The following is a 224,443-nucleotide window of genomic DNA, read 5'->3' as shown; positions in this document are numbered from 1 at the left end:
AAACCAATCCCTTTAGGTAGACTTGTTCGAATTGAAGCCGAAAGGTTGAATTCTCCCCTAATTGACAGATTAGAGGATACCTTAGATCTCCAATCAATCAACTAGAGGATCTGGACCAAAACACGAGAGTTGAGGTTTAGAAACCCTAGAAGGTGAAGAATTGACTCCCAAACCTAGATCTTGAACCAACAAACGAGAGTTGAGGTTTAGGAACCTTAGGTATGGTCAATTGAACCTTTCTCAAGAGTTTAATACAAGGTACCAGCAAGAAATGCATCAACTCGAACTTGTAAGCTCTGTTCTGGTAAATCAGTACGGGTCTTACAAGAGTGGTGCGGTCTACCCGTACCAAGCCCCACACGGCTTGGTCGGGCCAGGTTGGTGCGGCCTAGCCGTACCAACTTGGTAAGACCCGTACCACTAGAGGCAAATCAGAGATGAAGTCTGAAACCCTTGAAACATCTTTTATCCTAAATCAAAACACAGTTTATACCTTTCCTTGCACAGTCACTATTCTATTGCATTGTTTGATTGTTTGAATTGATTCTTTAGGAAGATTAAATACCAAAATTCCTTCTTTCTCACTTCTAGTCTTTAGTCAAGATAAGTAGATTCTAGACAAAGAAACCGTCCCTGTGGATCGATACCCGATTATACTCCTCGATAGGGTTGTGCACTTGCAACCCTAATCGGACGGTGTAACCGCGGTTTTAAAAGGTACGCTCCCAAGCGTACCGAAACTTGCGTTGCGCTTTCACGCGAACAAAGATCACTTATGAGAGTGGTGACAAGGTTGGAGTGAGAGCCCGTAACGATGATGTCATCTACATAAACAAGAATAAATGTGAGAGTGTTCTTGTAAGATCGAATGAACAAAAAAGGATCGGATTGAGAAGCCTTGAACCCAAGTTCAGATAAAGCGGATGCAAGTTTGTGAAACCATGCACATGGAGCTTGTTTGAGACCATAAAATGCTTTCTTCAAAAGGCACACATGAGAGGGATGTAAAGGATCAATGAACCCGAGAGGTTGAGCCATAAAGACTTGTTCTTGGAGATCACCATGGAGAAAAGCATTGTTGACATCAAGTTGCTGCAAGGTCCATTTGTTAGTGACGGCTAGAGAAAGCACAGGGCGAATCGTAGGTGGTTTAACAACAGGACTAAAGGTCTCATTGTAGTCGATACCCTCCTCGTGACTATACCTCTTTGCTATAAGGCGCGTTTTGCAACGTTCAATGGAGCCATCGGAGTTACGTTTGATTTTACAAATCCATTTGCATCCAATGACATGACGGTTGGGATTAGGAGGAACTAGAGTCCACGTGTTGTTTTGAGCAAGCGCATTTAATTCGGTTGCCATGGCATTGCGTCATTCGGGAGATTTTGAAGCATGTGTGAAGGAGGTTGGTTCATCACTAGGCGGAAGCGAAATAGGATGTTTAGTTGTGACATAGGTGGCATGATCCAGGAATTGTTTTGGTCGTCTAAAGTTTGTGCATTGACGTGTCTGCATAGCATGTGTAGATGTGGAAAGCTGCTGTTCAGGATGAGAAATAGTAGGTGTATTCGGAGCTGCACTAGGTGGATCAGCTTCTGTGATTGGAGGTGCAGCTATCTGGGAAGCTAAAGGCCGAGCCCTTGGAGAAATAGCAGCAGCCTAGTGGGAAATTGAAGAGGTGGTGAGGAGTGAAGGAGGGCGGCCTGCTAGGAGATATAGATATGGGTTGATTAATTGAAGAAGAGAGAGTGGGCTGGGAATTAATTAAAGGAAGAGGCATAGGCGCTACATCAACAGAATGGGCCAGAGTTGAATCAGACAGTGGCAACTTTGGTTGTACAATAATAGAAGGCATAGGAAGAGAAAATGCATCTAGTGAAGGAGTTAACTGGAATGGGAGAAGAAGAGGTAGAGAAGGGAAAGATTGTCTCATCGAAACGAACATTTCGGCTCACATAAATCTTGTTAGTCGGGATGTGAAAACATTTATATCCTTTTTTTATTTTGGCAATAACCCAAGAAAACACAAGGCATGGAGCGAAATTGAAGTTTGTGATAGTTGTAAGGCCTTAGAAACGGGTAGCATAAGTATCTAAGAACATGAAGAAACGTGTATTCGGGTTTCTTTTTGAAGAGAATTGTATACGACGGAGTGTGAGGTGAGGTAGTGGGAGGTAGTTGATTTATTAGAAACACCACACTTTGGAAAATATGATCCCAAAAGGTTGACGGAATGGAGGCATGAGACATAATGGCTAGGCTAAGCTCGATGATATAGCGATGCTTTCGTTCCGCTAAGCCGTTTTGTTGCGGCGTGTGAGGGCATGAGATTTTGTGGATGATATGTGAAAAGCGCTTGGTAATTGGTTTATACTCTGTTCCTCCATCGGTTTGAAGTTTTTTTTATTGTGGTGCCAAATAAGTTCTCAACTTAAGACTTAAATAAAATAAAAATATGGACTACCTCATCTTTAGTTCTAAGAAAATAAATCTAAGTAAATCTAGAAAATACGTCAATAAAATGCACATAGTAACGAAATCCACTACATGACATAATGGGAGAAGGACCCCATAGATCCGAATGAATAATTTCTAATGGTGAAGTTACAATAGAAGAAGAAGGTTTAAAAGGCAAAATAGATGCCTTAGTCTTACAACAATCACCACATAATTGCAATTTATTTGAAAAAGAGGGAAGATTATTCGAATTTATTACAAAACGGGTTGTGTTAGGAGAGGGGTGTCCCAACCTAGCATGTCAAACCATGGAAGAGACACACTCTCCTATAAATGCTTGAGGTGAAGCAGTAACATTGTAAAGGCCATTATTGAGCTTGGCTTGAAGAAGAGGAGTCTTGGTACGACGATCCTTCACAATGCAAAAGAAGGGATGACATTCAATTAGTACATCGTTCTCCAAAGTAAATTTTGATATACTAATTAAATTTTTGGTAATAGAGGGCACATGTAGAACATTGGTCAATTTTAAATTACCACCATTACTAGGTATAGAACAATTTCCAAGATGCCTAATGGTTAAGTTAGAACCATTACTGACTTGAAGTGTATCACTACCGGTGTAAGGCATGAAGGAGTTAAGATTAGTTATGTCGGATGTGACATGATTAGTAGCCCCCAAATCAAGGAACCAACCCTCATGAGGTGTAGGAGTGGTGGTATTGACCAAAGCATGCAATTGAGGTGGAGCTTGAGCGGTATAGGAATGGTTGAACCGATGACGGTACTCAAGAGCTTGATGTCCACGTTTGAAGCAAATTTGGCAAGTGAGGCGATCAGCAGGTGCTTGATAGGAAGGTGTGTAGCCTCTGTTTGAAGAATTCGGCTGAAAATACTGAACTGGGCCACCTCTGTTGTTGCCTTGAGGATGAATTCGGCCTACACCATAGGTTGGAGTGGGAAGTATTGCGGCAGAAGTGTTGTTAGCGGGCCCAGAGTTACCCTTACCCGATCTACTACCAGAATTTTATCGCTTCCCACGCTACCTCCTATTGTCAGAACCATGGTTTGATTGAGCAGAATAGAGAGCGGTTGGATCGAGAGAAAAGGTGGAGACGAGTGAGATTGGGTGGAGAGAAGGTTCTCATAAGTGAGAAGGAAGTTGTGGAGCTCAGTCAAAGAGACTGGAGTAGACCTAGTTGTCAAGGTAACTACAAAGGCATTGAATTCAGGACCGAGACCTGTGAGGATGTAGTTTACCAGATCTGAATCTGGGATTGGAGAACCCGCAGCGGCTAATTGATCAGCAATACTCAGTAAGTGCGTGAAGTAGTCAGAGCAAGAGCGGCCGCCTCTAGTGCTAGATTGAAGAGATCGACGCAAGTCCATCACATGAGCGGCAGAGACGGCAGAATAGACCCTATGAAGGGCTGACCAGAGGTGAGCTACAGTCTTGCTGGAGATGTATTGAGACAAAACCGAGGAAGAGATAGTGGAGCGGATCCAGCCGAGCAAGAGCTGATCTTGCTTAGTCCAAGAGAGAAAGTGCGGATTGACTCGAGTAACACCAGCATCGATCAAATTCTGAGGTGGAGGAATGAAAGCTTTGTCGACACAGGGAGAATCGGTTCAATTTGAGACTTCCAAGTCAAGAAATTATCACGATCCAACTTTGTCGACACAGGGAAAGAGATATGAACCACAGGATCAGGTGGAAGAGAGAGATGAGCAGTGGAATCAGTAGTGGTGGAGGAAAGGGCAACCATGGCTGAAATGAAGAATCAAGAAATCAAGAAATCAAGAGAGAAGAGAGAAGAGAGAGGAAAGAACTAGGCTGATACCATATAGAATGTGAAAATGAGATATGAATTGAATGAATTTCATTAGTCTTCAATTGTTACAGAGAGGGTCATTATATATGTCACACCCCAAATCAAAAATTCTGGATTAAGGTGTGATCAACCTCGCCTCATACTTAATTAATCATTAAGCACGCAAGGCTAAGATAACAAAATAATAAAACAACAACAAAAGCATAAAATAAAATATCAAGCATCAGTCACACACAAATAAATAAACATAAACATACACATCATACAGTACGATCCAGCTCGGATCCAAAATAACATCAACTACAGAAGGGGGTACATGATCTATCGAGCCCGTATATATAACACATGAAATATGGGACTCGTAAACCTAATCAAAAGCCTAACCCAAACTAATCAAGTGGCATGGCCATCGGGGACAGCTCCTGACAACTCCTGCTGTGGATCGCCAGACTCTGTACCTAAAACCCACGAAACAACATGTGGGTGAGCGACGAATCGCCCAGTATGTGACCCAGAATTATCCCCTTAGGGATCCTCTACGGTCACAACCACACAGCAAAACAGGTCACAAGGCAAGGCAAATCAGCCATACACAAAACAGATCACAGACCTAAGAATCAAGCAAATTAGATACAAATCACAGCACCAAGCAAGAACAGAACAGGGGAAAGAACCAGAGACACAAGGCACAGCGACACGAGTGTCTTGCCGGGAAAATCAACAACCCTCGTAAGACGAAATCAAGACATTAAACTAAGAGTTGCTCAACTAACCGAGAAGAAAGGATCACAAGAAGAGGATTTTTAGAGGCCGGTACTAAGAGTTCTTCTCGCCTCTGGCTATTTAGCTCGGCCAGCAAGCAATGAGGAGCACCAACAACACCGAATTAACAAAAAAGGAAGCACCACAAGGCACCAAAAAAATACACACAAGTTCACAGAAAACCCCTAAATTTTCTAGGGTTTTTGATTTCTCAAACCAAAGGCAAAAATCAAGAGAGAGAAGAAAGGTTTGTCACAACACATGAGGGAATAGAGAGAGCAACCAACAACAAAAGAAAGAGGGGAGTATATATACCCGGAAAAGGAACAATCACACGCAACAGGGGTCAGCTAGTACGGCCGGCTGACAACGGAAAGACAGCGACGACTTTCACCGTTTCACATTAAATTCGGCGACGGGACAGCGGGAGAGAGAGAGCGAGATAATCAATTCTGAATCCTTCTCCTTGAAGGAACGAGAGAGAGAGAGATAGATTGAGTGGGGCCACGGGTCAGCGAGAGAAGAGAGGAAGAGAGGCTTGAGTGGGGCGCTCCTAGCAGAGACAAAAAAAGAGAAGAGGGGAGAGTCTTCCCTTGCACACACGGGAGAGGAAGAAAGAAGGAGAAAAACCACTGGCGGACTCGAACCTTTTATTAAAAAAATAATTATATCATTCCCCCCATCCCTTTCCCTCCATTTACCCCCCCCCCCCTCCCCACTCTCTCTCTCCAAATTAACTTCCTTAACTGTCTTTTATCCCCCCATTAATTCCGCTAAGAAATTTTATTTATCCCCGCATTAATTACTGTGCTTTAATAACAATCCCTGCTTTAATTATATTGTCATTTTAATAACAATCATCTCATTAATTATATTGTCCTCTAATAACAATCCCCGCATTAATTATATTATCCTTTAATAACAATCCCCACTAACAATTATTTACATGTTTATTGATGTTCAAGAAAGTATTTACATTATGTCTCAGAAGTATTTATCATTGTCCCTGACATGATAAATGATTTGATTAAACATTACTTATTGACAAGTTCAAGAAAGTATTTATTATTGTTCTAACAAGTATTTATCATTATATCTGAGAAGTATTTATCATTGTCTTTGACGTACATATGTTTTACTGAAAATTACAATTATGTCTAAGAAGTATTTATCCATGTAATATAAAGTATTTATCATTATGCTTGAGAAGTATTTATCATTGTCTTTCATATACATATATTTTACTGAAAATTACAATTTAAAGTTGATAAAAATTGATAACAACCAATTATTAAAAAAAATAATGTTATATGGTTTAAATTATTTATATGAAAAATATACATTAAATTTTCGTTGGACCGATTATTATATATGAATTCATATAAAACCATATAAAATACTAACATATTACAATTCGTGCAACATATATATATATATATATATACATAACCTTTTGTACATGCAATCCCATGTGATCCAACACAACATATACTCCTCAAGATCCAATACAATGTTTGTATAAAAGTTATGTCCTTACCACTTAATAGTCATATGATCAAGCTTTGGCCCAAAATTCATAAAGTTGGGCTCATGTTGCCAAAACGCTTGGTTATGATCTAGTTTGGACTGAAATTTCATACATACCTAGTTGTATTAGATCCAACATATCAAAAAATGAGTGTGCATGTGATCCATGACATGATGCCTCTTGGTTAAAGGTCTCCAACAAAATTGCATCTCCAATGAAAAAATACAAGGATCAACATATATGTGCATACATACATAAGAAAATTATAATGTGCATGCATACATACATAATAGAGAATAAAAATTCTCAGTTAAAATTTGCGTCCAAAATTATAAGAAAATATTTATACATAAGAAAATTGCAATTATGTCTGAGAAGTATCTATCCATGTAACATAAAGTATTTATCATTATGCTTGAAAAGTATTTATCATTGATGTTTTACTAAAAGTTGCAATTATGTCTGAGAAGTATTTATCCATGTAACATAAAGTATTTATCCATGTAATATAAAATATTTATCATTATGTCTGAGAAGTATTTATTATTGATGTTTTACTGAAAGTTGCAATTATATTTGAGAAGTATTTATTCATGTAACATAAAGTATTTATCCATGTAACATAAAGTATTTATCATTATGTCTGAGAAGTATTTATCATTGGGTAAGGGGATTATTTATTTAATGGTCCCCAGTTGTGCGGGGACAATAAAAAAAAGGAAATTTTGTGCGGATATAACTGACAAGTATTTATGAGGGGATTGTTTATTTAATGGTCCCCATTTGTGAGGGGACGATTCAAAAAAAAAAAGAAATTTTGTGCGAGGACAATTGATGGATTGATTTATTCTTTCATAAACAGAGATAATTGCATAGTGCATGTTCGGCCGTCCTCCTTAAGAGATGTTGGATTAAGAATTTAATCTTTACTAAGGAAGACATGTTCGGTAAAACACTAGGATTAAGTATGAAGACTTAATATGAATAAATATATGTTATAGTATGCAAATACCAAACTGCCCCTCACATGTAATCATGTAATAAATATAGTCTTTTTTTGTGTGAAGTAATAAATATAGTTATGAAATTTAATTAAGTTAATGTTAATATCTAACTCTTTTATGAAAGAACCAAATTAAGTGCATACTGGTATTCGTGAAAATTAGTGAGTTCTAGTTGGGTTGTACCAAATTAAATGCATATATGCCCTTCTGTTTGAGACTTATAGTATGAACTAGTACAGAGTCAGACTGTACCGGTATGAACTGGGTTGTATCAAATAGTATGAACTGGTACAAACTCAGACTGTACCGTATGAACTTTAGTTCAAGCCCCTCTCGTTTTATTTTAGAAATTAAAAAAAGTAAACAAACTTCAACAAAAACCAAAGTTTATACAATCCATTATTAAAAATGAATTGCGTCAAAAGTAAAACAAAAGTACAAATCAAAATGACGAATTTCCAAAAAATTATCAAACAAAAAGCATTAAGCTACGAGGATGGAATCAAATCCACAGGGCAGAAAATGTCTCAAAAACTTTCATCAACACAAGAAAACGGGAAAATTTCATAACCCTACGCTTGAATTCAAATAAAACAACAAATATATATATATATATATATATAAAAGCTTCGAAAGACGTAGACGAAGAGAGAGGAGAAAGGGATGCCCATCAAAATGGATGTCAAAAGAACGAGCATCTCAAGACGAAGCTTTCTATGGTGTCAGTTTTATGAGTCCGTCCATGAAGCACCGGTGATGAGGGGCGGAGAAGAAAGGATGTTCTTTTCTTCTTACATGGGATTGTGTGTTGGTTTGGAAGAGAGAGGTAATAAAAAAATATTAAAGTAAAGATTCCTTCTTAAGGAGGAGCACTTTAGAGGGTAAAATCGTCTGAAGAAAACCTAAACGGGCTGCTAAGGAGGCTTCTAAGGAGACGAATTCTTAAGGAGGGGGTTCAGGTGACTTAAGAATTGATGCAAAGGAGGTCTTCTAATCCTGACAAAGGACCAGACGTTCGGTGAGATTAAGCAAGATTAAGCAGTAAAGGAGGCTAAAGGAACCTTGCCGAACATGTACATAGGGATTAATACTTTTCAAATTCAAGATAAATACTTTGATGCTTCAAGTTAAATACTAACAGTTTACGAAACACTTATTAATGATTGAGCGGTCCCCTATGATTTTTTTGGCAGTTTGTACGGGGTTTTTTGCAAGGATAAAGCTGCGGAGATTGTTATCAGGATCCTTATTAAAAAGGGTTAAATTTTTCAATTTTCAATTTGAATCAAAAGGAGAGGTTGAGATGGTGCTGAAATTCGTGTTGGATCATAATCAAATGGTTCAAACAATTTCTGAAATTCAATTTGGTTTTCAAAGTAGAACTAGGGTGTTCTTAAGCTCACCAAGGTGTTTGGTGAGCTTAACTCCAAAACCTATTAGATTAGTTTTAAACAATAAATTCAAACCGTTGAAACCAATTTACTTCACGAGTGATGAATTTACACGTAAAGTTTTTAGAATTTCGAATTAATTTTATATAAAGTCAAGTGGTCAAAAAGTGCTAAAAAAATGAATGCACTAAAATTAATTTATAAACCTTCTAATTTTGACCGCTTGACTTTATACTAAAATAATTTGAATACTTAAAATCTTTGCATGTAAATTCATCACTTGTGAAGTAGATGGATTTCAACGGCTTAGATTTGTCATTTGAAACCGATATAATAGGTTTTGGAGTTAAGCTCACCAAACACTTTGGTGAGCTTAAGAACACCCTAGTTTTACTCTGGTTTTCAATTCAATAAAAATTTGTTACGGTTGCAAAGATTCGATCGAACCCTTGTAAGATCTCACGATTAATTTGCATTTTTATTTAAAAATTTTGAACTCAAATTATTTAATATTTATATATATATATATTCAATTTCATCTCTAAAATTCCTAACGTACAAGTGTTATATATTTTATAATTTATCTGTACTTATATCTTCGCATAATTATATTCTTAATAAGACTTTAATTATTTATTTATTTACATGAATCAAGTTAAATCAATTTGTAATATACATAATTTTATAATTCATTTATATTTCAAAAATTTTAGATTTGTTTTAAATTAGTCAAATAAAATCTGAACGCTCGTTAATTTAATTAAAAAATTTATTTAAACGAAATGATCCATTTAGCAAATAATTCCAGTGTTAAAATTTCGGAATATAACAATATAGACCACTGTATTCAATACAAACATAGGCGCCGTATATAACAGTCTAACAGAAAGTGGTTAATCCTAATACATAGTCTAAGTGCAATGTATCTGTCTAATACAATTAGTAAGGAGGAGATCTTGTGTGTTGCCACTTGCCCAAAGAGATGCTCAAAGGTGATTCATCAGATCATTTCCAGAAGAGAGAGTAATTTAATTTGCCAAAGCAAATTCTGTTTCCATAATTTCATTTCATTATCTACAAGAAAATAACGTCTCTTTCAATCCAATGATAACAGAGAGACCAAAAAAAATCTTACATTAACCCTTGAAAAGATAGTTGCAATTCATAGCACTTTTTCTCTCTTCTATAAATAAACAACTCCTAAGCCTCAAAACTCCAACACAAAACAAAATTAGCCCTTACATATATCCTTCAATTTGAAAGCAACCTTATTATACTTGCATCCATTCATTTGGAAATCAAATCCATGGATAGAGTTAGCAAATTAGCGTCTGACCGAGCCGTCGTGATCTTCAGTGTTAGCTCGTGTTGCATGTGTCACACTGTCAAGAGATTGTTTTGTGATCTCGGAGTGAACCCCGCAATCCATGAGCTTGACCATGACCCCAGAGGGAAGGACATAGAGCGGGTCCTAGCGAGAATGATAGGCCGCAACCCACCTGCACCTGTAGTGTTTATCGGTGGTCGGTTGGTGGGCCCAACCGATCAGGTCATGTCGTTGCATCTCAGCGGAAAGCTCGTTCCTCTGCTCAAAGAAGCAGGTGCTATATGGCTTTGATATCATGTTACATATATATATAGTAGATGAGAAATTGTGCTTTAATTTTAGTGCAAGCAATGTGAGGGAAGAAAGAAAGCCCCTCTGATGAGTTTTGCTGCCAGATTATCACATAAGCTCTCCTTTCTGTATTTTCCATTTTTCATAAGGGTGCCATATTTTGAGCTACCTTTATAATGTACATTTTCTTGGCAAAGTATAATTTGAGATGCAAATATAAATACATGTCTTCATGCCAAAGGCGGAACATAGGCTTAGCTGGGGGTGTTAAGCCACTCCAACTTCTCAAAATTTTATTATCAAGTACCTAGATACGGTAGAAGAAATGGAATTTGGAGAAAGTTAATCAATTAGTTTTCTTACTAATTTGTTTCTTTTATATGTATTAGCACCCCTAACTTTACATAGCCCCCTATATTCAAATCCGGGTTCCGCCCATGGAGTGGCATTTGTGTGTGGGTGGTGGGTGGGTGGGTGGGGGGAGGTGTGGGGGTATGCATAACTCTTTAAATAAGAAATTCTAAAATAAGTATTAACTTATTATTCTTCAATTTTTTTAAGCTTTTGCCCGTAGGCTAGTATTAGCTTTTTTTTTTTTTTGAAATCTTGACAGTGGCTGTCAAATATAATTTTCATTAAAGTATTAACTTATCTTAAAGTTCAAAAAGATGGAACTTTTTTTTTCCTTTTTTTGTTATATATAAATGTGTTCCTCAAGGAATATAATTATTATCTGCTTGGGGACACGTCAGCGTTGTTGTTAACTTAAAAAATATTTGCTTTTGCTTTCTAAAAACAAAAGGGGATATTGAACTAAAACCCTACTAATTTACCACTAACCGAAAGAAGATTGAGACCTAGAAATGGAATCTGTTGACAGAGAGATTCTAATCCTTTATCCAGCCACAATATTTTTTTTAGATTATTTCCCTTTGTTTATTTCCTCAAATATTCCAAGAGGTACTTATTATTCCTTCTTCTGTTTTTTCCTTTGTACACTGAATATGTGAAAAGGCATAATTTGGACATATAGTGAAAATATTTTGTCAGAATTTGTTTTCACAAATTCAACATTTCACAGCAAGTTCACAGTGCATTTTGCTTTCTATAATACAGGATATGTAGTTTAGCCGTTTAGGTTTTACAGGCTCTTTAATTACTACATCTCTGGAATTATTAGAGTTTATAATCTGATATATCAATTTCTAATCCAGTTTTAGAGATGTGAGGGAATTTCTTATTTAGAAACTATGCAGTAAATTTCTTATTAAGAAACTGTTTATAAACTCTATGCTGGCTAAATGATTGGCTAATTGTTTTGTTTTTTAATTCGTTGTTGACGTGGCTTAATAAAAACTCTAAAATTTATTTCAGGGATGTGAGAATTATAAACTTTAGAGAACTTAATTTTTAAATAGTAATTAAAAGTTATTTAGAAACTCATTTGAGTTGCTGGGATGTAGATGCTCTTAACTCCTACTTTTTTTTTATAAGAGATTGGATATCAAGTTATTCAACTGTCTAATATTTACAAATAATTTTTCTTTCGAACTATAAAATACAATTTTTTACATAAAAAATATTATCTTTTCTCACTAAATCTAAAGTTGGTTCTCGCTTAATTTCAGTTTTAAACATAAGAGATATTTGACAAGTGACATCAAAATAACCACCACAAACAGGTCAATATGTTATTCCTGTTCCAAACAACATTTTTGTGCACTGATAATGTTTCAAAGTCAAATATTTAGCTGTCAGTTCTATTGGGCTCCAACCCAATCTAGTTAAAAGAATAAAAACATTAACATTGATATTGGGCTCCAGTCCAGTCTAATAATAAAACATAGACAAAGTCTAGGCCCATTTGTATTGGGCTCAAATGAACTCAGAATTAATTGCACATTGGCAGTCATATTGAATTCATTAAATGAAGTCCAAATCACATCCCAAATAAACCAAGATTTAAATTATGTAGCGTAAAGTTATGCATACAGCATATTAGGTTTCTCCGCAGAGAAAAAAAATTGATCGAAGACGAAGACAGAGCTGGTTTGAGAGTCGTTTCGTGACCGGCTGCTCCATCCCGCCTCTCCACCTGTCCCCCCTCATCAGTCCGGTCTATCTTGCTTCGTCTCAATTGAACGGATGGCTTCGTTTAATGGTTTCGTCGCTTGGTATCTTTTCCGTTCGTCTCGACTCTTCGGGTTTGACTGAGGGTTTGTGAATTCATTCCACCCGTAGTATCTACTATATCTATATATGAATAAGGTATGTGTTTTTTATTGTTGCCGATGACGAGAACACAAATAGTTGTCTCCTTCTTTCTTTCTTCTTCTTTCTCTCTGAGTGAGTGGTGACTGTCCTGGTCCGGTTGATTCAGTTCCCGGTTCCGGTTTGATTCAGTGCCATCTCGGCTGACTGGTGACTATCCTGGTTCGGTTTGATTCAGTGCCCTCTTCTTTCTCCTCTCTGAGCGGTGACTGTCCCGTTCCGGTTTGATTCAGTGCCTCTCGGCTGTGAATCCCTCTAGGCAGCATCGAATTCGAAAAGAAGAAGACGTTTCGGCCTCAAGGAAGGGGTTCGATTATGCAACTCGAAGAAATTACTGCTGTGTCTACATTATCAGAGAAGAAAATCAGAAGGCCCACCTACTTGTTATTCGGGCGCGAATATACCAATCCGCATTCTCTGACTTCACGTATCTTTTATTTCTAGACATAGCAAATTAGATAATTGTACAAGTAGCTCAATGTATAGGTTTTAATGCTTTTCAATTTAAACAAAAGAATCATATGTAATAGCTACTTTGTAAATCATCGGATCAATGCAATTGCCTACGGGCTTTCAAACCAAAAAAAAAAAGCATATTAGGTTAAGAGCAAAGTTTTAATACCCAAAATTTTTATTTATAATTTGAAAAAAAAAAACCAAAAAATTATGTTTTGGAAGGATTTCAAAAAATATCAAGACCTTCAAGCTAATATATGGACTCATTCTTCGAGGGTCGCAGGTTGGCTTAAAGGCCTTGGTATTTTCGAAATCCCCATAATTTGGAGTTTTTTTTTTTATATATATAGTATAAATATAAATTTCAGTTCTAAGACTGTTGGTTACCAAAAGATCGAGAGTTTGATTCTTCCTCACAACTTCGCAACCGCTGCAAAGATTTTCAATAAAAAAAAAAAAAAGATTAAAGATAACAAGGGAAAACCAATGAAACCAATGTGTGTGCTCATTTTTACCTGTGGCATAACTTGCAATGAAATTATTTTTTATTTTTTATCTTTTGACTTGGGAGAGAAAAGTAGATATCCTTTAGAATATCTCCAGGGTCCCAACTCGAGAATTCAATGGCATGAAAATTCGGGATCCTCTAAAGTAACACAATTTTTCACTTGGACACAGACCGTCTGATCAGAAATCGGATCCCTTTAATATTCATGTGAGAGCGGATCGAACGGTCCAAATTGAAACTGTAAATTTGAGTTACTTTAGGAGGGGTGGTTTCAACGAAATAAAAAGGTAAGAGAGAAGTGGAGAGTATATCATAGTGACACTTGAAAATTGAAATAGACCTTATAAAAAGCGAAAAGAATTGTTTTGTTTAGAACTTGAGCTGTTAAGCACTATCTCCAGACAGTCATGGCAGCAGTTAGAAAAAGTTAAAAAATCTAAGATTATAGTTGCAACAGTAAATATCATGTAATTTTATTTTATGATGGTAGTATTATTTTTTTAATTTAATTTTTTTAGAGATAAAAATAAAAACATCAACTTATAGGAGTACTTAGCCTCTTTGTTTAGAATTTGTATCCTCCTCTGCATTAACTCAAAAAGGAATCTTTTGAGTTAATATATTTGGAACGTCTAATAAGCTTTACAATTCGTGCGAATTAGATCCACACTAATATTAAAGGCACCCTATGTTATAAACGAAGGTTGGATGAGCTCTGTTTAAAATTAGACTGTCAAGATGTATTAACTCAAAAGATTATCTTTTGAGTTAATGCAGACGATGCGGACTCCTTTGTTTATACATGGCTATGTGCTTCAAACATCTATATCTCATCAATTTAAGTGAGTTTCTAAATAACTATTAACAACTTTTTCGAAACTAAAGGTCTCTAAAGTTTTAAAATTCTCACATTTCTGAAATTAATTTTAGAGTTTTTATTAAGCCATGCCAGCAATAAAGAAAGGATAATTCATTTGAGTTGATTATTTGATCAGCGTAAAGTTAATAAACAGTTTCTTAATATGAAAGTTTCATACATAGTTTCTAAATAATAAACTCTTTTACATCTCTGAAACTGAATGAGAAATGCTACATCATATTAGAAATTTTAATAATACCAGATATGTAAACTACTAGTTTACAAATAAGATAACAACAAAAAGAGACAAGAATGGAGCTATGCTTTTCTTTACATCTGTGTGCGGCAAAAATAGTAATCATATATCATCAGATAAAAATTAGACCAAAGATGTAGTCCAACAAATTTTAAGTAATTTTGTTTTTTTTTCTTATTTGAGGAATGAAATGGCTCAAGAGTAAAGTCTCCTTTTGTGAAATGGGAGAAGTTCATGTATACCCCTTAAAAATCTCGAAATTACTTAGTTCTCTCTTTAAAATTCATAATATCATATTTACCCCTCTAAATTTTAAAAGCTAACAGATTTAACTAATTTGTTACCTTATCTAATAAACCTCATTTATATTTAAATTTATAATGTCTCAATTTACCATTTTTTAAATAAAAATATTTAGAAAAAAATGTCTTCTAATTAGTTGGCTCTGAGGGTTCATGCACAATAACATTTATGCATATGGTTCTATGCAAGTCACAAGTGAAGTAAGTAAATGTATCATTTTCCATCTCAACTGACCAATTAAGATTGGGCATTTCTTTTAAACATATATGCTACATGATTTTTTTTTTTAGTCAAATTTAAAATTGATACTTTATAAATTTAAAATGAATTTTAATAGAAAAATAATAAATTGGGTAATTTGTGTGTTTTTTAAATTTAGAAGGTTAAATATGATATTATGAATTTTAGAGGAAAAATACATAATTTCGAGATTTCTAGGGACATACATGAAATTCCCCCTTGTAAAATCTAGTGGGCCAATTTTTAATTTACATACAAAAAAACAATGCCCTAATTCAAAAGCAAGATGAAATGTCCTCTATGAATATTATATTTTGAAGAGGTAGACTTTCATTTTTCACTCTAAAAAACAAATAAATAGCTCACTTTTTAACTTTTAGTTGGGCAAATGACATAAAAAAAAAATCACTTGACATACAATTTGTACATATTAGGTAAATAAATACAAAAAATGAGTTATGTGTGCATTTTTTTTCATGTGTGTGTGGCAGATTTTTTTTATTTTTTTTTGAAGATTAGTGGTTTTGTGGCAGAAATTGAATAAAATATTTGTATGAGATTTTTTTTGAAGTAGTAACTATTTTTAAAAATTTAAGATATTAAAGTTCTTCAACTCATCTCTTAAATAATCATGATGTCAATAAAAATAATCAAGCAAATTATTAACCAAGATATTGACATCATGTATTGTATTTCTTTACTGGTCGGCACCCATCACAGTAACGTAGGTCGTTGACTGTACCATTTTTAATTCATATGATCTACCAGTATCATTACCATAGCCTAAGTAAGATATTGACATGCTAAAGGGGGCCTAGAGAATCTGCTTCTGGTACCAATCTTTCCACATAATGCCAAACAAATACACAGCCGAGGAACCGACGACGCAAACTTCACTTTCACATCGGATTTAAGACACATTTGGGATGAGATTTAATAATAGACAAAAAAAAAACAACGGTTGTAATTGCCACAAATTTGCTGGACTTCGTACAATAAAAATAATGTGATACCATCATATAATAAAAAAAGAAAAAAAGAAATTTCATGTATACCCCACTAAATTTGGAAATTATGTATTTTTCGCTCTAAAATTCATGATATCTTATTTACTCTCTAAAGTTCAAAAACTCACAAATTTACTCATTTTGATATGTGAGGAGGGATCCGATTACACCCTTTTTTGGTGACACCGAATTACACTCTCCATTTTCAAAGTTTACAAAGTCCAAATAGTCGATCCAAACCGTTCAACTTGTTGGATATGTTAAAATGTGCTTGCAGATCAAATTTTACATTTTTTGGAATTTTTTTACTATTTATTAAGTATTTAAGAAAATCACTATATTTAGACCGTTGAATTTTTGTACCCATCTTAATAAATAGTAAAAAAATTTCAGAAAAATGTAAATTTTGATCTGCAAGCACATTTTAACATATCCAACAAGTTGAACGGTTTGGATCGACTGTTTGGACTTTGTAAATATAAGATGTAATCCGGTGTCACAAAAAAAGGGTGTAATTGGATCCCTCCTCTTGATATGTTTTCTATTACAACTCATTTCAAATTTATGAAGTATCTATTTTATACTTCTTAAAAAAAATAACATTGGTCATTTCTTTACTTATGCCGCTTACACATTAACATTTAGGCATATACTTGTATAAGCGTCAAAAGTAGAGGAATGACTCATTTATTCTCAGAAACTGACCAATTAGAAGATTGACAAATAGGTATTTCGTAAATTTAAGTTGAGTTTTAATAGAAAAGATCAAAATGTAAATTTTGATCTGCAAGCACATTTTAACATATCCAACAAGTTGAACGGTTTGAATCGACTGTTTGAACTTTGTAAACATAAGGTGTAATCCGGTGTCACCAAAAAAGGGTGTGATTGGATCCCTCTTGATATGTTTTCTATTACAACTATTTCAAATTTATGAAATATCTATTTTATACTTCTTAAAAAAAATAACATTGGTCATTTCTTTACTCATGCCGCTTACACATGCATTAACATTTAGGCATATGCTTGTATAAGCGTCAAAAGTAGAGGAATGACTCATTTATTCTCAGAAACTAACCAATTAGAAGATTGACAAATGGGTATTTCGTAAATTTAAGTTGAGTTTTAATAGAAAAGATCATAAAATGAGTAAAATTGTGAGTTCATTAAATTTAAAAGATTAAATATGATATTATGTATTTTAGAAGAGGAAATACTAATTTTGAAAATTTTAAGAGATATACATGAAATACCCCCTAAAAAAAGTTGCACGAATAATTTTATGTATGTCTTTAAACTCAATATAACATATTTTCGATTCTAAAATTTATATATCATATTTACTCTTCTAAATTTTAAAATCTCACAAATATATTCAATTTTCTATTATAATTCATCTTAAATTTATATTTTTTTTCATTTATACTTTATTAAAAAAAAAAAAGTACGTACAATAAAAAAAAATCATACCACCAGATAAAATAATAATTCGGTACCCCTTAACTTCTCCATTAATTCAGGAGCTGCATCGATCAATTCTCTACTACATGCGTTTTGTAACCACAAAAAAAATGCATTTGTGGATTTACGCAATCCTAAAAGAGAATGGACACCTCCAATTTAAATGAACTGGCGATGAATTTAAAAAAAGGGCAGACAGAGAAACGCACGAATTGACTTGATTTGGTTCCCATTCAGTCATACGAGTTACATCGGACCATCTTAGTTCATCACTACCGTCCATTTCAGATTAGATGGCGAGGATCAACACTACCTGTTCTTTTCCGGGGAAACTAGATTCAATAGATACCGTCCGATAAGTAATTGACCTTCTTGATCTTATATAGTACGGTGTACTGTATACATCCTATTGGAGAGGATCAAGACCATGAAGCGAGTAGAGAACGGTCCAAGCAATCGAGTGCATCTCCTCTGAGACATCTCATATTTTGCATGACCGACGTGTCCGGTGCCTATTTGGGATGACGTAGGGGGCCAGTATTATTCAAGTTTTGAGATTCGCGCTGAACGTATTACAACGGTTAAGATTTTCCAAAAAGTCACGCAAAATATTAGATATCTCAGAGGATGCGAATTGGGAAACAGGTCAAGCAATCAGTGTGAGTGGTCCCACAAGAAAGCACTTGATATTAAATGCTAGCAATATACGGAAGAGGGGGCTGTCCGATGGCCATCGGACCACTTTTGTGTTCGATGAGTTTTCTCACCGTCAGATCTGCTTTAGGATTCGTGTATACGGATTTTAAAGCAGACGCGAAATTGCCGGAGCGAATCCTAAAGCAGATCCAACGGTGAATAGAACCTATCGAACACAAAAGTGGTCCGATGGGCGTCGGACGCCCCCCTCTCCTGCAATATACATCCTAGTCACAGTGTTAACCCACGTGACTATGTGAGTGAGTTTCTCTTTGCTTTTAATTAATTTGAAAGCGTATTTACCAAAAAAAAAAAAAAATTATAATATTAATAATTTGAAGCACACAAAGGATGAGAGAAACAAACAAACAAAGGAAGCAAATTTGGGGACAGAGAGAAGGTTTTGCTTCTCGCCGCAGAAAAGAAAAACTTTCTGCTTTCTGGGAAGAAAGAACGAAAAAAATAATTTCCCAAGGTATTTATTTAAAACGTTTCCTCTTCAGGACTGTTTCAGAAAAACGTTTCCTTTTTTAGAAAAAGTTGCTTTGCTTTAATTTAATCCGTGATTTCTCTTCTCTGCTGCTGCGCTGTCTCGCACCTCTGGCAATCACATCTTAGTTTCTTCTGGAAGAGAAGCGCTTGCTTTTCTCTTCCTTTTTGTGTGAGCTAATTTTTCAATTTTTTTTTGAATTAAATGATATTTTTTTAGTTATTTTTTTTCTGATTCTAGTGTAGCTCAAAACCAGGTGTGATCTTCAATTTGTGTTTTTTTGTCTTCGTTTTTTTTATACAAATTAATTCTAGAATTCAGAATTACGCAAATATTTGCATGCAAGCATTGTTTCCTCTTTCCCTTTTGTTTTTCATTCAAGCGGCGATTAATTCTGCATTGGAAAAACCAGGGATTTGAGCTTGAGTGGTTTCTGGTTTACAATTAATAGTACACAGATTCACAAAAGATTTCTTTCCTAGAATAAAGATACACTCAATAAGTGAAATAGATGTACTCTCTACTAAATAAAAATTAAATTGCAGATGTGTTGGGAGTTCAAGAGAAACCACTTACACCATCGGGTAGTAATTTGACAACTACCTATAAATCTGAAGCAAAATTCTCTCCTGTCTCACCCGACAAATGAGTGATAATGAGCTTTCTGGTAAATTCTGATAAAAATGGAAGCCTCAGATGCGAAAAACCACTTCCCAGACTTATTTGACATAGTCAAATCATGGATTCCACCTAGGAGAAGCATGTCGGATGCGGGTCCCACCGATTCCAAGCCCAACCCCAAGCCCAACCCCAACCTCAACCCTACCATTAACCCTAGTAACAACCTCCCACGTGACTTTTGGATGCCCGATCAGAGCTGCCGTGTCTGCTATGATTGTGAGTCCCAATTCAACTTGATCAACCGACGGCACCACTGCCGCTTATGTGGCCGTGTCTTCTGCTCCAAGTGCACCACTTTTGTGCCACGTAAGTCTCGTTCTGACCAGGCTGAAGGGGAAAAGATGATACGGGTTTGTAATTTTTGCCTCAAGCAGAGGGAGGAGGCGTCAACTGGTGCAGGTAGAAATGGGATGCTCAGTCCGAGTCTCTCATCTGTTAGCATGGAGAGTAGCAAAACAAGCTCCACCGGACAAACCTTGAGCACTGTGACAGGTGGGTCTGCCGTGTCTGGTTCAAATAATGATCAGAATTACGATTGTGCTGCTGGGGAGTATGTGCGGTATGGTCAAGCAATCGCTGCTGATACTTGTCCTGAGATGGAGGAGTTTTTTGAGCCGGGAAAGGCTGAGAATGATACAGACACGGTATGCGAGCACTATGAGTGTAGCTTGAACAGGTACGTGTAATATTTTCTTGGTTTTATTCCATTCGTTATTTATTTTTTTTTTTTCATCTTGTACTTCTTTGTTTAGATTTTTGTGAGCAGTTCACACTATATTAGTAAATGTAATATTGTGCTGCTGTTGATACAAAACTCTATAATGAACTAAGGTTTTCTCTTGTGGTAAAACTGTTAATTACATTTACTAATATAGTGTGAACTGCTTACCTAGGCACCTTTTCTTTTAAGCATAAAATATGTACTGTAGCAGATGGTTGGTAAACTTGTACTAGTTGTGACACTTCATCTTTCTGGAAAGTTAGAAAAGAGACCATAAATGAGGAAACAAGCACCAATATTTTTCTATATTTATAGTAATAGAAACAGAGCAATGGTTGAGATTTTATTTTCACTTAAATTTTTACAATGGTAGACATTGTCAACAATTGTCTCGCAGACAAAATTTGCGATCCTTCAGAAAATAATTTGTGTTCCGTTCTTAGAATTTCTGGAATCAGGGTTTCTAAATGAAAGAACAGTGAATAATAGTTAGTACTACATTTCAGTCACAAGACAATTTTTAACTGTTTTGCCTAGTCCTTGATATCTTTTAATGCTATTTTTAGCCATTTCTTATCATACCAAATGGCTTTTCCCTAATTTGAATTCCAAGCACTTTTGGCTGAACAAATCCTTCCAAATTTTCAATACTTGGCTAACTTTTTTTTTTATTTATTTACTTTTTATTTTTGCCCCTTTATGTAATAGGAGTGATGACGAAGATGATGAATACAGTGGTTTTCACTCTGACTCAGAAACAGTCCATGGCCAGAATTCAGATGGCTATTATACCCTTGTTGATTACCATAATGCCCATGAGCCCTATCAAGCAGATCAAGTACAGGTCGATGAGGGTTCCGACCAGAAACTTCCTTTTTCTCCAGTTCATGCTGAAAACACAGTCTTCACCTCTTCCTTTAACTCTGACCAGACTGGAGAAACCCAAGGCTATAGTGTCGATGAATGTCCCACCTCCCATTCAGCCTTATATGGTATAGAACCTATAGAAGAGAACACTGTTGACATTGAAAATAATCGGTTGCTGTGGGTCCCGCCTGAACCTGATGACAGAGAGGAGGGAGAGGTGGGAGAGGTGGGAGAAGTCTCTTTAGATGACGAAGATGATGCAGGCTCTGCTGGGGAGGAGTGGCGGTACCTACGTACCAACAGTTTTGGCGGCTTATTTCCAAGCAGGTATTGTACTTCACATTTTTGCATGGTTACAAAATTTTTGTCTGGCTCTTCAAACTTATGTTGAACAAACATCAAATTGCATATACTCCAAGGATTGCAGCATTAGTCTAAAATGAAATATTTATATATATATAGATATTAAATAAATTAAAAAAGAAGAAGAAGAAGATGAAATGCCAGTGCGTAGGGGGGTAACTTGGGGCTAAGGTGAACTAAGGTCACTAACTTGGGAGTTAAAATTTGAAGTTTTTGGCTTTATGCTGTGCCTATTGTGGATTAGTGTACCATAACAACACTATGAAGTAACTAGAGGTATTTTTTGCAGAATTGCATTTTGAAACTTTCTCAAACACTGAATACCAGCATTTAACTCTTTAAACGCGTGCCATAACTGAATTTCTACAAGATAATCTTTGATGCCTAGCAAGCACATCTTATTTGCAGAGAGAGATCGGCAGAGGAGCACAAGAGAGCAATGAAGACTGTCGTGGATGGGCATTTCAGGGCGTTGATTTGTCAGCTGCTAAAGGCAGAAAACGTGCCAACAGGGGAAGGAGAGGAGGGAAATAATGATGGGTGGTTGGATATAATCACACGCTTGGCGTGGGATGCTGCATCGCTTTTAAAACCGGATATGAGCAAGGGAGAAGGGATGGACCCGGGTGGATATGTGAAGATCAAGTGCATTGCATGTGGACGCCCAAGTGATAGGTATGACCTATGCATTTAATTTCAACTTTTTGTTGTACGTGATAAATCCGTTAGATGATTATTACTTACTGGATCAGGTGCAATAGCAGTAGGTATGACTTACTATAATTTCTATATTTGAGTGCATATAAGCCTCATTTATGTTATTGAAGCATTTAAACCAAATATATCTTGATTAAAATATGTCTTATCAGTGCTGCCTCAATTTGATATGAAGCGTGTTATTTTGTCTCATTTTCCAAATGCTGTAGCCTTTAATTTACACTCAGCTTTGCTATTAAAACATGAAGTAAAGAAAATTTAAAAATAAGAACCTCAAAGTGGTAATATTAGTTATATCGCATATGAGTGAACAACCTGATTTGGCAAAATATAATAATTTTACCTTGATGGCATAATGTATGCCACTCTGCATTACACCACTATTAAGCAAAATATCATTTGTGCAATGAGTTAATATTCATTACATCTAATGAATTATTTACTTCACCTTTTTTAGTAATATGTAAATGAGAAGCGATTGCAAGCAAGACCTGAATTTACAAATTTTGATTCCTGGGAAAATCACCTACAATATTTGTGAAATTGTTTTTGGTTCGCAGACAAAATCTGCGATCTTGCTTCTTGTTTTGAGAAAAAAAGAAGAAGTTTGATTCTATAACCTATGTCAAGATGCCTTGCTACTTTTGAATCTTCATTTTTAAAAATGCTTTATTGAACAGTATTGTTTGTAACTCTTGTTAGGTATCTGTGTTGCATCTTTTTTGTTTTGTGTCAATTTATATTTGTGTCATTTTTCCTTGTTCTAAACTTCTGTAATTAAGCACTGTTAGCTTACTCTCCTCTTGGCATCCTGTAGTGTGGTTGTAAAAGGGGTTGTTTGCAAGAAAAACGTCGCCCACCGGCGGATGGCTACAAAAATTGTGAAGCCTCGTATTCTCATTCTTGGAGGAGCCCTCGAATATCAGCGTGTTTCAAACTTGCTTTCGAGTTTTGATACCTTGTTACAGCAGGTGCATATTTCCCTTATTGCTTCTTAATTGCAAATTGAAATGGAATTACAACTTTAATATTTCTCTCTATTTATGATTTTTATAGGAGGTGGAGTACTTGAGAATGGCGGTTGCAAAGATACAGGTGCACCGGCCAGATGTCTTATTGGTGGAGAAGGCTGTTTCCCGTAGCGCGCAAGACTTGTTTCTCAATCGGAACATCTCACTTGTTCTCAACATCAAGCGGCCGCTCCTGGAGCGCATAGCACGCTGCACTGGGGCTCAGATTGTGCCTTCAATTGACCATCTCTCAAAACCTCAGTTAGGGCAGTGTGAACTGTTCCGTGTTGAGAAGTTTCTGGAAGAGCATGGTAGTGCCGGTGAAGGGAAGAAATTGTTAAAGAACCTTATGTTTTTCGAAGACTGTGCCAGGCCCTTTGGTTGCACGGTTAGTGGGTGTTCTTCAAATTATTATTTCATTCTTCTAATTAGGGACCAGCTTTGACCAGTAACTTCCTGGTGCTGTCCACTGCAAAATGAATACCACCTCCCGAAAAAATTTGGAGAAGGAAAATTAGCAAAGAAGGCAAAAACGAATACTAAAATTTGGTCCATGAGTATTCTTTTATTATTTTCATTTATTCATGGATTACATCGATAAAAGGAACAATCTTTTGAATATACAAACTTGAGTTCATTTTGGTAAAGTCATTGGCTTATATATATCTTTGTTTTCCTAGTTCTCGTAAAAGAGTTGTTCTTCCTTAAGTTTGGTTATTATTCATGGGTGTCATCAAACTTTTTATTTGCATTTTTGGTCATTTTTTCATAGATTCTACTGAGGGGAGCCTGTGGCAACGAGCTGAAAAAGGTGAAACATGTGATCCAATATGCAATCTTTGCCGCCTATCACCTTGCACTCGAAACATCATTTCTTGCAGATGAAGGGGCCACTCTTCCGGAACTAACCCAGACCCCTTTACTCGTCGGTTTACCTGAAAAATCATCTGTTGTTGAACGATCTATAGCTGTAGTGAAGCCAAATCCACCATTGCCACAATCCCAAAATGAGGAGGATGGCACTATATTGCCACCTTGTTTAGAGAGTAGAAGCAACAGCCTTTTTGGTTTTCTCTCAGAGAGCTTTTTACCATCCCAAAATGAGGCTATTGAGAAGCAACAGGATTCTTCGCTGAGTGTTGATGTTTCTAGACCTACAAAGAATGATAACATGCCAATGAAGGGGGATTATCTCCCTTCGCCGTCAGATAACCAGAGCATACTTGTTTCTCTCTCTTCAAGGTGTGACTGGAAAAAGACGGCATGTGAGGGGGCCCATCTATTGCGGATAAAGTACTATGGGAGCTGTGATAAGCCTCTAGGACGATTCTTGCGAGAACAATTATTTGATCAGGTTAGTATTTGATGTAGTTGTTAACCCAACAGTTTCCAGTTAAGCCAATAGTAGACCTAATTGGTATGGTATCAGTCTATTAGAATATGACAAGCTACTCTAAGAGAAAGATATGGACTGATATTACTACTAATATATATTGGTACCAAATTAGACTGACATGGTATCTTATCTGGGTCAAATTGAGTCTTATTCGTATCAACAGCTGTCTTTGGCGTTGAGGCAAAATTGGGGTATATTAACTCTTGTTTTGCAAGCTGGGTCAACTCAATATTATGGGAATTTAATCAGTGCTTAGGTGCTAATTTATAAACTGGTAACAGTAGTTCCATCTATTAAATTACTTTGATTCTGTAGTATAACCAACTTTCAATTTCCTATACAGAACTGATTGTTAGAATTTCTTATAGAGTTACCGGTGTCATTTTTGCGAAATGCCACCAGAGGCTCATGTCTATTGCTACACCCACCGGCAGGGAAGTCTGACGATATCAGTCAGGAAGCTTCCAGACTTCCACCTGCCCGGAGAGTCAGAGGGCAAAATATGGATGTGGCACAGATGCCTAAAATGCCCTCAGGTCAACAAGCTTCCTCCTGCAAATAAGAGGGTAGTTATGTCTGATGCTGCCTGGCGTCTCTCCTTTGGCAAATTTCTGGAGCTCAGCTTTTCAAACCATGCTTCTGCTAGTAGAGTCGCAAGCTGCGGCCATTCTCTCCACCGGGATTGCCTTCGTTTCTATGGGTAAGTTGTGAAGGATAATGCATTTGCAAGGATAGGAATCTCAGATCTTTGTATTATATATGAGTTGGTGGTAACTAGATATCTAATCCCCCTTGTTTACTTCTCTCTTTTTTATACTTGTTTAACTACCAAAGGAGGAACTCTTATTTATTCCTTGGAACCTCAAATATAATGGATGACCCCATGCACTATTCTGCAAGATGCTGTTTTTTGCGATCTAAGCAAGATATCACAAATTACCCTTCTTCTCATGAACTCTGCCAATCTTGTGGAAAAGATGTATGTTTGTTTATTTTTCCATTGAGTACACCCCTTCACTAATGCTGAATATTGCAACTGTAAAACAGTTTTGTGGGTGCATCTTTCATATATGTCGTTTATGGGGGGCATATGTGATATTTGGATATTTAGGAAGGACACTTGAAACAGTAGTGCACTTGCTTCCTTAAAAGTTGCTAGCTTGCTATATATATTAAATTCACCGTCATTTGATATTGTAACTGGCAACAAGGATTAAATTAGTTGAAAATAAAGTTTTTTTTCTATGTATTCTACATAAGCAGTTTTGGACGAATGGTTGCTTGTTTCCGATATGCACCCACCAAAGTTCATGATGTTTATCTGCCACCTCCAAAGCTAGATTTTGGGTTCCTCCATCAAGACTGGGTTGACAAGGAAGCAGCTGAGGTTAGTTCTTCGACCACTCTCTTGAAAAAAGGGCCAATTCCTCTATTCCACCATCCCCATGGAATAGAGAATTGACTCATAGAGTTCAAACCCAATTTCACTTTATTCTTTTATTGTTCGGTGGGAATTTAACCTCTATTCACTCTATTCCCCTTTTCCACACTTGCCGAACAGGCTTTAAGAATAGAAAACCTTTACCCCTGCACTTCTAGTGCAAACATATGTGGCACAAGTAAAAACAGAAGAAGCCCGTAAAGTTATAAAGTAATTAAATGTAAAGAAAAAAAAGAAAAAAAAAAGATGAAACATTGTTGGTGTTCCTAAAAGGTATTGATCCTGCATATCCAGTAAAGTCACATTTGGTTATTGCTGATGCTTGAAAAGCAGGTTGCTCACTCTGTAGAGCTAGTATTTTTGGAGATAGCCAATGCATTACAAAGCATAAAGGATAGATGGTCAATGACGACTGGGTCCCTTGATGGTAATGTGAAACTTCTCGAGTCATGGAGAAATATAACTGACCTTCAGACACGACTACAATCTGAGAAGGCTGAATTTGAGGTGCAGTTTCTTCTCTTTATTTTCTATTTTCATTGCCGATACCAAGTAGATTTTTTTTTTAATATTTAGTACCTGATGTTTCGCTGTCCCTTCAATTTTGCAATTGAGTAGCATTTGACCTAATAATAATCAATCAAAACTGGTTAACTCTGTTTAAAACAACTTCAGTAAAAAAATGCCTTTTAGATTGGGTCCTTCACATGCTCCATACTCTGAGCAAGGTGCATTAGACTCTTCTAATTAAGTTCCTGATTTCTTTCAGGAAATGGTGCTTAAATTAACCAAGAAGGAAACGAAAAAGGGTCAACCTGTCATTGACATTCTAGAAGTTAATAGACTAAAGAGGCACATACTTTTCCTATCATATCTTTGGGACCAACGGTTAATTATAGCTGCTGGTTCAACCAAGGACAAGCTAGAACCTGTCTCAAATTTATCCGCCAGGTCAGTGGAACATGGATCTGACGAGTCCCCATCTGACAACCTTGAGCAAGTGAGTGTAAATGAAAAAAGATCCAAGGGCCATCATGGGAATAGTGCAAGCTTACATGTGGACTCAAATTCGGGTTCGTTGGAACCCGGATCCATTTTCAGAAGAGTCCTATCTGATAGCAAGTTCCCCTTAACTACAGATATCTCAGACACACTAGATGCCAAATGGAGGGGCGAAGGTGGAAAAGTTTTATTACCGGGTCTAACAGATGACAAGAACAAAAGCTTGGTTAAGATTCCATTTTCATTGTTTTACGATTCTCTGAACAAAAATTCTAGTGGGTTGACCCGGTTGAATACTTTAGGGGAATACAACCCAATTTGTGTCCCGTCATTTCGGGATTTGTCACGGAGGCTAGGTGGTGGTAGACTGTTCCTTCCACTTGGGGTTAATGGTACAGTTATTCCTGTTTTTGATGATGAACCGACTAGCATGATTTCATACGCTCTTGTTTCCCGTGACTACCGTTCGCAATTATCTGACGAGGTGGTAAAAGCAAAAGAGGTTGTAACAATCGACCCTTCACCCGTGTATGATTCGGGAAACTTCAACCCCCTCCAGTTGATGGATGACCTCTCGTCAGATGGTTTTAATATTGCTTCTTCAATGGACGACCCCTTTAATTCCACTAAAACTAACCATATTAAGGTTTCGTTCGAGGAAAATGGGCCCCTCGGGAAGGCTAAGTTTACTGTGCTGTGCTACTATGCGAAGTGCTTTGAGGCATTAAGAAAGAAATGCTGTCCTTCTGAAGTTGACTTTGTTAGGTCACTTAGCAGGTGCAAGAACTGGGGAGCTCAAGGGGGAAAGAGTAATGTGTTTTTCGCGAAATCATTGGATGATAGGTTTATTATAAAGCAAGTCACCAAGACAGAGCTTGAATCATTTATCAAATTTGCACCTGAATATTTCAAGTATCTGTCTGTGTCTATAAGCACTGGGAGCCCCACTTGCCTTGCAAAAATTCTTGGAATCTACCAGGTACTACTCTTTTCAGATTTCTCTCTCTAATGTTTAGATGAATTTATGCAAAAACTTCTCCAATGAGCACATTAAAAACATGCAACCACAATTAATGGTTCTGGTGTACTGTTTGGTAAAAAAAAAGATAGTTGTTCTATGGTTTTCTATATTATCCTGAAAGGGATAATGTACAGTCTGGCTGATAATTAAAAAAAAACCAAAGAGAGAGAGAGAGAGAGAGAGATTTGTGAAAAGATGCATTATTTAATAAATTTCAAAACCCTCCATGTTCTTAAAATTGCAAAAGAGTCCTTTAAAAAACTACCTACTATTTTACTAAGAGTTGTAATGACATATCTATAATTGCTGTCAATATTTTACAATGGCAAGTGTTGGATTTTTCAATAAAAATTTAGCAACTGGTTTGAAACTAAGCTTACTGTTGATCATGCAATTTAAGTGCAAATAATAGCAGCTTTAAAAGTAATCGAATTCAATTGCTCACTGTAATTAGGTGACAACAAAGAATGTCAAGGGAGGAAAAGAGTCTAAAATGGATTTGCTCGTGATGGAGAACCTCTTATTTGGTCGAAATGTAACAAGGCTCTATGACCTAAAAGGGTCATGTAGATCAAGATACAATCATGATCTGAGTGGCAACAATAAGGTGCTTCTTGATGAAAATTTGTTAGAGATGATGCCGACTTCTCCGATTTTTGTGGGGAACAAGGCCAAGCGGATACTGGAGAGGGCCATTTGGAATGACACTTCTTTTCTTGCAGTTAGTTGAACATTACATTATTATATTTTTTTGGCATGATTTTCTAATTATTTCCAATGTGTGAGGCTATGGTACTATACATAGCATATATTGGTCTGTACTACGGATCAATATCTTCATTTTTATAATCCAAACAACCAATCTGAACCATCGAACATGACTCCATATGAAAAAGTACTTGTAGATCAAATTTTACATTTTTTTAAGAATTTTTTATTACTTTTTGAGATAGGTTTAGTGATTTTTCTACCCATCTCAAAAAATAGTAAAAAAAAAAAAATCTAAATGAATGTAAGATTTGATATACAAGTACATTTTCATATGGAGTTCATGATGAACAGTTTGGATCGATTATTTTGACTTTGAAAATGAAGATATCGATCCATAGTACGAATCAATATGTGCTATGCATAGTACCGGAGCCTAACTCTTTACAATTCTCTTTGCTCTCCATATGACATTATCTTTAACACCATTTTAACTTGTTACAGTCGATTGATGTAATGGACTATTCATTACTGGTTGGAGTTGATGAAGAGAGGCACGAGCTGGTCCTCGGCATAATCGATTTTATGAGGCAGTACACTTGGGACAAGCACCTTGAAACTTGGGCCAAGTCTTCTGGAATCCTAGGTGGGCCCAAAAATGCTTTGCCAACTGTTGTTTCTCCCATGCAGTACAAAAAGCGCTTTCGCAAGGCCATGGCTGCGTACTTTATTGTGGTACCAGATCAATGGCCACCAGCTGTCGGTGCACCGAACAAGCTGTACACCGATCTCAGCCAGATTGAGCCCCAAAACTCCTCTCAGGACCCAGAGAAGTCTTAATTATAATTTTTTGTTTCGTTTTTATATTATAATATAGTACCCATTTTGAATCTTGTTCTGCAAGAGATTCTTTTGCTCGAGGAAGGATTCGAGTAATCATAAATAGTTTGAGTTTGTTTATGTAATTTATATAGTTATAAACTATTAGTCTTATAAGTTATAATAGATCCTTGGAACAAATTAGGTCTGCTACTCAGTAGTCATTGTACTTTGGTGTACATGGGGGAATAGAGCAGCCTTGGTTGAATACATTTTGGGGTCGAAAGGAATGTTTTGATTTTTTTCGAATTTTTTTTTCTTTCTTTTTTGAGGTAATAAGTGATAAATTTCGCCTCAGTACCTGGTTACCTCCTATTATAAGTAAATGTGTGCTATTTCAAGATCGAACTGATGAAATTTCAAATGGACGAATTGGATAGACCAATTTATGTCACATAAGATGGTTTTTCATGTGAATTTCGTCTGTTTTAAATTAGACAGTTCAATGAAAAGTGTTTTATTTATTTATTTTTATTTTTTTTCTAGGTTAGAATAACAGCGGAAAACAAATTGTTCAATTTGTATCTTCATTTGAGTTTTGATATTACCGAGAGACTTATTTTTCGGAATAACAAGAATTCATATTGAAATTGCAAATTCGGTTTTAAGGGCACGGTCTAAATTAAATTTATTTTGAGTACATTTTCTTAAATTAATAAATGTATAATATATTCTTATTTAATTATAGAAGATCTTCATGATTTCTTCCTCCGATTTTTTTATTCATAGCATTAAAAAATAATAAATTAAATTAATAGAATCACTTGTTTAAAAATTTCAAAAGTAGATTACGGTTCAGATTTGTTTTTATGTTTCAGTCACTCTATCTCTCAGTGTTGTTGAACAAATAAACAAACTTGAGAAGCATTGGTCCCTGTTTATTTTTTTAAATGTTTAGAAAAATAATAATACCTAACTTATCAGTTTTTTAATGGTATGAATATGATTTTCTTGAAAAAAACAATAAATAAACATTGGTGCACAATATCACTTTCAGCGGCTCAGCCATTCGCTCCGCGAATTCAATTCACCTAAGGTAACAGAATATTTCTGTTTAGATCCTGGTCTGATCATAATCTGCACGAATATTAAAGAAATGTGTGCATTTTATTTTGGAATGGATTGATCTGAATTTTAATCCGACGGTCCTGGTCTAAACAGAAATATTCTGTTACCTCGTAGGATATGAACTCTCGCTCCGCATAAGAATTGAATCGCAACTCAAGTAATCTAATTTAGCTTTGCAATTGAAATACTTTTGCTTTAAAGTTTTCTTTTTCTTTTTTTCGGGTCTTGTGCCCCTATCAACCTTGTATTTTTATTTTTTTTTATAAAGAGAATTATTTATACATAACATGCAAGCTCTTTATATATATTTCTCTGGCTAAACTTCAAAAGTTCACATATTTATCCATTTTATTGTCTTTTATATTATAATATATTCTAAATTTATAAAATACCTATTTTATCTTTTTTATTAAAAAGCATGAAATGCCCATCTAATTCCAATTTGAATATGAATGTTTCTCTACTGTTCGAATTGCTTTAAGATCTATGCACGTTAGATCAACACAAAACTTGAAGCAAAAACACACGAATATTAAAGCAATATGCACAGATCTTAATGTGATGCATGCGGATCAAAATTGATTTGAGATCCGTGCGGGCTAGATTAACACGAATTTTGAAGCAAATATGCAATTATCTTATTGTGATGCGCGCAAATCGTACGGTAGAGGAACCCTTAAGATTCAAATTTGAGTTTGATGGGACATTTTATACTTTTACTGAAGAATAAAATAAGTATTTTATAAATTTAGAATGAGTTTTTATATAAAAGACAATAAAATGAGTAAATATGTGAGTTTTCGAAGTTTAGAGGAGAAGTAAATAATTTTCAAAATTTAGAGGAAAAATACGTAATTTTGAAGTTTTTAAGGGGTATACATGAAATTCCCCCTTGATTTTGACTTTTGAGTCGGTAAAATTCCTTAATTCGACGGATTTTTTTTTTTTTTTGTAGTGTTATGAATAAAAAGCCTAATTGAAAGGAACCTCTGAATATTAATCCTCAATACCGCTGTTTATAATGCACGGGTACCCAGTTGAGATATTCTTTTAAAAATAAATAAACTATGGTGGAGAATAACAACTTCAGCGATTCGATCCGTATATAGGAATTGAATCGCAAGGAACCTTCAGTGGGGGTATTCAAATGGTTCGGTTTATTTGGTTTTGAACCGAACCGGTAAGATTCGGTTTAAATGGTTCGGTTGATTTTGTGACTTAGTTCGGTTTAAATGGTTCGGTTCGGTTTTGATTTCTCAAAACCGATTAAACCGAACCGACCGATTTTATTGATAGGGTCAAGACTTCTAGTATTATTTTGGTTCATTAATCAAAACCAAAGTTTAAATTGAGTATTATAGATGTATTGAGTTTTGATTTTTGAGAAAGTTCAAAACCAAAGTTCAACCGAACAAACCGAAGTTTAAATCGGTTTAAATGGTTCGGTTTTAATCCGGTTTGCTATTTTAGTTCGGTCGGTTCGGTTGGATTTTCAAACTTCGGTTTGATTATTTTAGTTTGGTTTAAACCGAACCGACCGTTTGAACACCCCTAACCTTCAGGATTTGTGACACAGTCCATTTTTTTTTTTCTAGAATATTGTATAGGTTTGAAATTGAATTGGTCTTGCATGTGCCCCCCTCACCTTGTAATTTTTTTTTAACGAGAGGAATTATTTATACATAATATGCAACCTTTTTATATAGAAACTCACAAGTATTTACATTTATTACGTGTTCCTCATTTTTTTAAATGATTATAACAGAGTTTAATTATTTACATATTTTTTTAAATGATTATTTAATTTACGTTGTTATCAATGTTTGTCTCTAAAAAAAGAAAAAAAAGAATTGGTGGATATCTAAGAGTCATGTTTTTATTTTTTATTTTATTTTTATATGAAATTTTAATGACAACAGAGAGATAATTACATTTTGATTTTGTGATACCATGCACATAACATGCATTTTTCTTTTTCTTTTTTATTACTTGAATAGCATATGGTGTATATTTTGACAAATAAAATTTTCAAGCAAATAATTTTTAAACATAAGGTTATCTAGTATACAAATATCATTGTAATTTATTATATTTGCAATCTTAATATTGTGGATGAATAGCCAAACAAATGAATGGTTGTCATTTGAATCGACCATTGTATACTATTCCTTCAATTAATTACTAATGGGAACTCAATAAATTTGTAAATCTCTATCATTAAATGCATTCAACACTAAAAAAATCATGAATCATTAACCATTAATGGTGAGTTGTTTGGTATGACCGGTCAAGATAGCAAATTTATTGCATGGCCATGTCAATATAATATCTTATTTACAAGGAAGATTTTGTCAAAAAAATTTTCATAAAATAACAAAAAAGTGCAAATAGGTGACGAGTCAATTGAAGAAAATAACTAAATGTATATTTTTAGGCACCAAGAAATCTTCTCTTTTTTTTTCCTTCGTAAAAAAAAAAAATAATAAATAATAAAATATATTTCTTCATTTTCATGTGGCATGCATGTCACAATGTGTAGGTAGCTTGTCTCGATTTACGTGTCAAAATCATAAAGAGTTTCTTATGGCAAACTTTCTCTATTTTAGTTGAAAAATGACATCATTCTACTTGTTGCAATTTTTTATAATTCTTGAGACAAGACCAGGACAATAGAACACTTTAGGCTCTTGTGGCGTCTAGAGCCTCAAATCAACTTAGAAAATAATATTAATTTGACTTGGCGAAACCAATTAGAAAAAAAATAAAAAGAAAGGAACTTAAACTAATCATACTCGTTGAAAATAATCATCAGGCTTTGAAATTAATTTACTCCTTGCTTGGACTCGGTGTAGAAACTCTCAATGGACTAACAGGACCCACGTGTCAGTTTAGCGACCCCGCTACCCTGATAAACCTGGTTCATCCGACCGTTCTCCATAGTATCATGGATTTATTCAAAAATCAGATTAGGTGAGCAATTAACACATTTAATGGCGCCATTAAAGCTTCAAACCCAATATTTGGGTAAATATATTAACAGAGTAGTTTTCACTTCATGCAGCGCACTAACCATCCCGGTGCTGTTTTGATTCTCTAGTCTGTGCGCTGTCATAAGCTAAATTTGCTCTGTTAAATTCATTACCCAACTCATATTTACGAATTCACATCCTCTGAGATATCTCATATTTTGCGTGTATTTTGGAAAATCATAACCGTTCAAATATGTTTTACACCCATCTCAAAGTACTAAAAATACTGGCCCCCAGCGCTATCCCCGAATAGGTATCGGACACGTCGGTCACGCAAAACATGAGATATCTCAGAGATTACGCACTCAATATTTACTGTGCAAAAATAAAAGTGTTCTCTCTCTCTCTCTCTACACAGAGCTGACTTTTGCCTTATTTGTTAGTTGTTAGTTGTTTCTCTTTCCATTGATTTTTTATTTTATTTTTTTTCTACTCTTTGCTTTTTTGCACCTCTCAACTCTACGCTCGGCGCTCCTACCCAAATTGCCCCCAATTTCTTTCTCCATTTGAGCTATTTTCTTTCTATTTTGGCCTTTTTTTTTATATTCTTTGTTTCTCCTCGCCCCTCCCCCCTCCCCATTGGAACTTCAGCTCGTGTTTGCTTCGCTTTCAAATTCTCCGATCGGTTAGTCAGATCTGGCGCGGGTCCGGTTTGTTTTTGAATTCGATCGATTGTGGTGTCTGATTTTTCCATTGAAGGAAAAAACCGGTAGAATTCGTGTATTTTACTCGATCTTCTTCGATCGGATAGATCCATTTGGGGCTGCGCCGAGGTTACCAGATGGGTTGCTTCATGTGCTTTGGATCAGCAGCAAAAGAGGAAGAAGACGAAAAGGAGAGTAGAAAGGGAGCTAAAGGAGGTGTAGATTTCAAAAGCGGATCAGGTTAGATCAAATGTTGGCTACTGTTCTTCCTTTGTTCTAATTTATCGTAATATTTTTTTTTGTTATTTATATTTGAGCGTGTATGTATCACATTTTGTGTCACAGTTAGTGACCCACTTACTAGAATCTTCAGCATTTGAATTTTACTGCAGCTGTTTGCTATGTTAGTAGTTTGTTATCTATTTTTAGGGGTTTTGTTTAGCTTGAAAGCCAGTTTAGTTATGGTTATTTTGGTAATATCTTACTAATTGCGTCAAGGGTTTGCAAAACATGCAAAAAAAAAAATAGTTACAAAAATGTAGGGGGGAACTGGATCTTTTTAGTTCCTTTGGCATGCAAAATGAGACTGTTCAGTTATGTTTCTATGCATATTTTGTAATCGAAAAGACTAGCTGTTTGTCCATTGTGGTGTGTATTTTGGCCAAAGAATAAAAATATGGATTTTTTTAAAAAATTATGGATACATTGTTGTTACCCAAAAAGTGTGTGAGGAGGATGTTTAATGTGGTTTTTAGAGAATATTGTTGTTAGGGTTTGTTAAAATATTGGTTTCTACACCCATTGGTACTAACTACAGCAAATTGGTAATAATAATGCAAAATCTTTTAATCATCTCTCTCTCTCCCTGTACCTCTCTCCCTATATGTGGGTGCGTGTGTCCCTCCTTTTTACTAAACTTGTAGTTGCCTACTTTGATCCTGTCATAAGAGACTCATGTAATAAAACAGGCTTGTTTATCGCAGATATATAACGATGGCGTATTAGTTATTAGAATTTGTGATCGGAGCCATTTCTTTGGTAAGTTCAGTTAATTTTGTTTGAGGATAATAAATTGCAGATTGGAAGTTCTAACTGGAAAAGCAAGTCGAAGTGTTGAAAAGAAGAAATTGAAGATTTCAAATAGAAATTCCTACTCTATTATACAGTTATTTTACAAACTTTGCCACTCTCTTTATTTCAAACCATATCTCTAACCATGGACCTTTCTCATTGCTCTTCATTTCTCTCTAGAAATTTTAGAGAGAAAGGAGAGAATAAATTGTATTTCATACATGGAAAATTGTTTGTCCTCAAATCCGACCTGAACACGTGTAAATTTGGATGATCTCTTTTTGTCCTCCAAATCCTGGAAATTGAATTGGGCACTTCAAAGAATTTGCCTGATGTGAAGATTCCATCTCTTATTTTTGGTAACGTGTTAGTTTGAGTGCTTAACTGATGCTTTTGTGGGTTATATTGTGGTCAATTTTGGAGTTATTGTTGTTTAATTATGAAAGTTTCATTTGTACAGAAAAATTGAAGCAACAGACTGGTACAGACTCGAGAAAGGATCTGCAGGTACAAAAAGATGGCAGCACACATATAGCCGCACAGACATTTACATTTCGGGAGCTTGCTGCTGCCACAAAGAACTTCAGACAAGACTGTCTTCTTGGTGAGGGTGGTTTTGGGCGTGTATACCGAGGCCGTCTTGAGAATGGACAGGTCCAGTTCATTCCTCTTGTAATAAATTTTGTCTGATTGGTTAAAATATTTTACAAAAGAAATGATTCCTATACCAACAAAAAGCTGTTACAAATCATACCATCCACCTTGCTTCGCAATACTTCAAAATATTAGCATAAAATCTTCCACAACTGTATTCTTTGTTGGGTCTTGGGGGCGTTCTTTTAAGAACTTTGATAACGGATGTGCATGTGATATTTAATATGTGCTATATACGTAGGAGATATAATTCTCACTGTATTTTAATGTGATATTTAATATGTTGGCGCGGACATGAAATAAATTAAATTGTTACTTAGTGTTGTTGGTATTTCGAGGTTTGTTACCTAGGATTCAGTATATGTCACTGTAATGTTGGCATGTCCATGTTGGATTTATATGGTCACCATAAAAGTAAATTAAAATAAAACAGTAAAGACCCAACATACAAACAGATACAACTAACAAGAAAAATATGTTTGTGTGCTATAATTCCAGGTAGTAGCGGTGAAACAACTGGATAGGAATGGTCTCCAAGGGAACAGAGAGTTTCTGGTCGAGGTGCTGATGCTCAGCCTCCTACACCACCCGAATCTGGTAAATCTGATCGGTTACTGTGCCGATGGTGACCAGCGCCTCCTTGTCTACGAGTTCATGCCTTTGGGTTCGCTTGAAGATCATTTGCATGGTTTGTTATTCTCTTATTCTTTTCTCATCTTATAATATCATCTTAGGTTTTGGATCAAATACCAGGCTCATGTAGAAATGGATCATTTGCATGGTTTGTTGGAATCTGATTATTTACTGCATAGTAGTATTTATATAATTTATTTTTTTCTCTTTTTTCACATGTAGAGATGGATTTTTTTTTCTTAAATGAGGGGCCGGGACGTTAATTCTTGTGGGTACTTTTGACCATTGCTTCTGGCCCCACTGACAGATGTTTTACAGTAAAGCATAGGATCTCTGTTTTCTTTTCTAGAAATTAATGGCTAGAGCTCACATAACCATTTCCACACAGTTTAGAAGAAAAAAAACGATAAATGTTATTAAAAATGACCCCCAACCAGGATGTAACAGTTACTGCATTATAGGTGGCAGTCTATACATGCCATGGATGCTGCCTGTACGTCACAGTGGCATCGCTTCAGTTGAGCAACCCTTACCACCAAATTCATTATTCATCCTTCTTTTTTCATATATTTCTTTTACAGATATTCCTCCTGATAAGGAACCTCTCGACTGGAATACTCGCATGAAAATTGCTGCTGGTGCAGCGAAGGGTCTTGAATACCTTCATGACAAGGCCAATCCGCCGGTCATTTATCGCGATTTTAAATCCTCTAACATCCTATTGGGTGAGGGTTTCCACCCGAAATTATCGGATTTCGGACTCGCAAAATTGGGACCTGTTGGGGATAAAACACATGTGTCAACTCGTGTCATGGGAACTTATGGGTACTGTGCACCTGAGTATGCCATGACTGGACAACTCACGGTCAAGTCAGATGTGTACAGTTTTGGCGTGGTTTTTCTTGAGTTAATTACGGGTCGCAAGGCTATTGATAATACCCGACCCGCTGGAGAGCAGAATCTTGTTGCTTGGGTAAGTCGCTTCTTTTTCTTTCTTCTTTTTTCCTTTTCTTCTTCCTTTGCTTGGGACATAGGGGACCTACCAGTTAGGCATATGGCCATAGGATGTGAACTAAAGAGCAAAGGGAAATTGAAAAGTAAACTGTACAAGTAATATCATTCTACGGATTTTATTTTTATGAACTTTAAATGTTAAATATTAAAAGGATTGTGAACGTAAATAAAAGAATAAGCAAGTGCATGAGAAGTTTTGAACCATTAGGAGTTTTACTTTTGCCTGAGTTATACCTCTCTGCTGTTGATTATACTTTTTCTACTGTTGCTTCCTCTGAAAGTATATCTCACACATTGAATTTCTGAAATAAGATTTAAATAAAATTTCATGGTGATATGGTGTGTAATTGTATGGTCACGTAGACTATATTTTTTGATGTCCCTCTAGTTACACAATTTTTACTTTTGACCCAGATGCTTGAAAACATTCAGGTCCTTAAATTAGTACCGTGCACTATCTTGTCAATGAAATTAGCTTAAGATGAAAAAAATACTGCATAAATGAAAGAATGTTGGCACATTCCAATTGGTGTACCAATCCTGATACAAGCTATATATAGTGTGATATTACTGGGTTATAATAGGCCATAACGCATGCAAAAAGTTCTTCCTTGTTCTGTAATGTTTTAGAGGGCAGTTAGGTCAGGGTTTTATAGAGGGTAATAGGAAAGAGACGTATATTAAACCCCAAACGTGTATAGTACTTGAAGAAAACTTTGGCATAGTGATTTCCCCAAAGTGAAACACTCAAATCATTTTATTCATAATTATTAGTTAGAAATAATATTACAGCCTTAAATAGACTTGACAAAAGTGGTAACCAAGAAGCTACCTAAAATAAAGTTTTGAAGTAAACAAAATTAAATAAGATCGAAATGAGAAAGATAACTGTTTGTAAGAAACTTCCACTAACTTCACCCTTGATCAAGTACCTAAGTGATCGTGCTTATTTGGTAACAAATAGTCCTAAAATCCTGCTCAAATTATTATTATTCCTACTAATAATAGGTCTGACTGACTTTAGGCAAGTTCAGACACAATTTTACCCTATTAATTAACTGACTTGACTAAACCTCTACTAAACCATCTTGGATTTAGACTCAACCGTGCAATTTATATTACATGACCTCTTGTAATGCTAGATGATCCTTAATAAATGATATGTTATGGTAAAGGTACAGTTATGAATTGGATCTATAAGGGGCACTTCTGAACTCGTTCATACTGTCATAAGTTCGAATTGGAGCGATCTAGGCACAATCTTAGAAACGTTTCATGCATGTCTATTACCAGGTTTAACAGCCTTGTTTGGTAAGAATAAAGTTTCCCTAAGGTATTGGTCAAGTAGACCCGACACATTTATTTTTAGAAGAAACTTTGAACCTTGGTTAAACTTTCCCTCTTTGGAATTAACTTCTCTTGATTGATTTACAGGCACGCCCATTATTCAAAGATCGTCGAAAGTTTCCGAAAATGGCGGACCCTATGCTCCAAAACCGATTTCCCATGCGGGGCCTATACCAAGCATTAGCTGTTGCTGCCATGTGTCTTCAGGAGCAAGCTGCCACACGACCTCTTATAGGAGATGTGGTCACGGCATTATCGTACCTTGCATCCCAGACCTATGACCCCAATGCACCTCCTTCACACAGTAGCCGAAGCATCCCTAACACTCCCCGTTCAAGCCACACCGGCCTGACTCCTGGGGTCCGCGTGCAGTCCCCCAACCCCAATTCCCCTGATTTGCGGAGGAGGGATTCTAGGGTTAGGAGGGAGTCAGAGGCAGATACAGCGTCAGGATGTGGGTCCGGCAGGAAATGGGGATTTGATGATGTGGAATCACAGGATTCGCAGTGGGGAAGCCCTGCACATAATATGTTAGCAAGAGGCGGGTCCCGCAATGCTGACAGGCAGCGTGCGGTTGCTGAGGCACGGGTTTGGGGTGAGAATTGGAGGGAGAGGAGGCACAATGGTGCCAGGGGCACTAGCTTTGATAGCACAAATGAGTAGCAAAAGTGAATATCAATGGCGCTGGTTTGGTTTGATGAGCTATGTTGAGGTTGTTTGTTCGAGAATTCTTGAATGAGGTTCGATGGTTGCTCGTTGGGTTGTGAGGAGAGATTGGGGGGGTGGGGGGTCAAAGCAATTGTATTAATAGAGTTTATCTATGAAACATATGTGAGGGAAGGGATGTGCAACTAGGTGTGTTGCACCATGCATGTAGAGTTTTGTATGGTCGATGCCTTTGGTACAAAGGACATGTTAAATTTTTGTCATTTTAGAGTTTTTTCTTTATATAGTAAATTAACAGCTCTCTATGCAGGTGCAGCTATGAAATTAAGTAATATCATTTCCTAGAAAAAATATATATATATATATAGAGAGAGAGAGATAGGCTAATGTGCTTCCATAAGCACTTGGCCCGAAGTGCTGCCATCCCATTTTCGATTTTTCAAAATCCAAACAGTCGATCCGAACCGTTCATCTTGTTCTCCATATTAATATCTGCTTGGAGACCAAATTTTACATTTTTTGAAATTTTTTTGCTATTCATTAAGCCACTTTGAAAATCGCTGATTCAACGGTGAACCCCTGATTTTACTGTTTGGCAAGCCACCGTTGGATCAGTGATTTTCAAAGTGGCTTAATAAATAGCAAAAAAATTCCAAAAAATGTAAAATTTGGTCTCCAAGCAGATATTAATATGGAGAACAAGATGAACGGTTCGGATCGACTGTTTGGATTTTGAAAAATCGAAAATGGGGTGGCAGCACTTCGGGCCAAGTGCTTATGGAAGCACATTAGTCTATATATATATATATATATATATATATATATATATATATATATATATATATATATATATATATATATATATATATATCAGACGACTTTTCCTGCAGTGGCTTCACCTATTTAGTATACATTTTTGCTAGTGAAATATTTATTTCTGGAAAAAAAAATTATATTCCTTACCAATTAAATATGATGAACTATGCGCTAGCCAATTGCTCCTAGAGGCAAATAACATAAACCTCTGTTCTTAAACTATGTGCTAGCTAATTTGCTCCTAGAGGCAATTTAATATATACATTATCTTCTCAAGTTTATTAGGATTTGTGTTGGTGCATATCAGTAAAATGTTTTGGCAGACTTGATAGAAACAGTAACTTGAATTCAGGAACAACTTGCATATATATATTTAAATTAGTCGGTCTACCTATCCACAGGCTTTCTTGACATCAGTTGTCAATTGTCTCTTTGCGTACACATTAATGTTGGTCAATTTGTAAATAACACATGTGGCCTGATTAAATTATTGGTCCGATTAGAATTTTAATTTCAGCAAATGTTAAGATGTTATGGAAAGATTAAAATTATGTGAATTGCTGATAACTGAGAAGCAATTTTGCACCTTGGCAACAGCGGTTTCTGGCAACCTATTATCACTGTTTAACACATGAAATACCAATTAAACTCTAATATATGTGATCCAGCTTTCAAAAATCATGGGGTACCCCCTTACGTACTACATTCGCCCATGCAATCATTGTGTGTTGACAAGTTTTGTATTAATTTCTGAGTAAATTCAAGCAAGCATCCAATTAGATACACATGAATGGCACTAGATTTTTAATAATAAAAATACCAACAACAGTAGGAGCAACAGAAAAGCTCAAAACACAAAACAACATAATGAAGAAGTTTTGTTTTTTTTACTCCCAAGATACATGCCCCATCAGTCTAGCGACAGAGAATAGCATGACGAGGTAGATTGCAGTGAGTTTCCCCATTCAGTTGGCAGATAACTTGCGCTTAAGCTGGTTTCTATTTAATTTTTTTTTAAAAGAAAACAATCAGATGGTTATATAATAACAGAAACAGGTACAATTTCCTCAAATAGATTAAAAAAAAGCTCCATAAGCACCCAAATGTAAAACAAGAATATATATATATATGAATGGTTGGTACCTATTGAGATTTAATGTATGTTTATTGCATTAATAGAAGTTATAGGGTCCTTCTGATAAGAAAGAAGTTATAACATAGAATAGGGTTACGGATGTAATTCGTGATGCCTATAGAGACCCAAAAGAGCCAAGAAATCAATACAATTCACTTTTATATTAGTCTTTTTGGTATCAGAGCCAGAACAGAAACCCTAGCCATTTTTTACCGGAGGCTGGTACAGGTCAAAAACATAAATATATAAAGCCACCATAATATACTCCTGATGAACCAAAAAAAAATAAGAGACAAAAGGTCAACAAGTTAGCACGAAGAAGCATAATGAAACATCAATAATTAACAAGCTTATTACTGGTACGTGGTAGTGTATTCATACTGAAGATCTCAGCTAACGGATGTACATAAGAGACTTTGCCAGATACTTTACCTGTACTGTGGAGAGGTGAGACTGTAGTCCTGTTTCAAGCACCCAGCATTGTTTGGTCTAAATTGAAAAAATAAACAGACTAACATTATTTGGGTAGATTAGGACGAAAGAAGAACATGGATACAAGTATTTTAGCTTTGTAAATATAGATTACTGGTACCATGGTTCAGAGGTAAGGTGCATGCTTTTGTATGAATTCTGTAAATACTTTTCTTATTTTAATATAATTGTTGAAACTTTCCTTCGACCCCTCAAAAAAAAAAAAAAAAAAATACTAACGGAAACATTGAACAGATCAGGGAAAGGAAATATTAATTAGGGTCTCTGACCTGGTTGGGTTGTATGCACCTGTGATAATGTGAAAAGTAAAATTAAAGTTTAGCTGTATGCACCAGTAATTGGTGGAAACTTGTGGGCATAGAAACGTTGGACTGCAACTTAAGCACGTTGGGCTCGTAGGGCTGTAGCCGGGGCTAGCAGGGCTGCAGCCGGGGCTAGCAGGGCTGTAGCCGGGACTGTTCGGGCTGTAACCTGGACTTGCGGGGCTGTAGCTGGGGCTCGCGGGGCTGTAGACAGGGCTCGCGGGGCTTAGTCGGGGCTCGCAGGCCTGTAACTGGGACTGTTCGGGCTGTAGCTGGGGCTCGTGGGGCTGTAGTCAGGGTTCGCAGAGCTGTAACTGGGACTGTTCGGGCTGTAACCTGGGCTCATGGGGCTGTAACTTGGGCTCACGGGGCTGTAGCCGGAGCTTACGGGGCTCGTGGGGCTGTAGCCGGGGCTCGTGGGGCTGTAGACAGGGCTCGTGGGGCTGTAGTCAGGGCTCGCGGGGCTGTAGTCAGGGCTCGCAGGGCTGTAACTGGGACTGTTCGGGCTGTAGCTGGGGCTCGCGGGGCTGTAGTCAGGGCTCGCAGGGCTATAACTGGGACTGTTCGGGCTGTAACCTGGGCTCGTGGGGCTGTAACTTGGGCTTGCGGGGCTGTAGCCGGAGCTTGCAGGGCTGTAGCCGGAGCTTGCAGGGCTGTAGCCGGGGCTCGCGGGGCTGTAGCCAGGGCTCGCATGACTGTATGTGGGACTAGTCGGTGAATAGCCAGGTGAGCTAGGGCTGTATGTGGGACTAGTCGGTGAATAGGCAGGCGACCTAGGGCTGTATGTGGGACTGTACCCAGTGCCACCAATGTGGTATAGCGTGCCAGTTATGGGGGACCGGACAGGGGTCATGCCATTGTCAGCAAAGCCCGGGAGGTTTAGATCGATTGCAATCTGGAGAATTTACACCAATTAATTAATTATTTAAAATAATCAAACTCTTAATTGCTAATGCAAGTTTAGTAAAGTACAGGTTTTATTACATTGAACAGCTTCAGAAATCAATCAAGAAAGAAGAAAATTAAAACCATTTTTTAAACCTTTTCTTAAACCCCCAACTTTTTCATTGAATAGTTTCCATTGCCATAGCATTTAAAACCAATTAACTATACATATCAAATTCTCAAATCATGGTTTAGGTCGATTGGTTTGTTTTCATCGAACAGCTTCATAAATCAGAAATCAGGAAAAAAGAGAGATAAAAACCTATAATTTAAGTTTCATGGTAATGGAACGGGCATAATATCTAATACGCCTTATTTAAAAAAAAAAAAAAAAACAGAGAAATACAAAACCCTAATCAAAATTATGAAATTGTAATTGAAAATCCTTACGCGCTGTTGTTGCTTGTCTTCGTCCAGTTTCCTCCTCTTTCTGTCACCGGTCGAAGCCATCTGCTAATACAAGGTTCTCGGGAAGAAAGAGAAAGATGGAAGGGTTTAATGTAGAGGGAACGAAAGAGAGAGGAATTTGCGCGAGAGGAAAAAAAGGGTCTGAGACATGCATTTTATAGACTGGGTTTAAAGTAGAACAAAAGAATCCGTTAGAAGGTCGGCAATCAGAGAGCTCTTTTTAGTGTTGGAGCAGGAGCGGCGGAGGCAATTTGAGTCGAGTAAGGCCCGAAGAATTCGTATCCTCTGCATCAACTCAAAAGGGAATCTTTTCAGTTAATGAATCTCAGCCGTCAAATTTGCTTTAATAATCGTGCGAATTGGATCGCACTAACATTAAAGGGCCTTTATATTATAGGCAGGATCCGGATTGGCTCCGTTTAAAATCAAACGGTTGAGATTCCCTTTTGAGTAAACGTCGAGGATACGCATTCAGGGCCGAAGGGGTCACTAGATCCTCCAGTGACTCGACGAATCTATGTCAGGAAACAGTATTGCAGTATTGCTGACAGGTGGGTCTCACCTGTCGGACACATTTTCATTACTCTTTGTTTTATGTCAGGAAACGGACTTTGCCCTTTACGGCCCACGTAAGGTAGTATTGAATTTGCTAATTTGTTTGCAACTATTGAAAATTTTGTTGATTTTGGATTTCAAAACTACAATTTATGCGTCAAAAGATTGCACCAAAATTTTTTAAATTGAATTATGATAATTACTCTGATTGTTTAGCCTCTAGATAGTTTTATATATTTCCACAAATTTAATCAAAATGTTTTTTTTATTTCTGATTAAACAAATACTTAATTTAGTTGGTTAGATTCACAAATGATCCAACAACACATTCTCAAGTAATTTTATCACCATTAATCAGATACATGTTTTTATTATTTTTTTTATCATATCATACATAGAAAAAGTGTTTAATAATTTCATTATCATTGTTCATGTGGGATACATGCTTTTTATCATGTTTTTACTATTTTCTAGATACAAAAAGTGTGAGTAAAAATGAAAACCATAAGTATAAAATATGATCTACCTTGAAAGTATAACTATATAATAACAATTTTGGAGACTTGGACTCATCTTTTCAAACATAAAAAAAAAGAAACTAAAAAACAATTAAAAATCTCTTTATACATAAAATATTATTTATTAATATAATTTTTATTTTTATTTTTAAGAGATTAGAGAAAATCAAAAACTGAAATAAAAAATTAAGAATTATTTTCATAACTATAACGATTATAAAAACCTTTTCAGTGAATAGCTTCATTGCTTTCTGAAATATTTGAAACTAATTAATTAACTATAGATATCAAATTCTAATTAATTCTAGAACAGGCCTAACACCTAATACGTGAATTATGAAAAACAGAGAAATACAAACCATTTTTTATATATATTTTTCTTAAACCCTAACCCTAATCTAAATTACGAAATATGAATTGACAATCCTTATAGGTTGCTGTTGCTTCTCTTCGTCTAGCTTTCTTCTCTTTCCGTTACTAGTATGAGCTATCGCGAATTGAGTTTCGGAAAGAAGAGAGAAAATGGAAGGGTGTACAAGAAACCAAAAAGAATGGTATTTGAGCGAGGTCAAAAAGTGTTGTGAGTGATGCATTGTAGAGATTGGCATCCGTTAGAAAGTTCTAACAGGGGATTGACAATTAGAAACCAATTTTTAGCGAAGGGAGCGAAGGAAGGTTATTTAGGGAAGTGAGCGTAGCGTGAAGTTCTAAATTTTTCGCCTTGAGCCCTCAAGGCAACTTCCTAAGTTTGTCGGTACTTCGGAGGTGCAAACAGATCAAATACAAATTGAAAATCATATCAATATCCACTTTTAGACATCGGATACGGATACAAATAAAGACATATGTATCAGATACTAAACAAAGACATATGTATCAGATACTAAACAAAGACATATACAAATTATTCAGATCCATAATTTGAATATTATAACAAAACTAACATATTATTCAATAAAATATTTTTCTCATTAGAAAAAAAAAAAATCGGATATTCAATCATTATGGTGAACAATATATTTTTTTCTTATATTAAACTTATTATGTACAAAATATATATCTCATGAACCAAAATTAATCACCAACATTACCATATTTTTAATCAATCTTCTAAAATGTATTAGACCTATTTTCAATCTTCATCCAATTATGTTATTTACTATCAAAAATTGAATTTTTAAAAGAGAAGCAATTTCCATAAAAAAATGCAGCAATTTAAAATAAAAAGGGAAAAATTATATGCTAAAATTATGCATAATGAAAAATAACACATTATTCAGGTGCAAATACTGCAGAATGATACAAAATATGTCTATAATTAAAAAAAAATATATTCAACATCTTAGACAGGTTAATATTCCCAGCATATAGAACAGAGTCTATTCTACAATGTGTTTTTGTGGCGGTCGATATGGGATTTCAGAGCTGTTGCTACAAAGTGCAAACAGAACCAAGAAATCTTTAATTTCTGCGTGATACACCCAGAATCACACTTCCATTTCAGCCTTTATTTAATTTTTTTCCTAAAACAGATTGACACAGACGATCGTGTATGCATTTTTTGTTTACCTTCATTGTCAATATCTACTTTGGTTGAAGCAGGATGCTATATTTGGCATCTCATTCTGTTATCTTATTTCATTATAATGGCAATCCTTTTAAACAACACATGCCACATAGATTTAGTAACCAATATTCTAAATCTACTTGGGAGAAATGGAATCACATTGCTTACTAATATTTCTTGCATAATACCATCATAAAGTTTCTTTACACATAGGAACTACAGATTTAGAAAAGAAAAAAAAAAGATGAGGTATATACAACATTTTCATTTTTGCTTAAAATTAATCCCACCTTCTGGGAATCCATAGCTATTAAATGGACCCCACCCGTATATTCCCACATTACAACCTAAATAACACTGGTACTTGATACACCTTTTCCTTGTTTGCTCGGTTGAACAATGTATTTGGATTCTGATTCCTTGGGAATTGCATACTTTGACAAGACCACATTACCGGCTAAGTCCATCTGGTAAGGGAGTACACTATAGTCCATTACAATTCTACATGTGCCCCATGTCTCTGCTTTCAAGTTCACTCCCAGGTACACTAAGTGATCTTTCACACTGTTTCCAGTTACCGACCTGAAAAAAAATATAATATTAATACACTTTTCTGTTTGGAGTGCATGCAAATAAGGGTGTTCAAATGGTTCATTTTATTTGGTTTTCAACCGAACCGGAAACCGAATTATAATGGTTCAAGTATGGTTTATATTTTGTTCGGTTCTATCACTGCTTCCTTTTATTTGATTTGGATATTTTAGAACATCTATATATTTTGTATGGAATTGAACAATGTGTGTAATGTTATCTTGATATTTATTTCTATGAAATTACTAATGTATTGAGTTTTGACTTTTTGAAATTTAATCTCTTATTCAGTTCAACCGGACAAACAGAAATTTAATTCGGTTTAAATGGTTCAGTTGATATTCGGTTGGATTTTTAAAACTGAAAAAAAGTTTGATGGCTATTTTACTTTGGTTTCAACCGAACCGACCGTTTGAACACCCCTAAGTGTGTGTGTGTGTGTTTGAGAGAAAGAGGGACCTGCTACAAGTGGGGTCTTCACCGGATTCGTCACAGACCTGCTCGACCGGGTAAACGAGGCTTCCCAAACCTATGTCGTGGTGCCATACCTGACAAATACAAATTAAGGTCTTCATATTAAATTGAAAATATCTAGGTACTATTGACATGTTAGCAGATTTAAAACTATGCCCGAAAGAATTGACTATTATGATAATTTCTATTTCCCTTTCCTTTCATTTCAAAGTTTCATTTTCTTCATTTCCCTTTTTCCTGATAATTTCTATTGATGTTGTTTTGTTGAGACTCAATCAAAATATTCATGCAATTTTGTTACATTGACTATTCTGATATGACTATTCTATGAAGAGCATGTACCTCACGAGGAAAATGGTGGTACGTCTTTTGTGGGAAGTATTGGTAGTAAGGGGGCAGATGCGGTACAATATCATGTGCATGGGTGACTCGAATTGTATCCGGAACCTGTTCTATGAAGTATGATGCAAAGGCCGCATTGCCAATTCGTGGCTGCCCAAATGTCATTAGCTTCACCTTTTTCAGTCCTTCGTTCACCTTCAATAGGTGAAATAGATACATATATAAATAACAAGAAGTGAAAAGAGTGCTGATAACAATCACAATAATCACATTGCAGTACTTCACATGATCTGACTAGGCAAAGGTACCAAGTGGCACCAAATTTGAAGGGTATGGTGTCTTTTGTGTCTTTTAGGCCAGAACCTAATCTTCACTGGTAGGGGACATCTCAACTATGCAACTAATGAACAAGTGGGAATTTCATGTATACCCCTCAAAAACCTTGAAACTACATATTTCCCCCCTCTAAAATTTATAATATCATATTTACTCTTCTAAATTCTAAAAACTCACAAATTTACCCCTTTAAAGGATGTGAGGCACGATGAAGCATGAAATTCATCAAATTCCCCCAACAATAAAGGGGTAAATTTGTTGCCAAATTATATGAAAGGGTTTGTTACATACTGGAGCAATCCAGAAACTGCTGATATTAAAAATAAAAGGCACTTACAACTAGGTCAAGTGCGCAGAAGGATGCCATGGCCGCACCCATGGAGTGGCCCACAACTATTATAGGAACATCCCCTATCAATTTTCTTGTCTTTTCTACAGCTCTTAACACTGCTGGTCTCAAAGTGGTATTGTGGTAAGCAGAGTAAAAACCATGGTGTACCTTTACAAGAGAAAATTAACAGAGAAAGAGTTTAACACTTTAATTAACAGTACATGCATTTCATTTACTTGATTACTTGAACATGTAGACGAAAAAAGCTTTTAAAATTCTCAAATAGACTGTAAAATGAGTAGAAGTAGCCGTCTTTGATTAGAGAGAAGGGCAATTTGGATATTTTGTTAAAGAATAGGAGCAGCGCAGCATATATTTTGACATTTATGGGTCATTTTGTTTTACATGGTATTACAAGAGAAGTTGGGGATTTGAGGGAATAGAAAGGTCATTAGGCATCTACCATAGCATCTGGCATGCCTGGATAGTTCAAGTCGAGTTGTTTCCAAAAGAGATCCTCGATCCAATTTTGGATGCTGTAAAATATTTAAAAAATGAGGGTCAATAAATTACTATCACAAAATACGATATTATGAATAAAACTTCACTGTGATATGTTCATAGAAATACCATAGACATAGTAAAGTGATGTGCAAGTTGCCAAGAGCAGAGAAAAGAAATAGAATTAGTGAACAGGGGCTAATTGTAGAATACCTATTTTCCTGGGTTCCTCTGAAAACTATTATTATAGCATTTGGATCAGGCGAAACACCGACATAAGCCTGAAAGATGTAATATTTTATAGTCAATTACAAATTTTATTCATATTCCATATTATTCTTTATGTATTTCTTTACTTTCTTTTTTTTTTACCTGTAAGCAATTTTGTACATCAACAATTATTTCAACCACCTCAAATCCCTGCATCAATCAAATATATGAAAATGTATTACTATTTTAGTTAGAACTGGAGGAGAAAAATCATCCTATGGTAAAATTAATCATAAACTATCTGCCAAAATTTGATAAACAATGATTCAGCTTTTCCATGCCTCAATCCAATTAATTAACAACACAAAAAATTAAGTAGGCCTATCATGGATATTGAGGCATCTCTCTATGGAAAGAAAACAAATTCAAACCACCAGAGCCATCTAAAGAAATGGATGTTGGGATAAATGGGGCTCTTATTCCAAAAAAAAAAAAGTTGTATAAACCTCTGTAAAGTCACAGCACCGTGAACAGGTCCATGTAAACAGTTCTGTCAAATCTATTGTATAAACCTGAAATTTTTATTAACACAACAATCAGTTGCCAGTTCTTGATATCATAAAAACTCAGATGCACTACCATAATAATTTAAGCTATCAAGAAGCCCCCAGCAAACAACTAATGTTGTACACAACCCAAAATTGGATACATTATGTACTAAAAGAACAAACAAAGAACCTTTTATGTTATATATTTCATTTACATCTCTTTTCCTTAAAATAACCTTGTTTCGTCACAATTCTCTGTTCATGAAAAAGAGTTGAGAAGAAATGTGGATAGGGGTTGGCAATGATTGAAAATGGTATAGGTGATTCATTTTTTTTTTAAATATTTTAAATAGCTATACCCAGGTTTTTTTTTTTTGGCATGTCATTTTCAGAGTAGTATGACAAATCGAGACAATGTTTATACAAAAAAATATCAATTTTAGAAGAAAGCACATACAGCAGAAGCATATTCTACAAGTATCCGAGCAAGAGTTTTGTTGTAGATATGATCAGAGTCTCCTTTCTTGAACCGAAAATCTGTTACAAGAAAAAAAAAATATAAACTTATTCAACTAATAACAAAAACTTATTTATATACATCCATCAAAGCCTATTTTCACAAATTATCATTAGAACACGGCAAATTTTCACTTTATCCAGTCATTTAGGTCATTGATAATTACACTGCATTTGCATTTTCTCACATATTAAAACAACCAGCTTTGTTTGGGACTAAAGGCTTGGTGGTTGTTGTTGTTGTTAAAACAACCAGCTGCTTCAAAATTTTATCTTTTGTGATTGAAGAATTCTCTCATCTTAAAACAACCAGCTGCTTCATATAATTTTCTTGTCAGAAATAGTTCACTTACGTTTCTAAATTTTATAGATTGCTCAGCTATCAAATCGCAATTTAGCTTCTTAATATCTATTTACTACTTTTAGGTATAATTAAGAGAGAAAAAATACCTCCCAATCCTCTCCCTTGGGAAAGGGGCAACAGACATAAAACAATCAGAGCTATTATCTTCAACCATCTTCTTTGATCCATCAAACCTGAAATTGTAGGGGGAAAAAACCCCAAATGAATACCCATTACTAAGTTCCAACTCAAACATGTGCGAAATTGCAATTGAACAAATTTCGTTTTGCATTGCGAGAACATTGTAAGGAGAAACCAAATCAAGTAATTAGGTCTAAAAAAATAAATATTTAATATCCAATGTGTTTCCCGTTTAAAGATCGGAACTATCTATCACACGTATAAGACCTAGAAATTAGGGGAAAAACATCAAGAAATATCCTACCTTTTGAAGCTTTAAATGCGCTCAAAAGGGGGTAAGTATAGTGTCAAAAAGTAGAAAAAAACCTGAAAATCAAACGAAAAAGTACCAAATCGAGGAACTCTCTCTCGTGAAGCAATGCGCTAGAACAATTTGGGCGTAGCACGGAGATTGGTAGATAGAAAGAAAGAAAGACTTGTTAAAACTTAAAAGTAAAATATTGTGACCAATTCAATTTTTTTCGTATCTTATACGGATTTTGAAGAGGATGGAGAGAGAAGAAAGGGAAAGGAAATGGAGAAAGGAATCAACACAACTGGATAAATGAAAATGACTTTTGCACATTTAACCTCATAATTTTGTTTTTTACTTGATTGGTACTTTCACCTTATTGCCCTTTTCGGAAATTTAAGTTGGCTTTCAAATTTTCAAAATGCAACACCTTACCATATCAAATATATTAACAATATATTTAATTTGATAGATGTGTTTTAGATATCAATATTAATTAATTAGTTATTATTATTATGGACTATATTGCAGGAATATTATTATTAATCTATATATCCAATTTTCATATTTTGTGTTCATCTCAAGAATATTAAATAGAAAGAAAAATGAATTATGATAACCTAAAAGGCTAATTGTGAACCCATACTAGAAGTATAGTTGAGAGAAGTATATTGAATAAATTAAATAATTTGAGGGTTCCAATATTTATGTGCAGTTGCTAATTATGTTGGACTAGTATATAAATATATAAAGTCTCAGTGGTCCTTTAAGAAAATAGCTCATACAAGATTCTGATAGAACCTGCATTCATGAAATTTGTCTATTTACTAGTCTCCATTAATTCGCATTTAGAGGTCCAAATAATATTCAACTAACTTTTTTTAATTTTTCTGGAGCGCGTAGTCGGCTAAATTATTAAATATTCATAGAAAACAATAGTATCAGGATCATATTGATAATCTTTCATCTTAAAAAACCACATAATTGTGGTAAAGATTTTAACAGAGCTGTTTTGGCTTCATGCAGCGCGCTAACTATATGCAACGCTGTTCTGATTCTATAGTCCTGACGCTGCATGAAGCTAAAGCTGCTCTGTTATAACTTTTACCCCATATTGGTTCTCCAGCAAAAGCCTAATAAGGAAAAAGATCATCCTAGAAAGTATTTAATTTATTTATTAAAACTGTCTTACATGCTGCTAACTTAGTTAGGTAATTCATATGTGTTTTGGATCAACGACTTAGAGAAAAAAATTTAAAAATAATACGCCTTTTCTCATTGTATTTTTAATTAATGGTTCTATTATTGAATCTTATTTTTGACATTGAAGTTTTCTCATTATCATCAGTGATTTTGACTTGTACAACAGTACAAGTTCATTTGAGATCTTCTATGACAATTTCTATTAAAATACCTGTGGCACCCAAATTAACTCGTATATATATAATTAATTTCGTTACAATTGCTAAAAATTTACAGTATTTATGCATAATTGACACTTTACATAGTAATAAATCTATGCTTAGCAACTCAAAAGTGAGAAATTAACAAACTAAATATTAATATTTAAACAATTTATAATTTTTACTTAATTAATATATATCAGTTACATGGCAAAATCAAATAAAAAAATACAGCCGACAGAAATGAACGAGTCTAGACAATTATTTCTAGCCAAAATTTTTGACTTTTCATATATTTTATTTCGATTGCATTTTCAGAGATACGCATCATATAAATAATATGGCGTAACTGGATTTCCTTCTTTCTTTTCCTAATTACGAGGGATCCATATCTAACAAAAAAATTCTGTACAAAATCTCTTTGATGTATAGATTTTGATCAAACGGTCCAAATCTAAACAGTAATATTATGTTTAACTTGGGTGATATGAATTCAATTATGAGCGGTTTTTTTTGTTTTTTGTTTTTAATTAAAGTCGAGAGGATAGAATCTGTTGACCAGATCGCTCGAGTTACCAATTTTTTGATGCGTTGGCCAAGACCTTATCCGAAAAAAATAAGCTGACGCGTCTCATAAAAAATTAAAAAAATAAAAGCGATTTAGGGATAGTGAAATTAACGCGGCAATTCGTTATTGGTTGCTAGCATAGGAAATGTTAGCAATTTGTTAAATTAATTACCGAATTCAATTAAATTTAATGTCAGGCGTTAACATTTTGACAAGAAGTGAAGCCCTCTCTCTCGTCTCATTAATCGATGAAACTTGACAGCTTTGACTGAATTCGCATCTCTTGAAATATGTCAAAAAATTTGACCGTTCAAATTTCTATGCACGAATCTTAAAGCAACAATAATGTTATCACTTGCATTAGATGAACTCAAATCTTTAGTTATATATCTCGGAGGATATGGACTTGTTGCGACTGCGGCATTTCAGACTTGTAATTTTGACATATTTAATTAAATATGAAATGGAAAGAATTAATAAATGATTGTTTCGAGCGAATACATGACCTGAGAATCGGTCTAAGCAAGGACAGCATGGACTCCACATCAATTATGATTTTGTTTTGTCGGTAGAGTAAGCAAAAATGTTCAACAAAATATTAAATATTTTTTATAATTTTTCTAGAAAAATATAGGAACATAAAATAACATTTTTAGAACGAGACATAAATTTATAGTTGTTTTGTATTTAGAAGAGGGAATGACATATTTGTAAGTTACAAGATCTTACAATAATTTAGTTTTGTGATTTTAAAAGTTTAAATAGTCGATTCAAACAGTTTAATATGATATCTACATTAAAATATGCTTGGAAATAAAATTTTACATTTTTTTTACATATTTTTTACTATTTATTGAGTATTTTACAAAATTGTTGTTTTTCAGTGATTGAAAAACAACAGTTTTGTAAAATACTCAATAAATAGTTAAAAAATTCAAAAAATATATATAAATTTTTTTATCTCCAAGCACATTATAATATAGATATCTTACTGAACGGTTTGGATCAACTATTTGGACTTTTAAAATCACAAAACCAAATTATCATAAGATGTTGTAACTTACAAATATTGTAAATGGATCCTCCTCTTGTATCTAATTTATATTTTTGTAACTTTTTTGAAAAAAAAAATCAATAAATTTATATTTTTGACAAAATTTTGAGTTATGTGACAAGTGTCCCTCGGATTCTACGTGGCTCAATTACTGAATTTTGTTAGTAGAGTTCACAAATCACAAGTCAGATGAAAGGTGTAAGCAATATTCAAGCATATCTGACTCTTTCGCAACCGAAAGGGCATGGCAGGAGAGGGATAAATAAAGAGCTTCTGGGATTGACTAGTGCCACATAAAATAATTTAAAATTAAACAACAAATGAAGAAGTTATTTTATTATATATTTAATTATTTAGGCGCATTTTCTTATTGCATGCCAACGCCTTAGTTGGATTTCTCAAAATAATAAAATAATTTTATGAAGGGTTTCTTTTTGAACGTTGTCTAAAGATAAAAATCATGGAATTGACTCAAGGTCTACGGAACAGGAAAATCCTTTCAATTTTTTTTTTTTTTTTTTTTTTTTTTTTTGGAAAAACATAGTTTGCTTAGCACTGCTTCTGAGTTCTGACCTTACCACCACTTTTTTCCGAGACCAAATCTCCTGCATCTCTGGGGACAGGAAATTCCTGCCCCCTAAAGTCATTGCCGGATAGATCCGAAGTGGCTTTTAATATTTAAATATTTGATCTCGGGTTTACTCCAGACTCATCTGACAGTGACTCTAGAAGCACGAATTTTCTGCAACCTGGAGATAGGTGATCTGATTTCTTTTACCCTTTTGATATTATCATTTCTGGGAGCATATGTGATGTTTTGGATGCAGCGCATGAAAGTGGCAATCTGTGATGTATTTCCTTAAAAAGTCATTTGCAATGATCCATATTTAAATATCTTCGATTGGACATGAAATTATCTTCATATTTCATAAATTTTGATAAACTAATTGTATAAGGCTAACAATGTGTTAGTTAAATCATGTTGTGGTAGTTGCTCTTGTAAGCTGTTTTGTCAACTTTTTTTGTCCCAAGGAGCAATTTTGTCATAGTTAACATTTATTTAATTTAAAGGAACATGATTCAAATCCCATGCTACTTATAAGTTGTTTTCTCTAGATTTTGGTACTTGTTAAAATCCAGTAAAAGTTTACAACTAGATAACTTGCTATTGGACTTTGAGGATTATATACAAGAAATATCAAAGATGAATAAATGGCCATGGTCTCTAATTGTAGCCCAAAGCCCATGTTAATATCAAACGAAGGCCCTTCTGATAATTGTAGCCCAAACCTCAATGCACACCATGTGTTCGACAAAATTCCCCGGTTTTTTTCTTTTTCTTTTTCTTTTCTGAAGACAGCAAACCGCAAAACTTACCCTCTTATAAACCTCCAAGAAATGACTAACAACATTGAATCATCACGCCCAAATTCATACTGAACTTAGAAGTAATTAACATGATTCAGCATGAACCATACACCTTCTGGTACTCGCCAACTTCAGTTCTCTCAATTCCTCCAAAATTTTCAATCATACCCCTCTCACTTACCAAGCCATGATCAAGAGATTATGTCGATCTTTTGAACTAGATACGGACCAGCACCTGTTAGTGTTACGGAAAATGAGGCTAGAAAAGGTACCATGTAGAGAAGAAATTATGATTACACTTATAATTAAAAGCATATTCTCAAGCAGGTTGTGTGATGTAACCGTACCGTTGGGGTATATAATCACCTTTCTGATCCATTGCTTAAAGAGAACAGATTTAGCATGATAAGCCCACTGTATAGCGACATGAAGAGAGATGGCGTCGAACCGAATGTTTACACTTATAACATCTTGATCAAGGTCTAATGTAAAAACAACTGTATTAAGGCAGCACAGAAGCTTCTGGAAAGTGCAAAGTGCAAACTTATCATAACTAACCCTGATTGTGTTTTGTACTTTGTAGTTCACATCATGGGATTTGTGAATATTGCCAAACAAATAGCCCCAATAGATATATATCATACAATATAGGTAAGAGAAAAAAGGAAAAGAGTACTCAAATTATAAACTACTTTCGAATTATGTACAAAAACACACACGTCAAAAGATGGACTCGAATGCCCGATGAGCCATCTCAATAAATACATTTACATTATGAAAATGAAAATTGAGGCATTCCCTAATTGGAACGGCTAGCTCCTTGCCCTGCATTAGGATCTGATATCTCATGGTGGCCTCAAATGCAGCTGTCATAGCATCACCCTGTAACATACAATTTGAGATAAACCAGTGTTAGCCATTAGATAAACTACTGATCTAAATTAAGTAAGATTGTTTTCAGAATGCCTGATGACTTACACATAGCCCATGTGAAATCCTCTCTTGGTAGTTTGTTTGGCCTGTTTTTTTTATATGATTTTCTTTTAAAATCACAGTATTTTTTAAGGTCCAGAAGCCTTCTGGATCAATAGATTTTTCTATGTATCTAAAAAATTAGTAAACAATTCTAAAAAATGTAAAATATGGTCACCAAGCACATTTTATTAAGGAGATCATGCTGAAGGGTTCCGCTCGACTGTTTGGACTTTGAAAACAGAGATATAGGCTTAAAGTAAAAAATTCCCTTCACAACTCACCATATATAGCCAACCTCTAGTTACAAAAGTTCTGTTTTGGAAAAGAGCTGAGAAACTTACTAGACTAACTGCTTCGTTGGTTGCTAATGCCGGGCTTATAAGAAATGCATGCCTCATATGAATCAACTCCAAAGCCTTGTAGGCTATAGCGGCAGCTGGCATATTCTTTTCTTGTTCACACTGAGAAGCACAATACCTATTTATTTATAAAGAAATAGAAATATATTAGTTTTCATACAAAAGATTTTATGTGCATGCATGCTACAGAATCCTTTCAAAAATGTCCAAAATAAAACTAGCCATCTATATATTCTTCCAATCTAACTGGAGGTACAGATTCACAAGACATTTTTCTTGTTTTGTAGAGTCATAGACTCATAGGTGAAACTTTGTATTGTTAATAAATGAATACACTGGAAAAATGTGAAGGGGGTATTTTTGATGAAGCATGCGCAGGAGGAAGCACCAAAGCACAATATTAGAGATTTTGCAAATTCAAACAATGCACTTACGGCTACACAAAGAAGATCAAAATTCTCTCATATATGTGACAACAATTTAAGCCTATTACAAAAAGGTAAAATGGTCTTACTTGCAGAGCATTGCGGTATCCGAGTAAAGCCGCACAGCAGCCTTATTGTTCTCACCCTGCTCGTTCTCCCAGAGAGAAGCAACCTGTAAGAACTTGAGCACTGCCTCCAAATATAGTAGCGTACTTAGAGGCTTCTCACCTTTCCTCTGCAATCAAGCAAAACCAACTGGTTAACTTCAGTGCAAGAAGTGTGCTATGAATCACCAAAATAACACAAGGCAAGGCAGTGGACATAAATGCAGGGGTTAAGATAGTACTAACTGATAGGTATATAAATAAATTTGCCAAATCAGCAAAAGAGTATCACAGAAAATAAAATGCAACAATAATTAATATGGAACTCCCAATAAGAGAGTTCAAATTAACCTTGAGGCGATCAGCTCTGTGCTTGAAATCGCGGGCCTCGTTCAAGAGTAAGAAAGATTCCTCAGACTCATTCGCCTTGGGGACCTCAGTGGAGTCACCTATCTTCCCTTTCTCCTGTCTCTCAAGAACACAGGAAGAACCTGTACTCGTCGGAATCTGGTGGGTCACTGACATGCTGGACCTCGTCTCCTCCTTAATGGTTTTATTCCCATCGGAGTCTGTGCCTTTCTCCCTCAATGAATCATCTATGAGTTTTCTTCTCTTCTGGTACTGATCTGACGCCAAATCAGAAATTCTTCTTTTGTGAGGGTAATGCATTGGCCTGCTGCCTGCCTGAGACTGAGAGTGGATGTACGGGTTATTGCAACTCTTACATTGCTTATCATGTCTTTTGGGAAAGTAAACAGTGGTTGCTTAAGAAACAATGTAAATGAGGAATGAGGAATGGAACAACAGAGAATTCTTGCGCTGGTTCAATCAATAGAGATTTCTCAATTCTTTTTATTACCAATTTGTTGTTACCTTTAGTTGAGGTCAATACAGGCTATGCTATTTCAATTTTCATAATATAATTCATAATATTTGTAAAAAAAAAATGCATGCTTTAACTCTGTAATTTCCATAATATATAGAAACATGCTATGCTATTTCAATTTTCATCGCGACTGGAAAAGAAAGAACAAAGAAACGATTACAGAGCAAAACAAAAACATTTACATCTAATACTCTAATAGCCTTACCTCCAGATTTTGAGTAGGAGATTCTGCAGGTGCCACTCTGGCAACCTGGGAAGAGCAGCAGGTGCTTTGGTGCAGTTTCATGTCAGGAGATGAATTGGGATGCAGCTCCTCCTTTGTACTTGTTAGAACAGCACCAGCCTCTATCAACTCTGTCTTTTTTTCAGGCTTTTTAATTTTGATCCTAATAATATTCCTCCGAACTGACGACGAGGCCAAGCGTGGTGGTGACATGGTTTGTATTTGTTGTACAGAACTCAGATGTGAAATCAAGATCCTCTCTGCAGTTTACAAAAATGAATGGCAAAATATGATCTATTAGAGAATTGATTTGTAGTTGAGAAAGAAGCATGCAGGAGTGTATTTAAAATCCAACAGAAATGTATTATTGGAAAGTGTCTATTTCAAGTTTTCAACCTCTAAAAATAGAAAATTCAGCCCCGCTCTATGAACCATTTTAGAAATCTTGCCTTTTTTAACTTATAGGCTTAGCCTGGCTAATTCCAATTTAATCAATATTAATAGAAGAATCATCATAAGCACTCTAAAAAAAGATCTAGCGGTTAATAGCTCATATATTTTTAGATAATTACTAACCGAGAGCACCCTGAAAAAGAAAGTAATTAAAAAAGAAATAGTAGAATAAAAAAAGGGCATAGTTTTAATTTCAGAATTAAATTAGTGTAAATAAATGTAGACAGTTCAAATGCACTCTAAATAAATGCGTTCAATTAGTTTAATTTTTTTGTTTAGTTGGTAGTATAGTAGACTCGGTTAATTAAGATTAATCGATAATAAAACATAAAAGTCCTGCAAATATATATAAAAAATAACTTTAGATTATAAATCTTAATATATATATCACCTTGATTGACTGACTGAGAAATTTGATAGAGAACATTAGATGTTCTGTTTTAGAAGTGACGCAGTGAGAGAAACATATTTATTTAGCAATTGCAACGACTCATTAAAATGTAATCAAAATAAATAGGATTAAATAGATACATTTTCTCATTTTCTTTACTTATATAATTAGTGAATTAAATTTAATATAATTCAAGAATCGTTTGGTCACAGACAAATGTTGATAAAATGAATCTTTAATGACTAATAATAGTTTATTTTGATATGAAATAGATTATTCAAAAGTCAATCTAATAAGACTTTAACCCTGCTCTTTTTTGTCCTCTGACAAGATATCTTTTGATGTTTTGGATGCGGCGCATGAAAGTGGCAATATATCTGTGATGTTTTGCATTGGTCGATATTTAAATATCTTCGATTAAACATGAAATGATCTTCATATTTCATAAAATTTGATAAACTAATATATAAGGCTAACAATGTCTTATTTAAATCATATTGTGGTAGTTGATCTTGTAAGTTGCTTTATCTATTTTTTTTTTTTCCCTAGGAGCAATCTTGTCAAAGTCAACATTTATTTAATTTAAAGGAACATGATTCAAATCCCATGTTACTTGTAAGCTGTTTTCTCGATAACTTGGTACTTGTTAATATCCAGTAAAAATTTATAACTAGATAATGTCATCGAGGTTAACATGCTATTGGACTTGGAAGCATTATATATAAGAAACAGAAAATTATCAAAGATGAATAAATGGCCATGATCTATAATTGTAGCCCAAAGTCCATGTTAATATCAAACGAAGGCCCTTCTGATAAAAAAAACCCATAAAAAGAGGTTGATACCAGCTCAATGCACACCATGTGTTCGACAAAATTCCCCCCTTTTTTTTCCTGAAGACAGCAAACTGCAAAACTGACCATCTTATAAACCACCAAGAAATGGCTAACAACATTGAATCATCACGCCCAAATTCATACTGAACTTGAAGTAAGGCAGCACAGAAGCTTCTGGAAAGCGCAAAGTGCAAACTTATCACAACCAACCCTGATTGTATTTTGTACTTTGTAGTTCACTTCTGCGATTTGTGAATATTGCCAAACAAATAGCCCCAATAGATATATATCATACAATATAAGTAAGAGAAAAAAAGAGTACTCAAATTATGTAAATATCAACTACTTTCAAATTATGTACAAAAACATCACACGTCAAAAGATGGACTCGAATGCCCGATGAGCCATCTCAATAAATACATTTACATTATGAAAATGAAAATTGAGGCATTCCCTAATTGGAATGGCTAGTTCCTTGCCCTGCATTATGATCTGATATCTCATTGTGGCCTCCAATGCAGTTGTCATACAATTTCAGATAAAAGCAGTGTTAGCCATTAGATAAACTACTAATCTAAATTAAGTAAGATTGTTTTTAGAATGCCTGTCGCCTTACACATTTCCCTTGTGAAATCCTTTCTTGGTAATTTGTTTGGCTTTTTTATTACAAGTTTATCTTTAAAAATCACAGTTTTCTAAGGTCCACAAGCTTCTCAATCAATGGATTTTTCTACCTATCTAATAAATTAGTAAAAAATTCTAAAAAATGAAATTAAGCAGTAGTTGCTTAAGAAACAATGTAAATAAGGAATGAGGAATGGGACAACACAGAATTCTTGCGCTGGTTCAATCAATAGAGATTTCTCAATTCGTTTTATTACAAATTTGTTGTTGTCTCTAGCTGAGGCCAAACCAGGCTATGTTATTTCAATATCCATAATATAATTCATAGTATTTGTAAGAAAAACAAAATGCATGCTTTAACTCTGTATTTTCCATAATATATAGAAACAGGCTATGCTAGCTATGTCAATTTTCATTGACAGGAAAAGAAAGAACAAAGAAATGATTATAGAGCAAAACAAAACATTTAAATATAAATATAATAGTCTTACCTCCAGATTTCGAGTAGAAGAGCAGCAGGTGCTTTGGTGCGGTTTCCTGTCAGGAGATGAATTGAGATGCAGCTCCTCCTTTGTACTTGTTAGAACAGCACCAGCCTCCATCAACTCCGTCTTTTTTTCAGCCTTTTTAATTTTGATCCTAATAATATTCCTCCGAACTGACGACGAGGCCAAGCGTGGAGGTGACATGGTTTGCATTTATTGTACAGAACTCAGATGTGAAATCAAGATCCTCTCTGCAGTTTACAAAATGAATGGCAAAATATGATCTATTAGAGAATTGATTTGTAGTTGAGAAAGAAGCATGCTGGTGTGTATTTAAAAGCCAACAGACATGTAATATTGTAAAGTGTCTATTTCAAGTTTCCAACCCCTAAAATAGAAATTCAGCCCTGTTCTATGAACCATTTTAGAAATCATGCCTTTTTTAACTTATGGGCTTAGCTTGGCTAATTCCAATTTAATCAATATTAATAGAAGAATCATCATAAGCACTCTAAAAAAGATCTAGGATTTAATAGCTCATATATTTTTAGATAGTTACTAACCGAGAGCGCCCTAAAAAAGAAAGTAAAAAAGAAATAGTAGAATAAACAAAAAAGGCATAGCTTTAATTTCAGAATTAAATTAGTGTAAATAAATGTGTATAAAAACTGAGTGCTGATGATTAAATACCATGGAGCGTTAAATTAGTGTAAATTAATGTAGACAGTTCAAATGCATTCTAAATAAATGCGTTAAATTAGTTTTTTTTTTTTTGTTTAGTTGGTAGTAGTAGACTCGGTTAATTAAGATTAATCGATAATAAAGTATAAAAATCATGAAAATATATATAATAATAACTTTAATTATAAATCTTAATATATATATATATAGAGAGAGAGAGAGAAGTTTGATATTGGACATAAGATGTTCTGTTTTAGGCCAAATCTAACAGTAAGTTAATTTAGGCCAAATTTCTCTGCATAAGTTAATCTAAGCCAAATCTAACAATAGAGCCTCAGTTAAGCACTAATTTGCAAACAATACTCAAACTAAACCATAAGTTTAGGCCAAATCAAACAAAACTATATGCAAGACATGCTTTCCAGACAAACAATATATTTAACAAATAAATATATAATATTCAAGTAAAATTTTGTGTGGCACCATGTTCTATTATTATAGATATTACCTACTGATAAACCATTGACTCAAACAATCTCCTTTGCCATGTCAGCCATTTGAGAGCACTCTATAGGAAAAAAAAAAGATTTAATTAGTCCTGAAAATAAAACATATTGTTACGGAAAAATTGTCTTACTGCATAAACATGCTTTGCTCCAGATTTTGCACAAAAAATAGAGGATACCTGTACCAGCACCTACAGCTGTTGAAGAAGATTAGTGCAGCTCGCTGCTGTCTGTCCTGTAAAGAGATCTTTTGTTCAGCATCAAGCTTCGGGACAAGTTCTTTGATCTTCTCATTGCAGTGGTTACTCGTGTCAACTTTTGAAACCACAAGCCCAAGGAACCCAGTTCGCATTGTCAGCCGGGCACCTTCGGGTTTGCCGGCAGCTTTGGATTCAGCAAAGACAGCCTCTACGTGTGCCAACTTCTTTTTGTAGCCTTCAAGGCTGTTGTATATTTTGTTTGCCCGATTATAAATAGAGGGAGAGATATAATTAGGCAACTCATTCTCTGATATTTCTGTTAGCCTTTTTTTTTGTAGTTCTTCCTTGAATATATTAATCACTCAACCGAACTGGACCAGTATATTCTGTGATACATGCAGGTAAGGTACCAGCTAAAATGAATAAGTAACGAAAATCTGACCTGCTATTGTTGGTAAAAGACTAGTGAATTCAGTAACAGTGCCATAATGGTACAATTTAATAACAGCTTTGGAAGGGTAATTACACATCTTTAAAGCCCTCTTCAAGCTACAAAAATCTGATAGAGTTGTAGTATAACTTGCAGACAACAAAACCCTGGATTCTGAGTTAAAGACACCAACTGACTCGTTTTCTGCACCATACCCAATCCAGTGTAATAAACACTAAAACCCCCAAATCCCCTACATCTTGTGTCCTCAAATCACACTCAAATACTCAACAAGGCATTAACAACACCTTTGTAAACCCAATTGCAGAAGAAACTAACCGAATTGGTATTGAACATGATGAAATCAACATCCCCAAAGCAACAACACCTTTGTTCCTTTTGTCTCGGCTTATCGCCAGCTGCCGACAAGTACACCGACGCGTTTCTCTCGTCAAGGCGATGCCAAAGGTGATTTCCCCGTAGTACGCCGTGGCCGGGAACTCTGGCGCCACCGCGAAGAAGCCGGCCAGTGACGAACCCTAGCCTCCATCATACCCGCACGAGATTTGAACCGATCGCAGGGGGAGGCGGGGGTCTAGGGTTTCGGTCGGGAGGCGGGCGTACCGTACCCTTTGCGCGAGCGCAGGCGGGGTGAGGGGAGACGGAACTCGCGGGCAATTTTTGGGGGGTCTGGTGCGCGTAACCTTTTTATTTTTAACCAATACTTTCTGCCGGTGCTCGTGCAGTGAGATAACATAATCTTGTACTAGAAGTTTTTTTATTTAGAAATTCAATAAAAAGATTATCAAAAATGATAAAGTATTTTTATTTTTCAATTCCATAGAAGGATAAGAAACATTAATTTGCGTTCACTTTAAATAGAGATTTAAAAATTTACTAAAGAAAATATGAAATAAAAAATACACCACCGATTCTATGATCTACTGTCCGATTTACGAACCTCTGTGTTAACTCCACTGATCCTATGATCTATTGATGTTGGATTAATTTTGATATTGTACTGTTTTTAACTTTTAAGAGTTTAAAGTAAAAATTTCATCTTGAATAGATTTAAGAGCCTTCAAGTATCGAGCCTCTACTGAAATTCTTAAGAAAAATAAATACTAGTGGGGTTTGTCACAAAAAAACAGCTCGTCTTTCATTTAATAATATAGCAAACTGATGCCTCAGAGTCAGAGCACGTATTTCATTTAATAATGTAGCGAACTTTACAAAGCACAGACTATATAATCAAATTTTTTAGTTTGCTATTTTTTCAGTTCACAGGCATCTGTACTAGATGGCTTGTTTCTTTGTTTTGAAATTGATTTTTAGAGCATTATTTTTTACAGTAAAACAATGAACGATATGACATTATGACTACTTGACAGCTTTTTCATTTTTTTACTGTTCTTGTTCAAAATTATTATGTAAAATGGAATGGAAAGAAAAGTTCATCGTCTATTTATCTATAACTTAGTTCATTTAAGACGAAAACTAAATTGTTTATTTGAACAACTAATTAATTTGTATAAGATAAAGTATTGCGTGTATTTTGTGTATATAGTAACATCAATTAAATTGTATCTATAAGGTTTAAATATTTCCTAAAAAAATATAAAGTTTAAATAAAAAGTATGTTACTTTCATTTTTATGGTCATTTCTAGTATTTCAGTTTAGCATTTTTGTCAGGTTAAAATAATCTCGACTATTTATTTGTAAATATATTTTTAAGAGACTGAATGCTAGTTATTTTAGTTTTCAAAAATAATATTTAAAAATAAAAGCTCAGGTCTTTATTCTCTATTGTTTCTTATCCTTCTATGAAATCGAAAAATAAAAATACTTTATCATTTTTGATAATCTTTGTATTGAATTTCTAAAAACAAAAATTTCTTGCACAAGATGTCGTATTGCCAATATTTTATGCTGGTAAAATTATGAGGTAATTTCTGCAAGTCTTCTTGGCATGAGCTTAATTCCTTGTAATATCGTTCTAATAAACCAATTCTTGATCATCTAGAACAATGAAATTAAAATGTTGAACTTGATATGTTACAGGTTTTATTAATGTACGATTGTGACAAAACTTATTAAAATATTATTATTAATGAAAATTGAGTTTTAAATATGTATGTAATAAACAGTTACATATTTGTATTACAGTTTGATTAGTTATTTTTATCTTTTATTTTTCCCAATTTTTAATGTGATAAATTTTAAGGTATTTTACCAAAATGTTTGAAGAGGAGTAGCCGAGTAGGTATACCCATGTGTGGATTATTTGACTACAATTCATATCGTATGTAATAAATCAAATTTTAAATTATTTTATGAAGAATTCGAACTGTTTGTTTTAAATTGATATGAATTTTCAAGTTATTCTATAATTTTTTTAATAAAATAAATTGACCCGAATTAATCCGACGATATAAATTCTAAACTAGCTAAATTAATCGGATAAGGGAAATGAAACTGAAGAGACCAAATGCTGTGAATGCAAGATATTTTGGTCTTCTTTGTTTTTTTCCTTTCAATTCAAATTCCAAGCCCTCTGTTATAAATCCACTGGACCAAATGCGGTTATTTAGGACTGAGTAGTGGGTCCCTACAGAAATCAATGGGTTTTGTCCAACTGTAAAAGCACTCGGTTCCTTGCTTCAGAGAACTGTTACGGAATTGGTTTCAGAGAATCTGCAACAGAAGATCCGAACTCTTAAAAAGTGTTGGGGAGAGAGAAAATAAATTAAAACTTAAGACTTGGTTGTGGAGTAAGAAGTGTAGTAAACCCCTTACTCTACGTTTAAGGAGTCAAACGAATAGTAAAATTGATGGAGTGAGGTTTGAATTAAACCGGTGTAACTTACTTCATCTAGAGATGTGATTTAGCTTACTCCACTAAATATGATTAACTTACTCCGGTTTGACTTGAAGTAAGCAATTTACTCCGGCTTAAAGTTACTCCACAATCAAACATGATCTAAAAGTAGGGGTGTCAATGGCACCCTTTTATCCGTTTACCCGACCCGTACCGTATTCGATAAGATGGGTATGGGTAAGATTTTTTTTTCGTAAACTTATCAGGTACGGGTAAAGATTTTTTTTCGTTATCAAAACGGGTAAGGGTACGGGTAGAGCCTATTTCGTACCCGTTACCCGATCGGGTAATTATATAAAAAAATTGTATATATTATATATCTTAATGAGCATTGAATTACTATCCCTCTCCAACAGTCCAACTGGCAACTACTCTTAATCTTAGAAAATAAAATTTATTAAATTTTCTAAGTTGAACAATTGACCATTTATATAACTGTGTTAAACATAATCACCGTTAAAGTACTTGAATAATTGATCATCTTGCTTTTATTTGCATACCTGATTTTTTAATTCAAGAACAGAGATATTTTTTTTTAAAATTTGTGTTTTGATAAAAATCAATATAGTTAGAATTAATTTTCATATTAGTAGTGTGATTATATATGTGACAAATAAATGTGTCTTAGTGTTTTATTTAATAAATAATAAAAATAATTATTATACAAGTATTAACTGTTATTTACCCGCTACCGTTTCGTTATCCGACAACTATAACGGGTAAGGGTAGGGTACGGGTAAGGCAATTTGTAACGGGTAAGGGTAGGGTACGGGTAAGGATAATTTATGACGGGTACGGATATGAAAATGCTTCCACCCGACCCTTACCGTACCCATTGACACCCCTATCTAAAAGGGTATATCTGGAAACAAGATATTGGAATGTATCTTCTCCATTTCGAGCAAAGAAGAGACATCCTTACTAATGCATTCTATTTCTCTCTGGTCTCGAAGCAAAACTACAGGAAATTTAGTATTATTAATCGATTAATTACTTATTTAAGTAAAACCGAGATGTTAAATATCAAGGATCTGGTTAATCTCATCCCAAATCACCCAAAAAAAAAATTTATTTATTTTATGGTATTTAGTTTGGTTAAAAAATGTTAAAAATTTGGCTCAGACTGCTCAATCTTTTGTTTCTTCCAATAATTCAAATCTTTGTATATGAAAGGTCAAACCTTTTTTTTTTCAAATAAAGAAAGGTCAAAATTATTTATATGACTGTCATTGGACCCCTAGACTTTAAATAAAATTGAATTTACGTTCTTTAAAATTTCAGGCTCGGACATAAATTTGTTATAATTTTGAAGATAACAAAATACTTCTACAATTATTCTTTAGGTATGCTTTTAAAAAACTTTGGACATGCCACAAGTTAAATGAAATTTCTCAACAACCAAATCATTATTCAAAATAAAAAATTTAACAATTCCAAAAAAAAAAAAAACACCTTCAATTATTCTTTTATTTGTACAAAGGTTTATCCGCATCATGTATCAATGTACCACCACAACATGATAAAATGATAGTACGGCGGTTTAATTTTTTTACAGGAACTTTTTTGAGGTGCCAACAGTTAAAAAATGGCATTTCCAGGAACTTTTTTATAAACCATAATTAAAAAGAAAAAATTTATCAAACCAACATGATTATTTTTTTTTTTACAAAAGCCATAAGAACCGAAATTCTATTTTGGTCCCGAATTTTTTTTTTGAGACCGAAATGGCATTTCAGTCCCTAATGATTTCACATTTTTTTATGAAAAAATGGTGTAGCCGTTGGTATAATACCTTGGACCGAAATGTCATTTCAGTTCACTGTTTTTCTAGCTGGAACCGAATTGGCATTTCGGTCCCATGTATTTTTTTTTCCCTTTTCTGGGAATCTGTTTCGGCTCAGTTTCGACCTGAAACAATTCCCGTTTAGGTCAGGAACTCTCAGTTTAGGTTTTTCTATTGCCGCGGATCTGGAAAAATGTGAAATCACTAGGGACCGAAATATCATTTCGGTTAAAAAAAAAAAAATTAAGGACCGCAATAGCATTTCTGTTCTTATGATTTTTGAAAAAAAAAATCATTTTGGTTCGATAAAATCTCTTTTTAATTATGGTTTATAAAAAAAAAAATCCCATTTCCAGCTGGCTTCCTTTTAAGGGGAAGATATCTTCTCCTTTTTATCCAGACGCGTCGATCAGGTTGTGTACCGTTAGCACAGAAACATCACATGGACAGATCCGTTTACGGTTACGAGTACGGAAGTAGATATCCTGTACACCTTTTCTCTGCTTTGCTTTTCTTTGTTTTGAATCCAAAATTACGGATAAGAGTATTGAGTATCCCATCATCCCATGCATGATTTGCAATGGACAACGGACGCATCCAAACCGTCTGATTGAATTTGAAGGCTCAAGTAGTCTTTTGAGATGCTGTCCGTACGGTTTCAAGTCCTTTTTATAAGATGTGCTAAGCGGGATGGAATCATAAAATTCAGAATAAGGAGACTTGATGGATAAATTTATGATGCCACGATAAACAGTACCAACTTTTATATAATTTTTATTAGCAATCAACCAATTAACTTTTCATTTATGATGCCACGATAAACAGAAATAGTTAACATGAAATTTTGTAATGATAAACAAAAACAATTAAACTTATAATATAATACATTTGGCTTTTTGAGAAATAAGCAGTTTTATTTATTTACTATGTATTTTAGAACAGATCCATTATTTGCGCTGAAAATATTATTTGTCAGAATATATTTTTTGTGACAATCACCGAATAAAATTGCATATGATAAACAAAATTTAACACATATATAGGGTCATGAAATTTGTGAATATGTGGGGATTGACCTCCAAAGCCTGTTCGTTCAAGGTAAGACCCACATAGGACAAGTTCTTATAATTATTTTTCAGATGGTGATATCCATTCAAACTGTATATTTGAAATGTATACAAGTGCCAACCTTTTTTTTTTTTTTTCAATAAAGAAAGGTCAAAATTATTTATATGACTGTCACTGGAGCCCTATACTTCAAATAAAATTGAATTTACGTTCTTTAAAACCCTGCCCTCAAACAAAAACATAAAAAATTGATCTACCGATTGGATTCGAAACAAAATCCCACTAGCATTCATCAAACATCTACTCCAACTGTTGTGATTTGTGACAAATATTTTTAATAAAAATCCATTATGCTTCTTTAATATAAATGTAAGTATATCACGAAACATAAAATACACTACATGAGTGAAATACGGACCATAGAATCAAAATTTTATAATAATGTAGCGAGCTTTATACAGAGCACGGACCATAGAATCAAAATTTTCCGTTCACAGGCATCTGTACTGGAGTGCGTATCCTCTGAGATATCTCAACTTTTGCATGACCAACGTGTCCAGTGCCTATTCGGGAGTGATGTAGGGGCCAGTATTATGTGCTTTGAGATGCGTGTAGAACGCATTTAAACGGTTGAGATTTTCCAAAAAGTCATGCAAAGTTTGAGATATCTCAGAGGATACGAATTCTCTGTACTGTACTAGATGTCTAGATGAGTCCGCATCGTCTGCATTAACTCAAAAGAGCATCTTTTGAGTTAATAGATATAGGCCGTCTGATTGTAAATGGAGTCCATCCGGCACCCGCCTAAAACATAGGGGTCATCAATATTAGTGCGGATTTAATTTGCACGAATTTTAAAGCTGATCGGACGGTCCATATGTATTAACTCAAAAGATTCCGTTTTGAGTTAACGCAGAGGATACGAATTCTGTCTAGATGGCGTGTTTTTTTGTAAAGTGGAATGGAAAGTGGTAATGGCGTGTTTACTGTACTCGCGAACTTTTATTACTTGGCAGCATTTTCATTTTTTTTTTGTTCTTGTTCAAAATTAGGATGTAAAGTGGAATGGAAGGAAAAGTTTATCGTCTATTTATCTATAGGTTAGTTCATTTAAAACGAAAAATAAATTGTTTATTTGAACAACCAATTAATTTGTATAAGACAAAGTATTGTTTGTATTTTGTTTATATAGTACCATCAATTAAATTGTATCTATAAGATTTAAATATTTTCTAAAAAAAAAAAAATTAAATAAAGAAATAAATTCAAAATGGAATCATATCATTTAATATAAAAAATAAGATATTATTCTTAATTAGCAACACATTAATTTCTCACATAATTTAGTATACAGAAGAAATAGACAAATTAACCGAGATTGGACTATCTGAATCCAATCTCAGAACTAAGCTCGGACTTGAAAATCTGATCTCGGATTTGGGATGGGATGTGTCAAATGTGATCCCTTCTAAAAATAACTTAATTTTTTTTTTTATTTAACACTTGTTATGTTGTTCTAAAATTCGCAATCAAAGTTAAGTGATAAACAATTACTATAAATTTTTAATAATAAGTAACTAATAATTTGATTAGCAATCTCCTATTCTTCATATCCACAAACAAGAGAGAATAAAGACCTGAGTTTTTATATTTAAATATTATCTTTGAAAACTAAAATAACCAGCATTTAGCCTCTTAAAAAAATATTTATAAATAAATAGTCGAGATTATTTTAGCCTGACAAAAATACTAAACTGAAATACTAGAAATTACAAAAAAAAAGAAAGTAACACACTTTTTATTTAAACCTTATATTTATGGAATTGTTCCATAGAAGAATCGGCTGCAACAATTTATGGATAAATATATTGCTTGATTGTAAGATGAAAGATGAAAGATACAAAAATTGCATTCTTAAATTGCGATTCCATAAATATAAACAAGACTAATTATTCTATATGAAACGCATTACATTTTTTCCTGATATGTAAGTAAACAAGCTAACCATTCTAAAAAATAGATCCATTCACGTCTATCTTCTAAATTTACACAATAAGTTCTAGCTAATAAAATGATGTAATTATGCAAAAAGGTTGTCCATTCTAAAAGATAGATCCATTCCAAAAATAGATCCATTCCCGTCTATCTTTATTTCGTTGTCCATTCTCGTCTATCTTCTAAATTTAGATCCATTCTAAAAAATTTAGATCCATTTTTTCCTGATGTAATTATGCAAAAAGGTTGTCCATTCTAAAAAATAGATCCATTCCCGTCTATCTTCTAAATTTATGTGAAGTCACATTGTAACATTTTTTTGGTGTTTGTTATTAACTTTATTTCGTTGCTTGACATGTAAAAGTTGTTGAATACTTACAGATATGATTACTGTGAACTGAGCAAATTAGAAAACGTATCATTCTTTATTTTTTCAAAATTTAGTCTAAAGTTTTGATGTTTTCGTTTTACTATCTAATATTTTTAATTATAATGGATTAGTTTTGCTAGTACCTAGTTATTTATACTTAGTTTTTATGATAATAACGCTAATTCATATAAAATTCAAGTTTAATGTACATATAAAAATACATATCGTGGCATCGCACTAGACTAACAATTACATGAGAATTGAAATACTGAGTCTGATGTCTCGCGTAATTTGATCTGTATAACTAAATATATTATTTTTGGTTTTTTTACAAGATATAAGGTGATCAATGCTATACAAATTAACATCAAATATAAGTTCATATAATTTACTATCTCCAAGTATAAACGGAAACATACAAACTAAAAAATTTAAAGCTGGGGCTAGATTCCAACATTGAGCATGCTCAGAATATATATACAGATTTTTTTTTTGTTTCTGATGCATTGTGAGATCTTTTCTTCAATACAAAACAATAAATTTAAGAATATTTCATATCGAAAAAAATAGAAGGACTTATATACATTATTTTCTAAAGTATTGTTAACAAATATCAAACAACAACTTATAATTTTTGACAGTCTGCATTTAAACAAAAAAGAAAATTTGAAAAATTCATAGAAATTCTATGTATCCAAGAGTTTTAAAAAGTTGCATATAAAATTCATAGAGAGAATACTCAGGCTAGAAGGAGCAGGAGGAAGAGAAGGCGGAGGAGGAGCTCCGGTACAAGTGCCGAGCCCAGAAATACATAATCTTTTTTGTAAGTATATATGCGTGCTTCCAGGGCGGCTAATTGAACAGGACAGCCCGTTCTATGTCCAGTAAAAAGCCCGTTCGATGTCCAGTGAACAGACCATTGGAGCAGCCCGTTTGAGCGCTATTAGGTCACGCGACTCCCGCCTCTTCATCGATCTTTCCCCTACCCCTCTCTCTCTCCTCTCTCTCTGCACATTGCCTCTCTTCACCGTCTCTCTCACACTCTCGATCCGATTTTTGGTTCTAGGAGGTGCCACCTCTCATCATAGAGGCGCGCCTCTCTCCTCTCTCCCAACGACCTTGGCGCCGACCTCTCTTCCTGTCCCTTTCCTTGCTCCTCTCCATTATTGGTAAGCTAAATTGCGAGTGTGTGTTTCCTTTTGAGAAATCCCATAGTTATAAAATTTCTTAGCATTGCTCAGAATAGAAATTGACATGTAGTTCTTCTAATCCATGGTTTCTGGTAAAATATACTGAAGGGTTGTAGTACCAAAAGGGTGTTCTATGCTTCCTCCATATTTTTTCCCCTCTCTGTTATCTGAAATTGGATTTCTGATAAGAAAGGTTGGCATCTGAAATATGATCTCTATTTTTTTTTTTTCTTTATGAATTGCGCATTTGATGATATATTAGTTGTATGTTCAAATGATCAATTAGACACTCGTACCTATTACAGCTTTGGATCCATCTATAGTTGGTTACCTTTTCTATTTAAGTCAAAGTTGTTATAACTTTATAATACTAGACTTCTCAGGTACAATGGACATGAGATAGATGAACTAAACTTGACAACTTGCTCATGTAGGGGCACGTAGATGGCACATGTGAGATTGTAAAATTCTCTCCGGGTCACAATTTGCACGGATCCAGATATTCTTCGTTTGGTTGTGCTAAAATTGAGGTTATCACCAAACCCATTTTCTTATTTGGTCTTTTCAATACAGCACATCTATTAATTTCTTATTTGGAGATTCATATCAAAGTTATAATTTGGTTGATAAATAAATTACTCTGATTACTTTGAGATTCAATTTATTAGTTTCATATCACATTTGTTACTGTAGAACAATCACTAATTAGTTTCCTACATAAGCAAATATGAAATCGTAATGGTCTTTCTAAACACATTTAGGCTGTACATTTGTGTTGCTCTAATTTGTTCAATTTGATTAAAGCCCCAAATTTTCCTGTTATATTTGGTTGAAACCTTTCGTCAGTTTGATATACTCTAAATGTTCTCAAACTGTTATCGATTGATTGTATTTAGTTTCCTTTCTTGTGATTTATTTCTGTGATCTGGTATTTCATTAATTACATTTAAAAATCACGTGCCTTGATTTGATTCAAAGATTACTCTTGTGCTGATCTATTAGTAATAAGCCTTATTGTCCATACGCTAGCTTGATTGGTTGTCCATTGTTCAGCCCGGTTTGATCAAATAGGCCTGTTCCGAATAGAACTCAGTTATGGACCGGACTCAGTTATGAACATTACCGAACGGGCCGATCATGAACATAAACTCTTTTATTTTGGGCCGAACATGAACAGGACCTGTTCTATTTAATTTTTAACTGGACCAAGTATGAACAGGGGGCCCGTCCATTAGCAGGCCTATCATAAATAGGTACTGGTACAATGCTTGTGGTACAACATGAATACTCATTTTTTCTGATTATGGTAACTCAAAATTGTGGTAATCGGATCCCTCCTCTTGATATATATACATATAGAGAGACAAAAATGTCTATAAATTAAACATTTCAAAGTTGTTGTGTTCAAATAATAAAATTATGTGTTAAATTCTCCACCCTGAAGAATCAATCGGCAATTTAATTTTTACTTTTTTTAGTAATAAACTAGTAATAATTTCAAAAATTAGGTAATGTTCAAATTGATTTGGACATATTTTATTTAAAATCGAGTCTAAATCATCTAATATGTATTAAGATTCTTACAAACATATATAAAACTTAATAAATTTAATTGATAATGTAAATTTAAACCGAATTTTGATATGAAGCGGACCATTTACGTCTAACTTTGAATAAGAAATAATATTTAGATTTATATTTTGGTTTTCACTTGCAAGGGACAAATTACAAGTTTAGCGGATACAGTAAGAGTAGTTTCCGGATCCGCTCAAGTAATCACATTCGCACCAAAATTGAACCCTTATTATACCTTCATAGGGTTTATGCTTGAGAGCGGCACGCCTCCACAACTTCGTCCCTCTCTCTCGCTCGCACGCTCTCGCTCTACCCTTCCGTAAGCCGGTGTTTATCTTTTTACCGCGTAGTTCAAGATGACTCGTAGCCTAAAAAACCCCAAGAAGCTTAAGAGGAAAAACAAGGTATTTATCATTCTACTATATTTCCTGTTAGTTTCGTTTTACCGGAAAAACCGCCTTCTTTTACTAATTACTCTGTCCTGTGTTTATTTTGATTTCAGGCTTCAAAAAAAGAGGAAGCTTCAACATCTTCCCCTGTGCCCTCTGCACCTGCCAAGGTTAAGTACCACTTCTCATTTCATCCTTATTGAGATGTATATTCTTATACCAAAAGTGCCCAATAAAAACTAAATGTTTGCCTGAAGTGGACCAAAAGCTACAATAATTATTGCTACATCCATGAACTAACTATTTTTTTCCTTCATAGTTTGGTTATGTGGTTTTGCAATTGGAGAGTACAAATGGGAATTAGAGGTGAAAATAGTACTGAAATAGTTGAAAATAATATAACTGGAGAATAATATATTGACTTTTTTTGAAACATTGGTTAGTGGTTTTTGAGAAATAGCAGATGAAGCTTTAATTTACTACTTCCTTTTCTGATAAAAAAATTGCACATAGTTTTATAACAGGATGGCTAAGGGCAGAAGTTCTACATCAAAGAGTTATTTTGGTGATATTATTCTTTTTTTATTTTAAATTATCTTAATATGTAAAAACTTATCAGTGTATTTATATCGTGAACTTAGGTATGGCAACCTGGTGTAGATGAAATGGAGGAGGGAGAAGAACTTCAATTTGATCCATCAGCATATAATTATCTGCGTGGATTCAATATTGGATGGCCTTGTTTAAGGTAATTCCGTAATTGTTTGCATAAGTTCAATTCTTTTGTTTCCTTTGAAGTGATAAGTTTGTTTTCTTAGTGCTTATTTTTTCTTTTGATTTTTGATAGTTTTGATGTGGTGCAAGATTCTCTTGGACTAGTTCGTACCGAATTCCCCCACACTCTATATGGAGTTGCAGGAACACAGGTCAGGTTTGTTGCACAGTGGAAAACTGAAAATGTGGTCAGCACCGGTATATACCAGTTCATAGCCTGACTGTTGCAGCATGTGCCAGTACCGCCAAGGACAATTCAACTTCAGTTTAACTTAATTTTGCTCCTTCCAATTTAACTCAATCCAATCCCAGTATTGTTTTTAACCTGCTGCTGTTTGATGCACTTAAATGTTAATTAGCATTCAACTGTATTCGGCCTCATGTTAACTCAAGACATCCCAGTTAAAGACATAAAGCCAATCCAGATCCAATTTGTCTTAAAATCTATTTAAAGCATTTCAACTTTGCTTTTTATTTTTTGTTGTATAGGCCGACCAACAATCTGCGAATTACATTGGCATTTTCAAACTTTCCAAGATAACTGGGAGAAAACGTGATTTGCTCCCTTCTTCTAAGAATAATGACGAGGAAATGGAGGATGATGATAGTAGTAGCAGTGATGAAGAGGATGACATAGCTGATGCAGCCGGTGGCAATGCACCTGTTCTACAGGTACCCTGTCCTTTTTCATATATATTTCCCAATACACCCGTCCTTATGACAACTTGGAATATTTAAATTGAATATATATTTATGATTGCTCAAAAGGTTCACTTATTGCATCTAGGATGAGTATTCTAAGTTAATAGCACTTTATATTTACTAGTTTGATTCATGATGAGCATTCTATTATGAAACTAGATCAAGAGGGTAGCTCATCAAGGATGTATGAACCGCATAAGGTCAATGACTCAAAAGCCCCATATTTGCGCCACTTGGGGTGATACAGGCTTTGTACAGGTACTTTCTTTTCCCCTCTGTAATATCCAATTGAACAAGGTCATCCCATTTTGACATGATAGCTCTTTTCCGAGTAGCTTTTCTACTGGGTTGACCGACAGTATCTATAAGGGTCTTCTTGACATTTGTATTTTTTCTGAAATCAACACTTAAATGTTCTGTTCTTGGAGCCTTATAAATGTAATCAGACAATACAAGGCCACAGCTAACACTACCCTAGCAGAGTTGCAGAATCAACCCCTCCCCTTCGCACCCCACACACACACAGAGGAGAGGGAAAAAAGGTGCTACAGGAACAGTTTGATATGTATTGATTCAATCATACAGTTCTATTCGTGATATGCTTTATAATGATGATTAGGTGTGGGATTTTAGCGCACATCTGAATTCCCTAGCTGAATCCGATGCACCAACCGATAGAGATGATACCATACACCAGCAGACACCTATCTTTAAATTTGGGGGGCATAAAGATGAAGGTTATGCAATTGATTGGAGCCCTGTTGTTCCTGGCCGACTTGTTTCTGGTATACTTTACAAAATATTTTGTTATTTCAATAGAAGTTTTATACTTTTACTCTTTTTCATTCATTTGTTATTAATTTTTATTATACTCAAGATTATTGGTGGCTTGAAGTTTTATTTAACTGTGAAACTGTCTTGTATTTTTTATGATGCTTGGAAACTCCTGTTGGATAAAGCCAAAAAAAGATTATAGTGCCAAAAGAAAAGAAATAATCTTTGCAGAACAGACATTGAAAATTGCATGTTATTGTTGTGAGTACTAATGCAGTACGGTCCATTCTGATAGGCGATTGTAACAAATGCATATATCTGTGGGAGCCCACAGGTGATTCGTGGAAAGTGGATTCTACCCCTTTCATTGGTCATGGTGCAAGTGTGGAAGATTTACAGGTACTTTTTGGTAACGTTATGTATTCTTTTAGCTATTTTCATTGTTATTCTACATCCTTGTTTCCTATGTAAGTAGCTGCATATGGCCTTTTAAGGATGCTGGAAAGTAGACTAAAAAAGGAGGCTATAGTTGAAAGAATTGCTGAATTGATTCTTTTTTCCCCAGTGGAGTCCTACAGAAGCGAACATTTTTGCATCATCTTCTGTGGACGGAAAAGTTGCAATATGGGATACAAGGGAAGGCAAAAGGCCAAAATTTATTTTTAAGGCTCATGATGCTGATGTCAATGTTATATCATGGAACAGGTATGTGACCTGCTACACATTTTTGTGTTCTTTACTTGTTGGCTAATTTGCTCATTTGAGATCTAAAATATGTTCTCGCTCATGTTACATATTTGAAATCTAATTTTTTATAACTGTGCATTCATCCTCACAGGCTGGCAAGCTGTATGATTGCCTCTGGCAGTGATGATGGTACTTTCTCCATCCGTGATCTTCGCCAAATCAAGGTACAAAATTTTATGTCTGTTTCTTTGTCGTGTGATTTAGTGAAGACTTGCTAAGTGTACATTTTGATACAGTTAGACATTTTACATTCTGCCTAGATTTGGGTTGCTCAATGGGGTAACTGCATGTCTTGTGCTTTTTTTAGCTGTGAGGGAAGTATACTTCTGGTCAATTGGTGATAGGACATGTTGAATATGTGAATCATCTGCGGACCTAATTGTATTTCATACAAGTTCTGATATGGAATTGGTATTTAATTCAGTCAGCTTAAAGAGTTAAAATACTTAAGAAGCATCTTTGATGTCAGAGTTCATTGATTTAGTTCAAGTTGTCTGATACCATCCTATTCATTGGTTTATCGGTCTTGAAGGATGATTCACTAGTGGCGCATTTTAAGTATCATAAGGAGCCAATCACATCTGTGGAATGGAGCCCACATGAAGCATCTACCTTGGCTGTTTCGTCGGCTGACCATCAACTGACGTAAGCACTCCTATCAATTGCTTTTTTGAAACATGTCACTTGTATGTCTCTTTCATTTTCACACAATTCACACAATTTCATAATCTGTATATGTGTAGGATATGGGACTTGTCGCTAGAAAGGGACGAAGAAGAGGAGGCTGAGTTTAAAGCCAAGGTAAAGGAGCAAGTCAATGCACCTGAAGATTTGCCACCCCAGCTCCTCTTTGTTCACCAGGTACTAATATCGTGTATTTGTCAATGTTGAAGAATTACCAAGTTTGAGTTGTTCCACATAAAAATGTAGTTGAGATATGATACTATTGAGGAGAGTTGTAATGCAACCTGATACATACTCTGTGTGTGTAAACCAAATGTTGTGATTGCCCTATACTGAAAACATGCCTTTATTTCTATGATGGGCCATTGTTGACTGAATCTAATGAATGCGCACATGTTGGGTACATGGGTCAGGCTCTGGTCTGGAATTTTTTTTAATTTTTATAACAGGTGATAACATCTAGCTGGTCATAGACTTTTCTTGGTTGCTTGGTGTTTGCTTTTTATTTGTATTCTTTTCGTAATAAATTGAAGCATTGAACATTTTGAATAGCTTAATACTTCCAATGAAGATACATATGAGAAAGGTTTTTAATCATTCAAGATAAAATGCCCGACTCAATAATTTCCCCACATTACTTTTAGATGGAAAATGCTGATTGCACCTGTGTAATTTCTGCTCTTGATTTTATTGTTCTTTGCTGTATTCAGGGTCAGAAAGATTTGAAAGAACTGCACTGGCATCCACAGATACCAGGAATGATAATATCAACAGCAGCGGATGGATTTAATGTGCTAATGCCTACCAATATTGATGTCACGCTTCCCTCTGCCCCTTCATGAGTATAAATTCTGGGGTTGTTAGAGAAGTAACCAATGCAAATGTACCTATCCATGTTTATGTTTGGTGACGCGGTGTCAGTTTTGTTGTTATGCAACACCTTTTTATTTGGTTAAGTGTTTATTATCAGATATCTGAATGGTGCAGAATTTTTTAGATCAACTGATTTTCTACCTATTTAAAAAAATAGTAAACAATTTCCAAAAAATATAAAATTTGGTCTCCAAACACGTTAATATAGAGAACAAGATGAACGGTTCGGATCGACCGTTTGAATTTTGAAAATTAAAATTTTGAGCCGTAGCACCGTAGTCCTCTATGCAACCCATAGCACCTTAGCCTTACCCTATATATGTCATATTGCCAACATTTTACGGGTAATTTCTGCAAGTCTTCTTGGCATGAGCTTAATTAATTGTAATATCGTTCTAATAAACCAATTCTTGACCATTTAGAACAATGAAATTATAATGTTGAACTTGATATGTTACAGGTTTTATTAATGTACGATCGATATGATTGTGACAAAACTTATTTAAATATTATTATTAATGAAAATTGAGTTTTAAATATATGTATGTAATAAACAGTTACATATTTGTACATATTACAGTTTGATTAGTTATTTTTCTTAATTTTTAATATTATTAATTGTAAGGTATTTTACCAAAATGTTTGGAGAGGAGTAGCCGAGTAGGTATACCCATGTGTGGATTATTTGACTACAATTCATATCAAATCAAATTTTAAGTTATTTTATGAAGAATTCGAACTGTTTGTTTTAAATTGATACGAATTTTCAAGTTATTCTATAAATTTTTTTAATAAAATAAATTGACCCGAATTAATCGGACGATAAAAATTCTAAACTAGCTAAATAAATCGGTAAACTAGCTAAATTAATCGGATAAGGGAAATGAAACTGAAGAGACCAAATGCTGTGAATGCAAGATGTTTTGGTCAAACGCTTGATAATGTAGTAGTCGAATTTCTTTTCTAAACCATAATTAAAAAAAATATTTTTATAAAACCAATATAATAATAATTATTTTTTTTTTTACAAAAATCATAAGAATTGAAATGTCATTTCGGTCCCCCCCTTTTTTTTTTCTTTTTGGAACCAAATTGTCATTTTGGTCCCGGCTATTTTCACAGTTTTCAAGAAAAAAATGCGTTGAAAAATTATAAAAATATCTGAGACCGAATTATCATTTCAGTTCTTATGATTTTTGTAAAAAAAAATAATCATGTTGGTTTCATAAAAATCGTTTTTCAAATTATGGTTTATAAAAAAAATTCGTAGTCGTCTGATAAGGGAACTACTTCCATGGATGCACTCGGTCTCTTCCGTGAATGCAAACATTTCAGTCTTCTTTGCTTTTGTCCTTTCAATTAAAGTTCCAAATTCTCTGTTATTTAGGACTGATTAGTGGGTCCCTAAATAAATCAAGGGTTTTTGTCCAACAGTAAAAGCACTCGGATTCTATCCTCAGAGAACTGTTACGGAATTGGCTCTAGAGAATCTGCATGGAAGATCCGAACTCCTAAAAAGTGTTGGGGAGAGAGAAGAGTTAAAAGGGTATATCTGAAAACGAGATATTGGAATGTATCTTCTCCATTTTGAGCAAAGAGGAGACATCCTTATGCATTCTATTTCTCTCTGGCCTCGAAGCAAAACTACAGAGAATTTAGTATTATTAATTGATTAATTACTTTATTTAAGTAAAACCGAGATGTTAAGTATCAAGGATCTGGTTAATCTCATCCCAAATCACCAAAAAAAAAATTGATTTATTTTATGGTATTTAGTTTGGTTAAAAAAAATTAAAAATTTGGTTCAGACTGTACATTTTTAGGGGGATTTTGAGAATTACAAGCAATAATCTTAAAAATAATTGTTCGTAAAAATAATTGGTCAAGTTAAAAATAACTTTTCATGCCAATTTTGGTATTATATAAAAAAAATCAACACAGGAATTGACTTCATCCGGCTATTGATTTTTCACCGTGTTGATCTTACACTAAATCTAAATATAATTAAATTTGACACATATACATTGTTTCTATATTAAACAAGATTAATTACTCACTTTTATTAATTAAAATTATAAATTAAATTTATTTTTTATGATGTGTCACTAAAACAACGGATATGTACCACGTCTTATATATTTGCATTTTGTTAATTTTTAACTTCTTAGTTTACACTTTTTGTAAGCATGGAAATGCTTTTAACGCTTGCTGAATAACTTGTGTGGGCAAGCACAAATTATGTATGAACCAATTTATATTATAACTTCTTATATACTCATTTTGAGCACCACTTAAAATTTGTAAGTTATGGTTTATAATAAATTTGACACTTCAATAGATTTGACATACTAAACAGTTTTAAGTTTAATTATCCTTAATTAGATTTTAGAGAAAACTAAAATACAAATAATTTTAACATAACTCCATTTTAATTAATTATGTTACAACTTGAAATATAGTTAACGCAAGGCAGTGATCAATTTAAGAAATAATTTTACAGATAAATATGGGAATAATAAATGCGACTATTATATCTACGATATAATCCGTTTTCTAGAATTTATTTCAGAAGTTTATACGCATTATAGCTATTTTAATTTTATAAAACAGGTTTGTTCTTAATTATATCCATGTATATGATTAATTTTTCAGGTTATCTCTGTATTAATTGGTAGCTGAAGAATGTTGATACAAAAGTTCTTTGATTTGATTGGTGACTAAAGATATTAATTAAACTAATTAATGCAACATCTTTACAACATAGTAACTCATTATTTAACAACATTCTTCTCTAAAATAAGCTTTATACAATCTAATATTTTAAAATATATCAAATTAAATACCACTAATAAATGTAATTAACTCCAACATATTTAAAGAGATGACCATGTACCTGAATCCAACTTCGACTATATTCTTACACACCAATCACAAAGAAAAATCGTGAGACCTGCAATCTGAACCCTCTAAATATGCATTAATTGTAAATTACACAATGAAACAAATTATTTTTTTCATGCACAAATAAATTCACGGGTCATAACTCAATTTCAAGCACAAACCATTTTTTAACACATAGGAACTCTAATTCACCAGGCAATTCTCATAATATAAATCATTAACAATTAAACAAATAGCAAATAATCAATAATAACAAACGAGACACAATAAACGGCCAAGCAAAGATGCAAAGATATTATTAATTTAGTTTTGATTGAGCACTCTGTTTTCTTATTTGTTTTGTTGCCTTATTCTCTCTCCTTCGATTTTATACAAATATTTTTTCTTTGTTTTCTCATTTCTCCTTTTTTTTGTTTCTAAAAAGTTCGCCGAGGGAAATCGAGACGAATTAGGAGCTTGATCGAGCATGATTTATGTGAGCTTGAGATTAATTGCTTCAAGTGAGGTGCAATTAGGGTCCAGCACACAATTTATTCCCCCTTTGATCTTGTTAGTCTTTTTGTGCGGGTATTTTGTTATTTTTCTTCTGATCAAGTAATTTGTTGCATTGAATATTCATAATCATTCATTTGAGGTTATGTGGTTGCACTAATAGCCTCCTTGATTGGGATAAATGAAGGATTTGAAACTAAAAATCCACTGCAATCCTTCTTAAATTTGTCCCTCTTAAAAATCCTTCTAAAATACATAAGATTAGCTTGATAATTTGTGTTTAGTTTTAGTTTTATTTTTTATTTTTGAAGTATAACCTGCTATACTAACTGCTATTTTGTATCTGCTTTTGTAATGGATATGCTTCTGTTTGGGCCTCTTCTATAAAAATGAGAAAAAAAAAACTTGATGATCTATGTACTGATGGTAATACTGCCCAATTTTAATTAGTATCAACGGTAAGAAATATTTCTTATTACAATATCAATTGTAAGTTTCAGTCAATAATTTTGAATTGAAGTTATATTTGATGAATTCTCCTTTTTATCTTTGTATTTGATGTTTTGCGTCTTTTTTTAATGTGCAACTTAATCACTACATAACTCACTAGGCACTTCTACATGACAACCAAAGGTGCACTGGATGTTGATTCTGAATCTCATGTGAATGAAGATGTCACTGATAGCAACCTACAATCCAATATTGTAGAGCCATCTGTCACAGTCACTATAGGAGAAGATGAACCGAGCAGGGAAAAAAAATTTACAATAGAAATTAAACTAGAGAAGAAATAAAATGAGAAAGATGAACGGTATACCTCGGAAAGAGCAAGATACCTGCTAGACTCAGAGGGGGAAGACCCAATATCTCGATCAGGAGACACTGACTTTTCAGAATATCTGAGAAATTTGGATGCTGCTCCTACTACTATAATTGCCCTCTTCTCTAATTCTGAGTCTGTTGGTTTTGAGTCATTTAATTCCTTCTTCATTAGATGCTTGTTCTACTTGTAGCCCATAGCTCTTTAATGTTCTTTCTTACTTGTGCTTATTTTGTGCCTTGTTCTTATACTACTTTTCTAGTTTCTTGTTGATTAGATAGCATAAAGATCCTTTAGATCTTTATCGGGTTTAGCTTGTTTTAGCTGTTGTTTTAGTATTTTGTTCTCAATGGCCCTTATGCCATTGCTTTTGTATGAACTATTTGTTTCAATATGAAACAGGTGGGCACTTCCCACTTTCATCAAAAAAAAAGAAAAAAGAAAAAAACAAAATGAACGATATTTTTGCTTTATGAAAGTTCAACTTAAAAAGATTTTGTCATTTATCTTTGCTTATTGTTCATCGTCTTTATTTTGTCATCTATCTTTACTTGTTGTTCATATTCAATTTTTTATTTTGTTTGCTATTTATTTTCACAGATTAAAGAGGAAGATACGAGCCTGCTATTAACCCAAAACAAAAGCGACCTAACCAATTGATTGTCATTCGTTACTGGTGTCAAACAAGAAATTTATCTATTTTTTTTGGAAAATTATATATCTTGGGTCAGTTAATCTCTCCGCCACTGTTATCAACTGTATAATTTTAAACTTGACAAATGAAATGCGATTGATATTTCTTATTTCATAGAATATCCCAGTGTCCTATACAAACTCTCATATTTTTCCGTCCCTTAATTTTTTTTTCCATTTAATTTTATTAGGTGAAAACTATATATTTGTTTGAAAGGCATGTGGTGTTGTTTCCTTCAAATTCCTTATTGATCTGATAATTTTTTTTTAATAAGCTGTTTGTTAAATTAAAGTGTGTTTCATGTACTTGACAGGTAAAACCTATCTATACAAAGCATTACTAGCTAAAGTGTGTTCCATTAATCTTATTGCACTGGCAACTGCTTCATCAGGATCTGTAGCAAATAACATGTCGGGGGGAAGAACCGTACATTCTTGGTTTAAAATTCCCTTGAAAATTGAGAACAACTCTGTTTGCAATATCAAGAAGCAAGTGGAATTACACAATTATTTCGGATGACTACTTTGATTATATGGGATGAAGCATCAATGGCAAAGCGACAAACAATTGAAGCACTTGATAGAACAATGCAATATATAATTGAAGAAATTTTACCTTTTGGGGGGAAGATCATACTTTTCAGAGGTGATTTCAGACAGATAATTAATTAGTTATTTTATATTATTTTCATTTATTGTTCGACTTAATTGCTTTAGGGAAAAAATATATCTCATACACATAATTTATATAATTATTAGGTGCTCCCAGTTGTTAGGCGTGGTACTAGAGCACAAATTGTTCATTCCAGTCTACGGATGTCTCTTCTCTGGCCATCAATAAAACAATAAAATTAACCCAAAACATGAGAGCTTTGTTAGATCCATATTTTTCTGAATATTTGCTCAGAGTTGGTGTTGGAACATAAGAATCATTGGAGTGGGACTTGATCTGTATTCCTGAAGAATTAGTTAGTCCATACACTACAGAAGGGGAATCTAAACAGTAGTTAATAGAATCTATTTTTCCCTCTCTCCATGTCAATGGTGGTTCGTTAGAGTATATCATTTCTAGGGCGATACTATCAACAAGAAATGAGTATGTTGATGAATTGAATCAACAAATGATTGAGATATTTTCAAGTAATGAGATGATCTACTACAGTTTCAACAAAGCAGTAGACGATACTGCAAATCACTATCCAATAGAATTTTTGAACTCCTTGACTCCAAGTGGGCTGCCTCCACATCTCCTCAAACTGAAGTTGAGTTGTCAGATTATTTTATTACGGAACCTTGATCCATCAAATGGCCTATGTAATGGTACAAGGCTTATATGCCGGAATTTTCAAAATAATGCAATAGATGCAGAGATTGTTGTTGGACAACATGCTTGGAAAGGAATTTTTCTATCAAGAATTTCGATGTATCCATCTGATGATGAGATGTTCCCTTTCAAGTTTACATGAAAGCAATTCTCTATTTGTCTGAGTTTTGCCATGACAATCAATAAAACACAAGGACAAACAATTCCTAACGTCGTCATTTATTTACCCAAGAATGTTTTTTTGCGTAGCTAGTTATATGTCGCATTGTCAAGAGTTACGTCATGGTGTACAACAAAAGTCCTACTGAAACTGAAATAGAAAATTAATGCTCCGAGAGTGTATACAAAAAATATAGTTTATCAGGAGGTCTTGAGCGAGGAATAAGGTATGAACCATATTAATTTAATATTTCTAATTTTATTATATGTTTTCAATTTGAGCAATTATATTATATTTTTTTTATATTTTATTTGTTCATTTTCAGAATTGTTGGACTACATCAAAGAAGATCGCATTGGCAATGATACTTCAAAATTTTTGTTCATGTTATATTTAATCTAGCGTTTCATTTGTTATTGTTTTTTTTATTATTATTATTTATTATTTGGATCTTTGTTTTTTTTTCATTTGTGTCTTTTATTTTCATTTAAATGTATTTTTTTTTTCTGAATTTTGTGTTAATGTCAAACAAAAATGTCTCTTCATATGTCCCCGTTGCAACACACAAGCATGATAATTAATTAAAGATGATAAACAAAATCTTTTAGAATTATTATTTAAAAATTGACGGGGAAATTAATTAGAAATTTTAAATACCTAACCGACGTCCGACGATTAGGCTCCAGGCCTCCAGCGTTAGCGTGTACAGCAAGGAAACAAAATAAAATAGAAAAGTCGGGAGTCAGGACCTAGGGTTTGGGAATAACGAAAAGGGGGAGGAAGGGAGGGAGCAGCGCATTAGATCAATCGATCAAGCAAGCAGAGGGAAATATTTTTGTGCGAGTACTCAGGCAATTATAATGTCGAAGAAAGCAAAGAGGGAGGAGGAGGCGTGCTCAGTCGATGAAATCATGTCAGATAGTTTTCCAGAGGAGGAAGCAAGGAACAAAAGGAGGGAAGAGGAAGAGAAGTCGGAGGAGGAGCTCCGGTCCATTTTCCGGGACCTGGAATACAAGCTTTTTTCTGTAAGTATATATGCGCGCCCCTTATAATAATTTTTTTTCTTCTTTGGTACGTAATTGGATAAATCAAATCCAAATATCCAATCCAACTGTTTGTTTATCTATTATTTTGTTAGAGGAGGTGAGCAGTGAGCACCGCACAGAGACGTAAATAATAATAATAATAATAATAACGCAAAATGAAAGTAGTAAACAAAAGTTGGTAACTGTTGCAGCAAGCATACGTGGACTCCGATCGTGCAGATAAAATTTCCTCTGAGGAAGATGCACGCCGTTTGTTCACTGATGAGGAGTGGAAAATGTTTTCCAAAAAGGAATGGCACATTCAGCCAACCCCCGGTAATTTCGACAACTACCAGCGCCTTGCTATCTACACAGATGTGAGTACACAATTTTTAATTTTTTTTTGTTTTATATACCTTGACCCTATCTCTGGTTATAATATTATTAAGCGGCTCTAACTACATGCTTGATTGCTATCTGTTATGCTGCTCATGGGTTTCATCCACTAAAATAGTATGATACTGAAACAATAATTTGGATTTGTACCAATGAAATTTAAAAACCAATATTTCCTTTGTTTGTTCCTTGTATTCTGCTTATTGATTGTGCTCATCTACTTCCCTCTTCATCAATGCAGGTGGACGACGAATTCTATTGGATGTATGCTGGCCTTCATTATCCCTATGCCTTTGACCGTAAATATTTGGAGTTCACACAAGAGCTAAATGAAACAATTAAGGTGAACTCTCATGGTTTTCGACATTTTTCTGTTGTTATTGTTAATATGATGACGGTGATTACTTAAGAAAAAGCAGAAGGGGTTATTATTGACAATTCAAAAGTAAAATGTAATAATTTGGATGTTGACTTGCATCTCTGTTCTTAATTTCTCATGAATAATTTGTTTATTTCCTTGGTTAGTGGGGCACTACTATGTCAGGTGTAAGGGCAACAGCTGAACAAATTTGGAGAAAGCACATTTTAGTTCCATCCCTCGATGGGTAAGAGGGACCTGGTCCTTATCTTCTCCCATACTTGTTAGACTCTTTTGTTTGCAGTTCTGAATCTTTCTATGTTTCTTATTTTTTATCTTTCTCGAATATCTAGGCTCGGCCCCTTTGATACTGATATGATGATTCGAGATGAGAGTAATGTTGTAGGTTCCTTTTTTCTTTATCTTTTTAACTTCAATATTACTGAAATTGTGAGTCTAGTTCATAGTTGTGCAAATAATGAGCTGCTTTTGTACACAGAGGGCTATTTCCCTGAGCACTGCCAAACAATCAGCAAAAGAGATGGCTCCATTGTTTCTCGATCTCTATAAGCGTATGGCGGACGGGGTTTGTTTTTGCCAGCCCTTGACTCAGGATTGTATTTATTTACATATTTATTCTCTTATGCATGTTTCTTTGGTGCAAAGGGCTTTTTAAATTTTAAGTTACTATGCTCCTGTAACACCTTTATGTAGGAGGATTTTGTGCCAGCATTGACGACAATCATCACTGCGAATGGGGTAGAGTCTTACCCCTTTAACAAAGCCAAAATTTTAAATTTCCTTGAGAACCCGGAGAGGTACTCTAACAGACTAACAGCTACGGTAGGTTTCTTTATACCTGTTTTCCAAATTGCTTATTAATTTATTAAGGTTGGTTTACCTACTTAGCCTGACATTATTTTACTGTCTCATATCTAGAATCGTTGCTTCAAGAGATACATGGAGGTGAGTTGCTACTGCACTACTGCAATCGTCCTCCTTTTCAACAGTAATCCAATTCTATGTGGTGCCTGTGATGTGTCAACTTGAACATGTAGATAAATTGTTGGCCTGGTATAACTAATTGTGAAACCCAGGTAACTTAAATCAACAAGCCATTTAATATAGGTAATAAAGTGTCAAACAGGAAAATTGAAGTGTTTTTATCTATTTTTTGCCTGCTTGTTCTCTTATGAACTCACACGTGTAGGGTGGGAGAAATAAGGGTTACAGTGTGAATGAGCACATCCGCAGATATTTTGAGGTAGAAGTGTTTAGAATTTATTTGCTATTTCACATTTGGGCAGTCTGTCTGAGTTGTAACAATCATTTAATTTTTGACAGCCGAATTTTAATTCCGGAAAAGATTATATTGACTACATCAAGGAGAAGATTAGGGTCGCTCGTAAGTTGAAAATAATTTTAACGGATGACTTGGTGCTTGAATGAAAATTTGTTTTGGTACTACTATTCTATGATGGTGGCTTTGAATTACCCATGTAGTTGGGGTGGCATTTTAATTTGTGGTTAATTTATCTGTGTGAGTGACACTTTTTTTGTTTGTTTTTTTTTTGAGAGAAAGACATTTTATTGTTGTTGTTGTTGATGATGTTAGGACAGTACTAGCTAGTTTAATTACACCCTTGTAGTTGGGGGGCTGATGAATTTAGATTAAATTGACTATGATGGAATAAACTGATGTATTAATTGTAGTACCCATTGAACTGAAGCATACATAAAAGAGATGTAAAATATCCCTCTCTTCCATCGATTATGATATTCCTTCCTAATCAGAGAGGTCATTTTAGACAATTGCCTCTATTGCATCAGGTCATTTTACACATTTTAGACAATTCTAATACCTCTCAATCGGACACATGCATAATATTTGCAATCCTAATTTTAATCATTATATGAAGTAACCCCTAATTATATAGGACATCTGAAAACACATTCAATGAACAATCATATAAATTAATAAACAAATCAATATGGTGTAATTGGTGGAAAAAAAAAAAAAATCTGACAATTGCGTCCCTTGACGAATACAGGTAGAAAGGGAAAAAAAAAGTGATTTAGGGATAGTGAAATTAACGAGGCAATTCGTTATTGGCTGATAGAATTATCAGGTCAACAGGCGGATGAAAATGTTATTAGACAATAAATACGCTTTTCTTATATCACGATGGAACGGCAATTTGTTAAATTAATTACCGAATTGAATTAGATGTTAATGCTAGGCGTTAACATTTTGAATAGAAGTGAAGCAACAATAATATTGCTAGGCGTTAACATTTCTTATATCATTAATTTTGACTGTTCAAATTCTTTATGTACAAATCTTGAAGCAACAATAGTACGTATTGCCATTGCATTCTGAATAGACACCACATGTGTTAACAGTTGCGATTTCGAAGAACTTAGTTTGTTTTCAAATTTCTGTACAGTTATTTGACTTTCATCCAGCTATTAATTTTTCAACATGTTGATCCTGCACTAAAACTAAATATAATTAAATTTGACACATATACATTGCTTCTTATATTAAACAAGCTAAATGATTCACTTTTATTAATTGAAATTGTAAAATTAAATTAATTTTAAAATAATATTATTATGATGTATCACTTAAAAACTGGTATCTCACTCATCTTATAAATTTTGCATTTGATTAATTCAACCGTTTTTTTAAAGAGTTGGCAGCAGCTAGCTACCAACTTGGAATTAATTTAACTTCTTAATTAGTTCACATTTTTTGTAAGCATGTAAATGCTTTTAATGCTTGCTGAATAATTTGTGTGGGCAAGCACAAATTATGTATGAACCAAATTATATTCTAACTTTTTAAATACTCATTTGAGGGCCACTTCAAACTTGTTATTTACGGTTTATAGTAAATTTTACACTACAATAGATTTGGGGTACTAAATAATATTAAATTTGCTTATCATTAATTAATTAGATTTTGGAGAAAACCAAAATACTAATAATTTCAACATAACTCTACTTATGTTATTAACTATCCTCTTAAATTAAAAGTATTTGTGATTTTTTTAAAAATTTATCAACTCAACTTTTAAAATATAATTATCCAAATATAATGTTAAAATGTATCTTGGCATATGTTTTTATTATTAATCAACAATACAAAATAATAATAATAAAAGTAAAAATGAAATGAGTAGCACATATAAACTCTTACTCGTGCTTACTATTCCCTCTGACACTCCAAGAATGACTGCTCTCTTCTCCTCCTAATCGAAATGGATCCGCCGAATATGAAAACGTTAAAAGAACTGATCGGTTAATATGTGGAAATTCAACAAAATACAAGTGATTCTAGATAAAATGAAAAAGACAGAGTGAATTTCAGAATTAACTTTTAAAATTATGAAACTTATGTTATATTTTTAATAAGTGTATAACAAGTTGGGGACATCTATACTGGTTTTGCTAGTCATTTTTGGTTAATATATCACTAGTTATACTAGAATGTATTGCAATATGGGGTAGGCGGTACTCATGACCTTAAGTTGTGATAATCACCATATTGGTGCTGTAACAATATGTTGATTAGGTGATCGGGACTTATCTTTGTGAAACTTTTAATATTTAATGCAAATGGGCTTTGGTCTTGTTTTTTAAAAATAAATTTAGTAATATGCTTGTCGATATGATATAATTAATTAGATAGTGGAAATATTTATCAAATTTGTCGAATATCTTGTTTAAAAGTAATGAAATAAGTCAATAATTTTTTTAAAATATTGTTTAAACGATAAAAAGACTAGTTGTTTGTAGCTGGTTTATAACAAGGCAAATGTAAAAAAAAATGAATTTGCTCATTGTAATTTTATTAGTTTAAAAAAATAATAATATGATGTGCAGTTAATAAATTGATGGAATTACATATTTAATACTATAAAATGAATAAATTTAATGTTAGCTGCATTATAGTATTTTTTAAATATACACTAGAATTATTTTATTTGTAAAAAGTATATTATGTTATTGAATTTTTCGATGAGTTAATGCATCAGTAGCAGTTCTTTACGGGAGAATACTTTGTTTTTTTTTTTTTTCTTTCGAAAAAAATACATGTACGAAATATAAATCCTGCACAAGTTGCTTTAGTTCCAATATTTACCAAGAACAAATAACAAATTTGACTCGAAAATAAGTCTTTGATCTAACGAGCACAATCAACATCCTTTATATATAAGAGATTGTAGGTATGAAATTTAATTAAAAAAATCTCTGTATATTATTTAGGATAGAGGTTTGACCCCAAACTTTACTCACAAAATCACCAATCGATCTGATCACTACAACAAAGTAAACACTTTTTGCGAGGAAAAAATACTGTCTAAAAAAGAAAAAGCTAAACAATGAGGGTAGTCCGTCGCAAAAAGTTACTCTTTTATTCTCGCAAAAAGTGTCTCATACTGTGTTGTGGATGTACCCCTAATAATTAATATAGTAGTTTGTATAATAAATTAATGGAACAAGAGTCCATGCTTCCACGAACTTTTAGGGAGATTTTAAGGGCATGCATTTGGCAATACACAAATTTCGATAAATTGGCTGTCATTTTTTGTGTTAGAATTTGTTTATTTTCTTAAAAAGAAGAAAAAATAATTTATTGGCAACTTTAGATTTCATAATAGACCCAAGAATAATCACCGTTCTCTATCTATTTTTCAGAAGAAAAAAAAAATGATAGATTTTTAGTATGAATTATTGGAGAGCAAGGAATTAAGAACACTGTTACTCTGGCTTAGCTAATTCGTTTTATTTCATTTGTATCTAATTTTTTCCGTTTTATTCTTTTTAACAAGTTTCACTTCTTCTTTTTAAAAATAAAATAAAAAATAAAAACAAGATCTTAATTTACTAACATACTGTTTAAATTAAACACAACCAAGCATGCATGCATGTCAGATCATGACAAAGCTGCGGTTAATTTCTTTGAAGTATATTCTTTGATTGAATAAATGTTATTCATGTTTCTCATAATTGTAAAGAGTTACATTATTGTTTTTGTGTAATATATATTCTCTTATAATTTTTAGTTGGAAATAGAGCTATATTCTGACTGGGCCTTCCTCTTGTTATTTATTAGACCCAGTTGTTTCTCTAGGCTTTATTGGGCTACTTTACTTGATTAATTGGCGCCCATAAAGATTAAGACCTTTAAAATTAATTGGAGAAATTCTGTAATTCTTGCTTGGAATTAGACAGTTATTTTTCTAAAAAACAAATTTAACTATTCATTTTATAACAATATAGCAAAAAATTGATGCAAGAAAAACATACAGTCATGCAGATATGAGAACCAATCCGATGCACATGTACAAACAGTGTAAACTTAGGAGATTTAGCCCCAATTAATTAATTGCATCTAAAATATTATTCCTAAATTAATCCTAACTTAGCCTGGAACAACACTATTATACTCCATGAGTGCAATCCACTGTTCCTAAGCGCAACACGCCGCCTTGGCGCAAATCGAACTCGAATTGTGTATTGACTTGCTGGAATGCACCGAGAACACCCGGAGCAAGACCAGTTTCCTCCTCAAACATTGCAAGACAAAACTGTTTTTCTTGCAAATTCACATAAAACACTTGCTCGTAAAAGAGCGCCATGTCAGCACCAGCAAAATTAAAGGTCATGCTAGGCAGTAAATTTGCTGGGTCGGCATTTTCCGGAAGGTCGAAGCACAGGTCGAACTTTTCATTAAAACCCCTTCCCTCTGTCGGCACGATATGGAGCCCTTCAAAGTGATTGACGAGGCCTTCACGAACTATCAGATAAGCAGTCTTAGGTAGATAACTATAATGTGCCCCTGAATCTATCATGAATCCGCGATACCCGGAGGGATCTCGATCGAATGTTCCCGGTGGAAAGTACATGCCTGTTTTATCGATACTAATCCCGGTCAAGTTTACGTAATAAAGTTTAAAACCATTAGAATACCTCAATATCGGTGTCTCTTGTATCTTGGTAACAGGAGGCCAAGTGATATCATTACCGAATCGCAAAGTCATGGGGGTTGTGGAACCCGGTTCAACAAGGCAGTAAGAGAACCTTTTGTCAGTGATCGGGTCATTTGATTATTGGGAAATGAATGACTCCGGTTCAAGGTTCATTCCAAAGATACCAATGGGCCCACCAAGCGGGTAATCAGTATCGGTTTCATGAGTACAACCGAATACAATATTAGGCATGTAATAGTATCCACTCTGACTGCCAGGAAAAGTAAAGGTCTCTGAAGAAAGAGTTCCCTTCGCAGAGGTATCATCAGCATAGCCGATGTTAAATTCACATAGGCCGTTCGGGCCGGGATTATAAAATGGGGCATGACAAAAAGGATGGCTGGTCGTGAGCGCAAGGTAGCTTGGTGAATTCTGGGGATTGAAAAGCTTGGGCTGCTGATGGAAGCATTTTGCGCACAGCTCGCATTGGATCCACGATAAACTGCTTCCGGTGTCTAAGTGAAGATAATAAAATGCACCGCCAGCTCCACTACCAATGCCCGCAGAAATCATGTAGTAGAGATCACTGGAACCCATTCCTGGTCGGATCGTGTCCATACTGTGGAAATTTGTAGAACCGGGATTGTGTAACGAAATGAGATAACCAAGGCGACGTCTATCTGATTGGAGAACTCTGTTAAACCGCTCCGTGTCGGTGAGATTAGGGTTGTAGAAGGGGGAGTTTGGTGAGAGAGGGTCTATTAGTTCTAGACTAAACCCTTGTTTGGTTGGTGAAATATTTCGTGAGGTTGCTAAAATGAGATGAAAAAAGATGAGCAATGAGCAAGTGATGAGGTGGTGGCAAGATAGTTTAGAAGACTCCATGGTATGAAGAGTGTTGAGGAGAGGTTTACAGAAAAATGGGGTGATCTTTTGCAAATGCATTATGGTGCTCTTATATATATTACCATTAAAATAAAATCATGGATTATATAGTGATTAAAACAATGAGAGGGATTTGTTTCTTTGGAAGGAAAATCTTAGAAATTATTCACTATGGCATGAAGAGTGAGTAGAGGTTTAATTACATGAAAGGTGATCTATCAAATTTATTATTTTGCTTTTATATATATTATTATTAACAATAAAATAAATCATGGGTTAATTGTAAGGTCAATTTTAGATTTGATTCACTAATTAATTGTAAGCCATTAACTGGCGAATATAATTAGACGGAGAAGATCAATACATGCATGAACTTTGTTAATCAGTAATGACTACAAAACCTTCAAAAATGACTACAAAATCTGGAATTATTACATGTATGAACTTTTTTTTTGTGCCAAATTGCCCGTAGGCTTTTCATTAATAAATTAAGATTGCACGTATAGTACATATATGTGTTAGATGATAATATGATATTTTCAATAATAATAAAAAATTACATGATCTGAAAAAGAGGAAAGGTAAATCCTTAATATTTAAACATTTTTGTTCACGCAAGATTTGGTAAAATATTTTTGAATATCCTGAAAATTCAGTTTTGTTATTTGATGGGTATGTAGTTGTTTTTCTTAAAATTATATGCTCAAGTTATATTAAAAATATATATTTTCAAAAGAACATGGAAGCATCCATATATCATGTATATTTCTCTTTTTAGCTACTTATGAAATGGTGGCAAAACTAAATCATTTTTTTTTTCAAATGAACAGCAACTTATTATTTGTTCATCCTTGAATAAAAGAAACAATGGACGTTATAATTAGCCTTTGGAAACAAAAATCTTAAATTTTTATTAATACCATTCCCAAAAAAAATATTAACCAAAAGACCTCTGAAAAAAATATTTGCCAGGGCCGCAACGACAAATAACGGCTCTTAAAAACCCAAAAAAACTCAGCATACTACAATGCATTGTTTTATTTTTGAGGGGACACCATTTGTTGTTACAACCCTGATAAATATCAAACTCTTGACTTTTAGATAACCCATAGTCTTAGAATATTTTTCCTAACCAACTAGGATACCTTCCCTTTCTCATCACGTGTATTTTATTGAAGTAACAACACCAAAATACCCAAGCTCATTATCTTTCTTCTAGATTATTCAAGAAATCGCTAAATTAATTAGTTGTTATTGTCAATAATGAGAAAAAAGTTAAAGAGATTACTATACAAATGTATTGTATTTAGATCATCCAAACACTTTTTTTTTTTTTTTGAATAAAAGATGAGAGTCATGCCCACATTTATATTAAAAAGAAAGATTCCATTACACAAGGGTGGTAACCACAAGAGCAAAAATAGAAACACAGCGATCAAAACATTTGAGCCGAAATAAATAAAAGATGAAATATGAGAGAATAGTAAGTTACAACCATCTCTGTTCTTCCAAGAGAGAGAGTTCCTCGATCGGTTTGGTACTTTTTCGTTAAATTTTCCAGGGTTTTATGTTTATTTTTTTACACTACACTTGAAAGGCACCATCATGTCATTGAAGTACCAAAACAAATTTCCATTCAAGCACTCAGTCATGCATTAAAATTAGGAAGAAGAGACTAAAAGCAACATCAGGTGTGCTTAATTAGGTAGCATAAGGGTTTCTCATGAGCATTTTTGTTTCCAATTATATAAACTAGGTGTGCTTAATTAAGAACCATAGATATCAGAGCTATACCAAAATATTAAGGAGAGAAATTGTTCATAAAATTGAAATTTTCAAACGTGTTGTAATCTAAATTCATCAGCCCCCCAACTACAAGGGTGTAATTAAACTAGATAGTCAAAAAAAAAAAAAAAATGTATCACTAAAAGAGATGAACCACAAATTAAAAACCCATCATGTTACGAAAAGAAATTTTCATTCAAGCACTTGATCATCCTTTAAAATTTTCAACTCACGAGCAACACTATTTTTCCTCATGTAGTCAATATAAGCATGTCCAGGAGCTGTGGATGTGACCTTGTAAAAATAACTGCGGATGAGATCCTCCACACGACTGTCATCCTCTGGAGATGTTTTCCCCCTCTACACATGTGTGAGTTCATAAGAAAACAAGCATGAAAAATAAAATAGATATCACTCAAGAAAAACCCCAAAAAAATTCAAATGAAATGATCAAAAGACGTGATGAGAAACAAAATAATAAAAAATAAATAGTTTGTCGGCCTTCGATATTCTCCGGCGAAATCAGCGAGGCAACATTATTGGTGGACTTGATTCCCTGAAGAACAAACAGAGTGGATTAAGCTCACCGTTCCGCATTTTTTAAATCGTCATCGGAGCGTGAATCAGATGAAAATCGAACGGTTCTGACAGTTGAAAACATTTTTGCTGAAATTCTAATGAAAGCCTACTTTTTACTAGATGTTGAAATTTAATGGACTCTACCCAAACTAACAAATATGGCAAGGTCGCCACTAGCTAGCACGCATACTCTAACTCAGCTTCTCTATGGCAGATGCGGTGGGGGTAAACCATGCGTGTCTGAATTCTGACTAATTGGCAATTTGGCAATTCACAGTGACAAATGAATTATTCGGGTTTGATTCGGCGAGATTAAAAATTCGCGATTCGGGAATAATTCGGATTTAATTCGAAAATGATTCGAAATTATCTGGATCAGAGATCTCAGTCATTGAAAAGAGCCAAAAAAAATTGTTCTGGAAAAAATTCGCGAATTATTCAGGTTTAATTCAGTCAAAGTTCGGTCAACTGAATAGTTTGGCATTTAGTTCGGCATCACCAAAAAAATAAATTATTCAGATTTAATTCGCAAAACTTGTGACTATGTTTGGCATCACGGTGTAATGGAAAAATCCACAATGCAGCAATCTGCTACACAATTCGTTGTATTTCTGACAACACAGAGAATTGGATAGCAGAACTCACACGCATACTATTGATGTAAAACCCATAGATATAGATATAGAATTTCTATATGTTTCAATATACTTTGAGTGAGTTTATGGTACTATGCATATCATGGGTTGTTACCGTGTTACGGCTCTATATTTGAGTTTTCAAATCCTAATGGTCAATCCGAACCGTTCATCTTGTTCTCCATATTAATATGTGTTTGGAGACCAAGTTTTACATTTTTTGAAATTTTTTTACTATTTTTTTAGATATTTAGAAAATCACTTGATCAGAAAATTCTGGACCATCCAAAAACAGTGATTTTCAATAAATCTAAAAAAATAGTAAAAAAATTTCAAAAAATGTAAAATTTGGTCTCCAAACACATATTAATATGGAGAACAAGATGAATGGTTCGGATCGACCGTTAGGATTTGAAAACTCGAATATAGAGCCGTAGCACGGTGCCAAATCGTAATATGCATAGTACCATAGACTCACTCATATACTTTTATGTTATGAAAACATGAAACAGGGTGTTTATTGTAAATTGGGAACAGAATTAAATTTCAACTGAAATTAAATGACCGAATTATTTGGTGCTCTGCAAACTATATATTTTCCTCAAGAATTTGCCAATTGTACAACTGGGACTTAAAGATTAGGCTTAAACGTGGAATAACGTAACATAAATTATATATTGTTACAAAATATTTTCTGTGGCACGTACATTCATTGCATATAGATAATTAATAAAGCGGAATGGTTGGAATAATTGAATTTAACGAGTAATTTTACTCCAATGAAAGCAATTTGCCTATTCCAGATACAATTGGAACGCATAATTAGGAAAAAAAAAGAAAAAAACGAAAAACTTTTGAAAATAAAGCTTTAAAAGAGATAAACAGTGTCACGGTCCAATTTCCCTGATCCATTGCTCTTGCCTCTTCTCCATACGGATACATCCCCTTCAATTAAATTAATGAGCTCACACTGACTGTCTCAATTTCCTAGGCAACCTTTCAGCGGGCAATGTTAATTATTCTGTTAATTAACCAAAATGTATATATAACAAGAACACGATTCTAGTGTAGACAGTAGAAAATTATAATATATAATAAATATACACTTCGAGTGAAAGATATACCCAAATGGGTTCTTCCGCTGAAGCTATTGGCAATGAAAACTTCACGACAGCCTCAGCAATTAGAACAGAGACTATAACTGGATCACATCTATTTAAGATTTATGGATATTCCCTGACTAAAGGGATTGGCATAGGAAAAAGTGTTCAGTCTGATGTTTTTACTGTGGGTGGATATAATTGGATAATTAATTTCTATCCTGATGGACAAAGCAAGAATGACAAAGATTTTATATCATTTTCCCTTCAACTTGAAAGTGTAGCTACTGATGTGAAGGCAAAAATTAGTTTCACCGTACTTCAACAAAATGGTGATCCCTCTAACTTGAGAAAGACATCCCAAGTTTGTAGATGGATTATCAAAGGTGACAACAATGGTTATCCACAATTTAAAGATAGAATTGAATTTGAGAAATCAGAGCATCTGAAAGATGATGCTTTCACTATGAAATGTACCCTTGCAGTCATTAAAAGAACTAAGCTTGAAGTAACCAACTCTTATGGCATTATTGTTCCACCATCGAATTTGAGCCAAAATTGGGCTAGCCTGCTAGAGAGTGGAAATGGGGCAGACGTTACATTTGTAGTGAAAGGAGAGAGAATCAAGGCTCACCGTTGCGTGCTTGCAGCAAGGTCGGTTGTCTTCAATGCCGAGCTTTTTGGTTGTATGAAAGAAAAATGGACAGACACCATAACACTTGAAGATATTGAAGTACCTGTTTTCAAATCCTTGCTTTACTTCATATATTCTGATTCACTGCCTGATTTTGAGGGAACTAGTGATGATGAATGTGAAAAAAAAGATCTGAGATTGATGGCTCAACATTTGCTAGTAGCCGCAGATAGGTATGTGTATATATATAATTTTTTTATTTTTGTATTCTCATCTTCTGTTTACCAATTTTAATATGATAATCAAATACTTGAAAAACAGATATCAGTTGGAGAGGCTGAGGTTGATGTGTGAAGATTTACTTTGCAAGAATCTTGGTGTAAGCAACGTTGCAACTACATTAATTTTGGCCGAGCAACACAATTGCAGTCAACTCAAAAAGGAGTGCCTCAAATTTATGAGCATTCCTGAGGTTTTTAAAGCTGTGGCACAGACGGATGAATTTTGCAATATGATAAAGATTTGTCCATCAATTTTGAAGGAAATCTAAGTTCTTTATTTTTAAAAAAATGATCATCCTTGATAATGACTTTTCCATCAATCTTTTCTTTTCTTTTCTTTTCATGTTATTATGGCGTTTAGGTTCTGTTTATGGAATCAAGAGTAGCTGATTTCGTATCCTATGTAGAAATGACAATATAATATTATTAACTTGTTTTTTTCTCTGTGTACTTCGGTACATCTTACTTTTCAACTGTATTATTACGTTTCATAATTCTTTTCAGAAACTAAAGAATACAAAGCCCATCAAAGTTGTTAATTTGTATGTCTGACTCATGTCATAGAGGACTAAATTGTGAAGTACATGGTGAATGTAAATCGTGCCTTCGCATAACTAATACTAGCAATACTTGTAAGCATGATACGCTATAAAAAATTGTCTTCTCTTCTGTATCATTCGGGATAGTATTCAATTATCCACTTTGATCCGCTGATAAATGCAAGAGTTATTGATGCATTTTCCAGTACAAATACCCTGAATCAGAGAATACCAGAAAATTGTAAACCGGTTGATCCAATTATGTCAAGCTTTCATACATGTTTCAAAATTAATAAATGTTTATATTTCCCAAGCAATTGAAATAATAAAACGATAATCAATTCCTTTTTATGAACTCACAATTACAAATAATAAATCATGAATTATGTCGTAGAGTAATTTTGTTACCTTAATAAAACCATAAAAATACTTCGTCACCTCCAAATTCTGAATTTTAAGATTTAGAACACAACATATACATGAATAAGCGAATTAAAAAAAAAAAAAAAACTAAAACACAAATAAACTTAATTCTGACAAGTGAACCCCACTTGTAACTGTTCCTCTCTTCTCTGTTTTCCTCCCGCCTTTCTCTCAACTCTGTTCTAGTGCTAACTTTAATTCCCCATGTTTTGTTCTCTCTCTTCTCTCGCTCTCATTTCTCTTCCGATCTATCTCTTCCCTTTTCCCTCTTCCTAATTTTGAATGAAAATTTGAGAAGAAAAGATTTTTGTTTACAAAGCGATGGTAAACCCTTAACTCGAATTTATGCTTAATTTTTGTTTGTAAATATACCTTTTGACTTAATATAACTTATTAACATAGTCAATTTAAATATGTAGTTCACCATAATAATGATTAGATAAACTTATGAAAGTCTTTAATGAATTTTTAGAGCTAATTTTTATTACTGGTCTGTTTTATCAGAGACTGATGTGAAAGTATTTTCTTCAGTCTCAAACTTAAAGTGCTCATAATATTACAGCATTGTGAGCAGCTCTAAATTGAAGGCCTAAGGTGTCGAGGCCACGCATCATAACAAGTGAATAACAAATTAGTGAAGGAAAGGAAGTGTTGATTTGTGATTAGTTTTGTGGTAACAAATCAATCTCACGAAGCCTGCTAAAGAGTCCACCAAATTGGGTCTCATTTGGTATCCATTTAGGCCCAGTAAAATACAATACGGAGCTCCCAAAAGCAGCTCATCAATGGGCCATGTATTTAACAAACAACAACAATCCAACGGTTCAGTTATTCAATATCGGTACAGTTTGTACCATTTGACACCCTCCGATTGCACTGTAGTGTTTCGGTACAATACAAATCCGTTAACAGTATTGACGCAGTTAAGATAACAATATATATTTGTTTTTCAGTGGTTAACTAATCTTTTTATGGCCTTTCATATGTCGCTTAACAGTTCATTATTTGCTATTTTTTTTTTGGAACACCATGGTAACTATATTTCACGTTTTCGTCCCTCAAATATTTTTAATAGTATTTTTTTGAACATTAATAAGTTAGGATTTGTGGTTGTAATCAAATTTATATAATGCATCATTGGTAGTTACTGCCAATTTTTTTTTAAGAGTATTTTTTTGAACATTTCTAAAATAAATAGATAATTTGTATTTGAAAATAGTTTAGTGTAAATTAAACAATTGTCTATTATGTATTTTAGGAGTAATTCAAAAGAGTATAGAAGTTTAAAATGCGTCAATTTATTATAGTGAAACAGTCAAATGTCTTTCGAAAATTGCATTTTGTCGTTTAGGAGAATTTGGATTTTATAAATTACGCACCTTGGTTATTGTATTGGTGAGTTTGAATCTATGAAAATTCATATTATATAGTATATATAAAAAAGGTGATTTTATTCCTACCAAGGATGTAAAATATTTCAAAATATTGTAAGAGATTTTAAGAACATAATATGAGAGAGCAAAAACTTAAAAGAAATATTTAGAAATTATTTGAACATTATTTCAACAAATATTCTAATCCAACGAGAATATCCCATAAAAAGTAAGTAAACGAGTATTCAGCCTATTCACTCAAACTATGATTATGAGTAAATTATGACTATTCTATAATCAAAATACAATATGCATAATAAAATATACTAAAAGAGTAAATACCATATGATTTAAGTGTAAATACCAAATCCATTGAAACATTAAATTAACTCAATGTAATCTCAACATACGTAATTATAGTTAACACACTGATACAGACAACACAACATACATTAAAACAGAAACATAAATTAGAACAAGGGACACACATGCCCAAAACAAATTAAGAAGAAGAACTGAATCAAAGCAAAAGAATAAAAGCAACATTTCAATCTATATATATATATCAGGAACATGGTCTAGATTGCGAAGGTTATTATTGAATTTCAGGCACTCACTGACAAATAGTACGGTAAGCTGTGACATACCCATCGGTTTCACCTCCAAATTCTCCAAGTTCTCCATTTTCTCAATTATTAAGACCTGCAACAGTGGAAATCCATTTTCGGTGCAAACCATTTGCTTCCCTATGTATGCTTCATCTTGCAAACTAAGATATTTCAGAGTTTGTAGTTTTTCTAGTGTCGGCATAGGGTCTTCCTTCAAATAGGAACTAATTAGGGTGAGTTTTGTAAGATTTGGTGAAAATTTAATATTATCTATGGGAAGTCTCCTGCTAATCCATTCTCCCTGTACTTTAATTGCCTTCACTGTCTTGAGGTTGGGAAAGGCCCTTATATCGACAAACTCTGACGGTAGAATGTCTCCTGTAATTGTCATCGAGATGAGTTCATCCATGTGACTCAATAGTTTAGAAGTAGATTCGTATTCTTGATTATCCCAATTTGAAAGTCCAAATTTTCTAAGGTGGATCAGAAAAAGGGGAATGTTTTCTAGCCACGACTCATGAGCTGTAACTGTTTTCAGAACCTGTAGGTCTGATAGTTTTGCTGCAGAGGATGGGCCTTTAATTCGAGGGCCTGATAGCACATAAACATGACGAAGTGCTGAGATGTTCCATAGAGATTCAGGTAGGGTTTCTATTCTTGTATCTCTAACATCCAATGTTTCAAGATTTTTCATATCTCCTATATTTTTTGGAAGCTCATTTATGGTACTACCCCATAAACCCAGATATCGTAGCATAATCAAGTTCGGTAAACCTGCTACTGAGATGACAGAATTTCTCAATTCCAACACTCTGAGGAGCTCGACACCAAGAAAATTTATGTCACAATAAAAACCTAACAAGGAACGTATACGATTACTCTTCACCTCATTATTGTATTGTTTCACGGGGTCAAAATGGATTGCTAACCGAGACACATTTTCAATTTCTTCATGAGCTGGACTGACAACCAAAAACCCATCAATGTAGGATTGTTGGATGGCAAATTCATGAATAGAACGAGGAACTCGGCAGAATTTTATTGTTCCTAAGTATGATCTCCTTGAAACACACACCAACGACCTGCACGTGACAAGGGAAATAAATTAATAAACATCAAGTACATGTCTATTAAACAATAAATTTCTCAGTTTACTTAAACAAAACAACTAAAAGAAGTGCTTTTGTTTATCATCAAGTAGACTAGAGAAAATTATCTATTAGATCTTATTCTAATAAAACAAACAAAATTTATTTTTAATGATGGCCTCTCACTATAAAACCACGACTTAATATTTGAAATAATAATCATCTTATTACCTTTGTACAAGTTGCTCTAGGTACTTGTTAGCGGTCTCCTCTACAGTCTCTCCTTCCTCTGGTGTAACTAATCCTTCAGCCATCCATATCTCAATTAGAGAGGTTGCACGAAACACATAATCAAGCGGATAACATGCCAAATAAAGAAAACACAGCTTGAGAAAGTAAGGTAAATCATCATAACAGTAGGTAATAATGTCCCACATATTATTGCTCGTAACACAACTATTGGACTCTTTAATTTTAACCAGATCATCTTTGACCTTGTTCCATGTGTCGTAATCTATTGGTTTGAGCGAAAGGAGACCCCCTACAAGGACAAGATCCAGGGACGACTCTTCTGTGAATGTATTGAAAATTAGGCGAGGGAGATTGACCAGCTCATTGGATAACTCAAATAAGAAGTTGTGAATTTTAGGAGATTCTTTGAGCTCACCAAGAACTGGAAACACTTTTTTGAGGAAGAGTGCTAATCTCTCCTCATTTAAAGCTGCATATATGTCTTCGAGCGTTATCTCACCTTCTAGTTTTGTTTGGTTCAATTTTTTGCTGGCTTTTACGATACCAACGATTAATTCTCGGGTTTCTACCCAATCTTTCACCAAATCTTGGTTCCCTGAGATAGAGGACTGCTTTTTGGAACCATGTCCAAGAATCCCATTCATTAAGTTTCCAACTTTACAGGCTGCTAGTTGCACATTCTCAATTAGAGCCTTCTTTTCCTCCTCAGGGATCGCCATGAATTTTCTGCATTTCATGAACTTATGAAGTTCCTGTACTTCTCTCGATATCGAAAAAAGATTTTCCTTGTCATTAGGAACATTTTCTTGTATAAAAAATACGAGGGCACGTGATGATAGCATTTCAGCTATGTAAGCTACGGTATCCATCTCTATCTCAGCTTTCTCAAAATCACACCAAAAATTCTTTCCTCCGGTCTCTTGCTATCCTTGCTTGATTAATCAAAACAGTTTATTGGTGCACAATATCCCTCAGATTCAATTCAACTGCAAGCTCCACCATGTAACTGCAATGTAAAAAAAACAAATTTAAAAAATAATATAAATGGTGAGGCAAATTTCAAAACTCACGGGCGAAACTAGACAATTATAATAGAGGTGACTACAATTTTAAATACACAATGTTGCAGGTGGAATTTGAACTCCAAGTCCTTATACTCACAAATTAGTGTTCTAACTACTAGACTACAAGTAAACATTTAATATTTTATGAGGGGACTACACTATACAAAAATTTATAAAAAAAAATAAAATTCAATTTAATTTCTATATACATAATTAAAATTTTGAAATCATAGAGCTAAACTTTAGATCTGTCCATGGCTAAGCTTTAGATCTGCCCCTGACTCTAAGAGGAAACAAAAGCTAAACTCTAATAAAGGAAATCAGTGAGATCAGGCCCCACCATGGTTCAGGCAGGAGGTTCGATCTGGTGGCCTCAATAGGAGATGAAAAAGGAAGGAGAGGGTATGTGAGGAAAGGGGGAGGAAGTATAGGTGTCGATACGGGTGGTGCTGGTCAGCGTTGTAAATAACGGTACGCTCGTCAGATAGACTAGGTACCGTCAAGTAATTAATCAGTATGCGGTCGATTAATCGGAATTTTGGAGACAATTTTGAGTTTTTATTATAGTTAGGTGCATATATAATTCATAATTCATTAAAAATAATTAATTTAACTTATCAAATTTATCAAATAAATTGATTTTAATTTAGTTTCCTTGTTAATTAATAAAGTTACATGAAATTGTCATTTAGAAAAAGTCTAGATAAGACAAGACAAAGCATGTAATTGCCTAATCCAATAAATCAGCCAATTTGATAAACTAAACAACCCAATATACACCAGATCATGATGGCCCAATAAATGACCGACTAAAAGGCTTATGGGTCTTGTAATCACCCAAAAACAACAATACGGGAGCAAACGAGAATAAATAAGAATTAAAGGGAATAATCCGGAACAAAGTTTTTCAAAGAAGGGTTACCGGTCTGCCTTCAGCCTATTTCACCTAATTTGAAATAAATAGGATTTCTATCGTTCCGCTATATGTAAGAGTCGAATATGAGACTTTATACACCTTAGAGTTCATAGGACGAAAAGGGTAATAATCGACTGATTAATTGAAAAAATTCGGAAACACACCTCTATCATGCATGTCTATTCGTAGTGGTTTGACCACTGCTATTGACTGAACGGTCAATTAGTCGGCCTTTAGCCTGTTTTTATAACATTGATATGGATGCCACAAATAATATAAATTTTGGTGGTGTAAAGCGAAACAAGTTCAACACAAATTATGTAATTTCTCTATTCAAATTATATTTTCTTTCTTACTATTACAAATAACTCTATATACATATATAGACCTAATTAAGATATCCAACATATTGTGTAGTGATAGATTATTAATAGTTTCCTTATTTAAATGCAATATTTTACTTTAAATAGAGTGTTTGTATGTAATTTGATATAGAAAAATTAATAAATTTTGCACTGTTTTAGGTCTCTTTCTCTGTTCTATGTATCTTTTGTATAATTGTGCAAAAGTAGTACAAATTGCGAACTGAATTAATTTATTCCAACACTTTTACGTACTTTCTAGTTTTATAAAAATCATTATCTTTTATAGTTTATGAAATGACCTTCCAAACACGGTTTTATAAAATGACCTTCCAAACTCTTCCAAAGCAATCATTATCATTATCATTTTATAAAAATTAATAAAAATCATTAGAGTGAGTCTATGGTACTATGCATATCACGGGTTGTCACCGTGCTACGGCTCTATATTCGAGTTTTCAAATCCTAACGGTGGATCCGAACCGTTCATCTTGTTCTCCATATTAATATGTGTTTGGAAATTTTACATTTTTTGAAATTTTTTTACTATTTTTTTAGATATTTAGAAAATCACTTGATCTGAAAATTCTGGACCATCCAAAAACAGTGATTTTCAATAAATCTAAAAAAAGAGTAAACAAATTTCAAAAAATGTAAAATTTGGTCTCCAAACACATATTAATATTGAGAACAAGATGAATGGTTCGGATCGACCGTTATAATTTAAAAACTCGAATATAGAGCCGTAGCACAGTGCCAAATCGTAATATGCATAGTACCATAGACTCACTCAAATCATTATCTTTTCTAATTTTATAAAAATTATTATCATTTTATAATAGATAAGCGGGAAACTTTATAAAATCATCTTCCAAACTCTTTCAAAACCATCACCTGTAGTAGTGGTTTTGGAAAAGTTTGGAAGGTCATTTTATAAAGCTTCTTGCTTATATATTATAAAATGATAATGATTTTTATAAAATTAGAAAAGATAATGATTTTTATTAATTTTTATAAAATGATAATGATAATGATGGCTTTGGAATAGTTTGGAAGGTCATTTTATAAAACCGAGTTTGGAAGGTCATTTCATAAACTAGAAAAGATAATGACTTTTATAAAACTAGAAAGTACGTAAAAATGTTGGAATAAATTAATTCAGTTCGCAATATTGTACTGCTTTTGCACAATTATACAAAAGATACAGAGAACAGAGAAAGAGACCTAAAACAGTGCAAATTTTATTAGTTTTTCTATATCAAATTACATACAATACACTCTATTTAAAATAAAATATTGCATTTAAATAAGGAAACTATCAATAATCTATCACTACACAAAATATGTTGGATATCTTAATTAGGTCTATATATGTATATAGGGCTATTTGTAATAGTAAGAAAGAAAATATAGTTTGAATAGAGAAATTACAGAATTTGTGTTGAATTTGTCTCCCTTTACATCACCAAAATTTATATTATTTGTGACATCTGCACCAATGTTATAAAAACGGGCTAAATGGCTAATTAATTGACCATTTCGTCAATAGCGGTGGCCAAACCACTACGAATAGAGATGGTAGAGGTGTGTTTCCGAATTTTTCCAATTAGTCAGTCGATTATTCCTAATTATTTAGTCTTATTCAAAAATCAATGTCTTACTCCATATATTGAAAATAAGGGAGAACACTAACCTGACAACTACTCGGTTTAGTATCATTTTGATGTGATTTTCAATACAAATCCTAATAAAACCACTCATTGATTTGTTAATTGATAAGGTTAATAGCTAAATCTATTCAATGCCAGGCATAATGAGTATGAGGATCTCAAAAAAAGCTCTTTTCGTCCTATGAACTCTAAGGTGTATAAAGTCCCAACATAAAAGATTGATTGACAGTTTTTCAGATTAATATACCCAATAATTGACATTTATAAATAAGATCCTCTACACCATTCAAGTTACTGCCTAGCAACTTGAGAACCTGGCTCGATCGTTACAACATACTATTTTATTAAGAACCAATTACATCTATCACATATGCCTTTCAGAGATTATGAGACGGTTTCTAAAAGTTGCATGAAAAAGGCTTCTCAGAATCTTAGTGATGTAAATCTTTTACATACCATTCCAAACATATATTATTAGTAGTAAGTTTTAATATATTCTTATTAAATTATACAGCTAAATCGAACTTTGTAGTCTAAAATATAATGTCGAATTTCAAATATATCATTTAAAAGATAATATAATAATAAACTTTATTCTAAAAAATATTTTTCTCGTTTTTCCAAAAAAAAAAATCATTTTTACAAACGAGATGTCAAAATAACTTGTTGCATTTAGTACACTTTACTCAAATAATTTCAATTTCAAATCTCAAATAACTTGTTGCATTTAGTACACTTTACTGACATGAAAGATTTGAATAAAGAAATTAAGACATGAGTGGTGATACGAGAAAGATCTCAAAAATTGATTGCCCACACATCAATAAACCATATAGAAAGATCTCAAAAAGATTTTTGTAATATATCAGCGTCAAGTAAAATTGACGAGAAAATTTGTGCTGCTAATTAATGCCTAACTAAAAGCTATGGAAAAATTAATACTACATATCAGGATTAACAAAAAATAGGTATAAAAATATGTAAATACATATAGATATCCATATAATCAATTGAGCATCTACGTACATTAGATTTGCAATGTAAATTGACCATGCACATCAGATTTCAGAATATAGTTTTGTGAAAAAAAAAAAAGATGAGTGGAATACCTTGACACGTGTAGACAGAGTAAGACACAAAATGCAGATATGTAAGCAGAAATCTTATCTTAAATTCCTGTTGTGGAGAGTAATTGAATTAATAAACAACGACTGGATATATAACATAGAAATATCAGTCAAATAGTTAATAAAAAAAAAATACTAATATACCTCTGTGTAGATTAAGACAGGAAGGGAGAGGTTCAAGTTCACAACTGAAAATCAGAGATTTATTGGTGGCGCCTTTCCTACTAAACTGGCAAAGGAAAGGAAATTCAGCATTAGATTCATGACTTTCGCTATAAAATCCAAGGGGCATTAGATTCATTGACTTTCTAATGTTGTGTCCTATAGCTCTCTTATTCATGGCCTGTACATGCAAGAAAGGTGAAATTTCGTGACATAATGAGCCTAGGACTCGATAAATTGAGCTTGTACATCAGCCTAGGTGAAATTCATTGACATGTGTTAAAAGAGTAAGGCTCAAAATTAATGCAGAAATCTTATCCTAAATTGTTGTTGTTGAGAGCAATTGAATTAATAAACAATAAATATACTGGATAATCAGGATAACATTTACAAAATACTATTTGCTTGGTTTCTATTGTGAATCTAGACTATTTTCTTATTGAAATAAGATTATTGAAGTAAGATCTAAAGAATTGATTGTCCACACACCAATATAGACAAATTTTCATGTGTTTCGTAAACTATATATAGTCAAATTTCCACGTGATGCATGTTAATTACTTTCTCATTAAATGTATCTAAATTAGATACTGAGATCAACTGAGAAATTGGAAGAAAAAAATGTTGTTATGCATCAAATTTTATCTAGTAGTTACACAAGCAATTATTAGAGAAATTTTTGGAATTATTTATCATGAATTGTTATGCAAACAAAGCTATAGGAATCCATTTAAAACAAATTACATGGCTATTAAATTTTTTGTTTAATTCTGAACACATTTAAAATGATTAACTCATTAGGACTGACACTTGTGCTCCAATAATATCTAAAAATGTACAAATTATAATTAGAGCAATTTTCAAAGTATATATCAACTAGCAGAGTGCATCGCTTTGCTTCCACGGTGAAAATTGAAATAAGTGTTAAAAAAAATAATAGTGCATAGTATACAATAACGTATATGAAATACAATGCAGATAATTAGAAAAAAATAAAACATGGTGCATATGATATAATATATATATATTTTGTAATATATTAGCCATTAATTAAAATTCACGAAAATTTGAGGTGCTGATACTATATATCAGCATTAAAGAAATAATTGTAATTGTATAAATGTATGTTTATACATATTGAGCATCTACATTACATTTGCCAATATAAATTGAGCAGGCACGTCATACTTTATAATATTGTTTTGTGAAATAAAAATAAAAAGTTGAGAGGAGTACCTCGACATGTGTAGAAAGAGTATGACACAAAATGCAGATATGTAAGCATAAATCTTATCCTGAATTCCTGTTGTTGAGAGTAATTGAATTAATAAACAACATCTGGATAACATACATATTATCAGTCAAATAGTTATTAAAAAAAACAGTAATATACCTTTGTGCATATAAAGACAGGCAGGGAGAGATTCAAGTACACATCTGAAAATCAGAGACCTACTAGTGGCGACGTTCGTACTAAGCTAGCAAAGGAAAGGAAATTCAGCATATATTAGATTTCAATTTTTTTAGCAAAATCAGAAAAAACGATAAAGCCTAAAATCAGAATTGAGCCTAACATCATGACTTACAACACCTTTAGTGATGGGCAGTGTAAGAAATTAAGGGGAAGTTGAGAAGACACCGAATTTTGTAGATCTTTTTTTATTTCTAAAGGGCAGCTGCCTGACGTGACTATACATGGGCTATGCAAGGTGTAATTGAATAGTCACTGGATTTTCTAGAAGGCATGATTTTCAAGGGTACGTATGAATCCATTGTCGTGTCATACAGCTCCGTTATACATGCATGGTATGTGCAAGAAAGGTGAACTTTCCTGACCTTACGAGTTTAGTTCACGGTAAATTGAGCATGTACATCATATTTCAGAATATAATTTTGCGAAACCTAGAGAGAGGTGACAGCAGCTGCTTACCCGGTACTGTTGCTCTATCAGGACAGGGGGTTTGTTCTGATGCTGTCGACAGAAGAATAAAGAGGAAGGAGAGAGTAACTGAGGGAAGGGGAAGTATATATAGGGGTAGATTGACAGTTTTTCTTATTGATACCATGTAATTACCATTTATAAATAAGGTCCTCAAAATCATTCAAAACTACAATCCCCTAGTAATATTTAGAATAAGCTAAAACTATGAAGATTCAAAGAGTGAACGCTTTAGCAAAGTGAGATACTTTGGATAGAGTCTAAGTTTAGAAATAAAGAAAGACCGATTGTTGGATTTTTGTATATTTTCCCAATGAGGATAGGTAGCAGCGGGAAAGCAATTAGTCTATCCTTTAACTTTTTTGTTGGAAATGCATATTATTTGCTTGTGCATCAGTAGTTGCATCGATCATCACCAATTAATTTTTCTTTCATATTTGCTTGTCTATTTTGATGTTTTGATGTATATATCCTTCAAATTAAAACAATTATAATTAATGAAGAAGTTGATCATGCGCTTCTCAGCTGAACTTCAGCCCTAGTTTCTGTTGGTGCTTAATTATCAATACGTCTCTTTAAAGTAGGGTTCAAATGTCTCATTTCTTTCATGTTTCAATCGTGTCTAACATTCTTATCATCGTTTTTAAAGTTCAAACAGTCAATCCAAACCATTCAACATGATCTCCATATTAAAATGTGTTTGCAGATGCAAACTTTTTTTTATTATTATTATTTTATTAAATAGGTACAAAATCAGAAAATTGTAAACCATCCAAAAACAGTGATTTTAGTCCCTATCTAAAAAAATATTAAAAAGGTTCCAAAAAAATGTAAATAGTCTCAAAGCATATTTTAATATGGCAACCATGTTGAGCGGTTCAAATCAATTGTTTGGACTTTAAAAATGAAGATAAGGATGAATGTGATGCGTAATTCGGAACATAAAATAATGGAACATTTTAACTCTGCTCATATATTATTTTTCAAAATACTATTTGCTTGTTTTTTATTGTGAATTAATCAAGTATGTTTTATTATTGAAATAAGTTTGGTCTTTATTTATTCCTAAACTTGAGCACTATCCAAAGTATCCAAATAGCTGTTACCAATCCTTAATAAGATTACTTTTAGCTAAAGAGAACATCAATTGTAAAGTGAGATACTTTGGATATATAGTGCTCAAGTTTAGGAATAAATAAAGACCAAACTTTTGGATTTTTGTATGTTCCGTACATAAGGATTGGTAACAGCTATTTTTGGTGGAGTATAACAACTAGTTTAGGAATTTTTGTATGTTTTTTATTTTGTAGTTCTAACAAAATTCTTAAATTTAATGAATAAAATGTTTTTTATGCAAATAAATATCATACATGTTCTTGTGATTGATCCAAATAAATATATATCTTTGACACGAGTGCATACATTATGTACTGTTAAAATGGTGATAATTTTTTTAAGTCAAAGGGGTTGGGGTTAAGCGACCCATTTATGACGCCACTGTGTACTATTATAAACAATTGTACATGGTTATAGTTAACTGAACAGTGTATATAAGTGGTTAATTATTAGCCAAAGAGAACATCAATTGTAAAGTGAGATACTTTCGATAGTGCTCAAATTTAGGAATAAATAAAGATCAAATTTTTAGATTTTTGTATATCCTGCACATGAGGATTGGTAACAGCTGTTTTTGAATTGGTGGAGTAAAACATGCAACTAGTTTAGGAATAAATAAAGAACATCAATTTTTGTATGTTTCTTATTTTATAGTTCTAACAAAATTCTTAAACTTAATCAATAAAATGTTTTTTTTTTAATGCAAATACATATCATACATGTTCTTGTTATTGATCCAAATAAATATGAGGAGGGTTCAAATGGTTTCATTTTTTGTGCCTTCATCATGCCTCCATGTTTAAGAACTTTAATAACTAAAAATTCAATACTTAAAAGTCAAAATAAAACCGTTTGATATGATGTACATCATTTTAATTATCTATGCACGTGTAAAAAATTATAACATTTCAACTTTGCTTTGGTTGTCATCAAGTGCTTGTAAAACGTAATAATGTGGATAATTTATAGACGTTAATTTTTCAAATGATTGATTCACATAAAAACAAAATCGAAATATTTTTTTTTTTATAAACACATAGAGAAAATAACATCGATCACATCTAACTGTTTTATTTTGACGATTATTATTTAAATTTTGATTTATTTATGCTTTTAAAAATGGAGGCATTGCGGATGCACAAAAAATAGAGACATTTGAACCCTCCTCAATAAATATATATCTTTGACACGAGCGCATACATTATGTACTATTAAAATGGTGATATTTATTTTTAAGTCAAAGGGGCTGGGGTTAAGCGACCCATTTATTAATAATATCCACAAGGAACTTTTCATTCAAATATCAAACATGAGAATTTGAACACAGAGTGCACCGTCATTTTTATTAATACCCTAAAAGAAAAAGATTTTACTGAATATACCCTCGATTTTTTTTTTAAACTGCCCCAACTGCCCTCCAGTGGAGCGGTCCACTTCTTTTTTTGTTTTTTTTTAAGATCTTAATATTTTTTATTTAAATAATTTTGTGGAGTTTTCTAAATTTTTATTTATGGTGTATGTCAAAAAATAAGACATTTGATATACTGATGAGTGATGTCGTAACTCTTTATAACTTCAACTTGATTTGTCAGTTTGATATCACAAGTCTAAAGATACACTACAGCAGAAAAGGCTATCAGAGACCGGTTTTTCGGTCTCTGATAGTCATGTCGCCGGTCGCAGATAGTTATTCCGGTCTCAGAAAGTTAATTCCGGTCGCTGATACCCCGGTCGCTGAAAGCATTGTCGCAGATACTCAATCGATGACGTCACCGGTCGCTGAATGACGTTATCCGGTCGCTGATACTTTTTCTGCGACCTATTTTTTTTTGTCGCTGTTGTTTTTTGCTGACGTCACGAAGATGTATCTGCGACCAAAAAACGGTCTCTGAAAATCAAAACCCGGTCGCTGATACTATTATGTCAGTTTTTTTTTGTTATTTACTTTTCTGTTAGTTTTTTGGATTTTTTTTCATTTTATTTTTCTCAAAACATACACAATAGATCGATTCAAATGTAACATCAAATATCATACAAAATTACGATTTTTATTTGAGATACAACGGTAACAATATCAACACAACAATTCTAATTTTGCCATAGCATCAATTACAATATCCTCAAAATTCTCAAGTCATGAAATATAATAAAAAAGCACATATTCCTCACAATTCTCAATTCTCCAGTCATGAAATATAAAGAAATTGTATCCATGCTCCTGTTAAGCAAGGTAATTATTTGGAACGATTGTTATGCCAAAGGACCCAATAACAACATGTATAGCACCAAATTGTTACACATTAGTTTATTTTTTACCAGTAACTAAGCTTTACATATGTACTAAAAGAAAAAAAATACTATAACCACTAATCAACACCGCCTCTTTGAGTAATCTTGAATCGATACTGTTACATGCCCAAAACAGATGTTGTCAGACAAAATGACTTAACTCCCGTAAAACCACTAATCACATCTCGAGCAACAATCAATCAAGAAAAAGGGAGGTGCTTGAAATTACCCGAGAAAGCACGCCACAGCAAGCACGCCGCAACAAATTCAGCACGCCTCCGGCTGTCAGAAAATTCAGCAAGCACGCCACAGCAAGAGTCGGCCGGCACCAAGGTGCTCGCCTCGTTTCCGGCTGTCAGAAAATTCAGCAAGCACCAGTACAGCACAGGGCAATTGCTTATAAAGTATCAAATCCAAAATGGTCAAATTGCTAATACAAAATCAGAATTAAAATTTGCAATATGTCACATGCATGAGAAGTTTAATTTGCAATATGTCACATGCTTACCGAAATCGACCGTTCCTCTTTATATGGCCGGTACTAAGGTCTTCACCTCGTTTCACGGCCGTCCGAATCAACAAGCAGTCATGCTAAGTTTACACCTAACAATTGGGGCAGTTTGTTTAAACCCAAGATTAGACATTACTTCTTATTAATTTTAGTTAAGACTACTAATGGGGCAGTTCATTTGAACCCAAAAATCCATTCCTCCAATTTGCAACAGCAGCTTTAATTGTTCCTATGCCAAGGTTACCAGTTAAATTAATCATTGCCCCCATTAATATCATAAAAATTTAATGAGGCAAATAAAAGAACAAAAAATAACCAGAGAATTTGTTACAGTGCCAGTGGCCATATTGGGAGGAAAAGAGAAGAACCAAACAACAAAATTATTATAACTAAAAAATCAGAGACGTGTGTGCAATTAGAGACGTGTGTGCAATTAGAGAAATCAGAGAGATGGAAGAAACAGAAAATTACCTATAAAGAGAGGAAAATGAGACCCGAGAGAGAGACGATTTGCTCGTCTATACCACAAATTATCTCCTTTGTACCTATAAGATCAATACCAAAAGGGAGGTGCTTGAAATATAAAACACCAACAATTTATCTCAAACACGGGGACTGAAATATCAACGAATTAAAAAAAAAAAAATCCTAAAATAGGACTAATATCCCCAGTCACAATCAAATACTGGAATACACTGATGCATGACCTAGCTACCAAAGCAACAAGAGTAACAACTAACCACCCTTGTTGTATTGTTTGACTGCAATTTTATACAAATTTAAGCCTTACTCATATAAATCCCATATTGAAGCAATCAGAAGACAGATAAAGAGAAAATTTAAAAAAAAGGGGAAAGAAATAATAACCTGAAGAAATTGGCACCAGTGCTCAACCAATGGCCAGTGTTTCTCAGAAAACAGTAGCCGCCACATACCGAGTGCTGTGTCCAGTGCTAGCGATTTTTGACCCTACAAAGTTGCCAAATACTGCCCAATAGCCTCAGAAATAACGGAAATTGACCAAACCAGGAAAGACAAACCTTGTATAGTTCGATTTGGCCAGTGGAGGCGGAGACGGTCTGACAGTCGGAGGCGGAGGCGATCCTTCTGCTCGTTTTTCGCGTTTCGCAGAGAGGAAGGGAAGGCAATGGGAGAGATGGGTTTAGGCAAGAGAATGGCACAAGGCGGCGGTGATGATTTCCGATGGCGAGAGATGGAGCCGTTCGGAGAGAGGAAGGGAACGCACCGGGTATTAGGTTTGGAGATGGGAGAGACGAAGAAAGGTTTGGCGGAGAGAGGGTTTTGGGGCTGAGAAATAGCGTCTGGCGCGCGAATAAGGTTTCGGGGGGCGAAAATTTTCGCATAAAAAATTCGGCGCTAAAAAAAAAAAAAAAAAATATTTTCAGCGACCGGAAATATCACCGGTCTCTGATACCGGTCGCAAAAAATTCTGGTCTCATCTGATTTTCGATTTTCGAATTTTTGGAAGGAAAAATTAACTTTCTGCGACCGGCGTCAGCACCGGTCTCTGATACCGGTCGCAGAAAATCAAATCTGTTGTAGTGATAACACTAATTAAAGACTTGGCCTTGATTGTTAATAATTTATTTTATTCAAATATACACAAGGAAATATGATTAGATTTCCTCAATGGCCTTCAACTACATAAATATAACAATTTTTTTATTCTAAATAAGATGCTTTCAATGATTTTTGAATAATAAATATAACCATAATTCATGCTTTCGATGATTGTTCAATCATAAATATAACCATAATTCATGCTTTCGATGATTATTCAATCATAAATATAACCATAATTCATGAAAAACATAAACAAAAAAGTTTAGAACAAGATTGTGAAATCTAAGAGGGGACGGTTTTGAATTTTGGAAAAAAAAATAATTACCGTGTAAATAACATATATTGAACAATCATAGATAATTTCAATGATCTTTGAATAATAAATGAAACCGTAATCCATTAAAAATATAAACAAACGCACACAATAAATAGTAAATGCATTTGAAAATTATGGTCATTTAGAGAGCATGGGTGTGTCATCGATGTTTTGACAATAATAAAGTTATAGCCGTTTAGATAGCATGGATGCATCATCGATATTTTGGCAATGAAACATCGGTGCACTTTTACCGTCGTTAAGCCGGGCATAAAGCATCGGTGAGTTATCGATGTTTTTGCACGGAAGCATCCTTGTTTTTTGAAAATTTTAAATATCCATAACTTTGACTAGGAAAGTCGGATTTGAGTGTATGACTCCAATTCGGAAAGGGGGAACGAGACGGATCCGAATTTTGCTTGAAAAAATTCCCCGGGCACCGACGGAATCAGAATTGCAAAAAAACATCGTTTAGTGTTTCAAAAATTCAATTTAAATTTTCTATCAATGGTAGACATACAACAGCCGGTATTAGTTTTTTCAAAAGCCTAAGGAGGCATTTGGTTCGTACTTTTAAACAGTGATTTCTTGGCATTGTAATTCCCTGGAACGTGATTACCGCGTTTGGTAAAATTAAGAAGGGAATAAAGACGGTAATCTTTCATTCCTTGCTATCCCGATTACCACATTCGTGGGTATAGCTATAGCAAAAAAAACACGGAATTTTTTCATTCCCGCTCGACGGCAATCTCTCCCGTTCGCTATTTTCTTTCCCCGCACATCTCTCCGACTTCTCTCCTGTGTCTCTCTCGTCTCCAAGTGCATTCCTCTCCGACATGCTCTTTTGGGTTTGCCCTCTTCTACAACTTTCTTCTCTTTCTTCTCGGTGTGCATCTCTCCTCTCCGATTTGCTCCTTGGTTTGCTCTCTCTTCTCCGATTCTCTATCTCTCCTGCTTAATTCTTCCTTGTTCGATAATACTATGTTGATTTTGTTTCGTCTTCGGATTAACTTGATGGGCTTGGCCTTTTTGAATTTTTCTTTCACGTAATAAGAGCGTTTAGTGTATGAATTTTCCAAGATACTTGTGATACAGTACCAACTGATACTGTTGCTTTCTTCGATCTTGACATCTTGATATGCAAATCTACACCTTAATTGAAGTAAGCTTTAGAAAACGATTGATCTTGAATATTATCAGTACAATTTTTTGGATATTATAGCAGTAAACTTTGTACTTTTAACACTGTAACAAGTCAAACTTGCTTGTTTTAACCTTTTACTATTTTTGAATCTTGAACCTCAGTTAACTTGCCTTTTCCTAGGACATATGTAGCCAATTCCTGTATATGATCACTGGTCTACACCAGCGCCACACTAAAATTATGGCTTACCAGTTTAGACAAATCATTTTTCCTTTTGGTACTAACTTAAAAGCAATTTATATTTTGACTGAAACTTAGGAAGATGCTGCCGAGGCATGTCAGAAGCAAATTGTTTTCTGACAAGGCTCAATGGGCCAAGCTAGAGACTGCTGAAAGAGAGTTTGTGCAGTTCATTGAGGATTTTGTAACATATGAATACGAGCGACATCATTGACATGGCAATTCATTTAACTGGATTTTGTAACAATCACTATATTTTTATGCACGAGCGTCCATGATGCATTGTTTAACTTTAATAGGGTCGGTTGAGTTAGACAATGTTTATCTGGGCAATTAACTGCAAAATCCTCTCCTTGTTTATCGGTTCAGATGCTTAAAGTTGTTGTTCTACTGACAATTTGGGTTGCCTATTAGATGGGTAGTCAATTTCACTTCCAATTCAGGTCAGTGTAGTCAGCTTGTCCTGTCCCCAGCAATTTTTTTTTTTCCATTTTTTTTTTACAGAAATGTAATAACCTTGCTACTAAAATGGTTCATACTACACTTCAAGCTTTTGAAGTTATGCCAAGGGTGATGCTGCTGTGAAGATGACACTCAGAAGTTGTGTGCTGTGAAGATGACCCCTGAGCAACGAATCATGGTAGAAAACTAGAAACTGTGCTAAAGAGTAGTAACTCTTGATCGATTGAGACCAGTTCTTAGCGAATTCATCTAATTACTAACACACATAGCGTTATTTAAATTGTATAGAATCGATTGTTAACATTGATTTTAGTGGTTACTCATCATACCAATCGCACAAATCGAATTCAATTCATCATCAATTTCTTACAAGATTAAATCTTCATCACTTTGGTTCTGTGTTTGATTACAGGTAGATTTTAAATTTCAAATCCCACGAGAAAAGGATTTTCTTTTTATTGGTTTACTCAAGAATCAATATTTTTTATATTTTCAAGATTTTTTTTAATTAAATTTGTGTGATCCAAAAGTCTGAAATAATACAGAGGTGTCAAACCTTCGGTTTAAGAAAGAATTCACAGGTGTCAAAATTTGTGGATAATTTAATCTTCTCCATGTGATCATGATAAATATCTAAACAGTTAAGTTTCTTAATCAGAGGAGGGCAAAAAATATATATTGAAGGCATTAAAAAAATTGAAAATTCAAAAAATTAACGTAGAATTTTTATTTTATTTTCAGGCGAGTCAATTAACCTCGCTTCTTTGTAAATTTTTCTCTATCCCACTTAGTATAGTATGTAAAGAGAACTTTAGTTGTTGGTCCCATTTTAATGATATAAAGAGATTGGATTGATTTAAAAAGGTGAGTTAATAAGCCAACAACAAAAAAAATCGTCATCATCAAAATGTTGGCATTCATGCTTATTATTTAAAAGGTCATAAAAATATATCATTATCATTTAATTTTTATGATGTAAAAATCAGTTGAGAAAGACAATAAACGTGATAACAAGTGCAACATTGATGAAATACTATTGTGAGACATTTTAAATACATTTTTTTTCGTATACAAACAGGCAAAACTTTCTTCTAAACAATAAAGAGAAAAACTTAATGAGCTTCGACACATAATTACTCTGAACATTTGTAACTATTTTACTTCTAAGATATTAGAAGAAAATCAATATTATAACTAGAATGTTTATTAAAATATGATATGATAAGTAGCATTTCATGTACATATTCCTTCACTTCCAATTTGTCTCTTCTTTTCATCCATCATCATTCAATAACCAGTTGGCCTAAGGTTGTATGTTAAATATTTGGGATTGTACCCGGACATGATATGGTTATATCTAGATGAAGTCGGGCTGTACCCGGTCGAGCTCGAGATGTATCTAATGACGCGCTTGACAAAAATGTTATGCAACAAACGTGCATGATATAGCGAGAATTAAAAGATTCCGGAAAAAAAGACGAAGATGAAGAAATTGTTTGTGTAATCAAAAGAGAGAGATGTTTCGAGGGGAAAAGAAAGATCTTAGAGATTCTCTACATTTAAGAGAATATTAATATACTTTCATATTTAAAATTTGAATTTGAAAGAAACAAAACAAGAAAAAGGGGTTCATTTAAATATTAAACAAAAAAAAATATTATCTAATTATAATGTTTTAGAAAGAAACCCAGTTCTTCGTTGAACATACAATTAATCTGTACAAATCTTATAGCAGATCGTAGAGTGTTTAACTTTTTTCATAAAAGGGCTGTACAAATCTTATAGCAGATCTGTACAAATTTTATTTTTAAGGGGACACCATTTGTTATTACAACCCTGATAAATATCAAACTCTCGATTTATAACCCAGTCTTAGAATATTTTTCCTAACCAACTAGGATACCTTCCATTTCTCGTCACGTGTATATTATTGAAGTAACAACACCAAAATACCCAAGCTCATTATCTTTCTTCTAGATTATTCAAGAAATCGCTAAATTAATTAGTTGTTATTGTCAATAATGAGAAAAGTTAAAGAGATTACTATACAAATGTATTGTATTTAGATCATCCAAACACTCTTTTTTTATTTTTATTTTTTTTGAATAAAAGATGAGAGTCATGCCCACATTTATATTAAAAAGAAAGATTCCATTACACAAGGGTGGTAACCACAAGAGCAAAAATAGAAACAGCGATCAAAACATTTGACCCGAAATAAATAAAAGCTGAAATATGAGAGAATAGTAAGTTACAACCATCTCTGTTCTTCCAAGAGAGAGAGTTCCTCGATCGGTTTGGTACTTTTTCGTTAAATTTTCCTGGGTTTTATTTTTATTTTTTTACACTACACTTGAAAGGCACCATCATGTCATTGAAGTACCAAAACAAATTTTCATTCAAGCACTCAGTCATGCATTAAAATTAGGAAGAAGAGACTAAAAGCAACATCAGGTGTGCTTAATTAGGTAGCATAAGGGTTTTCTCATGAGCATTTTTGTTTCCAATTATATAAACTAGGTGTGCTTAATTAAGAACCATAGATAAACCCATCATGTTACCAAAAGAAATTTTCATTCAAGCACTTGATCATCCTTTAAAATTCTCAACTCACGAGCAACACTATTTTTCCTCATGTAGTCAATATAAGCATGTCCAGGAGCTGTGGATGTGACCTTGTAAAAATAACTGCGGATGAGATCCTCCACACGACTGTCATCCTCTGGAGATGTTTTCCCCCTCTACACATGTGTGAGTTCATAAGACAACAAGCAGGAAAAATAAAATAGATATCACTCAAGAAAAACCCCAAAAAAATTCAAATGAAATGATCAAAAGACTTGATGAGAAACAAAATAATAAAAAATAAATAGTTTGTCGGCCTTCGATATTCTGCGGCGAAATCAGCGAGGCAACATTATTGGTGGACTTGATTCCCTGAAGAACTAACAGAGTGGATTAAGCTCACCGTTCCGCATTTTTTAAATCGTCATCGGAGCGTGAATCAGATGAAAATCGAACGGTTCTGAGAGTTGAAAGCATTTTTGCTGAAATTCTAATGAAAGCCTACTTTTTACTAGATGCTGAAATTTAACGGACTCTACCCAAACTAACAAATATGGCAAGGTCGCCAGTCGCCACTAGCTAGCACGCATACTCTAACTCAGCTTCTCTATGGCAGATGCGGTGGGGGTAAACCATGCGTGTCTGAATTCTGACTAATTGGCAATTTGGCAATTCACAGTGACAAATGAATTATTCGGGTTTGATTCGGCGAGATCAAAAATTCGCGATTCGGAAATAACTCGGATTTAATTAAAAAATGATTCGGAATTATCTGGATCAGAGATCTCAGTCATACAAAAGAGCCAAAGTTCGGTCAACTGAATAGTTTGGCACTTAGTTCGGCATCACCAAAAAAATGAGTTATTCGGATTTAATTCACAAAACTTGTGACTATGTTTGGCATCACGGTGTAATGGAAAAATCCACAATGCAGCAATCTGCTACACAATTCGTTGTATTTCTGACAACACAAAGAATTGGATAGCAGAACTCACACCGACTTCATATAGCTAATCTTTAAATCCACAATGCAGCAATCTGCTACACAATTCGTTGTATTTCTGACAACACAGAGAATTGGATAGCAGAACTCACACGCACTATTGATGTAAAACCCATAGATATAGATATAGAATTTCTATATGTTTCAATATACTTTGAGTGAGTTTATGGTACTATGCATATCATGGGTTGTTATCATGCTACGGCTCTATATTCGAGTTTTTAAATCGTAACGGTCGATCCGAACCGTTCATCTTGTTCTCCATATTAATATGTGTTTGGAGACCAAATTTTACATTTTTTGAAATTTTTTTACTATTTTTTAGATATTTAGAAAATCACTTGATCAGAAAATTCTAGACGATCCAAAAATATTGATTTTCAATAAATCTAAAGAAATAGTAAAAAAATTTCAAAAAATGTAAAATTTGGTCTCCAAACACATATTAATATGAAGAACAAGATGAATGGTTCGGATCGACCGTTAGGATTTGAAAACTCGAATATAGAGCCGTAGCACGGTGCCAAATCATAATATGCATAGTACCATAGACTCACTCATATACTTTTATGTTATGAAAACATGAAACAGGGTGTTTATTGTAAATTGGGAACAGAATTAAATTTCAACTGAAATTAAATGACCGAATTATTTGGTGCTCTGCAAACTATATATTTTCCTCAAGAATTTGCCAATTGTACAACTGGGACTTAAAGATTAGGCTTACGTGGAATAACGTAACATAAATTATATATTGTTACAAAATATTTTCTGTGGCACGTACATTCATTGCATATAGATAATTAATAAAGTGGAATGGTTGGAATAATTGAATTTAACGAGTAATTTTACTCCAATGAAAGCAATTTGCCTATTCCAGATACAATTGGAACGCATAATTAGGAAAAAAAAAAAAAAAAAACGAAAAACTTTTGAAAATAAAGCTTTAAAAGAGATAAACAGTGGCACGGTCCAATTTCCCTGATCCATTGCTCTTGCCTCTTCTCCATACGGATACATCCCCTTCAATTAAATTAATGAGCTCACACTGACTGTCTCAATTTCGTAGGCAACCTTTGAGCGGGCAATATTAATTATTCTGTTAACCAAAATCTATATAACAAGAACAAGATTCTAGTGTAGACAGTAGAAAATTATAATATCTAACAAATATACACTCCGAGTGGATACCCAAATGGGTTCTTGCGACGAAGCTATCGGCAATGAAAACTTCACGACAGCCTCAGCAATTAGAACAGAGACTATAACTGGATCACATCTATTTAAGATTTATGGATATTCCCTGACTAAAGGGATTGGCATAGGAAAAAGTGTTCAGTCTGATGTTTTTACTGTTGGCGGATATAACTGGAAAATTAATTTCTATCCTGATGGACAAAATAAGAATGACAAAGATTTTATATCATTTTTCCTTGAACTTGAAAGTGAAGCTACTGATGTGAAGGCGAAAATAAGTTTCACCATACTTCAACAAAATGGTGATCCCTCTAACTTGAGCAGTGCATCCCAAGTTTGTAGTTGGACTTCCAAAGGTTCCACCTTGGGTTGGCCGCAATTTAAAGATAGAATTGAATTTGAGAAATCAGAGCATCTGAAAGATGATGCTTTCACTATGAAATGTACCGTTACAGTCATTAAAAGAACTAAGCTTGAAGTAACCAACTCTTATGGCATTATTGTTCCACCGTCGAATTTAAGCCAAAATTGGGCTAGCCTGCTAGAGAGTGGAAATGGGGCAGACGTTACATTTGTAGTGAATGGAGAGAGAATCAAGGCTCACCGTTGCGTGCTTGCAGCAAGGTCAGTTGTCTTTAATGCCGAGCTTTTTGGTTGTATGAAAGAAAAATGGACAGACACCATAACAATTGAAGATATTGAAACACCTGTTTTCAAATCCATGCTTTACTTCATATATTCTGATTCACTGCCTGATTTTGAGGGAACTAGTGATGATGAATGTGAAAAAAAAGATCTGAGATTGATGGCTCAACATTTGCTAGTAGCCGCAGATAGGTATGTGTATATATATATATTTTTTATTTTTGTTTTCCCATCTTATTTTTACCAATTTTAATATGATAATCAAATACTTGAAAACCAGATATCAGTTGGAGAGGCTGAGGTTGATGTGTGAAGATTTACTTTGCAAGAATCTTGGTGTAAGCAACGCTGCAACTACATTAATTTTGGCCGAGCAGCACAATTGCAGTCAACTCAAAAAGGAGTGCCTCAAATTTATGAGCATTCCTGAGGTTTTTAAAGCTGTGGCACAGGCTGATGAATTTTGCAATATGATCAAGATTTGTCCAACAATTTTGAAGGAAATATAAGTTCTTTGTTTTAAAGAATGACCATCCTTGATAATGACTTTTCCATCAATCTTCTTTTCTTTTCATGTTATTATGGCTTTTAGTTTCTGTTTATGGAATCAAGACAGCTTATTTTTATTAACACTTGCATATGTTATTATGGCACGCACATATATCTTTTCATGTTATTATGGCTTTTAGTTTCGCACTTGCATATGTTAAAGGAACATCCTATGTGGAAATGACAATATAGTATTATTATTATTAACTTATTTTTTTCTGTGTACTTTCGGTACAGCTTATTTTTCAACTGTATTCACTAGTGGAGAAATTGGAATTAGGATCGGCCTATCTGGATTGGTTAATTCTAAAAAACCGATCCTAAAAAATCAGGGTCGATTATTTAAGAAGCCCGATCCTAATGTAGGCACCATTAGAATCGGTTGTTTATAATAACCGATCCTAATAAATAGTATTAGGATCGGTTAAATAAATAAATTCTAATGTAGGCACCATTAGAATCGGTTTTTTATAATAACCGATCCTAATACTCATTAGAATCGGTTATTATAAAAAACCGATTCTAATGGTGCCTACATTAGAATTGGGCTTTTAAAATAACCGATTCTAATATTATTAGAATCGGTTATTATAAACAACCGATTCTAATGACTATATTCATTTGGCGCTGCCTAGGGTTCTTATAATTTTCATTTTGTGCCGATTCTCTCGTTCTTATGTACTCAACAAAAATTAGAAAGAAAGGGCCTCTCAACTCCTCCGTGTTTCTCTCTCTGTCTCCGTCTCTCCCTCTCCTCAGGGTTTACTCCCTCCGCCGCTCACCACCTTATGATCTTGCATACCTTCCGCTCACCTTAGCGCATCTCCTCCTCTCACGTCACCTTAGGGTTTACTCTCTCCGCCGCTCACCTTAGGGCTCCGCGCCTCTAGTATTGGCTGTGCACGACGGCTCCCCACATCTCCTCCCTCCACGGTTCCGCGTCTCTGTTGGTTGTGCATGATGCTAGAAGCCAAGTAGCACTAACAACTTGGCAGGTAAACTCTAAATTGACAAATTTCTGTTGGCTGTGCAGGAACTGAAATTTTTAAGCTTTCCTTGTTAATTTTTAGTACAAAAGATACATCTGAGCACCGATCTTTGCTGGTTAGTGAAAAGTCATTTCAAAATTTCTGACTTTTTCTTGCTTGTTCTCTATTTTGTAGGTGGTTAATTTCTAACTTTTTCTTGCTTTGTAGTTGGTTAATTGATCTTTGCTGGTTAGTGAAAAGTCATTCCAAAACACTAATCTCAGTTCAGTGTGGTTGGTTAATTGATATCGCAATAGTGTCATTACTCAAATTGTCTCCTTTGCTGGAGATGGCGACTAAATCTTCAAATGTAGCCAGTGAGCACCAAACTTTTTTTAATTTTTTTTTATAAATCTCTACTTACTGTCAACTTCATTAACATATTTGGTAAATCAGGGATGATGAAATTAGAAATGCTAATTTACAAAGCCCAAAAAAATTAGTTCATGTAAGCTTAATGAAAACAAAATGAAAATATAAAGTACCAATTCTATGTCATTCGAACCACGCTTAAGGCCTAGGTTTATTTTTTATTTATAATATGGATTTTGTTGGCATCAGCAAAACCAACAAATGAGCTTAGCCATCATGCAATTTGATTTTGGGATATTTTCAAGCTGAATATGGTAGATTATTTTGTTATTTCACTACTCCAAAATAGACATCTTGCAACAAATTATTGCAACCGGAAGAGAATTGGTTGCACTAAATTAATAATTTTGCAACAAAAATAATTTGTTGCAATAAATATTAAATATTGCAACTAATTAATTTTTTTGCAACTAAGATTGATGGTTGCCCGAAAAATTTTTTTTGCAACAAAATTATTTGATATTGCAATGGACAAATTTGTTGCAAAAAAAAATCATGGATTAAGTTGTGGTAAAACGGAAAAGGTTTTCTTTCTTCTAAGTAACTGATGGGAAAAAATTCATATTTCGGTGATGTGTTTATTATAAATGGTGAATACAAGTAGTATATGATCCTAGAAATTTATTATTTGATGGTCATTGTTAAATATTTTTTTCAAAATCAAAATTATATCAAAGTGAAGATATAAATTAAATATTATTGAATGTAATAAATATAATTAAGAAATGTCAGCAAAATATTTGTTGTTTGACAAAGGGCATTAGTGTTGTTAATTAATATTAAAATTCATTATAAATGATAAGTATAATTCATTAGAGAATATATTATAGATCATATCTAACCGTTTAATTTTGAAAGTTTTGTTTTAAATTTAAAATTATTCAAACTAAAAATAGAGATACAATGGAGAAACTCGAAGTCGAAACAATTTGAAAATAATTCTGTAATTATATAATTCGGATGTAGAAGAATATAATTTTCAGACACAAAAGAAAATAATTTGAAAATAATATATTTTTGGTATTTAAGTGTATACCAATGGGTCTAATTAGTCCATATTGCCTGGCCATTTTTTTTATTTATTTTCTTCAAAGAAAACAATTGCATTTGATAGATTAAAAATTCTTAATGTTATGTAATAAGAGAAATAATACCATTTCCTTCATCTTCTCCTACTCTAGGACGACGAGCATGTGAAGGCCAATTTGGTCTTTCTTCAATGCACGTGTTGGTGCCGTCATAATTTTGTTGAGCAACTGCAAAAGGTCCCTCAGCCATTTTTTTAATCTGCAATTAAACCATGTGAATATCTATTGAATCTTTGTAATAAACATTAAATAAGCTATAAATAAAATTTAACCAAATATGATAAAACTCTTCTAACATAAAACAGATTGTATTGTTTACCATCGTAATTTTTATTTGTATCTGAAAAATAGTTTTAACCCATGAAAATTAGAACAATCTTTTTTAAAATAAAATAAAAACTAAATAACTTACGTTTGTAAATCGAGGTAGAAATTAGAGATCGATTTGCCACTGTGATATATTAGTCTAATGATTCTCCTGTTTCTTAAATAGAGGAGAATAAGTAATTTATGGTAATAAATTTCCGTTACTATTTTTATTTTTCATTTGACTCATGTGATTCCGCGCCAAAAAATTAATCCTGCGCCAAGGTGCGCACAATGTACATTTCATTCCCGCCAAGCCGAATTTATCTGTTTGGAAAGAAAATTTCGGTGGATCGATACTATATTTTGGTCATTTTAAATTAATTTGTAACAAGTGCGCGCATAGATTTTTTATTAGAGTATAAATTTACTTGGTAACAACAAAATATGTACTAAGTCTTAAGTCAAACTTGATAGTGCTGAGCAAACCTACTTATATATTGTGGTACATATTAATTATTAATGCATTTAATTTTCAAATTCTAAACAACCAAAAAAATTATTTATAGCATAAAAAAAAAATCACCCTCGTTTAATCAGAATTTGACAAATACTCAGGCGGTAGAGACGATCTACGGTCTCAAAAGCTGGGGCCTCAAAGTCATTCTACGGGCCCCAATCTGGGTCGACCGCAGATTGCCTGTGCGGACTACAGAATTTGGGGCCGCCGATCGCCCATGCAGCCTCGGTATTTGTCGAATTCTGACCAAACGAGGGTGTTTTGGTTTATTTTTTTATGTTATAAATAAAAATTTCGGTCCAAACAGTCAATCTGAACCGCTCAACATGATTTTCATATTAAAATACTCTTGAAGACCAAGTTTATATTTTTTGAAAATTTTGCACTATTTTTTTAAAATTGGTACAAAATCATTAGTTTAGGATAGTCTAGAAACAATAATTTTTAAATAGTTACATACCTTTTACTATTCAAATATATTTTGATCGATTGTTCGGTCTTTGAAAACATAGATAAAAGGATGTGAGGCACGATGAAACATAAAAGACATGAGACATTTTCACTCTACTCTTTAACAAAAAAGTTTATTGTTATTATGAAGATGATGCTATTAAATATTGAGATGTATGAATAATAAATAATAGTATTTATATTGAGATGTATGAATAACAAAAAAGTTTATTGTTCTCATAGAATAATAAATAACATCAAATTGATTAAAAAATTATAGTATTTATATTGAACCAATACAAAGTCCAAATTGCGACTCAAAATATCCATAGTATTACTAATATCATAAACTATCGATCTTTTTCTATTCAAAATATATTCAGCATCATGACATAATCTATCTTTTTTCTATTTAAATTTCAAAATAACCTAAACATCATGGCATAATTAATTATCTTAATCTATTCAAAATATTCAAACTACCATATAGTAAGTATCATTTTGTTACTTCAAGAAATATCTTAATATATTTAATATAAGTCTTTATTTAAAGCCCATATAAATTAAAAAAAAAAAAAACAGCTCATGTTACATAGCGCGCTGTAGCTTCCTTATTTGATCTCATTTAATAATTAATAATTTTTTTATCAAAATAATAATTAATAATTTAATATAAAGCTTAGTACGTTAATTATAAAAAAAATCACGGTTAAAATCCAATCTGAGCCTTTATTTAAAGCCCATATAAATTGAAAAAAAAAAAAAACAGCATGTTGCATAGCGGGCGCTATTTGCGCTATACGCTATGCGCTATAGCGGACCACCATTACCGCTATAGCGTCTGTAGCTCAAATAGCGTGTTTTAATTGTATAGCTTAGCGTTTAGGGTCCAAAAACGCTATAGCGCGCTATTTAGAACACTGGGTGAGATTAAAAGTTACCGTAGTTCTACTATTTTTATTACTTCGAAAACTATTTAGTCAGTTTTCATAATATCAATAATTAAATTTACCATCCATAATAACCTATTTACTTATTTATTTATTTATTTATTTATTATATTATTTAATATTATTTTTACATGGTATAATTTTACTTGGCTAATATACACATTGCTACAGGTCATAATATATGATCTTATTTACCATAAAATAAGATATATGACTGGATTATGTGAAAGTAATATCTTATTTAGTTAAGATGTATGATCTTTGGTCTTCCATTCACTCTACGTGACGATGCAAAAAAAAAAAGCGATAATAAATCAAGTAAATTAATGAAAACCACAAGTTACAGGAAAATCATCAAGATACTTAGTATTTTTTTTTTTTTGTCTATTCAGACTATTTTTTTAAAGGATGACATAATATATATGATTTCAAAATTTTGACAGTATTATGTTCAAAACTAAATATATGTACTAAGCATTTTTTACTTGTGCATTTTGTAACTAGGTGAATTTTTTTCATGCATCGATCTGCTTCTTTTATTTAATAGTTGATTTCTCTTCTCATTTTGCATAGATACATTCAATCATAAGATATACGTTTATAAATCAGATATAGTATTATCAAAATTACTGGAAACAAATCATTAATTTCTGGAAACATCATTATATGCCCTCTCATTTGATTGGTTGTTGGAATTGTGTAGTTAATTTTCTTTTCTTTTCTACCACGGCAATTTTGGAAGACAACAAAAGTAGGAGTTAATTATTTTCCTGAATGGACATACTTTCTATTTTCTTTGCAATGAATTAAAGATGCTTTAAATAATTTTCATTGGAATGACACCCGGGCCATGATATCTTTCCATTTTTTATTTTGAAAATGTCCCTTTAATATCCCTCCCCCTGGTGCCTCTCATTTTAATTTGCTTCTCTGCTTATAAAAAAATCCATCTAAAATCAATTTCACCACAGCATGGGGCCCTAAAAAGTTTTTAACATTGCTTCCTTTGGTTTCTCTGCCTAATAAAGAAAAAGGATATTGAGGTAATTCAGACTATAGAATTTTTTTTTCTGTCGTTTTTGCTAGCACATTTTGCAATCTCATAAACTCGGTTTTCATGTGTATTTTTTTACATTCTATGTTAAAACTATTTCTTTGCGGATTGTTTTTTGTGCTATTTGTTAAAAATAAATAATTTTAATTTATTGACCGAAGAAGACAAATAGAAAACTAACTATTTTTTTGTTTATGCATGTGCAGCTAGTGTTGCTTGTGGGGCTGCTTAATGAAGTTTTTAGTGGCATTTCGCAATTGACAAAGATTCACTCATCTGTTTGCAAATATCTTTTTTCAGTCAGGTATTTTATTTTTTCTCAAAAATATATAATTTGACATGATATGAGAATTTGACAAATGTCTTAATTTATTTATTGTTTTTCTTCTAATTTCAGATGACATTATCACAAGCAAATACAGGAGCAATTGGTAGATATGTTGGGCGAAATAAATGCGAGAATGGTGGATCAGTTAAAGTTAGTTTATAGAAGTAAAATACCGAAATATGTATCTTGAGATGACAATTTTGTTATTATTAATGTAAAATTGAAAGATAAATATCAATGTTATATGAAAGCTTTCTTTGAATTGTGTATTTTTATTTTATATTATAAATATCAGAATATTTATTATTCCTATTAAAAACCTGCTATTTAATATTTGAATGGCTAATTGCAACAATATATTAATCAAAAATAGATTAATTACGTCATTATACCAATTATATTAAAATATTTTATTGTTGTATTAGATTTATTAATTGAAATTATATCAGTGGTTGCAATATATTTTTAATATGGTTGCAATAGATTTTAATACGTATTTTTGGAAACAAAAATTTTGTTGCGATACACTATTATTATTACCATTTGTCGGTTGTGTTAAATGTTTAATAGCAACTATTTATTTAGTTGCAACAAATTATTGCTACACATTTCTTACAACTAAAATTTGGTTGCATTTAATTAACAAATTGCAACCATGAATTTTGTTGCAATATGGTACTTTATTACTACTATTTTTCGGATGCGTTAAATGTTCAATAACAACTATTTATTTGGTTGCAATAAATTATTGCTACGCATTTCTTACAACTAAAATTTGGTTGCATTTATTTAACAAATTGCAACAATGAATTATGTTGCAATACACTACCTTATTACTACCATTTTTTTGTTGTGTTAGATTCACAATGACAACCGCTTATTTGGTTGCAATATATTATTGCTACGGTAATTTTGCAACGAAAATATAGTTGCAATAAATAAACACTATTGCAACTAGAAATTGGTTGCGAATATATTGCAACGGAACCTATTGCAACCACTGGCAACCAATTTCGTCCGTTGCAAAATTATTTTATTACAACCAATTTATGCTTATTGCAACCAAAAACTTGGTTGCCCGACCATGAAAATGGTGTAGTGTTTGTACATATAACTTGTATAGGTGGGGCCAGTTGGGGTTAAGAGCCCGGTTACAAGTACATTAAAGAAAAAGACAGATACACCCATCACAGGTTCTGGTATTATCTTTCTTAGTAGTAAAGTTGCTGAATAATTATTTTGGTTATTTCATATATCTGTTGGAGAATTAAGCGTTTAACATGTATATACACTAGTGGAAAATGTACAAATTGCAAGATTTAGGCCGGCTGAAAATTGAAACAATCCAGCTTGGTATTAATTTAATCGCAAGAGAAGGTTCTTTATCCATTTCGCAAGCAGGTACCGATATTTCTCATGTAAATTGCTCAGTCTTTGTTAAAATTTGATGTGTTGTGAATCTGACATACAACAACTTAAAGTGTTCATAGTTCATACCTCATGTTCATTAGAAATTGGATTGTCAGGTGGGTGGGTCTATATTGTCATCGAAGCTAGCTATGGAAAGGGGATGGGCAATAAATGTAGGGGGAGGTTTTCACCATTGCTCAGCAAATGAAGGTGGTGGTTTCTGTGTGTATGCTGATATTGCTCTTTGCATTCAGTTCGCCTTTGTTTGGTTCAATATCTCAAGGTGGGTATGGTTTTCTTCAATCTCACCTAGGAAAAATTGAAAAGTGCCTACTACTTGTTACTTGTGCAATACTGGACTAATTGGATCCTGCCTCAAGTCATATTCATCATAATTTATTTTCTCAAGTCATGATTAATCAGTAGAATACTTGTGTCCAAAAGATAAGAGAAATCAGAAAACCACACATTTTGACTCAGGCTTAGCTGATACTGTACCGATCAGGACAAAAATCAGTTACAAAATGTACCATGCCACTAATTGTATTGATCTTATAAATGCAGAGCAATGATAATTGATCTAGATGCTCATCAGGGAAATGGCCATGAAAAAGACTTTGCTAATGATGGTATTGGCATATGAAAATACTTGGCATCTATTGCGTACCTTTATTTTTGTGCAACTTTTATCTTAACATGACCACCTGATATATTTGTTGTTTTATTTTTGCTCTATAGGCCGGGTTTATATCTTGGACATGTATAATGCTGGAATATATCCCTTGGTAAGCACTCTCAACCAGTATTCATTTATTCTTTCAGTTTGGGGGTAGTTTTTAAAATAGTGATCCAAAACCAGGAAATGCCTCATGCACCATTCAAGACAATAAAATATCTTTTAGACTACATGTGCCCTTGTCATATTATTGTAGAACATTACCAAAATAACCTGCACATTTTTCTTTATGCGGTAAGCCAGAGCTGAGGGATAGTTGGCCATGTTTTGTGAAAAGGGGAGGCGAAAGGTGTATTTGATGTTACCCATGTTTGTTCAGAGTAATTAAATAGTTCATCTTTTGATGGGTCTACGAGATATTTTCAGCCATGTGGATGTATAAGAAAAATCCATGAGATCATTGGTTGTCACACTAAAGTCTGAATTTACATATGGAATATGGTTTTGGGACTACGATGCAAGGCGATACATTGATCAAAAAGTTCAATTAGTGGTATGGGGTTTAAATATTTATTATTCTATTTTTGTTACATTTAACTATTCAATTTTTGTTTTCTGTTTGATTAAATGAATTTTCAGACTGGCACTAGTGGAATTTTCAGACTAGCAAGGTAAAAAAGAAGGCTCTGCAAGAGTTAGGCCGGCTGAAGAAGCAGTTGATTAAGTATGGTAACCTTTTTAATTTTTTCCTTTTCTTTTGTAATTATTGTTAAATTTCATGCGGAGAATGAAATTGGTTTATTTGAAGGTATAATTTTTGTTGCATACTTATACTTTTTTGTCGAAGCAATGAATGTGAGTGACTTCTTAATTTTTTTTCACTGCTAGATGTGGTAATTGGTTTATTTATATGATAATTTGATATGGTAATTGGTTTATTTTTTCACTGCTAGATGTTGTAATTGATTTATTTTTTCACTGCTAGATGTGGTAATTGGTTTATTTTTTCACTGCTAGATGTGGTACTCATAAGGATCAGTCGGTACTTGTTGAAACCGTATCACTGGTACATAAATAGGGACAGTGAATCTGATCAATTGCTAGTATGGTGTGAGAAATCCCTCGTTCTAAGATTTCTGATATTTGCTTTTTCTTGTTATAATATGTAAATCTTTACTTTTTAAATATTTTTTATGGATGATCGTTTATTGCCTAATATAAATTCTGTTGCTAAGTAATTTTTTATGGTTGTGCTATGAAATATTGATGGTTTCTTTGATAATAATCCTGTGTAATATCTTTTTATCCTGATATGTAATATTAATTTTTTTGAATTTAAATAGACTATCAATATATAAATATCAATAATGCATTATATCTGGATTCACAAAATGTTGGTTATGCAAAAATAAATTAAAAAAAAAATCAGGATCGGTCAAAAATAACCACTGTTCTTAATACTTAAAATTTGGATCGGTCAAAAATTAATAGCCGATCCTAATGGTTGGTATTTAAAAAAAAACGTCCAAATAACCATTAGGATCAGTTATTTGTAACAACCGATACTAAAAGTTTGAATTAGAATCGGTTATTTGAAATAACCGATCCTAATAGTTGGACAATAGGATCGGTTATTTGAAATAACCGATCCTAATAGTTGGTTATTAGAATCAGTTATTTTTAACAACCGATCCTAATAGTACTATTATAATTGGTTATTACAAATAACCGATCCTAATTGAAACTTTTAGGATCGGCTGTTTAATCGATCTATATTAGTTTCGTATTAGTATCGCCCGGATCAAGATCGGTTAAATTCCGATCCTAATGTGCGTAAATAACTGATCATAATACCAGTTTTTCCACTAGTGATTATTACGTTTCATATTTCTTGTCAGAAACTAAAGAATACAAAGCCCATGAAAGTTGTTAATTTGGATGTCTGACTCATGTCATATAGGACATCTTCTGTCATGGCATTTCAAAAAAAGACTCATGTCATAATATGACAGTCATATAGAGGACTAAATTGTAAACTATAAATGATGAATGTAAATCGGCCTTCAAATTACTAGCAATACTTTAAGCATGAAGAAATAGGCTATAAAAAAATTGTCTTCGCTTCTGTATCAGTCGGAATAGTATTCAATTATCCACTTTGATCCGCTGATAAATGCAAGAGTTATTGATGCATTTTCCAGTACCAATACTCTGAATCAGAGAATACCAGAAAATTGTAAACCAGTTGATCGGATTACAGTCTCTGGAAAAATTTTAGAAGCTGTCTCGACTCTCGTACAAGTATGATTTAACTAATTACTCATCTCATTAAATCATCCAGTGTACACTTATACCATAGATTTAATCGAACATCTCATTACTTCTTTATGTGTGTAATGGTATTCAATACTTATCATCAGTCAATATGCATAAGTATTCCTGTGATAGGATGTGCAACAGTTAGTTGTGCATCAATGGTATCATAGACTTGTATGATGAAACGACTAGAGCCCTTAGAGGTGTGATCCGCTTGGATCCGTATCATGTTGGCAATGAGCTTCCGGTCTCATTGATCAAGATAGGCATCTAGCAATGCTTCTTGACTATCCAAACAATATAGACGATATGTAACCAGACAGTATCGTGATCCAATATAGACAATGCATAACACTTCATGTGTCTTATCTAATATCACATGATATCTTATGATAAGTTCAGGATATGATTGTGTCATTCCTGTACACTTATCTATTATGTTTCTTGATCCGTGAATCATCATATGCTTGCAATCAGCCAATATCACAATGCATGCTGTATAATCTGATTCTATCAAGGGGCCCAAAAGATATCATCACTCATACACATTCTTCTCAATGTACATGAGGGATATTCGCCTTCTTGATTTCACGAGCTCCATTCCACGAGTCTATACCTGCCGAGAAGACACAGTTATAACCCCTTTTTACAGAGAGCGGTAGATGCCAACTACAAGCCTATATTTCTCGAGTATGAAGACACTGAACATCTCAGGCTTGAGATCTGACACCATGTGAACCATCAATGACACCAAACACATAATCCAGCTGATATTCACATATGGTCATATCCGATGCCATATAAACACTTATATACATCCACAGGACATTAGATTGGAAACCGGTCCACTGTTCTAATTCTCATGCTAATCTTGTGCAACTAGTGTCCCTTGGTAATTGCTTGGATTAGGGATGTTTAGAGGATACTGCTTTAGTTCTAGCAGGTGAACTAAATGGTGTCACACTCTAGGAATAAGCTGAATTGCTTCAGCCATCATATGAACCCAAACCATAGAGTCAAAACCATTTGCTCTAGGACACTAATACTATTAAGTTAATCTTTAGTTAATTTTCTATTGAGTTGGTATATCATGTACATGATATTAAATAATTATCTCATTATTTATAATTGCACCGTATATTATATATCTCTGAATTAATCTAATAACACAATACACATAACCATCAGTACTTGAATACATGGAGAAGAAGTTTTTTTTACTTTTTGGTCTAGCTATATAGTTAATAATTAGCTCTCGGTTCCAACAGCAATATATTACCCTTTAGAACATCCTCATCGATTCAAAAAAAACACTAGGGTTGGTATTGATCAAACTAATGCAGATGGCTCATCTACATCATAGATGGTAAAGATCACCACATCTACACCATAAGTGTAATATCTCAACCGATGTCATAAAGTCAATCAAAACCAACGGTTGGATAAAAAAAACCAATGAAAAAGGGGGGGGGGGGGCATCAGTGCCATCGGTTTATTAATTAAACACCAACCGATGGTAAAAAATTCAACGTAATTACAGCGCTGCCACTCATGACGAACACTATCTATGTAGAAGGCTAGAAGCACATCCGATGGTAAAGAGGATATGGTAAAAATATTTTTTCATAGTAGTGAATCTAAAGCTAAGGCTACAAATATATCCATGTTAATTGCTACGGAATAAAACTGAGGTAATAAATCACTTAACATACATTTTCCATCTACCTATATGTCTAAAACATAACCTCCTTTATATTACCTACTGTTTTCTTAAACCCTAAGTAAAGCAATTAGTTTTAGTTTAAAAACATTTCTTCAAAAAACTGACATTCGATAACTATACCTTGAGACCCATATTTAGCTAATATAATATCCATCCACGTCCCATTACTGCAAGATCGTTATATCTGTATCACCATTTAACTAATAAAACTACATTAATAGTATGCAAGTTTAAAACTACATTAATAGTATACAAGTTTAAAAGACCCAAATTCCCCCGACATATTAGACTTGAGGTCTCTAAGTCTTAATGTTAGTCTTCGCTGGGACCCCAAGTCTCCAAGTCTTAGTCTTCGCTGGGACCGAGTGGGTTGACCCCGGAGGACATAGCCCATTAACATTATTATAACAAGATTATGAAGATTTGTTTCATGGTCAGTGGTCTGTCTGATAAATCGCAGGAATTTACCGACATTTTTATTAATTTCCAATTTAAAATATAGATTATCAAATTTATTAAGGTTTCTAAATTTTTATTAAAACTACCAAAATCGTCAATTTAATTGGCGGTTTGGAGTTTTTTTTTTTTTTTTTAAATTCTGAAGTCATGTTCTTTTGAATTATAAATTTATGCTTTCGATAACTTTTGAATCATAAATGAAATCATAATTTATTGAAAATATCAACAAAAACACAAAATATTTTATAACTACAATTTAGAAGATTTGCATATGCATGCACTTCTTGATATTCTTGATATATCTTTTTGAATTTTGAAAAAAAAAATTATCGTGTAAAAGACATATATTGAATAATCATAGATAATTTTAATGATCTTTGAATAATAAATGAAACCGTAATCCATTAAAAAAGATGTATGGTTTCGATGATTTTTTAATTAGAAATATCTGGTACTGGTACTGGTACGAATAAAAGAGTTTGTGGTTTGGGATTTTTTTTTTAGAACAAGATTCTGAAATCACAAATATAACAATTTTTTTTTTATTCCAAATAAGATGTTTTCGATGATTTTTGAATCATAAATATAACCATAATTCATGGAAAACATCAACAAAAAAATTTAGAACAAGATTGTAAAATCTAAGAGGAGATGGTTTTTGAATTCAAAAAAAAAATACCGTGTAAAGAATATATATTGAACAATCATAGATAATTTCAATGATCTTTGAATAATAAATGAAACCGTAATCTATTAAAAAAATAAGCAAATGCACACAATAAATAGTAAATGCATTTTAAAGTTATGGTCGTTTAGAGAGCATGGGTGCGTCATCGATGTTTTGACAATAATAAAGTTATGGCCGTTTAGAGAGCATACGTGCGTCATCTATGTTTTGGCAATGAAACATCGATGCACTTCTGCCGTCGTTAAGCCGGGTATAAAGCATCGGTGTGTTATTGGTATTTTTGCACGGAAGCATCATTTTAAAAAAAAAAAAAAAACTTTAAACATCCATGACTTTGGCTAGGAAAGTCGAATTTGCACGTATGACCTCAATTTGGAAAGGGAGAGATGAGACGGTCGGGACCTTGCCCGGGAATCATTCCCCGAGTGATCCCGGGCACCCGACAGAATCATAATTGCAAAAAAAATGTCGTTTAGTGCCTCAAAAATTGAATTTAAGTTTTCTATCAATGGTAAACATACAACGATTGGTATTAGTTTTTTTTCAAAAATCTAAGAGATTATTTAAGAATTACCCATATAATTATTTTAAAATGCATTTACTATTTATTGTTTTTTTAATGAATTACAGTTGCATTTATTATTCAAAGATCATTGAAATTATATACGATTGTTCAATATATGTCTTTTTCACGGTAATTATTATTTATTTTTTAAATTCAAAACCGTCTATCAAGAATTATGTATGCAAATCTTCTAAAATGTAGTTATAAAATATTTTGTGCTTTTGTTGATGTTTTCAATAAATTATGGTTACATTTATGATTCAAAAATTCAACTCTCTCCCAAACTACATGTCCTCCAATCCGCCAATCCGCCAATTTAATTGACGGTTTGGGTAGTTTTAAAAAAAATTTGGAATTTTTAATTGACGGTTTGGAATTTAATTTGATAATTTATATGTTAAATTAGATATTAATAAAAATGTCGGCAAATTCCATTGCGATTTTTCAGACAGAGCATGAAACAAATCTTCATAATCTTATTATAATAATGTTAATGGGCTATGTCCTCCGGGGTCATCCCACTCGGTCCCAGCGAAGACCAAGACTTGGAGACTTGGGGTCCCAGCGAAGACTAACACTAAGACTTAGGAGACATAAGTCTAATATGTCGTCTAAGACTAAGACATGTAAAATTAAATAAAAGTTGCAGTTCCAATATGACGTCTTCGGTGCAGACCTCCTTTGGGGACATTTGTTTTTAACTCATAAATGTGACCCGCAAAACTTAAAAAGCACAAAATAGCACACTAACTTGAAATCTGAGTGTAGCGTGGTGCATCGTGATGGACTTGGTCAGTATGATGTAAGATAATTAATTTCATCTAACATTGACAATTACGTACTTGACAAGGACCAAAGCACATGGTAGCTGAACCTACGTACTTGGGATGATAAAAATCCCATGAAAATAAAATTAATCCACATGATATTTAATAGAGTGGAGAACTAGTCTTTGGTTGGTGTCAAAAGACAATATTATTGTTCTCTGTACAAGATATCGTAGGTACGAAACTCGATCGGTTAGAGAATTCTTTCTAAGTATTAAAAACTATTGAATGTCTTGACTCCAATCACTAATTTAAATAAAAATAAATAAAAAAATAAAAAAACACATTTTAATAGAGGAGGGCACTGGACGTGGACGGTAGTTTCCCATTAAACTTTGGTATTTTAGCAACATATATAAAGATGCCTTTTGTTGCCATTAGCGTTCATATTGTCTTGCACCACACAATGTTTATCTTGATTCCATTTGCGGTCATATTGTCTTGCACCACATCAGGGGAACTATAAATTTATGATAGAGGATGCTAAAATTTAAAATGAACAATATATTGTTGGTGGAAATTGAACTCAAGTTCTCAACAACCACAGTAATTTCTAATCACTAGATTATAAGTAGACTTAAAATATTTTATGGGAGGGGTTGAACTATATAAAATGTTCTAAAAAACAAAAATAAAAATTACTAAATTATAAAATCATAGAGTTTGTGGAAACTTGTAGTTTGCATTAATTTCTACGCGTGAACTCTAGACACGGTTTTCTAACCAATTTGAGGAAAGTCCAAGCTACAATACTTTTCTCGGGTCTTTCGTCAGAATTGCACAGCAAGTACCGGATTCCCTCGGTCGCTGTCGACACTAGCTCAGCCCTGCTGAATTATTGAATAAAATATTACATATGACTGTGCATACGTTTTATAAAGAGATGCTCATAGAAACTAGAAAAATTAGGAAATTACTCATAACACTGTCAGTATCATGCAGAGAGCAATGATTTTAATCCAACTTTTTCTTCTCCTCCTCCTGCAGTTCAAAAGCATTGAATCTGCAAACACCGTCATTACTAAGCCCGATTGCCCAAAGACCTGTGAGGGAAGCGATATTAATATCCCTTACCCTTTCGGTATAGGCCAAAATTGCTCCATGTCTGAAGAATTCATTGTCAATTGCAAAAACACTACTAACGGTATACCTAGTCCTTACCGTGGTTCATTTATGATTGATAATATAGACAACAATGGCCAGGCACGTACAAGTCTTGCTATAGCTTCCTCGTGCGGCAGCACACCAACAACAACAAACTTTAGTAATATCGCACCATTCCGGCTCAACACTGAGATGAACAGATTTATAGTCGTTGGGTGTAATACACTTGCCTATCTCCACCTTGACAACAGTAGTGATTACTTAGCAGGGTGTTTTTCTTCCTGTGGTAGCTATAAACCGGGTATTTATGGATATATCTGCTCTGGAATTGGTTGCTGCCAGACAGATATCCCCAAAGGAACGTCTAACTTTTATGCTACTTTTGATGAGAGATTGATCAACAACTCGAAGGTGCATGATTCTAGTCGTTGCAGCTATGCTATGGTGGCGGAGGCGTCTGTGTTCCACTATAGCCCCTACGTCGAAATTTTTAGCCAGTTCAGTAGCGGATCTATGTGTAAGTCAGGAGATGCTAAGCCACCCCTACAATTTTAAATTTTTTATCATGTATATTAAAATTTAATTAAAATTTTCGTTTTTTAATTTATTTTTTATTTTTTATATAGTCTAGCGGCTCTAGCCTTCCTCATAAGATATCAAAAGTGTGCTTGTTATCTAGTGATTAGAATTATACTTGATGTTCAAGAGGTCTTAGGTTAAATTTCTAGTTATCACTTCTTCTTTTTTCGTTCTCACATATTATGCATTTTATAGTCTAGCTCCTCCTATTCAAATTTTCTAGTTCTGCCGCTGGAAGAGCTAGCTAACCTAACAATGCCAATTGCGCTTGACTGGGCCATAGGAAACACAACGTGTGAAGACGCACAGACCAACAAATCATCCTATGCATGCAGAAGCGATCACAGTGTTTGTTCAAACTCAACAAGTAATTCTGGTGGCTATTTCTGCAACTGCTTAGACGGTTATGATGGCAATCCTTACCTTGATGAAGGCTGCCAAGGTCTCTCTCTCTCTCTCACTCTCCCCAGTTTTTGCAGTTGCTCTCTTTTTATTTATTTTATTTTACAATCTTTGCGGGGGTTGCCACATCAACTCATTGTGGCATATATCATGCAGATATTGACGAATGTGCCGACCAAAATCTATGCTCCAAGCCAGAAAAGTGTCATAATCTTCAAGGAACTTATCTGTGCAGTTGTCCTTCCGGTTGGAGTCATCATCATAACCAGCCAGGATGCCATCTCAACGTTGCAATAGTTATAGGTTCGTTAATTTCTTTTCAGGATGAATTGCATTAATTTATCAAGATTTGAATGTTGTTAGAAGTATACAAATAGGGAGCAATTAACGATTAATTGTATATTTTCCAGGATAAATAAAAAATATAGTTCGCTGAAAGTAAAATTTTGCCTACTTAGCATGAGAATTATTTTTATAAACCATAATTAGAAAAAAAAAATTTACCAAACCAACATGATTACCTTTTTTTTTACAAAAATCATAAGGACCGAAATAACATTTTGGTCCCAGCCGTTTTCACAGATTTTAAGAAAAAAATTCATTGAAAAATTGTAAAGATACCTGGGACCAAATTGTCATTTTGGTTCCAAAAAAAAAATTTCGGAACTGAAATGACATTTCGGTCCTTATGGTTTTTTGTCAAAAAAAATATAATCATGTAATTGGTTTGGTAAAAAATCTTTTTTCTAATTATGGTTTATAAAAAAAATCTTAGCTTGAGGCGCAAAATCTGACTAAAATAAAACAGTCTGAGTTACGATATATATACGGCATCAATTTAAGTTTCCAAGCATCAACCAGAAACGACGTCCAGAACAAAAGCAACACAAAGCGCGCACCATTAATTAGCTTTAAAGTCCCCCGGCAAAGGGGGTGCAAACAGGTCGGAAAATGTATGTCCATATCCAAAAATTAGATACAAATATCCAATATCTTAATATATGTGCGGATACAGATACAGATATACATGACTTTCAATTTTAATTATCCGTATTCAAATAGTAGATATATATCATATAATTTAATATATATTATGAAAATATTTATGTAAACTACACCCGTCGCATCCCTCCTCTCCCTTCCCCTCTCCCTTCTAAGTCTCACTCTCGACACAACAATATCTCACCTCTCTTTCGGTTCTACCTATCTCGTCCGGAGAGGAGAATAAGGGAGAGCAGAGAGCCGACCCGAGTCGAGAGCATGCTATTATTGGAGCTCGGAGCGTAGAGTCGACGGTGAGTAGATCTGGTCATTGGAGCGCAGCGGCGGTCGAGAGCAAATTCGATCGTGGAGCGAGATGAGAATTAAGATATATATTATGGTGATTATGAGTGCATATAAGTAGAATTAGAAGAGTAGATTTAGGATTTTTTTTGTTTAAATAAGTGAGTAGACTTAGAAATTTAGAGTTGATTAAGGATGATTAGAGTAATTTTGAGGATTTCGTGAGAATAAAAGAGTAAATGTAGAAATTAGAGCCACTTGACTCATTGTAAATATGTTTTTTCTCAATCAAATTGTTAGTAGGCATTAAGCCACTAACCTTAAAAAAAATTATGTATATATCTACGGATATCCATCCGATCCGTATCTATATATATCTGTCTAATATCTAATCTGTATTTGTATCCATATCTGAAAAATAAAAGCGGATATTGATACGGTTTTAACACTATCTGATTCATCCGTTTGCACCCCTACCCCCGGTGCCTTTTTAGAGTTCAAATTAGGAAAAAGGTAATATGCACCAAACCTTGCAACTAAAGAAAAATTGACAAGTATCAACTAAATTCTTACAGTTATTTGGCACATGAAGAGGGATCCAATACCTCATTTTTTTTTCATACCTCATCATACCTCATATTTTATATCTTCGTTTTAAAAGTTCAAACTGTTGATCCGAATCGCTCAATATGATATTTATACTAAAATATGTCCGGAAATGAAATTTTGTAATTTTTTAAAAAAATTTACTATTTTTTAAGATATGTACAAAATCACTGTTTTTAATTGGACCGTTCAAAAAACAGTGATTTTCTACCCATCTTAAAAAATAGTAAAAAAAAATTCAAAAATTATAAAATTTCATCCCCAACCATATTTTAGTATGGATATCATGTTGAACGGTTCGGATTAACAATTTAGACTTTGAAAATGAAGATATAAAATATGAGGTATGATGAGATATAAAAGACATGAGGCATTACATATATATAGTTCAGCATTTGGAGACTGATATCTCTATAGGCCGCTTAAGTCTACTATTTAGAACACAGATTCCTACCATTTCGTTCCAAAATCTAATGATCCAAACATATATAGGACAGTAGTTATCTTCGTAGGTTATGCAAGGTTTAACTAATAATTAAACATAAAACAATAGAAAATTAGGAGGGAATTTTGATTTTGTTAATAAAAGAAAATGATGTAAAATATAACAAATATTTTTGCTTTATTTTCTAACATTTATATGCTTTATTAATGTACACAGGTACGACGATCCCGCTGGGTTTTGTTACTGCCTGTAGCATGATATACTTATGTATTGCTATAGCCAAGCGTATAAACTTGATTATAAAAATAAAACAGGAAATGTTAAAAAAGAAGTTCTTTGATCAAAATCAGGGGTCACTTCTCCAACAACTAATAGCTTCCAATGAAGAGGCCACACAAAATACAAGAATTCTTACAATACAAGAGCTGAAAAAGGCAACAAACTGTTTTGATAATGCACTCATTCTTGGTCGGGGAGGTCATGGATATGTCTATAAAGGTATTTTGTCTGATCAACGTGTCGTGGCCGTAAAAAGGTCCAAAATTGATGATCAGGCCGATGATCAGAGGTCCGTTGCTCAGCGGGCTGCTGATCGACAAGCTGAAATCAATCAGTTCATAAATGAAGTAGTTATTCTTTCACAAGTCAACCATAGGAATGTTGTGAAACTCTACGGATGTTGCTTAGAGACCGAAGTCCCATTGCTCGTTTATGAGTTCATTTCGAACGGAACACTTTTTAATCATCTCCATGTAGAGGAACATTGTTCCTTGACATGGAAACATCGGTTAAGAATCGCCCTTGAGGCTGCAGGAGCAATTTCATATCTTCACTCATCTGCAGCCTCTATATCAGTTTTGCACAGGGACATAAAATCAGCAAACATTCTATTGGATGATTATTTCACAGCAAAAGTGTCAGATTTTGGGATCTCAAAATCTGTCCAAATAGATCAAACTGGCATAGATACAATTATCCAAGGGACACTCGGGTATTTGGACCCGGAGTACCATACCACTGCCCGGTTAACCCATAAAAGTGATGTTTTCAGCTTTGGTGTCATTCTAGCTGAATTGCTAACAAGAAAAAAACCATTATTCTCCTCTAGAATGTTTGAAGGGGGCAATCTCATTGGATATTTTTGTGATGCTATGAAAGAGAACCGTCTTTTTGAGATTATAGATCCCCAAGTTATGAATGAGGAGAACAAAACAGAACTCGAAGCCGTTGCCAAGCTTGCAGAATTGTGCCTGAGATTAAAAGGAGAAGAAAGGCCAACAATGAAGGAAGTGGAGGTACAGCTTGATGTCTTGTGGCGGTCCAACCAACAGCAAAAACATCCTTTGACATCTCAAAGTTTGGAGGAGAGGCAACGTAGGGTACATTACTCCACTTTAGAAATTGAACAGCCACATCCATCATCTAAATTTTTCTCGGCAAAAGATGGCTTTTAGTTATAATATATAATAGTAGTAATTATCAAATTTTAGTTGTAATGTGAATTGCTTATTACTTGATAAATGTAGTTCTTTATCTTTTCTGAATAAATTATATGTATTATTCTTGAATCTTGATGTTTTATCTTTTTGTAATTGCATGGTTCTGAAACTCAGAATTGGAATAGAAATCAGAATCGGAATAAGATAAAGATTCACATTACAACTCGAATTGGTCGGAATTCGAGTTGTAATGTGAATTGGTCGGAATCGGAAGAATCAGATCGAAAACTCGATTTTTTTTTGGCAGAATCTTGTTTTGTAGCTAAAATATAGGAAAAATTGATAAAAAAAAAATTTATAAAAAAACTATGTAGACAAAAGATTATACTCAAAAAATACAAAATTGGTCCGATTTGAGTTGCAAAAACAAAAACTTTTGCTCCAGAGACAAGAGAATGAGTGAAAATTCGGCCAATTATTTCGATTTAACCCTGATTTTATCAATTTTCTGCATTTAACTCGTCCAACCGAGATAACTCGGTCTAACTCGGCTTGACTCGGCCATAAAATCGGATGACTCGGCCGAGTCAAGCACTGTTCATCCGATTTTTGCTGAAAAACTCGTCTAGGCTCTAGACTCGGATAAAACTCGGCCCGGTCCGTCCGATTTTCCAAACCATGTGTAATTGCTGTATTTATTTACCAGATGTAATTTGAATACTGAGTTTGCGTAATTTTCAAATTTTATATTCTGCAATAATGCACCAATTTATAGTTATGAATTATAAGCAATATTACTACATTCCTGTGGTGGATCTGTAATAATTCATGCTTGGAAATAAACCCCACAAACTCCAATTTTTAGCAATGATATTAATCCAACCTTTAATTTCTTCTCCTCCTGCAATTCAAAAACACTGAATCTGCAAACACCGTCATTCCTAAGTCATGTTTCCATGTAGAGAAGGAAATACATGACACGCCGTGACGTGACGTGACTAATTTTTTTGTCACGTGACGTGACCAAAATGGTGGTGGACGATCACATCACGCGAATGGTGACATCACATGTAGTCACGCCGTGACCATACGTGACGTGATCATACATGACGTGACCACACATGACGTGATCATACGTGACGTGACGTAAATTGGTCACGTCAAATTTTTTTTAAAATTTTAATTTAAATTGTTGAAAATTCAGAAAAAAAAAGATATAAAAAGTATGAAAAATTCTAAAATAAGTAAATAATGTTGCAATTTTTTTTAAAAATTTTTTTTTTTGGACATCTAACATTACTTTAAACATTCAAATTACAAATATTTATTAAACTAAACTAGAAAAAATAAAAACTAGTACTACATGAGTACTAATATCGCTGAACTTACACTAAAAGGGAAACATGGATATTCTATGAGTATCAAAAAAGTTTGATACTATATGTTTCATAATGTGACGTGACATGACGTGACGTGACCAGTGGCGAAGCTAGTGTGTTACAAGAGTATGCATTTGCTTACCCCTGGAAACACCATTACACCTGAGAAAATTTTATCTAGATCGCTTGATATATAATTAACAGTTTAGATTCTATCTACACAGAATGCTACACTATTGGAGATGTGCGGGATCCGAAAAGGTAGGTTTGGAATTTTTTACTGACTTGCTTTTTCTTCCTTGGACACATGATATCTCCATATTATATCTAAATTACGGCCCTGATTTACACTGAAACCTGTGCTTTAAAGCCTATAAATGTGGAATTTTTACTTATATTTCGATGAAATGTGGTACTGCTATGCTTTGTTTGGTATTTTGCAAGAAAAAGGGCGAAAAACTGGATCTGACTACTTTTCATACGGCCCGTATGACATTTTGTACGGCCCGTACAAGATCTGCCCAACCACACAGAAGGTTCCACAACAGAGGCACAAAGTCTCCAAGACAAAGCACAGGCATACGGCCCGTACGGGGTCCCCTACGGCCCGTAGGACGCTAATTCGGAAAATCCAGCTGGAATTTAAAATGAGCATAATTTAAGGAGGCCGAAAAGGAAGCCTCTGGGGGCGTAATCTGAGGTATTAAATGAGATATTCCACACCATAAAAAGGGGATTTCGTGGTTGAACCTGGACAACCTTCCCTAGGGGGAGCGAGGGCTTGGCTTGGAGAACAAGTAGAGAGGAGAAAAATGAGAGTTTGGATGGATCTTCTTCGTTCCTCGAGTTTTGCCATGAGCTCCCTTATCATTATCTTTACTTGTTTTATTTGTTTTCTTTTCTTTTAGTTTCTAGGGCTAAGATGTAGTTTCTAGTTTGACTTTGTTTTTATCTTGTTGAGTAGTATTTCGATTGCTTTATTTGTGCTTGCTTGAATTGATTAGTCATCCCGTTAGATGAATGCGCACATCTAAGTGTTAGGAGCCAAGTCTATGACATTTAATCCAACCGAATAAAGTATATGAAGTAGGGTGAAACCAAGGAGTACCCGAAAGGTGAAAATTTCCTTGAGGCGAAAGTCCTTGGATACTTTTAGTAAACCGACAAGTAACTTAGATAAATTAGGCCAAAATGTGAAAGTTGAGGTTTAACGCATCTAAGAGGGAAGTATTTGAGTCCGGTAATCAGGTACTAGGCCAAAATGCGAAAGTTGAGGTTAGGTATCTAGATCTGGTCGATAGAAACCCTAAACACTAGTATCAACGCAGAAAATAGTAGTTGCAACATTAACTCGGGGTCCCCTACGGGCCGTACGGGAATCCGTACGGGCCGTATGCCTCGGGGCTGAACAGAAATGAAATCTGAACCCTGGAAACGCCTTTTTATTCTTATTAAACAAAATCCCAAAAATATTTATTGTTTTGAATATTATTATTTATCTTTTTAAAACACCAAAATCACATTTGCAACTTCTAGAGTTTATTTAATTTAAGTAAAGTCCAGTTAAGTTTCAACCGTCCCTGTGGATCGATACCTGATAATACTACGCGATTAGGATTGTACACTTGCAATCTGAGTCGAAAGTGTAATCAAGGTTAAAAGGTACAGCTTGCTGTACTGAAACTTTGTGCATACTTTTGTGTGAACAACACGGTTTACAATGAATCTCCTCAAGTGTTCTTACCTTTTTAAAACTGAAAGAGGAACTTATGCATAAAGGATTTGCTGTGGCATAAGCCTTGGATGTAAAAGACTCTTTTATCTATTAAATTCACTTCTCAGACGCTGTCAAGGTTTCAAAAAAAAAATGAGGAACTAAATGATCCCTTCAATTGAAAAAATGAGGAACTAAGTGATCCCTTCAATTGAGCTATTTGTTGCACAGGATAGGAAGAACTATTCTATGCACTTAAATTTGTCCATTTTTAAGAAGCTCTAGCTAGTTGGGCAAGATCATTTCTCTACAAATGGTCACTACTAGAATTCACACTTTTTTTATGCTTGGGAAAATGACTTTTTCCATGGACTTACTCTTGAAAAAGTCCTGAAATCGTCATTTCCAAGTGTAACCCTTAGAAAAACTCATGTTGCAAAAAATATCCTTGAAAATAGCCAGTATCTCCAAGGGGGCCGTTAGAAATACTCTTTTCTGACTTTTTTCATGAGACTGCTCTTGGAAAAAAGACACATGGAAAAACTTTCAACCTTGGCCACCGTCTGGATTATTTCCAAGAAGAGCATCCATGGGGCCCACCTTAGTTTTTCCAAGGGGATCAAATAAGGGACCCACCAGGGTATTTCCAAGGGAAGAGAACGTGGATCCCACCGGAACATTTCCAAGGGTGACGCTTGGGACCCACTTGGGTATTTTCAAGGGTAGCATACGTGGGACCCACCCTAGCATCCATGGCCAGCGAAAGTAGGCCCTACCTGGCTAGATATTGGCACTATTATTTGAATGGGTTGTTGCATTTGTTCCTTGGATATACCCCTGGAAATACTATCCTCCTTTTTTTGGTACCAGAATGCTTTCATTCGACAATCCTCCCGGTACCAAACCAGTACTCTTTTACAATCCCCAATTCCCATTCAAAGTGATAAACATAAACACATCTTACAAATAAATAAAAAAATACATTGAGAAAAGAGATTGCAAAGCATTAACATAGCATTCAGAACACATTGTATCCACAAAAGGTGGAAATCTCATTACAACAAAGCACTGTGTACTTGCACATTGCTAATATACACAAAATATACCCACTATGCTATGAGTTAACAAAAATTCACATAATAAGTTACCCAAAATATACCCAAAACTCATTCACCTAGTTTGATGATATGTTAGAACTTGTAAATTCACAAAAACATGCACTCTCCGACACTAGAAGATCTAGTTCAGTTTGAAGATAGATTGCCCCACCACTCGTCCCCACTTACAATTACGTCATTTCCTAGTGGAGCTTGATTCAAGAGTGCTTGGAAAGACCCCCCCCCCCCTGATTTGGTTGCATAGGAAAAGGAAGACCCTATGTATAAGCAATATATATAGAGGCAGCATGTTATATTTATGAGGGTTTTTGTATGTACACCCTCAATGGCTAGAGAGTTTGATACATGCAGAGAGTTTGCAATTTTTGAGGGTTCTAGGTATCATTGTATATTTATGAGGGTTTTTGCATGTACACCCTTAATGAGGGTAAGAATAATCTTGGCTTAAGCATAGGCTTTCGATTATTCGAGTTGCTCCTTTGACACTTTGATTGTTGAAAGCTCCCACAGCAGATGTGTCTAATAGTTGCTTCAAAGATGAGGAAAGAGACCATCATAGAAGGATTGTAGAACTAGCAATTTGCCAAGTCCATGGTGAAGACATTCTTGTAAGAAGTCTTTGTGGCGCTCCCATGCATCATGCAGTGATTCTCCTTCTTGTTGTTGGAAACTGGTGATCTTCTCTCGATATTCGGCAGTCATCTTCAGTGGAAAGTACTTGGAGAGAAAAGCTTTAGTCAATTGGTCCTAGGTTGTGATTGACTCGGGATCAAGAGAATGTAACCATACTTTCGGCCTAAGCCCAAGTGAGAAAGGAAATAGGCAAATGCGGATGTGGCTTTCGTCTAATCCCTCTAATTTGATGGAGTCACTGATTGTGAGGAAGTTTGAGATGCGGACTTGAGGATTCTCTCCTGACCAGCCTTCGAATCGATTCATTTGCACGTCATGAATGTAGGAAGTCTTGAGTTTGGTTTGAGCATTAGCGGTGGATATCTTGATACTGCTTTTGTTGTGATCCCCAGTTGGCATGTAGTAGTCATTGATAGGTCTAGTCACCTCTTCATCAACTTCCACTCTTCGTGGTGGTACGCGGTTGTTTCCAAGTGGTGGTGGTGGTGGATCATTTTGGGAAGACATGTTGGAAGGCTTCAATAGAATCCCCTTCGAGCGATTTGTCTTCCTTATGTACTTCTTCCTATATGGGGTCGATAATGGTGATGATAGCTTCTTGTTTGAGTTGAAAGCTGTGCTGGATCTCGTGAATCATGCCAGTGTATACACCTACAAGAAGAGTCAGGTGATTAAAAATATAAAAAATTAAAAACTATAAAGAACTAAAAGACCTAGATTCAGTTTTGGCAATTGGACACCTTAATGACAATATAAAAATTCAAAAGAATTTTCACACCATCCCCGGCAACGGGGCCAAAAAGCTTGATGGGTCAAAATCAGAGCTAATAATATTTATAACTCTAATTGTCTACTTTACTATTAATTCACAAGCGTATGAATCAATCGTATTGTATAGATCAGGGTGTCGATCCACAAGGATGGTGTATTAAGAGATCTAATTGCAAAATCAAGTCTAGGTTAATAGTCTTTTTAGTTTTGTTTGGTTGTTTGTTTGATTGGTTGAGTTGTGTTGTGTTGTGTTGTGTTGTGTTGTGTTGTGTTGTGTTGTAATGTTCAGTTATAACAGATTGAAGATTGAATGATTAGTAGATAAGAGATGGGGCTTGTAGGAATCAAACATTCTATCATTCAAATGAGTTTAATCTAATTCTGGTTATGTGTACAATCGCATGCAGTTCTATTGCCATCCACATGCTACTACGTAGACCTACAAAAGTAAAGCTAGTCAATCGCATGCGGTTCTGTCACCATCCGCATGCTACTGCGTAAATCGTAAAATGTTGGTTATCCACTAGTGGAAAATATGGAATCAGGATCGGTTATATACACATATCAGTATCGGAATCCAACCGATCCTGTTGAAGGCGATACTGATACTATCAGGATCGGTTTTATATTTTTTAAAGAACCGATCCAAATAGAAACTATTAGGATCGGTTTTTTAACAAAACCGATCTTAATAGTTGTTATCTAGATCGGTTTTTGACTAAGAACCGATCCAGATACGTACTATCAAGATCGGTTTTTATAAAAAAACCGATCCTGATACAAATTTTTTTTTTTCAAAAAAATTTCTGCAAAAAAAAAAAAAAAAAAAAAAAAAAAATCAAGGTCGGTTTTTAATAAAAAACCGATCCTAATAGTATTAGGATCGGTTTTTTATTAAAAACCGACCTTGATTTTTTTTTTTTTTTTTTTTTTTTTTTTTTTTTTTTTTAAAAAAAATTGTATCAGGATCGGTTTTATTGCTAAAAACCGATCCTGATAGTACTATCAAGATCGGTTTTTATATAAAAACCGATCTTGATATTTTTTTCGAATTTTTTTTTAATTAAAAATTACATATCAAGATCGGTTTTTATATAAAAACCGATCTTGATAGTATTTTCGATTTTTTTTTTAAAATTACATATCTAGATCGGTTTTTGAATAAAAACCGATCTTGATACGTACTATCAAGATCGGTTTTTATATAAAACCGATCCTGATGTTTTATTGAGGCTAAAAAAAATATTTTTATTTATTTGACCAGCTTCCATATATATTTTGCTGGCCAGCATCCTAAATTTTTTTTTTTTGCACAGTAAGAAGCAATAATCAATTAAATATCATATACACATTCTAAATTAATTATCATACACATCTTAAACTATTACAAAAAATTCATGTACTTCATACAAAGTTTTGTGAAGCATTACATATTATAACAATAAATTTAAATCCAAAAAAAAAATTAATTAACAAACAAACAAGTGACTAATTGGGCTATTTCTTCAATTAACACACATTTATGCAATATACACAATTATGCAATTAATGTAAAGCACAACAATAAAAAAATCAATAATTACCTCTTTTGCAATCACATCACTTGAGATTAAAAAAAATCCTAAAAACAAAAACAAAGGTAACAATTAGATAGAAAAACATTTTCCAATAAAAAATACAAAAAAATGTGTTTTAAAAGTATAATAATGAGAAAATTAGATAAAGCTAATACCATGATAGTTGATCGGCCGGATGATTAAGTAACTTGAGAGAGATGTCCTCAAAACTGTAAAACAATATACAAACACCATTAATTCATTTTTGAAACAATAAAAAAAATAAAAAATTGGCACAATTGAGCCGGAGGTGCGAGATGCTCGGATTTGAGAGGAAGAGACGGAGAGAAAGATAGAGAGACACACGGAGGAGAGAGAGAGACGGAGACAGAGAGAGAGAGTACTGAGGATTTGAGAGGGAGATACGGAGACAGAGACAGAGACGCTAAATTGAAAATGAGAGGCGCGAAATGAAAATAAGAAGAACCCTAGCTAAGCTGGTTATATAGAAAGTTATCATTAGGATCGGTTGTTTATAAAGAACCGATCCTAATAGTATCAGGATCGGTTTTTATAAAAAAACCGATCCTGATACTAATTTTTTTGAAAAAAAAATAGTATCAGGATCGGTTTTTTATTATAAAAAACCGATCCTGATACAATTTTTTTTTTCAAAAAAATTTCTGCAAAAAAAAAAAAAAAAAAAAAAAAAAAAAAAAAAAAAAAATCAGGGTCGGTTTTTTATTAAAAACCGACCCTGATTTTTTTTTTTTTTTTTTTTTTTTTTTTTGCAGAAATTTTTTTGAAAAAAAAAATTGTATCAGGATCGGTTTTATTGCTAAAAACCGATCCTGATAGTATCTGGATCGGTTTTTAGCAATAAAACCGATCCAGATAGTTTTTTTCTTTTATTTGGAAAATCTTTTCATATGGTTATGTTTAAATAAATATAAAAAATTACATATTAGAAATATAAGTTAATTATTTAATAAAAATTTTATTTAATTTTCAAATGACTTGTGCATATAATATATTTTCTTTTCATATGGTTATGCATCCATATAATATATTTTATTTTCCATTTCAACACTTAAATAAAATGAAGGAAGGGGATTTTTTTTTTTCAGCTATATGTTTAATTTGATTATCTTTAGATATATATTGTGGTATATGTATAATTACAATAATAATTTATGGAAGAAACTTTCTTATTAAAACAACAGTTATCGGGTTAATAAATTAACAATGGCTATTTATATGATTTTTATGTAGGAGATTCTCTCTGATTTATAACAATTGACGACCAATGTCAAATTCATTAATTTCTATGTATATTTTGACCGGTTTGAAATGATCAGATTTGCAACGACCAATATTGTTGCTCTTTATACTAGAATTGTTATTGGTCGTCAAAAGAACGACCAAAATGACTTTAAGATTCTCAAATATCATTAATAATAAGACAATAAACTTTTACATTTTTTTTAATTAATGTATATATATATATATATATATATATATATATATGACAAATGATGTAAGCCTCATATACATATAGTGGTAAGTATAATATGAGTAAGGCTGGGGTGCTATGGATAGCATATAGGCCTCTATGCTACGGCTCAATATTCAAGTTTTTAAAATCCAAACGGTCGATCCGAACCGTTCATCTTATTCTCCATATTAATATCTGCTTGGAGACCAAATTTTATAATTTTCTGAATTTTTTTACTATTTATTAAGCCACTTTGAAAATCGCTAATCCAACGGTTTTACTGTTTTGTGCAGCCACCGTTGGATCAACAATTTTGTAAAATACTTAATAAATAGTAAAAAATTTCATAAAAATGTAAAATTTGGTCTCCAAGCAGATATTAATATGGAGAATAAGATGAACGGTTCGGATCGACCGTTTGGATTTTAAAATATGAAATATTGAGCCGTAGCATAGAGGCCTCTATGCTATCCATAGCACCCAGCCTTACTCGTATAATATATATGGTTCATCTCTCATGAGTCATGATTATTAGATACATGCATTAATTTTGGATTGAGAAAAAAAAATGCACGCTTTCTAAAATTTCTATTAAATAATTAACTTATATTTCTAATATGTAATTTTTTATATTTATTTAAACATAACCATATGAAAAGATTTTCCAAATAAAAGAAAAAAACTATCTGGATCGGTTTTATTGCTAAAAACCGATCCAGATACTATCAGGATCGGTTTTTAGCAATAAAACCGATCCTGATACAATTTTTTTTTTTCAAAAAAATTTCTGCAAAAAAAAAAAAAAAAAAAAAAAAAAAAAAAAAAAAAAATAGGGTCGGTTTTTAATAAAAAACCGACCCAGATTTTTTTTTTTTTTTGCAGAACCAATTTTGAAAAAAAAATTGTATCAGGATCGGTTTTATAAAAAAACCGATCCTGATAGTATCAGGATCAGTTGTTCTAAACAACCGATCCTAATAGTTTAACTATTAGGATCGGTTTTTTAGAACAACTGATCCTGATAGTATCAGGATCGGTTTTTTAGAACAACCGATCCTGATAGTTCACAAATTTGGATCGGTTGACTAAAAAACCCGATCTAACTAGTTTTTAGGATCGGTTTTGTTCAGAAAACCGATCCAGATAGGTATTAGTATCGGTTGTTTCATATAACCGATCCAGATAGGCCGATCCTGATTCATGTTTTTCCACTAGTGATCACTTCTATTCGGAGTCGCACACGGTTTGGCCGAAACCATACACACCTTATACTGGTATCAAATGCAATCTGAGGGCTGCTAATCATGTTCTAGTATTAATCACTGTTATGTTACAACACCCTAACTGAGTAGGACTGGTAAGGGGATGGTACCCTAGCCTCACCCTAAACAATCCCATAAACGATCTATGATAAGTCTCAATTATCAAGACTAGAAGGTTTTAAGTTCACAGTTACGTCCTTCCTATATTCCTTCCATAGTTGCAATAACCGAGATTACCCCATTATCGGTTTATTGAACACAACATTTGTCTGTAGATCAATATTCCAATAGGTCTCTACTTGAAGTTCGAATCGCAAGAGATCAACTATTACGTCTATTTCTCTTATTGAATCTATGATAATTATACCCTATTCCTACTAGTCCATTCTATATGCCTACCATGGAGTGTAAATCTCCATGGTGTCGAGGTTAAAACGCACCAAAATATGTAGTGAAATAAATAATAAAACTCAAGTAAAATTCAGATCAAGCGCAAATAATAAATATAAATAAAACCATTAGATTAACTCATAAGAATTCAAAATTACATGCCTTCACGCTAGAAAATGGTTGCCTAGCCGCTCATGGCGGGTTCAACAATAAAATAGACAAAATACATAAAGAAAGAGAACAAAAGAGAAGATGGAAGATTAACACCTATACCCTCTATCTTCTCATGTATGCTGTCTTCAGTTCCTGCCAGTGTTTTAAAATGCGGTTTTGTTCATGCATGCGGAAGGTCACTGCATACCGCATATGCGGTATGCGGATGCATATGCGGATTTTCATGCGGATTTATATATGCGAATTTTAAAATAAAAATTCACGTATATATATATATATATTCATATTTATATATTTGAATTTATTTTCACATAATAACATAACCAACAATAATTTTTTGACTTTTTTAATATAAATTTTAATTAAAATACAATCAAATTATCAAAACCGCATGGAAAAACTGCATGGCCGCATATTTCAGTCCGCATGGCCGCATATTCAAACCGCATGGCCCCATTTTTAATCCGCATAAACGCATATTCGAACCGCATTGAAAAACCGCATGAGCATTCTGAGCACGGCTGCCGATCGCATACGCATATGCGGCCGCATTTTAAAACACTGGTTCCTGCCTCTTTGTTCTCTTCTAGTGAAGACTTTGCTATTTTACTAGTCTATCATTTGTAAATTGCATAGCCTTCCTTTAGAGAAACCCTAGATCTAATATATACTAATATTCATGTAAAGTGGTGTTCTCTGATATGAAATGATGGGTTGTGCTTCCAGATACCAAGTGGTATTCGATTGGGTGCTTATATAGGCCTTAAACCCTGACCTAGAGTTGTAACCATTGTTCTGGAAGTTATCATGTGCGGATGCCTGAGTTGCATGCGGTTCACCTGTTAGTCGCACGGCTGGCATAAATCATATGCAGTCGCTCTCTTGGTCGTATGCGGATGAGGGCATCCGCACGCCCTGAGCTGGTCTCTGGCTTTGTGTTCAACTTGATGCGTTATCTTCTTTTTTTAGCCCAAATAATGCTAATATTCTTCAATTATCTAAAATCAAGTGAAATAGCAAAAAGGAATCTGATTCTTAAGAAAAATAGACAAATATAATTCAATAAATGGCCATTTTTTAGGTCAAGTGATAGGCTAAATCACTACTTATTTTATCCCTATCAAGCACCTCCTCCCTGTCACTTTTTGAGACTTTTTCCTAGATGTTGTATATGATGTTTTATGTGAGATTTCAGTCTTCTTTAGAGATATTTGTGTGAAGGAAATTGATCCAAACCATCTTGCGACATTAGAAGATAATTTTATTGTCACAATGTGCAAGGCAGAAAAAAAAATTTCCCACTAGGTTTCTTTAATTAAATGGAGCATCTTGCATTGCATGTAGCATATGAGGCTAGAATGAGTAGGCCAGTAGTGTCTTGATGGATGTTTCCATGTGAAAGGTTCGTTGTAGTTTGGAATTTCTTCTTATTTTACATAAATGAACACTAAACTTACCTATGACTTCTATTTCTAAACCATAATAGTTTATGAAGGCGATAACACTTAACCATTGTTGCATTTATAGGCGTAACAAAGAACAGAGGATGAGAGTCACAAACAAGGCACGTGTTGAGGGTTCGATCGTAGAGGCTACAATTGCCAAAGAAATTGATACATTTTCCGCAGACTACTTCGCAGAAAAATCTAACATTGGCCAAGGAGTTGAAATAAGTAGTTGTTCGGCAGGACAATGTTACATTGGCAGGAAAAGACGAAGGCCTCTCTCTGAAACAGATTTTAATGCTGCACACACTTATGTCATCCTCAATTGTCCGGAGATCTGTGAGAAGTACATGGGGTATAATCTTATAAATTTTATTTTGATGATTTGAAAATTATATTCTAAAACCTATCAAAATCTTAGATATTGACATATTCTAATATGCAGAGAATTTTATACATGCATGCTCAACACCGAAGTAGCCACAAGTCCGATAGATCTCTCAAAAATTCGTCAAAAGGGTTTTGCAACTTGGTTACGTAAAAAGGTAATAAATTCTCGTGATGAAGGTGATTACTACATACAAATAGCGGGAATCAAGCCTAGCAAAGAAGCTTACTTCTACGAAGGGTGCGAAGTCAACAGGTATCGATTTCACACACAAAAGTATGGGCAAACCATGTTAACTAAAAGTAGCGGGTTTTGCATTAAAGGAGAGTGGGATGCAAACAACACACAAATCAATTATTATGGAATTCTTCAAGAGGTCATTAAGCTACAATATGATGCCCACACGGTAATTCTCTTTAGGTGTGATTGGTTTGACATAATAAATGGTGTCAAGCTGGACCGCAAACATGGTATTGTTGAAGTTAAGCATACTTCTCGCTTACAAATTACGAGTCGTTTGTATTAATAGCTCAAGTAACACAAGTATGCTACCTACCTTATCCATCGCAAAAGGCCGAAAGACGCCAATGGTGGGTGACAATGAAAACAAGCCCCAAGTCGAGGTTTCGTTCCGATGAAAATGATACAAATATCAAATTTTACCAAGAGAAAAGACCAGATAATCCAATTGAACCAACAATTGGAGAAGACATTGATTGGGATAGTATGGTCATTCGAGAAGACGAGTTCGAGCTAGTGATTGATACGACGAACCTTCCGTCGGCAACATCAAATGAACCGCCGAGTTTGGCGAGGGATGAAAACAACATAAAGGAGTGTGAGCATGAGGATGACATGGAGCAAAATAATGACATAAAGCAAGATAATGAAGAAGATGACATAAACTCCGATAATCCCGGTGAAGAGTATTAATTGGTAAATCAACATACATATGTGTTAGGTTTTTCATTTCAATTTACTTTACATTTTACTAATCTGGTGTGCTTCATTTTGGTCGAATGTCTTTTCTAACCTTGTTCTCTTTTATTTTTTGGTAATAGGTATATGTCTGCACAAGAATCATTCAAAGGGAGATATCATGTATTGCTTACATTTATAAAAAAAAAATGTATCTAAATTATATATATTTGCTTAGTACAAAGACCTAATTAATATTTATATTTTCAACCAAACGTTTCATTTTATATAACTCAATTAAATACTGCTTGTTGTTGTGATTTAATTTTGTTGAACATTCAAAGGAGCATCTCAAATAAACATAAATGTTTTTGTCTTCAGGAACTAAACTTTTTCAACTGTGGTCTCATGAAAATAATATGTCTAAAAAAAATAATATAAACTGAATCAATAAAATATTTCCAAGGGCATTATGTTCTAGCATTTCCATGAACATCACTATAAAATAATATAAACATACTTACCAAAACATTTCCAAGGAAAGTCTCATGAAAATAATGTCTCACTACTTCCATTTTATTTCCATGCGCTAGGGATGAGGTATTTCCATGGGCTCTCAATAAAATATAATATTTAGTCCAATTACCAAGTCATGGGTCATGCAAAAGTATTTCCAAGAGTGGATAAGAAACATTTCCAATGGCAGATATCAGGAATTTCCATGCGCTACTATTTCTATGGGTCTGCCATTGGAAATTGTTAAATGTGTCAGCAGATTCGATTTTATTTCCAAGAGTTTTCCTCCCCCTTAGAAATAACATATGATGCTCATGGAAAAATTAAGCGGAAATTCTAGTAGTGTCACGTTGAGTTTAGACATCGCTTGACCAAATATCATCCAATACAACTAAATAATTTTTTCTCTCTCAAGCATTTGTTAAGCTCATTAATTAAATACTCTTTTCCCTTATTTTTCCTTTCTGAGTTCAATTCTCCAATCTCCTCTAATATCTTCATCAAAATATCAATCAGCTTGTAATGTTGTGAAATAGTTAACCAGATGGAGATGTTGAAGTGACGTTTAACTTCAGCATTATGAAACGCATCAAATAAATTCATTAGATGATTTGTATACAGTTAATTAACAGACTTATACATGTTTTGGAAGTTAACACAAATTAAGATTTATACCAAACTAATTTGAGTCAAAATTAAAATGATCCATAATTGTGTTTTTTTTTTTTTTTTTTGCAAATGATGAAAACTTCATTGAGCACTTAAGTAGCATCATACTTTTAATTTGCAATAATTTCTCTCACCCTAAACAACCTTTATTTGAGTAAACAATCATTTTTTATTCAATAACATTATTCTCTTCAATGGGAAAGTTACCATATTAAAAACTAAACAATTTTTATTGTTTATTATGTTTATTTATACGTATAACACATATTTTATAAAACAATGAACTTGCTATGTTTTCAGCAGTAGTTACCTTTTGTACACATCTTTTGCAAGTGTTGTTTTTCCTAAACCACCGGCTCCAACAATTGAGATAACTGATCGCCTTGTAATATTTGTACCAATGAGCTGGTCGACAATTGTTTTTCTGTCAACTTCAAATCCGAAAACCTCCGGTTCATCTATATATGTCAGGATGAACGAATGGCCTAATAGGGAGCTTGACAGAGGCCCCACTACTAGTCTCTTGCAGACCTACTATTCCGTACATTGTTGTGTTTTCTTTGATTTCACGGAGCCTCTCTTGGATCTGGTCTAACTCATTACCAACTTTGTGTTTAGCAATCATTCATGGGCATCTTGCCTATCTTTTTTAGTATGTTGGGTCGAAGGCCTTCTGATCTACCTCCACCAACCTCCACCAAAAACTTCTCTAGTACGGCTTCAATTAAATACCCGACTTCTTGAACCTCATTCACTCATTGTTTTATCCTCTCATCTTTGTGGTATTTTGTATCTGCATCTTTCAAGAAAGCCTGGATCCATTTGAGATCGCGTTGACCCGCTTGACCTTGTCACCTACCCCGCTAAGAAAGATTGCTTCGTGAACAACCTTCTCGGACAGCTTTCCATGAACAAGGTTTATGATAGTCTCAGCCATCTCTTTAATTTGTAAAAAAAATGTGTACTGAGTAATTAACGATAAGGTATATAGTAGGTTTTTCTTAGTGTTTTAGGAGTTATTGTGGCCTTCAAGAATGACAATTATGGGATACATATAGTTATGAGAACAAAAGAAAGGACAGATTGATCAATCAGTGATTCGTTGTTTGCTCGAATACAAGCATATTTTATTTGTTCACAAAAGAGTTGATTCGTTGCAAAAAAGAACAAAAGAGTCCAATTCGCCATCAATACTACTTGCTAGATCCAATCTATATATCGCAATTACTTTACTTGTAAGTTGTGACAATTATTGGATAATCAAGTCAACAACATCTCTCTTTTTTATTTTTGCAATAAGACAACTAATTAGATGCAGAATTTAATATACGTGCTGCCATGTCTTATTCATAACTTGCTGCTGCGCATGTACTTCTGGAGTTAATAATTAACTTCAGATTTGACTGCTTCAAACAACTTGTAATAAGATTAATTTTGTGGGAAGTGAGACACAAAATTATTGGTGAAGACCTATATTTTGTTTTTTTTTTTTTAATAAAGGGATTTCGGTGCACATATGTCATAATTTAGAATTAAAATTATTGATCTTGTTTGTTTATTTTTTTTAATATTTTATAAGCAAGTCAACAGCAATAATGAAACTTAGATCCAGAATTTAATATTTTGTAATATATATGTATACGTGCTTCCATGTCTTATTCATATCCTTTTGTGGGTATAAAACTTGGTGCAATTGTGTATGTACCTCAGGAATTAATAACTTCTTCAGATTTGAATGCATCAAAAAACTTCTAATAAGATTTGAGGAAACCGGAGACAAATTAATTAGTGAAGATGTAGACGGCCATATTATTTTTTTCTTCTTCAATAATTATTCCAAACAGAAGACCTGCCTTTGAAACAGCTTCAACGTTTTATTTTATGGGTAAAAAATAATAATGTTTCTTACCTGTAAAATGCAAAACAAAGCTTCAAACTATGTTTTTACACTAGCATGTTAAAAAAAAGGTGATAATGTATTGTTTCCATGTTATATACACTGTTTTATGGCTCCATTGATCTGAATTCCTAAATTATGTATAATAGCAATGACGTTTGAGTATAATTATGTTATTTTTTTCATTTACTAATTGAACAATCATTTGTCTTGAGTGCAAAACGGACCTATATATATTTTCATAGGTTTTTTATTTATCTTTTGATGTAGATCAGTTTCATGAGTGCAAAACATATCACTTTTTAAGTAGATCGGTTTCAACGGTTGGATTCATTGTTTGAAATCAATCTGATAGATTTTGAAGAGACTTTGGTGTACTTAAGAATACCCAAATTCTACTCCTGAAATATTAATATTATGCAATTATTTGCAAACAAAAAGAACAAATAGGACTTCTTTCTGCGAAGTGAACTGATAAACTAATGGGCTTCTATTGGGCCTATATCTAGAATATATCTTTTTGTTGCGAAGTGAGCCGTCAAGTGGGCCTATAATTGGGTTTATCCAATATGACAGCTCAGCATCCTTCGAGCCCAAGGAACCGCACGACTTTTCTATGATGTATCCAACGGACCCAATCAAAATACATGACTTAATCCGCATAATTTTGTTCAAAAAAAAAAAAAGCGGGACAAGTAAATTCAAAACAGTTTAAACAGTAAATAGAGGAGTTTAACCCTACTCTACATGACAAAAATTAATTGTCAGTCTAGAATATACATTTACAAGAGTAAAAACAGAAAACCTCTCATGTTCTTTACTCATTTACAAAGATTCTCAGCTGAATAAAAAATATTATTATAATAGTAATAACAATAGATAAATGATGTTTATCATTTAATAATAATTTATCTTCGCAGTATTTTTCTTAAATCATTTCAAATAAAAGTTGAAAATTTTAAAATAAAAAAATTATATGTATGTTTTTGGATATAAAGATGAGGAGGGTTCAAATGCCTCCATTTTTAAAAACTTTAATAACTCAAAATTTAAAACTTAGAAGTTAAAATAAAACCGTTGGATATGATATACATCATTTTATCTATGCGCATGTAAAAAATTATGGCATTTCAATTTTGTTTTGGTTGTCATCAAGATCTTGTAAAAAAACTACTAATGTGGATAATTTCTAGACGTTAATTTTTCAATTTATTAATTCACATAAAAATAAAATTGAAATGTGATATTTTTTATGAGCACATAGAGAAAATAATATAGATCACATCCAACGGTTTTATTTTGACTTTTAAGTTTTAAATTTTGAGTTATTAAAGTTTTTAAAAATGGAGGTATGATGGAGGCACAAAAAATGGAGGCATTTGAACCCTCCTCTATAAAGATAGGGTGCCAATTAAGGGCCTATTCGGCCTCCAATTGCGAATGGGCATGGACACAGAAATTGAACTGAAAAGTATTGTTCCTGTGGAGAAAAATAAAATTCAGTTCAACTGAATTTTTTTTCTTCCGACAGGAACAATAACGCAGCCGAACAGGGCCTAAGTTTCAAGCAATTTGAGTATTGCTTGATGCTGCATCAACGAGTTGAAAAAAAAAATTAAATCCCTCGATGAACAATAAAACATACACCGGACGACACGATTTTTTTTTAAGAGAAATGTAGAGGTCTAGCTCTCAAATTTCATATATGTGACACCAGTAGTGTCAAAAGTTACAAAGTTTTTGAAAAAGCAGTAAACAAATTTAAAGAAAGTAAAATAAAACAGAAGAAATAGAAAATCCGGAAAAACAATTAGATCTAAGTTACACAAACAAATAATATTCTTCATGCGTAATTTGTAATGCTTCGTGTAAATTTATTTTTCATTGTTGTTTTAAGAAGTTGTAATGTCAACTAAGTTTTTTTTTTATGTTTATTTAGATTAAAAAGCTTTTACTGTTATGGAATTGTGTTATTTACTTTCATTTTTTTTAATTTGAATTGCTTTCACTGTCTATTTGTTCATTTACTGTTTTATGAATTGCATTGTCGATTCTGATGAGCTAGTTCTTGGCCATCTTTTGTGTATTTTTATTGGTCTGTTTTCTTTTCTGTTTAGGATTTTTTGGGTAGTTTGGACCTGATGCATAGCTGGAGATGCTCTTTACAATTTGTAATTAGATCCGTTATGATCTCCTGTAAAACACTCAGTTTTTACCTCTGTAATTTTTACTGGTAGCAATACAAGTGCTTATGGGCTTTAAACAAACAAAAATGTATTGTATAACTGTATTATTATTTTTTATTTCATAATTTTTTCTATTAAATTTGCATTTACAAAATAAATATGCATTTTAATCATGTATTAGTTAGTATTCAACATGGTACAAAACTCAATGAAGATATAAGAGTCAATTTCTACTATTATTATTTTTTAATGAATGTTCACTTTAACAATCTCAATCCAATTGTGGTAATTATTTGAGGTATAACCTCAAGTTCTATTACTGTTTAATGGTATCAAACAGCAGCCTGGATGTCTCTAAAGAAGAGGGTACCAGTACAAGCCTGCTTCAAGCACTAAACAAGCTTGATTTGAGCAAGGCAAGAAAAGATTAGAGAATGTTAAATGTCAGAAATGATTGAACAAAGTAGAATCTGATGCTTATTTTGTTTCTAATGGGCATTGGATTTTCTAAATAGAATGGTTTCTAAATGGTAAGGCATTGATATTGGCCCTAATTTGATTGAGTCAGTATTATTTGAGTTCTCATTTTTCTTTGTATCTAATTAAGCAAATTGCCAAATAATATAATGAAGATAAAAGCTGCATTCATTAATGATGCAATTTCCATTCAATTCTTTTTACCTGTACTCATAATGGTTATTGCAATAGCATCCGGTCTGGTAAAAGCCTTGTATGGTCTATTTGCTTGTTCTGTTTGTCTCTAGTGTTGTTGGAGCACTGCAATTACTGCAATTATTTTGTTGTTCTATAACTCTTTTTTTTTTCAAATAGCTGTTCTTTGCTCTATAATCCTTCTTTTTTTCAATTTTATTGTTCCTCTGGTAACCCTAATTTTGCTATATAATCATTATTTTTATTGTTGCTCTATAGTTTAAGTAAATCTCACTCTCTCTCTTATTTCAGATCCAGTTACAATGACAGCTGACAACTCATCAACAGGTGACACCACGGTGGAAAGTTGGAAACTTGTAATTTAGGGTTTTCTTAATTGTATTTTTTTTAGTTATCTTGAGATTCAGATACTTATTTTTTGTAAGCATAATGGTTGATTAAAGAGTTTGAAATCAAAACAATCTCTTTTTATTGTGGCATTGAGGTTGTGTTGTTTTTTTTTTGTTCTTTTTATTATGGTATTGATGTGAAAATGGGTGTTTTAATTTACCATTTCCGACACCATATTTTGAGTTGTCATGGCATATATGCAATTGTCAAAATTTGATAAAGCTGTTTTCTTTGTTGGTGCCAATATTTACTCTGAATTTGGCATCACTTTATTAATCGACGAAACTTACTCTTTATTAATCTTTGTTGGTACCATTTCAGATACTAATCATCTAGTAGCAATATTTCAAGATTTACACTTTTTGCTGATGTTGGACCAATAATTGCATGGTATTATCATTTGTACTGGAATCATGTTGATAATACTAAATATCCAATAAAAGTAGAGAAATTCTGCTCAATTTCAAAATAACAGCATAAATAATGTACCAGATATACATGTTTAGAAATATAAATAATAAAATAAATATCAAATATAAGTTCCAAAATCAAAACACATAATGACCAAGGAACATCAAGAGGACATGACTTTATAAAAAATTAAACTTAAAATTTTCAATTGGTACATACCAAAATTGCCACCAGCCTGGTACATACCAAACTTTTCTCAAACATTTGCGTACCAGTATTAATCGGTACATACCAAACTTTTCTCAAACAACAATGCAATTTATACCAAACATAAACAAACATCAATTCGTGTTGACCATAAAGAATTTAAAAAATTAGATAGAACTAAACCCAACAGCAAGTATAAGGCTTGTAAAAGTTTTGCAACATAAAACACAAGTATAAGAAAGGGCATTACATTCATCCCCAATTTAGAATAAAAATTTTAAATGACATAAACTAAACCCAACACTTTCACATTCTGATATGCCTTTGAACCCATTGTTTTTCTTATGGAGTCTCACTCAGATACGATCCAACCAGATTTAACAGGTTTATCCGTGTGAAGCATATTTCTACGAGGTGATACAGACATCAATTTATCGAGATCAGGGATTTTGTATGACTCATAATCAAAAGGCCAAAAGATGGGCTCCTCCATGTCGGAATTTAACACTGAGTTGTGCAATTCTTCCTTACAAAAATTTTGGCATGCTGTCCAGGCATTGAAAGACAGGCTTGGAAAATAGACATCAAAGCTATCATAATCTTGCTCTTCATCTATTAACTCTGAATCTTCTTCATAGAGGTCTAATGGAGAAACCCAAATATCTATAATTTTATCGTGAAGCAAATACAAGCTGTTATTAATATGTGTTAACTTTTCACTTGAATGCTCATCTGATTTAGATAGAGAGACTTACCTTCTTGAGATAGACAGAGATCTGAAGATAATCAGTCTGTAAGAGAGGAACACTCGATATCTGATCTGTCAAAACTAATACACAAAGAGGTCTTTCAATCAGGATCTTCTCATTTTTTTCTTCATATTGTTTTATCAATGATGCAATCCTACTGTCAGAACTCATTCTATTCTAAGTCCAAAGTCAATAAACCTGAAAATGAGAAAACTTGGGCATGAGGAAAATAAAGTCTTTACACTACAGAGAATTATGTTTTTTGTTTGACCCAAACCAATTCTTTGTTTTTCAAACCTTTTGGGGTCTAAATTTTTGCATTTTCTTTGCTGCTAACAAATTTTGAAGATTCCATTTGAAATTCAGCAACCAACTGATCAGGCCTTTTTCAGAATATGCTAGGAGTTGACTCAGAAATCAAACTGGGACACAAGTCTTAGTTTTATACTTTTTCTAACGTTTGATGTATATGTCAAGATATTTCTTTTAACAAAATTGACAGAAGCTCCAAAATGCATGAGTAATTTAATATTTACCTCAAAATTGATGGAGTGTGATCAAGTTGCCGGAGAGACGGAGAGAGGAGATTGGCATGAAGGCTGAGGAGGATGTCAAGCGAGAAGCATGGATCTGGACCGTTAAGATGAAACAAGATGCATATAATTAAAAAACAAATTAACATCCTGGCACATTAAACACACTTTCAAATAAAAGAGAGAAAAATACATGAGACCTCCTATTAAGATAAATAAGTAGAAAAAAAATAGATTGAATTATTGGCAATAAATATGACATGGCAAGACGTCAAGAAAATTTTGAAGCTCAACCACTAGGTATATATAATATCCTTAAAATGCAAAATTTTCAAATTTTCAAATTTATTTATTACAAAATCATGTGGTCAATAAAATAAGAAATATTAATGCATTAATATAACTTATAAAATAACTTATGAAACTTCATTTTTTTTTGTCACACTTTAATGATTTACAATATATTTCAAATATATAAAATGAGTGGATTGATTCAAAAAAGTTGGTGTCAGTGAGTCGCGGAGTGAATAAGCCAACAAAAATTAAATCACCATCATCAAAATGTTGGCGCTCATGCTTATTATTTAAAAAGGTCATCAAAATATATCCTTATCATTTAATTTTTATGATGTAAAAATTAGTTGAGAAAGTCAATAAACGTGATAAGAAGTGCAAAATTGATGTTTTTGAGACATTTTAAATACATCTTTCTACATATACAAACAGACAAAACTTTCTAAAAATTAATAATAAAGAGAAAATTCAATAAGCTTCGATACATAATTATTTTGAGCCTTTTTAACAATTTTACTTCTAAGATGTTAAGATATCAGAAGAAAATCAATATTATAATTAGGTCCAGATTGTATGTTAAGGATTTGGGATTATACCTAGGCGAAGTCTGGTCGTACCTAAACGAAGACGGGTTGTACCTAAACGAAGTTAGGTTGTACCCAGGAGAGTTTCAATTGATGATGTGCTTGGCGAAAAATGTTATACCACCAATATGTTAACTTGATTCTCAAATGAAAGATGAAGAGAATGGCTCTGTACAAGAGGAGATGCAACACTGGCTTTCAGAAAACATGACAAGTGTTACTTGGACCTAAACAGCTAGATTGAACTTGCTAATTTGTAATTTACAGTTTATTGTAATAAAACGGGCCTAAACAATTTTATTTGTTTATTTATACCGACACCGAATAAAAAATAAATACAATCATGACTTAAATTTTGACTTCAATAAAATATGAATAACTTAAAACCTCAACTACACCTTAAAATTCAATAAAAAAAAAAATAGGCCTTAAAAATTCAACTAAGCACTTCCATTAAATTCAAACCAATTTAAAGGTTTGACTCATTTGAATTCGATCATTTAATTTCAGTTGATCAAGTTCAATTCCGTTCTCAATTTACAATAAACACCTCTTTTATGTTTTCATAACATAAAAGTACCTTGAAAGTCAGAATGTCTACATCTCTTTCTTTGGAGTTAGCATCATTAGCAGCAACTCTCTATAATTATTAGCTGTATAAAGTCGGTGTCGGTTCTATTATATAGTCTCTGTGTTGTCAACAATACAGCGAATTGTGAAACAGATTGCTACACTGTGGAGCATAGTCACAAGATTCGCAAATTATACCTGAATAATTCGTTTTTTGGGTGATGCCAAACTGAATGCCGAATTATTCGGTTGGCCGAATTAAACCCGAATAATTCACGAATTTTACAATTTTAAGAATTATTCGTGATTTTTTTCCGAATTTTTCTCATAACATATTATTTTGCTCTCTTGCAAGACTGAGATTTTTGATCTGAATAATTCCGAATCATTATCAAATTATACACAAATTATTCTCAAATCACAAATTTTTAACCTCGCCGAACCGAACCCTAATAATTCATTTGTCACTATGCTGTGGAGTGTGGATATTTCCATTACAATTTACAAATAGTCAGAATTCAGAAACGCATAGTTTACCACACCGCCCCTGCCATAGAGAATCTAAATTGAGTTAGACTATGCGTGCTAGTGGCGGCCTTTGCCATGTTGCCACATGTTGGTTAGTTTTGCGGTAGAGTCCACTTAAATTAAAGACACAGAAAAAGGAAAAAAAATTAGCATAGTACACACAAAAAAAATAAGATAATACAAGTAGTCCGTATCATCTGTTATGTAGTCATGATTGCAACTACATAGAATTATTTGTTGATCAATGAATAGCGTCAAATGAAATCAAGATGTTGACTATAAGCATTTTATGCGTAAACTAAAAAAACATGAGATTTTATCTTCTCTTCTTTTTCTATTGTTTAACATTATTTGTTAACTTATATAAAATTAAACAATAGAAAAAGAAGAAGAAGATAAAATCAACCCCTCATCATTGAATGCATTCACTGGTAAATTTAAAAGCGTTCACTGGTAAATTTTGGAATATCAATCCATAATAATGTTTCTTCAAGTTAAATGAATCGACAATAAAATTATATATACGAGAAAATTCAAATTACACTCTATCAATGTTTGGCTTTTAAAATTTAGATACACAAATATATATTTTATGATATTATGACATACAATTTGGAAATAAATCTGCTGCTATTCTAAATAAATAACAGGAATTTGATATTCCGATCTCAACCGTTCAAAACTTTCTATATATGAATGTCAACAAATAATTTTTTCCATGCGTGAATCTCAACAAAAATCGATGATTGGAATGAGAATAACAGGTTTTATTTCCATACAATTTATAACAAATTCACTGTTTGAAGCCTTGCAAGTCCCATTTGTATTTACTCGGCTTGACCCAATAAAAAATTGCAAAATTTACAATGAAAGTGAAATAACAGAGGACCGAGCATGGAGGGAACTAATAGTGATCTCTCAACCACAGTCACCAGCAAACTTACCATAAAGCTAAAAGCTTCGTTCCAAAGGATTCCAAAACCAATCCAACCTCTGTCACACCATTCTCTCCCTAATTCCCCTCCAAAATTTCCCAAAATTCTGAGTAAATCATGGGGAAATTGTGCTGCTCTCAAGAAGATGATGATGATGAAGGAGGATTCAACATCTTGGGTCTATTGGTAGCACTTGTAATTGCACTTGTTTTGATGGTTGTATGCTCTCCGCCTAGGCGCCGCGTCGTGACCGTCTATCCGCAGTGTTATTAGAGAAAGGCTATTGTTGCAAATACTTGTCAATTATTGTCTTCTCTCTTTTCCTATTTAATGGACTTGTAATAAATTGGAAGGGATTTAATTTCAACAGATTGCTGTACAACTGACAAATGTGGTTAATTTATTGCGTAATTTGTAATGATTTGTTGACCAATGAATAGAGTCAAATGAAATCAAGAAGTTGACTAAGCATTTAATGCGTAAACTAAAAAAACATGAGATTTTATCTTTTTATTTTTTTTTCTATTGTTCAATTTTATATAAATTAACAAATAATGGTTATAGTTAATCTCATAAATCATAGGAAATCAAATGATAATGAGTGATTTTAAATTTGGAATATCAATCCATAGTAATGTTTCTTCAAGTTAAATCCTATAGATAAATGTTTAGCTTTTATATATAGATGCACAAACATATATCATTTTGATATACAATCTATAGAAAATCCACTACTTGAAGCCTTGTTTGTCCCATTTGTAAATTTGTATTTTCTCTGCTTGACCAAATAAAAAATTGCAAATTTTACAATGGAAATGAAATAACAGAGGACCCAGCATGGAGGGAACTGATAGTGATCTCTCAACCACTGTCACCACCAAACTTACCATAAAGCAAAAAGCTTCATTCCAAAGGATTCCAAAACCAATCCAACCTCTCTCACACCATTCTCTCCCTAATTCCTCTCCAAAATTTCCCAAAATTCTGAGTAAATCATGGGGAAATTGTGCTGCTCTCAAGAAGATGATGATGAAGGAGGATTCAACATCTTGGGTCTATTGGTAGCACTTGTAATTGCACTTGTTTTGATGGTTGTATGCTCTCCACCGAGGCGCCGCGTCGTGACCGTCTATCCGCAGTGTTGTTAGAGAAAGGCTATTTGTTGCAAATACTTGTCAAATATTGTCTTTTCTCTTTTCCTATTTAATTTACTTGTAATAAATTGGAAGGGGTTTTAATTTCAACAGTTTGTTGTAAAACTGACAAATGTGGTTAATTTATTGCGTAATTTGTAATGAAATTTTGTAGATCTTGGTACATACCTTTGCAAAATTGAAAATTTACCAAATTTAGGGCTTGCAACCAAATTTTTTTCCAGTCTGATCTAGTGCTTATCCAAAATGTTACTATTTATAGTAATTCCTTTTTTCTTTAGGAGGATGGAATTCATATCAGTATTAGCACACATTTAATCAAAGGCAGCAGATACTCCTCAATGCTGTTGCAATTCTATCAATTTGGTGTTTGATTGGTTAAATATTTTTCTTATTATGATAAAGCTAATTCAAATCTCTAATAGGAACTTTTTCTGGTAAATCTCTATTCTGAGAAATCATTAAGCATGCAATTACCAGTAAATGTGTAATGGTATTAATTGTATATTTGTACCTGTGACAGCAGCATTCCATACTGGTAACATAAGTATGGCATGGTCTCAGTTTCAAATTCCATATAGCTCTCATTAAAACTAAATCAAGTGGCCATTTAAATTCAAGTGACATTGAAGCGTCACAATTCACCACTGATTGCGATACTAATCAACGGTTGTCTTTAATTAGATACCATTTCAGATTCTAAATTTGAATTCAAAAATTTGAAATTATTTCTTATACTTTGATAGAGCTTACTGATCTCCGAAACAACATGGCCATATTATACCTAATGTAGCCTAAAATTAGGTAGAAAACTAGAAATAAATGTCAGATATTACTGTTGTCTGTTGGATAGATAAGATAAATAGATAATTAAATAAAATATCTCAATCATGCATTATTTGGGGGCACTTTTGTCATTTAAGATTTATGCAACTGTCCAAAGCCTTTGTTAGTTCTCATCCTTTCAGTCTCAGCTAACTTGATGACAGAGGCAGTTTAGTTTTCTTTAATTGATACCGGGCAGACAATGTTTGGATCCTGACCGCAAAAAAAAAAAAAAAAGGTGGTGGAGATGCTGCTCCTGTGATCATCCATCCGATACATATAAAGATTTTAACAGAGCTGTTTTGGCTTTATGCAGCGCACAAACTATAAAATAAAACAGTGCTGCATATAGTTTGTGCACTGTGTTAAGCCAAAATTAATCCGTTAAAACCTTTACCCATCTTTACCCTTCCGTACACTCTCCCTTTAACTTAGTACTAATCCTCAAAGATATCTTATTTAGAAGTATTTGCGGATAAGTCCTTTTGTACTATTCCTCAGAGATATATCAACATTGATGCAAATAATTTTGCCAGTGTGTGTTTACATTTCAGAATGTTCGTTTCTTTGTTTTCTTTAACCAGTTGGGCACTAGAGTCAAACCATCAGTAAAATAAAAATATATTCTTCAAAATTTATCAAATATTTTCGAACTTTACTTATTTTTACTGTCTCAAAAATACTTTAATATTGTACAAAATCAAACCTGCTGTCACACATTTACAGCACAATTTGTGCACCTTTTTAATACTGGATAGGAATTAAATGCTTATTTATTCCCTAATCCTCTGAGGTCAAAAAATATTTATGGAAAGATCCGGACCGTTTGATCAGAATTTGGACCAATCCGGGCTAAGGTGGGATTCACAGGACTTTTTAATATTTGTGCGGATTCTGATCGGACGGTCCAGATCTAAAAAGAAGTATTCTGTTACCTGTGGTGGAATGAATTTAACTGTGTGGGGCCCGACAGAGAGAGACTTTTCCCAGTTCCTGGTTTCTCGTTTATCCGACGCACCCGCTCTCCCTCCCTTGTGACCTGACTGCTGCTCGCGCCGAGTCGACTCGCGCTTCACGGACTCGTCGCGCTGCGCCACCCGCGACCAACACCCGACGTGTCGCTCCCTCTATTCCGTGTCACACTGCGCCAGCACGGAGCCCACATCGATAAAGAGTTAGCTTGGACCTCACACTTAATATACCCTTTTTCATTTCATTTTTTTTTTTCTGGCAATTTATCTCGGGTATTGTCTTGCGCGATTTTGTAGCTGAGCTTCGTCTACATTATTTAGTAAATAAAAGCTGCAACCTTTGAAGCAAATAGACCATTGCTTCTCATGTTAAACAAATTACAGATCAATTTTTAAACCAACCCCACAATCCCACATATTACAAATCCAATTGTGCATCCCAATCATCCTATATCCAATTAGATAAAGAAAATAAACCATCAATCTCGCTCTCATTTGTTCTCGATTTCTCCTTTTCAGAATAGAACCTCTATTTTATTTGGGGTAAATTGAGAGATTACTTGGAGGAATTTCAAACTAAGTAGATCTCGTGTTTCTCACTATAATAAAGGTGATGTCAGTCTTGGGTTCACAGGGGCAGTCGAGTTCCCTCCAACGACTTCACTATGTAGAGAAGGTATGTAACATTTAATCTCACTAATTCCTGATTAAGTCTGAGAGGAGTAATCAATGATATATTACCATTTTAATGGGTTATGTAGAGGATTGTGAGGTTGCTAGAGCTTGCGGGTTTGGCCATGGATGAATTAGGAAATCCAAGTGCCCCCAAAACTGAGGTGCTTGCTTTGCACTGTCGTGAATTCATGATGGCTATTAAGGTACTTCTTTTTCTCTCTTTTTTATTTGTATTTTTACCAGGTTGGTTGGAACAAGAGATAAAATTGGTCATGTTAACAGTATAATAGCAGGTACTGGTATATGCTGGTATAAATTTGATTTGCTTTCTCAAACCCCATTTTTGCTGAAAATCCCTTATATATTAAAAAAAATTTGAAAAATATAAATACAAAATAATTTCCTATTGTAGCACATTGTCTGTAATTTCTGATAGAATCAGTCTGCAATTTGGACTTGTATTGTGATTCTTATTATTTTTTGCTTTTGTATTGCTTCACTTGCTACTGGTACCAGTACATCCACCTGGCTGTTAATCAGTAATAGTTATTTAATGGGGTTTGTTTTGGATCTATACTTTTTTTACTTTTCTGTAATAACTTGAGTGGTGTCTGACATGGAAACATGACCAATAATATATCGGATCTTTTGGAAATTGTACCCAGCTATTTCTTTTGTGTTATTTGTGAATGTTGTCCAACCTCTTTAAATGTATGATTGTTATTCTATATTCAATTATATCTCTCAAGTTATCTTTTGACGAGGCATTACTGTGGATCAAATTAATGCTCTCTGGCTAGCTTTGATGGAAAATATTTGTTTTTCTAAGTTGTGACATTTTCGCCCCTACCATTAACTATCCTTGTCCTCCTTTCTGAATCTGCAAAATGAATGAAAGTCAAAGGAATCCTGATTTATATAATGTTTTTTTTTTGTTAATTGGTTATAAAGCAATCTGATAAAGTCAATACAACATGCTCAAGGGTAGTTTAGTCAATTCTGTCTCACTTTGTCTTGGTTCTTCTAATTGGCTATTAAATGCAAACATAGGAAATGTCTGATGCTAATTCACAAAGATGTAAACCGGTTGGTGCCTAATTAACCAAATAACCATAAACCTTGTCAGTTCATAATCCTTATTTTAACTGAAATTGGAACAATGCAGGAAATCCAGACAACATTGCGCGAGGAAATCAAGGGCACATGCGAGTACCGGCCCTTTGAGAAGTGTGATTATAATTCAAGAATTTCCAATGAGATCTGTTGCAAGAAGCTTGAGCATATAATGGAGCAGTTGGATGCCATGCAGCAGAATATTGACCAATGTTCAAATTTTATATAAGCATTGTCATTATTTATTTTCTTTGAAGAAGATAATACATTTTCAATGCTAGTGTTGAATGTTAAGGCTGAGATAGGTTTACTGAGGCACCCGTACTGAGGAACTGTTAGATATGCTTATTGTATTAAGTATGGTTATCTTTCACAAATATTGACTGAGGCGAGGTGAGCTGTTGAGTCTACTTGCAATTTCATTACTGTTACCTGTGGAAACATTATATTATGTTTTTTTTTTTCGAGCTTGTGTAGGAGTGTACCTATTTCATGTTGAAATTAGTATCCCATGATTGTACTAGCATAAATGACATAACATATTTTGGTTTCACAATTGTGCTTAATTTATTTTTGCTGTTAGAGAGCACATTTAAGGATTTATTCACTAAATTGTATTACAAGGCATCTCATGAGAATAAGCAAGGAGTTGCAAATCCATTGAGAAAAGCCAAGGCGAATCCATAAATTTTCTAAACTTGGATTTGCAAAGTTATCTTTGTATAAATTCAACTAGAAAGAACAATGATAGTCCTTGTTAGCAAATAATTAATGTTAAGTTTTAAGTTTTTTTTTAGTCACTAATCATTAATTTAAATCACTTTGACTTAGTCAGGGTATTTGACCAGTCAAAATGAGATTAAATAGTGCTAATTAAGAATATGCAATTCGCACTTTCTCCTTGTATTTTCGACAATTCAATAACCATTCATTTATAATTGGCCCAATTAATCAATTCCATTAATACTTTTGAAGAATGAATGAATGCATGGCAAGCTTGAAAGAAAGGAAAAAGGCCTGATATATACGGACCCATAATACATTAGCATCTGTAAATCCTCTGTACATTTTTTCTCAAATTATTTTTTAACTTAATTTTCCTCCATTTTGTGAAAGAAATTGAAGAATATGCAGCAATTGTTTTATCCGTCTCCTCTGATGAGCCTTTAATTCTGTATCCTTTACAGTAATGTAAATTTGAGATTGAAATTCAAATTGTCCCATCAGATTCCAACATAATTCGGATCAATTTGAAATTTTTTGAGACCCATTTATAAGTTTGTACCAATTTAAAACAAACGGTTCAGACTTTTTTTGACAATAACCTAAAGTTTGTACCAATTTGAAAATTTTAAATAGGGGTACCTAAAAATTAAAATACAAATTGTGGTAAGTGAAATTTGAATCCAAGATCTCTCAACCATAAAATATAACTTTAACTAATAAACTATAACTAAATATTTGTAATTTATTGAGGGTGGCTAGAGTATATAAAAATTTTTAAAAAGATAAAATTAAATTAAATTCTTATATATATAATTAAAATTTTGAAATCATAGAGGTGATTTAGTCATCTTTAACTAAGCCTTATATCCTCCCCTGAATACGATTCCTATACTAATTGCAGGATTTCTGTTGGGATTATAAAATAAGAGGCACTCGACCCAGTGTTTTATATAAGAAATGTGGTGATCCTCATAAATCTTTGTGCATTATTCTCATAAAATAGACAATCAAAAAGTGCCATTCAATTCATAAAAAAGAGTTACATTTACTTTTCATAAAAAAAAAAGAATAACAGAATAGGGTAGTCTAGAGGAATTGAGGTTAATTAAAAGGAGACTGATAATTAACCCCGCAATTAACCCCGCACAAAATGCCAAAAAATGCCAGCTGTCATTTTTTTTTCATAAGGTATTAATACTTACGTACAGAAATATTTATCTCTAAGAATGAAAGTATTTATCTCTAAGCACGAAAGTATTTAGGGGACCATGCAAGTCTTTTTCATGGAAGGTGGGGGGAATCTCAAATCACATGGGAGACCATGCACGTTTTTAGATGTGAGTTTTTTATCTCATTTCAATCTCGTCCACATTTCTCACAATCTATGAGAAATTTTGCGAATCTAAAACCACGAACGTTTTCTACGTAATTTTCTCTTTCAAATGAGATCCATGATGACATACTTCCGAGCAAGTCGTTACAGAAGTATTTATCTCTCATCGTGCAAGTATTTATATCTATACTTGAAAGTATTTTTTTGCATATAATACTTATAATACTTGATATTAATACTTTCATATGTCAGTATAAATACTTATAATACATGATATTAATACTTTCATATGTCAGTATAAATACTTATAATACTTGATATTAATACTTTCATATATCAGTATAAATACTTATAATAATTGATAGTAATACTTTCATATGTCTGTATATGTATAAATACTTGCACGATGAGGGATAAATACTTTTGTAACGACTTGTCAGAAAGTATGTCATCATGGATCTCATTTGAAAGATAAAATTACGTAGAAAACGTTCGTGGTTTTAGATTCGCAAAATTTTTCATAGATCGTGAGAAATGTGAACGAGATTGAAATGAGATAAAACTAATTTGGAGAGAGATATAGTGGGGGGATGGTGGGGGGATGAAATGGGGGGGAGTAATATAATTGTTCTAATTAAAAGGTATATCTAGAATAGGAATGAGTGTCAATTGATTGTAAATATCTTTTATTATTGATGACATTATTAATGAGTTTGGCGAATATAACATTAATGTCATTTCAGCATATATAACACCAACTCTAAAACCTATCAAATCGACTTCAAACGACTAATCCAAACCGTTCAAACCGATTTACATTATGAGTGATGCGTTTACATACAAATTTTTTATATTCTTGAGTTATTTTAATATCAAATTAAGCGATAAAAATATTAAAAAATTAATGTATTAAAATTAACTTAAAAACTCACACATATAGGCTGAAATGACATTGATGTTATACTAACCAAATTCATTGTTAATAGACATTAAAGTCACTCAACTTTAAAAAAATAATGGTGAAATGTTATTATAATTAAGGAACTTAAATGGATTGATTAAATATTAGAATTAATTTAATTTAGCTCTGAAGTCTGTAAATATTATAGAAGATAATGAAATTTTGAGTTTTCAACAATTAAATTTCAACATTCTCAGGTAGTGTCTCCTAAACTCTGATCTCACAAAAGCAATTCAATGTGGCTGCAAACATCATAGTCGGAGGTAGGGGTGTTCATTGGGTTCGGTTTAGTCGGTTTTAAATCGAACCGAATTAGCTAGTTTGAATTAAACGGTTCGGTTTTGTTGGTTTAATAGTTCGGCTCGGTTTGTTTTTTAAAACCGAATTATAACTCTAATTTGGTTTGGTTTGGAAATTTTCAAAACCAAAATAACCGAACTAACCAAATTTTTATATATTATGAATTTGGTCCAAACTGCTGCGGTTTATTTATTAATCAATTACTTAAAATACTTCGATTTATTTCTTAGTATCCCGGTTTATTTCTTAATGCCCAGGTTTATTTCTTAATATACTTCGGTTTATTATAAATCAATTGCTTTAAATAAAAAATTAATATATTTCTATTTGAACCGAACAAACCAAACAAACCAAAATAAAACTTTAATTCAGTTTGGTTCGATTCAATTGCAATGCTAAATCAATTATGTTCAGTTCAGTTCTATTTTTGAAACTGAATTATAACTTTGATTTACCTAATTTGATTTGGTTTCAACTGAACCGAATCAATGAACACCCCTAGTCGGAGGGCAGCTTCCAAGCGACGGATTGACGCCCCAGCCAATATACTTCTACATACAAAACACAAACCAACCAATATATATACTTCTACTTATAAAACAAAATACTGATTATTTTATTTTTCAATTTTCTTCTTTTTATCATTTTTTTTCTTTTTTTTGTTTAACAAAAGAACAAATAAAAAGCTGGAGATTGTAAACAAGAGACTACAGAAAACTTACCTATTATTTTTTTTTTCTCTTCTTTTATTTCCAACACAATTGAAACTTCATCTTGAAAGTACAGATAGTTGAATAAACATTTGATTAATGTTTGCAGTAGCACCAAAATCACAAACAATCCAATCAACAGATGGAGAACAGCACATTAATTAACTTCATAAATTTAATTTACTCGTGTTTTTGGAAAACATTGCCTTAATCTTTTAAAGTTATTTACAGCAATTAAGTCTCTCTTTTTTTAAGCATGACTTGTCACAAACTCGGTAATAGTTAGAATTTGCATTGCTTCGTTGGTTGTTGGTGAGCAATTAACTTATTATTATGTTTATTATCCTAATTTTGTTTGTCGGACGAATTTCACATATATTTTTCGAAAATTTGAAAAATATTTTTCTCTTAAAATTCATAATATCATATTTATTCTTCTAGATTTTAAAAACTCACAAATTTATTATCTTTTCTATTGAACTAATTTTGAATTTATAAATTTTTATTTTACCCTTTATTAAGTATATTAAAAGTATGCACCATGTGTAAAATGTTCATTTATTTAATATATCAGTTTTGTGAGGGCAAATAATTCATTTTTCTATTTGTAATGCACACAATGATATTTAACCAAACTTTTATGTGTTTGTCAAAACAAAAACAAAAATCATGTTTAATTCCCTCACAAATTGGTTAATTAGAATGTCGAACATTCACACCAGTTACATACTTTTTAATCTTTTAATAATTGGGCGGTAGAATAGTAATTAAAGCATCCACTGAGAAAATGAATAAAGTTATTTGTTAATTGAGATGTACTTTCATATATTTTACTGCAATTTTTATTTTAACCTTCAGTTTTTAAGAACTAGTTTTTATCTAATAAAATAAGAAATTTAAATAAGATTCTTTATAGACATTAAATGAAAATTAATAGACTATTTCTATCTTTCTTATATATGAAAAAAAAAATAGTTCCTGTTGTGGAGTTCTGACACAAAATCTGTGTGTGTCTTCAATTGTCACCGACCCGTTTCTTAGTACAAAATGAGCATACGCCACAGAAAAACAGAGAAAGAGAGAAGGAGAGAATGCTATTCAATTGAGTGCGCATCCCCTGAGATATCTCATATTTTGCGTGACCTACGTGTCCGGTGCCTATTCGGGGATAGCGCAGAGGACCAGTATTGTTTGAGATTTGAGATTCGTCCAGAACGTTTTTTAACGGTTGAGATTTTCCAAAAAGTCACGCAAAATATGAGATATCTCAGAGGATGCGATTTCTACTAAATTGACAAAAGGGCTCTCCTTTGCCACGTAGATCTCTCACCTGGTTTGTTTTCTCCACTAGTTTTTACCTTATCTTTTTTCTTCACTTACCTATTATCTTACTTGTACATCACTGATATTTTCTTTGAATTAAACATAATATTATGAAATAACAGAGTATGTGAAATTTTCAATCACAGAGAGGTTAACAGTTCATCTACAACAAGTAAGATATTTCTCTCTTTTTCTTTTTAATGCTTACAGAACTGCCAAGATCTCTCTTCAATCAACTCTGTTGTTATCATCCAGCTGCAATTTCGCTTAAGCTTGCCTTCAGCTAATTGAAAAACTCAGTAATTTTTTTAAACAAGTTTGTAAAATTTAATGACTTTTTATTTCTGTTGTTCTTAATATGCCTTTTTCCTTGTGATACAGATCTATGCCCTTTTGCATCAGCATAGATCTGAGGATCAGATAACATTCACAGTACAAATCCGAAGCGTACGTCCAGTAACTTTTTTTTTTCTTTTTCTAGTTTATACTGATAATTTGATTCCATGATATGAATTGTAGTAAAGAAAGTTAGATCTAGTGATCAAGAAATATATGGTGCTTTCCAATCTTCTCTGCATGCAAATTAATGTCTAGATGATAATAAAAGTGTATTTTGGCATATTAAATTAAACCAAATGTGATTCGGTCACTCATTCATAAAGTTATGTAGTATGTGTGGTTCAGTTTGGTATTTTTTTAATTAGGTTACTGGAATGGATCTGGCATCACTGATAAGACTAATTTAAGTAGCTAGTATTTTGATGCACATCACTTATGAAACAGGTGGAAATTCCATTATCATGTCAAACATTGTGCAAAATGAGATTTCTGATAGTAGGTTGAAGAAAGGAAAAGAGAAGGTTGAAGGGGGGCCATCAAAGAAAAGGTCTAAAGTTTGGGATGATTTTGTTGAGGAGGAACAGCCTGATGGTAGTAAAAAGGCAAAATGTTTACATTGTGGAGATCTTGTATGTTGCGACACTAAGAAACATGGAACAAATACTATGCGGTGACATCTTAACCTTCACAATAGTGCGAGAGAGAGTAAGAAAAGGCAATTCAGTGGCATGAACCGCCGAAACAAGGATGCAAGAACTACTCTACTATCTTACTCTTCCGGAAACAGAGAGAACCATTTTGGATATGGCCAGCAAAGGTACACAGAGCCTACTGACTACCAAGAGAATAATTTTGAATATGATCCGCAAAAGAACCGAGAACTTTTTGTGAGAATGGTAATTGATAACAAAAGCATGTTGGAACATGTGGAGAATCCTTTTCTGGAAGAGTTTGCAAGGTACCTTCAGCCATTGTATTGCCATGTAACTCGAAGGGCTGTTGAGGAAGACTGCCTCACCTTTTATAAAAATGAGAAAGCCAAGTTGAAAGATGAAATCACCAAGCTAACTTCTAGGGTCAGCCTTAGTGTGGAATCGTGCTATAATCCTAAATTATCACGCCAGAGTTCTTCGAGTTATTGCATTGCAGCACATTTTATCAATAAAGATTTCAAATTGGTCAAAAGAATAATTGGGATTGAGGAGTTCATGTGCTACCAACTATTTGATGCTGAGAGAATCCTGAATGATTGGGGACTTGGTAAAAAAGCTTTTGCATTTACTACAAAATATGATGTTTTCATTGAAAGTGCCAAGAAGTTGAATGTGGAGTGCATTCTGAAGTGTTTTCGTTCAATAGCTGATGTATTCTTTCAAATTGAATATCCTGCAATTTTAAGTATTGAAAGAATGATGAAGGACCTGAATGAATTTCCAGAAAAAATGTGCTATTTCAACCAAATTGCATCGGAACATAATCTTCCTACTAAATTAGAGTTCCTGCTTACTAACGAAGGAGTACTGGGCCCTTATTTCAATATTTTAAAAGATGCTTGTACCTATAAAAATGTTTTTTGCCCACTAAATGACATGGAAGGAGGATGGAGCGAAGTGGAGGAAGTTGTTCATCTTCTAAATTCAATAAATGATGTGATTGTGAGGCTCTCTTCCCTTGAATTTCCCACATCAAATTTGCTTCTAAATTTTGTTTTTGAAATCAGAGATATCCTATCAGAGGCCTCTCCTGTTTTTCCTGGATAATTATTTGGCTAGAAGTGATAATAAAATAGTGCTCGTTGCTTCCTTGTTGGATCCTCGATTCAAATTAAGATTCTTAGAACGATGCATTGGAAAGATCATTGCTAACATAGAAGATTTTCATAAATCCTTATTAAGTTTGTACAATAAATATCAAAGTGAGAGCACAGACATATCCAGATTTGACTGTTTATCTCAAATACCAGAGCTGAATAAGTATTTGGAAAGAAGTTTGGTGGAAGATGGAAATGAGAATTTTGATGTGTTGGGTTGGTGGAAGAATAATAAATCAGAATACCCAGTTCTTTCTAGGATGGCACGTGATTTTCTTGCTGTTCCCATTTCTTCCTCGCTTAATTCAGGCACAGAACCTGTGAAAGAAATTATGAATGAGGTCTTTGTTTCTACAGTCGATAAAGGGATGTCGAAGGTCTTGATTTTCTGCAACAATTGGTTGAGATCTGGTCATAGTGCTGGTATGTCATCCATATATATACCTTCTTTTATAAATGTTGATTTGATATTTACTCAATTTACTTGTGATTATGATATCTACAAAATTTTCACACCCAAATATTAGCTTCTATTAATAAGTTCTTCATATTAGTAAGTACTTGTTTATTTGACACCTGCTATAGCCAATAACAGTTCCTGTAGATTATTTTGGCTCATGAATTTTCTTCTTTCCTTCATGAGTCTCTGATAAAATAAAATATCCTCAGTAATCCATTTTTCTCTTAGATAGTTGATAAATAGCACTTTGTTTTTCTCAGATCTTAAAATTCTGAGCTTGTTTAAAGCACATTGAAGTCGATTTTCAAATTTTATTAGGGCTTCATATATTGAGTAATCTACTTTTCTGTTGTGTTATACCAAAATTATTGTTTTCTGTTGCACTTTTCCTTTACCAGCAGAAAGAGTTTTTCATTAAAATAGATTGCGCAGATAGCGAGCAAAGAAAACAATATATGAATATAATCATAATTCATATACTACAAATTTTAAACTGGTTTCTTATAAGAATTCCTTATATAAGAGCCATATATCATTATCATTATTATGTCCTTTGAATACATTTTTTTTTTCTGGAATTTAAAATGAAATACACACAGTTCTTTTCAGGAACTTGAAATAAACAGAATTAAACACTAATATATATTATTTGTGATGTGAAGCAGGTAAGTTTGTGGCAGGCATAGAAAATATTATGGAGAAGAAGCATATTAATCAAGCTTGCCCTGAACGCTCGAATAATGGTAACAGTTGTGTGTATGATCAGATAAAATCCCAAGAGTTGCTTGCTAAGCTGGTAATCTCAAGTGAACTTCCATTCCATTTTGTGAAGAGTACTTCCTTCATAGAATGGGCAAAAAACCTTCAGCCATTGTACACTTCAGTTGATCTGGCTACTATTAAGACACTGTGCCTAGGTTTCTATCAAATAGAGAGACAAAGGTTACCACATCTCTACAAAGACCCTTGTGTAAGAGTTTGCTTTAGTGCTCATATCTGTGGAGTAGCCGACAACAAGTATATTTGTGTTACAGCACACTACATTGATGATTATTTTAATTTTGTCAGAAGAATAATCGGTGTAAAGATCATACACAATTGGGACTTTCCTGTGATAACAGCACAATTAGATAGATGCATAGCCAATTGGGAGATTCCTAAAAAGAAGAAGGTACTGGCATTCACAACTGCAATAACTTACAATGATTATAATGAGAAACTTTTTGATTTGTTTAGTTGTGGTGTTGGAGGCATCAAGTTGCATTGCATTGTCCAGGGGTTCAATGAAATGTTTAACATTATATCGGATGGACTGCATGAAGTATTTGAATCTATCACAAAGATGATAAACTTCTTGGCTGAAGATCCTAACGCGATGCATATTATTAATGAACTTGATATTGGATTCAAAATTAGTTCCCCAAAATCACATCTTCAACTTTATGATGACAGAAGTTGGGACTCTACATTGAACATGTTATCTGATGCAATTGCATACAAAGATGTTTTTAATGCATATAAATATTATGATGAGAGCTTCCCTTTATGTGGAAATTGGAATGAAGTGGAAAGTGTTGTCAAACTTTTAAAACCAATTTATGAAGCAGTTATCATTCTCTCTTCATCTCAATATCCCACGTCGAACTTGTTTTTGAAAATTATTTTTGAACTCCGTGATGTGCTACCACATGTTGTTTTCAATAAAGATACTGTGTACAATAGAGGATATTTCTTAGATCTCTTGTTAAATGTTTTAGATAATTATTTGAAGGATTGCAATAGTATTATGCTAGTTGCCTCTCTATTGGATCCCCGATTCAAGTTAACCTACTTGGAACGTTGTTATGCAGAACACATCTCTGACAGAGAGGAAATTAATAAATGTATCCGTAACCTGTGCATTGAGTTTGAAATTGAGATTAGGAAAGAGGATTCCATTGAACATAATCTGGGAATGTTAGAGCTTGAGAGATATTTGCAAGAAGGCCCTATGGAGGTCAGAGAGGATAATTTTGATGTTTTGAGATGGTGGAAGGATAACCAATCAAATTATCCCATTCTTTCAAGGATAGCACGTGATAATCTTGCTATCCCTGTTTCTTCAGTACCCCCTGAGTTTGCTTTTTATACTTCTAGAGGGAATAAAAATTTTAGGTTCGTAAAGCTTGAGAATCAATTGGGTCCAAGGACAATGGAAGCTTTGGTGTGCTCTTATAATTGGCTGTCAGCAGCAAGCAGTATTGGTAAGCAACCTCCATCCTGTTGTGCTTATATACTGTAACTTTTATAGAACTTTCCTGAGAAAAATACCAGCACAGCTTCTTTGAACAGAAGGAAAACTTTTCAGCATTTAACAAGATTTAAAATTATTCATGTACTTTGAATGTGCTGGGCATAACTTTCTAATTTTCATTTCTAAAAGATGGTTTTCTTGGATAACTATTTTCATCTTTATTCAAATAGGAAGTGGTTCCAACCCAAATGAAAAAGACTTTGCTTACCTTTCAGATACTGAATTTTCTAATATATTTTACTGATTCTGAAAGGAAAAAAAATTGAAAAAAACATTTTCTAACTGATACTTAGACTTATATTGATATCCTAACTGTGGGCCAGAGGCTACAAACCAATGATGCATGATTAAAAAGGTTTGGTCTGTAGTTGGGTTCCTACAATGGATATATGAATCATGTAGTTTCCTTGCTTGATCCCGATTAGTTGATTATGTCACTGTACAAAAAAATTACAGAACAAAATTTTTTCTTAATGCAATAATCTTTCATCTAGTTTAGTTGATTATTGTTAATTTTCTTATGAGGAATTAAAACAAGGGAAATGTGTAGGAAAGGGGGCAGCAATTGACTTGGTAGAGAAGCACATTCCACCATCATACAAATGCCCATTACGAGCCTATGAGGCCTGGTCCCTAAGTTTTCTTGAGAATATTTGGAGTGGAAGGATGTCAGAAGAAATAGTAGCTATAGGTGGTGCCAGATTGACTGTTGAGAAAATGCAGTGTCTCATCAAACAAACTGACGAGGGTGGACCTCACAAATGGATTCCTGATGATGTACGTTTGGTTTTTGTACAATGTGTATCCACCGTGCTCCCTGTTTTTAATTTTCCTTGATTTATGTTATGTTTTTGGATTTACCAATTGTATTATTCTGGGCCAGTTGAACCAAATTGTGCCCCTTATTATTTAAGCATAATTCAAACATGGATAGTTGTATAGTTAAATGCTTAATTGCACTTCATACCAAATGGTGGCAATAGGTGCTGCTAAGCACAATATTTGCAATATTCTAGTATTCCCTCTCTCAAACTTCAATTATCAGATTTCACTCTAACTATGAATGGATAAATTTTGCAGGTTATCAACTGCTATATTGATATCATGAATAATAAAGGAAGTATATCAGGTAAAATCCTGATACTTAGCACATTCGATAGTCAGCTATTGCAGTTATGGGGATCATCAATGGATACAAGAGAAAAAAATTGTGAACGCAAGTCTAACATTGTTGAGAAAGGCAACAGTTTCCTTCAAAATGAATTGGTAATTTTCATTAATATATGAGCTGTGTACATTACAACTTTTACTTCTTATTTGTTCGAACTTGCAATCATAATTTGTAGGTTTTCATGCCAATCCACATACAAAACCATTGGTTTGTCGGGGTTTTAAATGCTTCAAAGAAGGAATTTCAGCTTTTAAATTCCTTGAACTCAGTGGGGGGACCTTATGAAGAAACAACTCATACGCTGGTATTTCTTTTCTCAAATAAGTATTGCTCGCATATTCTATTAATTATAGCATGTTATGATTAACATATTTACATTTTGCCATTCAGAGATTAGGAATTCAAGTGTGTATTGATGCTGCACTTGACTCCCAACATGCTTTACAAGGATGGCGACCAGACAATGTCCTCAATTGGCCTATATTGCCTATTTCGAATTTACCACAACAAGAGGACAGGTATGATTGCATCATTTTTCATTTGATTTCTGTAGAAATTATTTCATTTGATTGAGTATCCCAGTTGGTGTTTTAGATGTTCTTGTGGTCTATTTGCACTCAAATACATGCAATTATGGGATGGATCAAAGCTTGCTTGTGACTTCACACAGGTGTGTAATTATTCTTTAGAATGGTTTATCTTTCAATTAGCATAGAAAAAATAAATTACTGTTCAATGTACTCATATATGATCTATTCAACTTGGCAGGATGACATTCACTTGTTTAGGAAACAACTAGTTGGTGAGCTAATATTTTCAGAGCTCAATGAGATGAAGAATACTCAAAATGAAATTAAGAAGACTAGAGAAGAATTTTTGTTTTAAATAGTTGAGTTTTCTGGTGCTGGTCTGCACAGACCGTGCCTATTATATTTCATGCAAGAGACCATGTAAGGTCTGGATGTGATTATGTGATTTAGACTCCGGGGCTGGTTTGGGGTAGCTATATAAGTCATGAAAATTAATATAAAGTTCTCATGATCTCTTTTTCCGTAGGCTTGTAATATGTTCCATGATGTATATCTATTTGGAACTTGTGTATGTCCTTTAATGCACCTATGATTTCAAAATTTCAGTTATGTATATAGAAACTTAGTTAAATTTGTTGTTATTTTTTTTTAATTATATAGTATAGTCCGTCATAAAACATTAAATGTTCCTTTGTAGTCTAGTGGTTATAATTTTATTTTGTTGATTTACGAACTTTGATTCAAATCTCAACTATCACATATTGTTCATTTTAAATTCCAATCCCCTATTAAGTTTCTCCCGTTGCCTCTGGAGCGAAAGAGGAGAAGAGATCGAGCTGAGAAAGGACCATGTTCGAACTTAGGATAAAAAAACCGTAATGAAAGACAATTCAAATAATTTTGCCTACATATTGCAAACTAGTATTTTAAAATTTAGCCGCATATGAAGTGCCTTGGAAATAAAAAAGTTGAGATGAAATACTAACCTTAAGAAGACAGACCTTTTTACCAGAAAAGAAAAAGGAGTGCATCACAATTTATCGTCTAATTAATTTCTAAACTACAAGTTTAATAAATAATTATCATCCGATCAATCCATTAATTCAAACAAATTAATAATCAGACCATTATACACCGATCAAGTCGTTTATCCTGGAAGTTCAAAAATAGGCAATGTTCAATCTCTCTGCTTAATTTTTAATTTATTTTGAAACAAACATAATAAATACATAATAAAGTTCAAAGAAGGACAACTCACGTTAATATTTTTTGTAGGGTAAAAAATGAATATACAAACAAAAATGATTAAATCCGAGGACATGCTATTGTATAAAACCATGACCAAGCCACCTTTTCTAATCAAAAGCCCAGTATAATTATACAAAAACTAGTAGGTTCCAATAAAAAGAAAAGTCATGCAAAAATATTCAATTACTTCTATAAATACTAAATCTGCCAACTATTTTAGAATTCAATTACATTCAACAAAAACAAAATTAAAAACTGCAAGGGAAGGTAACTACTAACTAGGAAACTATCACTTTCTTTTTTTAACCTCGTTTCCCAAGTAGTTCTTTCAAAATTAACGGATCATTCTTAACTAGATAGTGAAACTCTTCCGCTGCTACCTCTCCAATACTGTCAGAAGATAATATAAACTTCAAGCATATTGGTTTGAGATGATTGCAACTGTGCCTCCCAGCTAAAGACAACAAGGACACAGCATTGCAACTGTCAATACTGCCACACAACATCTCCTCGCATATTATCTTTAATCTCTCCAAACCATATCTATCGGCTGCAACCAATAGATGCTGAGACAGTAATTTAGTGTCATGTTTCTCGTCGCTTTCTTTTGTCTCTTCAAATTCAGGAAATGAATCATTATATATGAAGTGAAGCAGAGCTTTGAATACTGGAGCTTCCATTTCTTCAACTTTAATTGTTGTGTCTAATTTTTCCTTCATGGGACCGAAAAATTGTGCCAAAAAGACTGGAGATCTCGCCGCGAGAATGCACTTGTGAGCAGCAAAAGTTTGTCCATCCACTTCAAATGTCACATCAGCTCCATTTCCATTCTCCAAAAAATGCCCGAGTTGTTGTTGTATGTTACTAGGCGGAACAACAATATTTGCAGTTGGTTCCACCGGAAAAGCTTTAAAGACAGTAACGACACTTTTAATTACAAAACAATCATCCTTGATATTTGACTCCAACTGTGCTCTTTTACAGAATGATTTAAAGCCCCAACCTTGATTCGAGTTTTTGAAATTACTAATGTCGGTCGTTTTGCTCAAGGGCAAAGCACATCCACTTTGGTCTAGGATAGTAAAATTAGCTTGTGCCTTTACGGGTTCTGATTTGCTTTTGAGGTTAAGATATATCGATATGTCATCAACTTCTGCCTGATTGCAACCATTCGGGTAGTACTGGATACTCCAATCATACCCACCAACAGCGAAAATAGTCGACTGAATAACATTCCCTTTGCCAATATCCTTATCTAAGGAGTACCCCATAATCTTAAACATATGCGATACTGTCATTTTTTCCATTGGTCTTGTACAACATATGGTTTCTACTTTACCAACAGGATTCTGTGTAGATGACATGGAGGTTTAGGAAGGACAATGCTTCTTGTAGAAAAGCTGATATGTTAATAGTGGAATCTAACAAAGATGATATGTGATGAACTTTTTCAGTGTTCTACCATCAACCTATACAATCAAATATAAGAAAAAATTAAACGAAACTACAAAGAACTCAACAAAGTTAATTGTACCCTTACGAGACAATTCAACTGAAATCTAAAACCCCGCTACGAAGGAATCACACATGATAAACAATATTAATTAACTAAATATTCTATGTTAACTTTCCTAGTAGATGGATGCACTTTGAAATTTAATAAATTGTTAAATTAATTGAATAGTAGTAAATAGTATTATAATTGAAAAACAAATTGGAGAGAAGTTTTGTTACCTTCTTTCAAATGAAAAGGGTAGAGACAGCAACTGCAAGTCTACAACGATGAAAAATCAGATCCTACACATACTTTCGATATTGATGAAGGGTAAGTTTAGGTTTTGGTTATTCTGATTTGGGTTGTCGGAGATGAGAAAGAGGCCACCGGGTACCGATCTGGACAAGTGGATAGAGAGAGAGAGGCAAAGAGAGGGAGGCCGCGGATTGAGATGAGAAAGAGAGAGAGGAGGAGGAGACGCGGCTCGTGGGGAGGATTTGCGAGAGAGAGGGACCCGCGCCTCAGTGGGAGAGTGAGCAGAGGAAGCAAGGTACGTGTTGGGGGTGGGTGGTGGGCCGTGGGGAGGTACCTGATTCAATACAATTGAAACGGACGGCCCAGATTTACTCTCAGCCGGTTTCTCGGGATAGTGGGGGATTATTTGTGATTCGAGATTCGTGCAAGTTAAAAAGAACAATTTTAGGCCGTCTAATTCAATTGTACTCAGTCCGGTAACCTGAGAGGATGTGAATTCGTGGGGGCGGTGGGGTCTGATTAATATGTACAACCCCTAACTATAGACGGATGAGATTAAATCAAATAATAATCAATCAATCAATCAATGATGAGTTAAAGATAGAATTTGACCGTCTGACTCATTTACAAAATTATAATGTATAAGATTACTTGAATTCTTTCATTAATTGCTACGAGGCAAATTTTTTTATTTTGGAGGGACTACTACAATATTTTTTTGAACAAATATGAAACTTTCTGCATATACAGATAAAGTATGAAAGAAACCATTCAATCACAAATATCTCCGTTCCTCCATCTTCAACACACAACATAGCATCATGGTTGAAGAAAAGAAATGAAAGAATGATATCTTTGTTCTATCAATTTTCACTTTTCAGACAAAGCGCTTACAATTACCTTACGCAAACAACCATGATGGAACAATGAAGTCACAATGAAGTCACATGAATGGATTCAATGCTTACAATTACCTTACGCAAACAACCATTCATGTGACTTCTAATTTTCAATTAGAAGTCACATGAATGGATTCAATGCTTAAAAAGAATGGAACAATGAAAACCAAAATGGCCCTTTAAGCAAAAGAGGAGAAGATGAAGGGGATATTGTGGACACAGTTAAAAGAGTCAAGCCATGTATTCCCGGCAGTTCGACGCTTGGCAGAGGCAATGACTCCACTTTCATCAGACTCATCAGTGTTGAAATTGTAATCAAATCTGCAAGCACAAAAAAGGTTTACATGTCAGTAAAATATCGAGAAATAGTTTGATGCTATGCAAAATAAAAAATTATGGCACATGTGATACATACATCAGCTCTTGACCAGTAGGAATGTCCTCTTTGGCTATGAACCTGATTCAATCTGTCTCGTGCAATGTCACAATCCTTGCGTAGCAGTTAGGCTGACACTGCACAAAGTACCAATAATTACAAGTTTTTATCAGTTTCAAGAATTAAAATAATTGAGAACTGGGTATCAAGTTCAAACACACAGTAGATGAAAAACAGAAGGTACGAGCATTAGTATACCGAGTGATTGATGAGCCGTGCTATGGTTCCTTTTCTGGTAGCGTCAAGTACAAACTCCTCACTGATTCTAAAGAACTGCAGAAAAATTTAATAAAAATCCTATATCAACCAAAATTGGAATTAAAAATAACAAAAGAAGCAAAATGAAGCAAGAGAATGTGTAACTCACATAACAATCTTCATTCTCCGCCCGATAGCACGCCTCTCTAGCATCACTAACACTGCACCAAATTCGCTCACCATGATACTAATTATCTAGAATAAATAAACACAACATGTTTATAAAATTTGGAACAAATTAACTTCCATAAGGGCACCCTATCCAAAACCCAATTTTAGCTAAAAGCTCAGATGAAGAAACTCTGGTGGGCTCAAGGCAAATAAAAGAAGGCATCATGTCCAAGAAACACCAATCTGATCATATAAATCATGATTTAGATGGCACAACTAACTCAGACAGTACCTCATCTCAAATCCTAACCTCCACACATCAACAAATTTTGGATTCTAAAGTGCCCATAACTACTTTGTTTATGGCAAAATAACACATTCTCACCACAAGCAATAGAAAAGATTTCCTAAAAGCCTGCCAAAAAAAACAAAAGTTACCTTTCTGTTTGTCGTTTGGTAAACATGGCATCTGGCACAAGCTTCCTCAGAACTTGAAAATGCTAAATCCGTCTCAGGACAGCTTGTGCTTTGGTTCTCAGTGTCCCTCTTGACAAGCCTCGAACAGCTCGGCCTCACATTATTTCTCTGTGCTCTCATGCTTGAGAAAACTATTTCTTCTGTGCACAGAACCAATGCATTGCTCTTGTTAACATCTCTGCAAACGAATACACACGTCAGCCCAAAAAATGTTTGGCAAAAAGCGATAATAAACCAATGAAAATGAAAAAAATATAAAGAATATACCCATGATTAGGACAGTAAGAATCAAAGCGTGATATCTGCTTGCCATGGCTCACGTAGGTGTGTAACTGCAACCAAAATATAAGCCATGTGAAAAGGTGATTTGAACAAAAAGGAGAACATCAATCGTGTTATTTTTTTCATGAACAATCCAAACATTTTGACAATCAAATGTTCCATAAAGTATTGATAGTCCATACCAGTCTCAAACAACTACTTGTACACTGGTGACTTAAAATTAAAAAATGAAACAAAACTCTTAAGATACCTTCATGTGATATCCAGCCCTTGATGCGCACATCGCATGATAGTAACTGTTACACTTGCAACATTTTGTGCGCACGCCATGGACTTGCTCACATATCACACATTTCTACAAACAAGAACCCAAGTACATTTCAGTGTGTTATATAAGAAAAATATAAGAATAGAGATTATATGGTACTGGTCACAATAGGTTTATTGGTTTTCTATTTCTTGTGTCCCTCACAGTGCTCCATATCAGCTCAATAACCCAAAAAAGATTCAGAAGCTCCATATAATTGTAAAAAAGGAACTTCATGTTCACGGCAGAGAGGTACGTATCAATAACCAGTATAACCTACACAATATCCAGATAATGACCACTCTCTCACAAAAATGGAAATTAACAACAAAAAAAAAAACTAAAAAAAATGGAAATAATGAAGTACTTAATTAAAAAAATAGCAACCTTCTTGAAAGAGTCTAAAGGCACACTTAGTACCCCGACATCAAGCTCCATGCCATCAGGATCAAGAAAAGTCATTTTGGGCTGAAACCATGTGCATGTCCCGTGCACCCAAAAATCACCCACATCAGTTCTCTTAAGCGCACCTCCTGTTATATTATTATAAACTATTATGCAATCACATATTTCATACCTAAGCTTGTACATGAATGATTATTAATACAAAATGTTGATAACATATGGACTTCAATCACTCAAACTCCCTTGTTGTAACAAGAACATAAATTATTATTTTTTGAAGTACCTTTGATGGGGCATAGATAGCAGTTTCTCTTCACCTGAGATTCCTCACAAGCTCTACAAGCCCAAGATGAAAGGTCGTTCACATCTCTTGCACCATAGCATTCCTGATGCACAGCCACTTGGCATCTGAAATTTACAGCAAAAATAATAAAATAGTATGCAATTACACTATTTTTTATATGCCCTCAAAATAACATGTTCTACACCATAAGCCTCAGAAATGTGCATTTGCTCTAAACTAATATATGGCCAAAACTTATCTTCCTATACCAGAATCACAGCTTGGCCAGGTTTCAGCATGATACAAAAACCAGCATGGCTTCAATCAGATCAGGATCTGCACACAGGCTTATCTAGTAACATGGGTTCCATATATTAGCAAATGCAGGTGTGAAACTATGATCTCCTAGTTGTCAACCTAACACCTCACCACTTGGGACAGTAGACATTCATTGCTTGGTTTTAGAATGGACAGAATTTTTCTATTTGTGAATGAATGACATCATCCTGGTGGCACAGTGAGTAGTTTATAGGGAGATCAAACATACTCAATGAAACAAACATACAACTAAGCTTCAAGTAACTAATTTTGAAGCTCAATCAACCCTCAAATGTAAAACCTTTTTCGGCTTGGCCACCTACTCAGGCTAAACAAAATGTATTTTTCAGTTAAGAATATTCCTAGCATGATTATACTTCTGTTTTATGTATTTATATCATTAGTGTTTACAAGCTTGTGGGGACTAAAACATTAAGCAGAAACCCCATTTTGACGATTCAAAAATTCTACCCTAATGTAACAGGCTAACTCCTGATGTGGATGGCTCAGGACAAACCATAAAGCACCCTATACCTCTAATTTTGGTTAGCTCATATGAAGAAAATCTCAAGTCTGGAGCACTCCAAACAAAAACAATAAGGCACTGAACCCAAGGAACCAACTCGGATGGTTTATATCAAATAAAACATGATTGGGATATTACACCAATAATTAAGATAGGCAACCTGTCCTCCTAAACCCTAGTCTGGATGTTGCTCAAATCCTCTTCTCGACTCAATTGAAACAATTTTTGGCTTCCCAAATTCCTTAATCTTCACTCAACTGAAACAACTTTTGGCTTCCAAAATACCCATAAATATTAATTGTCAAACAATACACACTCAACACAAACATTTGAAAAGAACTTTAGGTGGTCTGCCAAAAAATTAAACAAGTGAGTACCTTTCTGTTTCTCTTTTGGTAAGCACGGCAGCTGGCACAACAGCTATCCTTGGTGCACTGCCACTTGGCATCTGAAAAAAAAAATACATTAGATTCAAAACAAACAAATTAAATTATAGGAATTTTGAACATGCACCAAAAATCACCTACTTTGATCAATTTTATCGCAACTTAATTTTGCGCAAACGATTCCACTACCTTATTAAGATATAATAAAACTGGTGAAAACTTACCTCAGTCTCAGTTTTCAGTACCGCAATAGCCACATCTATTTTTGCAATACTCATATAATGCGGTGAGAGATTTATTTTAAGCCTTCTCTCTAATATTTTTCATACTTGTTTGATTTGGCAATGGATGAACAAAAAGACGCTGGCTCCCTTGTGTCTTATATAGTACTTATGTGACTGCCTAAGAGATTAATCTAAAACCCTAAGTTTGACGGTTCAGATCAAATAAGCATAATCAGAAAGACTCTAAGCAAATGACTAGGTACCTTTTCCAAATTCTAGAAGGGACGACGGCTCAAACCAATGGGCAGCTCTAAACAACTGGCAGACATACCCTCTGAAAAACCCTAGCTAGTTTGGATGGCTCAGATTAATTATTTCCTGATCTAAAACGTCTTACGAATATTTTATTTCCAAAAGTAGTCATACCAATGGTAATTCTAGGAAAATGATGTGTAACTGTCACAATAACAAATTAATATTCACATTTGGGGAAAGTTCTTACTTAGAAAGCAGTAAATCTGCATTATTCCCTTCTTTGAACACAGAGAATGACTCATATTTTCCAATGGATCCACCGATCTCCAAGTTAAAAATTTCAACATGAGTACCAAAAATACCAATCTTTTTTCCTGCCTTAGTTTGGCTGCATCCCAACCTACACCTTTCCTATTTCAGCATGAACATATAATATCTTCCTTGAGCATCCGAGTTCTTTTCTTCGACTCTTTGAGAATATAAATTTTAACTTGAGCATTATTCCTTCAGCATTAAACTATTAGTTATTCAGATTTCAGTAAACTATTTTGTCTTGTTTGTTTTATATAAATGAGTTAATATCATATACAAAATCGGATTCACAAAAATATATTTTCTAGATACCTCTAATCAATGGCAACTTGCACACAATAGGTCAGAGTATTTTACTATAACAATAAAACTGCTAAGGATTGCTACAATTCGCGGGTCTAGCAAACCTTCAAACTAAAAATGTCCTGAATGGGTACAAATATGATGTACAGATAAGGTTTAAGATAAAGCATACCATTTTAATTCCTGGAGCACCATTTTTACTTCTAGATCTAAATAATTGACTCCAGTAATCCCCAAATTAAACCCATACAACCTCTGCGGCATCAATTCCAGTCTTAGCTGACTTGACTTCTACACTGATAGGGTTTACAATTCTTTATCTCGGTACAATCTTCAGTATGGCCTTGGGATTAAAAGGGAACTGGGGTTTAATGGGAATTCGTATCCCCTCAGGTTACCCGACTGAGTAGAATTAAATCGGACGGTCTGAAAATGGATTGGCACAAATCTCAAAGCACAAATAATCCTGCCCCCTGTCATCCCGAATCCCGACCGGATGAGAGTAAATCTGAACCGTCCGATTCAATGGTGTTGATGCAGGTACCTGGGAGGATACGGATCAGTTTAATGGGAGATGGCGATACTAATATTGAAAAGGCAAGAGAGGAGATAGTGGCAGTGTCGACATTTTTGTCGGAGAACGATTCCCCTCACTTTACGGTTTGAGATTAAATCTCATCAGCTTTGTGATTCGGGCTACCGTACTTAGAGATTCGTGCCACGTTAAAAACAACGGTCCGGATCCACTAACGGAGAGGATCCACTAACTTTATTGAAGTAGCAGAGTTTATGGGGAAGTTTTATTTGCTCTCTCGCATTATTAAAACGAAATAACATTAATATGTGACCATTGATAAATTTGACATCACTCCGTCTTAAGATGCGTTCCGTATTTGTGACCATTGATATTTAATTAAGTTTACAATATTTATAATTATATTATCATTTATTATATTTTCTGTTTGATTACTAAAATAAAAACATGACGTAGAGCGATTGATGCCCTGGGATTTGATCGTTGTCTCGTCATAAAAAAAAATTGACCAAAAAGGTCAAAATAATTATATCATACGACTAATCAAACGTATCTAACTATTTTTTTCGAACTTTAAGTTAGTATATTTGAATTTTTTTAGAAAAATGCTAAAAAGTATGAACAAATTGTAAAATAAAGTTAAACAAAGAGAGAAATCTAGTCATGTCTAGTGTGACGTAATCAAGTCAGTTTGTGTGTCATGTCATTTTAATTAAAGAGAAATACATTAAGTGACACAATAGTCATGACACATAATCGATATACGTGACGTGACGTAATAAATTATGACCAAATCAATATGACATGACTAATTTCTTTACTATGTTCAATTTAATTTTTCTTTTACTATTTATCTTTAATTAGATAGCTTTTCTATTATAATTTCTCCTTGTTTACTTTAAATAAATTTGATGTGCTTAAAGTACGACGTAAATCTTTAAAGAAAAATAATTATCTTTTATCGATAAGATTTTATTTAATACAAATTCTGTTCTATAAAAATTGACTAATTTAAAAAAAAAAAAATCGAAATGAAGTCCAAGCCAAACTCTTACGTATTCCGAATTAAAAAATTAATCAAAATAATTGACGAGGTCTAAAACTTATGATTTATATATAATACAAATATATCCAGAATAGTTTTATTTTGCTGTAGTTAGAGGCGTTCAAACAGTTCGGTTTGTTTGTTTCAACCAATCCGAAAAAATTTAGTTTAAATGGTTCGGTTTTTCGGTTTAATTAATCGTTTTTTAGATTCTTAAATTATTTCGATTTAAATGGATCAATTCGGTTTATTTTTTCCAAAACAATTAAACCAAACTAATTACCAAATTATAATGGTTCAAGTATAATTTATATTTTGTTTAGTTCAATCATCGTTGCTTTTCTTTTATTTTGGTTTAAGTATTTTAATATCTACATATTTCATATGAAATTAAACGATGTGCGTAAGATTATCTTGATAGTTATTTTTATGAAATTCTTATGCATTGGTGTATGTAATAAGTTTTTAAAATTTACTTTCTTATTTAGTTGAACTGAATGAATTGATTTAATCCGGTTTAAATAGTTCAGTTGTTATTCGATTGACAATTTTAATTCGGTTGATTCAATTATATTTTTGAAAACAAAAAAAAATCTTAGTTTGACTATTTTACTTTCGTTTCAATCGAACTGACCATTTGAACACCCCTTGCTGTAGTGCATTAGAAATATATTAAAATTGAGAATCTTTAAGATTTAATTTCCAAATAATTTGAAATAAATCATAGATCTCGTAAATAATTTGAAAAGGAATTAACAAATCCACTTAATTTCTTTATTCATTCAAAGGTGCGGAAAATGAATAATTTATTAATAATTTGCAAAATCTTATTCCGTTGTTCCTATGAAATTCTTTTTGTAAGTAAGATATAATTAAAAGAATCAAATTCTTATTCCGTTGTTCCTATTCGTTGACTGGGTGAGTAAATTGCCAATCGAATACTTATCACTTACCAGTGATTCAATTGGCAATTTCCTATTCGTTGGTATTTCGTTGACTTTTCATTATTTTAATTATAGTAAAACTTAGGAGCAAAATGCTAATATTGAAAGCAATCTCATAATATCATAATATACAAGGTAAGGTCTTATAGGGACGCAGATAAAAACTTGTTCTAAAGAGAATTAAATATAAGATTTAAAGGTAGAATGGGAGAGGTCCGATATCTGATCAAATTTGTTTTTGTATCAAGATTCGTACTTATTTAATCTGTGTGAATTTTGAAATTAACTATCCGTACTATTTTTGATGCAAAGCAAACTGAATTTGGTATCATTTTCTTATCTATCAGACACCCCATCACGTGAGCCGCATCTTCTCATATCTATTAGACACACCATGCCTATGAAGCACAGGGCCCTTTAAGATTAGTGTGGATCTCAATTGGACGGTCCAGATCTATTAACGGACGTTCTGTTAATGCAGAGGATACAAATTCCCATCATCTGCGTACTCTTTATCATTGAATAGATACTGGGTTTTTGGGCTTCTGGGCCCATCTGTATCTCTGGTGTCCCAAAATCCAACAGCGCCCGGTAATTTATAAAGCCCAATAAATTGCATCCTCATACCAATTATTCAGACTAGCCCATTTAAAAGTAAATAATTGCACTTTCAAGCCGGAAAGAAACTCGCAAGCCAATATTTTTAGCCCATTTAAAAGCCGATAATTGCACTTCCATTTATAATGACGTAAGCCAATATTTTTAGCAATTTGTTTTTTTTGAGAATTAGAAAATGAAACCGACCCTGCTATTCATGCCAATCACGCCAAAACAGCCTGTCTTTTTTTATTTTGAATTAGAAAAGAATCTGTCGGTCCAACCTTTATCAGTGTATATCCTCGAGATATCTCTTATTTTTGCGTGACCGACGTGTCCGGTGCCTATTCGGGGATAGCTTAGGGGGCCAGTATTATTTGAACTTGGAGATTCGTGCAGAAGTATTTGAACGGTTCAGATTTTCGTAAAAGTCACTCAAAATTTGAGATATCTCAGAGGATGTGAATTCAACCTTTATACGGACAAAAGGGGATAAGAAGAAGAAATATCACGTGGCGCTTCCAATCAAAATTAGACGCGTGGATAAATCTGGTCCGTCCAAGATGAAACCGATTTAGGGATTCATATCCTCTGCATTAACCCACCATTTAAGTTTCGATCTGATCCGTTCGTTTCGTTTTAACACGAATCGTAGAGGAACAGTCATCGATCGAATTGGTCCGATTTCCCATTGGACGGTTCGGAGCTAAACTCAAACCGAATATTAATGCAGAGAATACGGACTCGGCTTAGGGTTTACTAAAATCGAAGAAACTCCTATGAACCGACCAAGACTATGTTACTATAAATCCATCAACCCAAGAGAGACCAAGAGCGGCTCTTCTCCTCTCCCTGAAAACCACGAAAGTCCCCCAAAATCGGTTCTAAAATTAGGGTTTATGAGGCCGAAATTAGTGTAGAGGGAGATCTATTTAAGCTGTTGCTGCGCGTTTGAAGGTTAGATCCGGCGCTGATCTGAAAAATTGCGGCGAGACATTCAAAATCAGTTTCAGATATGGTATCGAGTCAGATCGATCTTATCAAATAAATCTACCTACTGTTATTGCCCCGATTTCGCGATTTCGAACATGGTGTTTATTCGATTGACGGATGACTTGTTTGAAGAAACGAAGCTGTTTGATTCATCTCCCATAAGATCATGGTTAACGCCCTTCTCCTCGACATGAAAACCATGATCTTGTGCAAGGGCCAGCTATCTTCGGCGGTACTTCCGAGTAGCTCTACATGCATAGTTTGTTGACTGATGGATCTCATCATATCTTGATTCCCTCAGCCAAGTGGCAGCCTAGATCGATGAGTCTGAGATCATGTTTGGCTCTATCACCTGGAAGGTTTTGGTAAGTGTGTAACAAGTATTTTGTTACAGTTGTAAGCTTTCTGGTATGATATCTTGTATATATTTTGTACCTAGAGGCCTTTGCCATGTTGGGTGCGCTCGCATGGCAGGTCAACCATAGTAATAAAAAAGATATTTTTGTTTGAGGGAGATCGCATGGGGAAGTGTTTTTTACCCCCAGGTTCTCCCTCTTGTTGTGTGTTTGTGTGTGAGTGTGCGTCTCTCTCTCTCTCTCTCTGTACACCCCTTTTTCTCGTTACATTTTCTCTACAGAGTACCTAATTGCAACATAACTTGTTCCGTAACTTGCATTCATGATGGAAGCCATGCAATTGAAGCTTGGTGAACTACTAATTTGAGGTATATCTGAAAATTCACTCTTTTTAATTAATCTAATGAATTGAATGTCCAATAAGTTGCTGGTAATGAACCTTAGTATGACAATGTTACAAAAATAAAAGCATTGCATCCAGGTGAATGATTTATAACAAATGACAAATTAAATTTAAGTCGAGTATAGCAACGATATTATATATCGTAAGCTCGCATGCAGGAAGTCTGAAAAAAATAATTAAAACTTCTATGTTTTCCTTGCAATGTGCAATCTGGTATATTTGTTGTCTGAATTGAATTATTCAAAGCTCAATGCATGCAATAGAAGTCTGGTAATAATTAATATTATTATCTGAGATGTACAATCTTCCACTGATAAAATTTATCATGTCTGAAGTGATTCTAGTTCTTGTGGCAGTGAGAAGTTAATCTCATAGATTAACATTATGAAAATTCAATTTGTTCAGATTAGTAAATTATTTGTTATGCCATTTCATTGAAATTGAGATTTTTATAATTTTTTGATTTGATAGTTATATGCAATTTGTTTGTTGAGTTATTGTAATTAGTTGCAGTTATCCATTTTTTGTTTCATGAAAGTAGTATGAATTTTTTTGTACATGTATTTCTTTAGATATTGATGGGCAACATTTCAATATCTTCTGCAAGATCCAGCTATTTTTGGTGGTACTTCTGAGTTCAGCTCTACTTCAATAGTTTGTTGACTGATGGATCTTATCATATCTTGATTCCCTCAGCCAAGTGGCAGCCGAGATCGATGAGTCTTGAGATAATGTTTGGTTCTATCACCTAGAAGGTTTTGGTAAGTTTAACAAGTATTTTGTTACAGTTGTAAGCTTTCTGATCTGATGTATTGTATATATTTTGTACCTAGAGGCCTTTGCCATGTTGGGTGCGCTCGCATGGCAGGTCAACCATAGTAATAAAAAATATATTTTTGTTTGAGGGAGATTGCATGGGGAAGTTTTTTTTTACCCCCCAGGTTCTCCCTCTTGTTGTGTGTTTGTGTGCCTCTCTCTCTTTCTCTGTACACCCCTTTTCTCGTTACATTTTCTCTACAGAGTACCTGATAGCAACATAACTTGCTCTGTAACTTGCATTGATGATGGAAGCCATGCAATTGAAGCTTAGTGAACTACTAATTTGAGGTATATCTGAAAGTTCACTCTGTTTAATTAATCTAATGAATTGAATGTCCAATTTGCTGGTAATGAACCTATGTATGTTACAAAAATAAAAGCATTGCATCCAGGCGAATGATTTTTGACAAATTAAATTTAAATTGAGTATAGCAAAGATCACTTGTATATTGTAAGCTCAATACATGCAGGAAGAAGTCTGAAAAAATTAATAATACCTTTTAAAATGTAGGACCTCACTATGCTTTCCTTGAAATGTGCATACCTCTCAAGAATCTGGTATTTTTGTTGTCTGAAATGAATTATTCAAAGCTCAATGCATGCAATAGAAGTCTGGTAATAATAAATACTATTATCGAAGATGTACAATCTTTGGCAGATGATTGCCATATTATGTGTACGCCTCTCTTTTAAATCTGATAAAATTTATCATGTCTGATGGGAATTCTAGTTCTTGTGACAATGAGAAGTTATCTCATAGATTTTTATGCCATTTCATTGAACTTTGAGATTTTTATAGTTTTTTAATTGATAGTTATATGCAATTTGTTTGTCGAGTTATTGTAATTAGTTGCAGTTATCCATTTTTTGTTTGATGAAAGTAGTTTGAATTTTTTTGTACTTGTATTTCTTTAGATATTGATGGCAAAATTTCCACTGCATACATTTTTATTCCTGTTGATGATATCGGACAGGTTGATCATTTGTTGGGTACATGGACAGGGGTGGCGTTTCTTCTGTAGGTTCTAGTTTGTATGTTGAGACTTCATTAGAGGGTCATACTCATGTTTATATCAGGTTATTGAGCTATTGAAATGCTGTTTTTAATTTCGTCATTCTGTAAACACTTGTATATTTGTTATTTTGCCAACTTAGTTTTTGCAGTGGTGTCATCTGGTTTTACCTAACACAACTTGTTGACTGGATATTAAGTTTTAACTTGAGAGTGTCTTGTTCATAATTTTTGCAAAAAGCTTTCACTTATCAAGGCATATGTATGAATTGATAACACTTGAGAACACATGGTGTTATTTATAGTTTCAGTAATATGGTGATTGTGGACATTGTGTTGTTAGTTAGAATGATCTTCATATATTAGAATTGAAAGCTTTTTTTTTTTGTGCAAATTTTTTTGAAATATTAATGTGGTCTTGGCTCCTTAATGAAGAAAACATATGCTATAAACTACCTTTTGAAATGGGTCTTTAGCTCAAAAGTATTTGGACAGAGCCCCTGAATTTTCAGGGGGATGATGGTTCGAATCCATCAAGATCCTTAATTACTAATGGAGCACTAACTCAAGATCAGTCAACAGCCAGTCAACTCAGTCAAAGTTAGTTAGTATAGGCTGGTTAGATGTTTAGTTAGTTCTGTTGAGATAGTCAGTTATAACAGATGTCTCTATGTACTTTATGTTATTCATCTCTCCCTATAAATAAAGGGAATACATGTACAATTGAGAACTGAGAAAGAAATAAAAGATTTCATTTCCATTTCTATCTATCTCTACTCTATCTCTCTCTTTAATTACAGATGGAACTACTAATAAAAGGGGAATCGTAAGTTAATGTAATGTTTAGTTTAGATATTAGTTTATACGATAGGTTTATCGTTAGTGCCTCAAACCTTAATTTTGTAAAAAAAAATTGGAAATTATTTGTTTATATTGGCTTTAATCTTTTATGTAATATTATTCTAATGAAGATTACTGCTGTTTCATAACATTACTGGGCATTTGCAAATTGTTTCTTGTGTTATTGCTATTAAGCAGGTTGATAGTTTCAAGAGATTTGATTCTTAAGCTGTGCTGTGCCAAATATATGATTAGAATTCGGTGGTTATATATATTCACAACAACATTTGTACGCTAAAGAATTTCTGAACAAGTAATTGTGGTACATCATACACAGGCCAACTCCTGACCCTACAGTCATTTTTTAAGTGTATTAATTAGTACAAATTCATATGTTGTGTGTTAATATCGTAATGAATTTACTGTCATTTACAGGAAAAAGAAACTAGTAAGGATGAAAGAACAGTGAAAAATGACAAACAAAAGACCTGCTAGTGGATGTTCTATTTGATTACGGAGTAGGTCTGATGCCCATCGGACCTACTTTTGGGTCCAATGAGCTCCATGACTGTCCGATCGGACTTTAAGATCTGTGTGCACGAAAATTGAAGCAGACATGCACAAATTTTGAAGTGGAATGCACGAATCATAAAGCAAATTGGACAGTTGTTGAACCCATTGAACCAAAGCAGGTCTGATGGACATTGGACCTACTCTCAAGTTGTTCTATTTTACCTGGAGACCAGCAAAACAGCAAAGGCTCTAGTGTGGTGGATTATACTGATGGCGGCATATTTACAGTGGTCTTGAGGTATTTCTTTAATTTTTTTTATAAATTGATGTCTTAATAATTTATAATATTCCCTTTCATTTCTTGAAAGTAATTCTTATATTTAATCGAACCAGCGCCTCAAGCCTCTACTGATTCTATTCGTCCTTAATTAGTGATTGGAGGGGTATGATAATTTGCTACCATGGTGAGAAACATTTTTGTCCACCTCTTTGGGACCTGTCTCAAGTTGGGGGGTGGGGTGTTGTTGTTTCTCCTCTAAATTGTGCACCTGTTGGAGATACTGGGCTGATTCTGGTAATCTGTTATAGAGAGTTTAATACTAATTATTATTTTTAAAATCATGTAGTTGTCATATTCTTAAGGCCTTTATTTAACCATTCATGTCGGACAATTTGATAGAAAAAATGGAAGACGCATCAGATCCTTCAACGAACTAGGTACAGGTTCCCATGTATGTTTTGGTGATTTCTTTCTTTGAGGATATAGTTCAGTTTGTTAGATACATTCACATGATATGTGTTAATACCCTAATGTAATTACCAGTGTTGTAAATCAGGAATAATCAGCTGATTAGTAATCGGGAATAATCAGAAATAATTGGCTGATTAGTCAGGAAAATCCGTAACGGGTTAGGTCATAGCCAACAACTCATCGGCCTAAACTGATGTTTTTTACAACACTAGTAATTACTGCCTAATTTTGGTTCCAATGAGCTGGACATTGACTACTTGATAAATACCTGTTTCTTTCTCTGCTTCAAAGGAGCTTCAGTTTAGGGTAAATATTTGCACTAACATTTTATATGTTATGTTATTCTATATAGGCCAAAAATTTTCTACCTACTCGAGTACGTCTAATTACATACTCCTGTTCAAACATATTGTCAGTGCAAGTATCTCGCTCTACTACTTGAGCTTACAAATTCGATGAATAATACCAGCACTCTGACTTGACTTCGATAGACTATGCTCTGATAAGTTATGTACATTTATCAGAGCATACAACACAAATTTGGTTGTTTTAGTTCAATAACTCCTTGTTTTAATTACAATGACAAATTGTCTACTGTATACTGGTAGCTACTACCATTCTTTTAAAGAAAAGACTGAATTGTCTAAGATTGAAGTGCTGCACAATAGAGCTCTATAGAGCAGTTTTGCAGAATGGCTTTTACAATTGCAAATTCAGCAGGCCAGAAAAAAATTTGAGCTATGTATAGGAAAAAAATTAAGCCTGAAGGAATGAGGGAAAAGCCAAACATTTGAATTTGATCGATTGCTTAATTTTGGTCTCATATCTATAAACCCCATTATCAGAATTCGCATCCTTTTGAGATATCTCATATTTTGTGTTACTTTTTGGATATCTCAACCGTTTAAATACGTTCAGCATGAATCTCAAAGCTCAAAATAATACTGGTCCTCTGCCCTATCCCCGAATAGGGCACTAGACACGTTGGTCAATCTCTTACCAGAAAATACAGGGTACCAAGCTCCAATGCCAAGCCAATGTGGCACTGTTTTTTAGATTTTCCTTTGGTTGGTTTTGTATGACCTTTTAATTGTTTAGTTATTATATAAACGTTCTAAGTTTATGTTAAAAATTAATTGAGAAATGAAATTTTCAGTTTGTGTAATTGTTGGTTTTGTAAGACCTTTTAATTGGCTCTATGAATGTGCCCAAGGAGATTTTCAGTTTTGTTTTCATACTATTTTGCGTGCCTATACAAAATAAGTCAAGAAATATAATGTAAATACTAGGGGTCTACTTGCATTTTTGGAATTTTCCTATTATCCTGTCAGATTCGCTTTACACCAAAATATGTTCCAGTATCATCTTAGTTAAACTAATAGATGCATTTTCTTTAGAATAAACAAAACAGATAAACATATTCACACTTGGATTGAAATATGTTAAACTAATAATTATTGTTTCATTTTATCTCTTCGTTTTTATTAAAAATCAGATTTATTAGTGATCAGCATTCCTTTTTTATCTACTATTCTCATTTTTTACTGTCACTGTTGTCTCATTACTCTGGTGGAATGAATGAAGTTCAAAACTGGTACCAATGAACATGTACCAGTCTAAGGTGAGAAGAGGCGACTCTTCAAGCTCCTGTTCAGGCATAATAAGTAACAAGACGGAGTGTTGTCTCTTTTCTTTGTTTTCTTATGCGATTCATGCTAGTTAGTAATACATCAGTCTTCATTTCCTCTCTATAAGGGCAAAATAGTTATATTCAAATAAAATATTTGTTACATTTCAATTTACACCATAGTTGTCCTTTTCCTCTCTATATATTTGATATTTGTGGAGATAGAAAATTGTGATTATTTTATATTCTTTATGTCTTTATGCCTTTAAAATGTTTCCCTTCCACCCCCTCCCCTTCTCTTTTTGAATTTGTGGAGCACACTCTTAGGAAAATTCCTATCCTCTGTATTAACGTACTGTTTGAATTTAGATTCGATCTGTTCGTTTCATATTAACACGAATCTAAGAGGAGCCCGCCATTGATCAAATTGGCTCCGATTTATGATTGGACCGTCTGAAGTTAAAATCTTAAAAAAATTCACAAGGCAATTTCTCAAATCTTGTTGATCAATAATGCACGAGAGAAATAACAACATTCATATTCCACAATCATAGAATAGTTTCACTAAGAAAAAAAAAAGGGAATTGGGTTTGGATATATACTGAGAATAGCTCTCATAATACTCTTTCACCTTTTCTCACTCTAAAGGTGTAAATTTAGCATAAACCATGAATTTATAGGAATTAATAAATATACGAAATTTTAGCATATATAAAACAACTAGATAAAGCACCTCCTGTCTAGCATTGGTATTTGCATCTCGCGTAATCGTAACATGACATGCAAGCAACACCTTACAAGCCGTGATGCACCATTTGTGCATTTCATGCACCGTAACTACACCTTCCATTTGGCACAAACCCTCTTCAAGTTTCGTTGCATTCTCTTGGCGTACCGTCCATTAACAACTCCAAAAAATTTCACTTCTCTTGGTGTACTTTCCATGATCATGATCCTGATGGCATTACGGTTGCAACACATCATCACGGTCATAACCATTTAGAGAAAGACGAGAGCAAACCGTTGTTGAGAAAAACAAAAGAGAAAAAGAAGAGGAATATAAATGTGCACAATGCGTCTGCATGCACGTGCTAGGTGATTCGCTACAAAGTGTGGGTGTCATGATAGGAGGGGCCATAATTTGGTATAGGCCTGAGTGGTACAAGATCGACAATTTTTCACTCATGCTTGTACCAAATTATGGCTCCACCTATCATGACGCTCACACTTTGTAGTGAATCACCTAACACGTGCAGATACGCAATGCGCACATTTATATTCCTCTTCTTTTTCTCTTTTGTTTTTCTCAACAACGGTTCACTCTCGTCTTTCTCTAAATGGTTATGACTAATGACCGTGATGATGTGTTGCAACTGTAATGTCATCAGGATCATGATCATGCCCGTGCCTGTACTTGTGATCATGACCTAATAAAAAGGCTATCGCTATATTAACCATTAAACCAAATGTGGCAACAACAAACATAAGCAAACCTTTCACCTCTCCACCTTCGTAAATAAGCCTTTGCATTGCTTTCCAAATTAAAATGCCGGTTAAAAGCCATATAATTGAATAGAAACCAATGCACCAAAAATTTCTATTCTGTAAAAACCGTATGACTGATGTGGCGTCGTATCCCATCCAAATGCTCACAGAGAGAACAAAGAAATAGAAAAGGCTGCCACGTCAGACAATAGGTGAACCGCATTTGAAATAATGGCTAAACTGTTAGCCTGCATTCCACCGAACACCTCAACAATCATCAAAAATATTCAGAGTTTTTTTGCGATTGTTAGTTTTCTCAGAGGTGTCTCTTTCTCTAGTTGTTGTGGTGGAAGTAGAAAGGTCACATGCCGCACCGGCACATATTATAGAGTCCAATTTGTTAAAAGATCAATTGAACTGACAACTTTTTGTAACAACATTGATGAATATCAATTTTTAGAAACTATTATTTATTGAAGCATGACCCATTTGTCCTTTGAAATAACAAACTTTTGGGACCAACTTTTGATGCACATGAACTTTTGGTAAAATCTTTAGTTCAAATTTTTTACGGTGGATGGATTTCCTACGGAGGCCGGATAGAGGGAAAAAAAATGAAAATATCAAAGGTGATATATCAAAAATAAAAGTTTATAAATTATTCACATCAATATATATATATATATATAGGCTGTGGCTAATTTGCTGCCGGCAGCATTTCTGCCGGCGGTGCTGCCGCCCATTTTTCTGTTTTGTGATGTCCAAACAACAAATCTAAACCGTTAGATGTTTAATCTATATTATAATCTACTTGGAGACCAAATTTTACATTTTTTGGAATGCTTTTACTATATATTAAGCTGATTTGAAAACCGCTGATTTCAATGCTGCAGAAATTTACTGAAAATAGCGATTTTCAAACTAGCTTAATATATAGTAAAAAAATTCCAAAAAATGTAAAATTTGGTCTCCAAGTAGGTTATAATATAGATTAAACATCTAACGGTTTGGATTTGTTGTTTGGACATCACACGACTAAATATAGCCCCAGCAGCACCTCTGCTGAAATGCTGCCAGCAGCAATTTAGACAAACCCTATATATATATGTATTTTTGAAAATTCTTAAAAACAATAAAAAAGAAGTTGAAATGTCATAATCTTTTATGTGCATAGAAAAAATAATGTAGATCATATCTAATTATTTTATATTAACATTTAAGTTTTAAATTTTATGTTATTAAAATTTTAGAAATTAAGACATCATGAAGGCATTTGAACCCCCAACTCAACAACAATTTATTAAGGGATAGTTTGTTTAAAGACACTAATATGAACTATAAAAATTCCATGTACATATTTTTTGTATACATATTTTGTATACGATCTGAGTCTCAAGGACATGCTTCTTTTCGTACAAGCATTGCAAAATTTAAATAATCAGACAGTGCATAAGGATTTTCTTCAATTTATTAGTAGAAAACAATCTAAGTAAAATAATTTCTTACATTTTAAATTATAAAATAACCATTATAAAAACCTAACCATTTCTGATTATTTGAATAATATGAAAATAACTATAGATTTAATTATCAAGGGAGTAATGAGCATATTTCTTGTTTATGGCAAATTCCAAAATATACTATAAGAGTAAAATAATATTTACCTGTTTCTAGATTTGAAAATTCACAATGAAAAGATATCCATAGAAAAATTCTATTGAGGCTATGATTCACAGCTTTAGTAAATGATCTGAACCACAAAATGGTGCACCCAATCATATTTAGAGATGAAATAGATTTATTGAGAGAATGATTAATCCATTGTTTGATTTTTATCAAGCCATTTCGATAGAGAATTGAATAATTATTTCAAATCAATTACAACCTTTTCATGAAATTTACCGGTATTAGTTATTTGGTCTGACCAAAATTAAAACATGATAGATGTGTTTAATTGTTTAAACGATCAAATGTATCGGTTAAATTAAGAACATATATATATGAGATCAATAATACAAAAACCAATATTTCATTTTATTAAACAATTTTAAACAAAAAAATTCTAAACCTGCATTAAAAAAATATCTATTCGCAATTAAAAAACAATTACAATAAAATCTTTATACTCATTTAATAATTCAGAGAACTCAAGATTTTTTTTATATTTCACCTTTGAGATTTACATTTTTTTTCCCTCTATATATACGGCCTCCATCCATCTTTTTCTCTGTGGATATATATATCCACTGTAAAAAATTGAACTAAAGATTTTACCAAAAGTTCATGTGCATCAAGTTGGTCCCAAAAGTTTGTTATTCAAAGGACAAATGGGTCATGACTCATGAGTTCATGTGCATCAAATTGGTCCCAAAAGTTTGTTATTTCAAAGGACAAATGGCAATATGCTTCATGAGCTTCAATAAATAATATTTTTAATTATTTTCTAATGATTGTTATTCTCAAAGTTGTTACAAAATTGTTAGTTCAGTTGATCTATAATTAACAAATTGGATAATATGCTTCATTAAAATTGTTAGTTCAATTGATCTATTAACAAATTGAACCATCTTCAGCTGATAATATTTTTTAGAAATTAATATGCATCAAAATGTTACCAAAATTTATTATTTCAATTGGAGGATGGTTCAAATGCCTTCAATATTGTTTATATATGCTTCCATTATATTTTTATTTTTAGACCTCCAATAACTTAAAAGACTTACAATAACTTCAAATTTTAAAATTAAATATCACAATAAAATCATAAAATATTATGACATTTTGGTTAGTATTAAAAAATATACCGATGTGAATGAATTTTGGACATTGATTTTTCAACTTACTGATTCATTTAAAACTTAAATTGAAAGGTAATACTTTTTTATGTGCATGAAAAAATAAAAATATATATCATATCTAAAGGTTTTATTTTGACATATAAATTTTAAATTTTTTGTTATCAAATATTAAAATGTAGAGGTAACAAATAAAACTAAAGCATTTTTAACTCTAATCTTTCAATTTCAATTGATTTATTAGGGCCATGCTTATCCAAACCACAAAAATAGTGTAACAAAATTAAAGCATTTGAAATCTTATCTTTCAAAAAGAGTGGTGGACATTATTTTTGTATGCTTATGAACTTTTTATTTCCTCATCATACATGCCACTAATACATTTTGTCATTAAAAAAAAAGTTCCATGTAATATGCATATATCATTGAATAATTACATCACAGAAAGCCATAATTATATGTTTTCTTTTGCAAACTATAATTATATGTCAGCAAGCCAGAAAAATATTAAATGCAGAACATGTTACTATTCAGATTAAGAGGCAATGAATCCAGCACCACCTTAAATCCTCTAAAACCTTAACAAGACCTAATACTATCTACAAGACCACAACACTTATTTGATGTACCCAATTACTTGATCTGTATTATGTCAGAATCTGCATCTGGCATACCAGTAAGCACCTTTCCAGCAGTAATAGAGCCCTATGGATATTATAATCTACTATTTACTGTTAGTAGCTTAAGACTTTAAGTAGATATTATAAACTATTGATGTAATTTGGTACCACAACTAATGTTAATTTAATTTAGGTCATATTTATTATCTTTAAATTAACAAAACTTACAGATAACATGTATGTTCTTTATATTTATACTGAACAATGAACATGCTGTGAATATCTTTTGAAATTCGATGCGACTGTTCGTAGACATCATAGTCTTTGGTTGTTTGAAAAGAAATAATTTGATCAGATCAAAAAGGAGATTTTAGTTGTAGACGCATGCGTTTGCAGCTAAAACAATATACAAGGCTTTAAATGAAAACAAGAGCAAGCACAGAGGCAGAGGCAGAAGCAGAAGCAGAAGCAGAGAACAGTTACAACAAATAGAATACATTCATCTTATTTTATAATTGTGATGTTAATTAATTAATTAGAGGGAGGTATAGCGTCTGATTAGTTCTTCAACTGTGGTGTACTTGAATTGGGGATAAAGATCTGTTGCCTCAACACCGAAAGAAGGCTCGATCTTGAAATTCGTTTGATCTCCCTTTATAAACACCGAGTAATGGAGCGATAGAATTATATTTACAGGATATGCCGACTCTGAAATTACAAAATCAGCATATAGATAATTAGATGTAAGCATTAATTAGACATAAATATTAATTAGATTGAAAAGCAAGAAAGACATGCAACCTTGGATCTGCTTCAAGAGCTGTTCTTCAGTCACATAAATGCGCTCCAATTTCTTTCCAGTTATCTTCTCATACAATGACACCAAATCGTTTTTGCTGATTGTATTCGCCGCAGGTCGAAGGTACAGACTCTTGTTCAAGGTACGCGGGTCATCTACCGCCTTGACTGTGTACGTACCAATATCACCTTCATCGGCAAAAACCGCCGGAGTATTTCCATCTCCTAAGATTGTAATCTTATCTGTAGGCGGCGCAAGTTGGCACAAAGTCGGAAGAAAATAGCCGGCAAAATAGGCACCTGCCACGTATGTGTATGGTATCCCCTCCGCCTCTATGGCGCGTCGGATCGATGCCTTCAATGTATACATCGACTTGGCGGGTTCCACTGTGTGCACCCGGTCTGCATCATTGCCGAACTCTGACGGAAAGAATCTCTACATGTATATAGTTAGGCAAATTGCTCAAAACCTACTAATTAATTATATATATATATATATATATATATAATAGCTTAATTAGATCAAATAAATTTTGTATATTTTGATCACCTTGACATTGCCAGCTTCCTTGATTGCGGCGATGATGTTTGTTTGATCAGCTATCTGACGGGAGCCGACTGTCGATATGATGACATCGACGGCCTTGATTGCCTTTACCAAACTCCCATGATCATACAAGTCTCCCTGCTCACCAATTCATTTCAACACATGCATTCATATTTCATATATATGTTAGCAATTAGAAGGAGAAATAAGGTGAAATTAATTTACAAAAAATAAAATTTTAGAACCTTGACAAGACTAACACCAGAATCCTTGAAGCTCTTCAGCAACTTGGCCTTGGCAGGATCGGCTGGTGTCAGGTCGCGAACCAGCGCAAATGTGGGGTGGCCCAACCGGGCACTGGCTGATACCACAAACTCTCCGATGTAGCCGGTACCGCCAATGATCAAGATTTTGGCCTTGTCAGATGCAGATGCAGATGCCATGTTGAATGCAGTGAGAGATCAGGAACTAATTTTTTTTTTTTTTTTGGAACAGGAACTTTATTATTTAGTTTTGTTAAAGACAGATCAGATGAGTCAAGTCCTTTCATAAGAAATGGAATCTAACCATTTCAGGTAAGATTTATTAAATGAATGAACTGAATATTGGTAATCGGTTGTTTGTTTGTATATTTCATTATACCTGGACATGATTAGACGGGGGGACGTGTGACTGAGTGAAATTAATTAAGCGTCCCAATACAACGCATGGTAGTGTCTAGTATAATCTAATTTTTTTTTTCCTTATCTTATAGATTTTATGTATTTGAAAGAAGCAAAAAAAAAAATGCAAATCTAGACACCACCTTTTATCTAATTAACGACTTTTAAGGTGTTAATTTTCTCTACTTTAAATCACAACTTTCTGTTAATATAGATATTTTATTTAATTAATTATGTTCAGTCTCTTGACCATCTCTTTCAGAGTTTATTAAAAAAAATCACTTCTCATTGTTCTCAATATCCATGAACAACAACAACAACAACAACAAAACATAAAAAAAGCGCTCATAAAAAAATTGTATATTTAATCAAATTAAATCTTGTAATGGAAAAAAATTGTATATTTAATCAAATTAATTTATATTTTTCTTTCTTGACGAGACATGTTTACTATTAGTAGAAATATAAAATAGAATTTTTGAAATAAAAAAAATGCTATTTATGATAGCTTCCCTTATAGCTGCGCTATTCGCTAAAGCTTTTTTTTTTTTGTCTCCCCGCTATACCACTATAAACACTATTTAGAACCTTGTTTGTACCTGTACCCAACGAATTGTGAAAAATTGTATATCAAATTAAAGCTTGACAAGCATACAGAAGGATTCATAGAATAAAAAATATGATAATTTTGTTTGAAAAAAAAATGTGACTAATTGATGTACAGAGAATGTACAGAGAAGAGAAACTTATTTGTTCTTTTAATTAGTTCTGAAAGGAGATCACCAGATTCGGTTCCAAAAGAACAACTTATAATCAAAATTACAAGGGCTATAAGGTCCATCCAGAATTTGTAGCTTTAATACCATAATTTGGAATTGGGTTTTGTCCCAAGTGCTTTCGACAAATTTATCTAAATCAAGTAGAAATTCGTGTGAACAGATTTAAAACTTGATAACTCTAAATGGTTTCTTGAATTCAAGCCATCTATACAAATTTTGAGGCGGATCAAACAATTTAGATTTGATTTGAAATGAAACTTTGTCCAAAGCCCTTTGAACAAAAATCCTACCTAATATATATTTTTTTTAATCAAGTGAACAAAATTTAGAAAACTAAAATAGTTACAATTGCTTAAAATTTTTTTTTTTTGTCAAATTCATATAAAGTTATTCAAGTATCATTTGTTATTTATTTCCGTAAAAAGAAATGTAATAAAATAGGCTAATATTTTATGATTTTCTGAGTAGCGTGGACACACATTGTAGCTGATGCAATATGGTCCTGCGCATGCTTCACGAAAAGGGGCGTAACTTTTGATCCGTCCGTCGGATCGGGCTGAAATTTTGACAGGAACTCCATAGCCCAAAACCGGATCCGAAACGAATATATGATTCGTTTCGCCCATTTTGCGGGCTCAGATTCGCGACCCGAGTCTTCATTCATGGACTTTTGGACCTTTCTTTATAATTTTAGAGTTTTTAGGGTCTTTTATGTATCTTTTAGGTATTTTCTGTTTTGAGGGTTTGTATTTAAACAGACGTCATGTCTTTTGGCAGAAGTTAGTTTTTATGTATCAGTTTTATCAAAGAATTGAGAATCTGTGTGATCTCAGAACCAAATCTATATTTCCATTACTTTTTCCAATTTCTTGATCGTTCGTGCATCAGTAGCACTGACACACATGATACCACGGACACCCAAAAGCATGCACCCGTGTCTAATTAACATGGTCAAGAACTTCCACACGTCTGGACAAGTCGTTAGAAATCTGGGGTAAGTATTTTAACAGAGCAATTTTGACTTAATACAGCTTACGGACCATATGCAGGACTATTTTGATTCTATAATCTGCGTGCTGCATGAAGCGAAAACTACTCTGTTAAAACCTTTACCTAAAATCTGGCACCCTTTTTTTTATCAGAAAAATACCCTTGGCTTTCATTCAAGAAACTAGTCGTTACAGGGTAACAATTCAAACCAGAAAAACTGCAAATATAAGCCCAGAAACCCAGAAATTACATAGATTGTTCCAAACTGAACACTGGTAAGTAAAACCTAAATGATCCCATCCCTGTCTTCTTCCTTGCTTTGCGAGATAGTCAGCCATATCATTTTGGTGATGTTTTATGTGCACACACTGACAAGAAGGTTTTTGCTTGAAGGTTTGCCATATGTAATATATCTCTGAAAATGCTCTCCAGTCGGAATTAACAGGGGGCCCTTGTGAGGAACATGCTTGTACCAGTTGGAGGCTGTCAGAGAGAAAGGTACAGTGATTAACCCCTTAATGAATTGCAAAATTTATGTTCCTCCGGGCCTCTGACTTGGCTTGAATTGGGCAGCAAACCCGTTTCCTAGCGGACCTGGACCCAATAAGGTTCCCCTTTCAAGCATGATGAACCCAATTCCTCTGGTCTTGAATTCATGATCCATCTTAGAAGCAGCACAAACCTTCGGTGAGTAACCTTGTCAGGTCCGGTACCTGCCCGGTTTTGAACCTTGTCAGGTCCAGTACCTGGCACCTCAGTGGGTTACCGTTCATGCAGAGACTGACGAGGATGCTCTAAGTTAAATGTCATGAGGTTTGACAGGCTGACGAAGCGAGAATAGTGGGAAAATTAATTCCTATTGCCCGTCTGACAGTATTTTTAATCTTCCCCTGATTATTTCTGCTATGCATAACAACTTTTGGAAAAACATCGAAGAATAAAATATCAAATTAAGCATAGCGCATGCTAGTCCAGTAATTTTGGTAACAACTTCGATGCAAATCAACTTCTAGAAAATATTATTTATCACATGTACATGGCCCGTTGTCCTGCATTATTGAACTTTTATTTAGTTACTTTAAAATTTGAACTTAACATTAATGTGCACATCATCTATTTCATATGCTAGGTGACTCATGCATAGTATATTGGAGAAGCCAGAATGGAAGATATATAATTGACATGATTTGCACTTTGATCTTCTCATTTATAGTAGGTTTACACTGTTAATAACCTTAAATTCTATAAAACCTTTACAAGATCTAACACTACCCACAACACTAACAATCCATTTTCTCAATCTGAATATTAACATGACTAATACTATACTCTCTTTTTATGTACTCAATCACCTGATCCTGTATTATCTTATAATCTGCATCTGGTACAATAATGACATGGCATGTCAGAAGCACCTTTTCCCTGGTAATGGCCCATATGTGGAGCTCATGTATCCCAATCACTCCATTCAATGCACACAACCCGTTCTCCAGTTGGCTCGCATCTATCTCTCTCGGTGTGCTCTCCATTAGCACCCCTAGTATGTCCCACTTCCTCATCATTTTTATTGTGGTTCCAATCACTACAACCGAAAAGATCAAAGTGCAAGCCAAGTCAATTATTTTCCATTCTGGCTTATGCCATATTAAACCTCCAGCTATCATGCCTCCTATATTCAGCAAGATATCGCCTAGCACGTGCAAATATGCACTTTCCATATTAATGCTCATCATTTTCGACTTCTTAAGCCAAGAAAAAAATGACCTCTTATTTCCCTTCTTGCTCAGAGGCTCCTTCACATCTTTGTTGGTATTTGCATCATGGACATGGACATGGACATGCTCTTGGTCGTGGTTGTGGTTGTGCTCGTGGCCATGCTCATGCTCTTGGCCATATGCTTGCTCGTGGCCATGCCCGTGCTCATGCCCATCCTCATCACTGTGACCATTACTGTGCTCATGGCTGTGACCACCATGACCATGATGACCATGGTCATGCCCAAGCATCACAGCAATGAAAACATTAACAGCTAATCCAAATGCTGACACACCAAACATAAAAACTCCCTTAACCTGCCCGCTTCCATGTATGAACCGGTCAATCGCCTCATAAACCAGAATACCTGTAACCAACCAAATCAACAGTACTGACACCAATGCCCCCAAAATCTCAATTCTGGAAAACCCATAAGAATGCTTAGTTGTTGGCTCCCAGCCTGTGGCCCAAAGAGCGAATACAGAGATCATATAACCAACGACATCTGAAAGGAGGTGAGCCGCATCAGTTATGATGGCAAGGCTGTTTGCTACAATGCCAAAAATGACCTCTACAATCATAAAAATAATGGAGAGGATGATGGCTATGACGAGCTTTATCATTGAAGTTCGGCGCTCGTGCAAGTCCATGGTGTTGGAGAGGACACATTTACCTCCTCGGCATGCTATACTGTCACCAGTTGGGCTGGGAACATTGCTAACAGGCGGTATAGCTGGGGGTGCAGTATCGAGGTCGATGTTTACTTCTTTTATTTCGGAAGAGGAGGTTGATGCTGGAGAGTTTTGGCTTTCCATCTGGAGAGAAATGAAAACTAGAGAAATAAGATATTTAAATATTAATAGACAACCAATGGAGATCTCCAATAGTGATGCTACTGGACAGAACAGCTCACCATAGTAATTACTGTTATAATGATGTTGTACTTCTGTTAAAACTGTACTAGCAATTCAGTTAGAGTTCTTGTTAGTGGCAGAATTGTAATTAGGCAAAGACTTTGTATATAGAGCATAGTTGTAATCGAAGATCAATCAAGTAGGAAATACAATACCATTTCTACTTCTTTCTCTTCTATTATCCAAGTTTAGAAGAATCATTAGGTATGATATAGAAGTAAGAAACCATTAGTAGCACTTGGAATCATGTATCAACAAATAGTATGTAGGATAATATAAAAAAAAAAAGTACTCTCTAACCAGCAAATCAAAACATTGAAGAAGTATCTAATGACAATAATCTAGGGACTGGGCAAGATGTGCATTATTAGACTTAGACATGTTTTGTTTTAACAATTCCACAATAAGGTCTAAAGAATAATTATTCATAATAAAACAATTGAGCTATGTAAAATTAATCATAATAAAACATACTTATGATGTTAATTGGCACGAAGAAATGTATATACAATCTTGGAAATAGAGAAAGGGGAGGACTGGAGTTGAAGCAATGCAGAAGGGGGAAGAACGAGAGGTAAGATATATAGAGGGTTTTATTGCGGTTCAGATCATATCATATAAGCACACAACACAACACATGCATGCACCTTACCCAAATTGTCATAAGTCACAATTTAAGTACTTATTTCAAATGCATGTATTAAATTGATATTTCTACAATACTATTTTGCCTGATTTGGAGGAATTTGTTAAACGTTGTCTTTTTTTCATTGACGCATTTTGTCATACATGCATGTTAAGGCTATTCACTTCAGATTAATAGTACTTATTTTTCTATCAAATTTAAGTAAAATTATGCAAAATTTATTAGGAAATCACAAAATCAACTCAAAATTATATAGCATGAAGTATATAACTTTAAGAAAATTGAAACCAAAAACACCACAATTGCATTATTCGCTTAATTTTAAACCGACCTAGATCTAATAGATAGTTGCCGTAATTTTTATCTACGGTAAATAAAAAATAAAAATAAAAGAATGAGAAACGTTTTGAGGAACTTCCGATATAAGAAGACATCCATCCAGTATGCCATTTCAAATGGAGGCCTTGACTGAATAAAAAAAAAATAATAAATAAAAAAAGATGTTAAAAATAACGGCTAGTTATAAGTTGTGAATAATAGCAGCTAGTTTAGAGAGTAGTGTATTGTAATTAATAGGTTAGTGATTAGTAGCTGGTAGTTATAATTAATAGTACAACCGCTAATTTTTAAATTTCTTCTATATATATAAATACATGTAAAGCTTAAAATAAGATTACAAAATAAGATTACAATAATAAGTTGTTTTCTTTAATCTCTTCTTCTCTTATCTTATCAAAAATAACAAAAGATGAGATGCCATTCCAAGGTGAGGAAATCATTAAAACTATATATTCAAAAGTATTAGTAAAATTAAGACTTATCAAACTTCTCGAAACTTAAAATTTTAACTAGGAGAGTGCCTCGCATTACTTCGGCAGTGACTGTTATGATACAGAGGAGTACCTAAAAAGTAAACATAGAAACTATATATATATAACAAAAACTAATATGCTACACAGCTAGAAGTATCATATTGTTGGTCCTATGTTACTCTTTATCGAAGAACACAATGTTATTTACAACCATCAATATATGTGTAACAGTTTTTACGGAATCACAGAGTTACTCTTTATTCCTTACGGAATCACAGAGTTACTCTTCACATCTGCAAAACTGAGAAAATGTGTTTTTTTTTAGTGCGTATAAGGGAAAAATAGAAGAGAGTGTTGGAAAAATATTAACTAACCAACTAGTTTTAAATCTGAATTTTGATCATTAAATAAATAACAATTATATTAAAAAAATTAATCAAGAGTATAATTAAAACTTTATTACCTGGAGCTGCAAAATGCGGACCTAAGGCAACTTCCCGTTCTAAGTGCCTGAATAATCGGTTAAGCTTGCTCCAAGTTACGCCGGTATTCCTCTACTTTCGGGCGCAACCGTGGTAGAGGTTGATGTAGCTTCTTTCAACAATGATAGCAGAATAATATGTTTTCTATAAAGAAAATATTTATTTGTGGGAGAATAGAAATAAAATTTATGAATTATAGAGCTAATAGGAAGAGCAAGAGAATGTGAATTGTTGAATAGATTATTGGATGCTTTTTTTGAATGATATTATCTTCAAGTATCATGTATTATTTATAGGCATATGTGCATTCAAGAGAGTACCTCAAACGGATAGAATTCAATTGAGCTCAAACGGACAAATGCAATGAATTGCATATCAAGTCATTTAAGTTTTTTTGCCTATAACTAATAGTATTAATACACAGCTCATGCCTCATATATAATATATACTTTATTTGATATTCTGTAGCAGCAAACAGTGAGCTTTTATGTAGAGATAGGATCAATGAAATTACTTCACAGCTCTATAATTCATAAAGTTAAAAATCTCTATAATTCTTAAAGTTAAAAATCGTTAATATTAAAATAAATATTATTTAAATTTTGAGTTTTAAAATAAATTTCTAACAGAGAGAGATATAAAATGAAATTGTATTTTCTTCTGTTATCTAATACATTGTGCATGAACAGCTTTATATAGAAAATGGACAGCATGTTTCTCCTAATTACAATCTATACCAGAATAACAGAATCATGTAACATACATTGGCTAACTGAATTACTTCTTGGCCATCTTGCTGTCCATTTTGGCTTGAACTGGACAAGTCCATTATACTCCTATTAGAGCGTAAGAACTATTGTGGGCAAATACTATGTTGACTGTTAATAGTGCCGAAATTTTCCCTTTGTAACTAATGTAATATTGAAAACCAACAAACCAAAACATTTTTTTTAGCAAAATCAACTAACCCTAAATCCTAAATCACATGACAAAAGAAATCGCTTCGGATACCAATTTTTTTAGCTAAATCCGCTGTTGTACCTGCTATTGTAGTATTGTTGACAAAAATCAATGAAATACAAACGTAACCGAGACAAGAAAGATACTACAAACAAAAACATGTTTACAAAGGAAACATTTGCATTATCAACATCACTTTATAAATCGTTTTATCGCCTCTTGACTGATATTAATTGACTATAGCTAGGAAGCAAAAAAAAATGCAAATTGAGTTATCAAAGTTACAATGAAATATAACTACGTAACAATGCTAGAATTTTGACTCAATAGTAATTTATTGAAGAATGAAGACTGAAAAGATCAGCTCTTGAAGCTAACATAAGCAAATTTACAGAATTAACTAAAATAAAATGTTTATAAAATGAGCGATTTGAAACTTAAAAAAAAAAAAAAAAAAAAAAAAAAAACTAAACTTTTTCTTTACCTGACGTCTCAATGCCCTTATAGTATGATAGTGCTTCAAGATCCGAAAGAAAAGAAAGTATACATAAGATAAAACCGCAAGTATAAACATAAGATTGTCATAATAAGCTCTTCTATTTATTTTTCTTCCATAATTCAATATTTGTGAATTTGAAGAATGTGCTTTGAATGTATGTAAAGAAATATAAACTGAAACAGAAAAAAATAATATATATATATATATATATATATATATATATATATCAAGTAAGGCCAAATGCATATAAATGAAGTAATTAATAAACAATTTGCAATTAAAATTTTTTTGAGTAAAAATAAGGATCAAAGTCCTTATTTGATTTATTGATTGAAATGAAAACAGTTTTGAGTTTCACAATGAAACTCAATGATTAAATTTTACAAAAATGGTTCAACTTTGTTGAACTTTTAAGCAAAAGCAAAACTTAAAGAAAAAAGAAGGAAAATTTTTGATTAGAAACTGTTGCAAAAATAAAACTCTTCTTTTATTTAATGTAGCATCCTCCACATGTCTTGCACCTCATCTGTCAAATCCCTCCATGTTTTGATCTCTTCTGTAAAGATTCTTGCGCACCTTTCACGCCAAATAACTGCTAATTTGCAATTAAAAATATATCAATTTTTTTTTCTTTTAGCCAGAAAAATTGAAATTGAAATTTGACGAAATGAAATGACTGTTGAGCACTAAACACTGATGCAAATGAAAGAGAATGATTGTTGCCTACTTTTTATTGATTCCGGTAAGCAAAGAAGGAAATAAGTTGAAATAATAAAAAAAGGGTACAAAAGACAAACCTTTTAGGTATGAGCACATGTCTCTGTGTTGACGGGTAACAGAATTTTGGTTGAGTATGTGGAGTCCAACAAAGGATTCGTAATGGTAGGATCAGATTTCCCTTTAGCGATTGGTAGGCAAATGTCATGTAGTCTTTACCTAATATGAAATATGTGCAAACAAGATGATGTTTGGGTATACTCATTTATTTTGATAAATCAGAATTCAAAACTAATAAATTATACAGAATAAAGGGAACTAACCTGTGTGTTATTTGTAGAGATAGCAATTTACAAGATTTAATACCTGAGAAGAAGAAGAAGAAGAGGAAGAGGAAGAGCAAATTTAAGTGTATTATACATGTAATGTCGCTCAAATAAACTCTAAATTTTGTTAAAATCAAATCACCAATGTACATGATTTAACCTGCCCGCTTCCATGAATAAACCGGTCAATCGCCTCATAAACCACAATCCCCTACAATTAACCAAATCAGCAGTACTGACACCAATGCCCCCAAAATCTCAATCCGGGAGAACCCATAAGAACCCATAAGAATTCGTAGATGTTGGCTCCCAGCCTGTTGCCGAAAGAGCGAATACAGAGATCATGTAAGAGGAGGTGAGCGCATCGGTTAAGATGGCAAGACTGTTTGCTTTATTAACACCACAAATGACCTCTACAATCATGAATATGATGCAGAGGATAATGGCAATAATAAGCTTGAGCATTAAAGCCTGACGCTCGTGCAAGTCCTTGCTCTAGGGGAGGACACATTTTCCTCCTTGGGATGCTAATGCTGTTGCCGGTTGGGCTGGGGATCTTGCTAAATAGGCGGGATTGCTGGGGGGTCCGTAGCGAGGTCGATATCATATAAGGACACAACACAACACATGCACCTTACTGAAATTGTCATTAGTTACAAGTCACAATTTAAGCCAACCCAACCAATCAAGCACAAACTTTTGATGATTGTCATACAAGCTCAGAGTTGTCAGCAAGTGTCAGGATCAAGAAAGGCTGAAATTTTTGCTCTTCTCATTTGGCTCGGTTATTTTTTTTTACAGTTAAGAAGTTAATGGAACATGTTACCACATTTTTTTTTTTATATTTATGCCATCTGTCTTTTCACTTGGTAATTTCTCTATTTTTTTGTGTACTTGTATTTTTAACAAATGCTTCAGTCCAGATTTGTAGTGTCATTAGAGAAAGAAATAATGTCATTTTTTTTGTGGTTCAAAATCAAAGTTTTCCTTGATGTCAAATGGGTACAATTCGTTTACAGAATTACCAGTTTAAATGTGTGTTCTGTATTAAATTGATATTTCTACATACTATTTTTGCCTGATTTAGAGGAATTTGTTAAAATTTGTCTTTTTCTCATTGACGCATTTTGTCATACATGTTAAGGCTATCCACCAGGGAGTAGTTGTTTCACTTCAAAGTAATAACCCTTATTTTTCTATCAAATTTAAGTAAAATTATGCAAAATTTATGAGCAAACCACAAAATCAACTCAAAATTCTTTAGCATGAAGTATATAACTTTTAGAAAATTGAAACAAAAAACACCACAATTACATCATTCGCTTAAATTAAAACCAACCTAGATCTAATAGATAGTTGCCGAAATTTTTATTTACGGTAAATAAAAAATGAGAAATGTTTTGAGGAATTTTCAAAAATGGAAAGGCATCTATCCGGCATGGCATCCAACCGGAATGTCTTCAAGTAAATAAATAATTAAAACTATATATTCAAGAGTATTAGTAACATTAAGACTTATCAAACTTCTCAAGTCTTAAATCTCCATCTCCTCAAGTAAATAAAGAAATTAGGAATGTTAGTGTAATAATCTAGAAGTCAATAATACGATAATTTATCATAAAGCTTTGTTCATGAATTGGATGATTAATATCATTTTGTTGCCTTGAGTATTATTGAATTTATGGATCATTTCGACTTCATGACTGAAATTGTGAAACTCCATAATATAGATAATATATACTCTTAAAAAGTCACTGACCAAGGTAATTAGCAGGAACACTAATTACCGCGATAAGGTTAGTATGTGGATTAAAAGATGGTTAAGTTTTACAAACCACCTGACACGAGATGTCATTTTAATCACATAGATACATTTTCTAGGAACATGGTATTTGACAAACCCCGAATGAAACATTAAATAGAATTGTGTTCGTGTCATTTATGTTTTCATTCAGTGTCAAGTTCTACAGTATGAGGTATTCATCTTTCCTACTAAGAAATGTATATGTGTGATTGTTATCAAACGCTGTCGATAAAATGCAGTTATAATGGTAGCTCTTCGGTATACATGGCTTAGCTGAGGTAGTGATGGTTTACCAAGAATACTATTTGTCCCTCGTATCTCTATACGAGATATAGCATCACTGAGCCCCTTGATAGAGTAAGATTATATGCTAGCGGTATAATTACAAGAGTAATTATATTTGATAATCTGCTCAAGATCAAGAAAAGATTCAGTTAGCAAGGATGACACACATCTACCTTGAAACTAATCTGATAGCTATGAGACAGAAGAACAGACACAAGTAAATTGTTTACTGGATCGTGATATTGTACTGTACAGCATCATCTGTGTAATTGGATGGTCATGATGTGTTGCCAGATGCCGCTCATGATTATAGAAGTTAAAACAGTTTTAACTCTGTTTACCAACATAACACAGATCCTATTGGGTCACACCATATAGGAGTTAATCGGAGAATCTTATTGTGATTGATTATAAATTGGTTATGATCAATAGTAAGATGGTTATAATTAATTATACGTGTTATAATTAAATTATAAATGTTATGTAAAAATAACAAGCAAAAACATTGGTTAATTTATAAACGTGTGTGACACGTTGTATAAAAGTTAACCGGTTAATTTATAAATGTGCATGACACATTGTATAAATTACCAAAACAACAACCGCAAGAAAAATATATATAATTGTTCAGAATAATTATACGAATATTATTTGTATTCGGGCCGAGGGCATTCGGGTCTTTTCATATTCGTCCTTATCCGCATGACATGTCATCGATCCTATCCAGATGACACGTCATCGATACCGAAACAAACAACCGCAAGAAAAATATATATAATTGTTCAGAATAATTATACGAGCATTATTTGTGTTCGGGCCGAGGGCATTCGGGTCTTTTCAGATTCGTCCTTATCCGCATGACATGTCATCGATCCTATCCAGATGACACGTCATCGATCTTATCCACATGACATGTCATCCTTATCCATTCAATGGCATATCTTGTAAATAGGCCAAACTTGGAGGGCATTTTGGTCTTTTGGCAACCGACCCTAAACCCTATAAATAGGGGTGGAGGGGTAGAGAGAAAAATATGCTAATTCACTCATACCGTTTCGTGTCGAAACGGATTGGTATTTTCTCTCTTTCTCGGTTTCTCTCCCAAATAGTATTTCGGTTGAGAAAAAAAGTTATACGTAGTTGAAGTATAATCTTGCGAGTTGTTGTGAAGTATATTTACGGGATTGATGAATAGTGTTTTACCGAATTTCGCGGTATGTCAGTTTTGCATATTGATGAAACTGAGGAACCGAAAAT

At 33.5% G+C, this 224,443-nt stretch overlaps 20 protein-coding genes, 4 long non-coding RNA genes, 1 other non-coding gene and 5 pseudogenes across 50 annotated transcripts; 16 read left to right on the top strand and 14 right to left on the bottom strand.

Moving 5' to 3' along the window:
• Positions 1-10,199: 10,199 nt before the first annotated feature.
• Positions 10,200-10,895, top strand: LOC144554481 (glutaredoxin-C1-like). Its single transcript, XM_078302797.1, has one exon. The coding sequence runs from the start codon at positions 10,281-10,283 to the stop codon at positions 10,590-10,592; it is 312 nt and encodes a 103-aa protein (XP_078158923.1). The 5' UTR covers positions 10,200-10,280; the 3' UTR covers positions 10,593-10,895.
• An 8,093-nt stretch (positions 10,896-18,988) lies between these two features.
• On the top strand, positions 18,989-30,207 carry LOC144554187 (1-phosphatidylinositol-3-phosphate 5-kinase FAB1B-like). 4 transcript variants are annotated; one of them, XM_078302478.1, is made up of 13 exons: positions 18,989-19,124; positions 19,685-20,496; positions 21,250-21,735; positions 22,180-22,446; positions 23,306-23,459; positions 23,545-23,886; positions 24,271-24,852; positions 25,263-25,594; positions 26,158-26,281; positions 26,669-26,842; positions 27,105-28,316; positions 28,813-29,079; positions 29,571-30,207. In XM_078302478.1, exons 2-13 carry the CDS (start codon positions 19,823-19,825, stop codon positions 29,904-29,906), a joined length of 4,950 nt encoding a protein of 1,649 aa, XP_078158604.1. In that variant the 5' UTR covers positions 18,989-19,124; positions 19,685-19,822; the 3' UTR covers positions 29,907-30,207. The 4 variants fall into 4 exon arrangements, with proteins under 4 accessions (XP_078158604.1, XP_078158602.1, XP_078158603.1 ...); XM_078302476.1 differs by having other exon boundaries at positions 26,666-26,842; XM_078302477.1 differs by having other exon boundaries at positions 19,035-19,310.
• Positions 30,208-34,390: 4,183 nt separating this feature from the next.
• Positions 34,391-40,381, top strand: LOC144554188 (receptor-like cytoplasmic kinase 185). 2 transcript variants are annotated; one of them, XM_078302480.1, is made up of 5 exons: positions 34,391-34,926; positions 36,218-36,411; positions 36,910-37,099; positions 37,626-38,017; positions 39,493-40,381. In XM_078302480.1, the coding sequence occupies exons 1-5, from the start codon at positions 34,824-34,826 to the stop codon at positions 40,066-40,068; spliced, it is 1,455 nt and encodes a 484-aa protein (XP_078158606.1). In that variant the 5' UTR covers positions 34,391-34,823; the 3' UTR covers positions 40,069-40,381. The 2 variants fall into 2 exon arrangements, with proteins under 2 accessions (XP_078158606.1, XP_078158607.1); XM_078302481.1 differs by lacking the exon at positions 34,391-34,926 and adding an exon at positions 35,765-35,851.
• A 2,530-nt stretch (positions 40,382-42,911) lies between these two features.
• LOC144554480 (uncharacterized) lies at positions 42,912-44,227 on the bottom strand. Its single transcript, XM_078302796.1, has 2 exons — positions 44,152-44,227; positions 42,912-43,711 (listed from the first exon to the last, which is right to left on the bottom strand). Exons 1-2 carry the CDS (start codon positions 44,209-44,211, stop codon positions 43,043-43,045), a joined length of 729 nt encoding a protein of 242 aa, XP_078158922.1. The 5' UTR covers positions 44,212-44,227; the 3' UTR covers positions 42,912-43,042.
• Positions 44,228-46,955: 2,728 nt separating this feature from the next.
• Positions 46,956-51,794, bottom strand: LOC144554185 (putative feruloyl esterase A). 2 transcript variants are annotated; one of them, XM_078302473.1, is made up of 11 exons: positions 51,532-51,794; positions 51,109-51,195; positions 50,600-50,679; positions 50,101-50,166; positions 49,757-49,804; positions 49,598-49,665; positions 49,347-49,419; positions 48,890-49,051; positions 48,217-48,411; positions 47,860-47,948; positions 46,956-47,391 (listed from the first exon to the last, which is right to left on the bottom strand). In XM_078302473.1, exons 2-11 carry the CDS (start codon positions 51,188-51,190, stop codon positions 47,157-47,159), a joined length of 1,098 nt encoding a protein of 365 aa, XP_078158599.1. In that variant the 5' UTR covers positions 51,191-51,195; positions 51,532-51,794; the 3' UTR covers positions 46,956-47,156. The 2 variants fall into 2 exon arrangements, with proteins under 2 accessions (XP_078158599.1, XP_078158600.1); XM_078302474.1 differs by having other exon boundaries at positions 51,509-51,631.
• A 4,360-nt stretch (positions 51,795-56,154) lies between these two features.
• LOC144554781 (uncharacterized) lies at positions 56,155-59,377 on the bottom strand. 3 transcript variants are annotated; one of them, XM_078303125.1, is made up of 6 exons: positions 58,782-59,371; positions 58,042-58,380; positions 57,676-57,821; positions 57,144-57,279; positions 56,543-56,709; positions 56,155-56,380 (listed from the first exon to the last, which is right to left on the bottom strand). In XM_078303125.1, the coding sequence occupies exons 1-5, from the start codon at positions 59,010-59,012 to the stop codon at positions 56,548-56,550; spliced, it is 1,014 nt and encodes a 337-aa protein (XP_078159251.1). In that variant the 5' UTR covers positions 59,013-59,371; the 3' UTR covers positions 56,155-56,380; positions 56,543-56,547. The 3 variants fall into 3 exon arrangements, with proteins under 3 accessions (XP_078159251.1, XP_078159252.1, XP_078159253.1); XM_078303126.1 differs by lacking the exon at positions 56,155-56,380 and adding an exon at positions 56,985-57,070 and having other exon boundaries at positions 56,556-56,709; positions 57,153-57,279; positions 58,782-59,377; XM_078303127.1 differs by lacking the exons at positions 56,155-56,380; positions 57,144-57,279 and having other exon boundaries at positions 56,556-56,709; positions 58,782-59,376.
• Positions 59,378-60,782: 1,405 nt separating this feature from the next.
• Positions 60,783-64,128, bottom strand: LOC144554782 (CSC1-like protein ERD4). 3 transcript variants are annotated; one of them, XM_078303129.1, is made up of 4 exons: positions 63,745-64,128; positions 62,955-63,218; positions 62,778-62,837; positions 60,783-61,839 (listed from the first exon to the last, which is right to left on the bottom strand). In XM_078303129.1, the coding sequence occupies exons 1-3, from the start codon at positions 63,774-63,776 to the stop codon at positions 62,819-62,821; spliced, it is 315 nt and encodes a 104-aa protein (XP_078159255.1). In that variant the 5' UTR covers positions 63,777-64,128; the 3' UTR covers positions 60,783-61,839; positions 62,778-62,818. The 3 variants fall into 3 exon arrangements, 2 of the variants coding, with proteins under 2 accessions (XP_078159255.1, XP_078159254.1); XM_078303128.1 differs by lacking the exon at positions 62,778-62,837; XR_013511743.1 differs by lacking the exon at positions 60,783-61,839 and having other exon boundaries at positions 61,857-62,837; positions 62,907-62,966; positions 63,714-64,128.
• A 10,291-nt stretch (positions 64,129-74,419) lies between these two features.
• On the top strand, positions 74,420-79,305 carry LOC144554184 (protein HEAT STRESS TOLERANT DWD 1-like). The gene is made up of 13 exons (XM_078302472.1): positions 74,420-74,669; positions 74,768-74,824; positions 75,296-75,402; positions 75,502-75,580; positions 75,918-76,100; positions 76,290-76,388; positions 76,750-76,915; positions 77,200-77,303; positions 77,470-77,609; positions 77,743-77,815; positions 78,184-78,296; positions 78,395-78,512; positions 79,046-79,305. Exons 1-13 carry the CDS (start codon positions 74,622-74,624, stop codon positions 79,175-79,177), a joined length of 1,419 nt encoding a protein of 472 aa, XP_078158598.1. The 5' UTR covers positions 74,420-74,621; the 3' UTR covers positions 79,178-79,305.
• A 5,110-nt stretch (positions 79,306-84,415) lies between these two features.
• On the top strand, positions 84,416-85,757 carry LOC144553892 (uncharacterized; annotated as a pseudogene).
• Positions 85,758-86,458: 701 nt separating this feature from the next.
• Positions 86,459-89,097, top strand: LOC144553890 (uncharacterized). Its single transcript, XM_078302073.1, has 8 exons — positions 86,459-86,623; positions 86,836-87,000; positions 87,261-87,362; positions 87,545-87,624; positions 87,731-87,779; positions 87,877-87,963; positions 88,092-88,220; positions 88,317-89,097. The coding sequence occupies exons 1-8, from the start codon at positions 86,459-86,461 to the stop codon at positions 88,425-88,427; spliced, it is 888 nt and encodes a 295-aa protein (XP_078158199.1). The 3' UTR covers positions 88,428-89,097.
• Positions 89,098-92,827: 3,730 nt separating this feature from the next.
• Positions 92,828-93,427, bottom strand: LOC144553889 (aspartyl protease 25-like). Its single transcript, XM_078302072.1, has one exon. The coding sequence runs from the start codon at positions 93,425-93,427 to the stop codon at positions 92,828-92,830; it is 600 nt and encodes a 199-aa protein (XP_078158198.1).
• A 66-nt stretch (positions 93,428-93,493) lies between these two features.
• Positions 93,494-93,952, bottom strand: LOC144553888 (aspartic proteinase nepenthesin-1-like). Its single transcript, XM_078302071.1, has one exon. The coding sequence runs from the start codon at positions 93,950-93,952 to the stop codon at positions 93,494-93,496; it is 459 nt and encodes a 152-aa protein (XP_078158197.1).
• A 4,415-nt stretch (positions 93,953-98,367) lies between these two features.
• On the top strand, positions 98,368-99,523 carry LOC144553887 (BTB/POZ and MATH domain-containing protein 2 pseudogene; annotated as a pseudogene).
• A 2,618-nt stretch (positions 99,524-102,141) lies between these two features.
• LOC144553886 (putative disease resistance protein At1g59780) lies at positions 102,142-102,891 on the bottom strand. The gene has a single exon (XM_078302070.1). It carries the CDS (start codon positions 102,889-102,891, stop codon positions 102,142-102,144), a length of 750 nt encoding a protein of 249 aa, XP_078158196.1.
• A 5,764-nt stretch (positions 102,892-108,655) lies between these two features.
• Positions 108,656-110,253, bottom strand: LOC144553700 (uncharacterized). Its single transcript, XR_013511445.1, has 3 exons — positions 110,075-110,253; positions 108,821-108,905; positions 108,656-108,725 (listed from the first exon to the last, which is right to left on the bottom strand). It is a non-coding gene; the product is annotated as an uncharacterized LOC144553700 (long non-coding RNA).
• Positions 110,254-114,237: 3,984 nt separating this feature from the next.
• Positions 114,238-115,868, bottom strand: LOC144553699 (uncharacterized). Its single transcript, XR_013511444.1, has 5 exons — positions 115,561-115,868; positions 115,165-115,238; positions 114,691-114,785; positions 114,412-114,578; positions 114,238-114,298 (listed from the first exon to the last, which is right to left on the bottom strand). It is a non-coding gene; the product is annotated as an uncharacterized LOC144553699 (long non-coding RNA).
• A 7,334-nt stretch (positions 115,869-123,202) lies between these two features.
• LOC144553885 (BTB/POZ and MATH domain-containing protein 2 pseudogene) lies at positions 123,203-124,358 on the top strand (annotated as a pseudogene).
• A 716-nt stretch (positions 124,359-125,074) lies between these two features.
• Positions 125,075-133,629, top strand: LOC144554183 (histone deacetylase 2-like). Its single transcript, XM_078302471.1, has 6 exons — positions 125,075-125,393; positions 131,618-131,895; positions 132,021-132,187; positions 132,469-132,533; positions 132,643-132,736; positions 133,566-133,629. Coding segments are annotated over exons 3-6 (294 nt in total). The 5' UTR covers positions 125,075-125,393; positions 131,618-131,895; positions 132,021-132,053; the 3' UTR covers positions 133,567-133,629.
• Positions 133,630-141,081: 7,452 nt separating this feature from the next.
• Positions 141,082-145,170, top strand: LOC144554182 (wall-associated receptor kinase 1-like). Its single transcript, XM_078302470.1, has 3 exons — positions 141,082-141,283; positions 141,400-141,546; positions 143,795-145,170. Exons 1-3 carry the CDS (start codon positions 141,097-141,099, stop codon positions 145,030-145,032), a joined length of 1,572 nt encoding a protein of 523 aa, XP_078158596.1. The 5' UTR covers positions 141,082-141,096; the 3' UTR covers positions 145,033-145,170.
• Positions 145,171-149,814: 4,644 nt separating this feature from the next.
• On the top strand, positions 149,815-149,920 carry LOC144555011 (small nucleolar RNA R71). Its single transcript, XR_013511932.1, has one exon. It is a non-coding gene; the product is annotated as a small nucleolar RNA R71 (small nucleolar RNA).
• A 13,881-nt stretch (positions 149,921-163,801) lies between these two features.
• LOC144554665 (uncharacterized) lies at positions 163,802-164,764 on the top strand. The gene is made up of 2 exons (XR_013511695.1): positions 163,802-164,058; positions 164,492-164,764. It is a non-coding gene; the product is annotated as an uncharacterized LOC144554665 (long non-coding RNA).
• Positions 164,765-172,417: 7,653 nt separating this feature from the next.
• LOC144554843 (mediator of RNA polymerase II transcription subunit 11-like) lies at positions 172,418-174,662 on the top strand. Its single transcript, XM_078303200.1, has 4 exons — positions 172,418-172,554; positions 172,871-173,027; positions 173,113-173,229; positions 174,192-174,662. The coding sequence occupies exons 2-4, from the start codon at positions 172,965-172,967 to the stop codon at positions 174,366-174,368; spliced, it is 357 nt and encodes a 118-aa protein (XP_078159326.1). The 5' UTR covers positions 172,418-172,554; positions 172,871-172,964; the 3' UTR covers positions 174,369-174,662.
• A 4,904-nt stretch (positions 174,663-179,566) lies between these two features.
• On the top strand, positions 179,567-186,696 carry LOC144554766 (zinc finger BED domain-containing protein DAYSLEEPER-like). Of its 9 annotated transcripts, none has more exons than XM_078303097.1 (10): positions 179,568-179,664; positions 179,874-179,939; positions 180,276-182,064; positions 182,764-184,344; positions 184,933-185,171; positions 185,475-185,660; positions 185,741-185,869; positions 185,956-186,083; positions 186,160-186,235; positions 186,334-186,696. In XM_078303097.1, the coding sequence occupies exons 3-10, from the start codon at positions 181,902-181,904 to the stop codon at positions 186,448-186,450; spliced, it is 2,619 nt and encodes an 872-aa protein (XP_078159223.1). In that variant the 5' UTR covers positions 179,568-179,664; positions 179,874-179,939; positions 180,276-181,901; the 3' UTR covers positions 186,451-186,696. The 9 variants fall into 9 exon arrangements, with proteins under 9 accessions (XP_078159227.1, XP_078159223.1, XP_078159229.1 ...); XM_078303103.1 differs by having other exon boundaries at positions 179,874-179,948; positions 184,945-185,171; XM_078303095.1 differs by having other exon boundaries at positions 179,874-179,948.
• LOC144553884 (zinc finger BED domain-containing protein RICESLEEPER 4-like) lies at positions 180,293-181,591 on the top strand. Its single transcript, XM_078302069.1, has 2 exons — positions 180,293-180,501; positions 180,619-181,591. Exons 1-2 carry the CDS (start codon positions 180,293-180,295, stop codon positions 181,589-181,591), a joined length of 1,182 nt encoding a protein of 393 aa, XP_078158195.1.
• Positions 186,697-187,338: 642 nt separating the features above from the next.
• Positions 187,339-189,317, bottom strand: LOC144554635 (BTB/POZ and MATH domain-containing protein 1 pseudogene; annotated as a pseudogene). Its single transcript, XR_013511675.1, has 2 exons — positions 189,078-189,317; positions 187,339-188,812 (listed from the first exon to the last, which is right to left on the bottom strand). The product of XR_013511675.1 is annotated as a BTB/POZ and MATH domain-containing protein 1 pseudogene (transcript).
• A 697-nt stretch (positions 189,318-190,014) lies between these two features.
• On the bottom strand, positions 190,015-194,497 carry LOC144554636 (histone-lysine N-methyltransferase ATX4-like). 8 transcript variants are annotated; one of them, XM_078302950.1, is made up of 11 exons: positions 194,006-194,497; positions 193,773-193,843; positions 192,552-192,676; positions 192,251-192,396; positions 191,807-191,911; positions 191,542-191,606; positions 191,236-191,452; positions 190,796-190,881; positions 190,627-190,693; positions 190,408-190,505; positions 190,015-190,313 (listed from the first exon to the last, which is right to left on the bottom strand). In XM_078302950.1, exons 1-10 carry the CDS (start codon positions 194,057-194,059, stop codon positions 190,455-190,457), a joined length of 987 nt encoding a protein of 328 aa, XP_078159076.1. In that variant the 5' UTR covers positions 194,060-194,497; the 3' UTR covers positions 190,015-190,313; positions 190,408-190,454. The 8 variants fall into 8 exon arrangements, 7 of the variants coding, with proteins under 7 accessions (XP_078159076.1, XP_078159080.1, XP_078159077.1 ...); XR_013511676.1 differs by having other exon boundaries at positions 190,026-190,313; positions 190,627-190,701; positions 194,006-194,494; XM_078302949.1 differs by having other exon boundaries at positions 190,027-190,313; positions 190,627-190,701; positions 190,796-190,873; positions 191,227-191,452; positions 194,006-194,495.
• A 4,308-nt stretch (positions 194,498-198,805) lies between these two features.
• Positions 198,806-201,727, top strand: LOC144554657 (uncharacterized). The gene is made up of 2 exons (XR_013511693.1): positions 198,806-199,713; positions 200,321-201,727. It is a non-coding gene; the product is annotated as an uncharacterized LOC144554657 (long non-coding RNA).
• Positions 201,728-205,204: 3,477 nt separating this feature from the next.
• On the bottom strand, positions 205,205-207,073 carry LOC144553883 (metal tolerance protein A2-like; annotated as a pseudogene).
• A 3,617-nt stretch (positions 207,074-210,690) lies between these two features.
• LOC144554386 (eugenol synthase 1-like) lies at positions 210,691-212,032 on the bottom strand. The gene is made up of 4 exons (XM_078302706.1): positions 211,801-212,032; positions 211,559-211,693; positions 211,012-211,444; positions 210,691-210,918 (listed from the first exon to the last, which is right to left on the bottom strand). The coding sequence occupies exons 1-4, from the start codon at positions 211,996-211,998 to the stop codon at positions 210,746-210,748; spliced, it is 939 nt and encodes a 312-aa protein (XP_078158832.1). The 5' UTR covers positions 211,999-212,032; the 3' UTR covers positions 210,691-210,745.
• Positions 212,033-215,216: 3,184 nt separating this feature from the next.
• On the bottom strand, positions 215,217-216,727 carry LOC144554519 (metal tolerance protein A1-like). Its single transcript, XM_078302837.1, has one exon. The coding sequence runs from the start codon at positions 216,554-216,556 to the stop codon at positions 215,267-215,269; it is 1,290 nt and encodes a 429-aa protein (XP_078158963.1). The 5' UTR covers positions 216,557-216,727; the 3' UTR covers positions 215,217-215,266.
• Positions 216,728-224,443: the final 7,716 nt, after the last annotated feature.

The sequence above is a fragment of the Carex rostrata genome, chromosome 5, assembly GCF_964058835.1.
Source record: "Carex rostrata chromosome 5, lpCarRost1.2, whole genome shotgun sequence".
Lineage (NCBI taxonomy): Eukaryota > Viridiplantae > Streptophyta > Magnoliopsida > Poales > Cyperaceae > Carex > Carex rostrata.
Note: the sequence above shows the minus strand (reverse complement) of the source record. Positions and strands in the feature narration are given on the sequence as shown.

Coding starts and splice junctions, on each gene's coding strand:
- LOC144554481 (XM_078302797.1), top strand. CDS start 10,281: ATGGATAGAGTTAGCAAATTAGCGTCTGACCGAGCCGTCGTGATCTTC.
- LOC144554187 (XM_078302476.1), top strand. CDS start 19,823: ATGGAAGCCTCAGATGCGAAAAACCACTTCCCAGACTTATTTGACATA. Junction 23,887..24,270: donor CCAGGCCCTTTGGTTGCACG/GTTAGTGGGTGT, acceptor ATTTTTTCATAG/ATTCTACTGAGGGGAGCCTG. Junction 26,843..27,104: donor CTGAGAAGGCTGAATTTGAG/GTGCAGTTTCTT, acceptor GATTTCTTTCAG/GAAATGGTGCTTAAATTAAC.
- LOC144554188 (XM_078302480.1), top strand. CDS start 34,824: ATGGGTTGCTTCATGTGCTTTGGATCAGCAGCAAAAGAGGAAGAAGAC. Junction 34,927..36,217: donor AGATTTCAAAAGCGGATCAG/GTTAGATCAAAT, acceptor TCATTTGTACAG/AAAAATTGAAGCAACAGACT. Junction 36,412..36,909: donor GCCGTCTTGAGAATGGACAG/GTCCAGTTCATT, acceptor CTATAATTCCAG/GTAGTAGCGGTGAAACAACT.
- LOC144554480 (XM_078302796.1), bottom strand. CDS start 44,211: ATGGCTTCGACCGGTGACAGAAAGAGGAGGAAACTGGACGAAGACAAG. Junction 43,712..44,151: donor AAGACAAGCAACAACAGCGC/GTAAGGATTTTC, acceptor TAAATTCTCCAG/ATTGCAATCGATCTAAACCT.
- LOC144554185 (XM_078302473.1), bottom strand. CDS start 51,190: ATGGATCAAAGAAGATGGTTGAAGATAATAGCTCTGATTGTTTTATGT. Junction 50,680..51,108: donor CCAAGGGAGAGGATTGGGAG/GTATTTTTTCTC, acceptor TTCTTGTAACAG/ATTTTCGGTTCAAGAAAGGA. Junction 47,392..47,859: donor GAAGACCCCACTTGTAGCAG/GTCCCTCTTTCT, acceptor ATTTTTTTTCAG/GTCGGTAACTGGAAACAGTG.
- LOC144554781 (XM_078303125.1), bottom strand. CDS start 59,012: ATGTCACCACCACGCTTGGCCTCGTCGTCAGTTCGGAGGAATATTATT. Junction 58,381..58,781: donor CTCCTACTCAAAATCTGGAG/GTAAGGCTATTA, acceptor ATCCACTCTCAG/TCTCAGGCAGGCAGCAGGCC. Junction 57,280..57,675: donor GATACCGCAATGCTCTGCAA/GTAAGACCATTT, acceptor ATAAATAAATAG/GTATTGTGCTTCTCAGTGTG.
- LOC144554782 (XM_078303128.1), bottom strand. CDS start 63,776: ATGTTGATTTCATCATGTTCAATACCAATTCG. Junction 63,219..63,744: donor TCATGTTCAATACCAATTCG/GTTAGTTTCTTC, acceptor AATATACAACAG/CCTTGAAGGCTACAAAAAGA. Junction 61,840..62,954: donor AGCTGTAGGTGCTGGTACAG/GTATCCTCTATT, acceptor TGTAAACTGCAG/AGAGGATCTTGATTTCACAT.
- LOC144554184 (XM_078302472.1), top strand. CDS start 74,622: ATGACTCGTAGCCTAAAAAACCCCAAGAAGCTTAAGAGGAAAAACAAG. Junction 74,825..75,295: donor TGCCCTCTGCACCTGCCAAG/GTTAAGTACCAC, acceptor TCGTGAACTTAG/GTATGGCAACCTGGTGTAGA. Junction 76,916..77,199: donor TCCTGGCCGACTTGTTTCTG/GTATACTTTACA, acceptor CCATTCTGATAG/GCGATTGTAACAAATGCATA.
- LOC144553890 (XM_078302073.1), top strand. CDS start 86,459: ATGTCGAAGAAAGCAAAGAGGGAGGAGGAGGCGTGCTCAGTCGATGAA. Junction 86,624..86,835: donor TGGAATACAAGCTTTTTTCT/GTAAGTATATAT, acceptor TAACTGTTGCAG/CAAGCATACGTGGACTCCGA. Junction 87,780..87,876: donor TTCGAGATGAGAGTAATGTT/GTAGGTTCCTTT, acceptor TTTTGTACACAG/AGGGCTATTTCCCTGAGCAC.
- LOC144553889 (XM_078302072.1), bottom strand. CDS start 93,427: ATGACTTTGCGATTCGGTAATGATATCACTTGGCCTCCTGTTACCAAG.
- LOC144553888 (XM_078302071.1), bottom strand. CDS start 93,952: ATGGGTTCCAGTGATCTCTACTACATGATTTCTGCGGGCATTGGTAGT.
- LOC144553886 (XM_078302070.1), bottom strand. CDS start 102,891: ATGAAAAATCTTGAAACATTGGATGTTAGAGATACAAGAATAGAAACC.
- LOC144554183 (XM_078302471.1), top strand. CDS start 132,054: ATGGAAAGGGGATGGGCAATAAATGTAGGGGGAGGTTTTCACCATTGC. Junction 132,188..132,468: donor GTTTGGTTCAATATCTCAAG/GTGGGTATGGTT, acceptor TTATAAATGCAG/AGCAATGATAATTGATCTAG. Junction 132,534..132,642: donor AAAAGACTTTGCTAATGATG/GTATTGGCATAT, acceptor TTTGCTCTATAG/GCCGGGTTTATATCTTGGAC.
- LOC144554182 (XM_078302470.1), top strand. CDS start 141,097: ATGCCAATTGCGCTTGACTGGGCCATAGGAAACACAACGTGTGAAGAC. Junction 141,284..141,399: donor CCTTGATGAAGGCTGCCAAG/GTCTCTCTCTCT, acceptor TATATCATGCAG/ATATTGACGAATGTGCCGAC. Junction 141,547..143,794: donor CAACGTTGCAATAGTTATAG/GTTCGTTAATTT, acceptor TAATGTACACAG/GTACGACGATCCCGCTGGGT.
- LOC144554843 (XM_078303200.1), top strand. CDS start 172,965: ATGTCAGTCTTGGGTTCACAGGGGCAGTCGAGTTCCCTCCAACGACTT. Junction 173,028..173,112: donor GACTTCACTATGTAGAGAAG/GTATGTAACATT, acceptor TGGGTTATGTAG/AGGATTGTGAGGTTGCTAGA. Junction 173,230..174,191: donor AATTCATGATGGCTATTAAG/GTACTTCTTTTT, acceptor GGAACAATGCAG/GAAATCCAGACAACATTGCG.
- LOC144553884 (XM_078302069.1), top strand. CDS start 180,293: ATGTCAAACATTGTGCAAAATGAGATTTCTGATAGTAGGTTGAAGAAA. Junction 180,502..180,618: donor CATGGAACAAATACTATGCG/GTGACATCTTAA, acceptor TTCCGGAAACAG/AGAGAACCATTTTGGATATG.
- LOC144554766 (XM_078303101.1), top strand. CDS start 181,902: ATGGCACGTGATTTTCTTGCTGTTCCCATTTCTTCCTCGCTTAATTCA. Junction 184,345..184,932: donor GTCAGCAGCAAGCAGTATTG/GTAAGCAACCTC, acceptor AATTAAAACAAG/GGAAATGTGTAGGAAAGGGG. Junction 186,084..186,159: donor TTACCACAACAAGAGGACAG/GTATGATTGCAT, acceptor TTGGTGTTTTAG/ATGTTCTTGTGGTCTATTTG.
- LOC144554636 (XM_078302949.1), bottom strand. CDS start 194,059: ATGAGTATTGCAAAAATAGATGTGGCTATTGCGGTACTGAAAACTGAG. Junction 193,844..194,005: donor TACTGAAAACTGAGACTGAG/GTAAGTTTTCAC, acceptor TTTTTTTTTCAG/ATGCCAAGTGGCAGTGCACC. Junction 190,702..190,795: donor CGGAGAATGAAGATTGTTAT/GTGAGTTACACA, acceptor ATTTTTCTGCAG/TTCTTTAGAATCAGTGAGGA.
- LOC144554386 (XM_078302706.1), bottom strand. CDS start 211,998: ATGGCATCTGCATCTGCATCTGACAAGGCCAAAATCTTGATCATTGGC. Junction 211,694..211,800: donor CTGGTGTTAGTCTTGTCAAG/GTTCTAAAATTT, acceptor ATTGGTGAGCAG/GGAGACTTGTATGATCATGG. Junction 210,919..211,011: donor GCTCTTGAAGCAGATCCAAG/GTTGCATGTCTT, acceptor TTGTAATTTCAG/AGTCGGCATATCCTGTAAAT.
- LOC144554519 (XM_078302837.1), bottom strand. CDS start 216,556: ATGGAAAGCCAAAACTCTCCAGCATCAACCTCCTCTTCCGAAATAAAA.